A 218,715-nucleotide genomic window follows, 5' to 3' on the forward strand; every position below is an offset into this window, starting at 1 on the left:
CGCTCAGCAGCAGGGCCCGTCGCGGCGCCGCGCGTGGTCCCCGGAGCCCCACTGCCGCTCTCGGACCAGCCTCAGCCAGTCCTCGGCGTGGTCCCCGGAGCCCCACTTCCTATGCTCCACTTCCTGGCCGTTTCCCCTAGTTCTGTCTCCACGCGCTGCTGAAAAGTGCCTGGACTCACCACTTTTCCCTCACACCTCACATAGTTGTAGACCTGGACCAGGTCCCCTCTTAGTCTTCCTTTCTCAAGGCTAAGCAGAGCCAGTTCACTTAGCCTTTCTTCTCAGGGGAGATGCTCCAGGCCCTCCACCATCTTTGTTGCCCTCCGCTGGACTCCTTCCAAGAGATCCCTGTCTTTTTTGTACCGGGGAGCCCAGAACTGGGCACAGCACTGCAGATGAGGCCTTACCAGAGCAGGGCAGAGTAGAGAGGGAGTGCCACAGGTTTGTAAACATCGCTGTTGCCTAGGCACTTGTAAGAGGCCATGCTTTTTACATTACTGTCTCAAAGTTTGCTGAAATGGACAAGTTCAGGGAAGCCTGGCCAAGGTTCCAGAACTCCCTTTGTCTGAGACACACAGAAGGACAAGTCCAGGGAAGTCTGAACCACGGTTCCAGACCCCCTTTGTTTAAGGGTGACATGACAGATGGACAAGTCCCGGAGGATAAGATACTGATGAATGGCCCCTAAGTGGTCTTTTTGTGTTGGCCTATCTCAAGGAAGAGGGCCATCTCCGAGGTATTCACAGGACTCTGACCCAAACCTTCCAGAAATTTCGCGAAGGTTGGGACAAAGTAGGATAAAAAGGGCACGGACAATCCACGAAATTAGGTTTTCTGACATCAGATGCCTCACTTCATGAACAAGGAGGTTGTCTGACATCAGATGCTTCACTACGTGAACGCCTGCATGCTGAAGAAGATGCATGCATGAAGAACTCTTAGGTATCTGGCCTCAGATTCCTCCAACGTCGTTCTATGGCGGACAACGGATCCACCTGGGCTTGCTGCTCGAGACTCTGCTCCATGAGACCTCGCTTCTCGAGACTCTGCTCCATGAGACATCCCTGCCCCCCGAGACCCTGCTGCCCTTTCTACCTCCTGCTCTGCACTGCACCTATCTGCTGCTTGCAGCATGACACTCTGCTGCGGCTCTCCCCTAAGCTTGTTCTCCCTGGACCAACGAAACAACGTGCAACGGGACGCTGTTGCATCCAGGAGGTGACTTTCCCCGCTTTTCTGTAATTCTTGCCTTTTTCCACCTTTGCTATCGCCCACTTTCCCTTCCCTATCACCCTAATTTTGATATTCTCCGCTCTCCCTTCCCCATCCCCTCAGCTGTCTATTATTCCTAATAAACTGGTCGGATCAACATTTGAATGTCACTCTTCTTAATCTCACGCCGAGCATAATTTTTCAAAAGAACCTTGCCTCACTCCTTAATTGGAGCGAGGCAGCACTCAGACCACCTCTTCCCTGACTAAAGAGCAGTATTCCATTCCCCAGACCCTCTCACTAACCTCCAGGGTCTGGGATTTCTGAGGAAGAGCTTTTTCACTGCAGGCAGAAGCAAAGAAAGCGTTCAGTATCTCCGCCTTCTCAGCATCCCCCGTGACCAGAACACCCTCCTCACTCTGTAGGGGATTCACATTCCCCCTAGTCCTCCTTTTATTCTTAACATACTTAGAAAAGCCTTTTTTATTAGCCTTCCCTCTTCGTTCCTTTGAACTCCACCCTCTTCACCCATCAGGCTATATTCTGAGCCTCAAACTAGCCAATCTGCCCTTGACCTGGATCAAGTCCCCTCTCAGCCTTCTTTTCTCAGAGCTAAAGAGACCCAGTTCCCTAAGTCTCTCCTCATAGGGGAGATGGTCCAGGCCCTTCACCATCTTTGTGGCCCTCCGCTGGACTCTTTCCAAGAGATCCCTGTCTTTTTTGTACTGGGGAGCCCAGAACTGGACACAGTATTCCAGATTCCCACATTAGTTTCACTCTATACTTCTCCCATCCTGCCACGTCCTCTGAGATTAGAACTACTGAATAAAGCCGCTTCATCTTACAAACCGATGATCCAAAGTACAGCTTGTCCAAAAAGGCCACATTATTCAATGCTTCCCACCACCCAGCATATACGTGCACATAGAATAACTCAACACACTGTTCTTCCTTCCAGCAGAGTTTGGCCTGCTCCATCAGTTGGAGAAACCACTTTTGCTGATTGTCCTATTCAAGGCAGAAAACTTTTAGTTATTCATGAATTCACACATAAATGGCTTGCAGTAGCCATCTACTGAAAACATACAACTCCATTCCCATGGAAGAGCAGCAGACTCTTGATGTTCAGAGGAAAACTTGCTGTCATATCTTACATGTGTTGGTAGGACTCCCAGCTTCCAATGACTGATGTCCAGGCTGTATGCTTTTCCTGCTCCTGATGTCATGCTGGGACAACATCCTCTGCTCAATCTATGGTAAAGTACCTGGTAGTAAGAACATCAGTGTTGAATCTCTCACTGGCATTTTTAGCACCGCTGAACCCCAAATGGCAACTCAAAACAGCACCTGCTTCGAGCCTCTCACGCTAAGGATGGTTGGTTGTGTTCTCTTTTTTTCCATAAGATAAAGATCAATAAACTATTTAATCCCTTCTTAAAATTGTTCCTTACACAAGGCTAATTACAGATTGCAAAATTCAGATTGCAAGAAAAACCTCTTTCAGCATACTTTTTTTTTTTTTTTTTTTTTTTTTTTTCCTCCATAAGATTTGGAATTACAAATTGTAATTTACTACTCAAAGATGAGAGTTTTGTGCTCAGGGATTCCATATTTTCCTTTGTGTTCTTCAAATAATTTGCTGAGTTCCTGCAGATAAAGCACATGTAGCTGTTCAACATCTTCATTGGTGGGATTTGGGTTCCTTTTTACAGGGATGGGGCTTCCCACAACAGTGTGAATTGGTTGCCTGAAAGGTATTAAGCCAAAACTGTACTGAAATATTCCTCGGGTGTGAAACAGTGCTAGAGCAAAGCCCATTATCTTTTGCAGCTTCTGCTGTACAGTTCTGAGCCGTGAACCTCTGGGGTTTGCAACTTGCTTGTACAGCTCATTTTCACCAAAGGAAAACACTGGGACCAGATGAGCTCCATGTTTCAAGGCCATTTTAATGAAGCCCTTCCTCCTGAGTATGTTAAAACCAAACTCCCAGGATGTGCATTCAGAGATTCCTCTGTTCCTCCAATCACAATGATGGATGCATGGCCGCCTTCCGCGTTATTCAGCACGTATGAGACACCCTCCTTGGAGGCAGAAACCATTCCAGCACTCATGACATATTCTCTGAAGAAGGGGCAGCCAAACCAGATAGATGGGCATGATATGAAGATACGGAGTGAGTCCGGGAAATAAATTCTTGAAGCCAGGTTCCTCTCGACTTCGCACTCCACTTTACCCCCCCCCCCCTACGCCTCCCCATCGCCCCGCAGGAGCTGCCGCCGGGCCCGCTCTGACACTGCCTTCCACAGCGCCGCCGCCGCTCCCCCTACGCAGCAAACGTAAACGATCCGCCCCTCCCTCCGTGCGGCAGGGAGCGCTCTCCTCAGGCCGTGGGCAGCGGCCCCTCCCCTTACGTCGGCGTCGGGAGGCCGGGGCGGAAGCTGATCGGTTGTGAGTCGACGGGCGGACGTAGCCATGGCGGCGGCGGCGGTGGGCATGGGGCAGCAGTGGGTCCTGGTGGAGATGGTGCAGGCCTTCTACGAGGTGCGTTGCCGTGGTGGGGGGGGGAGGTTGCGTTGGGTGGTGCTGCCCGACGGAGTCGCGGTGGGGACCGGGGCCCAACCGAAGCGACTGAGGTATTTTGCTGCGGCTTCCCGCGGCCTTGGCCCTGGCGTAGGGATTTCCTGATACAGACAACGGAAAGCGGGGTTCTGACCGGCCGGGTCTCAGAAGGAAACGGCCGCGAGCTGGAGTGGAGCCTCGCCGGCGGCTCCCTGTCGCTCTGTCGAGCGTGCAAAGCTGCAACAGATATACGATTTCTTAAAGATGCAGGCAGCTGAAAAATGCTACAGTCTGGAATGACTGCAGCGTGTGTATTTGGGTGAGCGATTGAACAAGCACTTGATTTGCCTCCAGTTAGAAGAAGATGTTTTTATGTGCTTGTTTGTCTTTCCGAACGGTGTTTGAAGTTGCTGGCAAATAGCATATTCTCCTCACTGTTTGTGGCTTTTCTTTGATGTAGATCAGCAAGGCTGTCTGGAAGGAGCTGCTTATTTGTTTTACTTCTTTGGAAAACTAGGCAGGTGGTAAGAAAATAGCAGTCTCAGTTGGGAAACCTAGTTTATTGAATAGTTAATTCACAGAAGTTAGGTGTTTTGAGTTTTATTCTCAGTCAAATGTGAACAGATAACGTGACTTTGGATTCAAGCTCTGTCTTAAAGCTGCGTGGCATTGTTGGTAATGCTTGGGAAAAATCCTAAGGGCTGGCTCAAAATGTGATCTCAAGATCTAGCACTCAATATCATCTTTCCACTGTGTGTGCTCTTTGAGTCTTTTAAAAATAGTATGCACCTGCAGTATACACTGTAGCCTTGCTGAAATGAATTAACTGAGCCCATCCTTTAAACTATGTTTCAAATAATGTTGCCATAACTCCACAAAGACCTTAAGTTACTTCTGCTACTAGAGACAATTGAATTTTCTCCTTCTGAGCATCCAAAAAGACTAACTCTAAATGGGATCTACTCTGCTATTTTTGTTTGTTTGTTTGTTTGTTTTTTGCTGTATAAGTGTTTTGGGTATTGTTCCTGCAGGCAGAAATGAATAGTATGGAACAAAACTGCTTCTTGTGATTTTGTTGGTTTATACCTACTCAAAGTGCCTCTGAATGTAAGCAAAAATGTGTCCTGTGGGCCATGTTAGATCTCTTTTTGTTTATACCAGCTAGTGTAGCTGCTGGTGGTCTTTAAGTTATAAGAATCTAGGGCTGAAGTTGCTGTGAGTAGATAACATAGACCTGGAAGCTCTGTGTCTGTGGTTGTAAAAGCTTTCTGCCTTCATAGACACCGATGTGACCCACAGGGCTTATCTGCATTTAATTGATGTATGATTATAGCTAAAACTACTTAACAGTGTAGTCTAACATCGTTCATTAGCAGTAGGACAGCTCCATTCATACTCAACAGCTAAATTTGGTAGTTGTGAAGGGGTGTGTTTTTTAGATAATCACAGGTTTTGTTGGAAACACATATCAGCTTTGGATCAGTTTTGACTTTCTGAGAATGTAACTGGTAGAGAAAAAAAAAAAGTTGGAAAGTATAAAATAAGTTCAAATAGAATTATGTTTAATTCTTGTGCTTTATTGCACTTTTTGTGCTTTATTTTCAGGCTCCTGCATACCATCTTATTTTGGAAGGCATTCTAATTCTGTGGATAATCAGGCTTATTTTCTCCAAAACATACAAGCTTCAAGAGCGGTCTGATCTAACACTTAAGGTATGGTGGAAAAATATTTTTCTTTATGGAAACAGTTGGTAGATACTGATGTGTTTGACTGTTGAGCCACTGCTGTAAAACAGCAAATTATGCTAGTTTTTCTTAGGACATCAAGGGATAAACTTTTAAGTAAGGAATTGCTTGAACTCTTCAGTTCATGCTTTTAAAGTAAGCATGACATTTGGGAGTCTAAAAGTGTTAGAAAACAAGGTAACAAAACTAATGTAACCATGGAAAGACTAATAAACTAGCAAAAAGTGGCTTTAGTCTAGGGCAGGGAGTCTCTGGAACAGGTTGCCCAGATAAGCTGTGACAAACATAAATGAGTACAGTGTGTTTTACGGATATCCCTGGACTGCATTCAATAAGTTCTTGCTGTGGTACTTCTCATGAGGTTCATGTGAAGTCTGTTGAACTTGAGAGGTAGAAAGGAATGTTAATTGCTAGGAATAAAAATTGCAAATAATTACATTATATGGATACTGGATACATTAATTCTCAGTTGCAGGGCAAGGAAGAGTAAAAGTTGAAGTGCTAAGAGCTGCATTATAGCGAAGGGTATGACTCAAGATGCTAATTATTAGCACCTCTAGCTTTTTGTTACCTGTATCTGGTGTTTCCTGGATGGCCTGCTCTAGATGTTTCTGCTTGATTAAGGAGCTTGGACTAGATTACCTCCTTAGTCCTTTCCAACCTTAACTATTCTTGATGGAAAGTACAGATTGAGGAAACGCCTTTTAGTCTGGTGATATATTTAGCTTATTTGACAATTGATAAAAGAAACTTAAATTGGCTCAATCTATGAAAATTGAAGGAATGTTTTCAATATGAATAGCTGTATTTCGAAGGGAATGTCTTGTAAAAAAAAGTGCTTATATGTTGTAAGTAATGTACAGTGCTCACATTACAATAACGTAACATAAATGTGCAGTATGCAAAACAGTTCTGTAATTAATTGAAAGTAAGCATAAATAGAGCAGTGAAGTAAAAATGTGAACAAGCCTTCTGTAGCTGGAGGATTACGTAAGCAGACTGAAAAATCAAAGCTGTGGTGGGATTCTGTCAATTTTGCAGGTGATGTGAAAAAGCTCTTTTGCATGTGAAATGGCTTTAGGCAGGAAAGAAAATCTTAATCTTCATTAAAAATCTTCAGATAGCTTACACTGTTCTGTTTAATGCAATATAGGATTCCGCACAAGCAGGCTTTTGTGTCTGTTGAGCTACATGTAGTAACATGCCAGCAAGGAGAGTGCTGCTTATTTGCCCTCTCCACTGTCCTGGTTTGATTCAAGCTGTGGTATCCAGTCTCTGCAACACCCGAAGTAATGGCTGGGTTTTTTTGTATGCAGGCAGTGGAGATATGTCAGCTCACACAGTGGAGCTCAGACTGCCCTTATGACAGCCAGTTACGTAACAATACTTGGTGTTTCTCAGTGACTTGCTCTTGGGGATGCTGCCAGTGGAGAGCTGACTTCACATGCTAATTATTACCAAAGACTACCAGGATTGCACAGCCATATAGCATGATCTGTCAGGACCAGTCTGACCTGGAAAACGAGGAGTAGATTATATGTTGTGCAATCTAGTGAACTTACAAGTCACTCTTCTAAAACAGTGAAGAAATCCACCCAAGCATGTCTCCTGGGTTTAGTCAAATGTGTAGCAATAGTACTATGAAACCTAGTGCAAGAATTAGCTTTCAGGCCAGCTGTCAGCATTCATAACACTGCTCGCAGGTATTGCAATTGGTTCAATTAAAAAAAAAAAAAAAAAGGAAATAAAACTCCTGAATAATTAACTAACAAACTGTAGTACTTTCTCTGACTGTAACTTCTTGATAGTTTGGGATTGTAGGAGGAACAAATAAACCTATGGCTAGACAGAATACTAGGCATGCAGATTCTTGCAGACTTTTTATTGTAAGTATAATCTACTGAAAAGCAGCAAAGGGCCAGTGAGGATTGATGCAGGTTGCCAAAGATTGCAGTCCATCATTTAGCTACAAACTTACTCTCCATCCAACAACAATTTGTGCAAAAGGAAGAAACCTTCTAGTTCTGACACTCTTTCGCTCTGCAATAAAAAATATTGAGCTTTTCTAGTGAAACCCTACTGGGAGCCATGCCTTATATACAAGAAAAAGTTGTGGGATTTTTTGGATTTTTTTTTTTTTTTAAAGTTTTACAATGTTCATTATGGTTGTACAATAAATTTGAGTAGTATTCACATAGGACTAGAAAGCTCTTTTCAGAGAAGAATGTTTTATGCATGGCCAGGAAATCATGTAGGCCATGAGAGCTGTCTCTTGCATGTGTAGTGTTCAAGAATTGATCAGGATCAGAAGGTATTTAAAGAGAAAAGCAGATGTTGTTCCTTCCTGTGAGTATCTAGTTCTTTCAGGCCAAGATTCCACTATAGGTAAAGACTTTTACCAATTGATGGCATAATTCGGTAAATACCAATAACTTAAAGAGCTATTATTTGAGGACTGATATAACTGCAAATAGAAAAGGTGTTATTAATCTTCGCATATTGACACAGTTGTATAGTGTACACTGTTTCAAAACACTTGTGCTAGCAAAGACATGTCTCATGAAGATAATTGCTTCATACTAGTGAGGGAGGTGATTATGTCCTTATGTTCTGCTCTTGTGTGGCCCCATCTGAACCACACAGTTCAGGCCTGGGACCCCAGCACAAGAAAGAAAGTTGTTCGAGTGGGTCCAGAGGAGGGCTACAAAGACTATTAGAGGGCTGGAGCATCTCTCCTGTGAAGAAAGGTTGAGAGAACTGGGCTTCTAAAGCTTGGAGAAGAGAAGGCTCGGAGGAGATCTCATTGTGGCCTTACAGTAGCTAAAGGGGGACAACAGAAAAAACAGGGAGAGACTCTTTGCTGAGATGTGTGGTGACAGGACAAGGAAGAATGGTTTTAAACCAAAAGAGAGGAGAGGTTGTATGTTAGGAAGAAATTATTTTCTTGGGAGTGTGGTGAGGTACAGACTGCACAGAGAAGCTGTGGATGCCCAGTACCTGGAAGTAGTTGGGGCCAGGTTGGACGAGGCCCTGAGCAGCTTGATCTTGTGGGTGAGAGCCCTGCATATGACAGGGATGTTGGAATCAGGTTGTTTTTAATAACCTTTTCAGCCTTATGCATTCCTTAATTCTATGACTTTTTGAAAATCAGGGTAAAAACAACAACTTGTTTAAATAATTTGGATTGGATGTGTTTACATCCAAGTATTTCTCTCTGCATGGTTTTTAAATATTAAAACCTGTCACCAATTAAAAAAAAAGTAATTTGTGTGTGTGCATACTTAGATATATAAAAATGTTTATATAGATTTTACCTACTTGTATAAATAGTGCACTTTGTTTTATGAAACAAAACATGTTTGTATTTTCACCTAGAATATTCATAAACAAAAGTTTATGTATATATGTTTAAATATAAACATAAAATGTACATGTCTATATAAATTAAAAAGAATTAGGAAAAGAACTAAAACATGAGTTTATTAATGCTATAGACTGAGAGGAAATTAGAAGGCTATTTTAAAGTACAGTGAAATGAAGAAAAATAAGTGAATCAAGCATATATCGAAAATGTTACAGTGTTAAATAAAGTCTGGTTTCTCTGTGTACTTGAGAATAAATATTTTTATTCTTTATGTTTGTCTGAAATTAGGTGCAAGGTAGGAGTTGTTATAGTGAGGGCTATTGTATGAAAAGCTCTTTCAGCTATGTCATATTGGTCAGATGAATCTCCTTCTTATTCTGGAAAATCTGGTGTGTTGAGATATTTGCTGAATACAAGGAGAAAGAAGTACGGGCTGGCCCTTTTGCAGTGTGGGTCTCTTTTTTTTTTACATTGATACTGATAATAATTCATATCTCCATTCCCTCACCATAGTAAAGAAGTTTTTACCACAGAAGCAGATGTAGTGTAATTGAACTACAAAGCAATTGGAGGAGTTGCAGTCGGTGGGCTCAATGTCCAAGTGGATAGTACTGATGATTGATATCCTATAAAGGCTGGTTTTGGGATAAACACTATTTAAATCTCAGTAAAACTGAGATGATGTGCAATCTCAGTGTGATTGTAACAGTGGGACTGAGTGCACTTTTAGCAAGTTTGCAGATGATGCTGGACAGAGTGGTACAGTTTACTTGCTGGACAGAAGGGATGTCATCCAGAGAGTCATTTACAGGCTTAAGAGGTGGCTTGGGCAAACCTTGTGAAGGTCTTGTAGGGGATGTAAAGGCTGGAGGCTGTCTGGGGCATAGTGATCATGAGATGCTAGATTTCTCATCCTTGTTGAATCACAGAGGGGAGTCAGTAGAAGTGCCACCTTGGACTTCTGGAGGGCAGACTTCAACTTCTTTAGGACCATGGTTGAGAGGGTCCCTTGGGAGGTAGTTTTGGAGAGCGTGTTTGCCCAGGAAGGCTGGGAATACGTTAAGGAAGTAATTTTAAAGGTACTGGAGCTGACCATACCCAAGTCGTGGAAGACCAGCTGATTGGGCAAGGAGGTCAAACTGGCTGAACAGAGACCTTTGGCTGGAACTCAAGAGCAAAAAGAAAGTTTATGGTCTTTGGAAGACTGGGTACATTACTTATGATGGTTGCAGGTTCGTAGTGAAGCTGTGCAGGGAGAAAATTAGAAAAAACAAAGCCCAGCTATAACTGAACTTTGCCACTAAGGTAAAGGACAACAATAAATATTTCTGTAAATACAACAGCAAGAGGAGGGCTAGGGAGAATCTCCATCCCTTGTTGGACACTGAGGGCAACACAGTGACCAAGAATGAGAGGAAAAGGCTGAGGTAACTAATGCCTTCTTTGTCTCAGTCTTTAATAGTAAGACTTGTTACTTTCTGGGAGCACAGCCCCTTATGCTGGTAGATAGGAATGGGGAGCATAATAGGCCCTGCATAATCCACAAGGAAATGATTTTGGATCTGCTTTGAAAGCTGGATGCTCACAAGTCCATGGGGCCAGATGGATTGCACCCTAGAGTGCTGAGGGAGTTGGCAGATCTGGTTTCCAAGTCACTCACCATCCTTCAACAGTCCTGGCTAACCAGGGATGTCGCAGCAGACTGGAGACTGGCAAACGTGACTCCCATCTTCAGAAAGGGCTGATCCTGGTAGCTACTGACCTATCACTCTCACCTCTGTGCCAGGGAAAGTTATGGAGCAGATAATCTTGGGAGCCATCAGGGATCAATTAGAGTCAACCGGGGATCAAGCCCAGTCAGCATGGGTTTACAAATGGTAGATCCTGTTTGACAGGCCTGATTTCATTCTGTGACAAGTGACCCATTTAGTAGGTGAAGGTAAAGCTGTCAATGTGGTCTGCCTGGACTTCAGTGAGGCCATTGACACTGTCCCCAACAACATCCTTGTGGAGAAGCTGGCTGCCCAAGGCTTGGATGGATGTACATTCCACTAGGTGAAACACTGGCTGGATGGCTGGGCCCAAAGAGTTGTGGTCAATGGAGTTAAATCCAGTTTGTGGCCAGTCACCAGTGGTTGCCCCAGGGCTTGGTACCGGGGCCACTTCTATTTCTTTATCTTGATGAGGGGATTGAGTGCACCCTCTGTAAATTTGCAGATGACTCCAAAATGGAAGGGAGTACGTCTGCCTGAGGAGAAAGGCACTACCGAAGGACCTGGATAGACTGGTTCCATGGGCCAGGGTAAAGTGCATGAGTTTCAATAGGGCCAAGTGTCAGCTCCTGCATTTTGGTCACAACAACCCCAGGCAACCCTACAGGCTTGGGGAGGTGTGGCTGGAAAGCTGCCTGATGGAAAGGGACCTTGATGCACTGATGGGCAGTCAGCTAAATGTGAGCCAGCAGTGTGCCCAGGTGGCCAAGAAGGCCAGTGGCATCCTGGCTTGTATCAGGAATGGCATGGTGAGCAGGACTAGGGAAGTCATCCTGCCCCTGTACACAGCACTTGTGAGGCCTCACCTTGAGTACTGTGTTCAGTTTTGGGCACCTCAATAAAGAAAGGACATTGAGGTGCTGGGGCAGGTCCAGAGAAGGGCAGTGAGGCTTGTGAATGGCTTGGAGAATATGCCCTGTGAGGAACAATAGAAGGATCTGGGGCTGTATAGTCTGGAGAAAAGGAGACTGAGGGGAGACTGTATTGCTCTCTTCCGATACCTGAATCATGTTAGCAGTGAAAGTGGGGTTGGTCTCTTCTCACTGGTGGCAGGTGACAGGATGAGGGAAAATGGCCTCAAGTTGTGCCAAGGAAAGTTTAGGTTGGATATGAGGAAAAACTCCATAACAGAATGGGTTGTTAAGCACTGGAATAGGCTGCCCAGGAAGGTGGCTGAGTCACCATCCCTGGATGTCTCAAAACCATTTGGCTGTGGTACTCAGAGATAGGACTTAGGGGAGGATTGTTAGAACTAGGGTAGTATGGCTAGGTTGTGTTTGAACTTGATGATCTTAAGGGTCTTTTCCAATGCTGTGATTCAACAAGGCCAAGTCAAGTTCCTGTGCCTAGATCATGTCAGTCACTAAGCTGAATGCAGGCAGGATTGAGAAGGGACAGAGAGCAGGCACGAGCAGAAGACTTGAAGATGTCTGTGAATAAAAAACTGAAAGCAGTATATTCAGGAGAGCAAAGTTTTGAATTACAAGAGTAGAGATTTAGAATAGGTAGAAGGAAGAAATTTGTCACTGTGAGAGTTTTGATACCCTGGGAGACACTGTGCAGAGAAGCTGTGGATGCTTCACCCCTGAAAGTACTGTAGGCCAGGTTGGATGGGGCTTTTCAACTCAGAATATCCTATGACTCTATTTCATGTAGAAAAATAGGCAGGATCATATCTTGTCAGTGGTGTCTGATCTGTGATGCAGTTCCTGCATACTGCAAAATTTTGAAATGGAAGACTGGAAACTCCTACCAATTTAGTATGAGTAGCATGGAGAAAATCAGTAACTCTTGATTGTTCGTATGCTTACAGGTCTCGATTTCATTTGCACTGTGCTAATTTAGTGTAGTTTGTTTCTGTAATTATGTTTTTTTTTTCCTATAAATACAATTTTTGCCCTGCTACCCTCCTTTTCAAAAAGATTTTCATTTAACTGATGTTTCAGTTCTTGAGCTGCTGGGTTATTTTGTATCCTTTAAAAAAATAAAAATCCAGATAAATAAAAACCAGTGAAGTACATACTTGCATGGTTTTCATTCTGCCTGCTTTGAAAAAAAGATACTTTACCCTCTGCCTTTAAGCTGTGCTGTATGAAAGTCATACAGATGTTTTTTGAAATCAAATATTAACCAGCTCTACAGAAAATGCACCACACTTTGTAAGTTCTTCTGTAGGTAATGAAACTTATATACTGCTCTTCTTTTTTGTCTATCTGTAACAGACAGGCTGCAACATTTCTCATCTGAATTGGGCTGATTTCTGAAAATAGTGTAAAAAGTTCTCTAAGAGAGACACAGAACTGTTGATGCTGGCTAAATTATGTCTCAGGGTTTTGAGGCCTTTATCACCAGCTACATTGGAGCAAATTGCAGGCTAAATGGGCAGATATCTTGCTTTTTGATTTCTGACTTGAGAAATCTTTTTGACTTCTTTCTGAAGTTTTATGAAAAGGTGCAGAGTCCTTCTGGACATCTTTTACTCAGGGTTTGGTTTTGTAACACTGTTAGTCAGTCTAGGTTGGGACTACTTTGTTGTGGCCTCTGGCTTAGCTGGATATCCATGTTGCTTTCACTAGTTCTGTTTTCATCTGGGTCATTTTTCAGAAGGTGATTGTTGTCTACTTCGTGACTGCCTGTGCTAACAAAAGGAATAGAACAGTATTTATATCTCAGAGAGGACTGTACCATAGCAACTATTGGTTTATAGTTCTGTGGGTCAGCAACCATAGTATGAAATTACAATTTTGGTAATAGTTTTTTAAGTAGGTATGCGGTACAGAGTTGCATGTGAATCACAGAATTGTAGAATGGCCTGGGTTGAAAAGGACTGCAATGATAATTTAGTTTCAGCTCCCATGCATTGTGCAGGCTCACCAACCACCAGACCAGGCTGCCCAGAGCCACATCCAGCCTGGCCTTGAATGCCTCCAGGGATGGGGCATCCACAGCCTCCTTGGGCAATCTGTTCCAGTGCTTCACCACCCTTTAGTGTGAAAAACTTCCTCCTAATATCTAACCTAAACCTTTCCTGTCTCAGTTTAAAACAAATCTCCCTTGTGCTATCACTATCAACCTATTTAAACAGTCATTCCCCCTCCTGTTTATTTGCACCCCTCAAGTACTGGAAGGGTTAGGGTCTCTTCTCCAAGCTAAACAAGCAGTTTCCTCAACCTTTCTTCTTTGGAGTAATGATCCGTCATCTTAGTGGCCCTCCTCTGACCTGCTCAGGGAGCTCCATGTCCTTCCTGTACTAGGTGCCCCAGGCCTGGACATGGTTCTGCAGATGGGGCCTCACAAGAACTGAGCAGAGAAGGACAGTCACCTCCCTCTCCCTGCTGGCCACCCTGTTTTTAATGCAGTCTAGGGTATAGTTGGCCTTCTGGGCTGCAAGCACACATTGCTGGCCCATGTCCTCCGCAGAGCTGCTCTCAAGGAGGTCTTCCCCCAGTCTATATTATATTTATTACTTGAACCAAAATCAGAAACCATTCTTTTTTGTGGATCAGTTTAGCAAACAGGTATAGGATTGTTGTTTCATGCTAAGAGTAATCTAAATTCAGGTAATACATTTCCCACCATTTTTGTACTACGTTATACATCAAACTTTATAGGATGCTTCATCTAGTAGTCTGCCATCTGATATTATTAGCTGAATGTTGTTGAACCTGAGATTTACAGTACAGTAAAAAATAGTAGTGTATGGAGTAGCATTTCAATGCATGTACAACTATGTGCAGGACTCCAGTGATGTGTTCTGCAGTGGCTGAAGAAACTAAATACCTTTTCTTACATGAATGTGGCCATTTCAAAATAATGGACAAATTTAATTGTGCTGTGTGTTAGTGGCATTTTATTTCCTTTGAAGTATATGCCACATGGGTAAAACTACAGAAAAATAAAAAACTAACATGAAAAAGTAAATAAATAAATAGGTATTTAAACTACATCTGCAAAATATTAGAAATACAGATGACTGTGCTTACATAAAAAGTGAAATTTCCCTTTGTATAGCAAAAAAATAGGCCTTTACAGAGTTCTTGGGGATACTAATTTAGATTCCAGAAAGACCTAGAAGTGAAATTATTCATTAGTTTAGTAAAAAGAAACTGAAGAAAGTTCACTAAAGTAAATGCTATTCTGGCATATGCTTTCCTTTTGATTTTAATGATCTTCATTTGTTCTTGTACACTGAAGGCTTGAAAGGAAGCATTTAGTGGAGGAAAACAAAACAAAACAAAACAAAAAAACCCTATGTTTCTGAGTTATTTTAAAAGTAGATTACAATTCTTTTATTTAGGTATTAAAATAAGTATCCTTAAATACTCTATAGAAATGTAACACCATTGTTGTCAAAAGTTAGTTAACAAGTATGGTATCAGACTTACCTTGTTATGCTAGTAAGTAATCCTCTTCAAGAGTTCTTCTTGTTGGTATGAAGAACAGTTTTGGTGGTATTCCTTAGTAGTTGCTGATTTGTGTGGAACTGATCTAATGCCTTGCTGGTCCAGTACAGATCCTTCAGAAAATCATTAAACTGAGGTTTTCTCGTATGGATTAAAGCACTTTGAAGATAAATATGCATTGAGTATTCTTTTATGATTAGATGGGGAGGATATGTGGTTTAGTTTTGATGTTGTCTCAAGTGTTTGGCAGTTTGTATTTGCTGTTGTGTTTTAATCATGTTTGTGTTACTTGGCTTAGTGTTTTAATGTCACAGTTGTTTGAACTGCACAGTTGAAGACTTGAGAATGAGAAGTGAGGCAGTTTATGTTCAATTATTATAATATTTATATTAAATTACATATTGTAGAAGAAGATTTTAATAATTAGGAGACTGAATGAAATATTGATTCAGTTTTTCAGGGACACCTAATTCATATCCGTGCTCTTAATGACCATATCATGACATTTTTAATTGCACCATCACAGTCTCTTTTACACATCCTTCCCTTTGAAGAAGTCTGAGACCCTTAGTTGACCATATAGATAAATTAGATAAATTACCAACCCCATGTGAATCAGAAGGGTTATATGCAGTAGGATATGTAATTTATTGTGTAGCTATCAGCAAGTGTTCATTTCAGTACAAGGACTTTTGTAATGGAAATCCATTTTGAGCAGTTTTCTTTTCTGTTCCTCAGGAAAAAGAAGAGTTGATTGAAGAATGGCAGCCAGAGCCTCTTGTTCCTCCTGTATCAAAAGATCATCCAGCTCTCAACTACAACGTTGTTTCAGGGTAAGTCCAACCAACATAATTTCAGGTTTTTACTTAAAATATAGATATAAAATATGTTAATTGAAGCATATTAATAGCAAAAGGATTTCCATATCCCTAAAACATTCATAAATTAATTTCATACTCAGAGGACAGGACTGAATTTGCCACTGAAGAAGGTTCTTCTGCTGTAGAAGGTCACCAAATTAAGATTTGCCCTTAGTGAAACTGTGTTGGTTGTCACCTCTCTATTTTGTTTAACTAAGCTTTGTTTCTTGGAGAATCTGCTCCATGGTCTTTCTGGGTACAAAGGTGAGACTGACTGACCTGTAGGTTCCTGGGACTTCCTATTTTCCCTATTAAAACTAGTTATGGTTGAGTTTTCAGTTTCCCAGTCACTGAGAACTTCACTGGACTGCCACAACTTCTCAAATGTGATTGATAGTGACATCCATCTCTTTACAGTTCCCTCAGGACCCTTGGGTGTGTATGTTAGGTTGCACCTGTACACATTCAGATTCCTCAGGTGGTCTCAAATCTGATGTCATCAATCTGAATGATTGATTCTTCATTCTCCCTGACTCTGCTTTTGCCATCTGTGGCTTGGATGGTAGCTCTCAATTTTGTTATTTGACAACACATGGAAGTGGACAGACATAAGCTTTTGTAATTGGCTTAGCTGTGAGATTTCCAGCACTAAATGATTAGTTGAAGCTCTTGAAGTTATAATATTGAAGTGTATAATTGCTGAAGCAGGATTGGTTTTAGAATACAGAACATGTGATACTTAAATTAAAGCAGTAATACCTGTTTTTTCTCTTCTCTTTAATCGCAACAAACTTATCTTAAACCACAGCTTTTGGTGCATATTTTCTTTTTTTCTGTTCTTTGCTTGTTATGCTTTCACAGTTTTTGTATTTCCTGATTACGTGGTTTATTTAAACTGCTGTGGTTTAAAGAGAGTTGGAAACTCAGTAAAACAGAGTACTTCTGTTTGTATACAGGTAGCAAGAGGCAGCAGAAGGTTGGTATTATGGACTGCTTTATGATGAAAACATAAGTTCTTTGGAGATATTCAAGGCATGTCTGAATGCCTAATTGTGCAGCTTGCTGTAGGGCGTATGCTTTGCAGAGGGGTTGGACTCAGTATCATCTCTAGAGGTCCCTTCCAACCCCTGCAATTCTGTGATTCTGTGAAATACAATAAAAATGTATTTAAAACAAGTAAGCAAAAAAATTTCGTTTTTATCCTTAGTACTCTTTCAAATGGATATCATATAACTTTTAAGCTAAGGAGAAGCTATATTTATCTCTTCAAGAGTCGTTTTTGTTTAAATTAAGTTTTCAGCAAAGAATCATGAAATTAAATTGGAAGATATTTAATAGTTCTTTATGAGTATACAGTAGTAATGCTGAGTATGGCCTTAATATTGAACTTAAACATCAATTATCACTTAAAGAAAAATGGAAATGAGGAATCTTGAAAATACTCTGTCTTTTCTTAATAGGAAAAATAAAACTTGTATACTGTTGAATTGTTCATGAAAATCATAAATATTCATTAATAACAATAGATCTCTTACCTTTTTCAGTCCTCCTACCCATAAAATCATTGTTAATGGCAAGGAATGTATAAACTTTGCATCATTCAATTTTCTTGGACTTCTGGATAATGAGAAAGTTAAGGTGAGTTCTTCCAGTTACTGTATAGTGTGTGATTAGTTCCCTTTCAGCTGGTGTGTTTCCTTAAAATTGAAAATTACTTCAGAAAGCACAAGGAAATATACTTCTAAAGCAGTAAGGAAGATTATAAATTCTATAATTTTGTGCTGTTTGCCTTTTACCTGAAGTTTTATCTGATACACTTAATTGGAGCTAGCTAAGTATTAGATTAGTATCTAATATTCTTGATCAGTAGAATTTAAAAAAAAAAAAAAAGTCAACATGAGCTCTGTAAAAGAATTAGTTACCAATTGTAGGGATAAATATTTCACATGATTTGTTTTCTGTTAAAGAGTGCAGCCCAAGCATCTTTGAAGAAATACGGTGTTGGTACTTGTGGACCTAGAGGATTCTATGGTACTTTTGGTCAGTAATTTTTTTTTCTGATCTACCTTTATTGTTTTTAAGACACTTGTGGAAAGTTACCCACATTAGTTCTCTGTGTAAGAAACAAATAATTTCAATTATTGTGAAGAGCAGTTATCCTTTAAAACAGTTTTTGTTTTACCAACAACAGGTAAACAGGTCTTTTTACACCTTTTGTTAATCTTTCTTAATTTCTAATGCTGGTATTGGTGGGAAGTTTTAGAAAAACAAACAAACAAACAAACAAAAAAAAGCCACCAGAAATTTACCAATCCTGGTGAATTACAGTTTAACTCAGAAACGTGTTTCTAAATAGACCACAAGGGGGCAATCTGACTTCTGTTTTCAATGGTAAAAATTACTAATTTTATCTATGCTAGTCTAATGCTGTTGTCATAACGAACTTTTTCTTTACTGATTACTTTATGGTTGTGGTTTAGAAATTTTACAACGTGAGAGGGTGTTCCTGAGGGTTTTCTTAATTCTGGTTAAGGAAAAGAAAGTTCTTAATATCTGTCTCTGGAAGTAGTTATTTATGGGCATTGATACTGAAATGCTGCTTGGAAATCAGCGAGTAATAAATGAATAACTATACAGTTGGAGGCTAAAAGCATCAACTCATTATCTTGTGAAATTTTCTGTCTTGTCAGAAGTACTGGAATTCATGGCATGTTTGTACTCAAATGATCTTTGTATCTCCATTAAGCCTTGGCTTTAATTCAAGATTATTTTAAACTTTTTCGCACTAGTCTTTTGTGTGATTAAACTGTACTCCACGTATTTTGTTTTGTTCAATGTCTGTCTATTAGAATGAAGCTGAATATTTGGCAACAGTCTTATGGACTTGCTGTTAATCTATAGGTGTAATGCGTGTCTTAAAGAAATAAAATGGATAGGAGTCTGCTTGTTACTCATGAGCTTTTAAGAAACTAGATTCCCTCAGTGACCGAAGTTCCATTTGTTAGAATTCAAACAAGGCTTAAAGTACACTGAAATGCTTAAAGAAACTTAATGGACTCTTTCTCTGTTTTAAGTCCAGGTTGACATTAAGTGTTGCAAAATCCTCATTTTAGTGCTTCTTTGTAGTAATTTTTTTGGAGCAGAATGTAGCTAAAGTAAATCTTCTCTGGTAAATGAGAGATTCTCTGGTTTGTTTCCTGTCTTCTTTGCAGGTGTAATCCTAAATCCCAAAGTGTTTAGCTTTTGCCTTTAGTTTGACTATTGTTAATTGGCATCTCAGATTGTGGTTAGACCTCTTAGCAGAGTGCCCCAGTAGCTGGCTCTTGAACCTGATGCCTCCAGCAGTCCATGTCTCTTTTGGAGACATACTTTTTATTGTGTGGTGTTGCAAATAAGATGGATACACCACTTTGGGGAGAGGCTATGCTAGATTTATTTCATACAACAAAGTTAAGATTTTTACAAAACCCTTTGTTATGCCTTTGCTATTAATACCAGGCTAGAAATATTAGCATAAACAAGCTTCATAGGCTGTTGAATAATCTGTTTTTTTTGTGTTTTTTTTTTTGTTTTGTTTTTTTATGTTGGGTCATTTAAATTTAGTTTCAGTGAATTTTTGAATAGTCGCAAAAAGGTTCTCCTTGGCCAGTGGTCGCTGTTCAAGTTGCAGTATAATGATCTCTATAAGCATTTATCATACAATAAGGTTATTTTGCTTAGGCACAGTAGCTAATGCTTTGGCCACCTTTTTGCCTCTGACTGGTCCTGATGCAACAGTTCATTCACTGCGTATTGCTCTTAATCTCTTCATACAGTGGCAGCACAGGCCATTCTGACTGAATTGGTTTGGGAAATACATTTGTCTATAATTGTTCAAGTTTATTCTGGTGATCTGTGGCATGGAAATGGCCACCTCTTGAATTAGCTGTATTGCATTCAGGAGGTACTATGTGATTGCAGTCTGATAGGGGCAGTTTTCTGTTGTAATGATTGCTGTATTATATGCAATAGTAATATTAGCTTGGAGGAACTGTGAGCCTGCCAACAAGACTTCATTAATTACTATAAATTAGGTTGCTATTTATTTTCTGCTGAAGTAATTACGTTCCCTAGTCATTGACCAGGAACTTTACTCATTTACTTGTGGTCTAATCACAAGCAGATCTAAATTACCATTGTGTAAGAGTATGAGAGAACCACATTACTTAAATATTTTTCTAATCTTTCAAAGTTTCAGTTTAATACTGGTTTACTTCTCAGTTTAAGTAAGGCTTTATTAATTGCAGCTAGGTTTGGTGGGTTTTTTTGAGAAGTTACTTTTTGTAAAACTTTTCCTACAAATGAGCAGTAATTTTGTTTAATTCAATTAGATCATTGCTAAAAGCAGGGAGTAAATCTTTCTGATATGAAAATAGCTAAACTGCCTGAGGTCTTCCTATTTTTTTCACTCTAATAGATGTGCACTTAGAATTAGAAGACCGGCTAGCAAAATTCATGCGGACAGAAGAAGCTATTATATACTCGTATGGATTTGCAACAATTGCCAGTGCAATTCCTGCATATTCAAAAAGAGGGGACATCGTGTTTGTGTAAGTATTGCTTTCTTTATGGAAAATTACAAATTCAGGAGTTTTCCTTCTGGCATCTTCCTTTTGTTATTATAAATCAGATTAAATCATCCGTCTAGAAAATAATGCTGGTCTGGATCAAGTATTTTGTTGTACAAAGTTTAAATACTCCTTTGCCAAATATTCCAAATCAAATCAGTCACTGCTTCTTTCAAGGGAACACAAGCTTGAGCACTCTGCTTAACAACAACAATGCATCCAAACAAACTGAAAAAGCCACAGACTTGTATGTGCAAGGACTAAGTCTGATATCTAGATTTTTTCCTAAGAAAATTGATGGTTGTAATTGTTTTTATCCTTCTTCCTGCAGACAGGTTCCCTTCCCAGTTGTTCCTATCATACATATCTGCAAGGAATTGCTTGGGTAAAATCCCTGTTTATAGAATATCTATAAAAAATCGAACCAAAGATTCAGCTAGCTCAGTGTATGGCCTCTAGGAGTAGCTAGATATCATTCATGTGGGGACAAATAAAGAAAGAATAGCAATACTCAAAACTTCCTGAGCCAGAAAGAAGGGTTTGGATTCAGTAGAAGTTGATGAATTTTCTTTATCTTATAATTCTTCTTGTACCTGTCTAATAGTCAAAATACTCATATAACATGTAATTTCACAGTTTAATGTGAACTTTTTATGAATAAATATTTTTTAAGTGTAGCACTTACTGGGTTAAGTTGATGCATTTGCTTTTTAGAGAATGAACTGACACTGTTTCTTACTTAGTTGTGCTTTTTTGTCTTCTGAATCAGTTGTTTGTTTGTTTTTTGAAGCAAATGACCAGCACTGGATACAATACTCAAGGTGTACTTTATCCAGGAGTTAGGTTTCAACAGTTTCAGTTTCTTTGTGGCAAAAGATCTTCTCACTTTGCTTTAAAGTAACTTGACTGAAATTACTGCAGTTAGCATATGCAAAAGGTTTGACGTAGTTGCCACCTTCAAAAGGTTGCTGGACTTGCTTACCTAGCTATGAAAGTGCCTACCATATTGTACCCAGAAGTTTACTTTTCCAGGATTTAGAAATGGTGGGTAATTTTTTTTAACACCAAGGCAGTGATAACTAAGGGATATTAAAAAAGGTTTGAGATAATCAGAGTACCACTGCAGTTTTTACAGAGACATCTTTGTAACAAAGCAAATAGAGTGAAAGCTTCTGGGATGGCTACTAGGGTATTATACTTGATCCATGGAATACAGGACTCCTATGAACTGCTGTCACAAAAAGACCAGTGTACACTTAAAGAGAAGGTGCTTGTAGTATACAGGGAAGTTAAGAATCTTTGGAAGGGTTTTTGTTTTTTTTTTTCAGAGTGTAAGTGAAATCTATGATGCTTAGATAACTCTGGTTTTAACTACCTCTAAGTACATGTATCTGCTCAAAAGTAGTGCAGTCCTAATAATTGCTTTTCTAATTTGAATTGACATTAAGCTAAACATTAGAAGGGCTTCTTGTATTTGCAGAGATGAAGCTGCCTGCTTTGCTATTCAGAAGGGATTACAAGCATCTCGTAGTAACATCAAATTATTTAAGCATAATGATATGGCAGACCTTGAACGACTGTTGAAGGAGCAAGAGACTGAAGATCAAAAGGTACATTCCTTACAAAAATATCTTAGTTTTTATGTCCCTCCTATCTCAGTGTTTTTAAACTGGATTCTGCAATCCAGTGGGCACAGTACTTATAGACATATATTTGTTTTTTGTAAATCTGTATTGAGCAATTAATGTTGCTTGTTTAATTAAGATTGACTTTACTTATTGCATTAATCGCCGTAGTGCCTGGCAGTGAATTCACAGGCCTTGGTGGTGGGAGAATATCTCTATGGGTTGATGACTGATGCATGTTGGTGTTTTTTGCAGAGCTTGCATTTTGTCATCTAAAAATTTGTGTTACTGTCTTCACTTTATAAATTGTGCCATTTAATTCACAATTTGAATGCCACACCACAGAATCAACTCACAAGTGGCTAGTCCTAACCCTCAAATTTACATCAGCTATATATATATAAATATATATATATACATTTAACCTTTCTTAGACACCTCTCTTGTCTTGCACTCAATTCTTAAGATATTCTGTCTTCAAAAATAAGGGTCAGTTTGATGGCTTACTCCTCATTCTCACAGTAATACAAAAGTAAGTCCAAAAGCAGCTGCTAAAACCAGGGTCAGCAAGCACAAATACTCTGCTCATACAAGTTGTAAAATGCTCAGGTGAAGAGGTGACTTGAAAAGGCAACATTGTCTTTCTTACCAAGATTTTCAGAGCTTCACTTGTTACTAATTGTTGAAATTAACTGAAAACATTTATTTCTGAAGAATCCTCGCAAAGCCCGTGTAACTCGAAGGTTCATTGTGGTGGAAGGATTATATATGAATACAGGAGACATTTGCCCTCTTCCAGAATTGGTAAGGGGTTTTGAATTGCCTTTTAAATTCTAGATATGAATGCATGTGACTAATGAAATATTAATACTGTATTGTTAAGCCAACACTGAGAAGACCTGAAACATCTGGTTGGGATTAGGATCTGAAGCTATATGTAATGAGACACACTAATTAATACCTACTTAAGTGCTTAGTTTTTAACCCGTAAAGTATATCATATTTGCAGCTAGTCTGTACTGAATCATTAAGCAAAAGTTGTTGCTTAAAAAAAATAAAGTGAACTGACAAAGAAATCCTCATGCAACTATCAAACAGTGGCCTCCAAAGAAAATGTTTGCAATTTAGCATAAACTGAATTTTGTTCAGACTATATTCTGGCAGGTAGTGGAAGAAATACCATGAGAGTGTGTGGAATTAAATGTACTGGACAACCTATTAAATAATAACTACAAAATTAGAAATTTTTATATGCAGCCTTTGGTATTTATGAGAATTAATGTTAAAACAATCTAGAAGGCTTTTTAAATGCTTTTAATAACTGAATGTTACTCTAGAATTGACATTTCTGAAATATTCAAGATGTTGTACTTGTCTGTCTTTACCTTGTCACCCCCCACCACTTTATGACCAAATTCTAATGGTTGTGACTTCTATTTTATACAATTTGTACTGTTTTAGATAAAATTGAAGTATAAATACAAAGTTAGAATATTTTTGGAAGAGAGCCTTTCTTTTGGAGTCCTTGGAGAACATGGAAGAGGAATCACTGAACACTTCGGAATAAATGTAAGTGCCATATTTTTTGCCTTTTTTTTTTCTTGTGAGCAAGACATTTGTGCAGAAGCAATTTGCAGAACTAGTTTCTTATGCCTGTGGTATCTGAAATACTTACCAGTGGATGACAGAATCTTAAACATACTTTTTTGTTCTTTCCAGTTAAGCTTAAACTGTTCAGATCTCTGCAGTTTTATTTCACTTGTTTACTGCAAATCTTTTTTTCCCTAAATCTTGTATTCGTGAGAAGTATTGTAGAAACTTCCATAGTTTCACAGTTTTCTTCTCATTTTGAATACTCAGTGAGATAATGATTTCAGTTTTTTCCTGCCCCATACACTTCAAAATATCATGCTTACACAGAAATATGTGAATCTTAGGGTTAAGTCAGAAAATTCTCTCTCTGTACAGCAAGCCCATATTGTTCTATTGCTGTTTTTTCCTGTGGGGAAAAAGTGGGATAAAACTTTTCTTGATTCTCTTACTACTTGCATCTTCATGCTAATATGTGTTAACATGATGGATCTTCTCTAATATTCATGAAAATATGAAGAAGATGAATATTTACCTTGTGTATTGCTTTGATGTAATTAACAGCATCTCATAATAACTTGTTAATTTAACTTGCAGATTGATGATATAGATCTCATTAGTGCAAACATGGAAAATTCACTGGCTTCTATTGGAGGGTTTTGCTGTGGAAGATCTTTTATAATTGACCATCAAGTAAGTTGATTTTTTTTTATTTTTTTTTTTTTGACATGATGTGGCAAGGTTAGTTACATAAAGGTTAGTAACTGGTATGAATTTTAAGGAGTAATGTGATATGCAACATTTGATTCTGTTTAGAAACCTACTAGTTTTGAGAAACGTTGTATATGAATTGAAAATCTGTTTTTCAATACTTCATTAGCTTAGCAATGTGGAGAACAGGTTTAAATATGTGCAAATAAAAATACTGTAATTGCTGCTATGAATAGGAAGATATATTTTTTTTCTCTCCATAGCGATTGTCTGGTCAAGGCTATTGCTTTTCTGCATCCCTGCCGCCTTTGTTAGCTGCTGCTGCTATTGAGGCTCTGAACATTATGGAAGATAATCCAGGTACTTAATTCAGAAAAGTCTTATTCTTCAGTCATTTTTCAGGCAAAACTCACAGCTACTACTTCTCAGTTTAATTCCTCACCCATTTACTCTTTTACATCTTCTCTTCTTTACAGCTATTTAATTTTACATGCATAAGTTTTTCACTCAGAGGATGGTGAAGCACTGGAACAGGTTGCCCATCCCTGGATACATTCAAGGCCAGGCTGTGTGTGGCTCTGGGCAGCCCAGTCTAGTGGTTGGTGGCCCTGCCCATGTTTAAAACTGTATGATCTTTAAAGGTCCTTTTCAACCCAGGCCATTCTATGATTCTGTGAAGTTTTAGTTTATATAATCTCACATTCTGTTTTTTCTTCTAACATCTTTAATATTTCCTTTCCATGTCAAATGTATTTAGAAGGGAAAGAGGTGGTAGTCATTAATCACCAAATAAGTAATTATTCTACTTTGTAGACTTGTAATAGATTTCTTCCTTGAAGATAAATACTGTTAAGGCAAGCAGAGGAAGATGAATAAAGGTACAGACATAGAAATGGGAGTGTATTTGCTTCATTCTGGACAATCCATTCCTTTCCTCTTGGCAGTTCTTTTCTCCTCTCAGTGAGCATCCAAACAGGTGTATTCTGTGGTCCTGCTGGAGATATATCTGTGGTTCTGGAAGCACTTGAGTACAGGACACTTAAATAAGGCTGTCAGGGAAGAGTTTCTGCTCTGAGAGTCAGAATTGCTCTTGTTCCTAGAGTTTAAGAATGATTTTTTGGGGAATGAGAGACATGTATAATAAGGACAAAATTGGCCAGGTCTTGTTGTGTTTGTTTTAATATTTATTACCGTAAACAGGTTGGAAGAGACCTGCAGACAGACATACTATTTAGTTTGTCTCAAATAAAAAGCACAGGGTCTGTTTAGCCCATACCTGGTCTTCAGAAATTAAATGAAAATAAGAGAAAATAAAGAACTATAGATCCATCAGTCAAAATTTTCTGTTTAAGAATCTGCAGTGTGTAGGTGAGAGGATCAAGGAGCAGAGCCTTCATAACTGTAGACATTATAGATAAATTTGTAAATAAGTTGAATCTGCAAATTCAACCTTGTTTCTCAAGGGTTTGTAACATCGTTTTACTATAATCATGAACCACTTCACCCAGAGTTTGTCAGCTCTGTAATTTCCTTGCAGAAATGGGAATCAAGAGCATTTTCAAAAGGAGTAAAGGGAGTTACAAATTCTATTTACATACATGAGAAAAATTTTTAAAATCTCTAAAATATCTCTTTTTAATTATAGACTTACAGAACTTTAAAGTAGAAACAGGAGATCTAAGCTTTTTTTTTCTTTTTTGTCTAGACATTTTTCAGACTCTTCGGACTAAATGTGAGCGAATTCACAGAGCTTTACAGGGGTAAGTGATACCAAGTTTTTAAAACCTGTTTATAGGTGTTAAAATAACATGATTCCTTATTTCTAGTAGAGAGCATTTAGTCTCTAGAAGAGTGTTATAGCTCTCAGTAGTACAAAGCATATTGAAAAAACTGCCTAAGTAGAATAATTGTGTGCTTGTAGTTTGGGTTGTAGCTTAGCAGATAAGCTTACAGATGCCTCAAAGCATCCTGTAATCAACTAATACTGTGTTGTTCTTCTATATGAGACTTGAATCTTAAACAGTAGTAAAATACTGATTATTCTGGAGTCATACAGCAAACTGCTAGAATTTACTGAAAAATAGTTTCTGTTTTAAGTTCTGTAACTGCCTTAGGAAGTGACTATTTTAGTTGCTTTTTTTGATTCATTTTATTAGTAATAATATATAAACTGAATTTCTACAAGAATTCTCACCTGTAAATTGTATTTATTATTTTAGAATTAATTTTCTTCTGCAGTTTTCCATTGTGCATTACAGAAATGAAGAAAATTTTACATGCAGAGAATCTGTGGTGTGTTACTAATTATACTGCCTGGTTTTAATTATTTATTTTTAATGTTGGCCATTTTTTTTTCTGTATGAACTACTTGTTATTTTAAATAAGCATCCGTATTCTGGTAACAGTGTCCTTCTTCACCCCTTGTTTTATGCTAGAGCTTTAGTTGTGCTCAACTTCTTTGGAGTAGTCTTGGTCTTCTTCCACTGTGATTTATTTCAGATTTGTTTGGAATACTTTGGCTTTCAGATTAAAAATACCCACATGCTGTTATGCTTGAATTATTTTGCGGTCACTTGAGAACTATTTAGTGTCCCCTTCTTACTAGTAGAATGTTGTGACTGAGCTAAAAGAAAAATAACTGTAATATTTCCTCTACCTGTCATTTCAAAGCAACAATTATAAATATGTTTAAGTACAGGAAGAGTATATGCACATGGAGAATTTATCAGCCTTTTACTCATCAATATCTACTGCAAAACAACAGCCTTGATGGTATGGCTGATTTTTTAAAATTCTGTGTTTGATTCTACCTTACTTAATCACTTAAATTCTTTACATACGAAAAAGACAAAAACAAACAAAAACAAACAAACAAAAAACAGCAAGGGAAGTTACTTCTTGGTCATTCTGAGAAAGAACTTGCAGGACTTAACAGTACATGGCAATTGGGCAAGTCTTTAGCTGATTATAAGTTCATTAAACAATCAATGCTGAAGGGAAGACTTGAGCTAATATCTGCAGGATCATGTGTTTGTTTTTTTAATCAGTAAACATGCTAGAAGAAGTCTGTAATGGTTCAGATGGGTGCCAAGGTTTTGAGAAAGATTTGTTGTGTGTTTATTGTAATACTGTTTCATTAAATACTTTCATCTTCTTTGCCTGACCATGGGTCCTGCTCAACTCTAGCTCTTCATTGTGTTCTTATGACAGAGATGAACTACTGGTTTAAGAGAGAGTATAGAGGAAAAATAGAGCTGTACACAGATAATTTGAGGAGGAACACACAACTCTTCTCCTTTCCTCATGTAGAGCAAACACAATAACATATTAAAGAACCAATTTGTGGTTAATGGTCTAAAAAAGTGTTTGTATATGGTCAGTGGGAGGAAGAAATTCATTAGTGTCATAAGTTAAGAGAATGACTTGTTTTGCTTCCTTCAAGTAGCAACTAAGTGCCTATCTGTGGAAGAAATGGAAGAATTCTTCTGAAACCCTTATAGAATTAATTTCTTATTATCTGTGGTGGTTTATATACCATGAAAGAACAGTAACAGATGGAATACCTTTCACAAAAAATCCTAACTTCATAAATAATCTTAGATAATGTGGATTTCTGTCTTGTATTTTAAAATGTCTAGTATCTTAGTGTATATATATTCATATATATATTATATATATAGTATATTCATATATATATATGAAGAAGCTCTCTTGCAGGAAGTCAGGACGGAATGGGGATAGAAGTTCTTTGTCTGTTCTGGATGCTTAACAGTATTAGATAGTATCCTTTAAGTAGTTCACTACTTATGACTTATCCTGCTGAGGTTTTTTTTTTCAATAAAGTTGTCATTGGTGTAAAGCAGATTTATTTCTAAAGATTTCCCCTCCTGCTGAAGCTCAGTGGTTTCTCAGTGAGACTTCATTCTAAGTTTCTGTTCACAACACTGACTGCGATTGTTAACTTCCTTTCCTATGGATGTCCTTCCATGCAGAATTCCCTACAACTGAGAGCTCAGTCTCACCATTCAGTTCTCCATTTTAGGCTGGTAACTGAGGCACAGAGAGCCTGGGTATGCCTTTTGGGAGAGCTTGCTGACCTTACATGTGCATTAGCACATCAGTGTCAGGAGACATCTCTGGTCACTGGATCATACTTGTCTTCTCTGTTCTATTGTTAGAATGGTCTGTGGCATGGATCCTGTAGTGCTGCATGGGATTGTTGTGGCCAAAGTGCAGGGCCTGGCATGTGGTCTTGCTAAACTTCATCCCAGTGGTCTCAGCCCAGTGATCCAGGCTGTTCAGATCTCTCAGTGCACAGTCTTGCTATTCCTAGGCGGAGCTGTGCTTCCTTCCAACTTGGTGTCTTCTGTAAACTTACTGAGGGTACACTCAGTTCCCTCATCCAGGATATCAGTAAAGATATTAAACAGAACAGGTCCCAATGTTGGCTCCTGGAGAATAACTCTTGTGACCAGGGTTATATACATGTCAGGTCTGTAGCAACCAGTTCTAAGGTGCTGATAAACAGTTATCTCCAGGTGCAGACATGAGAGCAATTCTGTTAGAATTACTAGTGTTTAGTCCTTCTAATTAAGCAGCAGAAGGTGCTCTGAAAATTTTCCGTAGGAAAAAATTTAGAATTTTGCCAAAAATAAACCTTCTTTCATATCATCATGTAGGTAGGTAGAAGGTTTTACCATTATTTGTTTTCCAAACTTAGACCCCAAAGCCTCAAGTTTGCTAGTTGTGGTTTTATTAGTAAAATAGTAACATGCTCCTGACATTCTTCTTATATCTTTGGAAGGATCCTGCTAAAGTTTTTTAGTCTTCAGCAGAAGGAGGAACTAGTTATTTTTTCACAAACTTGCTAAAAATACATTTAGATAACTCTTCAAGAAAGGTGCTCTTTTGTTATTTTTGCCTGTTGTAAACTGAAATGTACATGTTTTGCCTGCAGTAGTGTGATGAATAGTATAGATATAGATTTAATGGTTACAGAGGAAAGAGGAAGTCCTCTAAAATAGCTAGGGGAAAGTAATAGAACGCATCAGAAAAAAAGTGCTTCCGTACTGTAATTTGAATAGATATACTTGGACTTTTGTGAGTATTTTCAGTATTTTCGTAGCTTCTGTGAAGATTATTAAGACAAAGTATGTCCCTGTACATGTTGATTTTTATGCTGTGAATGCTAGCATGGAAAACTGTTAGTGAACAGCTATTCCTAATGTAAAAAAAAATAAGAATAAAAAATTAATAATGTCTTCTATGAAATATCCTTCTCTTCTAGAACTTTGACACTTATCTATTTGTAAAGTGTTTTTTTTGTTTGTTTGTTTGTTTTTTAGGATTCCTGGCTTAAGAGTAGTGGGAGAATCATTTTCTCCAGCATTGCACTTAAGGTTGGAAGATAGTTATGGATCTAGAGAAAATGATGTAAAGTTGCTCAAGAGAATTGTGGATTATGTAAGTGTCCGTCTAACAGCTAAAATATATCATTGCCTTTCAATGTGAACAGTGAATGAAATGCAAACATGTAGAGTGACTTGTGGGTAACTTGTTTAGTATACTTGTTGCAGGAATGCTGCAAGAAATCTGCTTATTCATTGAGTCTAGGGCTACTAAAAACATATCTTCACATTCACTTACTTTCTCTAGTGTAAAATAGATGGAAAGTAATTTTAGATTTCATGGGGCAGATATACAAGACTACACCACAGACAGAAGTTTGATTATCCTTGAAAATACACTTAACTTTATTTGAATGGCCTAATGAACATAGCATTTTTGTCTAATTATTTGGAGAGGGAAGTTGAAGAAGCTACATCTAACTTCCTTAATTTTACATGGCTACCTTTTATTAAAATTAAATATGCTTTTTGCACAGCTCTTTCCATTTAGGGAAGAGTTATCCTGACACAGAAGTAGTGAAAATAGTTATATGCATTCGATGATCTAAATGATATACCTTTAGAAATTCCCAAACTGTATTTTCATCTATACACTCAACCTTTTGTTTTGTTCTCTTTGGCTTCTGTCTGTACTTTCATCCGTAGTGCATAAATAGTGGTATTGCATTAACTCAGGCCCGCTATCTGGAGAAAGAAGAAAAGTGTCTTCCTTCACCCAGGTAAGCAGAAAATCAATATATTATTTCATTTTATGGGATATGACTCTGTGTTTTCATGCAGCAGAATTTTGAGAAAGGATGCTGATGCCCTGAAATAACGACTGTATCTAAACTACCTGAATCCTAGCAATCAGCATGGCACTGTCTTCACTTGTTTTCCATGAGCTGTGCATGTGCAGACAACAGTAAAATTTATCTCCAGCTTGTGTATGTGGGGAACAGGGTGAGAATATTCTGACCATTTCCATTTTAGTCATCTGTCTTGTGTCTGGTTTAATTTGAATTACTACCTAGAGGTAGAAGTTATAATGTGTTAGCTAGGTACAGGAAAAGCCTAAAACTGAAGACAAGGATTATATGTACTTACGTTGTGGTTTTCTTTTTCTAGTATTCGAGTAGTGGTAACAGTGGAACAAACAGAACAAGAACTGGACAAAGCTGCATCACTTATTAAGGAAGCTGCAGCATCTGTACTGAATTAACCACAGTTTTGGATTCCTTTTTCCTCAAACTATGAAAATAAATGTTTAATGTTGTGTAGTGAATTCCACTTCAGATATTAAAGCTTATCCACCATAGACATTAAAACCTAACTAATGAGGTTGTTTCAGGATTGTGAAAATACAGTGATGCTTAGAATGCTGAATTTTGGAAATGGTGAATGACACAATGTACTTAAAATTCAAAATCTACACTTTAGTAACATTCCTAAAAATGGGGTATCACTGTTGCTTGCAGTTTTTTACAGGTTTCATCTTAAAAAGCCTTGAATTTATTTCTTTAGCCCCCTAAATGTTACCACATATATGGAGAGAGAGAGAGAGAGAGATGAGATACGAATAGATATGAATATAATTCATTTTTTTCCTCAAAACATCTAAAATGTACATCTCAGTATGTAGGAAGTTCACTTGCTTTCGGAATGAAGATAGGCTGTTCCTAATATTACCATAAGAGAGAAGTAACACATTAAGAAATAGTTTTGTGCTGTATTGAGTCATTCCTAGGGGGAACTTCAGTTCTTACTTTGTTTATATCTGTTTAACCATTTCTGAATGCAGTTTCTCAGAATGCCTTGTCAGATAATTGCTATTAAAATGATAAATTTATATTTCACACTGTTTGCATACTGCAATTTCATATGTAAATACGCATATTTGATTTTATGGGTGAGATTTTTCTTATCAACTGAAACACTTAAACTGAAAACTCTGAATTGTGAGGGTGTTGCAGTATCGTTATAGTATGTTTAGTCAGGGGTTTTCTGCACTTGTTTTGAAGAGGGGGCATAAATGACATGAAGAAGAACCAAAGTTCTGAAATGGCAACTGAATACTAGCTTATTCAAACAGCTGTGAAGCACTAAAAGGTGTGTATTAAGTTGTAGCTCTAAACAGCTGCTGTGCATTAGAGATGAACACTCACAGTGTTTAGATGGTACACCTGCTACTGAAATGCAACTCAATATGTGCACATAAAACCCCAACATAATTAGTAATATTTGGAGTTCTGTGCTCTTGTAATTTTCAGTAGTCAGAGATAGATAGAAGCATAACACCAATCTGAGGAAACCAGTAAGGATGGATGACAGTAAGCCATGGCTTTTAATCAAATAAAATCGTATTTCAGTGTATTTTTAACAGTACTATTTCAAAAAACTTTGTGTTCTACCTGATCTGTATTCTGAGTAGTTTTGTACTTACTTTTCTTTTTGGTTGCTGCCACAAGGACTACAGTACTATTTTTGAGAAAGATCGTTGTTTAAATAAACATTTTATTCAAATCTGTACTACATATTATGTACTTAGACACTGTAGCGCAATTCAGCCATATTTTGTAGAATATTCTGCATCAGAAGACTGTAGTCTGTGTTGTCTCCTCTAGTTCTGAATGGCTTCATCTTTGCTGTGGCTTCCAAAGCTTCTGAACTTTGTCTTCTTAGGTAAAACCTGCTGGAGTTACTCTTGGGCACTTTTGTTACTGGTACAGCCAGTACTAGAAATACTCAAATAGTTTTTTGTGTACAGCAGATACTTCATCCCAATGTGAAAAAGTATTCATCTTACATTTACGTTTATGTTTTTCTCTCTTAACTTTGACTAAAATCCTGTGACAAGCCATCTATTTAAAAAGCAAAAATGTGAGGATGGAAGCTGATTGCTGTTTTGTGGACTAGAGCTGATGTGCCTTCTCAAGAGCAATCAGCCTTCTCAGGTTCTTAAGAGGTTTTGTGAGATGGAAATTAAAATTGACTGGAAAGCACTGAGCTTGTGAGCCGTTTTTGGATTGATAATACAAAACTGATTTTTCCTATCAAACTCAAGCTTTTTGGCTGGGGACAAATGGAGGGGTTGGATTCCATTGCAGCATAACTGTTGTAGCGTTCAGGGCAAACCTATGAAGGTAGCTAAGTAACTGATTAGCATTAATATAGAAGGCTGTAGAATCCATACTGACTTCTTCCATTTTAGGTCCTCCGGAAATAGAGGAATTTTGTTGTTGCACTCCTGAGAACTAGCAATGAAGTTTTAGGCGTCACAACTTCAAAACTTTTCTGATGAGACTGAAGTTGAAGTATGTTGTTAAGAAATGTTATCAGTAATTCATGTAGCAAACACATACCCAGCATTAAAATATTGATACATCAGCATTTATCATTTTTTCTTGCTTCAGAAATTGTTTAGGAAATCAGCACTTGGATGAAACTGAAGTGAATTTATTTCTGTTTTTATCAATTATTGCCACTAATATGTTTTCTGCTTGGAGGTTATATACATGGTCTCTTTGAGAAATTATGGTCCTTAAGCAATGTAGCTGGTGGGGAGAGATATCCCTTGTCAGTTTGAGCATGTCTGGTTCTCTTCATTTTCTCTCTTCTGATAAATGTCTCTGTTTTACATGGCAAGCAGATGAAGAACAACAGTGACCTAGGTTCAGGTTAGGGAGATTGCAGGTGATAAACTTTTGACATTAGAAAATCAGACTAGGAAGCCTTTTAAGGTTCTTAAAATTCTCAGTGCTCTTTGCTGATAAATGAATGTATGAGCCTGTTTTAGTTGTTTTGTGGCTTTGTTTGGATGACATGGGACTCTTTCACTAGTTTCTTCAGATGCTGGAGTGAGATTGGGGCCTTAGTACATAATAGGAAGCACATTTAGGATACCATGAGGTGAATCAAAAGCGTAGGAGCCATATTCTGAACTCTGGCAGTGAGGCATGGACTCAGATGTGAATGATCAAATCATTTATTACAGGTTCTCACATCACTTACACACATTCACAAGATTCCAGTTTTAGCTTTCCCATCTGCCATTTCATGTCAACAAGGTATTGCACAAATACTCCATAACCGTGCATACCAGTGCTTATCCAGTCAGAGCCTTTTGCTTTTTTCTTCTAGAGATATCCTTGGTTCTCAGCACTGCTTTCTCATGCTGTTTGTCTTGCTTCACAGCTGCTGCTCTGAATAGTCTGTCTTGTATTCTCACCATACCCCCTTTCTAATTAGCATACTATACCACACTATAAAATAATATCACGAATTATATTAATAATGTACAAATCATAATCAGGGCCTCGATTGATAACATAGTAAATGTAAGAAAAGAGTTACACAGAAGGTCGTGAGTTTTTTGCACCCAGGCAATCTTGGATAATTCCTTGAATGGGAAATGGAAACTCCCTAAGCTAAGCATTATTACGTATTGACTCCTGAGAGAGGGCAAACCACCAGAAAGGAGAGAGAAGGAATATGCTACACTTGTACACAACTACGTTTGTGCTCCCCATCCCTGTGGCCAGTGTGTGACGCAGAGCCCAAGCCATATGCCTGCTCATAAAGTAAAACAAACTACTGAAGCTAGCTGTCTCTCTACAAAACAAGACCCATGCAGAAAGTATTTACAGTCACAGCTGCTTATTCCTGTGGTTTCTTGCTGACCAAAGTGAGAACACTGCCATCGTCGTTTACCGACATATTGCTGGCTGAATCCACATTGCCCAAGTCATTATTAACTTGATCAAGTACTTGATTTATCGCTTTGTTAATCAAAACTCTTACATAGGATATAATGCAAGGAACACAGATAAAAGGCACACAAAAATCAGGAGGCACATTAGCCCTAACTTAATTAGTTTCTGAATCCAAGGGCCCTGACATTGAAACCACACGCAGAACCACCCCCATGAAGTTCCCATGCGTAATTTCTGCACACCTTCCTGCAGTTGCTGAATGCTCTGATGGATGGAGGTAGAATGTTCCAATACATTCATACAGCACAGTCCTTCAGTGTCCTCACAGCAAGGTCCTTGTGTGAGAAGCAGGAAGTCAATAGCAGCTCTGTTCTGTAATGCAGAGTGACAAACAGGGTCAACATCCAGTAACAGGTCTGAAAGTGCTTGTGAGGTTGTGTTTGCTAAGCCAGCATCCTAGCTTATTTAAAATAGCTAATGCTTTAGCAGCTGCTACCCCTAGAGTGAAGAGTGAGGCAAACACAATTGATTCCCTGTTCCAAAATTCAATCTTGTCTTTGCAATTTTATCAAAAGCATGAATATTTCTTCATATTCTACCATGATTTTGGTGTTTTGCAAGGACAATAATTCAGATTCGTCATTTAATAAGGTCAACCTGCCCAAGGAGCAATGCCCTCCTTTAATATACAATGGAATGTTTGGCCACGTGCAATCTCCACATATTAAAAATACCCCTCAGAGTAATTGAAGGGGTAAATTACTTGATTTTGAAATATTTGAAGATGTGTAATCACACCAGGCTGATGCATTTCTATACGCCAGCACTGTAGCAGTGACTGACTGAAAAATACACACTAATCCATTTTTACTGATCTCAAAAAGTCTAGCTCCTGTGGGGGTAGCAATACTGGGGGCAGGTGGGGTACCCACTGGTCCTACATGTCCACTATCCAGTTGCCTCCCCAGACCTCTTCCTGCACAGCTGAGGAAGCACTAGTGCTGTGAGCCAGTTGTTCCCATTTCCCTTGATCAAGGGGAAGTCCTGCCAGACATGTAGCAAATGTAAATGGAGAGTCAGGGGATGACACTGATAAGCAGTGAGTGTTCTGTCCAGTGTCATTGGCATCACCCACACATTAGTCTTAAGATGTGAAGGTATCCATGCAGTATTTATGATGATGGTGCAGCACATGAAGGTGATGCCCACAGAAGAGGTCATACTGCCCTTGCTGGAATCCATCACAGTCCTGCACCTGTGGAGATACTAGCATAACCTCTCCCCCAAGTTATCAGTAAGAACAGGCTGTCCCATTGACCCAGTTCCAGATTCTTTACTCATACAGTAGCTTTTCCCATGAATATTCATTCTTTCCTCATTAACTGAAACAAAATGACGGGCTGTCGATGGTCCTCCCTCATCACACCATCGATTTTAGAAGTTCAATACATGTGTAGCTTTAGCGAGCCTTTCTGCTGGAAATCCCTTTTCCATTCCCCCTTTTTGCTCAAGTAGCATAGCTTTAAGGGTGCCGTGAGTACGTTCAACTATGGTTTGTCCTGTGGGTAAGCGTGGTATGCCCGTGAGACGTTTGATTTCTCATGATTGAAGAAACTGTAATACTTTCTGGTATATATATATTCCAGGCCATTATTATATATTATAATAGTTTTTGGTATCACAAGAGTTGCAAAGGCCAAAAGAAAATGCTTGCATATGTCATGGGCCTTTTCTCCAGTATGTGCTGTCACTGCTATGGCACTGTGGTGGAATGTGTATGGCATGCAGTCAAGCCTGTTCAAATGAATAATATATAACACCAGCTAACTGATCTGCTTATCTGTTTCCTTCTGCTAAAGGTCCTGGCAAAGTGGTACATGATCAGATGTGTGTTATATAAAGTTTGGTTCCCGTCTAGAATCAACTAGAGATGAAAGAGTATACAGAAGCACAAACAGTTTTCAATTAGAAATGTCTCTTAGATACAATCCTTCCATCTAGTCACTATTCCTGTGACATAGGCTAAATCAGTGATGATGTTAAATGGCCTGGACCACTTTCGAGATGCACTTACGACTGCAGCCCATTCTACAATCTGTGGAGAGCCTTTTATTGTCTGAATGTCCAATTGCCGTTAGCTGGATGTGTGCTACCATACAATTACTGACTGACCTGTTCTCCCTGACCCATCCATGAATACAGCCAAGGCAGCTAAGGGTATCAAGGAACATTTTGCCATCTCCTGTATGATGAAATGCATTTGTAGCAATTTATGCCCCCTTGGGTGTATTGACGTCGCTCTGGTGAATCCCTCCATTGCTACCGGAAACAGCAGTGAACAATGAAACAATCATTGCAACATGTTTGTAGATGCAGGTAACATAATTACTAAAGGTTCAGACCCGGTCAGCAATAACAACCTTGGTCTTTCTCACATAAAAAGAGCAGAAATCATTTCAAATTGCGTGGTGATGGTTTTAGAAAACCGATGAGGCAAAAAAAAAATCCATTCCAGTATTAAAAGATGATCCTACAAAGTATTATTCCACTGAAAGACAAGAGCTTAAGGCTGAAAATCTGGATTCAGCACTGTTAAGTGAAAAAGAAGGGCAAGGTCGTATCGCTGAGCTTGTTGCTGAGATGGTTGTGGCAACCTTCTGCAAAGCTTGCAGGTGTCAGTGATCTTTTGGAATCTAAAGCTGGATCGCCCTATAATAACTACAATAATGGGTGTGGGATTTCATTAGATATTCACGGCAGAGGACAGATCTAATTTATAGTCCCTAACAGCCTTTGCATATCATCTAGAGTTTGGATGTCCAAATCCGGTTTAAGTTATTGTGAAGTGCTAGTCTGATTTGTAATTCTCCATCCTCAATACTTCTGTGGCAAACTCTTTTGGGCCTTTTCCAGAGCTACCTCTAAATCACAGCTTCTTATGTTGTCAGGGACTACAGCCGTGGCATATCGCATTTCTTTAGTCGACTTGGTTGCCGCAAGAATGTTATCCATGTAATGATAAATAACAGCATTAAACAGTTTTTGCATCTAAGGCTCTGGCAACAAACCACTGAGAGATCGTGGGGCTGTTTTTCATGCCTTGAGGTAATACCGTCCAGTGATACCACTGGGTTGGTGCCACCACATTTACAGAAGGGATGGAAAAAGCAAACTGAAGAGCATCATTGAGATCCAGGGGATGTTGAAAAAGCAGACTTCTAAGTCAGTAGTGAGCCAGGCACGGTGAGCAATCACAGTCACATCTGAGCCTGTGTCCAAAATCCCTGAAACATCTTTGTGGTGGATTGCCCAGTTCTGGAGTACAGGTTAAGTTAGGCTGAGCATCTGAAACCTTTTGGGTCCATGCTATCTGAGGGGCCCCAGTAGATCCAAACCCTGTAGCCCCTCCCCCGTCCACAGGTACAGCCAGCACCAACTGTGCCCAAAAGTGAATCAGTTGGGCAATACAAGCACCCGCTGGTACTTCACATTGGGGCATGGTTGTCCAGGCCATAATGTTAAAGTTGTTGATGTCTGCGCTGGGTCTACTTGTGTTGTCACGTGCCTCCACCGTAAGATCCGACCCCCGTTTCCCCGCACGGGCTGCCCGTCCTTTACAATACAGCGGACAGACTTCCGGTCCCGAGGGCCCGGGGGCCTCTTTATTAGGACAGTCTCAGCTTAAACGACTTGGTTGTTCACATGCGAAACAGTTGCATGAATTCCATTTCGTGTCTGCGTCTCGGCGAGCGGCAGCGGAGCGCCGAGCGATGGCGGGGAGCGGAGAGCGGGGGGCAGGGACGACCCGGAGCGGACCGCTGCCGCGGGGCTATGGGCTCATCCCAGCAGCGTTGGGGCAGTGATTTTTCTTGTCGTCGGTCGGGGGAGGGGTTGCAATCGTGAATCGGATCCGGGCAGGAGCTGCTTTCCCGCAGCGAGTGGCAGCGGCGGGCACGGCGGGGAATGCCATGCTGAACCGTGGAAGAATTTGTCCTTCCTCGTCGAATTTGTTTGAGCGCTTCTGAAACTTGGCGCCAAACAGGTAAAAGTTTAACAGCTGTTTTATCTGCAGGAGAGGGATCGGGTTATTTCTCCAGGTCCGCCGGCCCGGGATCCAGCGGATTCTCTGACCCATCCCGCCCATTATTTAAGGTCGCTCCTAACGACGAAGGTGCCGCGGACTCTGCCGAGCCTGCCGAACCCGTATGTTTCTTTAAGTCTCAAAAACAGTTTTCCATGGCCCTAAAAGGCTTTGCGCCGCAGTATCTGAGCAAGTAGCAGCGTCCCAGAATCTTATGCCAATTATGTCCCAAACTGCCCCATCGAATGAAAGCCCGGATTTCCGAAACTGAGGGACATTTTTGTTATCCATTTAAGAAAAGTAGCTGATGCTGAGGTAGGTACGGTTCAATTCTGAACTTTTAAAGTTCTCTGTAGTACTTTGAGATTTACTCATTGCACCTTTGTTAGTGAGCTCCCCATAGTAGCCCAAATCCACTCCAGTACTAAAAAGGGGTCTCTCAGAGTACCATCCCACTTTGTATGATGCTTCTGCAGAATACCCTCCATCATCTGGTAAACTGCTTTACATTCCTTGGACGTTTTCCCATCCATAGTTCCCCACTGCTCACCTCTGATCTCCCAGGGATGACATTGCCATGCAGTCAATCCTGGTTCCTTTCAGCAGACTGAAGCTGAGTGAGCCTTGCCACCAGTCAGCCAAATAAACCAATTCAAGTCCCTGCTCCAGGGTGCCATTTGTTTCAACCAGACCCAGACTCAGATGTGAACGATCCAAATCGTTATTACAGGTTCTCACATAATTCACATACATTCATAAGATTCCATTTTTAGCTTTCCCATCCGTGCTTACAATTTTCCCATCCACCTTTACACACTGAGAAAGTATTGCACAGACACTCCATAGCTGTGCATACAGGTGCTTTTCCAGTCAGAGCCATGGGCTCTTTTGCAATGGGTTCCTTTTTCTTCTCTCTTCTTCTAGAGATATCCTTGGTTCTCAGTGTTGCTTTCTCGTGCTGTTTGTCTTGCTTCACAGCTGCTGCTCTGAATAGCCTTTCTTGTATTCCCACATGGAACTTCAGTATTTCACATGGAAAACAAAGATCTGGATTCTTAATTTTAATTCAACTAATTTATTTATTTCACCCTGCCACCTATTTGGACAGAGTTTTAACTAAGTGGAAGCACTAGGATGAAAAGTGGTGGTTTAACAGTTGATTGTTATTTGTATGAGTTCATTTTTTTTTTAATAGAAAAACCTACAGATGTCTTTTCTGTTTTTTTATACTAACCATTATTTTTGGATAGGCGGTAAAGTGCGTAAGGAAACTATTAGGAAAGAAGTAGAAGTATGGCTGTATAACTTTGATTGTTGGTTTTTTTTTTCCACTTTTGAAATACAAACCCAGCCGCTGCACAGAAAGGGATACTGTCTCCTTTCTGTCACTCCATCTGGAATTTATTATTTTCAACAGGGTTGTGGAGCGTTGGCATTCTGTGATCTATGAAGTTGCTACTGCAAAAGTGTCTCGCATCTTGAGATGACTTAGGAACTGTCCATGAGCTGGAAATGCTGCTTAGGTTGAGGAAATATTTACCACTAACACGAAGTATTTGTGCGTTAAACTGTTTTGGTATTCCAATAAAAGGGAGTGTCTGGATAATGTTTCTTGTTGTGTTTTTTATGTTCCTTGGCAGTTTTCATGCTAATAAGATAATGGATTTAGGCTGTCTTGCTGTTGATGGATTGCTCAGATGTTCATTTCCTGTTGTGCGTGTGTTAGGTCATTCCAAAGTAAGTGTAATAAAAGTCACATACACAATAAATCAGATGAGTTGCAAGTTACTAGAAGGTGGAAATATCAATCAGGGAAGAACTGCTCTATACACAACCAGTTTCTAGTACTTACATAGTAGGTACTAAAAGAAAATAGACAATGGGCCAGGTACGGCTTTGCTGTGACTTGATCTGGAATTTCCAATATATCAGCAAACCCCTTAATCCAGGTAAAATATGCTCACCTCTGAAAGACTGCTACAGAATAAAATACTATAATTTTGACTGTTTTACTACATGGATAATATTTGTCTATTTAACCTGTTCCGACCTGGCTTTGAATACTCATGGAGAGTGACTGATGTGCATTTTTCAACAAGGAAGCCAGTGTTGACAAGAGTGAGTTAGTACTGGATTCACATGTAAAATATTAAGTGGAACTGGAAATACAGTTAACCTGGGGTTTATGTATTTGATGCAAAGCAAAATAAGAACATGGATGCACTTAAGATATGGGAGGGTGGAATACTTAAAAAGATATGTAAACTAAACTCTACATATGTAGTAGGTGAAATCAGTGTTTTTATTTCTTGGACTAAAAACATTCAAGTGTGTTTGCTTTCTGTTTGTATACTTACTTGTTTGTGTGAATGCCTGATACTGAACAGGTTTCTAGTGTCGGTGTAATATAACTGCTGTTTCTGATATATAAACAACTTGGGGATGCTAAAAATCTTGACCAACATTTAGGAGCAGAGCCACATCAGAATTGAATTCACTTAATGATATTCCATCTGGAACAACCAAGAGAGACTGACTAACTCCACCAGAAAATGGCAATCCTTCTTGATACTTGCAGAGTTCAAAATTTCCATTGGAATAAGCATGTTTATGATATTGAAGATATCCCTGGGGTGGGATACAAAGGAAAGAATTTAAGTTCAGTGTAGTTAGTACAAGTGAGAGGGATGCTAAAGAGAAGATAAGGTGAAGTAGTACCAGCATTTCATACTAGACTTAAGAAACTGTTCTGACTTTCTGTTATTATTTTTCAGTGCCTTGGATTTTTTCTTTCGCATAATACAGAAAAGAAATGGCTGCTCTGTACGGTTAATTGCTCTAAGAATGAATCTTTGTTTTTCTTTCAGCTTTATTCAGGATAATACTTAAAGCTAGCTTTAGATTACGTGTATTTTGGGTGGAATTTTGCATGATGAGTATGAACTTTAGTTACAGAATATATATAGACTCTGGTATTCCTTCTTAGAATTACTAGCAAATAATAACCAGTCCTTGTGATAATACATTTACTGAGTTATCATGTATAAAATAAGAAATTAAGCCAATACATAGTCATAAGCAGGTGGCTTTGAGATGTACATGTTTTCAAACTTAGGAAATAAGCAAATTTTACAGACTTTGTTTACCCCTAAATTGTTGTCTCGAGAGTAAGAATTTTAAAATGTTTAAGGGTTTACAAAGATCTGAACTTTTTAGTAAGTACTGTTTTTGAAGTGTTCCATCATTTCATTCATCTTTGTTTTCCAGCCATCTTCCTGATTTATCACTTTTCCAGGATAGCCATAATGCAGTTAGTTGCTTAAATAATTTTTAAGCATTTGATGTACAGTAGACCTTGTTTTAGGGATTATGTTCGTGTTTTCTGAAGGTTCGTGTGTTCTGAAGGATTTCTGCCACTATTGACTCATGTAAGGCAAGGAATGAGAACAGAGTTGCTTTAAATTGGGGCTTTAATCTGATCGTCTTTAAAAATAAAAAACTATTAGTTGATATTTCCAGTGAAAATATTGTCAGTCAATCTGTTTCTGGAGTTCTACATCTGGATATGGAGCCCTCAGTACAGGAGAGACATGCACCTGTTAAGTGCATCCAGAAGAGAGCCACAAGAATGATCCAAGGGATGGAACACATCCTCTACTAGGACAGGCCGAAAGAGGTGGGACTGTTCAGCCTGGAGAAGAGAAGACTCCAGGAAGACATGATAGTGGCCTTCCAGTATCTAGAGGGGGACTGTAAGAAAGAAGGGGGGCAGGCTCTTTAGCAGGATCTATGACGACAGGACAGAGAGAAATGGTTTCAAACTAAAAGAGGAGAGACTTAGTTTGGATAGAAGTAGAAGTTTTTTAGAGTGGTAAGACACGAGAACTAGGTTGCCCAAAGAGGTAGTGGATGCTGTGTCCTTAGAGACATTCAAGGTCAGGCTGGTCTTGGCTCTAAACAACCTGATCTAGCAGACAGTGCATATCCCTGTTCATTGCAGAGACTAGGTGATCTTTAAGAGTCCCTTTCAACTCAAATGATTCTATCAACTGGACAGCTATTCCATTTGGATAGAGCTGGTGAGTGCTGTGCAGATTACAGTGTATGTATACATTGAGGCTTAAAGTACAAGTTGGAATCTGTTGAACCACACAGTGACTCAATATTGGTGGTCATTTTTAAGTACAGAAGGCCAGTTCTGCCACCTTGTTTTTGAAACCATAGAATTAAGTATGGGTAAGATACTACAGCTGCAGTATCAGGTATGTTGGAGATAGACATTTGAAATGGAAACATTTTTTTTTAATATTGTAAGATGAAGAAAGATAGGGATGTTTTTGATATTTGAAGAGTAATAACTGAAGCATTAAATGCTCATTAATTGCTTGTTAAGAGTAATAAGAATACTGCAATGGAGCTGTAATATTAAAAAACGAACAGGAGAACCCTAGCTATCATTAGTAATGTTACTGGGACTAGGTTTCTGAAGTTAATTATCACCAGAATGTTGCCCATCCATTGGTCGTCCATCCAAGTTTAGGGAGTGACTACACATGGGAGAATGGTGAGCTTGATTCTGAATACCAGTGACTGTTGCATAGCACAAGTTATTTATGTTCATAAGAAAAGAATTGTTAATGTGATGGTGGTGGCTGACTTCACAGCAAAATTAGGTGCAACTGGGAAATCTTACAGAAACTATAAAGAAGTTACATATACCCTTTGCAACCTGAAGATAGACTACAGTGTCTGATGACAAAGGGAATTTATTATGTATCCACACATCTTTCTATGAGTACATTTGCTGTGCCGGACTAAGAAAAGGGTTGAAAACAACTAGATTAAGGAGGAAAAAAAAAAGAGAGAGAGAAAAAGAAAGAAACAACACAAAACTATAAACAATTTTGAGCAGAGATAAGAGTTTGTATTAAATGGCAAGATTTGAACAACTTTGTACCTTAAAATTAAATGAAAAGACGTGCAGCATATACGTAGTAATAGTGTGTAACCCACAGCGCAGCCAGTTGGGGTGGGGAAAAAGAAAGGTGTAGTAAGCTAAACTGCAACTGAAAGAGTTGCCACAGACAGAAAAGTGACAGCACTGTTTGCCCTTGGCGTAGTTCATTATGGAAATGTTGGTGGTCATTGTGCAAGTTTTATGCTGCCTAAGTTGTTCGAGAATCTTACTCAGAGACTGAATGAACTGACACAGCTCATCCTGAAAGCAGGAGAAGCCTCAGACGTCTTAAGTTGCTGGTATACACCCTTGCAGGTGTGTTTGTCATCCCTTCTGGCAGCAGTGATTTATCTGAGGAGACAAGCTGAGAAGAATCTCACTCTGGAAACAGACTGTGTTTTAGTTGCTTTCTCTTTATTCAAATGGAACATAGCCTAAGAACCCACTGATTCTTCATTCTTTGCAGGTATCACAATATTGCTTCTACCAGGCACTAATAGTAAAGAAAAGTTTTAAACATCTGTGTTACAGGTGACACTGAAACAGAAACTTTTAGACCATTGTGTAACTTCATATGCTTTCTCATGTGTTTTCCAAGAGGGTCTGAAAGTGAAAGAGTATTTAGTTTTTCTCTGAAGATTCAGATGTGTGTCCAGTATGCTAGTTAGTACTTTTGTGATAGTATCTGCTGCCTTGACATGATGAAATAATTGCTGACATTTTTGCAAGAGCAAGCTAGTTCTCTCAGATAATTGCATTGGAACACCAGGCAATATTTCACAGCAGTGAATGTGTGACATTCACACTATTTACAGTTCTTTTCCGATCTGTCTTTGTAAAAATGATTTCAGTACAGGAGGTTCCCAAGACCTACGCGAAGTTGTGGGATGTTCCTGGGCAGCACACAGTGTATTCATAAAGAAGAGACTGCATGAAGTCACACAAAGTACTTAAATTAACAAGAAAATAATTTGATTGCTTGGCTTTTGGCTAATTGTGTTGTTGATGTCTAAGCACTAAGATATCTAGGCAGGGTGCTTAGAGGTTAGCATAAATATAATGGTGTGGTGAGCTACAGTTCGTCATGTGAATGGAGCAAATCATCTTGGGTGAGATCACACAGCACACAGGTGGCATCCAGGGGATCAGGCCCAGCCAGCATGATATCATGACAGGCAGGTTGTGCTTGATCAACCTCATCTCCTTCTATGACTGGGTGATCAGACTGGTAGACAAGGGAAAGGCTGTTGATGTAACCTACCTAGATTTCAGCAAAGCCTTTGACACAATTTCTCACAGTATTCTCCTGGGGAAACTGGCTGCCTGTGGTCTGGACAGGTTTACACTTCTCTGGGTAAGAAACAGGCTAGAGGACTGCGCCCAGCAGGTAGTGGTTAATGAAATCTAGCTGGCAACCCGTTACAAGTGTTGTCCTGCAGGGGTCGCTACTTTGGGCCCATCTTGTTTGGCCTAGATGAGGGGATTGAGTGTAACCTCAGTAAGCTTGCAGATGACACCAAGTTGGGAGGTGGTGTTGGTCTGCCTGAGGTTAGGGAGGCCCTTCAGAGGGATCTAGATAAACTGGATCACTGGACTGAGGTGAATGGGATGAGGCTCAGTAATGCCAAGTGCCGGGTCCTGCACTTTGGCCACAACAAGCCCATGCAGCGCTATAGGCCTGGGGCTGAGTGGCTGGGTGACTGTGAAGAGGAAAGGGACCTGCGGATGTTGACTGATGCTCAGCTGAACATGAGCTGACAGTGTGCCCAGGTGGCCAAGAGGACCAATGCCATCCTGGCCTGCATCAGAAATAGTGTGGCCAGCAGGAGCAGAGAGGTAATCATTCCACTGTACTCAGCACTGCTGAGGCTGCACCTCAAGTATTGTGTTCAGTTTTGGGCCCCTCACTGCAAGAAAGACATCGAGGCCCTGGAACGTGTCCAGAGAAGGGCAAGGAAACTGGTGAGGGGTCTGGAGCACAAGTCTTATGAGGAGAAGCTCAGGGAGCTGAGATTGTTTAGCCTGGAGAAGAGGAGGTTCAAGGGAGACCTCATTGCACTCTACAACTTCCTGAAGGGATGTTGTGATGAGGAAGGGTTTGATCTCTTATCCCAGACAACAAACAGGACCTGAGGAAAAGGCCACAGATGCAGAATTCTGTCAGTTCAACCATAAAGGAAAAGGGGAACTTTCAGTCAGTGAAGAGATTACGCATTTCATGAAATTTGTGTTCACCTAAAATTGTAGGGTTTATGTTAAATTTTGAAAATAAACCGGTATGCTTAACATTCACTTCTTAATTATTTTAAAGCTTATATTATAAATACCAGCGTTTCCATTACCATGGGGAAATCTTTGGTATAAGGGAGAGTTTTGAAATTTAGAGTTGTTGAATTTACTGTATTTTTATGTATGGGCATATGAGATTCAATAATGGAAAATATTTTAATTTTTTAGTATTGTTACCTGTTTCTGTCTGGCACGGGAGTGCTTTTCTCCAGAGGTTGTGAACAGTAACAGGATCTTTCACAGTGAAGAGACATGAAACTGTGGTAACTTCCATGGGTGTTAATTAGGAACATTATACTTGTTTGCATCATTAGTCATGTAAGGTTCCTGATATCAGTACTGCTATGGAGAACAGCTGAATCATGATATACCTCAGGCAAGTTCAGTGCACTGTGAGCATAAAACTGTAAGAGTGTGTGGAATCATAAAAATAGGGTTTCACTGATTTTGTGCACTTACTGCTGCTAATACTTACCCCATAAGGAGAGCAAACTGGTGACATCATCATGTGTATCAATCATTTGTTGTAATTCATCTATAACCCCTTTTAGCCAAACACACTGTGTATAACCCTTATTTTGTAGGATCTGAACTTTTTTGTGTGTGGGTTTTCTCATCTCAATTCAGAAACTGTAGCTGAAGTTATTGCACTGAGTAATAACAGTGCTTTTTACTATCTGAATGCAAATGTGTTTAATTCGGATTGGAATGTGTAAGCCTCCTTGACTTACTGACCAGTGCTGAATCTGAAGGAAACTTGTTTCCTTCCCCTTGGGTTTTGGCCTGTTGCTATAACTTATCAGTCCAAGTCTTAATACCCTTTTGATCAAATAAGCAAACCTGGATTTTTGTGAGGTTTATCAAGTGTTTGAAATCTTGAACGGTATAAACGAACTGATACTGAATAGTTGAGTACTGTTTGTACTAAGTGCTGTGTTGATTGACTTGAGAACTATAATATGGAAGGCAATTGCAGTATAGCAGCAAGATCAAGAAAGCAATACATTTACCCTCAGGCAGGTGGTTGTGTTTTTGACCCAATATGGCTTCTTTAATCATTTAGCTACACATCTGAGAAGGCTCCAGATGGAGAATGAACCTAAGACCCCCTGACATAAAAACATCTATGATACCAATTACACCATCTGTTGGTCATAAAACCACATTCTCTATCTTTTCTTGGCTCTTGTGTTATACAAAAGCTGAAGGGTGATATTTGGAGCTGTTCTAGTTTATCCATGCACTTTAATGCAGAACACATTTTCACAGAGAGGGAGAACAAAGCACAATAGCACTGAAGTACAATTTACATTCTCAATCAGTGAAAACAAAAATGAAAATAAAAAACAGTTGTCTGAGTCATTATTTATACTCAAACTATGGTCTCCGTCCATTGTAGGCTTTTTTCCCCCAACATCTGCAATTTAAAAAAAAATAAAAAAATAAAAAAATAAAATTAAACTAAACAAAGAACAACAAGTACCAGCACTACCCAAGCTTCTGAAGTCTCTGCAATGGAAAATGACCTGTAATGATAAAAATGAAGAGCGTCACACTGATCACATCAGCAGTTTGTGCATGCTTTATACTAATTTCTGCAGTTACTTAGGATCTGTGCTTTGCTGTAGCATTTGAGAATGCACAATACTTGTGAATGTAGGGTGCCTGGAGCATATGTAAGTTAAAGATGCACCCATATCCTCATAACCCCTCTGAATTCATGTCTCTCCTGTTTCAGCTTATTACTTAGGGTCATCAAACAGTTATTCTGAAATACCTGATAGACAGGTATTTGGATCTCAAATTTTGTTTTGCTGTGGGTGCAGTGCTTATCCCTAGGTGACTTACTGTGGTCATCAGAAATGATGAATACTGAGAGCTGGGGTATAACAAATTATGTATTGAAACAATGCAATTGTACTGTGTCAGGGACTAAACAAGACATAGATCACTAAAAGTAAACAAATCAGAAAATGTGTGCTGCCAGTGCAGAACTGATTACTGAAATGAGATTCACTTTCTATCTTTTAAGAGTATTTTGTTCACATCATACAAACTTTATTTCTTAGAATCATAGAATGGCTTGGGTTGGAAGGGACCTCAAGGATCACCAGGCTCCAACTCCCCTGCCTCAGGCAGGGCTGCCAGCCTCTCCTTTTAATACTAGACCAGGCTGCCCAGGACCCCATCCAACCTGGTTTTGAATACCTCCATGGATGGGGCACACACAACCTCTCTGGGCAGTCTGTTCCAGCACCTCACCACTCTCTGTAAATAACTTCCCCCTGATACTCAAACCAAATCTTCCATCCTTCAGTTTAAAACCATTCCCCTTGTCCTGCTACTATTTACACTTTCAAAGAGTTGACTCCCTCCTGTTTATAGGCTCACTTCAGATACTGGAAGGCTGCAGTGAGGTCTTCCCACAGGCTTCTCTTCTTCAGGATGAGCAAGCCCAACTCCCTCAGCCTGTCTTTGTAGGGGAGGTGCTCCAGCCCTGTGGTCACTTTCGTGGGCCTCCTCTGTACCCCCTCCAACAGTTCCCTGTCTTTCTTGTTCTGAGTGCCCCAAACCTAGATGCACTACTCCAAATGGGGACTCACAAGGGCAGAGTAGAGAGGGACAGTCACCTCCCTGTCTCTGCTATCCACCCCTTTTCTGATGGATCCCAGGATACCATTTGCTTTCCAAGCTGCAGCTGGATCACATTATGTTTTTCATCCACCAGCATCCCCAGGTCCTCTGTATGGCTACTCTCAAGGACCGCTCCTTCCAGTCTGCATATATGCCTGGGATTCCTCTGGCCCAAGTGCAAAACCTTGCACTTTGTTGTGTTCTAACCTCATTAGACTCACCCAGGCCTACCTTTCAAGTCTGCTGAGGTCCCTCTGAATGGCATCACTTCCTTCTGCTGTTTCAGCGACACCACTCAGTTTGGGGTCGTCAGCAAACTTGCTGAGGGTGCACTCAATTCCATCACTGATGTCACTGATAAAGATGTAAAAGAGCACTGGTCCCAGGACAGACACCTGGTGGACACCGCTTACCAGCCTCCACCCAGACACAGAACGATTAATCACCATCTTTTGTCTGTGTCCTTTCAACCAATTCCTTATCCACCAGGTGGTCCACCGATCAAATCTACATCTTTCCAGTCTGGAGATAAGGATGTGGTGGGGGACCGTGTCAAAGGCCTTGCACAAGTACAGGTAAATGACACTGGTTGCCTTCCCTTATCTGCAGTGTTTGGCCATGTTGTGATTGTGTTATGCAGTGGATAACTGTGGAGACTGTGTCTTTAAATTAAGAGTATTCATATGTTGTCTTACAGCAAGGACACTTTTGAGAACTATACCACTACTGATCAGTAGTCAAAGAGACTAGAATGTTACCTCTAAAAGATATGTGACCTGTGTATTTTAGTACCATGTCTGATGGTTCTGTGGTCTGTGATCAGTAACAGCCCTACAGCAATGTATTTTTAGAAATGTTGTGCCCTAATATCTAACACAAAAAATAGATGTCCAGTATATTGTATAAGCAGCCTAGATATATGGTAGGTGGGAGAAATATTTCTAAGGAGAAAGACCAGGATTCCTAGATGATGTTTGTCCTTTTTTTGTGTGTTTTGGAAACTGGCTGTTTAAGCTAAGAATTAGGCACTGAGTAAAATTTAATATACCATCAATACATTTATTGTTTCTCACTGTTGCTCCATCACTTTTTAATAAGTGATATTATGTAAAAAAATATATCTATATTCCATAAAGATAGAAGTGAAAGAAATGGAAACTGACATTGAAAAGTTTCTGAAGAAACCTTTTCATTGGTAAAAGTGAGCAAAATATTTGAGCTTTCTATTTTTTTTCCCCTGTTATGTATATCCCTTATTAAATCATACCAAATTTGTTGTTACTATTAGATTATACCAAATTCTTGGCAGAACTTTGGCAAAATGTTGTTATGTTGAAGCCAAAAAGAAGAGGAAACAAGTGTGTCTGGGTTAACCACTAGGATAGACAAAATCACAATTGAGCTACCTTTTTCTTCTGCCAGCAGAACTGTAGAACGTGCTGTCACCAAACCCTTGTCCTAAGTTAATACTAATATGTCCCTTGTCCCTTCAAAAAAGGTCTTTGATGTTCATTTGTTTTGAACTCTATGTTCTGAAAAATAATAGTAACTATAACTTAAAACAGTCAGAATTTTTTTTAAATTTTGAGGTCACAAATTTGGTCTTAATCTTATTCTATTCCTCTTCATAATCAGATTTGGGTACTCCAGTGCTTGCTCATATCTGTGAAAAACATTTGTCTGTTGTGGTAGAATTCAACTTTCACTGTAGCTGTGGGCTTTTAAAATACTTTTCTATATGTATTAATAATTGCATCCATATTAGTGTTTACAAAAAGGAGATTTTAGAAGGGATCTCAAAAGTCTCTGTAAACTGTTCTGAACCAGAATCAAGTACATAACAATTGCTAGTGGTAGAATCTAGTCTTGCTGATACTAAAAGTCTTCCACTGGACAAAATCTGCAACAGACTAGCCATAATGGATCACACTGTAGTCTGTTTGGGTCATGAACTTGTTCTCAGATTGATGCCTACAGCATACTAGAGAACAGCCTTAAGAAATGGGACTTTACTTCATTTTAGAGCACTGATTCTTCTTCTTAGGATCTTGATGATCTTGAACATGCAAAAGCAATCAACGGACACCAGACCCCTTTAGTGGTCAAGTCCTGTAGTGCTGGTTTTATTTTATTTACTTATAGTCAGAATAAATAATACAGAATATATTTTACTCTCTGAAATACATTTTATGTCATTTCTTCCATTGAAAACAGTGTATGCTGTATATTAAGACATACTCTTAAGATTCTCCTAAGTGATCTCCTTTGATCACTTTGTACCTGGTAGATAAACCAGTAGTAGATTTATTTATTTATTTATTTATAATATATATATATTCCTTAAATTCATTACCAGAGAAGCAAGTTCTTCACCTTTATTTGGACCACCTTTGTTGCTGAGAAACAATTACGCCAATGGTTCCTAAAAGGTTGAGTTTTCAGCTTGAGAATCACTAGGTCATCTTATGCAGGGCACAGTACTTCGCAGAGACTCTCTCATGGCTCTGAATGAGGCAGTGTTGCTCCTTGCTAGTAGTACGAAGGAATAACCTGCAGTGTAAGGGCTGTGTTCTGTGTTCCCATCCAGGAGGCCACAACATGAGATAAATCTCAGTGCAGAACAAGGCAGGGTCTCCTGATCCCTCTTCAATCTCATAAAATCAGGGGACAGAATTTCATCCAGTTGTCTTTACTTTGGTGTTTTGCAATAACTCCATTATTCTGTAGTGGGTTACTATTGTTTGGAGCTGAAGGGCTAGTAATATGAACTGAAAGCACAAATTGAAATTGTGCAGAGCCAAATATTTAGCTGATTTTGTGTACTTCTTTTCCCATGCCTTCAACAATTACTTAGGCTCTCAAGATGTTAGAACTAATGCTGATTGAGTTCAGCAGAGAAAACTTCACTGCTTGAATAGAGAATGAAGGATTGTCACAAAGATTAACCCAGTCTTCTAAGGCACAGACCAAAAGATGAAGAATTTGAATTTTCATAACCTGGTCTAAAATGAAGGGTTTATTTTTATACTGTCACAATTTCCATAAAATGTTGGTCAATGTCCCTAAGGGTTTAGTTTCTTCACTTCTAGTACGTACTTACACAGTTGTTGGTTTTTTAACTTAAGGTTGTATATGTTTGTGTTTCTGTAAGAGTTTGAAAATTGTTAATGCAGAGATTTAGAAATTGCAAGGTATTATTTATGAGACAGATTTCTATTTCTAGGTCTTATGTCCTCAGACTCTGCTGTATAATTTACAGTAATGCTTTAGATTACTTTGGGAAACAACTGTTTCATCTGAACTCTTCCATAACTTCTGGCAGACCTGTCTAAATACCAAATTGTCCCAATATATATGGGTGTTGATAGTAAAAGCTTTTAGTTAAGTTTAAATATGACAAGCTGTTCTGAACAGGATGGATATCAGTTTATGTGTTCTAGATGGAGAAGTCTCTTCTGTGGTTTAATAAGACCAAATAAAGCTAGACAGAATAGAACCAGTAGTATTATGTTGTAAATTTTACTGTAAATTTAGTCTTTGTGATGAAAAGTAGTGAACAGTGACCTGGAATAAAAATGTATTGGAAACCATTCTGCTTGTTGGCTATGCAATTTTTCTAAAAGCTTGATGCCATTAGATTGCACCAGGTATTCCTACCTATAGTAGTCCTAAAAAATCATTAACTGTAATGTTTAATCCCTTTATTGGAAGGTATGCATATTTTTGTTTATATAAAAGTTAGTTACATTACTTTTGTTAGACGTCTGATTAAAATTTGCCAAGGTTGTAGGACAGTTCCCATGTGGACACTAAGTTTCTTCTTATAACATTTCAGATTTTATTGTTTCCATAAGTTTTCAACTTTATTCAATCCTTTGTTTCAAGTTTTCCCAACAAATCTTAGTTATGATTGTTCAAATCTTCCTTATAACATATTGCATCAGATTTTTTAAGCAAATGCTGACAGCAGCAATATTATTCCCTACATACCAAGCAGATTCCACATGGTTTCAATAAACAAGCACCCCTGTTGAGCATGGATCAAATCAAAACCCTTGAGTAAAATGCCATGATAGAAATCTGTCTTTAGATCTGCTTTTGACTAAAAAATGGATTCTTTTAGAGTATATCCTACAACTGATGTATGTATGTAATTCCTGCTGATGCTAATAAAAATTGAAATACTTCTAGAAATCAGCTTGGCCTTTTATACAACTAAATAAACAGTACAAATCATATGGAGTTTATTGTAGGTGGTAGGAAGGCTGACGTGAAAGTCTTAAGCATCACGGTCCCGTTGGCATTACTACTGATGCTAAAGACATTAAGGTTTTTTGAATAGCCTTTGGCCTGGGATTCTTGCCAATAGTTGTTTAATTTCTGTGATTCAACATGGTAAAGGTAAAAATTAAAAGAACAAAAATTCTATTTCCAAGAGCAGAATTACTCAGTCATGGTGTGCCTGAGAAAAATATTTTTATTTTGCATAGACATTTCTTGGAATTTTATTGCCTGAAAATACATGGATAATTTTTGGAAATCCAAATGTAAACAGACTGGAAATACGATGTATATGTGCAAAACTATATTTCTTATGTCTCCTTTCTGCATCATTAACTGTATTTTCATTTTGCTTAAATGAATTTGTGCATTGCTTTCAAATAATTAAAAAAATAAAAATAAAAAGAAGAAGAGGTGGGAGATTGTAGTTTTGGGGTATGAGTGGTTGATTGCAAAAGAAGATCTTGTAATATTCTTTATTTCAGTAATACACACATATCAGTATAAAACTGAGTTTGCGGTACCGCAGTTTTTCCATGGAAGCTACAACAGATAGAAAGGACACTGCAACACCATTTAGTAGAGCAAATTCTCAGCTACAGAACACTTCTTCAGTGTAGTCAATGCCACTAGCTGTGTATTTTCACTAGTAATAAATAAAAGCCTGCATGCTGCATTCCTAAAGATCTGCAGAAGTGAAGATGACCCACTGCTTCAGAACTACTATGATGGTGTTGTTGATGCTAGGAAAGTGTTACTCACACTGTCCACTTTTCATTGACTCAAATAGATGGAAGTCAGAATGTGTCAAATCAGGCTTACAGGATGAATGCAGTAGGACAGTCCAACCAAGATTAGCAGTGTGCTCCATGGTTTTCAAACTGCCCTGGTGTTAACATGTTGTAAGAGAAAAGTTGTTGTCTTTAGCCTGGCTCTGAAATTTCAAGCCTTCAGCTTAGTTAGTGTCACAGGGTAGCAGACAGAGCTAATGGATCTCTTCTTTCTTGTCTGTCCCAAAAGATAGCTCATATAATTTTATCTGCTGAGAGCTGCCTCTTGAATGTTTTCTTCAATGGGGAAATCACATGCTGCCACTCCATGGACTGCCATTTTGACTCTAGCTCATACTGGCGACATGAACTCTGGTCACTGGTAATAATACCATCAAGGAAACTGTCACCTTCAGTCTCGTATTGGTTCAATAGATCCTGACAAACTCGCATATTATTTCTTTTCCTGTGTGAGCATATGTAGGACCCACCTGGCACAAATTTTGTGATATTCCAGAATTTCCACTGTTTCCAATGTATTGAAGCCAGTTTTTAACGCTGTACACAGTTCCCCAGTAGTAGTATGCCAATTTTTGCCGATTAGCTGAATGAGAAGCTCTTCACTTAATGATGTGACAGTTGTGCATGGCCAGACACAGTGTTGCTTATTGTTCACATTGCCATGGCCACTGCCAACTCACATCACCCACTGTCTCACTGTGCTCACAGCCACTGATCATAGGTTCATAGAATCATAGAATCACAGAATCACAAGGTTGGAAAGGACCTACAAGATCATCTAGTCCAACCATCCTCCCAGTACTGTTGCTACCACAAGCCACTAAAGCATATCTTGTAGCTCCTCATCCAACGCATGAACACTGCCAGGGATGGCAACTCCACCAACTCCCTGGGCAGCCATTCCAGTGCCTGACCACTTTCTGAGAGAAAAAGTTTTTCCTTATGTCTAATCTAAACATCCTCTGGTACAACTTGCGGCCATTTCCTTGGGTCCTGTTTGTTGTCTGGGATAAGAAACCAAACTCCTCCTCATCACAACCTCCCTTCAGGAAGTTGTAGAGTGCAATGAGGTCTCCCTTGAGCCTCCTCTTCTCCAGACTAAACAATCCCAGCTTCCTCAGCCTCTCCTCATAAGACTTGTGATCCAGACCCCTCACCAGTTTCCTTGCCCTCCTCTGGACACATTCCAGGGCCTCGATGTCTTTCTTGCAGCGAGTGGCCCAAAACTGAACACAATACTTGAGGTGCAGCCTCACCAGAGCTGAGTACAGAGGGATGATTACCTCTCTGCTCCTGCTGGCCACACTATTTCTGATGCAGGCCACGATGGTATTGGTCCTCCTGGCCAATTGGGCACACCGTCAACTCATGTTCAGCTGAGCATCAACCAACACCCCCAGGTCCCTTTGTTCTCCACAAACATTTAGCAAGCATTGATTATTGTCAACGGGTACAGTTTTTTTTCCACATGGAGGAATTCAGTTCCATGCCATTTCTTCTAATGTACTTCCATATACAACAGCATTCTGTCCAAATGCCCTTCTGCTGAACTCTGTCACATGGCAACAATATTTTACAGAATATTTGTGGTAAGGTTCAGCCTCTACTGCCTTACCATGGTACACACCCCCTGTGTGGAAAAAATGGCACCCACTAACATTCACTGATACTTGCTAAACATTTATGAAGTCTAAACAGTGGGTGTGAGCACAGTGAGGTGAGGTGCTGTGTTTCAGCAGTGATGACAGCAACAGTGGGTCAGCTCCACTGGTGCAGATTTTTATGAGTAAAGCATGCAGGCTCTTGTTTACTGCTGGCAAATGCATAGCTAATGGTGATGGCTATGCTGAAAAATAGTGTTTTGTAGCTGAGAATTTGCTCTATCAAATACTGTTCCAGTGCCCTTTGCATCTGTTGTAGTTTCCATGGAAATAAATAGGAAGCATTATTTTTGTGCTAATCTATGTAGATACCCCTTGTACAAAGTCCACATTCTAGGAGCTTAGACTCTTGCTCTTCCTCACAAAGAATCTTCCTCAACAAGGCAAGCTGTAGCTTTCACGTTAAGCCTCATTGGTGGCAGTTCTGTTAAAGAACATATATTCAGAAGTGATTTCTTATAGTTCAGTTGTTCTACTAGGATTTGTTTATTTGATAGGTTTTATTTCTAGTGCCATATGTTGCTCAGAAGCAGTCTGCACCATCCACATTCATTTCTGTGTGAGCAGCCCTGTGCACTGTATGTCACTATAAAACAAATTCTGCTGATTTCTTTCATGCCCTTTCAACAATTACAATTATCTTTGCCATCTTTCCTCTCTTCTTGTTGAACTAAAAGCTATACAAATGTAGAAATGCCAAGTTTAACTACGCCACCTTCATGTGTTTTATATTAAAGACTAAATAGGGACTTTTTGGCCAAATCAGTTTATGCCTTCCTGTCTAACTTAACTGCTATAAATATCAAGTACTTCAGAACCAACCACACAGAGAAATAATATTATCTTCCATTGTCTTTGTTTTTCCTATTATCCATAACTTGCAGACAAAGTGCTGTTCATACTTTCCCCAGTTATCCTTGGCGTTCCCCAGGGGCTTCAGCACTAAGTTGGAAATGAGCTGTTCTTTTTTCTCCGCTTCCTATTTTTCTTGGTTGATTGCTGGCACTGTCCTGACAAAGGACAGTTTTGCTCAGGGTCTAACTTCTGTCTGGCCAGCATTGCATAATGTTAACCGTTGCACAAGGCAACAACTGGCACATGCTGAGATTTTTTAGATGAACTCTTATCCACAAAAATGGTACTGGTGCCTGAAAGATATCATTAAGTCTGTGCAATAGTGCTGAGCATCTGAGTCTAATTTAACTGTGCCATTTAATTTAATTACATATTTGTTGTAAAAAGTTGACTGCTGCTGTTATGGTAGATTAGGAATGGAAAAGTCGAGAAGCGTTCAACTAGGAGGCTCTCTTGAGAGGAAGGTGAACACTCGCACAGGACAGCAGCTGATATTATGTAAGTCATGTAAACGTCCATCAAATCTTTGGTGCAGCAGCTCCTGAACAATATAAGAACAAAAGCAGGTTTTCTGACCCATTTTACATGAGTGATGTTACAGTTGTTATGGGACAGTGGTAGTGGCTGATCTAGTAATCCCTTCTGGACTTTTTAATCAAAGTGAAGAAAACAGATTAAATCTAAGCTAGATGTGCTGATCTCTGTATGTGGAGCCTCAGATTAGACAAAAAAACATGGTCCTTCAGTCCCTTCTACATATGTTACACATGTAGATAAGACCATTTCATTCAGGAGAGTTATCTAGTGTATCCCTGTAGTCAGAAGCAACAACCTGTCTCCCTTAGCAGATCAGATCAGGCCTGCAATTTAAACCTAATGTGAGGTAGGAACTGCTTCTTTGCCATTGATAAGTCTCCAATACTGTTATGTCACTTTGGTGAATTAAAGACACTGGATGTCAAGGGTCATATAAATACATCTAGGTAAGGGAGAAATATATATAGGTAAGGTTTATGTACTTGTAGAATTTGAAGATCACAACTGTACAGATTAGATGGGATAATTAGGTACTTAAAAATCCACTTTAGTAAAAATGAAGAAGTTCTAGAAGATGGTCAGAAAAGACGTAGGCTGTTTTTTATTTATTTGTGTAGGGAACTGCTGTTCGAATTGTTACAATTCCAACAGAAGAGAACAGGATCAGATAAAGAGTATCCTTAAATGACAAGATATTTCCTACTTTTCAGTTTTGATAAACTTTGTGTTTATGGGACTGGTAGACAAAGAGAAAGCAAAACAAAAGGAAAAAGTTCTGTGCAATGAGTAGTGGTCCTGCAAGGTCAAAACCACTGGACAACTGATTGAGACATAGTGTAAGAATGCAGTTATATATGAAAAAGTATATGTCACAGTAATTTTACTGGCTATCTCTATGCCTTTTGATAGAAGAGAACTTCAATGATCTGTGTGGGACTTTGGGATCCAGTTGTTTTCTCTCCTGCTGACAGGCCTTACGAATAGCTCTGGGGTGAAACAGATTTATGTGGTCATTAAAATGTTTCAGAATTCTTTGCAATCATACCTTCCTTAACTTTTTTTCAGTCTAAATTCTTTACCTATGTTGCCTGTTAATTTTGTGCATGTGTGTTAAGTAGTTATATTTGTGCTTGTGTATTTATGCAAGTTCGTGTCATTCTCACCTTCTTACTCAGTAAGCATACTGCTCTGTGAGTGTGATTTAGTAAACCATTGGTTTAGGGCATCACAGGCATTTTAAAATTGATTAGTGATCTGAATTTACTTTTCACAAGTCTGAAGTTAAAAATGTGGATGACAGAAGGAGAAAATGTGACAGATGTTCTTCCTCAAAGTGTTATAAACCAAAGGAAGAACACTTGGGAATGTGTACTGAAAGCCAGCAGCACTCATCTGCTCTGTGCCATTAAACACAGTAATTCTGAATGAATTTCACTTGTATACATGTTTACATTACTGTTTCTGTGTTATCTTTGAAGTTCTTCCCTTGGTAGCTCTCACTCCTTTATGTGTGTATGCCATATGTGCCCCTGAGTGTGAGGGGAGATGAGGAAAGGAGAGAAATTTCACTCTGTCACATGACAGATTCCTGGTGCAGAGCTGCAATGTATTTTGCTTGGCTCTTCTACAATGTTTGTTGTCCGTCGGGTCTTTGTGTTTCCAAGGGCAGAGGAGTTACAAGAAAACTCATTCCATGGCACATGCAGTAGCAGCTTGTGCTGCTTGCTTATAAACTCTCCAGATTTTGCCTCTTTCTCAAGTATATCCATCTATATTTTTAAAAGCCAAGATAGTCCTTGATGCATTTTTGACAAGCTGCAATGACTTGTTTCCTATCTGGAGAACTCTTCAGTGCACTTGGGAACAGAACATACAAGTTTTGGTTCCTCTTTGTTGTGGCCCTGAATCCTGGAGTGCCAGTATTGAAGATGGCCTGTTCTCCAGCTAAGGCTAGCTTTAAAAAACAGAAACGTATCAAACAGCCATTTCTTTGCACACATCATCCCAGTGCCTGCCACAGCTGTCACAGAGGCACTGATATTCACATAAATGCTCTTGAAAGAGCCCTCTCTGTAAACAACTGTTTGGATGCTAACTTTTAAATTCCTATTTCAATTCAGTGCTTGTTGGACAATTTCATGTCTAGATGTTGATCTTAAAATAAAACAATATAGGGTTTTATGGAGGCTTGAAAAGATTTGATGTATTTGAAATTAAACCACATTTTATCTGACCTTGTGTGCTGTTTTCTCCTATGTCCACTGACAGAGCTCTAAGATATCTTCTTGACTAGGTTTCAGTGTTGCTTTGCATACTGCACATTATGTACTGTGTATGTAACATAATATCCTAGTTCTGAAATTTTCAGAAATGGACTTGTATTTCTGTATTAATTTAACAAGTCAGGCTGTTAAGTGAATTTAGAAAACGGTTTACTTTGAAATCTGCCAAACAATCTAAATGTTGGTGCTCCAGCCTAACATCTAGAACAAGAAATTCATTGTTTTGGGATTTATGTCAGCTAAAAAATTACAGTTTTAATTGTTTGCATTTTTTTTCTACAGGGCTGGTGTTCAAGTGCCATAATGATGGCTGACACAAACTGCTAAAAGGAATGAACAGAAGGGTTTCAGTACAACGTACAATGAATGGTAACAACAACTGCATGAAAAGAAAAAAACTCTTAGTTTTACTTGGAGGAAATGAAAGACTAAATGCCACAACCACTCTTTACTGTAATCATAGCCACTTCAAAGATTCATTGTATTCTAAATCCAATTCATTGATTCAGATATTCACTCTCTTGCTTAGTGTGTGTAAGAGGTACTGTATCCTCATCTTTTTTCACATTCTAGGTTTCACTAAGTCATTCTCTAATCATTTTAACTGTAGGAATACCGAAAGAGAAAGAGGGAAAACATTTGGCCCTTTCTTTTTCTGCTTTTATGACTGAAAGGACTAAGAAGACCCTCATCTAAAGACACCACATGTTGCTTACACCCTCAGGTGAGTATGATCTTATTGGACAGGTAAAAAATGCAATTCATCCAGGCTCCATCAGGGATTTCCAAGCCAGCTCAGGAAGAGTTCTAACTTTCCCTGTTGCACATATCAGGCATATGCCATATGGCCATGCAAACAAATACATGCACAGCTTTTTCTTTGTCGAACAGCAACAGAACAGTTTGGGGCCATATGCTACAGAACATAAATGAGCACTCTGCTGGCTTATGTAAGTGGGGTGAACCAATACAGAAGAAATGTGCAGTTGTCCATTTTTCGTCACAATGAAAAGCAAGAATTCATACTGTGGTTTCTTCCCTGTAATGACATCACCTCAGTTCTGGCAAGTGATTCTCCCTGCAACTGTGAAATATGAAATGACAATTTTTGTGGTCAGTGACAAAATCACTTGTGGCTGTGAAGGAGACTAACTCTCAAAGTCCAATTTGCTTTAGTCACTTAACAAACATAATATAATAATCATTCCCAGCTGAAATTTCTATCAAATCCTAATGTGTTCTGAAATGCAAAAATATGTGAATCTATATCCTAATTATTTCTGTAAGATTTTTGTTTTTTGAGAACATGAGAGGGAAAGAAATATATTATCTTTGAATTATTTTCTTAAATAAGGCTCATTTAGGCAAGCAGTTTTCCCTGGTTTAGAAAGTAAGAAACCCAAATGAACAAGTGTGAGCTCTAGAACACAGACTCAGGCCTCGAAAGCTTTTGGCAGGTAACTGCCAGGATTTGTACTGGTTAAATTTCACTGTAAAAGTCACAGCACTGTCTCTTGTTCAGTATCTTGGACATGCTGGCACTGAGCTCATCTATTACCCTTCACTAGAAAATGAATCGCATTACCACAAAGTGTGCTTGTCATCACAGCCAAACAGCAGCACCACCAGGATTTGGGAAGAAAAAATTAGGGAAAAGAGAAGGAAGAAATACCTTTACCCTGCTGGTCTAGTTAGGGTTGTTTGCCCTCCAACTGTTTAATCTGGTCTTCATGCTCCATTCCATGTGGTGATGCAGACTTGCTCATTTTTCCTGAGACACAGACTTTGTTGGCCTCTGTGGCTGGTATTTATTAAGAGATAGGAAAAAGTCATCTGGATACCTACAGATCCCTTAGCCTGGGATCAGGAATTCACAAAGCTTGAGGACTGAGTTTGGAGGAAGAACTGAGATGACATCATGGATGTGTATAAAATAAAATGTATTTACTAAACAGATACACTAACTTGAGGAGAACTTCAAAGGTTCCTTGAACTGGCTTTCAAAAACCAATAGCGGTAAATAAGTCTCATTCACCTGGACTGGATTAAATCTCTGATAGACCTCCACAAAACATTACAGGTTAGGATGAAGATGATTCATAGATACACCGCAAGAAGGAGGTGGCAGAAGGGAGAAAAAGGAGAAATATTGACTTGGAGAATATTAAGTGGAAGGATTCTCTTAGCTGTTGATCTCTGATGCAAACTACAGATTTGTTTATTTTGAGTAAAACCTTCAGGCATGTTATCAACATGCAGGCAAATACTTTTTGCTGACACAGAGCCTTTCTTGACGGAGTAGCTTATCTTGAAGAAAGAACTGATATTGATAATCTGAGATAAAAAATAGAATGAAAGAAGTGGGAAGGACTGACACTTGGCATTTTTATGCAGTTCTCAGCTGTTAGGTATGCACTGGAACCAATAAAGAGGAGGTGCAGATTTTCTAGTACATCACAGGATATCTATCAGCAGGAAGGTGTTGTAACCACCAGAGGTACATCCTACCCAGCACAGAAAGGAAAGTGCTGTGGAAGAGACAGTACTACTCAGAACTCTACCACCACTTCAGAAAGAGATCAGACTTCCAAAAATGCAGGGATCAAGAGAAGAGGGTGGGGGTGGGACTGGGGAGCGCGGTTATCACTTCAGAGGAAATTTTAAAATTTAAGTTTTATTTGTGTAGTAAAATAAAATTTGGAGGATGTTTGTGGTCACTTCATACAACAGAAAGGGGGAAGACGTGAATGGAAAGGTTAACAGTGGCATTAGATGTAAGGGCTATGAACAGAAAGTTTCTGTTGGCCACTGTGGGTGTAGCTGTCCGGCTATTGAAGAGGAAGCATCTGGAGTAGTCTTCTAGTCGCAAGGGTGGAACTTATTTTAAAAAAAGACTTAAGTACTCTTAAATTTGGTTTCATATGTTTACGAAAGGGATTATAAAACGTGTTGTTGTGATGGCAAAGGACTGAGTTCAGCCATCCCGCATTCCTAGAAAGAGGGATCAGGACCTCCCTTTGTTATCCCCAGGTGCCAGAGGAATTTTCAAGATGGAAATGGAGAACTAAGAGGAAGGAAACAAGATGCAAGAAGAAAATACTGTTTCGTAGCCTGTGTTTGCAATAAGTAACTGTAATGTAATGTAGGTGAATAACTCTTAAATTAGTGTAAATTTAGAGCTTGATATGGGAAAGACATCAAAACAGTTTTGTATATATTCAGCATTGTTCATCATCAGATCCTAAGAATCAAAGTCTAAAGTGATGGGAATGCTGTATTTCTGAAGGTTTTCCAATTCAATTCAAAGTGTGGTAAACTAAGAGGTGACTGCCGTTCAAGTTTGTGGAACCATTCGCAGACGCCTGCTTGTGGTTCTGCACTATCTTAGTGCTCTGCTTTCTTTAAGTGCCAAAAATATAAACTAAAAAGGATTTAGAAAGCAAACTTGAATCACACTTAGAGCGTCCTTATAACAAAGCACGGCTGAGGCGTCTGGAAGCTTTGCTGCGAGAAGAACCGCTTCCTGCCCACGAGCAGGAAGCCCGATCACTTTTGACGCCTCAACGGAGCAGCGGCGGCCTCAGACGGGGATGTCAGGCCCGCGTTCCCACCGCGGCCATTGTCGGGGCTTTCCCTCTGTGTTTTGCGGGTGCAAAAAGGCGTTGGTTTTCGCAGCGAGGTGGAGGAGGTAGTCTGGAGCCGCAGCCCTGCTGTCGACCGCTTCTCTCCCACCTCCCCAGGTTAATTTTCTAGTTGGAGATTCCTTGCGATTCGAGGGTCGTCCCGCCTCCGGCGAGCCCATCCCTCCAGATGCTGCCGCGGGAGGTGCTCCCCCAGTAGAGGGTGCCGGAGCGCCGGGGCCGCCACCCCTCGGTGCCTCTCCCCTCCCCTCCCCTCCCCTGTGTCGGATTTGTCCCCGGTGACGTTGGGATGCTGGGGAAGGCGGAGGAGGAGGAGGGGAAAGGAGCGCGGTTTCCCCCGCCCCCCAGTCCGGGTGAGTCCGTTAGCAGGAGAGGCGAGCTGGGGCGGCGGTGCGAGGCCGGCAGCATACACCGCACCTCCCCGCTTGGGGAGCCGGGGCCAACCGCACCGCTCCTCACCGCAGCGTATCGCTCCTCACCGCACTACGCCCCGCCGCTCCGCCCGCAGGCACCAGCACTGATCGCAGGATGGTCCCCGTGGCCGCTCTGCGTCTCCTGGCCCTGCTGGCCGTCGCAGTGCTCCTCCGCCTCCGCGCTGCAGGTAAGGGGTGACCGCCGGGAAAGCGGGAACCGCCGCTTTTGGGGGGACTCAGCGGGAGAGAGCCGGGGGGTGGTGCTTTCTCTTCCAGGAAAGTTGTGCGTCCCGCTTGAGGCTGGTGGAGCGCCAGCATCCCAAGTTGATGCTGATTACCGATTTTATTTTATTTGTCTATCTATCTGTTTATTTATCTATTTTGCAAATTGGAGACCCGACGTAACGTTTTTTACCAGCAAGGAGGGCAGGAGGTGAAGGCGGGGAGGGATCTCACGGACCCCGTACCTTCCCGGGCGCCCCGGCAGTCCCTCTCCGTTCCGTGCACCGGGGCCGTCTGGAGGCGGGCGGTGGGAGGGGAAGAGAGGGAGAAAACAAAGGAAAAGTTCGGGGTTTTGTTTTTGCCGAGGGTAGGTAGCGAGGAGTAGAACCTCCTCCTCCCCTCCGCCCGCCCTCCAGCCTTCCCATCGGAGCGGTTATAATAATGTGTTATTATTTGGGCCGCTGAGTGTTGCCAGAACCTCAGCGGGAACCAGGGGGGTGAGGTGGGTTAAAGCAGGCGAGGGCCCGCCAACCGTCCTCACAACAGATGGAGGCACCGGGCCTCAGCTCCGGAGTGTCCCGTTCCCGACAGTATCCGGGGGTCCGCCCGTCCGGGGCAGCGCGCCTCAGGCATCCCGGTGCCTGGCCCCCGCGGTGGTGTGGGGGGTCGGTGCTGGTTCTGCCGGGGGAGCGTTGGGATGTGCAGAGACCTCGGGGAGCGGGGAACCATAAGAGCTCCTTTGAAAGTCGCAGCATAACTTTTTTTTTTTTTTTTTTTTTTTTAAACATTTCCCCCCCTCCTTCCACGTACGCTACAGACGCGCTGCTCTTTCGGAGCAGAAGGGGGAGGAGGTTTAACGTTTTCATTTTCCCCGGAATGTGAAATGCAGCGGGGAGGTCGGGCTGTCCGACACGGCTCTTTGATCTCCCCCTTACACCGCTCTCTGGAGATCTGCCCCCTCCCCTCCTCATTGCCCACAAACCCTTCCCGGGGACCGCGGGAGGTGGCGCGGGAGCACCGCTCCGAACCGGGCTGGGGCCAGGCGCGCTCCCGATCTCTGCTGAGCTGCACCGAAGTGCGAGAGGAGAGAGATGATGTCTTTGAGGAAGAACAGCGATGCTGCAGATTAGAGGGGACTTGTTAATCAATTGCACGTTTGAAAGGGCTTTTCTTCCCTTTGTTGCTCTCGCTAATCCATTTACCTCCCCCCGGGAGGTGACAGATGCCGATATTTCCTGTTACTCAGCGCTGGGTCCCAGGTCTTGCCATTTGTTGCATTTCCTTGAAGGGAGCGGGTCAGCAGAGAGCTCGAGGTCGTGGTGGGGGGGCCAGAGGGGGGAAGCGCGTTACCTCTCGCAGGTTTGGGGTCCGCTCCCATCGAGTTTATTTTTTCTGATGCCTTTATTCCCCTCTGGGAGGGACAGTAGGGGGGAACGTCAATTTGCCCGGCCCCGTACAGCTTCCTGGGCCGCCCCCGTCCCCGGGTGTGCGCGCATTGGAAAGACTGCTGCATTGGGAGCGGCCAGGAGCGGGCCGCACAGCGCAGCTCCACGCGGCACCGCTTAATGGTGGGAATGTGGCATGGACGTTTTTTTTTAATTTTTACTTTGTTTTTATTTTTCCCATCTCTACGTTGCGGTCGAGAGCCCATAGTGACAACAATAAATACTCATGTACTTCTACTACTTATCTGTCTTCTTCTGGTTAATTAGATTTGCTCAGCGGTAAACAGATGATGTTCATCTACGTTTCATTTTATCGTTTATTTTTGAAAATGTTATCTCGGGCTTTAAAGCAGAGCCAGAAGAGAGGGTGTGTGTCAGTGTGGTGGAACTGTGGGTACGCAGTGTGGTGGAACATGACCTGAGGTTTACTTTAATTGTTCCGTCTCCTTACTGTTAAATGGGAAAGGATGTTTATCCAACCCAAAGGTAATGCTCACATGGCTTGCAGAGTATGCAGTACGTTGTCTTTGAAAACATATACATAAATTATGTCAACTGAAATCTGGGAATGAAAAAAAATGGTAATGCTGTGCTGTGATTTTGCAGGCCTGTGATTTGTAAACTTCTCCCTAACATTGCAGTGAAATAAAGTCTTATTTCTTCGGGTAGAGTACTAGTGGAGAAGTAAATAAAGGATCAGTCCACACTGAATGCTTCTAAACGCTTTACTACAGAAAGCTGTAAAATGAATCTTTAAAGTTGCATAAAATTCAGCTGTAGCCCATTCCTGACCTTAATAAAGGAGATTAAGCTCTGGAAATTGTAGTTGGATCACCTGGTAGAAGTACATACTGCTTTGAATATAAGAAATCTTGGTGTCACTTTTAGTAAGTGACATTGACTGCATGGACGGTGTTTTGGTCAAACATTTATTGGGCTTTTTCCTGCGTTCATTAAATTGTTAAGTAATTTAGTGGTGAAGTTTATCCTTGGGTCAAAGGTTGCCACTGAGTATCTTTTCCTCTTGAGTGTCTTTAGATAACGCTAGGCATTTGTAATGGAATCGCTGTTTTCTCCTCAATCTCTTTTCTGCTGTAAATAGCATGGAAATGCAAGATGAGGGGAGAAAAGGACCAGTTGGCTGACAAAGCAAATTAATCCTATTTAGTGAGCTTCCAGTTTGCAGGAAAGCTGATCTTTTCTAAACTCACTCACTGCACTTCGTGTAAAGTGAGAATTCTCTCCAGAACCGCCATTGGCATGGGAATATATTTGACCACCAATTACGAATCAGTGTCTTTAGCCCATTCTCAGAAGAGAATGAGACTAAAATGGAAGAAATGGTAACAAATACTCTTATTTATTTATTGATTTAGTATCTGTGTGAGTTTTCTATACATTGGACTTGTGTCCTTCTTACAGTTTACATTCAGACCTTAAATTCGTGTTTTGCATTTAATGTAAATGTCAGCTAGAAACTGTCGTCATCTTAAATTTGTAACTGTACATTTGACCTAGGTAATTATTTTTTTTTCAGAGAGTCAAAAAAACAACAAAACAACAACAAAAACAACGACAACAAAACCCCTCCCTTTGATTTTCAAACATAAATCTTTCCGTAGATGCTCTGTGTTGTGCTGTGCGGTTGCTCAGAGGGACGAAATGCTACTTAAAGAGTATTCCGTCTAATTTATAGCATCTGCCACTAAGTTCTCTGTGCGAAGGATGGCTTTCTGCTTAAGTTTGTTTATTCATTGTGAGTCTGTTGCTTTGTAAAGGAAGTTGTCGTTAGGCTCGGCATGTCTGGAAGGTATGCAAGTCCTCAAGTCTTCTAATCCAGTGAGTACAAAGTAGTTAAAGCTTCAAAAAGGAGGAATGACAGGATTTTGGTGCACTAAAAGAAGATGCATTGTTTGTTAATCCTGCTTTTTATTGTTACATGTATTGTAGACGTTTGCAACATTGGAATTAACCATTCGGGACAAATGACAGTTTAACTTAAATGATCGTCTTTGGCTCTTGGTTTTGTCCAGACGTTTCAGAGGCTTGATGTGTACAATGCCCCGTAGCAGCTCCTGGCATTCTGTTTTTCCAAGCCTTTGCCATAAGCACATGTTCATTTGCAGACATCCTGCTGGATTTTTTTTTCTTTTTCTTTTTTTTTTTTTTTTTTCCTGATCCTCTCTTTAGACCTAACACACAACCAGCCTTTTCTCCTTTTATCTGTTCATCCTTCTCAGCTGCTTTGGGAAGAGATTTCAGCTTATCTTTCTGGGTGATGTTCATCAGTGATCTTTGAAATTGAGTGACTTTTCTGATTGGCAAAGACAGCTTTCAGAAAACCAGTGTGATACCTTAGCTGTAGAGTGTGTCTTTGTCTTTCAACTTGCAGTGGACAAAAGGCTTGACTTAAGAACACAGACCTATATTAAAATTTCAGTGAAAACAGGAAATCACAGCAGAAATGTATTGACATAACACCATTATTGTAATGGGGATAGGTAGATGTATCAAACCTCCCATGGGTTTGGCTGGCTCAAGTGGCAGTAGCACAGGTCTGGAGCAGTTTATAAAGCCTGCTAGAGAAGCAGTGTGGGTGCCTTCCAGAGAGATCCACTCTTCTGAGTTAGTTTAAAATTAGCTTGTATGTTCCTGCTTGAACTGTTGTGCACATCTACGTCTAGGTTTAGTTAGACCAGCAAGCTTTGATGGTCTGCTAACGGGGTTCTGCAGGAATGAAAGACTGCATGGATAGAAGCAAACAGAGAACTGGCGTGATGAAAACAGGTAAGACCTTTTCAGTTTGCCTCAGGTTGGTTTTGATGGAGCAGCAGGTGGATTTAGATTTTGTGGTTGTACTGACTGTGGGACATCCAAAGTGAAATCAGTGGTGTTCTGTTCCAGACCCCAGTGTATCTGGCTGGTTTCAAAATCTAAGTAGTCCAGTCAGGAGTTTAGTGTACACTGACTCCCCACAGTTATGTTGTCACTGAGCTCTCTGTAAACTTTAAATGTAACTATAATGTAAGCATGTAAGTGTACTTTTAGGTTAAATAATTCCTCTTCAGGTGATGTAAACACATAAAGGGAAGCAAGAAACACACATCTCTTTCTGCTTGAAAGAAGAATTTCTGTGTATATGCCATCACATCTGTGGAATCTCTGTAGAACTTAGATTTCTTGTCCTTGAATTGCTCTGTTTGGACACTTCCTTTACTGTTGGTATAAACATTTTACTCTTAACTCCAGGTTATTGCCCTTTGTCCTCATCAATGGTGCTCAAGGCTATTCATTTAACAGCTCATCTGTTAAGTATTTTCAAGATGAAGTGGATTCCACAACTGTTCTTCCTTGATTTTGGTAGTTTAATACCCTAAGTTTGTTTATTTATTTTCATGGTCCTGTGTATTTTAAGTGGAATTACTTGTTGCAATTTATGGAGAGAGGATAAATTTTGTTAGTTCTTTCAAAATTATGAAGTTTTATTTTTCTAAACAACATATACAATTGCAGAGTTGAATCATAAATTAAACATCTGAAGGACTGATTCCTTAGCAAAGTGATAATGCAGACATGTATGAGAGTAGTAGTTGTAGTAAAACAGAAGATGGAGGACAAATAACTTAAAATTGACAGGAATAGACAGAAAAAGTTTTTTCCATCTTTCTTACTGGGAAAAAAATACGTTGGAAATAGTGAAGTTTGATTTGTATTAGTCAGACACAGAAATGCTTTCTTCTAAATTATATCAACTGTAAGAAAAAGTAATCTAATCATCTTTAAATCTAAAGGAGAAGTCACAGAGTCCCTCTCAAATACAAACTGGTGAGATGGATTGTCTGCTATATAAGTGCAGGAGCTTTATTTGCTTCTTACTGACAACAGCACAGGCAGATCTCTTGGGGGCTTGGGATGAAAAAGATTTTTCTGGAGAATGGATGGAGAAATAAAAATCTGATGTGTGGGTTTATTTAGAGCAATGTGTGTTCAGGCATTTAAGCTGTTGTTTACAGTAAGAACTTGCAATTATTTGTTGTGAATACTTATTTGTAAGACTTTAGTTTCTCAATTTCAGTGTTCTCAACAAGCTGCAATTGCTGTACTTTTTACTGTATATGGACAGACATCATCCATATGTACCTGCTAAGTAAAGTAATCTCCATTTGTAATTCTTCATTTCCATTCAGTTGGATGTTAACACTTTTCAAGCTATTTTGTCACAGCAGTGAGGGACATTTGGCACCCAGTTTCAGACAGTGTCACAAAATCAATTTACTTGGTCTAAACTTAGCTGATTGATTTTGAAGGCGATCAAGCAGAAGTCTCCCATAAGAAAACACCACCAGTAGGCCAGAGGAGGTTATAAGTTCTGTGGCACTGATGACCATGCTGGGATTTTAGGGGTGAGATCACTTGTTTCACTGCCTGCACAGACCTGATAGCCTCAGTCAGGAGCATTTCATAAAGCATCTGGGAGAAGGATGCAAACAGTGGCAGTAGTGGCATATTCCAACTGCTGGAAAAATGAATCTCCATTTAGGTCAGAGCTCTCTCTCGAATGCTTCTATTGTTTCTTTCTGCATGCTTTACTGGCACCTCCTGTAAATATCTGCAGAACTAATCATTTTTTTCCTCACTGTGATGTCTCTAGAAATTGTTCATTTAATGGTTCAGCTAATGTGTGCTGTTGTGCTGGTTGCTATTACCTGTTTTTTCATATACTCTGTCTTAAATTTTCCTCATATAACAGCTCATATAGCAGCTTCATTGTCTAAGCAGTTACAGTTACAGAATGTCAGTTACAGAATGTCAGTAGTTCAGGTGCATGAAGAAATAATGTGTTACTGATTGATTAAGTGCAGCTGAGAGAGCTTCCGTACAGTGCAGTTGTGTAGGTGATCGGCAATGTGGCATGAGGGATGGATGGCTTGGGAGTCACAGCAGCAATTCCTTGGATCAGTTGAGGAGGTTGTCAGGTCTTCCTGGCTTGTTCTTTTGGATGCAGAACAAATGAAGGTCTGGTGTAAGAGGAACAAGATATTTCTGAAAGGAAAAGAAAACAAAGAACAACACTTGTGGAAACATTTATCGGATTTGCTTGGTTTTGCATGTATAAAAAATATAGCTGAGTAGAGCACAATCAAAAAATGGAAGGAAAATATGTGTCACTCAATAGCCCTTGACTGTAGCAGCTTATTTACTATAAAACGTATTCCATGAATTTCACTTATAGTCATAAAAAAAGCAGTTTGAAAAATTAGGAGGCCCAGGCGACATATGAAATCTTCACACCTGATAATGGGAAAGTTGTAGAAGGAAGTTATACAGTGCAATAAGCATGCTGAGATTAGATGGTGACATATAATGTGAGAACATAATCTGAGAGATAAATCAACAAATGGCCATACTGTGGTTGTTTCTCATTTAGAAATGTGACTTGGCAGAACAGAAAAACAAAGATGTTGGACATAACTATCCTGTTTCCGTATGAATGTTTACCTGTTCTTAATAAAAAGAAAATAGAGAGGCAAATGGAAGCTAAGCTAGCAGATGTTTGATAGTTAATCCAAATAAAAATACATATTTCAGGCAGTGACAATCTTACTCTGTATTTGCGTGAGTGCTGAGCTGTCTGTTCTACTTAACTTGTGAAGGAAGCTTTTTTTTTTAATGAACAAGCATGCCTGCCCTTAGGTGTGCTTGTCAGGTAGTATAAAATCAATCAGACTTGGTATCAGAGAGCTGGTTGCCCCAAGCCTGACCCTGTGGAGTCCATCGCAGTGCTGGTTGAGCCGGCTGGTTCCTGTCGCAAGACCACAGGTGCTGGCTGGGGACAGGTGGGTGGCGTGGTGGGAGGGGAGCGCTTGGCAGCCCTCACGCAGAGTTGCTTGCACAGCCGTAGGACTGTGCTCTTAGAGACAGAGGAGGCAATATGCAAAAATTCTGACATAACTGTGTGGGCTAGAAATTTTAAGCGACACTTTCACAATATTCTCATATCTGATGGTGATCTAAGATTGGATTCTGTGGCGCTGAGCCTAACCTCTGTTGCTTGAATAAAAATCTCACCAGCCTAGAAAGTCTAGTCTGCAAACAAGTGTTTAATTAGTTGTCAGTTCTTTGTGCCACAAATACTCTTTCTCATTTCTTCTTCTGTTTGAACAGTTGAATTTCCAGCAGTCCTTTCTTTGGCTGAATTTTGTACTGGCATTTAACATTAGGTTTGCTGACACAACAGGAGAGTCTTTTTGTTACAATAAACAGTGAAATGTAAAAATAAAAGATTTATGAAGGCTGTACATCTCTATGAGGGTTATGCATCTATCAGAGCTTTGTTTTGTAATTTAATCATGATGAAAAAAAAAAAGGAGACTCTAAGTTAAAAAGGATTCTGAAGCATCTAGCTAGGTGGAGTTGCCTGAGACGAGTCAGACTGCCCACCGTATTACCACATCATCAACAGCAGACTCCCTTCTGAGGGGAATCTAGAGTCTGATATACCATTTGGATTCATCCCATAGGGAGGTGTGTTGCCTGCATATAAGATCAGGAAAGCCAAGGCATAGATGGAACTGAACATGGCAAGGGATGTGACAAACAACAAGAAGGTACATAGGCAGGGGGAGACTGGTTAAGGAGAGTGTTCCCCCTTTGATAAAAGAGGATGAAGAACTGGCTTTGTCAGACATGGTAAAAGCTCAGGTGCTCAGTAAGTGCTTTGCCACAGTCTTCACTTGTCCATGAGGATGGAGGACTGGTTTCCTCAGACATGGTAAAAGTTGAGGTACTCAGTGAGTGCTTTGCCTCAGTCTTCACTGGTGGTTAGGATTCCTATGTCTGCTAGGACACTGAGCCTCTAGATGAGGGTGAAGGGAGCATATTCTGTCCCACTATAACAGTGAAACAAGTCCAACACCTCCTTGTGAAAATCTGCGTAAGTCCATTTGGCCAGATGATATGCATCCCGGGGTTCTGAGAGAGGTAGCTGATGTGGTTGCTGAGAGCCTCTTCATCGTGCTTGAAAAATTATGGCTATCAGATGAAACCCACAGTGACTGGAAAAAGGGAAATACTACTCCCATTTTTAAGAAAGGGAGAAGGGATGTTCAGTGAACTGCAGGCTGATGAGCCTCACCTCTGTGCCTGGGAAAGATCATGAAGCAGATCCTCCTAGTTATCATGTTAAGGCACGTGTAAGATGAAGAGGGGATCTGAGACAGGCAACATGGCTTCACCAAGGACAAATCTTTGTGACCAATCTGGTGGCCTTCTATGACAGAAGAATGGCATTGGTGGACAGGAAAAGGGTGGCAGATGTCATCTACCTGGACTTTTGCAAAGCCTTTGACATGGTCCCTCACCACATCTTTCTCTTTAAATTGGAGAGGTATAAATTTGAATGATGGACTGTTCGACAGGCTCAGAACTGATTGGCTGGCCAAAGGGTTGTGATCAATGGTTCTATGCCTGGGTGGAGGCTGGTCAAAAGTGGTGTTCCCCAAAGGTTGGTCTTCGGACTGGTGCTCTTCCATATCTTTATCTATGATGGAATTCAGTGTATCAGCACATTTGCAGACAACTCCAAGCTGAGCAGTGCAACTGATACACTGGAAGCTATCCAGAGGGATGTGGACAGACTGGAGAAGTGGGCCCATGTGAACCTGATGAGGTTCAACAAGGCCAAGTGCAAGGTATTGCCCTTGGGCCAGGGATATCCCAGGTATTTACATGGGCTGGGGGAAGAACTCCTTGAGAGCAGCCCTACAAAGGGCTTGGTCCTGATGGACAAGAATCTGGACATGAGCCAGCAGTGTGTGCTTGCAGCCCAGAGGCCAAACTGTGTTTTGGGTTGCATTAAAAAAAAGGGTGGTCAGCAGGGAGAGGGAGGTGATTATCCCCCTCTACTCAGCTGTTGTGAGGCCCCATCCGGAGTACTGCATCCAGGCCTGGGGCTCCCAGCACAAAATGGATACAGAGCTCTTGGAATGGGTCCAGAGGAGGGCTACTAAGATGATAGAGGGCTGGAGCATCTCTGATATGAAGAAAGTCTGAGGGAACTGGGCTTGCTTAGCTTGTAGAAGAGAAAGCTCCAGGGAGACCTCATTGTGGCCTTCCAGTACCTGAAAGGAGTGTATAAACAGGAGGGGCAATAACTGTTTTGATGTGTTGATTCTGACAGGACGAGGGGGAATGGTTTTAAACTGAGATGGGTGATTTATGTTATGATATGAATTTAGGTTGAGTAAGTTTTTCTTCTAGAGGGTAGTGACTCACTGGAACAGGTTGCCCAAGGAGATTGTGGATGCCCCATCCCTGGAGGCATTCAAGGCCAGGCTGGATGTGGCTCTGGGCAGCCTGGTCTGGTGGCTGTTGACCCTGCACATAGCAGGGGGGTTCAAACTGGGAGATCATTGTGGTCCTTTTCAACCCAGGCCATTCTATTATTATGTGACTTTTTAATTATATGATTCTGTGATTGCACTTTTAATTTGCTGTCTTTCTGTGGCTAAACATAAATCTTTATTAAGAACTTGAAACACTTAATAGAAAAAGCTGGAGAAACAAACAAACAAAAAACAACAAGAAAACAGAAGAGACAGTGACAGAGAAACCAGGGAATTATGTTCATTTAAAATTTTTTTTACTGGCAACAGGAATAAAAATCATTTGAAGTACCACAGGAAACCAGTAACTGATGGGTGACCATAGATGTTTAAAGTTGCTTTAAAATATTCTGTCATTACATTGGTGGTTGATGATGACTCCTTTCATGATAGACCAGAATCCCTTACAAAGGGAAAGGTTGTATTATGTAGATAAAATTACAAGCTTGGGCAGGATCTGAACCAAGCCTACATGAGGAAAATATATTTGCTGTTGTTTTAATTTTAAAAATAACCATACTTCCTTGCTCTGCCTGGAAGCAATTTAATACAACAAATTGATTAAAAAAAATAAATTCCAGCCAGACCAGAAGTGGTAGTTAATGAATATCTCAAGAGGGTGAGTCTGTTCTTTATATTTGGTTCTGCAGACTTGGTGAATTTGCGTATTAATAGTTGAAATTATAGGCAGTTATTCAGCCTGTTTTTCTAGAACTGATCTCCCATTTACCTTTCTCTGTTGATGTCTGTGTAGAAGTAGGATTCAGAAATTTGTTTCTTCCTATGTAATAGAGTCCATGATATTGGGGCTTTCAAAGCAGAAGGGAAAATATACTTGCAAAATTTATGTCTAGGGTTTTTGCATAACACTGCTTTTCAGAGAAAGACACATTTTTCTCAATGTGTTATTGAAGGGTATGCTGAATGCAGAGTAAGCTTTAAGTAGTATTATGCCAGTCAAAAACAACAGCACATAGTTAGGAAAGCAGATTTCAAATGTTACCTCGTTCACAACCTGAAGCTTAAACACAGTTTTAATAGTGAAACTTGAGGATGCATATGGGAAAGTACTGCAAAATGAGAAGGTGTAAATTTACAGCCCATTTTCAGTGTTATAAAAAGTGGCGAACATTATCTCACATTTACTGAACACTTACTGTGTCCAGAGAGGTTGTTATTAGAAAGTAATAGTTCAGTGTGCAACCACAGAGTAAACTAGGCATAGTAACTTCTTCCTGCAGACAAGTCCTTAAAGATCAGTGAAATACCTCAAGTGTCATCTTTGATAATTGGCACATGATTTACAATTTATAAACAGAAAACAAACAAACAAACAAAAACAATAAGCCTTATTGCTGGAGCATTAGGCTCTGGAGAAATACTTAAAGTGTGTTTAAGTCTCAAGAGATTCTGTAATGGTATAATTAGGGGAAAAAGGACTAGAAGGCATTTAAGAGTTCATATTATCTATCCTTCTAGACAGAATCACATAGAGCCAGTGTAGCCCCTTCCAAGGACGTGAAAGGAGCAGAGGCTGAGTGGTCTCCATAGGCAAGCACACGGGCACAGTGAATCCATATCCTTGGTTTAAATGCATTACTTCCCATAATAGTTAGTCCCTCTTCCACTTGTAGCTATACTACAGGATTTTTGCAAATCATGAAACATGTCCTTGAAGTCTGAAATTAAAACTTTTTGAGAAGTATCTTTTTTCCATGTATCCTTTTTCTAATCGCTTCTTAAAGCCTTCCCTCACCCAAGCCTATTTTTAGAGCAAGGAAGATAGTGAAGGGTCTCTAGACCCTTTTAAAGACTCTCTTAGAGAGTGGCAGGGGCAACTGGGGTTATTTAGCCAGGAGAAATGGTGGCTCAGGGGAGCTATTATTCTACAACTACCTGAAAGGATGTTGTAGCGAGGCAGGGATCAGCCTCAAGTTGTTCTAGAGGAGATTCAGGTTGGATAGAAGGAAAAATATGTTCACTGAAAGATTTGTGAATCTCTGGGATATAGTGCTCAGGGAAGTAGTTATGTCAGCATCCCTGGAGGTATTTAAAGATGTGTAGATGTGATGATTAGGGACGTGGTTTAGTGGTAGCCTTGGCAGTGCTAGGTTAACGTTGGATTTTATAATCTTAGAGGTCTTTCCAACCTAAATGATTCTTTCATTTTCAGCCTTCTCTCTTACATCATGTTTTCTGAATCTCCTGGTTGTGCTCATTCCTCATTATTGGACGAGTTCTGGAACATCTTTCTAAAGTGAATTAACTCAGACTGGAGTATTCCAGCTCAGGATGCATCAGCTCTGGGTAAAGGAAAAGGATTATTTCCTGTATTTAACAGACTAAGTTGTTTTTATTTCCCAAAGTGATGTCTGACTTTTGAGGCAGAATGGTGTTGCTCACATTCTGCTCTACTCCATGAGTTTTATGCAGATTGCTCACAAGCCTGTCAGTTCCCATGCTAAACCATCGTGATTGTTTAAGCACAGAATCTTCTTGTCAGTGCTGAATTTTATTTCTTCATTCCTCCCCCCACCATGCCACATTTGTGCAGACATTTTCTTTCATTTGCAGAGATTAATATATTGGGTCTGCCTTGCACCTTGGTGTTGTCTGAGAAGTTCAGTAAGTAAGGTAACATTAGCACGTGATAGATAACTCTCTTAATTTTCCAGTGAGTTTGTATTTATCTGCAGAACTATGAGAATCACGTGAGATTGTTCCTCCTCAGACAATGTATTGCCTTCATTTTCCCCTGATGCTTCAGTTTCAGCTTACTTCATATCATTCAGTACAGGATATAGACTTCCAGTGGTGGAAATTCCTGTGATGTTTCCAAGTCTTGCTTCTGTGGTTTCTTCCTGTAGCTAACCATAGTATTTTGTCATGATAAAATTAATCAATTTGAAAGCGGAGTCGGGCACCACTACTTCCAAAGATTCAGGTGTTTTTTTTTTTGTTGTTTTGTTTGGGTTTTTTTTGAGTTTATATAAAACTTTATGGGAAAAAAAGAAAAAAATCCCTTTAATATTACATCTGAATCATTTTGGATGGATTAAAATAGTATCCTTGAATCTCGTACTGTTTAATGCTCTCTTGCTTTTTATGTTCCGGTTTAAATTTCTTTATTGTTTGAGTAGTTGCATGTTGCAAGGCCATGTGATGAATGTTTCAGAGTATATGATAGAATCTCAATTTTAAGCATTAGTATTAATTCAGAATCACTTGTGACCTTACAGTTGTAATAGTCGTGTACGAATAAATATTTGCACTTCTCATTGACTCTACAGGATTGTCCTTGGTTCTTATAACTGCCATCATCTTGTCATCTTCCTTCACTTTACTTTTTAGGATTCTCTTTTTCAGAGGCAATTCTTTGTCTGTGGTTGCCACTAAATGTAGGAAACTTCAAACTGATCCACAGTGCCTGTTTCTGGTTGTCTGGAAATATATTTTCTGAGTAGGTGATAGGATGAACACCTCCAAACATGGCTCTCCAGTGACTTACTGGGACATTACCATGATCCTTTTATGCTGTTGCTTCAGTATACATGCTGGTATCAAATACCTGAACTTCTCTTGAGTAGGATGCAGAAGTAAAGGTGGAAAAAGGGTGAGATGGAGTGTGTAACTCTGAAGTAGGTGTAGGCTGGAGTGGCTGTACTTGTCTGAGCAGAGGAGCTGGATTGTGATCCAGTTCATGAGGACAGGATGCCTCTGGGGTGAGGAAATGTGATTAAGATTGTGTAAATGTGTGACAGGAAGGATTGGATGAGCTCACTTGTTCATGTGTGCAGCATGAACAGAAGATTAGAAATTAGTGCTGCTCTGCTGGCATAGTTATTAGCTATTGGTGCAGGTACTGAACACAGCACTAAACTGTGTTTTGGAAATTCCCGCCCTGTGTTCTCACTACTTTTTTTGTGCTTTGGGAACACAAAATGTGAGCAATTTCACCAGGAACTGTATAGAACGTTCTAATTAAGAATAAGAAGGAAGGTGAGTTTGTTCCTGCTGTGGTGGTTGGCTATTTCGTACTCTTTGCTCAGTTTGGAACAATTAGAGTTCCATAGGTGTGAAGGAGGTCATTGTCAAATTTACCATTCACTGACCTGAGTATTATGGAAAAAAAAACAACAAAACAAAACAGTGAATATGGCATATTTCAGAAAATAAATGTACTTTCCTTCATCAGGTCAAAACTCTTCTTATGAAATATACTGAATGTGCATGTCTGATTTATGTGAACCCTTGGTGGGGTTTATTTCTTTATTTGTGTATTTTTTTTCTACATGCTTGTAATAGTTTTATGATTTTCAGTTGTCAGTATTCCACATCATAACATCATGCATTGCACTGGGAGTTAAAGAGTTAATGCCCCAGTTCTGAGTACCTGTCCCAGAAGAGAAGAACAGCTACATCTCCCAGAGGACTGTTTGCTGTTCTGTTACTGTTTCTGTTCAGAGGGAAAGGTGAAAACTGCCTGTAGATCACTTGACTCCCCTTCTGATTCTTCTGGCTCATCTCTGCTTCCAGATGCATCACTTCAGCATTAGAGTAAGGTCTTCAGTTTTTGGACACTCTCTCATTTCATTTGATTTATTAGTGACAATTCTAATTATATTGTTCTGTAATGTATTATAATGTGTTATCTTGCATTCTTATATCTTATTTAGCAAATTAATTTGTTTCTGCTCAGATTGTTGCTGCTGTTTTGTTTCTAGGCCTATCTCTTTACCCTTTTCCCTTTTTCAGCTTTTTCCCTTTCCCAGTGTGTGGGTCTGTGGGTCCCCTCTCCCCATTAGTCGTGGAACAGGGTTGAACTAGCCTATAAACCATTGACAGTGCTGTTTTTTTAATTTATGTTTTTTCTTCATTGGAACTAGTGAGACCACTCTGGTAATTCTGAGTCAGTTAGGTCAGCCCTGGTCTTTGTGTGGAAACTGCCAAGTTTTTCTAAAATATGTGGTGGTTTAGGGATTAGGATGATTGTCCAAAAGGGATTGAGACTAGAGTCTTCCAAGTGTCTTTAATTTAAAACCATAATTTGGAAAGGATTATTCCTGAGTCCCAAGAGAAAAGAGCCAATACTTTCATTTATACTGTTAGTCATCACTCCCACTACAAATAGGGCTCCCCTCCCTTCTGAAAAGGCTACAGTTTGTTTTGCTGCTTATATGAAAATGTGTTTAGATGATCTTATATTCTGTTTTTTTGATGAAGTATCATACATAGGTCGTAGTTCAGCCATTAACAAGATAATTATGAGGTGGTAAGATTTCTCTCTTCTGTGGTATCTAGAGTAGTGCAAAACAGTATTTAACTAGCAAGTAAAGTAGATAAGCTTCAAATTATTTATTAAGATGGTAAGGTTTTAATATTTCAGTGAACAGTTCAGTGAGTAGAGTACCTGGAGTGCCTCAAAACTTGTGTAATTTGACTTCTACTATAGGTAAAGTAAAAACCATTTTGAGGTAGTTTAGTAGCAGTAGCTATGCAAGGAAGGAAAATTTGGGCTTTAGAAACCAAGTTAAATTCATGCTTTTATTTCGCATATAAATCATAAAATATAATTTAAGACAAATAATTTATTCCTGAGCTCCATTGTTTTTCAGTATTCAATACTTCTTTGAGTTACTTCGAATGCTACACTAAATACTTAGAAGTATTTGATGCTGGGATTTACACATTCTGCAGAAGCATGTGATTTCTGATATGTAACAACACTGCTAGCAGCAGTATGCTTCCTTCCTTTCTGCATAATATCTAAGAGGATCAAAGCCACAGTCTGTAAGACCCAAGCATTAGAAGCCTTCAAGCTCTAGGTGTTCCAGATTTAATTAAAACCGAAGTATCAGCTCAGCTCAGCAAAAGTATTTTTTCCTGATTTCACTAGGGCCTCATGTTGTTTGGATAGTCATGAGAATCCATTTCAGTGGACCAATTCATGAACCATGAGATGTTCAGAACTGAGAACCTATAAAAAGTTCTGTACTGTTGTTTATTCCCCAGCAATATATGTGGAACTGAGCTTTAAAATATCTGGTTCCATAAACACATTTTGCATTTTATTTTGCTTGCAAAAAACATGTTAACACTCTCCCAAAACCCCTGTTGGAAAGTGAAAGAACTTTGTGAATTCTGACCAATTTTTGTACTGCATGAGATGACCTTGTGTGTCTCAGGTAGGAGAAGGATGAGGCAGAGGGAAGTTCTGTGCAGCACACTGAGAGGAGAGAGATTTGTGTCAGCAATACTGTCTGCATGGGGGTGTTCATGAGCATGAAATCATAGAATGGTTTGGGTAGGAAGGGAACTTGAAGATGATCTGTTTCCAACCCCCACCCCTTCCACAGGCAGAGACACCTCTCACTAGACCAGCCTGGCTCTGGATACTTCCAGGGAAGGAGCATTCACAACCTTGTTGTGTGGCCTGCTCCAGTGCCTCACCACCCTCACAGTAAATAATTTCTTCCTAATACCTAGTCTAAATCTACCCTATTCCAGGTTAAAACCATTTCCCCTTGTACTGTTACTACTTGCCCTTACAAACAGTCCTTCCCCAGCTATCCTGTAGGCTCCCTTCAGGTACTAGAAGGCCACTATAAGGTCTCCTCCGTACCTTCTCTCCTTTAGGCTGAAGAGCACCAGCTGTCTCAGCCTGTCCTCAGAGTGGAGGTGCTCCAGTCCTCTGAATATCTTTGTGGTCTTCATCTGGACCTGCTCCAACAACTCCACGTCCTTGCATTGGGGGCTCCAGAACGGGATGCAATAGTCCAGGTTGGGTCTCATGAGAGCAGAGCAGTGAGGCAGAATCACCTTCCTTGACCTGCTGGTCACATTTCTCTTGATGCAGCCCAGAATACTGTTGGCCTTCTCAGCTGCAGGATGTCATGTGGGACATTGTCAAATGGTTTGCACAAGGCCAGGTAGATGATATCAGTTGCTTTTTCTTTATGGCTGATACTGTAACTCCATCATAAAAGGCCACCATGTTTGTCAGGTGAAGACTGATGCAAAGAAGTCACTGAGCACCTTGGCTTACTCTGCATCCCTTGTGACCAGGCCTTCAGTTTCTTTCTAAAGAGGGCTCACATCTTCCCTGACTTTTTAAATCCTGATATACCTGTGGAATTTCTTGTCGTTCCCCATTATGTCACTGGCTAGTCTCCTTGACATCCCTGGCTAGATGTAATTCTGTTTGGGTTTTAGCCTTCCTGACCTGATCCCTGGCTGTTCAGACAACTTCTTTGTAGTCCTCCCAGGTAACCCATTATTGCTTCCACTCCCAATAGACTTTTGTATTGAGCTTAAGTAAGGCCAGGAGCTCCATGTTGATTTGAGGAGGCCCCGAATCACCCACCAGTACCACCCATTGATTTTTCATAGTTGCAGTAGTCACTGTGCATGGGGAGCAGGTCTGGCTGCCTGCCTTACTCAGTTCAGACAGTTAGCTTGTTTTGTTTTTTTCTTTCCTTCTCAGCCTGGAGAACCATGAAGCAGTTCTTCAGAATCACCTTAGACTTTGAGTCAGGCTTTTTTCCTCTTCTTAGCCTTTGTTATGGCAATTTGCCATTTCTCATTGCTGTCTTATCCCCTACAAATGGGTATGCCAGTGTGGGAGTTTGGGGCTGTTTGGCTCTGAACTGTGGATTCAGTGCAGACTGGAAGTGAATCTGGCTGACTCTCTTTGTCTCTGCCACACTGACAGTACACAGCCTTTTGACTGTTTCCTTCAGGTAATTCAGCAGTTGCAGGAGGTCCTCCAACAAGGCATGTCTTACACAGGTGAGTTTGTCACTCACTTCTGTTCCAGTATAAAGGTCCAGACAGTTCCCTCAAGTGACAGTATGCACAGACACATCTTCTTTTAGAAGCTCTGAGTGAAGGCACTGGTTGTGACTGGGTTAGGTGGTGTATTCCCTCCCTGCCAGAGCTACAGCCTCAGCTTGGCATCAAGTGCTTGCCATTGCCATCTGGAGCACAAGTCTTATCTGCAGCACAGGTCTTATGAGGAAAAGCTCAGGGAGCTGGGATTGTTTAGCCTGGAGAAGAGGAGGCTCAGGGGAGACCTCATTGCACTCTACAACTTCCTGAGGGGAGGTTGTGATGAGGAAGGTCTTGGCCTCTTCTCCCAGACAACAAACAGGACCCGAGGAAATGGCCACAAGTTGTATCAGAGGAGGTTTAGATTGGACATAAGAAAGTATTTTTTTTTCTCAGAGAGTGGTCAGGCACTGGAATGGCTGCCCAGGGAGTTGGTGGAGTCACCATCCCTGGCAGTGTTCAAGAGGTGTCTGGATAAGGAGCTATGAGATATGGCTTAGTGGTTTTCAGTAGGTATGGTAAAGGGAGGATGGTTGGACTAGATGATCTTGTAGGTCCTTTCCAACCTTGTGATTCTGTGATTCTATGGTTGTGCACTGAGAGTGACATGAAATGAATGCTCCTTGTTTCTGAAGCTGGCAAAACATTAGCGCCCTGCTGTGTGAGCTACTGCTCCAGCTGTTACAGCACACAGTAGGTGTACAGATGACACCCACACTGTGCCCACTCTGTACTTGGTGGGCAGTGACTACTTGCTACTCTCCCTTGGCTTCTTTGTGGACACAGGTGTGGCCTTCATTGCTCTGGCAATGCCTACAACATGTCAGCCTGTCAGCCTCTCTGGGGAGAGCTGCCTGTTGCTGGAAGGTTGCTTTGCTGCCTCAGTGTTTCCCTGGCAAAGGAAAACCCCAAGGCCTTTGAGATTGGTTGCTCTTATTCTGCTCAGGATGGCTCTGTAGCAGCTGCTCTTGACAACTGAGATGATGTGGCACCACACATGACTGCATATACATAATAAAGTGTTTAGTGATTGTGAAGTTAAAGTTATAAGAAAAAACCTGTCAGGTTTAAAAAAAAAAAAAAAAAAAAAAAAGGTCCTGTAACAGAAGTTCTTACTGCTGAATGAGATTCAAGTAGAAATGAATCAACTAGCTTGCTGACTCTTTTTTTTCCCCATAGAAATATGAAATTACAGCTCTATTTTTCTGAACTGAAATATCTTTGCATTTAAATGCCCTGCTGCATGTAAATGAAATGTAGTATACTGCCATGGGTCTTTTTAACAAAATACTGGCTAAAAGAAGAGGACAGGCAACACAAAACAAATGACAGAAACTCAAAAATTTACGGCATTTGTAGAGCAGTGTTGAGAACAAATTAACACTAACCACAATTGCGGAGGGACTTACAAAGGCCAGTTTGTGGGTTAAAACAGAAAGCCTAGGAGAGAATATTGGTATATAATGACTGGAAGTAAAGTTCAGAGTTGTTCTAAAATGGCTGAGCCTGTGATCTTTTCTTGTTAGAGTAAGTTTGTAAGAAGTAGGAAAATGTACATATACAAATGTATACAAATGTATACATACATATCTCTGCAGAGGAGCAGAGGTGTAGTCAGAAAGATGAGAGTGAGTGGTAGAGATGCTTGTTGGGACTGGAAAGCTAAAATGTCCTCCAGGCACTCAGTCTGCTACAGCTGAAGGAAAGCATGGTGGGTAGTGTGGCTATGAAGACTTTGGTTTGCCTTGAAGAAAGAGGTTGCTTGCAATGAGTGCATTTAATTTTTGCGAGTTTACATGAGAAAGTACATATCGAGAAACCTTTAAAATGATATGTTAGGTTACCTGTTCTCCAAGTTGGATTTCACACAGTGCTGACTACCAGAGTATTATCATATCCTACTAATGTGTATTCTGCCTGCAGTTCATTTTTTACCCTCATTTTTAATTCTGTTTATATTGCTGCAGAATGTGGAGGGTGTTGCTGGATGCAGAGGAATACCACAAGAATTATAAAGCTTATCTGCAACTGTTGTTAAGTTGTTGTTATGCTACTGCAGCCAATGAAGCCACACTCTGGATGTTACAGAATTCTCAAACAAGAATTAAATTTAGTGCCTCTCAGACTTGACAGGTGAGGTTTCTAACTGCTGAAGATACTTTAGATTATAAAGCCTGTGTTCAAGCCGATTGGCCTCCCCTTAAGGCAGTGTAGACTTTGTAAATAACAACATTCCTCTGGCCATGGATCAAGATACAGGAACTGATTTAATCTTGAACGTCTGTGTATCTTTGCAATTGCCTATAATTAAATTTCAGAATACCTAGTTTTTGTTCTTCTGTCAACATTTAGTTAAGAGATGCTTGGGCGTTATTGTTTGGATTACTTGATTACAGTTTATAAATGTTCATTATTTGCTGTGTTTTTTTTTTCCTAAGTGCAGATCAGAGACACGAGGTTCTTAAAACTGCTAAGAGGATATAGCTTCTTTTTGATGCTGAAGGCCAACCTACTAGAATGAAAAAGTGGAATAGAGGAATCTACTCTGCATAGCAGTCAGTGTTCATATTTGCCCATGAGAAGGATGGGTCTGCTTCAACATGCTGTTTCTACAACCGTGGCAATAATTTAAATTAAGCACTAAATATATTGTCTTTTAAAAAAATTTATTATTCCCAGTATTCTTACAGTGACACTCTTGGTTTTACAGCTAGTTCTGGGACCAGGATTTTACCTTTGAATATTTAGGCTCACTTCAAAACATGTCTTGCTGATTCAGCCAATGAAGAGTTCCAAGTGGGTGTAATTTAATAACCCTTGCACAGTTTTGATTTGCCTTCCACACCATCTGGTATATGTTTCTCTCTTTTTTTCTTTAAGGATAGTATTTTTTCAATAATTTGTACTTTCAAGCATGTCATCTGTAAAAGTAGCTTGCTCTGAAACTTTCCTATGCAGTGTGCCTTTTGAGAAAGAAGGCTTTAGAAGGCTTTCTGTGTACAGAGGGAAAAGAACATGAGCAGGAACCTGTGGACAGGTTGGAATGGCAAGAATGTAGTGCACAGTAAAGATGTCTGTTTCTTCACACTGAAATATTATTTAAACACCTTTCAAAAGTAAAGTTGTTTCATGGTTCTGAGTTCTCCTTGATGGCCCTCCTTGTTTCTCTTCTGGCCTTCACAACACATTTAATTATTGGAGAGAAGCAAGTTTTAGAAGTCCAAAATTACTTGGTTCACATGGAGTTAGAAGTTACATGCTGTGATGGAGCTTACTGTCTTTCAGTTGGTTTTGTTTGTCCTTGATTTACCAATAATAACCCAGAGCAATAATGCTTGTGTTTAGCTCTCTTTTTCATGTTGCTTGGAGAGCATGTGAGAAGATTGTTTGTGTTGTATAAAAGCATAAATTCTTGACAAAATGGTTTTAAATTTTGTGTGTCTAAGTCAGATTGGCTGAAGAGGTGATTTTGTTCTGCCTCTTGTTATGAGACAGATAGTCTGTGAAATGTTTCTGCACTGTCTTTTGCTGTGGCATCCTGGCTGAGGAAGCAGCAGATGAATTGTTCCTATGATAACATTATAGGCCCAACCCCAGCAGTTTGCTACGTGAATAGTCAGGGTAGAGCTGAAGATGTACATCCCAGTTTTGTCTGTTGCTAGCATGCTGTCTTCACAGTGATTCCTCAACACCTTTCATCCGGTTTGCGCTGTTACACAAAAAGATGGTTGATACCTGACTCCAGCCCATTGCATGGCATGGGCAGCATATGCTGCCCCAAATCTGACCAGGTCTGCTTAATCCTTGCCAGCCCAGGCAGCTCATTTATCTGCTGGTGTCCAGCTGACCATGAGGTGCTGAGCCCTGCCACCTCAAGAGTTTCACCAGTCTCAGAATATGTCTCTGGGCATCCTCTCACCATGTCTTCAGATTTGTGTTTCAACACAAAGCTCAAGTTCTGAATTTCTTGTGGGTATGTGTCTTAAGGGAGGAGCTGGTTGTTTTGCAGTAATATTCCCTCAGCCACTTAGGAGATGTGCTGGTACCTCTGAGCTTAGTTCTCAAGCATGGCTTAATACATACTACACAGTTAATAATTCTTAGTATCATTTATATTTATGTTTAAATTAGAAGGTGTATTTCTCTTTCTCCCATGCTGTTTCTGTTATTGAAGATGAGCCATCTTAATCCTGAAAGTTGGTCTAGGCATACAGTCTCCCAGCAGACTTAGTCACTTTGGTGACATTCTGTTTTAGTCATTTCTATTTTTTGTTTGTTTGTTTGTTTGTTTGTTTTAAATAATCTCCCTTATTGGATTTTTTCCTCTCATTTGAGAACTCATTCTATGAATTCTCATGAAACTACTTAGCTGGGGAATTAATTTAGTACTCCACATAAAATTTGAGTATCTCCTTGTTATTTCTCTGTGGTGAGGTACTGATTGCGCTCATCTGAAATTATTTGTTCCTGTTACTAGCAGAGGAGATGAAAGAGTGCCTCTCTCTCGTTTCACTCCTGTCATTTAAAGCAGGGAATTTTGCCAAATAGCGACTTAGTGTATCCAGTTTCTAATTGCGGGGCGGAGGGAGATGTTACTGAGAAGGTGGTTTGACAACTCTGGCATTTCCTGGGGTTCTCAGATTACTGTGACACCATCTGATCGGTTTTTCAGGCTGGAATAGTTTAACTCAGATTGAGCGAGTTGTACTGATGGCTCTACTAAATCACCTGTGACCTGGAGTTTGATATATATATTTAATGATTCTTTAATTTTTACTAGTCACTTTTCAGTTTTGTTGTTGAAGTTTTGGGGACTTTGAATACTTAGGTGTAGATGTAACATCACAGCTTCTTCTCTTCTATAGAAATCTCAGAGTAAAACATTGAATGTGGCTTGCCTTCTGGTTGCTCAGTTACCAGCAGTCTATCAGACTTTTCTTTTACTGTTGCTGTGAGTGTTGTTCCTGTTTGAGTAGTGCATACTGAGCTAGGTGCTTTTGAAACACCGGAATTCATTGCATCTTATTGATTACAGCCTCTCTGATGAGGTTAAAGAGGCAGCACATGTGATGCTGATATTGTTGTGAAGGAGTGAATTAGTGTTTCTCGAGGTTTAGCTCTGAATAGAAACTGCTTATTCCTGTGGATCACTTAAAAATGGCAAAAAAGGAATATAGGCAGCCATTTCTTACACAAACAATGTAGGAATGTGACATAGGTTTCCTCTGTGATCTTTTGAAGCTCTGCCTAAACCTACAAAAGATGAGCACTACCTTGCTTTTAAATCTGGTTCCTTCATGTTTGAAGCTATGCACTGTGCATCTTGCCCCAGCAGTTGTGTACTGCTTTATGCGCTGTGATGTCCAGCCATCTAATGAGAGTCTGTGTGCGAGTAGGCAGGAAATTTCTTGCTCAAAGGGTGATTTTTAGTGTTACTTGCTAATACACACCTAGATGATAATAAGGGGATGATGGAAGCTATTTAAAAGTCATGTTCATCATTCTGTGATGGAAGTACAAATGGGATCAAAACAAAGAAGCTGGTGTGTTTGTTGTGGCTAACCTATTTATGTAAGTAACATAGTACTGGCAGTTTTTTAACTAGCCAGCCATTTCTGTTTCCAAACTAAGAGACTGATATATTATGCTTGCACTTTATTAGTAATTTTGGCATTTCATACACCAGTATGTTAAAAATCCCAGTCCCTCAGTGCTTCTTGAAAGCTCATAAGTAATACGGTCATCTGAATGTATTTTCAGTCTTTAAGAGGAAGTCCTGAGTTTTCCTGAGTCTGGCAGTCATTGCACCTTCTGTCTAGAAAAACTATCTTGCTAATTTAGCAGATGCACAGTCATTTAAGAGAAGAATGTACTTACTTGTCTTTTTATTTCATTTGTGGTGGCAACAAAACAAGAAAAAGGTTTGCTTTCAAAACACAGAAAACTTCCAGAGCAATGTTTGAGTTGTACTGTCCACTGTTTTACATCTGCCAGAGGACAGACTGCTACTGAGGTTTTCACATCAGAGGGAGGATCTGCTTAGGTGTATAACCTGGCTGTTTTTGTACAGATAGATTACATAGAATAGAGCAGGGGAAGTTCTTAATCTATGTAGTTTTTGTATATAATCCATGATAACTCCACTATATTGTAAAGTCCAGTTTCTTTTATGTTTTACATTTGGATGCTGTAAATGCTTTTTTATTCAGTTTTATTTGGGGAGTGTTTTAATGAGAATTTTCAGCAATTTCATGTAATGCAGAGCAAAATATAATGGATCTTTTATTCTTTACTTCATTGTAATTTTCCCTTACATAACAAAAGTTAATGTAAATTGGCACAAGAAAATGCACATCAAAAGTCCCTTGGCTGGTCGCACTGATTAAAGGCAGACATCAGGGTTGGAACTTCGATAATTTATCTGAACAAGAGCCAGTAGGTTTTTGTTTAACTTGAGTGAAAAAAAACGTTATCTCTGACAACAAAACAAAGTACTAAAGATTTTCTGAGGCAAAAGAACTGAAGTGCGCCTTGACCTGTTTATGTAATGAATTGGTGTGGGGCGGGGGGGAGAAGGGGAACGGGAACGGAATTTCGTTTTTTCTTAGGTTCCTAAGTATTTGCAGTTGTTTAACGATTTGGTGATAAGATTGTTTTTATTGACTTCTCAAGGCAAAAAGCACTTACCATTCTTTTTATTAACAAGAACTCATGTGTCAGTTACTGCTGGAAAGGCTGTGATCAAAAGAGATTTCCATTAGGCAGAGGACTGAAGTTTGGCTTGCCAAATATTGAAGTTTCTTTATCTTGGAAAATGCTACAAGCAATGCTGCCCTTGTAAAGAATGGCGAGCCCTGTCTTCTATTCTTGTGCAAATCTTGTTTGGTTAAAAAAGCAGGCGCGAGCCGATGAATGTGTCCTACTCTGACCAAGCTGTCTGACAAGCTGACTCAACGCTGCTTTGTTTGTTCGGCTAGCTACTGTGTCTAATGTGCAAATGAAGTATGAACTTTGCAAGTGTGTGGCTGCTAGCCTTTCTCAAGAAGGATGAAGTCCCGCAGAACGGATAATTGCAGCTCAAAAATAGGAGTTCTTCATCACAGTCCCCCATATCTGTAGACATTTTCTGCCTCTCCAGTCAGCAGCTTCTGGTGCCGATTTTGCCCATCTGCTTGTTGCATTATGGGTAAAACATCCATGATAGTACCTGTGGCTAGTGCCGAGTGTCTTTTGCTCTAGTAATGTCACACAGCCTTTAAAGTAGTAGTGGCAACATGCTTTAAGAAAAGACTGGAAAAAGGATTTTGCTTTCCCTTGAGATTCAAAGTTTTTAATACTGAAAAAGGCAACTCAAAATACAGTTGTGAGGGACATCTGATTTATTGATTTCAACAAGTTCTTAAGGAAATTGTTAAATTTCTTCTCTGGCCTACCTACAACATCACAATAGTGTCATGTAAATGTTAGTGTAAGTTGACTCTCCTAAGCCTTATTCATTTATTTATTTGTTTGTTTACTCTGTAAACATGATAGTTTCATGTGCACTTCTTTTCAGATGAATTAAGACATGAGTGTTTCAAAGATTTTGTTATTATGCAGAAATGGAGGTATGAGTGGAAGATTCGGGGTGCAGTATAACCATAAGGACATTGCAATGTAGTGAAAGGAAAGGCTTAGTAGCACATTTTGTATTCATGCCTGGAAGTGTTCATCACATTTTACAGTGCTCCAGATCTGATTCTTCTTCAGATGTCAGGATATGATGTGCTAAAGGTATTAGTTATTGATGTGATCTGTGCTGGAGTTCTGTCATGCAATAATGTCCAGTGTCATTCTGTAATCTGTTCCTGTATACTTTCTAAAGGTAACAAACATTTCCCCTTTCCCTCTTTTTTTTTTTTTTTTTTTTTTTTTTTGTTCCTGGTGCTCCTGCCACCAGAACAGTCTTAGGGTTGTTCTTTCTAAACATGTTTTCAAAACCTCTTCCTTAGAATATTCCTCAGGTTCTCCAGCTAACATGGTGTACATCTGTTTGTATGACTATGTCTAAAAATATTTGTGGAACTGTACATTATGTTTAGAGTTAGTGGATGTTGTCTTTCCTGCCATGGATTAGCTCTCCAAGAAGATGGGATACAGCTGAGGGAAGCATGTCTTTCACTTATGAGAATAGTGTATTTAAAACAGATGTACAGTCAGGACTTTCCTAGACAGAAGACAGATGTAATATGAATTTCAAGTCTCACCTTTAGGGCCTCAGCATGGTGGGTTCAAGTCAGAGCTCCAGAAATGCAAATAATTTAACACACTGCTAAGAGTATGTATGCTGCTTAGCATCTAAAGTATGAGTAACCCTTTTTAATGGGTTTTAGATCAAACCCACAGATTTTCATTATTCCTACTCTCTGAAGTAGGAAAATAGGGATTATTAGTAGTGAATTTTTTTTTTCTTTTCTTAAAGGGAGTGCTTGATTGCAGGAGGCTTGCTGTATGTAAAGGCTCACATCTACAAATTATTAACTTTATTAGAAGAATATCTGTGTCACTTCTGTTTTTGAGTGGGATGATACTCATGCACTGAAAAATCATCTCAGTTCTCTGTCATGCTGTTGGTGCTGGGCTGAGAGCTCAAATGGTAACAGTTGTAGTGGAAGTAATATTTACTTGATGTTTTACCTATATATCTTGTAATTATTTTTGCTAAATACCATATATGAACTGATGAAATTTGATGAATCATTGATCCTGAAACATATTCTCAGGTGTGAATGTTTTAAAAAGCAATAGATAAAGCTTTCAATAACAGACTAAGTCAATTAGCCAGGCTTAGATCTGCAGCTGATTTGGCTGAAGTTCAGGTCGAATCAGAGCAGAACTTGTGAACTAAAACTAAATTCTGCTTGTGAGCCTATTATTCAACCTCTGATTTAGGCCTAACAGAAGCTGAGGGTCTTGCATTGCAGCAGAAGGTATGTCTTGAAATGAAGTATGTTACCCAAAGGAAAAAAGAGGTTATGGAGAGAAATGATGTGTAGTAGAGCACGACTGTGTTTGCTGGGGCTAGGCCAAGTGGAAAGTAGATGCATGTCAGGACTGATTAAGGTATTCTTTATTATAAGAGTGCAGTGTTTTAGGATGGTACTGAAAAGTTGTGAGAATCATGAGAAGAACACAGGTTTGTACAGAACATTGTTTTTTTATGTTTGTTTGTTTTTTAAATCAATTTTAAGTCAAAAGAAAAATAGAACTGCAAAAGGATTAAAACAACATTTTTTCAAAAGGGGAAGCCCTCTCAAGCTAGCTTAACTTAAATACAAAGTGTCTTAAAGTGATATGGTATGTTATTTCTTTGCCTCAAAATTGAAAGTAGTGTGGTAGTGTAAATGGGGAGATGGTGGGAATGAGGGGATACCTGGGGATGGTATGAATGCAGGTGTCAAATTTTTGATGATTACATGTTCTCAGTAATAATTACTGTCTTTAATAATTTTATATATAAAATGAAAGCAGTTGTCAGAAATACTTTTTCCTTTAAGAGAATCAATTAGTAACATTATACAGAACATACTTTACATAGGAAAATTAGAGGAACTATCATTGATCTGTGATTTTGATAAAGGTGCTACCTCTCATCTGACAACTGCATGCAATTTCATAATTGTCTCACATATATATATATATATATATATATATATATTTATTTATTTATTTATTTTCCCAGAAAACATGTCCTCTTTTTAGAATTTATTCCTTAAAAACAGGCTCCCCAAGTCCAGAGTCAGATCTTCAATCCTCTGCAAGGCCTTTTGCCGAGTAGGGAAGCACAATTAAGAGTTCTAGGAAAAGTGTGTTTTACTGGTAAAATAGTAACAAAAATAATAATGAAAAATGAGTATTTCTTAAATGCATTTTAGACATTATTTTGTGCTGTAAAATGGTCAGTGTACTCAGTTCTGTCAGTTTGGTGCTGGCAGGCATTAGTTATCTTGCGCATAGGCTCATGCTTTTTTTCCTTCTATTTTTCTGTACTTTGAAGTCTGCTTTGCATGTGCCTCCATAGAATGAGAGCTTCTTTTGCTCACTTATTTGCTGCATACTGCTTTTTCCTTCAATTCAGTGAATCCAAAATTGAAATGCAGCTTCCTGCTCACTGTTGCTAGAAAAGCAAATATTTATTTCTCAATAATATATTTCTCAGATATAACCCACTTGTTTCTTCCCTGAAGTTTGAAGATCTCAAAACCAAACTGTATTGGCATCGTTCACCTCTTGTTGTTGCCATTCCATGTGATCATCCGGTTCTGCAGTCTTGTTTTATCTTGATGGGAGGTTTAGTGGGGGTGGTACTGGATTTTGCTTTCTGTCATGGTTTTATGATATTTATTATCATTATTCCACATCATGACATCATGTAGTGCACTGGGGATTAAAGAGATAATGCTTTAGTCCTATGGATTGTCAATAGTTCAGTTTACCTTTCTCAGAAGAGATGAACTAGAGCTCCCAAAAGATATCATTATTCCATTTCCATTTTCCAGTTGCTGGAAAAGATAAAACTGTTTGGGAGTCAAGAGACTGCTTCTTTTTCTGCTTGTCTCTGCAGTGTTTGCTCCCTAGTCATCTTGCCTTCAGCTTTAGAGTAATGCCTTTGGTTTTGGAACACAGTCTATTTATTTATTTATTTATTTATTAACTTCAATTCCGATTATATTGTATTGTGCTATTTTGAATTCCACCATCATGTTTAGTAAATCAGTTTTCTCCCTTAGCTCACTGCTAGATTTTGTCACATACTAGTGGGTGACATAGTGGTAATTTTGTGGATCGCATTCATTGGGATACAACAGCACCATCTTGCCACTTTATACCTAGGAACTGAATTTCCTGTGCAGGTCCTTTCACTTTGCTTCACTTAATAGCAAAACCAGCTTGCAGAAGGATCTGAGTTATTCTCTCTCCTTTCTTGAAAACTTTCTCTGCTGCGTTAGCCCCCCCCAATAATGTCATCAATGTACTGCACGTGCTTGGGAGCGCTACTCTGTTCCAGTGCAGTTTGAATCAACCTGTGGCAAATGGTTGGGCTCTGTTGCAGTCCCTGGGGTGAATGGTTCCATGCATACTGAGAGCCCCTCCTGGTGAAAGAAAACTGTGGCCTGCATTCTGTGGCCAAAGGATTGGAGAATAAGATGTTAGCAGTGTCAGTTGTGGCATACCACTTGGCTTCTCTTGACTACAGTTTTATCCTTAACTCATCTCCCTATCTTCCCTCTTCCCCCTTTCCTTTAGTCACAGAACTGGGCTGAAATGGTGAAAATTTCCTAGCAGTAGGTGTTGTGTTGTTTGGTGCGGGAGAAAGTGTCTGTTACTTGCAAGATCCCAGTGTCCATCATCCTGAGCCCCACACCCACATTGCTGCATTAGCAGGAGATACCTTCAGGACTCCAAATGTGCTGACAGCTGCAGCAGCCACAGGTATTACTCACAGGCACTGGCTGCCAAAGGCATTTGTTCATTTTGCACTTACAGTATGGCAGCTGCTGCTGAAAGAGACCTGCTGCACATCCTTGGAGTTGTCTTTGAGGCGCTTGTTTAATAAACAATCCCACAAGCTGGGGACACAGCACAGGCCCTTACCATAGCTCATGGTGGGTGATACGAACCAGCCCAGGGTGAGGCTATTGTTGCCTGGTGCTGGGCAAGAGGGGGCAGCTGGGGCTCTGCTCACGCTTCTGATCACAGCCATGCTCCTCCTGGCCCGCACTGTGACTTGGTGCTGAGGAAGGGCCTGGAGATACCCTGCTGTGTGAAGTCTACAGGGAACAGTGTGTGAAGGAGTTCTCTTTGAAGCACATTTTCCCCCAAATATTACAGGGTACAAAGCGGTTGTGCTTCATTTCAGTGTCAGAAAGCTTATAACAACATTTTGTCTAAAATTGGAAGTGAGAGGCTGCCACATTGTTGGCTCTGTTTCTTAGACACACTTGAATGTCATAGTCCATGTTTCTTTAATAAACAGTTTTGCATTTCATGATTCAATTAGCATGTCTGCTTTTGTCATTTTGGAAGCCTTCAGTGGACTTTCCATCACATGCTTTCATTCTGCATTCTGCTTTGAAATGTTCCTTTGACAGGATTAAATAGAACAGGAAAACAGAGTTAGAAGGTCCATTCCTGGAAAACTCTTATTGCAGTTTGCAGGCTGTTTCAGAAAGTTAATAGTGCCTAGGAAAATGGATTTATAAACCTCCTGCAGCTATGCAGGCCATTACCAGTACTGGCTGAACAGCTCAGTTTTCTAATTTTCTTGGAGTGTAGGAACTGAAACCTGGTCTGGAGGCTTAATAATATACAAGTGTTTATACATAAAACATCCTATTTATTTCCATGGAAATTACAAAAGTTACAACAAGCAGAATAACACCATTTGACAGAGCACATTCTGAGCTATGAAACACTTCTTTGGCATGGTCACTACTGTTAGCTCTGCATTTTTGCCAGCAATGAACAAGAGCCTGCATGCTGTACTTGTCAGAATCTGGACCAGAAGAGGTGACCCACTATTGCCACTGCTGAAATGCGCCACCCTCCACTGCCTTGCTGTGCTTGCATCCTCCTGTCTGGTCTCCAGAAACATTCAGCTGGCATTGCCGAGTGTCAGTGGGTACCGTTCATTCTGCATGGAGGAATTCATTGCACACCTTTACTTCATACGTACGTTCATGTCAGACATGATTCTGTCAGACTGCCCCTGTGCTGGTGTCTGTCACACGGAAACAACATGTGAGGGTATATTGGTGGGAAGGTTCAACCTCTGCTGCCATACCACCACCATCTGCCTCTGACATCACACAAGAATCTTTTGGTAGCATGAGTCTTATCAGATGTGATGGTTTTATGCATTTGAGAAAATGCTTTTTTTTTCCCCATGAATTCCATTATATATATATATATTTTTCCCAGAGTAGCAATTTCTTGACTGCAATATCTTTGATAAAATTTAGTGCAGATTAAGTACTTTAGCCTTTCACGCATTCTTACTTTCCTTCATTTTGTTATAGTTGTAGTATCAAAGGCATCTGTTTATTCTGACCATGAGTATCTATCACATTATCCATTGATTTCTATTGTCCTGCTTCTGGTTTGCTTCCAGACTTCAGCTGCATACAGCTCAGATTGTCTGTATGTGTACGTATCGTGGGTTAGTGCAAGGATCTTTTCAAATTTTTTGAGTTTCTCTCTCATATAGGTACACTACTGAATGACCTTAATTTTGATTAATTACTTTATTTATTTTGCTCATCTAACTTGTTTTTAACTTGACCACGTATTCCCTTTTTCCAGAAAGAAATTCTTGTGTGTGTCATATGCTGTACAGTGTTTTGGTCTTCCAGCCATTTAAAAACTTCTTTTAATTTTCCAGTTAAAGTTGTTAAGGTCGGTTGATTTCAGTATGATTAGTTTTTTCTTATATCCAGAACTGTATTCATACCATGCTAGCATGTCTTCCTGAATTTGAGGAGAGTTTTAGTAACTGTTGGATGAGGTCCTCTGAGGAAACAATTATATCCTTGTGATTATGTGGATTTTAAATAACATCTTGAAGATATGTGTAGATGGAAACAACACTGTATCAGACTAAGTAGCTTCCAGTCTTCATGCTGGAGTTCATCTTTCTTTTGTTCCCTCATCCACACTTCAAATGAAAGTTTCTTTCTGAACACCTGTGAACTATAAATACCAAAAGCTTGTTTTCTTGATTTAGCTGCCATAGAGCTAGTCAGATGGGTGATAGAGAATATACCTCAAACTCATTTTTCTTTTTAGTTATAGAGAAATCTGGAATAAGTTGCGAACATATGAGTTGTGTGAGTTTATTCAGGAATTATCCTTATGCATCTGAAGGCATAAAACCTGTTGTTGGGGCCAGTTGGGATGTACTCATAGCCCTCTCTGTCTCTACCCTCAACAATTTCATTTCTATGAGTGTGGAAATTTTTGTCAGATTTTGGTTTCTTAGCAAAATTGTAAACAGCGTGTCCACTAAGGTGAGTGGGAAGTTGTGCTATTCCTTACCTGTAGCCAGCTTTGTAGGATCTGTATCCTACACAGGGAGATCACACAGAAAAGACCTTGCTTCTCTAAACCTGTATATTTTGGTTTCTCAGAGAATAACTAAAGCTGCTATTTCACACTTCTTTGCAGCTTTTAAAAGCGTTGGGAAAATGACTTGATTGCTGTTAAATTTAATGCCAAGAAGGTTGCAGACAGCAACTGTAGATTTACTTGGTGTCCTAAAAGAAGTGCAATCTCAGTTGTTAACTAAGGATAAAAACATCACACGTGTTTTTTGGAATGTTGTCTTTGCAACCATAAAGGTTTCATTCTGCAAGCAGAAGTTGGAGAGAGAAGGAACAGGCAATGCACTTTAAAAGAAGGCTGATAGCTTTAAGGGGAAAAAAAAATGCACAAATAAACAAAGAAAACCAAATAAAATCCTAACAAGCAAACAAAAAAAGAATCCATTCCCTTCCCCCCCCCCCCCCCCCCCAATAAATAAATAAATAAATACAATTCACCACATTTTCTGTGCTTCCATTTTTAAATGATGTAAAAAGTTTACAGGTCAGAAAATATACATGGTTCCCCTTTTTAAGAATGTATAGATTTTTATTTTATTTTTATTTTATTTTTTCTTTTTGGTTGCTTTTTGGATTGATGAGTGTATGTTTCCCATTACTGTACCACAGTTTACTTTTTTAGTCCAGCTGTGGTTTTTTGAGTCTGTTTCTCACTGGCAATAATCGAGGCTTCTTTCTTCTGCCATATGGATTGTTAAGGTATTAAAAAAAAGGAGGGGAAAAGGAAAAAGAAGAGGGCTTTTCTTGCTTTTACATCCAACATTTCTCAGCAAGTGGGGATATTACCAGATTTAAAAGTTCTTGTAGTTTCTATTATTTCTTCCCTAATTAAGGAGAGTTGAAAATGCAGCAGACATGGATTTATATGAAGATGTAAATAATTAGCTTATTAATGCTGGATGATTCCTATCTGGTTATTCAGTAAAGGCTACAGTATGGACAATATGAACAAAGTAGGCTAGGACAATAAAAAACATTTGGAACGTTTCCTTCCTAGTTATCATTCCTGGGAACAAATACTCAGTTACTATTGGTTTAGGCATAACCTTTTCAGCCATTGTTCCTTTTTACTTTAAATGTAGCTTCTATGATCATCTTGAGTGAGATCACAGGGCATGTGCAGGACAGCCAGGGGATCAGGCCCAACCAGCGAGGTTTCGTGAAGGGCAGGTCCTGCTTGACCAGTCTGATCTTCTATGACCAAGTGACCTGCTTAGTGGATGAGGGAAAGGCTATTAATGTAGTTTACCTAGACCTCAGCAAAACCTTTGACACTTTCTCTTACAGCATTATCCTGGGGAAGCTGACTGCCTGAGATCTAGACAGGTACACTGTCTGCTGTTGGGTAAAGAACTGGCTGGAGGGCTTGGTCCAGAGGGTGATGTTAAATTGAGCTAAATTCAGCTGGCAGCTGGTTAGAAGTGGTGACCATATCTTTATGATTATTTGGATTAAGGAATCGAGTCCACCCTCAGTAAGTTTGCAGGTGACACCAAGTTATGAGGAAGTGTTGATCTGCCTTGGAGAAGAAAGGTCACAGAGCAACGTGGACAGCCTGAGTCACTGGGCTGAGGCTGATGGGTTGAAGTTCACAAAGACCACTTGCCAGATGCTGCACTATGATCACAACAACCCCATGCAGTGCTGCAGGCTTGGGGCAGAGAAAAGGATCTGGGGGTGCTGGTCAGCTGAGGGGGGATGCAACAGTGTGTCCAGGAAGCCAAGAACGTCAGTGGCATCCTGGCATGTATCAAAAAGTGTGGTCCAGCAGGAGCAGGGATGTAAGTCACTGTCTCCTTGTACTCATCAGTGGTGATGAGTCTACACCTTGGGTACTATGTTCAGTTTTTGGCCTCTCACTACAAGTTGGTCAAGTGTCACCTTAATTAAAGCCACTTCCTGAAGATTCTTGAGGCTCACACACCACAGCTACCACCCATGGCATCTTCCATGATTGCTGTAACCACTTTCCCAACCCCTTTCTTCAGCCCTGGAGAGGCCCTGGAGTGTGTCCAGAGAAAGGCACTGAGGCTGGTGAGGGCTCTGAAGGATAAGTCTTATGAGGAGAGTGACTGGAGGAGCTGAGGTTGTTTAATCTGGAGGAAGCTCACAGGGGTCTTTACAGAGCACTACAACTGCCTGTAAGGAGGTTGTAGTGAGGCTGGGGTTGGCCTCTTTTTCTAGTTAACAATGGTAGGATTAGAGAGTATGGCCTCAATTTGTGCCAGGGGATGTGCAGGTTAGTTTTTAGGAAAAAAATTTCCTGGTTGAGTCTCTGTCTTTGGATGTGTTCAAGAAATGTGTAGATATGGTACATAGGGACGTACTTCAGTGGACAGTGTTGGTGATAGGTGGACAGTTGGACCAGACAGTCTTAGAGGTCTTTTCCAACTATTGTGATTCTATTATTCTATTTCATTTGTGTATTTTAATCTGGCTCCAAATAATTATGTTTCAGATGCAAACACCTGGTACCTATTAAGCCTCAGAAAGTGGCTGAATGAACTTCTCAGCTGTTATGTCTCTGGCTGCGGCCACCTGTCAGGTGTCTGGCCTTCAGACAAAACCGAGAAGTAAGATGGTATAGAAATGAATATCTGATCAATCTCACTTTGTGGTTCTTGTTCTTTTGGCACTGTTTATGCTGAATATTTTAGTATTTTTTTGCAGCATTTGTACAATTGGCGTAACTGTATAATGTGCATGCAATAGCTTCCGCTCTGTTGTGATGCACTGAGTCCTAACTCCCTAAATATGTTGCACTGTATCACAGGATAAGTGAAGAAGATCTGGTAACAGATTCAAATAGTGGAGGCGCATAGAACAATTTTATTTCCAGCTGTGATGTCTAGCACTGTACTTCCCTCATCTTGAAAAATATTAATTGAGTGAGGACATAACAGAGTCACCTAAAAACTATAAGCCAGTACTTATTGCTCTCCATTTGGCTTGACTTGGGTTTCTAAAAGCTTTTCTGACTTTATAGAAATGAATAAAATGTTCTGAGATGCACTAGAAATGTAATGTACAATTTCTTTTAAACTAGAGTTGAAATTTATAAGAAATGTTATTGGCTAGATATTTTTTTTTATCTCAATATACAGAGTAATTTCTGTGGATAAGGTTATGTTTCAATTAATGGTTTATAAGATTGTAACAGTATCCTGGTAGTAATGCAGTAAAATTTCTTTCTTAATGTTAGATACTGTGGAAGATTATATTCCCACTGAGGTAATCTCAGAATGGACCAGTTTCTGCTGCTTGTTTCCCCTGAAATAACTCAGATCTTGATTCTTTGGGTTTGTTCTCTGCAATTTTAGTGTGGCTTTCACATTATTTTTCTTAGTGGCTTTTGTAGCAGAAGTCTTGTTATCCCACCTTTCCAGGTGATCATTTTCATTTTCCTCTACTTGAGATCGGGTTATCTATTGATGTAAAATAAATGGCAAGTTAGAAATAATAAGGAATGGCTTGTATACTGGATTTGGTATAGTTCCAGGCATTGTGGTCACTTAGGGGCAAGAAATAATCTTTTAAATATGATTTTAAGTGGCATCTCTGATCGTCTTACATTAGAAAATAAAATGAAAGTCAGCATTTCAGAGATAAGTCATAGTTTGAACTTTTTCAAAATGCAATTCCTCCAAGAGGTGTGTGTCTGAAGAGTAGGGCTACATTGATGATATACTGAGGATGCTTTTTGACATGGTTTGAGAGAGCTGTGATCCACTGCATAAATTATGCATACATCAACAGTTCCACTTTGCCTCTGGTTGAAATTGAATACTTTTATTTGATTAGGAAAAGTGCTCATGTATGTCATTGGAAACTCTGTAGCTGCCATTCAGAATGTAGAGGGTGTTTCTTCATTAAATTTATAGAGTTAGTGCCTTCTTACCTTATCAAATTTTAATTATCTCAGGATTAGGAAGGTACCAAAATTTACTTCTGTAACAAAGAGTCATTCTTTTAATATAAGAGTCCTTGAGAGAGTTCTTTTAATGAGGGGTGTGGTGGCTGGGGGGGGTGGTAGGGACACCATGGGCTGTGACTAGCTCTGGATATATTTGAAGTGGCTGTCATACTTGATTTCATTCCAGGAAAGAAAACTAGACAGTGATCTGTACTTTAAATGGTTCAGATTTAGTTTGAATTAACTAAAACCTCTCCAGTGTGTCAAATAATCTGCTAGTTAGGTGTAGGAACTCATCAGTGTGAACAGGGAGACACTGGGACTGCGTAGCAGTGTGGGAATGCGTGTTTGTTTATATACTAGACTTTCCACATAAATGAAGAATGTTGGCACTTGGAAATGTCTGCTTCCTGATAAGGAAGCATTCCTCGTGCCAGTCTAGATTCTGTGCAGCACTGCACATTCTAAAACTGCACCACATAGAAGCTGAATTACTACAAAGCTGATACGGCATACCCTAGATACTTGTTTTGGAAAAAGCATTGGTGTGAACTGTATACGACTTGTATATGAGTATGGATTTATATCAGAGGTATTAAATTCCTGAGCGCTTGCTTACATATTAAAGGCATTAAACACTTAATAGGAAAATTAATTACAAGTGCGTTGAATGAAAATGTAAATTGTCATCGTAAAAATAATACTGAAAATGCATACTGTGAGAGTAACTTTGTAGTAAATTTGATGACTGTGTGTGAATATCTTACTGCAATATAATATTTATTTTTGTAAGTTTTATTCACAAATGTTGAAGAGAATCTAGTATAAATATAATGAGTGCCTGCAGGTGCTTCCAAGGATTCCACTGAACATGGTGTGAGTCCTCAACATTTTAGTGGCCACAGACCTGGCCGTTACTTGAGTAAATATTTTCTTCAGGTGCAGAAAATATTATGCAGGCTAACACCAGTTTTCATTTAAAGTCTTCTCTGTAACTATAGCCTGAGGCATTTTCACAGTTCCTGAAATAATATGCTCCAGACTAGCCAAAAAATAAAAACCCAGGGGATTTCTCTTCCTTTTGACAGCTGTAGCTTGAATATTCAGCTATTTAAGCAGCTTTAACCAATCATCCAAACCTATGTTTGTCTTATAGTGACAACTGTAGTCTAAAAATCTGCTATCTTGATGCTAGTCATGTAAAGAAGGTATTCACTAAAAGAAGCAAGCACAACTGGGAAGCCTCAGCAGGGAAGCTGTGTGTGATGACTGATGAGCCTTGTCACTGGCGGTGGCAGCTACTGCTGGTCAGGGGAGGAACACAGTGGCTGTGTACTTCGTGAAGTCTTCACACTTTGCTTTTTGCAAAAACATCATACCTACTCTGCTGTCACATGGGAACCTCCCATTCCTCTGTATTTTGGGAACTACCTACAATTCTGAGGCTGTCTTTAATGATGGATTTTTGTCCTTGTTCTCTTTCCCAAGTGTCCTTTATCTCTTCACTTAAGCAGCTCTGGCTGTGTCCTTACAAAAATAATAGTAATAATAATAATAATCAGGACCTGAGTTGAGTCAGCCCACAGCTGACTGGTTTATTGAGGAACATGCTTTCTGATGTGGTGTTACCTGTATGAGCGTCTCCCACTGACACAGGAGAGTTAGAGTAGGGAGGGTCAACTGAAAAGGCTTGTTGCTGAAGTGCCTTGGGTATGGCCAGCCTGCTTTAGCTAAATGTGGCCAAAACTGTTGTCCTCAGAACTGTTGCCTTCATCACTGCTCAGTCACTCGCTCCCACTTCTGACCTTCCTTTGCACTCAGGTCTGCTGGTGGATCTTCTCTGCTTTGTTGAGCCCATGTTCTGCCCCCTCTCTAACCATTTCCAGTTTCCTAAGGGGTGTGTCTTGTCAGTGTGTCCAGCTCCTTGAGCAGGTGGGTGGAGGTGGTGTGCTGCTTGGATGTGTTTCATTGGGGTGGGCTAAAATACAGGCAGCCCATTCACCACTTAAAAAGCAGCTGGTGATTCCTATGAGTGGCAATTAGTTCTGCTGCAGTTAAGTTGGGTGAGTTTTGGTTCTGACACCTAAACAGAGCTAAAACTGCAATTTTCTGTTCTCTGAAGGGTCTGATCCTTGTCTTTATACACATTTTATCTGTTCTCTATGTGCCAGCTGGTACAACTCTAAGGATGGTACATTTCCCTCCTAATATTAGTCCCAAGCTCTTATTTTTTCTTTTCTCCCAGTAGCAAACTGGGGTGTTGGCCTGCAGTGTTCCTGAAACAAAAAGCTTGTTTCAAAGACAACAGGTTTCTCTGGGAGCAACTATGCATATGGCTGTTCTATTGGAGTAAAAGCCAAGATCACTTTATAACTGAATAGTTACATTCTAGACAGAGCATGTTAATCAAAATAAACACGATTGTGGGTGTATTTAATTCATTTCCCTAGTCTGTGATACTAGTGCAGTTTCTGAGCAATGAATGATTTTGCATTTGTCATTGCTTTAATGGTCTGTTATCTAGAGTAGTAACTGAGAAGCCACATATCTCTTTGCTTCAAAAGTTAACTCCCTCTCTTTTTTTTTATGTTCACTTGAACGGGATTTATGCCAGATTAAGTTACTATCTTTTATCATAATTAAAGAAAAATGTGGATGCAGAACTGAAAATTCTGCTCAATGAGAAACAGATTGTTGTGCCTGTAATGAAACAAAAGGAACCTTCTCACACGCCGTGCCTTTTTCTCTCCCACAGAATAATTGGCAGTCATAAAGATTTATCTACTGTGAGAATGATTCAGCTGTCCGGAGTTAAGGGTGTGTTGAGGAAGGATGCATATTTAAGCTTTTCAGAGAGGAAGCAACATGCTTTAGAGTTAGCCTGAGATCACAGGAATGGCAGCTTGAGCAACACTGCTTATAACCTGTATTTGTAAACTGTCTTGCCTGTTTGCAGTTCAAGCCAAAAAAGAACTGGTAGATTTTAACAATATTTCTCTTAAATACTCTAACTGAATTACTGTATACACTGTGCCCTTGATTTATAAAAGGTTTCTTCTTGTGGTGCCTAGGAGTCTCAAGTTAAATAGTGTAGCCTGCTTGCAATTCTTTTTTTAATGTGCACTTCTGGCAGAGAAAACTCCACTATTGCTGTCAGCTCTTACCTTTTTGAAGTTAATTTCAAGCAGTAAACTAGGTAGAGATTTACAGCAGAACACTAAAAAGTGAAAAGAATCACTGCTGGATTATTCCATTTTTCTGGCAAAATAGTACGTTAACTTATAGTCTGACAAACTGATAGAGTTTCTGTGGTTGACACAGTTCATTATGGAGTCTTAAAAAAAAAAAAAAAGTATGATGTCCTGCTGTAATTTAATGTTTGAAATAAGTTTCAAGTAATAAAAACTGATGGATTTTATTTAATACTGCTTATTTTTCTCAGCAATTTAGAAATACTAACAGAACAGGGAAATAGCAGTGGCTAAATAAATGGATTTTTTTTTTCAGCTGCCCCCCTCATTTGATATTTATGCTGACTGCCAAGCAGATGGTGCACATCTATTTCCCAACCATCAACTCAGACAAATAGAAAATGCAGAAATTTCACAGGTGTCCAGATTTATTATTCTAAACTACAGCTTTTCTTCTCAATAGTGGTAGTTTTAGGACAGTCAGAGAACAGATACATGGAGTAGTTTGCTAATCTTGGGGCATCCAGACGGTAGTCTTGCCAGTGAATCTCATGAAATCGAGCATGTCGAAGTTGCCTCCCGTTTTGATTCAAGTCAGCCAAATTAACATATACTGCTAGTGAAACTGATGTAACCAAATCTGTCTGCTTCACACAAGTTTCATGCCATCAGTCTGTAGTGTTATCAGTGGCTTTGGCTGAGTAATGGAGAGTCATGCTGCTGAACTTCAGTGGAGAGCTGGATGGAGATAGTAATATTTCAGCTATAGCAAGGAGAAGACATCCACTACACTAACAGATATATGATGTTATTTGGTGTTACTGTACCAAACTTGTAATTGTCGTGCATCTGAATTTTTTTTATATTTTTTCCTTTGGTTCACTTTTTACTATATATACACAGCAATGCCTTGAAGATGATGATAGCAATTCTGAAGTGTCACATTGCTTATCTTACTTGTTTGATTTTTGTTGTAGGAGGAAGTATTTCAGCTTGTTGCTTTGGTTCTAGGTCGGAGGTAGAATGCTAATTGAGCACATTTGCTTTGGCAATTGGTGAGATAATACCCCTGGAATGCAGTGATGCCTCTTATGAAGCTGCTTGGTGTGAAACCATAATTTGCATTAAAACAGGAGGTATTAAGCAAAGCTTTTCTTAAGTTCCACCTTATTGTTTCGGTTGATCCACTGTTTTGTTAAAGTTGGTGCTAACGTGCCCTTTCACAATTTACAGATCAAAAGTGTCATTAGATTTTTATAAGATTTCCATCATTAAAGAATAGGTTTTTTCCTTCAGCATGTGCAGTTTTAATAACCCTTATTCATGCACGAGTATTAAAGTACAGAGAATGACAGGTGGTAAGTCACCATTAGTTTCCAAACTGAAAGTTTCCATAGTATAAATAACGTTTTCTAAAGGATCATTTGTTCTGCGTTTAGCAGAGAGTTAATATACTATCATGAGATTTAATTTGGGAGTTGCAGTGGAAATATGTTCACTTTCCATCCTATGACTCAATTGCAAAAGAGATTTCCATTAACATGGGGGGAGGGGAAGCGAGAGAGAAAAAAAGAGATAGGACAAGGCAAAGTAAAAAGGAGAAGGGGAACAGAAAAGAAGGGTGTGGTTCTATTCTGGGCTGGGTAGGAAGATAACTTGAGTTCCTTCCACCTAAGTTTGGGACTATCTGACATGGAAATCAGAAAAAATAAGTAAATGGAAATTTCACCTAAACTTTTCTTAATATGGATTAAAAAATAAAGATATGTTATTAAACCATTTGCCCAGAGATAAATGAGTTACAGAATGAAGTTAGGTAGAATAGAGAATTTTATTTCCACTTATCCTCTTCCTTCATTCCTTGTTCACTTCCTCCCATTTCCAAATAGACTGATCCATCCATTGAATGAAGGGGACAGGAGATAACTTCTTCCCCCTGATATTCTGCTACACATGAGCCTTCCCTCTCATGGGCTTGGAGAATTCCACCATAAACCTACATTGCAGCAGTTCACATCCAGAAATGTAAAACTTGGCCAAAATCCTCTTCACTTTTCTGGCTCTTTCCTGCAGGGAGCTGATCACTTCTGGTGAAGTATAGCTGGCCTCAGCCCTTCCCCACCTTGGAGGGGCTATGGAAGCCAAGGTAAAGCAAAACTGCTGAGGGGAAGAGGAAAATACAGTGTTAGTGCTGTTGATGGTGTGCAGCCACACTGCTGCCTAACAACAGCAGTAACTTGGTGATAAAGGGCTTTAGGATGATAGAATTTGACTGATGAATGTGTATTTTTAAGGTGTGGTTGCTTTTATGTTCATATACTGGCATCTTGTAAGGCATAACTACTATAATGGAAATGCTTGTTAACCTTTTTTCATCTTCATATTAAAAAAAACAGAAATATAAAAATGTATGGGCAGGAAATTTAGAGTCAAGAACAACAAAAAACCTTTCTCTTTCTTTTCACAATTCATTCTGCAGAAGAGGCTTGCATATTGCTTAGCATGGACCTTGTGATTTGGAACTGGAATTGCATGACACTGTCAGATCTAAGCAGACAAAATTCTTACACCAGTAATGGATTCACATTGTATGAAAAAGGTCTGTTGTCATTTAAAGGCTGTGCTTATTATAGAGTAATTATTCTGTTGTCTAAGTGCTCACTGCAGAGGGGTACATACCAATATTGGCAAATTAGTAGGGATAGAAAAGTGGAGCTAAAAGTCACTAAATTGAAACAGAGCAAAATATGATGAAGTTATTCTTGTAGCATTGATTCCCCACTCCCTGGTAAATAGTATTTACCTGAATGAACTTTTTCTTCATTATAATTGAGATCTGCATTGAAATTCTTTCACTGGTGCTAAATTTAGAGTAGATGAAGGGTAGGTATTCTTACGAGAACGGTTGTGTGAGTGTAATACAATCTTTTCTGGGATGAAAAAAAATTGTTTCCTACCCTCAGATTCACCTAAGGTTTGTGTTTCAATCTATTTTTTTTTTTTTTTTAAATGAATATGCTTCTGTGGGGTGTTTTCAAATTGAGATCTGTGCCCTCTTTAGAAATCTCAATTGTTTCCAAAGAAAACTATTAGAAAGTGTTACAAAAAGCATGTCAGCAAGTGAGAGAAATGATTTGTATAAGAAATAGTGAATAGTAGGGGTCAGGTCACATCCTCCCTGTTCTGACTGTCTGTCTTCCAGACACTTGTGGAATATACTGTCATGTAGCTGGACCACCCAATGATCAATTCAGTGTGCAGAAGCACACTGTGAGAGCACAAAGAGTATGCACGTTTCTTTATGTTTGGATCACTTAGGAGAAGCTTGCTAAGGTTAAGTGGCAGCATAGCAAATTTTCAGTGCATTTTTATGTTAGGTTAATAAACTTTTGGATGAAAATTGCCTGAAGCTTGTTTGCGTAAAGAAACATTGAAATGAGCTGGTTTGCTTTCTGTGTTTGTGGCAATTGCCTGTGGTTTGGATATTAGTGTTGAAAGTGGCAGGGCATTAAACTAAACTGTGAAGGAATATGAGCTGCAAAACATGTAGCTTTAATAAAATAGTATTGGCACGTAGTAGAACACTGCTGTTAATGCTGTGATGGGTCAGAACAGATTTCTACTTAGGTCAAGCTTCTTTTTTTTCTTCTTTTTTTTTTTTTATTCAGGATAATAACTTCCTAATAACTACAGAATTAATGCAATAGTTAAATCTAATTTATTCAACTTATTTTACATTTTTGACAGGGAGGACACCATTAACACCAGTATAAGCCTAATGAATGTAAATTCAGTCTTTGTACTTTTAAACAATAATTGTCTAACTAGTATGAAGTTATCTATGAGCAGTTGCACTGAAGAAATAAAAACATGCATATTATCATGTTATATTTGTGCATTACTATTAGTGCATTTTGGTCAGCGATTTTATTTGTTAACTGAAAAATCATCCTACCAAGTCTTACAAACACAATAATCCATTTCTTTCTGGTAAGAAGCAAATAATGCTGTTTTCAGTTTTCTCCAGTAGATATAAGCCCACACTTCAAGACTGAATGATTTTTGCAGAAGTTAGGCCGTGTGCTTAAACCTGTTTTTCAGAAAATTCATCCGTCTTTAAAAAGTTTCCAGCCTCACCTCTTAACAAAACTGAAAAAAATGAAATTCAGGAATTAACACACCCACTTATCTCCTCTCACTTCTCCCAGATTAAATCACCTTTTGGACTGTGATCAGGATTTACTTTCATCTCTTGCCAGTATGACTTTGGGCCTAATCTAACATCAGTGGATGTCTGGAGGTGACAATTGCATATTAGTTTTTCTCTTTTAAATAGGGAATGGAAGTGACAGCAGAGCATTGCTAATTTGAAAAGACAGTTCTTGACAGCATATCTTTTAATAGCTATTAGAGCCAAACTCAAGCACTCAAGCATGTTGAATCAGAGAGGGCTTTACAATGAGGTTATTCCTTTTAAGCATTAGAAAGATGAATTTACAGGTTCTTCCTTTTTTTTTTTTTTTTTTTTTTTTTTTTTTTAAATATCATCATTCCAGAGGGAGCTTATCAGACTTGAGTAGTGGGCCTATGTGAATAACAGGAAGTTCAGCATGAAGTTCAAGGTCATTCACCTGGATTGGGGTAATCTCAAACATGAATACAGGCTGGGAAACAAGTAGATAGATAGTAGCCCTGCAGAGAAGACCTTAGTAGATGGAAAAGCTTAACATGAGCTGACAGTATATGGTTGCAGCCAAGAAAGCCAGTTATGTCCTGGGCTGCATCAAAAGAAGCATACCTAGTAGACTGAATGAGGCAATTCTTTACCATCAACATCTCTTGTGAAAACCCACTTACATTCAGCTCTAGGGCCTCTAGGCTTTGAAGATGTAGACCTGTAGGAGTGGGTTCAGAGGAGATCCACAGAGATGATCAGAGGATTGAAGCACATCTTAAAAGAAATGTTAAATTTGTTTGGCCTAGAAAAGAGGTCTCCAGGGAGATCTTACAGTACTTAAAGGGGTCCTACAGGGAAGCTGGAGAGAGGGATTCATCATCAGGAAGTGTAGTGATGGGACAAGTGATAGCTGTCTTAAAAAGGGTAGGTTTGGATTACAAACAAGGAATACACTTTTTGTTGTGAGGTTGGTGAGGCGCTGGGAGCGGTTGCCCAGAGGAGCTGTGGGTGTCCCATCCTGGAGGCATTCAAGGCCAAGTTGTATGGGACTTGAAGCATCCTGGCCTGCTGGAAAGTCTCCCTAGCCATAGCAGGGATGTTGGAACTAGGTCATCTTTAAGGTCTCTTCCAACCTAAACTATTCCATGATTTTTTAAAATTGTCTGCTGAGGCCACACAATGGAGCTTTTGTTTTTCTTATGTCCATAGAATGAAAGCTTAATCTGGAGGATTGCGTTCATCCTGGAGACCTGGTACCTCTGATTTGCCAGTAGCAAGAGGCTCTCGAATTAACTATGGCTTGTGGCTAGCCTAACCCCATTCACTTTTGTCTTTTTCTGTTCTAATGAGAATGTTTCTTATTAAGTCTAGTGAGTTTCATCCACGTCTCCTTTCCTTCCTCACCCATCAGTTTAGAGAGGAATATAGATAGGTACTTACTTTCAATGAAGATTGTACTGGGGGGAAAAGGAAGTTGATATAACAAAGATTAATGATTTAGGTCTTTTCTAAGGAATTAGGCATTCCCCTCCCCCTCCCCCCCCCCCCCCCCCCTTTTTTTTTTTATCCCCCCCAGAAAGAAAAATGTATAAATTCCTGTACAGATACTTCAGTTGTAAAGCAAAATAATCGAGCCTGACATCTCAGTATGATACCTCCTGTAATACTCACTAGAATCATGTTTCCTTGCTATTTGGGACTTATATATATATTATATATATATATATATATATATATATATATAAATATATATAAATTTCACCTATGTCAGAAGGCTAAAAGTTCTATCTTTATGGTGTTAAAAGCTTCTTCTTGTTTGTGAATGCAGTTTTGGATTCTGACCCCTTTCCTCAGGATGCTTGTGATTCTTCCTGCTTAGTAGTTCCCTCAGTGTCTTGATGTTTCCCTTTCTGAACACAGCATTCTTTGGTGAATCCACATTTTTCTTTGCCAATTTTTTTTCCATTTCCCCCCCCCACATAAAATAAAAGATTTATGATTTTTTGACACTAATTTTGCTTCTGATCCTTGACTTATCTTTCTCGTAACTAAAGATACATCTGTGTCACTTAAGAAAACTTCTAAAAAATCTTGCTTTTTTATTTCTTTATTTTTTTTTCCTTGTGGGCTTCTCTGTGAAGTCTTTGTTTGTAACAACTCTTTTATTCTTGATGCCTCTATTAATGACTGAAGGGAAAGACAAAATGTATTTCTCTCTCAAAAAAGGTGATCTAGAGCAGGTATGTAACAAAGTATTTTTACTGTTTTATATTTGCTCAGAGACATTTAGTTTCTGCATGTCAACTCTTTCTGGACTAAGAGCAGGTGTATAAATTCTTAATTTACAGTGTATGACCAGCTCTTTTCTTTCTTTCAACCCTGCTTGTTTACTTAAGTGGGAATGTCAGCACATTATTTGTTCTTCTTACCAATAATCCAGTCCTGTAATTTATCCCTTTTTTTGTTATGTGGATTCAGTAGTAATTTTGGTCAATTCTGAGCACTTCAAAATTCTTCCTGTTATCCTTCTTACTCTTAACGTTAATGTGTAGAAGTCTAACATGTCTGGCCTATTGCCCTGTTATTCTCCTTATTGTTTGTCCTACGACCCTCAGAATTTTCTGACTAAAAATTAGATTTTCTATGCTCAACCAGAGACACTTTTTGAACACTGTGTCACGAAGATACTGAGGTGCTCTGTGTCTGATTTCAGGCATCTTGAGAGTGTATCTATTTTATTATTCGTAAGTGGAGGTATTCTACCATCATTAATTTAGAAAATACCAGCTACAGGACTAGAATGAAGTTCAAATAATTTCTCTGTTAATGTTATTTGACTTTGCTGCAAAACAATTATGATTAACAATTAGAACCCAAAGGTGTAATCTAGTGGGAGTTAGCGTGGAGGCAAAAACTAGAGCTTTAATCATTATTTGGTAATTATTGTTTTTTAAATTACTACTGTGATTCAGATTAAGTGATTAGTGTTATATGACAAGTTTTCAATAACAGTTTTCTGATTCCCAGATTTTCTGGGACATGATTTTAAATGTTCCCTCAAACACAAAGGGTAACTTGCTAGCCAGTGAAAACCAGCAAAGCCAGGCAGCACCAGTGTCCTTGCTTCCTTGCTTCACTCCATAGAGGGAAGAAAGTTTCTTGGGAATACAAAGTTAATTTTCATACTGTTTTTCTGCTGAGTCATCCTTGTGTTGTGTTTGTTTTGAAACACTGGAAAGCAAAATTGATATTTTTGCTGGTCTTTTTGCCTCGTTGGAGGGAAGGTGTTTGGCAGTGGAAGTTGAGAGGTCTGGAATGCATGCTTGTAGGGATGGGTAGAATAATGGAAGCCAGCAAGGGAAGTGGTAGAAGACCAAAAGTTTAACTGCACAAAAATATACTTATGCTGAACGGCAGTTTGATCCTTTCTGCTCATAATAGCACACTTTAAGCCTTGCTCATGGGGGTGGATCTGTATGGAACCTGGAAATGATTACTTAAATAGAAACATAATAAGAACATAAAAGGACTATGTTTGTCATTTTTTTTTTTTAGAGAAAAAGAAATGGAAACTTTGCAATATTTATGTTAACTCATGCCAAGTGGGCTTGTCATTGACATAATCTTTTTTTTCCTTTTAAACAAAACAAGATTTATGAAAATAGAGGTAGAAAGACAAGTATCCACGCTGAATAGTTGTTTGAACATAATCAAACTTCTTTGCCTTTGTATTCGATTACAATAAACCTAATGATTTATGTGTTCTTCTAAAATTTTTCTCTTCTTATTTTCTGGAGTATTTATTTTCTGCAGTTATTTTTAGCATGTTGCCTTGTTAGACCTCATTTTTCATGTGAAAGTGTTTTCGTTTTTTTTCTTCTTCTCAGGATACATCTTCATAATTCCTAAGACAACTTGGATATTAGTGTTGATTTCTCAGATCTGTAAGTTTTATAGAAACGTAATTGTACATGGTTTCCCTGCTCCTGCACAACTGAGCATGATATGTACCTTTATTTCTTTCAGAAAGATCTTTTAGAATATTGCTATAAATGCCTTCTCTCAGACACCATCCTGCTCTGCATTGGAAGACATCCTGGAATGCAGAAGTCTAGAATCAAGTCTGCTGGGTTGCCACGTGCAGCAATCAGCAATACTTTATTTTCTATTTTCTGTTCTTTACACCTCTAGCGAAAAATGACCCCATTTCTCTCCTTGATGTCCAAGCTGGATCATTTTACTTTTTTTTTTTTTTTTTTTTTTTTTTTTTTTTTTTTAAGCAGTTTTATGAACAGTTTAGGGGATTTTACAAAGAGGAAATTAATGCGGGGTAATATAAACAATGTATAATAACAATGTGAATGAAAAGCTTTATTAAATGCACATAGCTACAATGGGAAATGAGCGCATGGGTAGGCCAAGGCCTGAGTTTGCAGAAAAGGCTCTTGGCTCTTGCAGCTCAGTCTGGAAATCTTGCTGTAAATATGCTATGCTTGTGGTTCCTTGCTCAACCAGTGGCGCCAGGAATCAATCCAAAGGCCAAGACTTCTCAATTTTTTTTCTAGAAATTACTTCATATTTTATTACATTAAGGTTTTAAGTGCTGTTGTTCCATATTTGAATCATTATGGTCTCTGAGGTATGCTTTGCTCTTAAGAAGCATGTATATCACCAAGATCATGCGCAGTGTGATTTCAGTATCTTTATTTTAATGTTCTTTTTGACTCTGCTGAAGAGTTTGGGTATTGGATTTTCCTGTATGCTAACACAGAAGTTAATTCTGTTTTCACTTCAGAATACGTGGAGATGCTTATCTAGTTTGATGTAGTTGAGCATATAACAAAAGCAGTAATCTTGTTCTATTATGAACTTGAGAACAGCATATTTGTGAATGCTTAAGTTGCTTAAACAAGTCACAGGTATGATTTCTGTAATTAAAATCTCAAAATGGCTATGTTGTGCATTTTCATTTTTCTGTTTGAAAGGCATGTTCACATTTCACCTATTTAGTAGTATTTCAGACTAAGACATCAAATATCTTCTGCCTGGTGGGAGTCTGAGTCTTCAGATATCTGGCCGTAAAGTAGTGGAACTGTTTGCCCTGGGATGTTGGGAGCAACAGTTGTATATGACTGGTTTGCCTTTTTTCAGAGAGAGGATGTTGGTCTAAGTTGTTCTTTGATTGAATACAGTATTGCCAGTTGGACACAATTTGGCCTGTTATATATGTTCATGATTTTGATATAATTCTTTTTTTTCGAAGGTATTAAAGTGGAGCAAGGTACGAATCTATGTTCTTCCAGTTATGCATATTACGGTGTCATTAGAATTTCTAGAAGCTGGTGAACACAAAGAAACTGCCTGGGAAGTACTTCTCTGCAGATGGCTAAAAGATATGAGAATATACTGGTAACACCATGATAAATTCTCCCTTGTTTTTTAATACTCTTTTTCAAAGTAACCTCCATAGGCTACTGTGGGAGCCTAAATGTTTGAGTTGATGGACCGGTGGTCTTTTCTGTGAAAGTGTACCTGAGCAGTAATGCAATTTCTTTGAGGTGCACAGATGCATTCAATTGTTGGTCTTAATCTATTCAGCACAGTGCTTTGTAGTTTTACTTTGTGATTTAAAAGAATCAGATATTCTTTAGTTTCTTATACAACAAAGAGAATGTTAGGAGCTGTATGGTGTGTACTGGAGTCACAAGGAAAAAGAAAAAAAAAAAAAAAAAGAAAAAAAAAGGCACGTTCTTCTCAACAGTCTGGGTCCAAAACTGAATGGAGTAAGTACTTACAGAATGAAAATGCATTTACTGCCTGCCTCACATGGTGTGATACAGAAACTTCCCAGGCAACCCTGATGGCTGGCCATGGGCTCCAGTGCTTTCCTTTGCCATCCACAGTAACTGTGCCGTGCTTTCCTTTGTGATTCTCACACTAACTGCTGTGTTATTTCACAGTCAGATGTTTGAGCATCTTCAGATCTATTGAGTTTAAGTGTCTCCTGAGTTGTGGGGAAAATCATAAGCGCTTTTCTGCTAAGGCTTTGAAAAAAGCCATGCTTATATCTTTGCTCATGGTGGACTGTAATCAAGGATGATCATCACCGTAAAGGAAGATGGAGACAAAAACTTTACAACCTACTTTCAGAATGTTTCTCTCATTCTCCATGGTGATTTTACAACTGACAGTTGACACTCAAAGGTGGAAAGACTGCAGCTCAACATAGGCTGTGATCCATTAGTGTACCAGGAAAGCAGAGTGACAACACTTGCTGGTCCACCTGTTCACATTGGTTAGCTCTGTACCACTACTGGACCTGTGCTAGCCCTGGGAGTCACTGCCTGATGCCAGGGTGAAGACAGAAAAGGTGTAGCTATTTCCACCTTAGTTTTAGTTACTGTATTTTCTGTTTTGATTAGGATAAAATGTTCTCGCTATGGAAGTACCCTAGGCATGCTCATACAATGAGCATCCATGGGAATAAGATGAAGGAGGATCTTCTGTTGAAAGTTTTATGCTTTGGTTTAAGGAAAAACTGTTTTTAAAAGAGAGTTTTTAATTTAAAAACATCCCTCAGTGTCTTTTGCTTTGTTACATGTAGCTTCAACATCTCTTGCCAGAGATGCAGTTAGTTCATTCTGGATTGCGTGTGTTTTTAATTTTCATTGTTACAGATGGAAATGATCTTTCCAAAGTTGTATGAAGCGGCTATTGTTATGGTATGATGGTATGCAGAAACGGCCATTTTGTGTGCATTATTTATTGCTTCATTTTTTAAAAATAGTTGGTTGTGAGCACCTTTATGATGTAAGGATTTAAACGTGCATATAAATAAACTAGCTTTACATTGCGAACAGTTATTGCAGGATAAAGGATAAAGTCCTTATTAGGGAGGATGCATTGGAAGACGTGATAAGCTATTTACAATAAGTTTTGCTTTAAAAATGATTCTCACCCTCAGACTCTATTATATATATATATACACTGTTTCACTTATATAACCCTGCATACTTTTTTCTATGCTCCTCTCTACCCTCTTTTAACTTTTCTCTCATTCTTTTTTTTTTTTTTAATTTAATTTAATTTAATTTTATTTTATTTTTTGTAGCTATCGTGTTATTTTTATCTGAATCTCTTACTTTCACAAAATGATTTGGTTTCAGATTGGTTTCAGATTGTGATTTCTTGATGTTTTCTGAAAGAAAGAAAAAGTAGTGGGAAATTGAACTCTGAAATGCATCTGTATCTTTTTCAGCCCTAGATTATTTGAGGCTAAAGTACAGATCTAAAGATTCTTCCTTCAAATTTTTCTGTTTTTTTTTTTTGCGTGTGTGTGGACACCTGAACACATATGGAATATCTGACTCTGGGAGCAGGAAATACAAGAGCAGACGGTAGTGAAAAGCCAAGTAATTAATATGAGAAGTCATATTTTTTTCTTACATACTTCCTGCAAGATCATGTGTCTTGAAATAATTAAAATGCTGCTTAAAGAAACATAAGTTCATTGTTATTCAAATGTTATAACATTATTACAAAATAATCTTGCACTGGTTCTCACTTTAAAACTGTGAAATTATATCTTGTACAATCATGACTGCTACGGAGGGGGTTTACACCTCCTTTTCTAATCATGAGCATGCAGTGAGTTAGCAATAGCATAAAATTCTGCAGAAAGAATTTGGTGCTTCTGTAGTACAAATATATATTTGTGTAAGAGGATGAAGTGTATGGGGCTTAGTAGAATGGGAATCCTTATCCTGTTTTTGTTCTGTATCATTTAACTGAAGGAGTTGTGCAACTGTTATGTCACCCAGGATTTAAGAAATCTGGATCTTTAGGAAAAGCAGGGGTCGTGTTTCTCTTCAGTACTTCTTTACAGTGTGGTTTTCTGAGGCTTCATATGTGATTCTGTCTGCTATGAACTTGGACATTTTCCAGTGTCACAGCTCAGTACTATCTCTCCGTCACTAGGAGGACCTTTGAGGGGAATTTGTACTGTGAAGGGATCCTCAGCTTTAATGGATTTGGCATATGGCCTTTCTGAAGTCAGTACATCTGCGTCAATGTGCACTAACTGGCAAACATGGGAATGTGTCCATATTTTATACTTACACATATAAATATGTTCACTGACATGACACAAATGAAATTCAAGCCTATGAGTGATATATCAAAGAGGCATAGAATGGCCTGGGTTGAAAAGGGTGTAAAGACCATCTAGTTTCAACCCCCTTGCCATGGGCAGAGTTCCCAGCCACCAGACCAGTCTGCCCAGAGCCACATCCAGCCTGGCCTTGAAAGCCTCCAGGGATGAAGCATCCACAGACTCTCTGGGTAACCTGTTCCAGTGTGTCAGCACCCTCTGAGTGAAAAACGTCTTCCTAATATTTAACCTAAATCTCTCTTGTCTCAGTTTAAAACCCAGATGTAGAACCACAGATCACAACCCTTTGGCTACAACCAGCCAACCAATTCCAAATCTGTCAAACAGTCCATCATTCAAATTTATATGTCCCCAATTTAGAGAGAAGGATGTGGTGAGAGACCATGTCAAAGGCTTTGCAAAAGTCCAGGCAGATGACATCTGCCACCCTTTTTCTGTCCACCAATACCATCACTCCATCATAGAAGGCCACCAGATTTCTCAGTCAAGATCTGCCCTTGGTGAAGCCATGTTGCCTGTCTCAGATCACCACTTCATCTTACGTATGCCTTAACATGATAACCAGGAGGATCTGCTCCATTATCTTTCCCAGGCACAGAGGTGAGGCTCACCGGCCTGCAATTCACTGAACATCCTTTCTCCCTTTCTTAAAAATGGGAGTAACGTTTCCCTTTTTCAGGAATTATTGTTCCATTCACTGTTGAGAGGTCCTTTACGTAGACAGGTAGCAAAAGTATATGGCTGCTAGCTGCAGAAATCAGTTGTGGAGGTGGACATTCAGTGCTTGGCTGCAACAACCAGCAGGCTGTAGCAATCGAAAAAGTTGAAATTGTGGGATTTATATGAGCAGTTTGTTGTACTGGCTCTGTCTTTACTGAAGTTGCCTGCAACTGGAATTGTAAGTAGATTTGCAGCAATAATGTCTACATTTTCAGAATCCACCCTACTGACTTTAGTGCAAACAGTTAAAAAATTGTAGTGGCAAGAGAGACCAGTGAGAGGCTAAAGCTTGTCTAGGAAGAGCTTGATGAAAACAGAATGTCTCCTATGTCTGTATGAGAGTGGCTTCCCAAGTAATCTTCATTACAAAGCTGAGTAATGCAAGAGAATTTGGAAGTAAACTGTTTTAGCTAAATGGAGTCCTCCAGGTTGCTATAGCTACTTTTGGAAGAGAAAACTTTTTAATGAAACTCTGGACACCTTCTAGCAGCGGTTTCTGTCTCAGATAATTTTTAATGAGTTGTGGTTTCACAAATCTTTCTGCAGCTCTGTTTAGCTGTAGGAAGTGTTACTTTCCAGAGATAATTTGGATATCTACCTCATCTGTGAGTAGTTAAAGTGTGACTTGAAGAGTTGTGGGGATGGAAAGAAGACACAGTTCTACTTTCCCTGCTGAAGCTATTGGACAATGTTGAAAACTCTGTAATCATGTTTGCTTTTATTTATTTATTCATTTTGCTCAGGCTATGAAGATGAGCCTTACTACCATGAGGTTATTTTAACATTAGAGCCTTATTTTTAAGAGACCTAATGCAAAAAAAAAAAAAAAAAAAAGAAAAAAAAAAAAGAAAAAAAAAGTTTATTTTCTGATAGCCCTGTGATAGGGAAACTTCAGATGTTCCCATCTTGCTTTTCTTTGCAGAAATTCATTTGAGCTGTCTTTCCTTTCCTCTGCTGTTCTTCTTTAGACATACTCATCTAAATTTTCCATAGTCTCATTTCTGATGACTTCTTCTATGCACCATTACTCTTGCAACTGTACAGGCATTTCTTCCAGAAGTTATTCTTCTCTGAAAGGCCTGCAGTGGAAATATGCCTGGGCTATTACAACGTTAAGCTCTGTAATTAAGTTCTTAAGATGTGCTTTGCAGGGATTGCATTGGAAGGCTGACTACATATATTCTATAGGCTGTATGTAAGAGGGGGCAGCAGTGATACGAGCTCATCTGTGGGGGGCTCATGGTGACCCATATTTGTGTACAGGCACCAAGGAACGGTCGGGTAGAAACAAATACATGAAGAGCTGCAACGAACCACTAAACATAGGTGTAAGAAGTTGGAAAAACTTTTTGGCTCAAAACTTGTTCAGCAGCATAACCTGTTTGACCAGCTTTTGGGGTTAATGGTTATCATGAGCATAGTGGTAAGAGAAGCATATGCAGCTGGGTGACTAGGAGAAACCTTTATGGCTTTGTCTTATTTTGTGCATTCAAGCTGAATTCTGAGGGTCATCTTGGAGGAGAGGACCACTATGCAGTCAGTGCACATACCTAGCAGCCTACCTTATGACAATTGTATGATTAACTGCTGATTATGTGACAGGAAGGGCATGTTCTGTGGACACTCTATTCCAACTACCATTGTACCTGACAAACAAAATGGAAGTGCCCATGACAACCAAAAAGATGCTATGGGGATAAAAACCAAAAGAGTTCTGAGGAAGAGTGGGTAAACCTTCTGCCAAATTGCAGTTTAATAAGATGTTACTGACTGATTTGTTGCCTCCCTATGGATAAGTGAGACATTGCTGTATCACTAGTGGTGACTATCTTTGCTTTGTAAACCATTCGGTAGGAGTTATCTCTTCACTATCACTAACTTCCCAATCTTCCCCATGTTCCTTAGTAGCTTAGAATTTGTAATAAATCACTGAACAACATTTGGCCTCATTTGCTGCCTTAATCTTCCTCAAGGTATATATGTGTTGAATCATCTCCTTCAATAATTAGATCAAGACAGTAGGGCAGCAGAAATTGTGAGCATAGACCATCAGATGAAATCTGCTGTGTATACAGTTTTAACCTCCTGTGCTGCCTGCTGCCCCACCAGTGGAACATGTATTGATTGTACGTTATCTGTGGTGGAAAAGATATTTGCATTTATGTAAATTTTTGCTTGATAGATTTTCTTTTTGGTGTTTGGTGGTTTGCATCACATAGTAAGATGTTAAATAAAGTCAAATTCCTCAACTGTAAACTGTTTTTCCTGCAGCAGAATCATATTCTGGAAAAAAATTATTTTCCCCAAAGTGAGGAGTCAGTGTACAGGTAGAACAGTAGACGTAGAATAGCTGTATAGTCCAGTTCATTTAGTGTTCTAGGCTTTACGGTAATTGCGCAGAATCTCATTGAAGTGTAACTGCATATTTAATACTCTGACCTGTATTGAATTCTCCCTATATTTCCTCAAGTCTGGGAAATTCACATGAATTCTATTCCCATGATTGCATTTAAAGCATAGAAGGTGGTGAACTTTCATTTGGGGGTGCAGGGGATAGTCTGATTTTAGTTCTCACTTTCTGTACAAGAGGCATAGGCAGTACTGTGTATCTCCATAGCAAGAGCGCTTCATGGTTATCTGCAGCATTAACTCCACCTTGTTTAGAGGTGTCTCCTTTGGAGGGGAGCCAGTTTCCTTCTCTTCATTGAAGGGTAGTGCTTTGGTACAAGGCTTTCACTGCTTACAGTTGTGATTTTGTGTGACGTTGATTAGGAAGGGTCTTCTGCAATAGAAAACAATTTTCTTATGAGAGACCACTGAGCGTACAGTGGCTTTCACAAGAGAGTATGAAATAGCATTAGCAAAGTATAGGAAATTAAATCATGCCAGTCTGTGTTTATACTATTTCAGATACCATTTTGATTTGGATGGGGATATAGTAAGCTTAAAGGGATAAAAACAGAAACTTAGCAAACTACGTGATATGCTATAGTGACTTCCTTGTTTGTCTGTTCATGTTCATGTTTGTCTGTTCATAAAAATCATTATGATAGAGATGGTAAAATCTAGGACTGGATCTTAATTCTAGCACCATTATCTGAGGCCTAAACTTAGCCTTCGAATCCTCCTGTTTTAGCCCACCCGTAAACAGAGAAGTTGTTGCCAGCAGACATAAGGCAGAGCAACATTCTTGGGTTGAACTGGAAAAGCAATCATTTCCTGGCAGAGAACACACTCAGTCAAGTTATAAAGTGGTTTCACTTGAACAGAGCCCATGCTATCAACTTTTATTAGGGTACTGTTTATCTTGGGCCTTCTGGGAGTCAAGAGAAGTTGCTCAAATGGAAATTTTTAGGTAAACCTTTGTGCTATATCTAAAGGTTTACACTTTTATGAAGCATGGTTTTGAGGCAAAGTGTTTTATTTAATTTTGAAATAACTTCCTTTTCAGTTCAAAAATTCTCTTCTCAAAAGAATGTATTAAAAATGTAGGAAAATAGTAGTTCCTTTTCAGAAGCAAACTACTACTTTGGAAGACAAGTTTGAGAACTATGTAATGCATGTGTCTGAATGTGGAAGGTAAGCTACGTGCTTTTTTTGAAAAGGGGATGGTTGTACATGGCATGTATTATACTGAAAGCTATGAACTATGCAGACTAGAGCAGTGGCATAGCTGGGAATACAGGCAGTGTTACATAATTCACAGGGCCTGGTTCCTCATGCTTGGCCTCTTAACCTCCATGACCCCAAGACATCACATTCAGGCAAGGATTTTCTCCTTCAGGTGTGTTTTCACTGCAGCTCAACCTGCGCTAGCAGTTCTGGGGATTAGGTAGTAAATGTGGCTGGACTGAGCTGTGACTTTTCAGAGCACTGCTTGGATGTCTCTGAATAACACTCCCCAGAGCACTGGTGCTGTAAGCACCAAGAAGAACCACCCAAGATGGTCTTGTGCTGAGTGAGCCCACCTCCAACGTGTGTTTAGACTTGAAGTCACAGCTGAGTTGATATAATGTTCTGCTGCAAGAAAGGACAGTCGCATTCTTCTGTCCCCCTATCTCCTTTTTTCTGGTGCTGTTTGTGGACTAGCATTGTTTTGTCAGTCTCATTGGAAGGGTGGTTAACCAGAACCCTGTGGCTGTGGTGAACTGCTTGTCTCACTCTCTGTCAGGCAGGAGCATTCTGGGGTATATTCTGCTTAGTGCAGTCCACATCTGCAGGATGAAGTGCAAAGCACATTGCTGGCTTCTTATTTCCTCCTTGTTCTGGCGTTAATCACTGGGGCTCTTGGTGGTCATATACTGTGCTGTCTCAGGGACTCTGTTTTCACAGCCAATAAGTTGTAACAGGGATCAGCTGGAACGGAAAGAGCAGAAGTCCAAATTCTTTATGAGCTGTTGAACCTAAGCGAAAAAAAGCAGGTTTCCGAGGACAATAGGCAAGCTCCTGCATCACTGAACAGTTTTCTGCTGTTGGAGGCACTGTGCCATACAGCCTTTTTCTTAAACTTAACGAAATTCTTATGAGAAGCAGCTGATGTTTTCTTGCCTCTGTTACTCCCACTGGAAATGCTGTTTCAGGATTTGATTACTCTAACAGTTAGGACTGTTCATTGTTGAGCATAAATTTATCCACTGCTAGGTCATACATATTTATTTTTTTGCAATCAATTGTTCTTCATTCCTAGCTTACTTCCTGTGGACAGCAGACGTGAATTTTCTTCCATTTGTCTTTGCCATGGGAAATAAGCAAATCTTATATCCTTGTGTTCAGAGAATACTGTCAATTCTTTTTTTCTGCATCGTTTTTTTTCTTTCTTTTTTTTCCATTGGTGTATACGATCAGGTGTTATTTCAAGTAAACACATAACAGCATTTAGTTGTTCCACATTGTTGCAGTGCCTTACCTGATATTTACGTAGCACACTCTGACACATCTTCACCTCAATTAAATGATGTGGTCCCACTCTACAAGGAAGTTCTATGGTAGTCCTTAACTCCACAGTTTTGTGCTTTTTAATATTACTTCCTTTTATCTTCCTGACCGTTCTTCTTAGGCATTTTACTGTTCCAACATCGTGCATTGTAATTAAGAGGTTTTAGCATCAAACTTCTGGTATAGCGCTATCAGTGAAAATATTAAGACTGGCCCAAGCACAAGTTCTTGTAGGATGTTCTTAACAATTTCTTACCAATCTTAAAGTCCTTTTGTCATTTCTCTTACAGTATCTCACCATTTATCTGATAATCTGATAATGTATATAGATTTCCATATATCAAATGCTTTACTTAAGCTAAAATAGAAAACATTCATCTATAAAATCAATGTTCTTATTAGAGTAGGTTATCAGGTGAAACTAACAGGACTGCTATGAATTCTATACTATAATTTTTCTTGTTTTCTATACTTGTCTGCATATTAGTTGTTCTTTCTTTAAAATAATATTCTGATGTCTTGCACACTGCTGTTGTACTGGTCTGCAAATCCCTGGATTATGTTTTAGCTGTTTCCAACAGTTTACACTCTAAATACTATCTATATACATTGGTTACTTTTTTCACATGCCAGGTGGCTTCTCTCATTCATGTTAGAACTTCCACCTTGCTTTCCATATTCCACTTACTCATTTTTGCTAAGCTGCTGTTGTGCTTTGATCTATTTAACTTACCTTCTTTTTGTATTAAAAATATAAATTGCTTTTTCCTACTACTGATTTTAAATTTCATCTCATTCAGACCAACCTGATGCAAAAAAAAGATAATTTCCCCAAACTGTCCAATGGAGTTTAGCTGCTTGTTCTTTTTTTTACATTGCACTTAGCTGTTCATGACTAAGGTAAATGCAAAACACAGAAGAACTGTAACTTTCTTCAGCTAGAAGTCTGTATAGCAAGAGAAATTCCCTGTTGTTCCTCTGGTTCAGAAGAGAAGGAGTGACTGACTACTGAAATCGGTACAATCTTGGAAGCAGTTTTGCTGTACTGTCAAACTGCTGTTGTCTTTTTGGATATTGTTTCAATAACTCAGTTTGTTATTTTGTGAGTTGCTGTTCTCCTTTTCCCACATGCTTTAAAGAGGGAGGGAAGGTGCCTGAAAGGTAGGGACCCCTGCGTGAAGGCTGATATCCTACAGGAGGACGAAAGGAAATGTGTTAACAAGTAGCAACATTATGAGTTTTGTGCAATTTTCTAAAGAATATTGTCAAAACATTGCAGAAGGAATACAGAAGATGGTAGTGAAGCTGCCTTTGCTGCTCCAGGTATAAAGATTTTGCAGCCTTTTTTACCCAAAATTGTCAGCAGTGTGATATACATACTCTGTACTAGATGATTAATTTTAACAGTTATGTTTGTAGTGTTCTCCTTCTATAATTATATTAGCATTATTAACAACCAAGATATTGCGACAAGAACAGGCATATTTTTATGACATAGTCTACTTTGTTCTGAGCTCTTTTCATAATGTTCTTTCATCTTTGGGTGGCTGAGCACGTATTTTATGCCTTTGTTACCTTGAGAGTAAGTTATTGTTGTGTACTGTGCTTGAGTCATCATTAAGATTCAAACAGTTGGTGCAGCTGGTTCTTCTGTTCATTGGCCTTTCATCAGTCTTTTGTATGTTTTTCATCAGTTTCATTTGCTAGTTTTTCTACATGTAGCCACTTCATGTAGTATCATCATTTATCTTTAAACAGTTGTTCTACATCTACTTTTGATATCAGTAGATTAGATGACTGAACCCAGTAAGACATTTGATCCCACTGCAAGATTTAAAATTGATATTTTGATTTTAATTGCCCACCTTGGAATTGCTTGGGAGGCCCATGGAGAAAGTATCACAGACTGTGAGAAGGAATACTGTAGCTATAATAATAATAATAATAAAATAAAAATCTACAATCTAAAAGAGAGTATTGCAAAGAATGATAAGAAAAGAACAAGAGTCCAAAAAAGGTTGGTGGGAATTCACGTGGTGGCTAGAGAGCTGTGGAAAGGAGGGGAGATGTCCAGTGCTGGGAATGTATGTGAACCTGGGCAGGCAGCAGAAGGAGATAGTTTCCTTGTCAATGCAGGAGGGAGGGCCTGAAGTAGGAAGGGTGAATGCAACTGATCAGGTATACTAGGAAACATGTTTATGTGACCCACTCTTCTGATGGTAAATTTGTATTTTCTGTTTGTTTTTGTTACATTTTTAACCTCACAAGAATGGCACAGAAATAAAGAGCTGTAGGTTCTCAGGCCTTTCTCATTCCAGGTTCTTTTTTATGAGTACATATAGTAAATAAAAAGGTTGATTTGTTATAGTGTTCTGTAATCTGAAAAAGTAATCTCTGTCCAATGTTTTCTGAATCCAAAACAAACAGGTTTGTTCTAATTTGGAGATCATAGCTATGGGATCTGGTGATTTTAATGGAAGAACCTCTGTTCTAAAGGTTGTGATGTTTCCAAGCTCTTGTATCAGTGCATAGACTTATATTAGTGTAACTGAAATGACAGAGGTACGATCTGTGAAGGTGGGGAGAAGTTGCTACAATTATTTCACGGATGGAGAAAATCACAGAATTGCAATGATCATAGGGTACCCTGCAATAGATCACACAGGTAGGCATCCAGATGGGTCTTGAATGTTTCCATTAGAAACTCTACAATCTCTCTGGGCAGCCTGTTCCAGTGCTCCGTCACCCTTATCTTAAAGAAGTACTTGTGCATGTTTCTGTGGAACATCCGATGTTTAATTTTTAGGCCATTGCTCCTTGTGCTGTCACTACACACTGCTGAGAAGAGCCTGGCCTTATCTGTTTTCCTTCTACCTCCTTTTGGATATTTATAAACATTAATCAGATCTTTCCTTGTTCTGCTTCTTCTGATATATGTTGCTTTATTTGGAATACAGAATAAAAATAGAACCTCTCACCTGATTTTGCCTGTATCTTGCTAACACCAATTATGGTTTCTTCTCACTTCATCACAGTGCAGTGCTCTCAGGGCATGTGATGAGGTGCTGCCTCAGGCACTCTCTGCTGAAATGTCCTTCATGAAAGAACTGAATTGTTGCCTGAGTGTATTGTGCTTTTCTGACAGTGCCATATCACAGAGCTGTAGCTGCTTACTGGTGTTTACTCCAATATCCAAAGATCCCAGTTGATCAACTGGTACAGCAGTGTGTGCTTGCATAGTTCACTGGATTGAAAAACTGATTTATGTTTAAAAACAACTTTTCCCTTTTGCTGGGTTATTTTTAGCTTCTTGTTACAGGATCCACTTAACAGCACAGGTGAGTAAAGGGGGAAACTGCTACAATGAACAGTGAGAAAAAGGGATCAGGACAGAGGAGATGAAGACTGCTTTAGTCAGTGTGGTTTCAGAAGGAAAGGTCTCTGAGTGTGCTAGGAAGGGGCTGAGTTGGCAAGTGGATTGCAGAGCAGCAGCTGCATATAAAACAATCTATTTTTGTGAGGCAGGAAAATGTGTTTTGCTAGGATGTTGCAGGTAGGAATTTGTCATTATGAGAGAGATATTGGTGAATTGAAAGGAACATAGAAAAACAACAAAAATAATTGAAACCATTGTACATGTGTACAAACGCATGCTGAGGGTTAGCTGAATATGAGCATTTTGAAGAATTAAGTGGTGATGGCACGGGAACGTGCATGCTCAGAAATATTTGGGTGATGCATGCATTGTAAACAGTAAAGGATACAGAAAAGTAAGAAGAGCAGTAGTAAACATAAGCAAGAAAACTTTTATTCACTGTCCATAATGCATTTTACTATTAGAAGGTTTCTGTGCCTGTTAGGAACAGTTTCTCAAGGAAGGTTCCATTTCTTGGAACTCGTAACTTAACAGGATAAATATTATAAAACAAATTGTATGCATTAATTCAGTATTGGCAGAGAAATGAATGAGCGATCTGTTGTGTATTTTCATATTTTAGTAACTGTGAACAGAGTAGATAAATATAACCCCGTGGTGAATGAGAGCTTCATATTTTCATACCTTGTGCAATGTAGATACAGATCAGTTTTGGTGTTCAATGACTGCAAATAACTCAAATATTTTGATGGATCTCATCAAGCAAGCCTGCATAATGATCTTCTGGTTTTGTTTCTTACATTATGTAATTACAGAATGTAGCTTTTTATTTGAATAGTAAATGTTGTTAGAAATATTTTGTTTAGTATCCTTGTTCACACTTGTACTTATTTGTTTAACAGCATAAATATTGGCGATGAACTTGAAAGGTGAATCTGATTAAATTTCACCTATTATTTGGTTTTGTAACCAAATCCTGGCTGATTGTTCAGCTTTTAGTCATGCTGAATTTCTTGAAGATACTTGGGGATGATTTCATTCCCAAACAGTAAAATCGGATTACTTTGCAAAGCTCTGTTTGTATCTGACTCAGTAGAAATTATATTGTATTTGTTTTTTGGATTAAACTCCTTTTTCCTTCCAGACAGAAAATATGACTGGATGTTAGGCTTATTTTTTGATTCATCTGCATTAAATATGTAATATGGAGGTGAGGTATGGCTTTAATGTAATTGTTATGGTTTTTGTGTAGGTACAAAACTTGAGAATCATTACACAGTTTTTCCTTTAAACAGATATTTCCAACTACCCTAATGATATATTACCTTCCTTGAAGACTGCAGAATTTTAGATTTCTCTCTTCTGTCCAGCCCATTTCTCATTTCTTTCGTATGTTAGCTAGTGCTGGTATTCACTCAATTTAAAGTCATATTGATAGCAAGAATTGCATTTAGTCCCCTTTTTCTAGATACTCTGAGGTTATCAGTGTCACTTTGTCAGATTAGTTTTTAGAATCCATATTTCTTATTGCAACTTCAGTGTTTACTGTAAGTTAATGAGCCACATTGTTAATGGTTCTGGGCTGATTCAGCCTATTTCTGTGACTAAATGGTTTGGGGGGGAACCCACAGACCTACATCCTGAGGTGGGCCTAAGAACAAAACAGCAGCAACGAGTTAAGGAAGAAAACTGATTTACCAAATATGGTAGCAGAATGTGAGATAACGCAATATAATGGTATTTAATTGGAACTGAAGCTAATAAATCAAGTAAAATGAGAGAGTGTCCAAAACCAAAGGCCTTATTCTAATACTGCAGGTAAAATAGCTGGGGAACATACACCACAGAGATGAACAGGAAAAAAGGAGATTCTCTTGACTCCCAGTCAGTTTTATTATAAAACCATGACACACATAAACTATAGAAGTGTTTTAGTTAGTACATTAGTAATCTCGGAAGATCTTCCTCTCAGACTCTAGCAATTCCCTCTGCACTTCATTTATTACCTTTTGTCTCTGGCCATTATAAAGTGATTACTTCAGTGTTAATTTCAGTGAGCAGTAGATACAACTTAGTGACACAAAAGTTGCTTACTTTTCAGCTCTAGTCCCAAATTCATCATATTTTCTAATGTAGTAGCATATATAATGAAGAGCCCTTAATACTGCATATGATTGAGGCTGTTTGATATGAAATAGTATTCTGCTGTTGTTCATATAATAAGCTGTTTGTAATTATGATATGTGACCAGTTAGGCTGCCACTTAAGTTACCGCCTGTTGTCAAACAGAAACAAAAAATGTGATGTTTGAATGTATATAAGTCATGCCACATGTTCCTGAAGGTCATGATCAGAGAATCATAGAATCTTTTGAGTTGGAAGGGACCTTTAAAGGTCATCTAGTCCAAATCCTCTGCAGTGAACAGGGATGTGCACAGCTAGATCAGGTTGCCCAGGTCCTGATCCCACCCCTCCTTAAGTCTCCAGAGGCAGGGTGTCAGCCACATCTCTGTGCAACTGTTCCAGTGCCTCACCACCCTCACTGCAAAAGACTTTTGCCATATATCCAACCGAAATCCTACCCTCTTTGAACTTGAAGCCATTTCCCCTTGTTGTCTCCACTATGGATCCTGCTAAAGAGTCTGTCCTTCTCTTTCCTGTAACTCTTAACTCCCCTTTACATACATGGATGGTTTTTGTGTCTCTTCTCTGGGTCTTAGCCAGATGAGGTTCAACAAAAGCAAGTGTAGAGTCTGACATCTAGGGAGGAAGAATTGCATGCACCAGTACAAGCTGGGGAATGACCTGCTGGAGAGGAGCTCTGCAGAGATGGACCTGGGCATCCTGGTGGACAACAGGTTGGCCATGAGCCAGCAGTGTGCCTCATGGCCAAAAAGGCCAATGGCATTCTGGGGTGCATTAAAAAGAGTGTGTCCAGCAGGTCAAGGGAGGTGATCCTCCCTCTCTACTCTGCCCTGGTGAGGCCTCATTTGGAGTACAGTGTCCAGTTCTGGGCTCCCCAGTACAAAAAAGACAGGGATCTCTTGGAAAGAGTCCAGCAGATGGTCACAAAGGTGGTGAAGGGCCTGGAGCATCTCCCCTGTGAAGAAAGGCTAAACCAACTGGGTCTGTTTAGCCTTGAGAAAAGATGACTGAGAGGGTATCTCATCCAGGTTTATAAATATCTGAGGTCTGGGGGCCATAGTGGCGAGGCCATTCTCTTTCCAGTGCTATGTGGAGACAGGACAAGGGGAAATGGACATAAGCTGGAACATAGGAAGTTCTGCATGAATGTGTGCAAGAACTTCTTTACAGTGAGGGTGATGGAGCACTGGAACAGGCTGCCCAGGGGGGTTGTGGAGTCTTCATCTCTGGAGATATTCAAGTCCCGCTTGGATGCCTACCTGTGTGACCTGGTGTAGGGAACCTGCTTTGGAAGGGGGTTGGACTCGATGATCTCTGGATGTCCCTTCCAACCCCTACAATTCTGTGATTCTGTGATGTGCGCCAACAGGTCCTTGTCTGTCCTGTACTGAGGACTTTACACCTGGACGTAGTACTCTGGGTGAGCCCTCATCAGCGCAGAGTAGAAGGATGGGATCACGTTCCTCAACATGCTGTCCATGCTTCTTTTGAAGCAGCCTAGCATACAGCTGGCTTTCCGGGTTGCAAGGGCATATGGTTGGCTCATGTCTAGCTTCCCATCCACCAGTACTCCTGGATCTTGATTTACCTGAGTATGATGTAGGCTGCACCTTTATGATGCGTGCATGAATTTGTCTTGGGATGCAACTGAAATTGCATTAGTTTGGCAGATTTTGATGTGGAATATGTAGCTACCTTAATTCATTAAATAAACTGTTACCACTAATAAATTTCAGATCAACAGAGGTTGAATCCTTCCCCATACTCAATGTATTCTAAATACTGCAGCAGCTAAATCTAGATTCTGTTAATATTCTGTACTTCCAAAGTTTATGTTGTAAACTAAGGGAGATAAATTATTCCATTTAAGCTGTGGGGCTTTTTAAAAATATATATGTACAGGACCCTACTGTTGGGCAGTGTTGTTATTAAACATGATAAAACTGAGTCTTAGTTGTGCAGGGCAAAGAAAAAAGAAAGCAAAATTGTCTGGAAAACAGACTCCAACAGCCTTTGCTGTCATAATAGCTCACTAACTAATTGCAAACACATGGGAATATTTACAAAGAGTTGGGCATGGACTCAGAAAATAACTGATCTCCTGCTCTGGTTTGGCTTATATGAATGACAGCTCTTAGTAATCCTGTTCCCTGTTAGAGGTCTGCTTCATCAGACTGTAACAAAGTACAGCTGCATTGCAGAACACCCTAAAATATTTAAGTGTTCATAAGTTGCATTAAGGAGATGTTACCTTGCTAAGAATGGTTTTTTGTTGTTGTTTTGTTTTGTTTTTGTTTTCTTTTTTTCTTTTTTTTCTTTTTTTACTTTTTATCATTCTTCCATTCTTTGCTCAAGTTTGGAAATTCAAGAATTCAAAAATCTTCTGTGCTGCTTTTATCTTTCTAGTGTTACCTGATGCTTACTAAGGATAAATAATGGTTGTAATAAAAACGATATATATGTTGGCCTCTGAACAGCGGGGCCCTGACATCATAGCCTTAAAGCATCTGAACACATAGTTCCACGTAGTTCTTTTTCTCTTCCTTTATGAACCTTTCTCCTCTGGAAAGCTCATGTTCAGCATAATCAGAACTTTGGAAGAGAAAGAAGAAAAGACTGTTTCTTTTCTTTGCATATAAATAATAATACATTCTTTGTGCAAGGGCTTTTTTAATGAAAAGCGACTGTTTACAGAGAGAATGTGTAACTGCTAATCCTTTGCAGCACTAGAGTTTAAAAGTCAGTGTAACTAAACACTGCTCAGCTAGGTTCTAAGGACTATTTTCATTCATTTTGGGGAAAATTTCACATGTTTAGCAATGAGTATTTATAAACAACTGCCCAGGATTCAGCGTGCTGTTTTGAGCAGTACTCCAGTTCTACAAAGTCTTTTGGTGCCTGCATAACCCCCCCTGTAATCTCTGGGGGACTGGAGATTTTGAAACAGCTCTTAGTGGTATTTGGCATTTGTTCAGCTGCCTCTGTCCTTACCAGAAAGTACAAGTTTACTTTCACATGCTTAACATTAAGAAGGGTTTTGAGAGAATGATGTGAGCTGTTCTTATAGTGAGGGGCTTTTTTATTTTTATCTCAACTGAAAAAAATCTGGAATATTTGGGCTATTACTGAATTTCCTTACAGTTAAAAAAAAAAAAAATAAAAAGAGAGAGAGAGAGAGAGAAACCTCCTGCTTTTTTGAAGTTTTGAGTGTATGCTTTCTGTCAGAAATTCGAGTCTAGGAATCAGCTTATGTTTTCCATTTTGCTCCTCCTATTGCCGTTCTTCTTCATTGTGTGGGATGCACATTTTGCAGCACAAAGTTTGTTTCTTGCAAATCGGAGGTACTGAAAGAAACCTACATGCAAGAACTTGAAAAGGAGCCTCATAAGCACTAACTGTCCCTGTAGCTAATGTGATGATAGCTCTCAGAAACTGCTTTTGTGCTATCAATTTCCCTAAGAGCTGGATGTTAAAGTTACCCAGATTTGGCTATGGGTTGAGTTCTGCGACAAGTTCAGACTTTTTACTTCTGCTGTGGTCAAATGGAGTATGTTTTCAGAGTATGTTCTTAATTACTGCTTGTACATCTAAAGCTCTGGAAAGCACATTTATATGTATGTGTGTGTGTGTACATGCAAAATTATCTAAGATCAAGAACATCATGTATTTTCCATTTGCCTAATCTGTGCATTGTAGTTATTTTTCTTGTAGTGCTTGTTTTGAAGCACTTTTTTTGACAGGAGAGCATGTTATCCACAGAAGAAAGAACGTGTATGTTGTATCCAAAACTTACTGTCAATTCAGTAATGGTTAACTATTTTTGTTTCCATTGTTAAATATTGAAGTTGCTTACTATAATTGCTGCTTATTTATGGACTCGAGTTGTGCCCGGAGAGATTGAGTTTGGATGTTAGGAAAAATTGCTTCTCTGAGGGAGTGTCCATTCACTGGAATGGGCTGCCTAGGGAGGTGGTGGAGTCACAATCCCTGGAGGTGTTCAAGAAATGTTTAGGTGTTGTATGAAAGTACATGGTTTAATGGGGAAATTTCAGTGATAAGTGGGTGCTTGGACTGGATGATCTTGGAGGTCTTTTCCAAACCTCATGATTTTATGGTTCTATTACCAGGATATTCCCCACTGACTTCAGAGCCCTTGCTGCTGATAAATCTTTGCATAAAAAGAAGTTGTTGCTTACTACTAGATTGTCAAAGTTTTGATTCGGGAGCTGAAACATGCAGCATTCAAAAAGATGTGGTCAACTTAGGGCCCAATAAATCCTCTTTCTGTTTATTTTTACTTTTGCTATTGGAGGTATGCTGAGTAAACGAATCAGACACATAGCAGAAAGAGAGGTAAATGTTCTTTACTGTTTGAGTTTGTGAAAGAGACAAATACAGCATTTGTTGGAATGGGGTCACTGTGAAATTCTCAACAGAAAACATTAGTAAAAGCAGATCAAAGCCATAAAGTGATGTGCTAGTTTATTCTGCCTTCACATAAATAGCATCTATGTTGAGTATCCTCAGATACGTAAGGGTCTTCCCTAGAATTATATGGGAATTATCCATTGCTACTTCAGTTTTGGTTACTCTGAAGATCTAATATTGGTAGTTCCTTCCAAGTATGTAACTAATTTGGCTGATTTTTCCACATTGCTGTTCAGCTGAATACTACTGATGGTCTGTTAAAGCTAATTTTTACAGTGAAAAGCCAATGTGCATGCGAACATGAGGCCCTACACAGCAAGATTTTTTAAACTGCATCATTTGTAATTTATTAGTACATTATTATTCTCTTAGTGTTCTATTTTCCCACCTGCCTTCTTCTCTACCTTTTAAAACTGTCTAGTATTCATGAGTAAAAGGCATGAAGTGGTAAAGCAGAGCATGAAATATGATATTGATATGGAAGGGTCAGAGAGCAATTAGTCTTGACCCTTAGGGAAAAAAAGATATTTCACATTTAATTTTTTTTAATTAAATTTTTCATTTTACTTCTACCTTTTCTTTAATTCCATGGGAACTGATCACAGAGGGTCCCCTTTATGAGACATCATAAGCCGTACTGTCACTTGTAAAGTATGAGAGCTTCTCCAAAAGTAATGCCTTCTATTTTATTATATGTTGGCCCACAACCTCAGAGGCATATGATGGTGGTATGGCAAGTGAGATTGAACCTTCCTGCGTTGTTGCCATGTGACAGATGGCAGCAGAGGGGCGGTCTGACAAAATGGCATTTGACATGGATGTGCATGTGAAATAAAGGTGTGTCATTTAATTCCTCCATGCAAAAAATATGACACCCACTGACATTCATCAATACTTGCTGAATGTTTCTGAAAACCAAACAGTGGATGTGAGCATGGTTAGGTGATGGGTAGTGAGTTTCAGCAGTAGTGACAGTAATGAGAAAGACAAGACACCTTGCAGATGGCACATACACAGCTGTGTTTTATGATTTTTGGTTACTGGTATTCCACATCATAACATCATGTAGTGCACTGGGAGTTAAAGTGTTAATGCTCCAGTTCCAGGTACCTGTCTGGAAGAGAAGAAAAACTACGTTCTGCGATCAGAGAGGAGATAGAACTCCTGGCCAGGTCACCTGATCTCCTCTTCGCTCTCTTCTCCTTTGCCTCTCCTTGCTGCTACCTGTCCTGACCACACGAAACACTTCACTATTACTGCAAGGCCTACAGCTTTCAGATACTCTCTCATTATATTTGATTTATTAGCTTCAATTCTAATTATATTGTGTTATAGTGTGTTATCTTGCATTCTGATATGATATGCAGTAAATTAGTTTGTTTCTCCTCAGATCATTGCCACTGTTTTTAATTATTTTGGGGTCCCCTGTTTCCCTTTTCCGGAGGCGAGGATTTTGTGAAATCCCTCTGCCCCTTTAGTCATGGAACTGGGCCAAACCAGCTGGTAAAGTGTTGACAGGCTGTCATACCACAAAATGAAGAGCATATCCATGAGGTCATCAATGCACATCAAGGGACAGTGACCAGGGAGCTGTGTACAAAGCTAAAAATTGACATCAATGCACTGGAAGCAATGATGGCTACGTTAGAATATGAGAGTTTGCACCAGGTGGATCCCAGGAACAGGAAGAATACTGTATGTAAGTTTGTCAGAACCTATTGAACCAGTAGTTTCCAGTATTGTTTCATTATTGAAGAAATGTGATGTCACTACGATGAGCCGTAGTCAAAATAGTAGTCCATGAAGTGGCAATATGTTAATTCATCATGGAAGAAAATGTCTAAGAAACTGTGGGTAAAGTGATGCTCACTGTCTTTTGGAATAGACGGGAAAGGTTTGACCCTTCTGGATTTCCCGAGACCCAGACAAATCATCAGCTGTGACTGCTACATCTTGAGGGTGATTAAGCTGAAGGCTTGAACTTCCTAGGAAGGCCAGAGAAGAAGATAGCTTTCCTCTTGCAACACAGTAATGCTTGACCCCATAACAGTCTAAGGACTGTGGAGCACACTGTCTAGCTTGGGTGTACTGGCCTACACACTCACTGTATAGTCCAGATTTGTTACTTTCTGATTTCCATCTGTTCATACTGGTTGATGGATTGCATGGGGAACATATTTCTAGCAACAGCACCATCATAGCATTGTGAAATAGTGCATCAGCTCCACTTGTATGTATTTTTAGAAGTATGCCACACAGGTTCTTCTTCATTACTGCTAAAAATAGATAACTAAGAATAGTGATTATGTTGAAAATAGTGCTTTGTAGCTGGGTTTCCTCTATCAAATAATGTTTCTATGCTCTTTGTATCTGTTGTATTTTCCTTGGAAATAAATTGGAGGCATTACCTTCAGAGTAATCTATGTATGTCAAAATGCTCTTTTTAAAATATTTTATTTTTATTTTATTTTATTTTATACTTGTATGTGAAGAGGTTTAAAGTATTTGATTTGGGGGACCTTATTTCTGAACTCTTTACTCTCCCAGTTAGGATTTCACTTAAATTCTGTAAGGCATTTTGAATAGCTTCATAGTCAGAAAACTGGAATGTTCTTTGGGGACATGATTGACTTGAAGTTATCCATTAAGGAAAATATTCCCAAATACAGTTTTAGAAAGTATTTTATAAAATTCGATAGTGTTATTTTATGTAGCTTATCAGTATTTGACTTCCAGGCGCAACCAGCTGTGTTGTTATTGCTCAGTGTTATTTATAACAGATGAAAAGACCAAAAAATACAGATGTGGACAACACCATTCCAGGAGAAGCGAGCTGATCGTTTTCCTAATTGCAAATATATATATATATATATATAGCAAATATATATATATATTATATATATATATATAAATTACTTAGGTCTGAAAATCTAAGTTCTTAAAAAGTTGTAGTAGTAACTTACTGTTGTGGCACAAATCTGAATAGGTAAGAATTCATTCTAAGGGGAAAAATTCATACACAGTCTTGTTGACATTCTTGCAAATAAGGCAGACTTCAAGTACAACTGAGGCAAATTTTGGTTTTATTTTTTAACTTAGAGACAGAATTCATTTAGTTTGGCAAAAGCTACAAAATGAATATGTATTTGAAAAAGCAAAGAGTTGAGTGATCATAACTTTTGACTATTGGTAAGAAGGAAGTGCCTTCAAAAATTCCATAGTGCGCCAACGTTAATTCTTGGCTTCCCTCTCTTTCTAGCCTCAATTTAATGTCTGGAATACGTGTTTAAGGAAACAAGCTAGAAACAAATCAGTTAACCCTTCAACTGGTCAATATACAGGCTTTTCTTGAGACTATTGTCTTCTTGGGGGTACCTTTTACTGCCTTAACTTTTTTCTGCCTTACCCTTGCTATCTTTATTTGTTTATTATATTTAATATGAGTAATGAAAGAAGTAAAGTAGTAAACATTGAGCAGCCTTCCACTGCATGAGAGAAAGTGGAACAGAATAAAGCTAGCATAAAACAGTATGAGATAGGGTAGCTGTCTACTGCAGCTATCTTTGTTATGTGTGCAAAGGTATGAAATATATTCTGCATCTTTGAGTGATATTTCATAAAAAGGTGGTTTATAACTGCATTGCAAATATGTCCTGGGTTTTACAGATAATATTTTAGTATAAACAGCTGGCAGGATACTGAATTATCAGTCTGCATCTTTGTGTGTAGATATATTTTAAGTGCATACTCAGCATTCAGTCTGTAAGTACGAAGCATCTCTGTAACCTCGCAGCTCCTTATTCACAAATAAAAGGAGTGACTTTCTGGATCTCCAGTCTGCTACTATTCCTAAAACCAGTGTTCATCTATCCTTTGCACAAATATTTCCAGCTACATTGTATTTTTTTTACTCACGTTATTCTGATACCTGGAGCCTGTTCACCTTTTCCCAGAAGTCCATATGCTGGCTCCTACTGCTGCTGAGATCAGAAGCTTGAACAACCCATGGTCTTACCTGATGAATCTGAAAGGATTTCTTTTTAGTTTCTACAAGAGTTGGCAGTTAAAAATGCTGCACTTCTTCATACTGCAGGAATTGAGCTTCTCTTAGCAGATATTCCCCAGCCTGAACATATATGAGTCTGGAGAGCCAGGGTCACCAGCTGAGCTGAAAATTCTTTCTTTTTTCCTAGAAGGCTTTTCTTAAAGTGCAGTCTCTTTATTCACTGGAGACAGCCCAAATGCTCACCCATTGGCTATAAAGTTCACTTGGATATTTTCATATAATTCTGCAAGCAGGGTCCCCTTGATTTGCAGATAGATGCTTCTCATGTATATATTTTTGAATCAGAGTTCCTTTTCCACCCAAGTCAATAACTATTATTGATTAACACTGCAGATTTAATTAAATTGCTGTTTCTGGGACAGAAGTAATGATGTAAAGAGATAGAGCTGGATTAATGGCATGACAAATCTATCTTTCTTTGTGTGACTCTAGGGACCTGCATTTGACTTGTGAAGAACATTTCTAATGTATGTCAGAGAGGAGTTCCCTGGAAATGTTTGTTTAGCAGCATGAGACTTTGCTCATTTGTTTACCTTTGACTGACTTTTTAGAGGCAGTGTAGTACAAGATTCATAATGTTTTGGTAGTTCTTTAGGAAACAAATGAACAAAAATGTGCTGAAATCTCTCAGGAAAATATTCAGTAGCTGTAAGCATTCAATACAGATTTAATTATTAGAGTGATAATTATTAAGATACTGACTTCGTCTATTGAGGTATTTCCTTAAGATCTCTAATGAATAGTTTAAAGTTATTGAATATCAGTGCAAATGTATTTTAAGCACCAAGACACTGTTTCCTGTTGACAAAGATAGCTTTAGATTTTGAGTACTAAAGGTTGCAAATATAACTACTGGTTATCTGTACTAAAGAGTAAGGCTTGAAAAATTTGCAAAATATTTTTTTCTAATTATAAAAACATAGAATGAACTTAGAAAGGGTAGAATGAACTTAAGACATAGAATTAACTTTTAAAAGGGTAAAATGATGTCCCTGAGAACTACCAACCTGTCAGTCTCACCTCTGTGCCAGAGAAGGTCTTGCAATGGATCATCCTGAAAGCAGTTCTAAGGCAGGGAGGTGATATAAGAGAACCCGCATGGAATTACAAAAGCCAACTAGAGATTGACCTAGTGTAGTGGCCTTCTATGATGTAATCACTGCCTCAGTGGACAAGAGAAGAGCCGCTGATGTCATCTGTCTTGACTTCAGGAAGGCCATGGTACGCCACAACATCCTGTTATCCAAATTGGAAAGATATGGATTTGATGTGTGGACTGTTCGATGGATGAAAAGCTGGCTGCAGAATCAATTCCAGAGTGTGTTTGTCAGTGGCTCAGTGTCTGGGTGGAAATCAATGATGATCAGTGTCCCCAAGAGGCTGGTTCTCTGGCTGATACTCATTAATATCTTCATCAGTGACACTGACAGTGGGGTTGGGTGCACCCGCAGCAAGTTTGCTGTCAACAAGCTGTGGGGTGTGGTCAACACACCAGAGGGACAGTACAGTCTGGGGGTCGAAAGGATTGAGTGCAGCCCTGATGAAAAAAACACTGGGGGTACTAGTGGGTGGGAAGCTAGTTATGAGCCAACCATATGCCCTTGCAGCCCAGAAAGCCAGCTGTACCCTGGGCTGTATCAAAAGAAGCATGGCCAGCAGGTCAAGGGACAAGAGCCCATCTCTCTATTCTGCACTGGTGAGGGCTCGCCCAGAGTACTGTGTCCAGGTGTAAAGTCCTCAGTACAGGACAGACAAAGACCTGTTGGAGCACATCCAGAGAAGAGCCACAAAAATGATCCGTGGAATGGAACACATCTCCTGTGAGAACAGGCTGAGAGAGCAGGGGCTGTTCAGCCTGGAGAAGAGAAGGCTCCAAGGTGACCTGATGGTGGCCTTTCAGTATGTAATGGGGAGTTACAGGAAAGAGGACAGGCTCTTTAGCAGGATCCATAGTGGAGACAACAAGGGGAAATGGCTTCATGTTCAAAGAGGTTGGATTTTGTTTGGATATGAGGCAAGTCTTCTGCAGTGAGGGTGGTAAGGCACTGGAACAGGTCACACAGAGATGTGGCTGACACCCTGCCCCATCCCTGGATACTTAAAAAGGAGGAGAAAAACCAGTGGCACTGCTAATTAAAGCTTCTGAGAAACTTGGTCTTGCATCAGTCTGAGACACTGAATCTGTACTGCATAGCATCATTGAATGCTCCAGCCCTGATGCATGCGAATGCTGTGCATGAGTCCATATCCTGAACTATCTACCTTGCTTCTTTGCAGTTGATCTTCGCCATAGCATTATAAATTTTGTATGTATTGTACCAAAGATAGGTATTTTAAAGTAGATTTAAGCACTAGAGTTTAAACTACCCTTAGTAAGTATTCTCATCAAAGAATTCGATGGGACTTACTCCCAAAAGTGTTGGTTTGCTTTTACAATTTGGAGTGAGGAAGATTGGAATTGAGGAAGAAGGAGGAGAGAGATTGAATTTTACAAATAGAAGTAGTGATCTTATGTTAAGATTGTCTGAAATACCCAGTGCTCAGCAGTTCTGTAAATGGAGTTTTGTTGAGACAGTTCAAGGGCTCTGACTTCAGATTATACAGCATGCACCAAGAACCTTAAATATTTTTTTGTTTGTTTGTTTGTTTGTTTAATAGAAAGAGATAATATTTCTACTTAGCCATATAATCTGAAATATTTATTATGTTGAACTGGGAGTATTTAAAGTCAGTTCTAGTGAGGTGTTGTGTAGTGCTGGTCTGTATACTGCTTGGATTAAAGGAGATACTGTGTTGCACTCAAGCTGCTGAATCGTATTTTTTCTGATTTGTTTTGTATTGGTTTTTCTTTATCATTAATTTTTCTCCCCTGTTCCTATTTGGGCAATACAGTTGTAATTATAATGTTCCTAATGCATAATTACAGTACTGCAGGGTTTATATGTTTCTACTTATGTGCTTGAAAAAACACTGAATACTGAAATGTAATGGTTCTGTGACTGCTAAAACATTGTGACTTTAGTTGTGGACACTGTCCACAGTTGTCTATTTAAGCTATGTGTAGTGATGACTGTGCAAAATGTGACAAGTTTTGTTTGTTTCTTTTTAATATATAGTGTGTGTATGTGTAAAAAATATATATACATATATACGTGTAGATATATTTGCACATTTACATATTATGATTAAACATAGTAGCTTGTAGAACATGTAAAAGATGATTTTATTTCAACTCTGAAGCAGCTTAATTTGGTTTATCTGAGCACCAAGGAAGAAGACTTAGAGACACAAAATGTAGGCCTCATAACACCATAGACTGGCTTTAGTTAGTGTATCTGAAATATATACATTCTGTGAACAAGCTGATATTGTTGTTGCTTTTGATCTCTTGTGTAGGTCAGACACTTGAAACCTTAAATACTTCCCTGCCTCTGTCACATGTAGGAGATAATGTTACTCGGCCTATTTGTGGCAGCTTCCAGAGCAGAACGCTTCCCATAGGGTAAGGGGAGGGTGTCTTGTAGAAGCTGTTCTTCTCTCATGAACTATAAGGATCGCTCCCAAGTCAACATTGGCAAATATATCCAATGTCACATCTACTTCTCAAGGGTGGATGCTCCCTTTACTCAGCCTTCAGCCTGTGAAGGATCAACATGTAGACCATTAGGTCCATGTGGCACAGGACAAAGAGAAGCACAAGGCTGGGTGGAAAGCCAGCTCACAGGCAGCAGCTGAGCAAACGTCATTCAGGTCTATGCCACGTTCTTCTTTCTTCCATCTCACATGAAGGTTCTAGCAGTGGTCCACCTTCTGCCATAGTGGAGATGAATGCCTGTTGTTTGCCAGAAGTCTGAATGCTGGCAGGAGTCAGGACTGCCTGGAGTGAATGCATGGGCATGATAGCGATAATGGGGGGAAATGACTTTGAAAGATAAAGTGCAGTTTAAATTCTTGCTGTTACACTGAATTGCTCTTCTTGCGATCTCATACATTTTCAGTTTCCTCTTTTGATAATCCCTTGATAAAATGGCAAGATCACAGAGGTTATTGCCCACCTTGACTTACAGACACCCAGAATGTCTATGGGGCTGCCCGTAGCTGTAGAGGAGGTCATGGATACAAACATTTTTACAACTAGACAGTTTTATCCATTTTGTAGCAGTTGTACTGTCCAAACAGGTGTTTCACAGTTACACGGGCTTAAGTAAGCTGGATCAGATCATGTTTTTAAACTAAGTAATTCTGGTTTGTGATCAAATTAAGTTTTATAAGTAAAATTGCCTTTTGGCTGATGTATGAGAGTTGTTGAATGTTATGCATATATGATTGTCTTAAGCAATTCTGAATATGTATATCTATGAGCTTATATTTGTATGATACATCTGCAGTAGTAAACTTAGTATTTGCTCATATTCACTAGCAGGTGGCTCTCTGAATGAATTTTCTTCATTTGAATACTAGTAACAGCTTTATCTTAAAAAATCTGTTCAAGATGTTCAGAGGAGGTAGTAAGATTTTAAATCAACTTTATAATACCATATAATAAGTTAAGTCCTAAGATCAAAAGTGTGCAGGAAAACCTCTTGTTAAATATATGATAATAAACATTACAAGAAGAAGTTTAATAAAATGATTAGAATCTAATGCTGACTGGTATTAGCAACAAAATTCTCCAGAATTCAGCAGGATAATGGAGGAAGAAAAAAGAAGTTCTTCAGTACTACGGTTTTGCTCCAAAATGCCTAAGTTGTATCACAGCCTGCAATTTCCATTCTTCAGTAATCTGTATTTTACTTAACCAACTGTGGTTTCTGGTTAAAATATAAACCTTCAGACTGGGATGCATCAAATTAACAGAGTCAGTGCTATGTGTTTTTAGGTAGTTGTGAAACTGGCAGAGCTAATGCTGCTTCTGTGTGTTGTTTTGTTTGTTTGTCTGTTTTTCCATAATAAAACTGTAGCAGTTTGCTACATATTTAAATGGAAATTGAAAACAAAAACAAAAACAAACAAACAAACAAAAAAACCAACCAAAAACGCCTAGCGAAGTTGGTATATACCTTGTTGCATGTTGCATGAAACTGTCTTTAAGATGTTCATTAATGTTGTTTAATATGAAACTCTGACTTTGGAATGCCAACTATTGTAGGTGCTAGACCTACCCATATTAGGGATTTGAACTGATTTGTCTTTGTGTACACAATTTGACTGAAACAAACGAACAAAAAAACCCCAGTTTGTTGTACTGTCAGCTCATTTCCCTCTGACAAGAATCTGAAGATAAATTCATACTATCAAAATAATTGCAAAGTCTTTTCACTGTAAAGTCTCAGTCATTGTGGAGTCAATGAAAGGGGTCATTATTATCCTACCTGAAAGCTTTAAATGTGACAGTCTGTGCCCTCAGTTGATGTAAAGTAGTATCTCCCTTGTCTTTTTTACTGATGTATCTTAATCTTTTGGGAGTTACTTTTATCCTTTCCCACAAGCATAGTGCCCTTCTACACAGAGACATAAAGGGAAAATACTGCTTCATGCTATGAGAATGATGGGACATTTATCTTAAACGATAAATGAATTTTTTGCTTCGAATAATGGTTAGGATGGTAAAAAGTCAGCAAATCCCACTGCTGAATCCATGCCACAACATTTTAGAGCTTCTATATCCAGCACTTTGATTTTATCTAAAGGAAAGGAGAATTGTTGCACTCTTTCTTGACAGAATTTGTTTCTGCACTGCATCCAGACTTCCCTGCTGCTTTGAAAGAAACCTGAAATGGTATTAGCAGAAGGGTTAAGCTGTTTCCAAGAACTGTAACTGATCTGTCTTTTCCTCTAGCTTCTAGGCTAAGAAGACCAGAGTAGAAGAATTTTATGTAACTGAAGTGGTTTTTGACTGTAATGTTGTACAGGAAAGACTGGTTCTCTGACAATTACAAAAGTTTAACATTTCATAAGTACTTTATTGGCATCCTTTTTACTGACTGGTACAATATATTTCAGCAATAGTTAGTCTAATATGCATTTCCTAAGTTTTCTAATTTTAAGTGCTGTTAATAATTGTGGTAGTGTATAAAACAAGCACTGGAAAAGCAGTAAAATTGAATGTCTTTGCCTTGTGTGTAAAAAAAAAACAACAAACAAGAAATAAAAACAGAATTCCCAAAATATGGTTTCTGATTTGAAACATACTGACTTAGAAAATGCAATACTATCTACAAAGACTGCTCTGAAAGTAATGACATCTGTTTGATTTTGTTGACCCACAACATCAGAGGTGAATGTTGATGTGGCAGTAGAGCTTGAACCTTTGTGTCAGTGTTTTTAAACTAGCTCAGTCTGGTTTATGAGCAAACTAAGGTATATCAGAATTTATTTATTTTTTGCAGTATGGCAGTAGTGATTGAACATTCCCGCCAGTGTTTTCTTACATTTTGTTGCCATGTGACAGATGGCAGTAGAGGGGCAGTCTGACAAAATGACATCTGACGTGGAAGTTCCTATGAAGCAGAGATGCATCACTGAATTTCTCCACAAGGAACAAATTGCACCCATTGTGTTTCTTGTTGGATGTTTCAGGAAGCCAAACAGTGGATGCGAGCATTGGTAGTCAGTGGATGTTGAGTTTCAGCAGTGTGATAGCAGCAAAAAGACAAGCCACATTCTGAATGGCCATGCACAGCTGTCACACCACAAAAATAAAGAGCATCTTGATCAGCTCACCCATGTGAACTGGCAAGTGACAATCAGAGAACTGTTTACAGAGCTGAAATCAACTTCAGAAGCAATTGTGGCAGTTTTGGTGTATCGCAGAATTTGTGCCACATGTGTTCCACAGATGTTCATGCAATAAGAGAAAGAACACTACATGCAGGTTTGTCAGGCCCTATTGATGCAGCAGATTTTCCTGGATTGCATCATTAGTGATGTTGAGACATCACTAATATGTCACCAATATGAGCCTCTGTCAACAAAGCAGTATATGAAGTGGCAACATGTCAGTTTCCCATGGGAGAAAACTCTCAAGAGGCAGCCCACAGCAGGGGAAATTATGTGCACTGTCTATTGGGGTGGGCAAGAAAGACGTGATCATTCTGGATGTCCTGGAACCCTGTCAAAGCATCAACTCTGACTGCTGTGTCATGATGCTGACTAAGCTGAAGGCTTGAACTTCCAGAAGCAGACCAGAGAAAAAGACAGATGGCCTTTCTCTTGCAATACAGTAATACTTGGCCCCTACCAGTTGGATTGTAGAGAGCGCTATCTTGGCTGTACTGTCCTACCACACCTACTGTATAGTCCTGATTTATCACCTTCTGATTTCCATCTGATTGACCGAGTGAAAAATGGACTGTATGTGCAACATTATCCTAGCAGCATCATCCTCATAGCATTGTGAAACAGTTGGTCACCTTCACTGTTGCAGATTTTTACAAGCACGGCATACAGAGTCTTGTTCTTCACTGGTGAAAATGCACAACTAATAATGGTGCCTGTGTCTAAAAAGTGTTTTGTAGTTGAGAGTTTGATCTCATCAAATAGCATTTCTGTGCTCTTTGTATCTGTTGTAGTTTTCATGAGAATAGAAAGGAGTCATTACTTCCAATGTAACCTGTGTATACTACTGAATTGAACTTATTGTTTGTTGTTACCATGGTCTTCAAGATTTTCTAACTAGACTTCAGCATCTCACCTCATTTTTATTCATGGACTGTAAGAGGAAAATAACTTTTCCTGCCTTCTAAAATCCCGGTTGGTATTTCAGCTTTGAATGAAATAGTTGAAATTTGAAATGAAGCAAATATTCACTGTGCACCTGCAGAATAGCCTTTTCTGTGAAAAGCTGCTTCAGCAGTTCAACTTATTCTGGTTTCAGTGTCTTTGTCTTCTGCTCCTTCAGAGATTTTACTTCTCTTTAGAACTTTAAACACTACTGAATTTTTTTGCAGATAGATTAGCTGCATTTGCACAAAATAGCATCACTTCATGTTTAATTACATAGGAGTAGTTTAGAAAGAAAAATATCTCTACTGACAATATTCATAAGCTGTCTATTCTTCTGTTTTTGTCTGTCCTGACTAGAATCTTAGGCAGATCTGGCTCTCTGAAGTAATAAAATTTTGTAGAAATTGTTGATGTATTTTCCCACTTCACTAATCATAATTTTGTTTGTTACTTAGGAAGATGACAGAGGAAAGTTGATGCAATTTTTTCTTGTTAATCTGTCATTCTTGCTGGTTAATTGTTTTGTACAAGTGTTAAAGCATACATTTTGGTGCGTCTTCTCCTCCAAATGATTCACTTTTAAGCTTAGAATGGTACACGAAAAACAATTTTGTTCCTCAAACTTATATGAAACAGGCATATTTCATCAAGGAGTGTATGATCTTATACACAAATGAGTGTTTTTCCTTGTCAAAAGGTGGTGCTGCCTCTCTGCCAAACATAAAGGAGCTTACCTTTGCAAGGCAGGTCCTGTTCCAAATAACATATAGAACTCAGCCTCTCACAGGTGACACACTGGCTTTAATGTTAGACATCTTTACAGCCTGCTGGAGAGGGACGACAGGCTTTATTTTCTTTTGCAAAATAATTCCAGCTTCATGTAATCCTTCTTCCTTCCTTCACAGTATATTTTTAAAAGCACTTTTCTTCCTTGATCCCTAACATAGAAAACTCTTTTAAGGTCTGCTCTGCTAGGTGCAGTTTTTGTATGTTTATGACTTCTATCACATAATTTTTCTTTTGAACTGTGTACTTACATAGAGGCCAGCTAGAAAATTGAGTGTTTCTAGAGGGGTGTCTGACAATCAAGGCAAGGTCATATTTTCCAGCAAGAGTACCAGATCTATGCTGTGTGTGATTTAACCAGCAGTTTCTGCATGAAGAACAGTGTTAACTTTGTTTACTAGAGGATTACTGAAAATCCTATAATTCATCACTTGTCTGTCAGAAGCAAGTTTTGTCTGATTTAGTGCCTCATTCAGAACTGAAATGTACATATTTTACCTTAAATGTTGGGTGTTCTGTTTCAGGTCCTACATTCTAGCTGTGTAGAGTACAAATAGCCTTAGTATATATTTTCATAAAATGACAAACTGTATGAATGAAAGAAAATGCTTTAAGGCATGTTGCTACTGGGTTAAGATGTACTGCTGGCTTATTATAAAGCTGTTTTTCAAAACAAACTGTTTGGACTATATGGTTATTACAGTGAGTGATGAAGGACTATAGAATTTTTCACGCATAATCTAGCGCATGCAGTTATAGATACCTGCATTGGTTAACTTCAGGCGAAGAGTAAATGGCTGTATTTAATAGCGTATTTTTTACATCAGTCACATAGCTTTTGTGTCTGCTTGATACATCAGCATGTTAGGTGGTTAAATATCATAGAATAGAATCATAGAATCACCAGGTTTGGAAAAGACCTAAAAGATAATCCTGTCCAACTGTTCACCTATTACCAATAGCTCCCGCTAAACCATGTCCCTCAACACAACATCCAGTTGTTCCTTGAACACCCCCAGGGTCATTGACTCCACCACCTCCCTGGGCAGTCCATTCCAGTGCCTGACCACCCTTTCTGAGAAGTAATACTTCCTAACGTCCAGCCTGAATCTCCCCTGCCGCAGCTTGAAACCATTCCGTCTGGTCCTATCACTAATGACATGAGAGAAGAGGCCGACCCCAGCTCACTACAATCTCCCTTCAGGTAGTTATAGAGAGCAATGGGGTCTCCCCTGAGCCTCCTCTTCTCCAGGCTGAACATTCCCAGCTCCTTTAGCCTCTCCTCATACGGCCTGTGCTCCAGACCCCTCACCAGCTTTGTTGCGCTTCTTTGAACATGTTCCAGGGTCTCAATTTCTTTCTTGCAGTGAGGGGCCCAATAATGGACACAGTACTCGAGGTGTGGCCTCACCAGTGCTGAGTACAGGAGAAGACTCACATACCCCCCAATTTTTTGCTTCCTTAAAAGCTTGTTGAATCTCTTCTCCAAAGAGCAAGCATTTTGCTAAACAGCAAGCTGGTGATTTTTTGTGTAGTTGCATAGTACAAATAAGAAGATGAAAAATCATGCCTTCTGGTGTCGCTTTTTTATCCAAAGTTATTTTTTCATTTTTCATAATGTCCGTTATTCTGATGGTGGAACAAGTGAATTGCACAAGCGTTATACACCTATAGAATTCAGCTGAAGTCCTGCTTGATGCTAGAGCAAACATTAGGGCATTAATAGTTGTATCTATAGATTCCATTTCCATATGACAAAGGCAGAAAAAAATTCCCTTTCTCTGTTTTTGCACTTCTGCTAAAAGAAAGATTCAAGGTAGACATGTTGATATTTCCTCACATGTGATCCAGGATGCTGAATGACTTTATAGTAAGTGAGCAAGCTGTTCTTTTAAAACTGGTGACTAGTGAAATAAATTGGTTATACACTTTGCAACAATAGACAATCTGTGGCTAATTTGCATTTTCTAGATATTAATAAATAAACTCTGGGAGGAGGATTACCCATCCAACAATTATTCTTGTGGTTAAGAAGAGGTTTATCCAAAAGTACAATAATTGGATGGCTTGGGTTTGAACAATCCTTACAGCCCTTCCAGTTTTAACCCACTGTTTTGGGCAGGGTTGCCACCCAGTAGATCAGGTCTGGGCTCAGGGCTCAGGCTTTAGAACAAAAATGTGTGTACTGCTTACCTAGAGCTGAGCAATAGGAGCCACAAAATAGTGATTCTGAATGCTAAGCTTTCCTGCTGACCTTCCTTCCTCTCCATTCTGACCCAAAGTGTTCTGAAGGTTAGCCACACTACAGGTAGAGTCATGATATTGTTTTGTTGTATATAGGTCTTTCTCCACTTCCCCCTCACTCCCCATCGCTGTTTTGCGCATCTACTTTACTTTGCTTCTGCAGAAACAGGCATGTTGTCCCAAGGGCAGCTTCTGTGTAAGCATGAATTAAGAGTGTGGATCTGATGTCTTGGCTTAATAAAGAAAAAGGAAATCCCATCTCACTGAGGTCCTAAACACTCACCTTTTGTCAAGGTACATAATCACTACCATTTTTTTAACAAGAAATTCTTAACTTCTTATGTGGCTTTTAGGTTCTGAAATATTGAATCCAGAATGCCATTTTATTAAATTTTTGAAACAGTGTTCTACAAGCTACTTGGATTTCTGCTTCGTTGAATGTCTTTTAAGCGGTACTAGCATAAAAGGTATTGGAGCAATGAAACCCAGTGTGGCAGAATATCTAAATTACAATTTAGTTTTATGCATATTTATTCATATACACTATACTCCCACCTATAATAGCCCACCCATCACAGTGCAATGTGGGCTGTAGGTAGTTCACACACAGTCCAGGCTTCCAGTTGCCTGCAAAAAATGATCTAATCTTTTGAGGCTGAAACAAAACTTTTGAAAGGAAACATGTGCTCAAAGTGCTAGAGATAAAAGATGTGAGAAGTCTTACTACTGCTCTGGACACTGTGAGATCAAACAGGTCTCTGTTTGAGAAGCGTCACCCATTTCTGTTTTTGAAGAATTGCAGACTGCCAGCCTTCATTTAAGTTCAATTAGGAGACTGTTTAGTATGTGGGTAATAACTCTTCCATAATGCATTTCTCCAGAGCTGCTCTTTACACATGAACAAAGTTACATGCCTTTAAAAATGAAAAGAGAATTGAAAATGTACCAGTGTAATAAAGTTAAATCTTAACAATCAAGCAACTTGGCTAGTACAAGGGAGAAGTAACCTAATCTACATTGCTTCCCTGTTAAAACTATTCCAAAAGATTTTAGGGAAAGTATTTTGCTTTTATGATTCTACATATTTAAGTCAACTTCGTACGGTTGGTGAAACTTGATTTTCTTCAGATACATAAAATGTGCAGCCCATCTCTGCATAAATGCACAATTCCTGAAACAACCCTGTTACTGTTTAAGCAGCTAGTATAAATAATGAACCACTCCATTACCAAGAATATAAATAAATGCAGACAAGTAAGGGTTCTCTAGAGCTGAAAGTTTAGGTTATACAAAAACTTCGACAGCTGTAATTTGTAGGTCCTCATAGACTGAGGGGTGTGAGTGATGTAAACTCTAGAAAGCCGACATGTAATTTATGTCTGTTTTGTCATTTTGCCAAAAGGCTGGACTGCATTATTATGCTTTTTGTTGTTGTTGTTTGTTTTTGTTGTTTGTTTTTGTTTGCTGTGTACAAATTTTGAATAAGGCAACATCTGGCAGAAAAATAATTAAAAAAAAAATAAATATATATATATAGATTAAGCTGTGCGCTGCTATAAACAGAGAACAGCATTATACTGCATTATGTGTGACAAGTCAGCACTTTAGAGAAGCCTGGACAGAAAATCTTTTCCCTTGATAAAACAAAGAAAGAAGAATAGAAGATAAAGAAAGAAAATTAGAATTATTTTCTTCATATTTTATGACATAGCGTTAATTTAATAGTAAAAGCTAAATGGATTGGAAGTGTGTTTCTGATTAAGTCATAATCTTAGAAAGTTCAGTCTTTCCAATTCTTAGCTAATTGAGAAGATGTACAAACTTCAAACATAAGAATATGAAGTCTGTATATTTAAGCGTTTAGATGGATATGACTTAGTTGCTCCCTCTGTCCTCAAATAACCATTCACCTATAATTTTAGGGATCCACAGACAAAAAAGACTTAACTGACATCTCAGAAATCTGATCACTTTTGGGGAGAATATGACTTCTTAAGATACAACATTAATGGATAAATTTAAATATTTTCACTAGTGTTAGTGCAAGTCTTTTTCTTAAATTTTTAAAATGAAAATAAGGAGAAAGATAAGTGCTTTCTTTGGATGATGGAAGCATGGATGAGCTTTGCAGAGACATAGGAAGGTGGAGGGAAGTCTAAAGGGACAGACAGATCATAAGTGCAGCAAGGTGAAATGTATCCTGTTTCATGGAATGTTTTAGATAAACAGAATAGTTCATATTTTATGGCTCTTGTCCTGAACACTTCCAGAAACAGTGAAGTCTCTACTGTAAGTTAGTCAGAGAATATGACCACATAAGTGATCATAAACTGCCATGGTATGGTGCCGTGTTACTGAGTGAAGATGCAAAGTGAATATGGTCCTGGTTGCCTGTTTTGAGATATATTAACATTCTCTGTTAGTACATTGGATATTTCTTCCTCTTTATTTAGTACTGTCTATTTAGATGAGAATGCTCAACCTTCACTTTGTTTATTTCAGTACAGTAGTAACATCACACCAAACATCTCACTCCAAGGGTCTGTACAATTGTGCTTGTCGGTGTAAGGACTATCACCTTAACATGCATCCGTCTGAGAAAAACAGATAAGTGAGGAAGAACAAAACTGAGCAAAAAAAAAAAAAAAAAAAAAAAAAAAAAAAAGGATTATTAATGGCTATAATTCCAATGGCATCAGGATTTTGATAGTACTTCTGGACGGTAAGTAGCAACTTCAAGGGTTTGATACCCTCTACGCTACTTCATTCCCAGCAGCATCAAGGCTTATAGCACACACAGAAGAGACAAAGCTGGCAGGGGAACTGCATCTCCAGATATCAAGGGTCTAAGTTACCTAAAGGTAGCTCTGCTGTATTTCTGCCCTGCCTCAGGTTGTATAGGAAATGACAGAGGATCTGTCACTTCAGACTTTCTTTGGTTGCCTTTGGGATTCAGACTAAATATATAACTCAAATTGCAAAGACAGTTCTTTGTTTTTGTTGTTTTTTGTTTGTTTCTTTGTTTTGCATTGTGGTCTGGGTTACAAACTCCCTGTTTACTCAAAAATGTTACTCAGCGTGTGTTTGTATGGTACCTTCTAGGGAGCAGTATTATTTTGGTTAACAGAATTTCTCTGGCCGTAGCCATAGGATCACAGGAACAAATAGGAGATAAGTCATTTGTATCTGATTATTTGGACTGAAATCATACAGTCATAGAATCGTAGAATGCACTGGGTTGAAAAGAATGTCAGAGGCCATCTAGCCAACCACTAGACAAGGCTGCCCAGAGCCACATCCAGCCTGGCCTTGAATGCCTGCAGGAATGCGGTATCCACAACCTCTCCAGACCACCTGTTCCAGCATGCCACCACCCTCTGTGTGAAAAACTTCTTCCTAGTATCTAACCTAAACCTCCACTGCCTTAGTTTAAAACCATTCCCCCTTTTCCTATCACTATCCACCCATGTAAGCAGTCATTCCTCCTCCTGTTTATACACTCCCTTCAAGTATCGGAAGGCCATAATTAGGCCCAGTTCCCTCAACCTTTCTTCATAGGAGAGGTGCTCCAGCTCTCTGATCATATTAGTGGCTCTTTTCTGGGCCCATTCCAAGAGCTCTGCATCTTTCTTGTGCAGGGGTCCCCAGGTGTGGAATAGGAGTTGAATAGAGTGGGATAATCACATCCCTCTCCCTACTGGCCACCCCTCTTTTAGTGCAGCCCAGAACACAGTTGGCCTTCTGGGCTGCAAGTGCACACTGCTGGCTCATGTTCAGCTTCTCATCCAGCTGGACCCCCAAGTCCTTCTCTGCAGAGCTGCTCTTTAGGAGTTCTTCCCCCAGTCTGTATAAATATCTGGGATCCCCCTGGCCTAAGTGTATCACCTTGTACTTGACCTAGTGGAACCTCATCAGGTTCACATGGGCTTACTTTTCCAGCCTGTCCAGGTCCCTCTGCATGGCTTCCCTTCCCTCCAGTGTTATCAACTACACTGCTCAGCTTGGAGTTGTCTGCAAATGTGCTGAGGGTGCACTGGATTCCATCATCCATGTCATTGATTAAGATGTTGAAGAGCACCAGTCTCAAGGCTGGGGCACACTGCTTGTTACAGACCTCCACCCAGACATAGGACCGTTGATCACAATCTCTTTGGCTGTGGCCAGCCAGCTGGTTCTTAATCCATCTTAATCAGAACTTAAAGAAATGAGGTGAATATTTGACAGGGTGAGGAAATACTACACCAGATTTCCTGACAAGCTGCAGCTTGAGGTGAATGGATGGACTCCAGTAAATGCCCCAGTTTTGCTCACCTTGAGTAGAAGAAAAATGGTAACAAAAAAATTAACACTCTCTTCAGTGTAGCAACTGCTTTCTGCTAATTTAATAATCCAAAACCACATTTTTCAAATGCTTGGGGGTTTGTAAACAATTACATTTAAATAAATTGAGACCTACAGGCACAATAAATACTATTGTTTTTCATAAGTCATCTTATTTTTGAAAACTTTGAAATCTAAAGGGAATTTATATTTATATAAATATTATATTATAAATATTAATTTATTAATTTATAAATAGATTTTTTTGAAAAAACTTATTTGACATTCAAAGAACGTGCACGACTGCTGCAGCTGACACAACACCTTACTTCCCACACTAAAGATGTTCTGATTTTGGCTCATTATGCAGTACATAGTGAAGAATTAGCACATAAACTTTGGGCTCAAACTTATTTATTTCTATCCATCTCTTATGCACATCTTCCACTATATCCAAACAGTGTTAAATAATACAGCAAGACTGAAGTAATGCTGAGCTGAATAATTACATTGCTACTGGTATTTAATTATAATTTAAACTACATTCTCCTCTGGATTTTGGTTAGCCATTTTTATATCCTAATTGTTTGAAGTCATAATAACTGTAGCTGTTGCTCCTGCTGCTGTCTACTAACTTGCACTCCTAGTCCTGCCTTATTTTTCTGTCTTCAGCATAACTGAAGCTAAGTAGCCTCTTTTGAATGATTATTTTATACCATTCAAGAAAGCTACAGAAATTCAGTCATCTTTGTATCCTATAATAAATAGTTTTGCACAATATACCTCATTATCCACACTTTTGTGGTAAAGTGACTTAATTGTTTCTTATACTAATCTAACTAGTACATTAATTGCAGATGACAAGCTAGCACTTTTGGGTTTGTGTTGAGTGTTAGATTCTTATTTTGAAAAGCAAAATGCAAATATAAATATAAACTACTTGTTTGTAGTGGAGCTCTATAAATGACACTGTTATATAGCTCTTCTTTAAAAAGTAAGAATAATTGAAGGAATAGCAATGAGAACGCAATAAATGAAAAGGTATTAAAGCCTTGTGTGTTAACTAGAGCAATGAGATATTGTTGTATTCAAATTCAACCATAATTTTTCAGTCCAGTAAGTATTGCTGTTTTATGATTCAGGCCAGTAAGATCTCTTCAAATCTACTTGAAAGCCTTGTTACCGTAACACAATATTTTATGTATGTAGCCTCTTTTGTTTATGGAGAAGTTTCACATAGCCCTGCTGATCCAACTCGTTGAACGTTCGTGTGGCCTTTGTTTCATGAAAAGTGATTGGTAAAGCACTGTAGCTGGATTATAATAAGGGAATTTAATCCTTCTGTGACCTCTGAAGGTTGAGTGCTGTGGAAACAGTAAGTGTTCTCAAAGCTGATTTTTGCAGCAATTCTTTTTCTGTCATCGTTATTGAATTTTACTTTAACCACAGGGATTTATGTTGCTTATGGACTCATTCTGCTGCTGTTCTTTTCTTAAATTCCTATTTTTAGTTGTAAGCATGAAAGAATTCCAGTGTTTCATACTTAACTCTGATTACTTGTTTGACTTAATATCATGAGTTATGAAGTTCAGATTCCTTGACGGGGTTTGGAGGATGATCTTGAGATTTAATTGTATATTGTAGTGAAAAAAAACAATTTTATATTGTAGAGAAAAAAGAGTTAAATGTGTACATAGTGCATCCAATTTTTAGTTGATATGCACATGATTTTTTTGCCATGCTTTTATTATGTTTACATTGATGTGACATGTTTGTGTGTTCAAGTTTATGATCAGTTCTCTGTTACAATGTCCGTTGTGTCAGTGTGGCAAGTTATCTTGTTTTATAACAAAGATTTCCTGTTGTACCAATGTGACCGTGTTTCAGTTTTATTGGATACTGCTATGTTTAAAAATTGAGATTTTTTAAATTCTGAAATATAAAGGAATGTATTTTTCATTATTCCTAAGTGAATTTCACAGAAGAAAAGGCAAATAATATATATTTCCATTTACTAAATAAGCTAAAAATAAGTATTCTTAGAATGTGTTTCAGATAAGACTTTCATTGTCCTTGGAGGCATCTTAGGTTCTACTTGATATTCTTCTTCCAAAAAGTGACATTAGCTTTGCCATGTTGTATAGGCAGCAGATGTTAATGGGCAAACAGGTAACTGAGCAGAGCACCTAATAATCTATGGCCTACACAGTAATTACCAAGCAAGTGAGGCTAGCTATTTCAGATTAACATACAGAAAACAGAATACAGAGGTAGTGTGAAGAAAAACAGACTAACCTAGAATGACCATTGGTTGGCTTTTGGGGCCATAGTAGTTTTAAATATTTAAGAAGTCATTGCAAGAGCAATACAAAGTTTTTTTTTGTTTTTTGGTTGTTTTGCAACAGATCTTTGACCACATCTTTTTTATGTTCATGGAGCCGGACTGTAGATCACCAAGTCTCTCTTTCATGTTGTCTGCTTTGTAGAAAACCTAAGAGGCAGAAGGTATAGTGGAGGATCTTGAGAAGCTTTTTCCCAGTGCTTTCTTAATGTCATGTTTAGAGGTGTCTCTTTGAAAACAGTCTGTTTTAGTACCACAGCAGATAGCTCATTGTTAGGCTATGATATGCTTCCTGCTTAATGCTTTCAACAGGATTGCCGGAGTGTTTTCCCAAAGCATGCAAAGTCTCTGTCAGGTAAAGTAAGCTTCAGTAACTATTACTACAGTAACAGTAGGCAGTAACTTGCCTAACACAGGTACTAAAGAAAAATGTCTTTTATGAAACTGGTGGCAAATGAAGTAAACAAGCCTTCCTGGAGTTCTGTACCATACATAAAAGGTCATCTCAGACCACTTTGTGGATGTTTGACTGCTAACTAGGACAACTAGTGGTCCCTTGTGTGTCCCCCCCCCCATCCTTCTCTTGCTCTGACTCAGTGTGCTTTTGCCACTGCTACACCTTCACTCATTTTGATCTTAACTGAACCCCTGATCTGTGCATTCTGAACTTGAACTACTGTCTTCCCAGCTTCTGGCAGTCTCTCTATGGAGAGAGAAGCACTGCAGCCTGAACTTCTGTTATAGGCTCAGTACAAGCCTTATTAGGGAAATATATAATGCTGATAAAGTGGCATTTCTTAACAAGGATGGAAAGGCTTCATTATATGACACTTCTGTACCAGTGGAAATCCAGTATAGTGGTGTCATACTGATGGGTAACTAAGCTTCACCACACCAATTTCCCAATCCCTATCATTGAAGTGATAAAAAATATGTTGAAAAAGGCTTGTGGATTGGTGAGGAATGTCCCTCACCAATAACTATCATGAGGAAAACAGATTCAACATAGGAAGATCAATGTAATTTGTTGTCTGTTATTATCTCGCACTGATGATCTGCATACCATGTATCATCCAGTGCCTCCAAGGATGCATCAGACGGATGGTGACGGGAATCTTCGAAGAGAAACGTGAGCAAGAACGAATGTATGAGAGACTCTAAAGAAGGATGAAGAATAAAAGCGATTGGGTTGTTATGGGTAAAGTCACTTTATCATAGGGAGGGGGAAATGTAGTGTATTAGGCGAAAGGCGGGGACTCGGGTTGTTACGGGTAAGGTTCCACCTCCCTAGTTAATATGCGTGACGCAATCATGTGGGCGTGATAAGCCATGCCTACTTCCCAGAAGGCTCTGTGCCAAGGTTATATAAGGATGTGTAAACTTGAATAAAGCGCCATTTGCCATGTGCTCTCCTTTTGCTGTCTTGGCATTTGGCCCAGCCGCAGACAGTCAGGAATGAACACGGGACAATTCAGAGCTACATTATTATTAGACCAAAGCAGTGAGAACTAAAAGCAAACTAAAAACACCTTTCTCCCATCTGCCCTGTCCTGCCTCCTACCCCTGAGTAGTACAGGGCAGCATGGAATGGGAGCTGCAGTCAGTCCATGTGTATCTCTTCCCCATGATGCTGTCCCTCCAAAACTGATGCCACATGAGCTTCTCACAGGCTGCCAATCTCCCAGCAGTGCTCCAGCACACCTTCATAACACAGAACCCGTCCTTCAGGCACTGCTCAGCATCTCCCTCAGCCTTCCTGCCCCACCGCAGGCTTCACCCCACAAGCTGCAGCATCAGCCCGGGCTGTTCCTGCTGCAGTGTCCATGGGCTGTGCGTCCTCCTGGTCTCATCTCCTACTGGGCTGTGGGATCCTCCATGTCTGCAGGGGGAGATCTGCTCTACACAGTGCCAGCATAGAATCATACATACCACAGGGGGATGGCCTGCTCCTCCATGGGCTTCTCCTTTGCTGCAGAGTGCTGCTGCTCTGCGCCTGGACTACCTCCTAATTTTCTGCAGTGACCTGAGTGGCTGCAGGGCCAGTTTTCCCCCATCTCTCACTCCTGTCTCCCAGCTGCTGTTGTTCAGGAGTTTTCCCACTGTTAACCTGCTTTTCCAGGGCACACCTGGCATCACCCATGGCTCAGCTCTGGCAGCGGTGGGTCCCTTTGGAGCAGCTGGAGCTCTGCTCTAACAAGGGCACTGCTGGGCTCTGCTACCAAAACCTTATCACACAAACCCAGTGCACCTAGTCAGTATCTGAGAATAAATTTTATGTTTGGAATAAATGGGGAGGTTTGCAGTTAAAACTATAGCACCTTAAGCTCATCAGTTTTCTTTCATTGCACAGTAAGTGTTTACTATGGATATGTTACTTTCATAAACATCACATCACTTGCAATAAAGCTTCATTACTAACAAAAGTCTTAGATTTCCTACACATATCTAAATTCATGTCATTTTTAAAAGTCATGCTCTGCTGTAATCACAGCTTTAGTTGTGCAGGTGTCTGTGTTCTGGCTCTAGAACCGCTTATTCAAATTAGCAGCCATTTCTGGTATTTTGTAGCTAGTGTATTTTTTAAGCTAATCATAATTACTGTGAAGGAAGTCAACTGTGCACTTCGAACAATTTGTTTGATGACTGCGCACTTTCTTAAGAGGAAGTTCATACACAAGGACATTTGAATTGGCATGACTGGCTTTTGTTTGCAAAATTTTATGGTAATATATAATACAAGTATGTAATACCTGTGCAAACATTTGCTTAAGAATAATGAAAACCACAGCTGTCATCTTTGGTTAAGTAAACAGTTGTTATAGTAGAATGTATCAAGCATAAAAGTAACATTTGGATCTAGGCTGTGTATCTGTTATGTAATTTTTGAAATGTTACACGGTAATAAAATGCTTGAAAATGGAACACTTGTATGTCCAAATTTTAACTGTTTTTCCTTGAAAATGTTTTTAATTTGAAAACATCCTTAAAGATGTTTTTAAATTTGAAGCTGAGGGATCTGCATCATGGCCCAGAAGTGTTAGGAAAAATGGCCAGTGTGTTTGGCAGTTGCTTGATGCAGCTGTCTAGTTCTGTGCAGTTCTCAGTTTAAGAGAGGAATCAATTAATTTTCTACATTGCCTGTTCCATACATTCCCATGAATGATTGTGACTGCAGTAGTGTATTCACATACATGAGATTAATGTTGCATTTGTTAAAAATACAGGCTATCACTGCAAATTAGTCCTTTTCTGAAATGAAATTTCATATGTGTCTGTATGTGACTTTGAAGTAAGATCTGTACAGTAAATATAAGTAAGAATTTGAAGTCATGGCTAAGCACCATAAGCTAACCTTGCAACCAGACATCAAGTTATTTATGTTGTTTCTCCTAGTTTATATGTTATGTAAACAAGCCTTTCAGAATCATCATTTTTTGGTTTTGTTTTTCTGATGTAGGAGCAAAACTGATCCATGCAATGAATCAGAAGTGGTTTAGGTCCTGCTGTCAGAGTAACAACAAAATAAGAAAGGCTTTAGTTTGTGTCATAGGAGTTTATAAATGTGGGATTCAATTGGAGATAATTTCAGGATTCACTGCATAGTGAGGAGTGATAATGAAACTCTCTGTGCGTCTTAGGGAAAAATGCATCAGTTAGGTGGAAAGTGCCAAGGGCACTGGAGCTGCATGTTAGTTAGTGTGCATGCCTGGTTCTCCTCTTCATGACCGGGCTAGGGAAGTGCTCCTTGCTTTGTGTGCAGGCAGGCAGGAGGATGCTAGGTGTCATGTCATCATGTGGAAGTAGCTGCATTGGCTGGTAACTGTTTCTGTGACTAGGTTTCCACCTGGTCTGTGATCCACTGACCCTCTGGAAATTGTATTTATGTACAACTGGAAGTGTTCCACTCATTCTGTTTTCTACCTCAGGTTTCTACACTTTTCTTAATAACCTTTATGAGAAGAGCATAAACAAACAGTATCCTGCCACTTTTCATGCAGATAAGTGTTGCTTGGTTCTTTTAATTAGAAGCAAATAACAAAAAGCAACTGCATCAAAGAAATCTGTTTATACAGCTGATCTGATTTCCTCCTTTAGCAGCGAAGAGAATTTAAACAACAGAGAGAGAAGAGAAACAGGAATATTTCTGAGGAGGCAACCATTATAGCTTCACTATGTGCATTCAATTGTAATCTGAAGGACCAAGTTGATCCTCTAGTAGAAAGAAATCATGCTTTCTGCCTAGAGTCGGTAAGCAGCATTTTAGCAGAAATAGTTTATTTTAGATGTACATAGTGTCAAAGAAAGAAATGTGAGTATTATTTAAACATAACTCTTATTAAAATAAATAGTTCGATTACACAAGTTTGGGAAAACCTTGAAAAAAATCAATAAAGTATCTTCTATACTGTTCAGTAAACTAAATGGATTGCATTTTTCTGAAGTTAAAACACAGATCAAGTGTTAGTTTGTGTTACGTCCTGAGATCCCTGGTCATTGTCCTCTGTTTCCTATGTAGACAGGCAGATATGGTGTGGATGTGCTCATGTGAGCCACCAGCAATCTTTAATCACAAGTACTTGAAGCTCTCAGTGGTGACATGTCTGGCCCAGACACATGTACACTGACTTCACTATTTCCTTACTTGCTCTACAGACATGCGTACAAGCTAAACTGTTACTGGGAGGGAGGAATCACTCTTTTTTTTCACATAACTACTCAGTGCAAAGAGGGTTTTTGGTAGAAAGCTAAGAATTTCAGCACTTAAACAACAGTGCTTTGTGTTAAAAAGATATTTGTCCTCTTAGAGAAGTAAAAATGTTATATTTCATTTATGGTTCACGAGCAATATCTACAGTAGACATAGTACAAGCTAATGAGCAGCTGATCCTCTTAAAATACAGTATTTGATGTTGTGTATTAGAGATGCAGTTTTGTGAAATCGTCTTGTAGTGTAACTTGATGAAGACAAATCCCAAGAGGGCAGATAGTACTCTACTGGTGATCACTTGCCTGCTTTGGTTCCTATGGAATACTGAAGAACCAGACTTCCAGATTAAGCCCCCAGCTTTCTCAGATCAGCATTTAGTGTCAAACCATTGGGTTTGGGAATTCATTACTCATTTTTACCTACTGTCCTTTCTGTCAGGAAGGGGGAGATTATAAAACTTATTTGTAAAAACTTTTATCATTCAGAAATGCTTTGATCAGCCTGAGTGTGCTGTTTGTTCTCACCATGTTCCAGAGGGCCACATGCCTTGCTGTGTTAGCTGTACCTTTCTCAGGCTGGTGTTGCAACTTCTGCCTTTGCAGTATCAGAGAGTGAAAATCAGAGAGGAAATATATATATATTTCCTGCAGTGCATACATTGCCCGTATTTTTCACCAAGTCAGAATTAGGGTATGTAACTGGTATTCCATTATGCACAGTTCGTCTGCTTGTTTTGTTGTTGTTGTTGTTGTTTTAATTTGACTGCCTATAGTGAGGGAGATAAATGTTACTGTTTTGTTTTGAAGATATGAAACATAAGCATAAACATTTAAAAGTGTGCTTAGAAATAAGCTTGTTTTCAAGTGCTCTACTGGGATAGGACTGTTTTTCAGAACCGGAGTCTTGAAGATTTCAGCCTGAGGCTGTAAACAGCACTGGTATTTTTGGATTCTAAATTATTTTTCAGAAAAAAAAATAATAATAATAAAAAAAAATTCACCACTGTGAAAATAGTTATTTCTCTCAGTTGATGGAGTGTTATACTCATAAATCATGATTATTTTCAACCTTTTGACTGAGACTATTTTGTTTTCACAGCCAGAAGCAGTAAAATAATCAATCATGTAATAATGCCATGGATAATTATCAGGTTGCTTAGTGTTCTTTGAGCTACTGCAGGTGTGTTTTCAGCCTCTATTGGTTGTGTTTGAACAGTGGTTTTACAGCTGAGATGATGAAGAGCTTTAGAATTTATCCACAATTGCTTTTTGCTGTTGTACAGAAAAGCTGTGTTTGTGGTAGTTAGTGTACTTTGTTTCATTGTTGCAACATTAGAAATGACATCAAAATGTTTCTGTGTTTTAAAAAGCTTGGAGTACTTTATGCCGTAAATGTGATTGAGTACATTGTTTTTTATTAAACATTCAAAACAATTTTATTGCTATAATTACATCTTAATTTGTTTCCAAGTGTTGCTTTATTTTTTTTATTTATTTTTTCCCCTTTCTTTACAAGGAGCGAAGATAGTACTTTGCAGTGATGGCAGAATTTCTCTGCCATGATGCTCGCAGATAACGGTTGAAATCTGGAATCTGTGATGAGTTGAAAGTGGCATGAGCTATGAGAGTAATCTAAAAACTCCATCTTGACTTTATTTCTGCCCCAGCTTGTTGCTTCTGCGCTGCTTAATTTCTTGTGCTGACTCAAAAACTCATATGGCTGCACCAGTAACCACATCAAGGAACTAACCTTTACCCATCTCTGCCTCTGGGCAACAGAGCTACAAAAGTTCAAGGGGTATTTACTGCAGACATGAAATCTGAGTGCCCATATATTTTGAAGATCCTGGTAGACATCTGTCTCCATCTTTTGGCATCAGATGTTTTTAGCAGTCTTGCCTAAGGTGACTTGGCCAGGACTCTGCAGAAAGCCCTAAGAATTGAAAATAGGTGTGGGGTATTCCTTGGTTTAGGCTAGGATATTGTTGAGTGAGCCCCACTCTGTTATAAAGTAAGAGCAGCTGAATTTTATCTTAACTTTATTTTGGCTCTGAATGTGTGGAATAAACTGTAGTTCAATGCTTATACTCTCTGGAGCTTTATAGTGTACTGAACTTGGTTACTTAAAATGAGTATCTTCTCTTCCATGAGAGCAGTTTGTTTTATGGTAAAACATCTGTTAGTGAGAGTTCCCATGTGAATGAAATGTGAGTAAATCTTTATTGTCAGTATTTTTCATTGATGTTTCTGAACCCTCATTTTAAGTGGCAAATATGAGTTCCAGAAGGAAGAATCTTAAGTTATTACACAACTCCTACTTTTAACTGTTAAAAGATTGACAGTGAAATTGAAAGCACAGATGGAATTAATGTAAAATATGCATTAAAATAAAGTATTCATTTAAGTCCATGTCTGAATCTCTGGCAATACTGTTCTAAGCGGCTTATCTTGTCACACTAACTTCATAGTATTAGGTAAGATGCCTGGCTGATGACTAGGGTGATAAACTCCAACTTAAGTGTATCTTTTTCTGTATTGGAAGTCCATTGTATATATATCATAGCAGAGGTTAATGTAATACGCAGATTCCTTTTTATGCATTTTTCTAATAGAAGAGTATCATAGCATAAAATTTTGAAGACCTGTTAGGATGATATTGAGAAATAACATCCTAAGTCACACATGCAGAATGAAGGTAGTTTAACATTTGCATTTAGAGAAGTATTTATAGTAATATAAAAATTTCTGTGTGAAACAAACAAAGATACAGATACTTGACCTCAGTCCCCTTGTGTAGTTCTCACTCTTTATAGTAAAGCATTATTCCTGACACATGTTGACATAAAATCATTTCTGTAGTTCCTAGGTAAAACTGAGAAAAAGATAAAGAAAAGGAAAATCATACTACTGAAACAAGATATAAGCTTCAATAAAGAATGCTTATAAACTGTGGGTATTTATAATTAAACTCTGGTTCTTTTGAAACATTTCTCGTCTGTGCTTTCTGCTGGTTTTCTGAAGGTCCTGTTACTTGCAGGCTGGTGTTGGCTTTGCTTTAAATATACTTGTTAAATGTTTTGGCTCTTGTTACAACAGGATAGACATACAAAAGCTCGTGATACTTCTAATTGCCTGATAGCGTGAAATTTTAAAGTTACTTTCAGCTAACTTCACAGTAACAAAAGAACTTAAGTATGTCTTCAAAAATATTTTACTACTTGTGATACTATATTGCCAGAAAATTGTCTTCTTTGCAAGCTGATAGCGGGTAAAGAAATGTTTGTTATTCAGACTTTACTATCATCTGAGTAGAGCAACAGTAACAAAAACTACAGATTATTTCTTCTACCTTCAGATATTTTTATGTGAAATTGCAGCAGTTAAGTAACGTGCTGTGGCGGTTCCAATCTGCCATAACTATGAAAGGGGGGCACTGATTTCATGCTACAAACTGCATCTTTTGTAGACTATTCACCACCCCTTACAGGTCTGCCAAGCCCACTCTGCAATTGGTTGCCAGGGGCTGCAGATGTTGGAAAAGAGAAATTTCAATGAAAGGCCCTGATTCAGCAACCTAAGCAGCCTGCCTCCTCCAGCCAAAGTAATCAGATTGGCAGCTGAATCAAAGGGTACAGTGGGCCCTTTGTTTGCGAGCTCCAGAGGTTAGTAATTGACAGAAGGTCAACAAAGTTTTATGAAGAACAGAATATTAGATGGTATTAGGCTGCAGAGAGAGATTTTGGAAGTTTTATGTTTTTGGAAGAAAGTTAGGACCTGAGTCACAGTTTACAGTTGCAGGAAGCAAAGGCTGTGTATTGCCATTTAAGTCTGAAATAGTTTCAATAATTTCATCAGTAGACAGGATTATTGATGAGTGGAAGGTACTGCTGTATGAAAAAAGCTGCAGTTGCCCTAGGTGTAGCTATGTGCAATTGTTTGTGTAGAAGGATTTCTTTGTAAGCTTTGAGATATAGCATAATGTGGTAGAAGGATACATATTTTTCTCATAGAACCACGAATCTGGAAAAGATCTAAAGAGGTCTCCACCCTGGGGAAAGGAAGAATTAATTGTATCTGTGCAGTATCATGTACAGTAGATACTTGCCTAGTCTCCCATCCTTGAAAATGTCATTTGTAGAGATCTGTGCATTTGGAGAATGCTAGCCCAAAACTAATCTCCTTTAGAATAAGCAGGCTTAGTCACTCATGTTTTCATTGATCTTGTTTTCTAGACGATTCTTGTGACACTAATTGTAGTATCTCAGTTTGTTCCACATCCGCCTTGAAGAGTGATACACAAAACTAGAGGAAACACTCCAGGCCTTTGTTAGTGTTGAGTAAACTGGAAGGATTACTACTGTTTATATGTTTCGGTATGATATTTGACTTATTTGCAATAACTTGGGATTGTTGACTTGTGTTCAATTCTAATCCATTTAAGCCCGTCCAGTGTTGGCTTCTATACTATTTATTACTCATCTCAATGTAGTATTGAAAATGCTTTAAAATAACCTTAGTTTCATTATTTTTTCAAGAATCGATGTTCAGCTGGTGCATCTACAGGTCCCTGGCACTCATTTTTTACCCTTTTAAATAAGTAATAAGAACTATTTATGCAATTTCTAGTCCTTTAAGATTTCATCTGTGCTCTACAAGAACTGAAAGACAATTATTAACATTGCATGACACTGTATCATTCAGCTCTTAACTCCTCTAAATTAATCAGGCCCACTCTGATTGAAAATACCTGACTTCGTTATTCTCTTCCGGTTTGAGGCTGAGGCCCTAGTTTGTCTCTGGTATTAATTATAATAGCTGCCTGCTTGTATCTGGGTTTTTAATGAAGATTAATGCTTTGTTTTGATGTCTGTTCATTTTGAATTTTGTTTATTGCAATAATCTATCAAGTATTGAAGGATGTCTAAACTCATAACCATTTCAGACGGAAAAAATGCAGCTCTTATGATGAATAGTATGCAGCCTGAGTTGGTGTTGTGATCTGTCTGGTAATTTAGTTTTTTGCATGCGTTAGAACATTCTTATCTCAGTAAAACAGGATGTTTCCTTATGTATTTTGTCACCAGGGCCAGAAATGAAGAAGAGCTACCTGCCCTTGAATCACTGTCACTAAATAAGACATCTCAATATTTTTCAGGAGAAGGGAATTAACAAAAGGAGGGATCATTATTTATATTCAGCTGGAAAAGCGTTTTATATATTGTTTGTCTTCTTGCTGAAACTTGCTACATTTAAGTCTAAGAAATTGAATATCAACTTGCATTTTCTACACCATAAATACAGAATATTGACTTTAGATTTGGTTTCTGTTTTGGTTTTGGAATTTTCCCCTCATTGAAATGACTTCCTCTGTTGCCCAGAAAAGTAAAAAAGTTAAATTTGTAGATGAGCAGTATAAAAGTACCATTTACAGCATCTGTGTTTTTCTTGACAGTGTTGTCCCTAAAAAGAGGGATATTCCAGAGGATGTAGTAGGTGGTCAATATGAAATACACATTGCCCCATATGGAGAATCTCCATTCAGGTGGAGTTGTGGTTATGCTGCAGTCTTGTCTGCTAATGTACAAGGAGGACAGAAACAGGTTATATTTTCTACCTGATACTCACTGCAAATGTAGATTATGGGTGTTCAGAAATGAGCTATGATTCTCCTGGAGTCTGAGTAGTGGACACATACAGTTAAAAGCATGATGGTAACCATACTAGAGCAGATCAGATGTCTACCCACTGTTTATCATGGCTTCAGCAGAAGCAAAAAGAAGATGCAGGAGAAAAATGGTAAGAAGGGCTTGTACAAGTATGTCTAGGTATTCTCTTAGCCTCCAGCCATTTTGAGCTCAGAAACTTCCTCATCCACATATGATTTCTATATATTAGTTGTGGCTCCATAGATTTTTTTCTCCTATTAACTTGTCCATTCTCACATGTAATCCGTGCAAACTCTGACCACAGCTTAACTATAACTTGTCTCAGAAAGCTTTGTCTTTCATTTTCTGAAATTTCCTTTTACTATTTTCCCATGTTTTTATTGAGAGATTGGTGAAAGAGAACAGATTGGATCTCAGCAATAGTCCAAGAATCTCATGATAGAAAAACATTTCAGCCACCTCCTTCTCAGTGGTGAATCACAGCAGGTGCACAGAAGTTGTTCTCTAACTTTCATCATTCTTCATTATATTCATTGCTCTTCTCTGAAACTCTCTGAACACCACTTTTTTTCATGATGAGATGACCTCAAAAAAATGCAACATTCTGTATATAAAAGAATACCATAGACTTATACAGCGGCATAATGATATTTTCAGTTTTATTCTCTGTTCTTTTCCCAGAAATAGCCAATACTAACTGAATTTGGCCTTCTTACTGTTTTTAGCACCAAGCTCAGTTTTGTTGGAACTAACAATTCTGAGACCAAGATGTTGCACCTCAGCTGTCATGGCTAGCTCTGAACAGACCCTGTATCGAGAAAGAGTTTTCTCTATATTCGTTACTTTTTGCTTTTCTTTTTCCTAGTCAAGTCTGTCTTTCTTTACATTCCCTGTCTGCTTCCCTTTCTTTACTGGCATTGAATGTGATTATGATAGCCGTGTGCACTTTAGCTATTTCTTTTCCATCTTTGTGGATTTTCACCCATCTTGGCAGCAGCAGGACATGGAAAAATGCCAGGGGAAAAAAATAAATAAATAAATAAAAATGAGGAAAGCAGAAGGAAGAGAAGTAAAATGAGATACCCAGATTGGAATATTGAATAAATGAAATGGGAAAAAGGACATATGTTAATAAGTGTAAAACTACAAACCTGACGTATATGTCTGTGGAAAATAGGTGATAGTACATGATAAGAATTGTCTACTGTGAGGTAGCATGAGTTAAGGAGGAATAACTGCAAGGATTATTATCTGTTGAGGAAAGTGCAGTGGATTCAGTCCTAGAAGAAGTATATTAAGTTGGGAATTTAAATTCAGGAAACACAGAGAATATACAACAGGTATACGTAGTCTCTCCCTGGAGAGGCTCTTGACTATAGAATTATTTTATTGTGTTTAACTCAAGGTAAAAGCCTATTATTTGCTTGTAGTATCCTTTTGATTGTCTGAGCTAGAAGAACTTCTGGTGTAAAACATTATTTTTTCATGCTTACAATGACTTTATGGCATCTTATCTTATGACTCAGTAAATTCAAGGTTAAGCTTGAGAATTCAGAATAAATATGGTCTAAATGGAACTTTGCAAATTGCATAAAATATAAATGTTTCTTTCATAAAAGCAACAATTTAACTGGCAGATCTGTTATTTATTTATAATTTGTTTAGTAGATAAATGATTTTCAATTTTAACATTGCTTAGTCATGGAGGTTTTGCTTGTAGGTACAATCTGTGGTTTGTAATTATTCTCTCTTAAAGCACATCTGGAGATAAGTGTCTTTGCCAGACATAAACTTGTCAAGCATGAGAATTAATCACAAAAAACTATTACTGAAGCATTTTCAAATTGGGAAATGCTTTTTTCCCTTACCATCTTTGTTTTTTAAAGCTTTTAAGAAGAAAGAGATATGAGTCTGGGAAGGAAGTAAAGGAGAGGAATTTCTGTGCTGATGTCTGACTTAATGTTTTTCCTGTTATCAGTCTCTCTAATTGACTGAAGAAATATGAACAAGTATTTTAAAGTTGAATACACAGCATCTTACTCCATTGTTTGGTCTTCCCCTAACTGGTCAGTGTTAGAGTCCCATTCTAAACTCCTTGTGATACATAGGAGAGGTCACTCAGAAAGAAAGGAATAGAGGCAAGCTTCTTTCAGTTTTCCTTGCAAAATTGAGAGGTGATGTATCTCTGCTGAAATTTGACATAAGCACTCCTGCTATACCTTTGTTAGTTCACACCGCAAAAGCAAAGGAACGTGGAAGTGTTGTCTGCTGTCTGTATGAAGTGCTGGCAGACCAACAATATTTCTGCCTGCTCAGATATATTATGGAATCACAGAATCATAGAATGTCTTGGGCTGGAGGGGACCATAAAGACCACCCAATTTCAGCTCCCTGCTTTGGCAGGGCTGCCACCCACCAGATCAGGCTGCTTAGGGCCCCATCCAACCTGGCCTTGAATACCCCAGGGATGGGGCACCCACAGCATCTCTGGGTGGCCTGTCCTAATATCTGACCTAAATCTCTCCTCTTTCAGTTTAAAACTGTGAGCTATGTGTTCTATATAGTATGAATTCACTGTAGTCCAGCATATGGAAAACGGGTAAAGTTATCAGAGAAAATTATTACGTTACTTAGTTTTCATTTCTAGGAGATACTTTCCAGTGATATGTTTCAGAACAGGATAAGAAAACTACTAAGGATCCTGAGCCGGGCTTCTAAAAATAGAATCTGCATTTCTGTAATGTAAAAACAGATCTATGATATTTTGCAACCAAGTTTGTCCATTAATTTCTGTTACAGCTTGCTTTGCAGGGTCAATAATCAGGAAATGTTTGAGTCCTTTGTCAATCCCTTTATTTTAAGTGTGAGCTGGAAAATGGATTTGCTGGCCACATCTGTAGAGCACAAGATATTCCACAGAACTGACTTAATTTTATGTTTTCTAACATGGTATGGATAATCCCTGATCTTTTCATTAGGTATTTCATCTGTGCTGCCCAGAAGTTGGGATTTGGCCTGAATAAGTTAGTTCTATCGCTATCAGAATTCTTTGTAAGGGATAAATTAACCCAGAACTCCAATTCATAAAAACATTTTCTCTTTTGCCCAGGTGAAATGGAAATTCCAGACTCAAATGACCCCTTAGGCCATGTGGATGGACTTGAGAGACCCATTCCTACTCCTAAAGGTAAAATTAAGTTCCATTTTCCTCCCAAATAGAATCATTCTTTTTTAAGCAACATCAAAATTGTGTTGTTGTATGTTAATTTGCCTGTGTATACACACCTGTAAGAAAGGCAGTCTTGTGTGACTTTGTTGTTCTAAGCAAGGATAGTGAAATCTGCAGAAATTAATTTTAAGTTGTTTTTAAGACTTGCACTGAGAGAATATATAAATCACTCAAACAAATATTGGTTTTATTACCTTCCTGCCCTATTGTCCATCAGTGCCATGAAGCCACTATCCATCATATTTTGAAAGGTCTTGGAAGTGTGGTGAAGTTCGTGCTGAGTGGAAAAGGAGAAACATAACCCCCATTTTCAAGGTGGGCAAAAAAAAAGATCTAAGGAGCTACAAGCCAGTCACTCTCACTTCTGTGCCTGGCAAGATCATGTAGCAGATCCCCCTGAAGGCACATGGAAAATAAAGACAAGGTGATTGGTGGTAACCAGCATGACTTCATCAAGGGCAAGTCATGCCTGACAAACTTGGTGGCCTTTTATGATGGAGTTGTTGTGTCAGTGGATAAAGGAAGAGAAAGTGACATTATCTACCTGGACATGTGCAAAGCATTTGACACTGTTCTACATGACATCCTGGTCACCAAATCAGAGAAAAATGGATTTGATGGATGGACCACTTGCTGGATAAAGAATTGGCTGGATGGTCGCATTCAGAGAGTTCTGGTCAATGGCTCCATGTCCAAGTGAAGACATGTGGTGTTACTCAGTGGGACCAGAATTATTTAACATCATTGTAATGGACAGTGGGATCAAAGGTTTTCAGATGACAACCAAGCTGAGTGTTGCAGTTGACACTCTAGAAGGCAAGGGATGCCACCAGAGGGACCTGGAAAGGCTGTACAGGCGGGTCCATGAAGTTCAACAAGACAAAGTGCAACATCCTGCACCTGGGTTGGGATAATTTCAAGCACAGATACATGTTGGGAGGAGAATGGCTTGAGAGCAGCCCAGAGGGGAAGGATTTGGGGGTTATTGATTAATAAGATTCAAGATAAGCTGGTAATGTGTGCTTGAAGTCCAGAAGGCCAAACGTATCTTGAATTGCATCCAGAGAAGTGTGAGCAGCAAGTCACAGACTCACACAGAAACACAGACCTTGAAAGATCATGCAGTCCAATCCCTCTGCTGTAGCAGGAACACCTAGATCAGGTCACGCAGGTGACCTGAAAGGAAAGCTACAGAAAAGAAGGGGATAGACTCTTTAGCATGGTCTGTGGCAATAGAACAAGAGGAAATGGCTTCAAGCTCAAGGAGGGTAGATTTAAGCTAAATATAAAGGAAAAGTCTTTTCCAGTGAGGGTAGTGGGGCAGTGGAAAAGGTTACCTAGTATTGTGGTTGATGCCCCATCCCTAGAAACTTTTGAGGCTTGAAAGAAAGGAGGCCCTAGGCAACCTGAACTGGCTGTAGTGTCCCTATTCCTTGCAGGGGAGTTGGACTAGATGACACTCAGATGTCCGTTCCAACTCTAAGGATTCTATGATTCTGTGTTTCTGTTCTTTGATTAATGAAGATGTTAAACAGGACTGGTTCTAGCATTGACTTCCCAAGTACTTCACTGGTGACTAGTCTCCTACTAGACTTCATGCCACTCATCACCACTCTCTGGACTCAGTTATAAGAACAGTTCTTGATCTACCTCACTGTCTACTCATCCAGCCCATACATCTACAGTTTATCTATGATGATCTTACAAGACACAGTGTCAGAGGCCTTATTGAATACCAGAAATAAACACTGTTCTCTTCTCATCTACCAGCATAATCTTATCATAGAAGTTTGTCAAGCTGGCCAAGCATTACTTCCCCTTAGCAAATCCACGATGCTTTCTTGTGATGATTTTCATTTATTTCTTGTGACTGGAAAATATTTTCCAGGATTAGCTACTCCATCACATTCCTGGAAACTGAAGTGAGCCTGACTCAACCATAGTTCTCTTGGTCTTTCTTCATCCTTCCTTAAAGGAAGGAGTGACATTTGCTTTTTCATCTGGTGTTCAGAAACTGATCTCACAGTGACATCTGCCGTCATCCCATCAGGTCTCATGGACTTATGTATGTCCAGGTTGCTTTAGTATTCCCCAGTCTGAATCTGATCCTCTTCCACCAAGAAGTTGAACAGAAGGCTAGAATCTGCCTCTTTCTTGTTCTAGTCTTTCAAGTTAGTCTCTGATTTTTAAAGGCAGGTCTTGGTGGTAAACTCTGAATCAGAGAAGATGTTCAGTACTTAGGCCTTTTCACTGTCCTGTTCATCTGCCATCTTGTTCAGCAGTCTTTTTTTTTTGCCACCAACATACTTACAGAAGCCCTTCTCACTGTTCTTTTTCTAAATATAGGCCAATCATTTTGCATAGAAAAAAAGACAGATATTCTTGTAAGCAAACTACTTTCTCCCTTAGCATTAGCAGTTTCAGCAAGGTGAGAACCTGTTGAAATCTGCAAAGCTTTGAAGTCCTGGCCAGATGTTCTTCTCAGAATTTATTCAGAATGCTTACATTTTAAAAATACAGTTGCTGCTGTCATAGCTATCCCATGTGAAATGATGTTTTTTATTCTGCTTCATCTGAAATTTGAATTTATCTTGACTGTGCTTATTAGAATTTTTTTTTTTCAGAAACTTCTGTTAATCTTCCATTAATTCATATTCTTAATTGGGTAGAAAAATGGCATTTAGTTTTAGTTTTGCATTTTCTAATCATGTTCCTGCAGATATCCCATATCTCATCCATGTTGAACACTCTCTTTCTCTGATTTATGAGGAAGACTCAGTAGACTTTTCTTATAAATGTTTTTCTGCTTGTTGAAGCTCCCAAATTTATTTAGAGGATTAAACTTTGTCTTCCATTACTGAAATAAATTTCCATATTTCTTCCTGTTAGCAACACTGCATACTTCACACTCAAGTATCCACTACTTTTGATGAGAAAAAGTCCATGTTAACCTTCAGTTGCAACAGCCAAACTTGTTTACCTAGTAATTTAGTTCCATTCTTTTGTTCTCTTTTTGTTTGTTTGTTTGTTTGTTTTTGTTTTGTTTTCCCTGAATTTGTAAGGGTGTAGACATAAAGGAAAATGTTTCTTTCATGTGACATTACTTGGTTAAATTCTTGCCCCAGAAGGAGTTACATTTCCTTATTTTAATTTAATTTTTTTTTTCTAAGGCCATAGGCAATACCTGTCTGAGGAAGTAATTAATCACATCTCAAATGTTTCTGCATCATAAGGATTTTGTATTTCCTTCACAAAAAGAGAGAGAGAGGGAGGAATAGAGGGAGACCCTTGTTCATATATGACTCATTGGTATGGATTCAGTTGCTAGTTTCCAGCATGCCTGGTCTGGAAATGGCTTCATTTTATTCTTCTTTCATTTTCTGTGGCTGCAGAATTCTCTAAATAAGCAAAAATCAAACTTTTTGTTCTATTACTAACCCTTATGCTTCTCTGTCATAGCAACATAGTTTCTATTAAAAAAAAAGAAAAAATCATTTCAGATTTATTTCAGAGTTTCTGTGCACTGTGAGCAGAGTAGAAAGAATCTTTCAGGCTTTGTACAACATTACAGAAAATCTCTCTGAAAATGAGACTCAGCAGTATCAGTTAGATCTGAGAGTACTGGAGCAATTCACTTTAATGAGTAAGGGCAGCTTTGCAGCAACGGAGATACTGAGTGAGGTGAGCTACTCCAGGAGACAAGATGCCTCAAATCTGTGGTCTTTACCCTGCTTTCTGCACAAGTCTGTCTGGGAACTTGTTTTGAGGCATTTACCTATATGGTAAATCCCAGCTATGATTGACTATCTTGGTTACCTTGATTTTGACATAGAGCAACATATCAGGAATTACTCATATATATTCTGAAAGTATATCAGTTGTATATTTTCCATATACAACCGATGACCCTCCAGACAGTCTATAACCACCCTGCACTGCCTTATGACCTGACAGTCATTTAGGAGCACCTAAATGGCTGGTAGCCAACAGATGGAGAAGCTGCCTCTTCAGTTTCCTCTGAGGGTTCAGAAAGCAAGAATACAACACTGTTCTACCAAGTAGGATAGGACAGCTGGGATAGGTAAGAAGCCTGGGTTACAACCCAGCATGAGAAAATACTGCTCAAAAATAGGTTTTCTTCTGCAAAAAAGAGAGTGTAATCCTACTAGTTTTAAGTATGGGGGACAATGTTGAAATTGTAGAAATATTTCAGTGGCAATTTCCAGTTCATCACTGAATTGGCTGCAATTTGTTCCAAATTACTTCTGAAGTATCTAGCTACTTGCCTAAAAATCTATGTTACACAAATCATTTTATTTTACATGTTTATGGCTGCATTTTTTGTATATTGAGATTATATAGATTAAGGAAAATAGAGTGCAAATAATGAGATTAAATTGGGCTGAAAAGGTAACAATTCATCTGAAAACATACAGCAGTGTACAGTTCATTGTAGTCTCCTTAATTACTCATGTATTTTGGGAGAGATGCCAACATCCCTTACATTTCCTAACCTGACTCTAACATACTGCAATGATTTGCTCGTCTTTGTGCTGTCATTATAGGGCAAACAACTGAGAAGACTGTTTTGTATTTAGAAAAAAGATCAGGAGTCTTAGGCTTCTCCATCCCCTTCAGCTAAGACTTACTTTTCAGTGTTTTCCAGTCCTGATCTATGTGTGGAAGGAACCACTTTACTGCATTCCAGCCATTTACTGAGGTGTGATGGTGCAATATACATCCCCTAAACTCTTTTAGTGATATTGCTGTATACATCTCTGGAAAGAAATTCTCTATATTTCAGCAACTTTCATATTTGTTTTCTCTCAGTATTCTGATATTATATAAACCAAGAACATTCTGCAACTGTTCTATATTATTCATAGATTACCTGTCAGTTCTGTGAATACTTTACATTTATTACTGTATTCACAATGCAGTAATTTGGAGAGTGGTGTCATGAACATTAGCTGACAGTGTGCCCAGGTGGCCGAGGGGAGCAGTGCCATCCTGGCCTCAATTAGAAAGGTAATCATCCCTTTTCACTGGTGAGGCTGCACCTCAAATAGTGTGTTCAGTTTTGGGCCCCTCACTACAAGAAAGACATTGAGACCTTGGAACATATCCAGAGAAGGGCAATGAATCTGGTGAGGGGTTTGGAGCACAAGTCCTAATGAGGAGTGGCTGAGGGACCTGAGACCTCACTGCATTCTACAACTTGTGATGAGGAAGAGTTTGGCCTCTTCTCCCAGGCAACAAACAGGACCTGAGAAAATGGTCATAAGTTACACCAGGGGAGACTTAGTTTAGATATAAGAAAAAACTTCTTCTCTCAGAGAGTGGTCAGGCACTGGAATGGCTGCCCAGGGAGCTGATGGAGTTGCCATTCCTGGCAGTATACAAGAGGCGTCTGGGTGATGAGCCACAAAATATGGTTTAGAAGCTTAGTGGGTAGTAATGGTGATGGGAGGACAGTTGGAGTAGATGATCTTGTAGGTCCTTTCCAACCTTGTGATTATGTGATTCTATGATTTGGAAAATAATGTTGGTAGTACTTTTCTGTGTCATGAGACTTAATTTGATTGAGAATTTCTGAAGTAAGAAGTTACAAATTATTGGTAATTGCTACTCATAGAGATGATCATGAAGCTGGTTGGTAATGCATGATTGTTTTTTAAATCTATACAGGGAGAAGGAACAATGCAATTAGCAAAAAATAGAACTCCCATCAAAATTTGCTAAGCCAGAACCTGATCCACAATAGTTAAAGATATTTAGTAGTGGTTTTTAGAACCAACTTCAAAATCCACAGCTAAGATCTTAAACTAACAGAAGCAGAATGACCATTTTGTGTTGTCTTTATGACAAGCATAGCACATATGGTTTGAGACAAGATAACAACTTTGACACTGAAGTGCCAGAACAGTGTAAATAAAATTTATAGAAACAGCGTGCATGTGGGGTCTCTGTGATGACTGTACCCTTTCATTCTCTATGTTTTCAGCATAATGTTTGTTCTTGTTCATCTGACAATGATTTGACATCCTTATCAAATGCGGGAAAAGGTTCTTGCCAAAATGTGCAAAGTAGTCCTGTCATCTAAACATTGTTTTGCTGGGGGATTCTGCCTGATATGGTTCTATCGAATTTATTTCTTTTTAAAATATGAAGGACTGGCAACCAAATGAAGGCATTTCAAAATATGAGTTTTCTAGCATTCATGCCAGTTGTTTCCCTAAGTTACTTTATTCGCAGGGTACATACGGTACGATAGTACAACACGATATGTAGATTAAATTGTATTGTATTCTCCTAGCTTCTTGGCAGAACAGTTTTTACTCTGTTCAAGCAAGATAACTAGTACCAATAGTTGTACATAATGTTAGAAATGATTGCACAAGATAATTTTAGAGTATCGTTACCTACAGCAATGCAGAAATATCAGTTAGATGTCTTTTCCCTTTGAAGTACTTCAAACATTCTGTTAGCCAAGCCAAAAATCACTGAGAGTAAAGGAAGACTTCTGAATTTCCAGAGCCTTGGTACAAATAATGCTATATAAAAAATTAGTTTTTGTGTAACACAGGAATTTGCTAGCCGTTCTACTCTCATTTTTGAAAAAATGCTCTTTGAATATCCATATTTCAAAGGAATTTTTTTTTTGTATTATGACATCTACAACTTTCATAATGCTTTTTGCACATAGCAAACCCAAAACATTTGTATAAGTTTTTTCTTTATTTCGTCACTATCTTAGTATTTTTAAAACAGACTAATAATTGTTCAAATTCTTAAAATCTCTAGTTGTCTGCTACAGAACACAAAATACTGGATGCAAGTTGTGTAGAGTACATGTCTGAGTGCCTTCACGTTTAATTTTCCTCACCCTCCGTATTTGAGTACATGTTTACTTAGAGAGCTACACTGAAAAGGGTTGTTTTTCCTATTGTTGAGGCCGTTTTAGCCTGGGGACTAGCTCGTTTTTTTTCTGAAACCGTTGCATCAAACTGGCATCCAACAGTGTTTGTGGTGTTCCATACATCACAAAAAGCATTAGAATTGGCTGCCTGCTCAGTCACTTCAGATTCTTTAGTTACAAATGCCAGACTTCAGCATCATTTTTCAAAGAGAAAATGAAGCTAGAACACAGCATGCTATTAAAGAGACTGACAGAGGCAGTAGGTAGGTGTTGCTCTAATGCTCCCAAGCTTCTCCACAGAACTTTGAAGAAAACGTAATTGCTTCGAAGCTCAGTAGGTTAAAATATTTATTACTTGATAATAATAGCAGGATAATTTAAAACACTGCACAAAATTTAATTGGAAGGAGCAATAGTGAGCTAAATCCAAATTTTGATCATTAGGAGGTAGATTCAGTTACACTGACTTCAGGGGAAGTGCATCCAATCATGATGAATTTGAATTAGTCTATAAATCTTTAGCATTGCTTTTGGTGGTAATAGTTTTGTTCTAATAATTAGCTGCATCTCATACATGAATTTATATGAAATATTTTGTGTTGCTTAAGTTATGTATCAGATTGCGTCCTCCAATAATTCCAGTTTAATTGGAATAAGAGCATGGTTTGGTACTGACTTAGTCTTGAATTAGCAACAATTCTTGATCCTAATAATTAAATCTACTGCCTGTTTTCAGCTGAATTAATTTAAATGTAATATACATAACTTTTTTGAGAAGAAGACTCAACTCAGGTTAAGTCAGGAAAAGTGATATAGTGATAAAAGTGTAAGCAAGCTATAAGCTGGCCATCAACATAAAAGCTGATCATAGCATAAGAATGTTGCAGACTTTTCGTATCCCTGTGTATTAGGAACAAAAAGTGTAGGAAAGAAGGAGAACCACACTCACTGAGCTGTTCATTTACAGTGCCTCCGCTGGCTCTATCATTGCAGAAAGCATCCTTTTTGCCTCTTTTACTTCTTAGTAATCAGGAGTGACTCCAGGCTAAGAAACTGTATGCCAATACTAGCTACATCTCAGAACCTTCTCCTTCACTTCCTTTGTGTGCATATATTCAGCCACCTGTGTGGGCATTGAGCTGTTTCTTGAGTTGATGCTCTCGTGGCCTTGTGTTGTTGTCTCCAGTCTTCTTCCACCCAACAGCAAACTACCATTGGCATGACTGGATGTCATTGCACTTTCACAGTTCTGCTGTGCTGCTGTTTTTGTGGGTTGTTTTTTTTTTTTCTAGAATTAGAATAATTTTTTGCTCACTCACTTTTCCATTTCTTTTCACATATTTATTCTTCTGTCTTGCTATTGACTACGTCAGTTCTTTTTTGAATGTATTTCAAGTTAGTGCAAACTGACTTCTTTTGAACATTTTTAAAATTACTGCAAATTGCTTTCTTGTCTTCCTGCACACATACCCTCCCTCAATTGTGCTGTCTGAAAATAGACTGCTACAGGTTATATACAGGTATATGAAAAACTGTCCAAAATTGCATTCTTTAAATAAAGAACTAAAAATGAAACAGCAATGGAAAATCATTTTCTGCTTTGTGAGGGATCACACAGTCTCGTTTATAGAAATGCTTATGCATGTGGGTTGTTGGCTTAAGTAATAATTTTAGTAAGTTTTTTTCAATTACCTGTAACGGGCAGGGTAATTTGTTGTAAGACAGGAGGTAATTTGTTTTCATCTTACCTGCTAGAATATAGTTCTAATAACTCTAACTGCAGTTGTAGACTGTAAACCAGGGGAAATTATAGGAAAGAATTTGCAGAAAAAAATCTCCTCTGCCCCCCTTTTTTAAAGGATAGCTTAATATAAATATACTTCGTGTTCTATCAAAATCTCTTAGAGATCACTAAAGAGTACAAGGCTAACAGCAGGGAAAATTAATGTAAGATCACATACAGAAAGAAAACAGTATTGATAAGGAAAAAGATAACAAAATATTTTTCCTTTAAATCTGCAGTGTTGTGTAGAGATTAGAAATATATCTGGACTTTACTGTGTACTGACATACTACATTCACACTTGTCTATATTGTACTTTCATATTGTATTCTCTAGAGCAGGATTTATTTAGTAGAAAACAGTGTAATACTCAGTAAAACACAATTTTCCAGGAAAATTTCGCTTTCTCAACTTAGATTAGATTTTTTCTACTGTCATTTGCTCTTCTTTCCAATGCTACAACTATCTATTACAGGAAAATTGATTTTCGTGTCATCTTAAAAGTAAATAAAAACAGAGCATCCATTTTGTTTGAAAGTTGACCATTGCATTCTAGTATTAGATTCCTAGAGAGTAATGCGCTATCTCCTAATTAAAGAACTGCAAAATTTTGTTACTCAATAGGAAAAAGCACATGTGAACATGTATCTAAGTTAATTTTTGTTTAGATTCAGTTTACATACTTACAAAGTGCAGTATGAAGTGCATCTAATGCAGCATCTAGATAGTATAAATTCATCAAAGCAAACATGAACGTGACAAATACTTTCCTGATATGTTTTGACATTCCCATTATTATTACAGAGGAATTAAATTCTCTCAAGCTTTCAGTGTCTGATATGCATCAGCTGTAGGACCAAATTCAATTTAAAAATAATAACCTGTGGAACTTATCACTGGCAAGTGTTTTTACATTGTGCTTCCATCCACTGTTCAGTTTTTTATCACTTGAAATCACTGGTGTAGCATAAAGGCTTCCTGACAAACCCTTTACTTCCAACAAATCACAAATTAGTGTCTTTATTTTTCATTTATGAAACTTAAAACCATGAAACCTGATTACTTAATATACATACAGTTCTTTCCTTGTCCATTTTAGTGCTATTCTGGGACTTGATATTAAAAAAATAGCAGGTTATAATCAGTTAAAAATACAGCCTCAAAATAGGTGAAAGAAGATAGAATTGTAATGGTATTATTTCATGCTTTACCTTCTATTCTTTATACTTAACTGCAGAGAAGCTTGAAGTCAATTAGAAAATACAATTTGGATGTACACCTAGAACGGTGAATTGTGTGGTGTGGTTTTGGGACTTGTTTTTTAGTATATACTTGAAATGAAACTGCAACTCTTGCTCATAAAAACATGCCTTTATCCAAGCCCAAGCAAAGTTTTGACTTTTCTGACCTTTTGCCCTTTCAGGTTACTTTCTGACCTTTTTGGAACCAGTAAACAATATCACCATAGTCCAGGGGCAGACAGCAATCCTCCACTGCAAGGTAGCAGGAAATCCATCTCCAAATGTCAGATGGCTAAAAAACGATGCTCCTGTGGTTCAGGAGCCAAGGCGTATCATCATAAGAAAAACAGATTATGGTTCACGTCTGAGAATCCAGGATCTTGACACAACTGACACAGGATACTACCAGTGTGTGGCTTCTAATGGGATGAAGACGATAACAGCAACAGGAGTGTTGTTTGTGAGGCTTGGTGAGTTCCTGGCTTTTGTAATTGCTTAGACTTCAATATGGGCTGGGTATTAGCTTTTCCAATAGCATAACAAGAAATAAATTTGATGTTTTAAGAACTGTCCATGTGAAAGGGAGTAAATAAGGCCACTGCCAAGTACCTTTTCCCCAGCACAGAAGCTAGTGAGTTGAATTCGATACTCATTTACCAGTAATAAAAGGAAGAAAATACAGATGGAAAAATCTTTAAATTTCTATTGAGGAAAAAACAGGTGGTGTTCAGTAGTGCTAAGCCCATCCTTGTGATATACCATGTTTATACTGCTCCATGAATTCTTGCCTTAAATTCTGCTCTTTGAGAGGTAAAGGTACACTACCTATTAAGAAGTACTTGCATTGGCTGTTGGAGAATTGATCATTCCATCCAGAAGCAAAAGTTTTATTTCTTTTTCTTGTGTTTCTAATGACATGACACAATTGCCTAAAATTTCCTCTGATTTTATAATGATAATGACTACTCAACAGTTTGTTTATAGTGATTCATTAAGCACTGGCTATCTGACCTTGTTCTCAGCGTGACAAAGGTTAGGTGCATAACTTTGTTCAACCATAAACTGATAGGAATGCTCAGGTGGGGCTTAGTAAAGTGTAGGTGATGTGTCTAGATAACACATTGTCCTTTTAACAGCCTGTGTTTTTATGGCAGTAGATATTTTCCAACAGAAATAAAGTTCACACGGGTTGTTGCCTGAATGGACAGAAGATTCATGTGATTTTTATTTGTGGTTTTGAAAATAGCAGCATGTAATTATGTATGGGAACCTAGAGGCTTTTGTTTGAATCTTGAGGCTAACTTTCCTTGAAGATACAGTTTGCTATTGACTTTTTTTAAGCAGCTTCCTTGAGCCAAATTTGCAAGCAATGTTTGTTTGTTTTATACTTACAGGTCCAACAAACAGCCCAAATCACAATCTTCAGTAAGTACATGTTGGAAAATTGCTTAATGTACTCTGACCAATTTTATTCTGTAAGAATTTGTTTCATAAACTCAGTAAATACTGCCTTTGACCACAGTGCATTTGCTAAAAATATCCAGTATGACTGAAAACTCACAGATGACTGAAGAGTTCTGATTAGGATAGCATTAAGTTTCTGTGAGTCTGAGTTTGATCAAATGTTACTGAGAAATTTCTGTTTGCTTACTTCATATTTTGGACAATCAGAATACCACAGAGTCATGATGTTTGAACACTATTTACAGGGCAAGTATAGGCTGGATGAGTGGTTAAAAATGAATGGATAATGTGCTTAAGTTGCTGCAGTTGTAAATCTACCCATGTCATACTGTTAATAGCTTGAAAAGTCAGATAAAACAGGATTGAAATCTTTTCTTTGAACGATTGAGTAACCTCTATTTGTTAGGTGTCATATTGACTTTAGTGGTGACTTGGTGATTTTTCATAGCTATTTCAGCTTGCTTGCAGATGCAGTCATAAAGATTAAGATAGATCAGCCTGGTGCTTGCTTTATGTATTAGTTTTAAATTCAGTAACACGTACTGTGTAGTTTTTTTAGATAGGTTCTGCAGCCTATCAATTAATGACATGAGAAATGCAGCATGAGACCTTTTCTGTGTTAATTGCATGAAGTTACCATTGGTGTTGGAGTAAAGCAGCTTTGTAAAGACATGTGGATGTTTTTCAGGCGTACATTGCTTATCAGTGTTTGTGAATACTGAAGTGCCAATGACTTGGGTAGCAATACCACATGGCTGCAGTAGTCTGACTGCTATTCCATTTACTTCAGATCTCGATCAATCAGTTGCTTTATGTATATGAAAATAATACTACATTCTTTTATATAAGCATAGTATGTGCAAATGAATTCAGATAATTTTCACAAGGTTTCATATTTTTCTTAAAATTGATTGCTCTTGTGGATTAAAAACAGCTGTTCAAAACTGCATTCCGAAAAAATGCAATTATTTTTCTACTAACTGAAATTCTATTTAAGATTATACACAGTTTACTTCAGAAAACTGTTTTACAATTGCTCTACAAAGGAAAATTAGTGAGATGTCAGGAAACTGTCTGATCTTTTACAAGATGGAAAGGCAATGACTGAGACAAGTGCTAGTAAACTAAAATACACATACTGAAGCACTGAACTTAAGTTCAAAGAACACTGTTCTCAAATACATCTGAAGAGTACTGAGATCTAAGAACAAGGTGAAATGCTGGGATCTAGGTTTTACATTAGTTAATATCATATTGTTAGAGAAATAATTCATCTTATTTCTTTTGTTTTCCCGAGTATCTACCAGCATCTTCTCCTGCAGTAAACATTAGATCATGGCTACTCTACAAGTAACATAGTTTTTTAATAATAAAGAGGTGACAGTGAAAAAAATAAGTGTTACACAGATTTCTTAATTACACATCCACTAAAAGTGGAAGAGAATTAATACTTCTTAGGTATTAAAGGTACCTTTCATTCCTACTTTATTTTTGATCAATTATTATTAATTTGTACGGGTTTTGAATGATACATTAAGGCAAATAAATAGCCTTAAAAAATCCTATTATTTGGGAAAAACAATGAATATTATATGAATTTGGTACTAGTTTGGGATTATGAAAACTCTGAACTGGTCCTGAAATAATGGCATCAGTGTTGAACCTTGAAGCAGTAGATAGCCATCTTGTTTTTGGGCCTACCATTGGAAGTAAGACAAAAAGTGTGGTGCTGGTAGATATTTTGAACGTGCACTAAGCAGAAGATAGAGCTGAAGCTTTGAGAATTGAGAAGCTTGGAGGTTGAGAGAGAAGTCTTGAGGGAATTAGAATATGAAGTGTAGAGGTGTGCAGTGATGGTAGGTTTTTTCCTCATTGTTTAACTTCTATTTAAATCTTGTTGCACCTTTCTACTTAACCAGTTTCTGTACAACTTTCCAAATTTAATATCCTGCCTTCTTACATTACTTTTCTTTCTGTTTTCTCTTCCTATGCCTTATAGTTGTTCCCATGTTCCTCTGTTCTGCAAATAAAACTCCGCAATTTGGCAGTGCTATTTTTTTTTTTTTTTTTTTTTTTTCCACTGAATATTCTGTTTAAAATTGTGCAGGTCAACTTATAAAAGAAATGGGGAAATTGATTACTGGAATACGTAGGTTCTTGGAAGGGGGGCTGATACAGAACAGTAGACTCTTTGTTTGCTGGCTACATAACAGTCTGGTGTTGAACCTCCTAAAATGCCATTTCTCCTGGCATCAATGCTTCCAAAAAGACATGCTTCATTGAAAGTTCTGAAACCTAAAACCACTGTATCTTGGTTTAAAACTATAGCTAATGTAATATTGCAGGATAAAAACCTTTATCTAAACAGATAACATCTGGCAAGGTATTTTTATGTATCCCACGTGTTTTGCTATGGATTTTTAGAAATTATCTAAAAATTTAGAATTGCTGTAGATCAGATGTACATTATGAAGTCATATTTAGCAGTTTAAAAAAAGGGCCCTGACTTTCTTATACTGAAGTCAAGACATTTCCGTTAAAACCGAAAAGTGAAAGATTTCATCAAGTACATCTTGTGAAAGTTCTGGGCTTTTGTTGTTGTTGCTTCTTATTCTTTTTGTATTGCTGTTTTGTTAGTTTTAGGGTTTTGGTTTTTTTTGTTTTGGAGAGGCTGGAGAAGCATCTGTGAAGGCTTGCATCTGTAGAAAGTTACAGAGGTATTTCTACAGAAATGGAAAAATATAATCTACCCAAATAATTTATCAAAAATTAACGGCTAGTAGAAATTAGTTTATAAATGAAATAAAACAAAAAACAACAAGAAAAATAACTAGTCTCTGACCAGCCTTTACTGTACAAAGGACCATGTTACTAGAGGACTATACTACTACAAGACCAGCCAGCAGGGTGAATTCTTTCTCTCCCTGCTTAATGCTGTTATATTTTTCATTATTAACATCATTTACTTTTTCCCTTCTCAAGAGAGATGTTCTGTCCAGTGAGAAAGGTGTGAATGTGTGGATGTTAAAAAATTGGGTAGTATGTACCAGAGAACAGTATTTTAGTATAGTTTACATTTGAACAATGGATGCAAGTCTCTTCTTTCTCAAGTAGTGGAGTCTCCTTCTCTGGAGATATTCAAGACCTGCCTGGATGCTTACCTGTGCGACCTGGTGTAGGGAACCTGCTTTGGCAGTGGGGTTGGAATTGATGATTTCTGGAGGTTCCTTCCAACCTCTGTGATTCTGTAAAATCTATGTGTAGGAAGGCAAAAGCAGCTGCCTTCCCTTCCTGAGGCGCTGCTCTTACAAGATAATAATTTTCTAAGAAGACTGCATGTTCAGTAGTTTAACTTATTTTTCTCTGAACTTGAAAACTTAGATTGAATTTTACCCATCAGGAGAGTTCTTGGTTTGAAGACATGATTTGTCATGTAGTCTTTGACAGTAGCAGAAACACCTTGCAGGGGTCTTGGGATAGAAAATACAGTTTGTTGGCAGTAAAGTCTTCTGGAAAATATGGTAAGGCCTTAGCAGAAATGAGAATAGCACAAGAGCGCTCTGTTACAAGTGCTATGCTTTCCATGCATGTACTTGATGTGGTCTGCTTATGATAGAAGGAGCTGAATGTCTTCTTCTCAGCGCTGTGTAGGAGAGTTAGGATTTTGAAGCATAAGAATTCATTTTTTAATTGAGCTCTGATTAAGACTGGTTCTGAATTTCAGTTGCAGATGACTGTCTACATAACAGTTCTAAGGAAAAACATGGGAAGAAACACCTTTATTAAGTAGGCATCGCCATTACCTTGGGGAGGAGTTTTTGAGATACAAACCATTCAGAATAAGTTTGCAGTGCAAAGAGTTGCTTCATTCATGCAGTTTGTGTTAATATTAAGAATTTAGAAAATCAGTCAGTTGAAAAATAAGAAAAAATTCTTTCAAATGATTTCAACTGGGATGTCTTTGAAAACTAGTCACATGGAATCATGGAATTGTTTAAGTTGGAAGGGACCCTTTCATCTAGTCCAACTACTCATCTCAATTAAGGCTCTGGTAAGGAATCCCAAGGTTAGGGTGAGCTTTCATATCCCATGTTTATCATGTAGCGAAAGCACACCTGTGCTGTGACAGAGTGGTGACCTTCTGCTATGGGTGCAAGTATGTGATAAATGTATACGTTATCACAAGCTGGAAAAGAGGCTGTGAGACCTTGAGAAAGAGAATGAAAGGGATTGGGACACTGGAGTACTTTGAACCAAGGTCACCTCCCTGGCCATGTCTGAGGTCATCCAGGAAGAAGGCTGTAGCTGTGGGCAAAAAACATTTTGTAAGCTGGATCTGTCTGACAAGCTAAACACTTTATAAAGAAGGAATAATTCCCTACAGTCAAACAGCAGCAGCACCACTTGTATCTCTTTCCTTGGAGAAGTAAAAACTCATTTCTAGTCTATAGTTCAGCCACTGATAATAGCATTTTAAACCTTGTAAATCACATAGGATTTTTCTTAAAATTTACATAAACAAATGTTTTTACACCAATACATGGCTATTTCAAATCAGAATTTACAGTAATTATTCAGGCACCTAAGGACTAGGTGTTAAAAGATAGGACTCCCATCACGGTTCAGCCCAGTTCAGCCTGGTTCCATGACAGGGAATGAAGAGATTCACAGTCCCATGCCTGAGGAAAAGGGTAAGGGGGGAGGTAAAAATGTAGGGAGATGGGCCTAAGCAAACAAACAAACAAACAAAAAAAAAAAGCTGAAACAAACTAAGGAAAACAACTAATTTACTGAATATGATAGTGGAATGAGAGACAATACAATAAAATACAATATAATTGAAATTGAAGCTAATAAATCAAATAAAATGAGAGAAGGAGCGTCTGAAACCAAAGGCCTTGCTGTAGTGCCGCAGGCAAGACAGGTAGGGAGCACACACATTGGAGCAGGCAGAAAAAGAGATGGTGTCTTGGCTTCTGGTCGGTTTTATCTTTCCCTCTGACTGGAAGCAGAATAGTGAAGACTTCTGGGAGCTGTAGTTAACTCTTCTGAGGCCAGGTAGCTGGAACTATTGACAATCCACAGAACTGCATCATTAACTCTTTAACTCCCAGTGCACTACTTGATGTTATGATATGGAATACTGATCACAAATCGTGAAACTATGACTGACTACTACTGAAAAAAAATGCTTGCTGAAAAAAAAAATAAAATACTTGCCCTTTGTTTCAAGAGAATACGCACCATATTTGAAGTATATATATTTTTCCATAGATATTTGTGGTATCATGTTGAAGTTGGAGAATAAGCACATACTTTGTGTTCTGGTTTCCTGCTTTAATCAAGCAAGAAGAAGAATTTTGTGGTTAAAACACTGGTCTGTAATTTCAGAGGTCTGGATTCAATTTCTGGCTGTGCTCCTGTCTCCGTGTGTGATTGCAGCAAGTTGCTTAACCTTTGTCTCTCCATTTCTTGTACATCAAATGGATATACGGTCAATCTTCAGAGTTTCTGTGCCTTCCACTATTAGCAGTCAGATAACTTCAAAATGTTTAGGGTACATTCTCTCTCCTGAAAACTGGGAACATTGCTCCTATTTAACAAATGAGGAACTGAGGCAAAAGCTGTCTCAGGCTGGTCCACATTAAACAGCAAATGTTTGCCTTGGCAGATTTCCTGGCCCTCTCACAATCCAGTTTGGGGATCTGGCTGGAACATGCAGCAGTTTCTTTCTAGCCCCTGTATGTTAGTTTCCTTTTTAATTTTGTGATTGGAGGGAAGGCTGTATTTCCTGTATTTCACCTTGGTGTGAGGCAGGGGCTCTTATCAGAGAATTTTCATCCTCCACCACAGATCTACTGGTCAGTCCCTTTAAGCGTCCCGTGACAAACTGAGACCAGAAATTTGTAGATGGCAAGGCTTCAGTGAATCAGCCATCACTCTTCTTTTTTCATGTCATATTTCTGTCTATTCTACTTTAGAATGTAATTTTTTTTGTGTGTAGTAATATTTTTAAAAATTGTTATCTTTTTTACTCCAGTTATGTAGTATCCAAGTAGGGCTCATGATTATATTGTCACAAGTAAGTATGTAGCTGAACATTGTTCTGTCCAGGGCTGTACCGTAGACTCAGAAGAAGTGTAGTTAGCTGTTTTGTAATGGAAATGGAGGCATCTCTATTCTCCTCTTGCTTTTGTTGTTTTGAAAATTATCTTTTTTTTTTTTTTTTTTTTTTTTTTTTTTCATGAAAAACCTGGAGTATGTGTAATTCAAGGCAGAAGTACTGGTTTGGGTTACTTTGCACCACACCAGATTCTGGCTTCTTCCCACATTATATTATTTCCCTGGCTTTAATCCCCCATTTACACATTTTCTAATCTTTAGTGATTAAATTGAAAGATCTACGTTATGTAGTAACAGAAGTATGAGTTCAACATGGACTTAGAAAATTAATTAATTTAAGCATCAAGTGTGTATTGTAAATAACATGATTAACGCTGTGGTGCAGTTACAACTGTCCTGAGTGTAGGACATTCTTCTTTCTACTCTGCAGAGCAGAGATTATGTTTCTCCTAACCAAGAGTTTATCTTACCAGGCATGACCCTGAGATGTGCATGTGAGGCCAGGAGCTGTATCTCTATTATCTGTAACTTGTTATCTGAAGAAACTATTGCAAGTGGCTGTTTTTTTCCTTCATTTTAAAGGAAATAACAGAGGAAAGAAGCTGACAGGGAACACTGAAAAAATGGTTAATATTTTGTTTCATTCCATTATGCTTACTAGACTAAATTGTTCAGAAACCCCCACAAAATTATGCCAAGCACATGTGAAAATGAGTAAAAGCAAACTTCCAGAAAAGCTGTACCTTCTCTGTCATACTATAGAAACCAAATGTCCCCGAGCCTTACAGTGTAATGCAGCTGTTTTGCGCTGCACTATGTGAGAGCCTGATTGTAATGCCAGGAGGGAATCCTTATGGGGCTTCCCTGCTTTTGGTCGAGGCTTCTGAATAGCTTAGGAAGAAGTGTCAATTACACCTTTGTCTGCTCTTGCAGTTAAGCTGACTTTGGATTAAATTTGAGGAAGCACTTTCGATTAGCTGTTCAGCAATAACACTCTTTTAAATGGGTGGAATAAATGTAATCTATACCACTTTGTTTTTTATATATGGGAATCAAGCAGACGGTACAACAAAGCACATGAACCTTCTGTTTCTTAAGAGATCTGCTTTTTCAAAATTTGGAAGATTCACTTATAGATGGATATTAAAGACAGTTGATGATTTGTGTAGAGAAAATTTACCCACAGTTTGTGGGCTGGGACAGCATCCCTCCTACTCCGCAGAGGAGCTCTGAGATGTGCATGTGTGGCCAAGAGCAGCACACAGCTCTGAGTTTGTAAAAATTGCAATGCCAGTTTGCTCTCTTCCAGCAAATTCAAGATCGGCAGCAGGTGTCTGGGTTTGGACATCTCAGCAAAGCAATTTATATTAAACTACCAAAGAACTTCTAAGCAAAAGAAGACATTTGTTGATCCTTTTAAGGATATATGTAAATTGATTTTCAAAGTAGTAATAGCTTTTGGGGTTTTGGCAAGTAGTTCTTGCAGCTGTTGGACATCCCTGATATAACCAGGGATCTTTAGTTTGTTTTGATTTTACTTCCTCCCTCTCTCCCTTCCCTTCTTTCTTTCATTCTGTAGCTTAAGTGACTTTCAAAGTATTTATTGTATGTCCTACAAAAGGACAGTTAAACGTCCCTGAGACTTCCTGTCAGCATTGGATGCCACACTGTGTTTAATTAGAGTTCCTTAGGGCACTGAATAGCTTCTAAGTGCATACAGGGAAAGGGTGAATATTGTAGTTAGGCTCTAAGGTAAAGGAACACTATTCTAATGGAAAGCAGGCAATTTAACAAAATAAGCTAACGTTGTAACACCACACCATAAATAATCCTTTCAATTTTTATTGCTTTATGGTTCATTTTTCCTTACATTTTGTATAATTTTGTTCTCTGTTTTAGACAGAATGATCTTAATGAACAATAGATGCAATTTATTTTGTGTACTTGACAAAAGGTGAAGCAGATGGCACAACTGACAAAACTGAAACATTTTCCCTCAAAACTAAATAACACAAAGTGTGATAAAGTGCATTGTAGCAAAAAGAAAGAGAGAAAGAGAGAAAGAAATAGTAAGGAAATTTGCTTTTTAAAATTGGTTCTGCTTTTTTTAATTTTAAGATCTGAAGTCTTTGAGGTCTTTGAAGTAATGTTACTCTAAACTAAAAATGACAAGAAGCTCATCTTAACTGTAGTCTCTCTCATGCTTGTCAGAAAGGTCACTCATAAGTGTTCCATTTCTCATGTTGATAAATCTGATTATAAAACAAAAGATGAAAAGGATTGCTTCATGTGGGAGACAATGTTTGGTATATCACAGAAATTTTGTTTTTAAACCTATGTGCTCACACAGATACACAGGACTTTTCACCCTAAAACACTTGTTCTCATTTCCCACCCACCTTACCATGCTTTCCTTCAAATTGGGGAATTAGTTGCTTTAGCTCAGTGAAGGAGGTAAGTGTCAGCAGGATGGCCTCTGTATAGAAATCCTGGTGTTTTCATCTGACAGTTTTACAGAATACACTTGAAAAAAATTCCTTTTTTGCCCACATCGTGGCAATGTGGTAGTTTCAGATTGCAAAGCAATGAACAGGCTGCCTTCCTACTTTCTTCTGTAACTGAATTCAGTTTATTACTTGTTACTCAAAAACATGTTCTTAATACTCAGTAGTTTCAAGACTGTGTGCAGTCACTTGTAAATTTTCTGTCACTCAGACTGGCAGGTATATCAGTATTAATATTCACTTTCAACCACTAGGAGCTAAGTCCTAACATGCTAAACTTAGGAGATGCATTTGATTTCCTAATTGAATTTTCTCTATTTGTTCATATTAATGAGCAGGTTAGTGATGTCAAGCCTGATTTGGTTAATTTATGGAGCTGTGGAGCGACTAGAATTGCTACTGACATCCTCTCGTGTAATAATGTCTGTGTGGCATCCTGCATGTGGCACATGAAAAGAAACTGTGGCAGTGAATTTTGCATGTGAACTGTTTTGCTTTGCCTAAGAAACAATGCAGTATCCATTATTACATTTTTTAAAGATTTTAACAAAAAAAGACATTTAGCCAGAAGTAAGTGTATGAATAGGAAAAATGAAAAGAGCAGGGGTGAAATTAAATTAGTTGTGATAAATGTTCAGTAAGTTGTTTAAAGCTCAAAGGAAGAAAAGGAGGGGGAATCTGTCATTTAGGAGTGCGTGAGGCCTGACTGGATATACAGACCTTTCAACAGATCTGGATGTATCACTGTGCTGTGCCACCAGCCCCACAGATGTTGCTGCTGAACCGAGAGTGGCTTCTTCCTATCCTCTTCCAGTGGCTTGGCAGAGGAACTCACGTCTGTTTTTCTTTTTGAGAATTTAGGGACTCTGATAGTAACTGGCATCGAATTTCTTGTCTAGAAGCTAATTTTCCTAATCTGGGGAATATTGATGATTTTATTACATGGAATCGTGATGACACATCAGAATTCCTTTGTGAGGCCTAGATTCCTTACCCATACCAGCCAGACCTCTGTTGCTGGAGCAGAGAGCAGTAACAACAGGCTACTGTCTTCAGAGCAGACCAGCGCAGAGGAGAAAGCATGCGCTCACAAACTGACAGAAAGGAATAGCGAGAGACAAAATTATTAAGTTTTGCTCCAGAATAAGGAGAACTGCGTGGTCTTCTGGTGGAAGCCTCTTTATGCACCCCCAACCTGCTACTGCCTCCCATGCCTGAATACTCTGTCTTCCTGGGCTGTAGCAAGCTCCTTGTATAGTTGCCTCATTTAACCTTAGGCTCCAGCCATGAGGTTGCCAAACTGTTTTCTCACACACACTGTAAAGCTTGCTGTAGATAGATTGGGTATTTGCAGAACTTACTATCTGCGTTCTCATAGGCTGGGATGAGCACACAGGGATGGAAATGACATAAAAGCTGGACAGATTTGTGTAGTGTTTCATAGGTTTAGCAAAAGGCCTGCCCCAGCATGTCTCAGGTGTCTGCTCAGTAGCACTGCAATCTTTTGGCTACCCTTTTTCCTGGTAGTGGTTTTGGTTTGGAATGTGCTTTTTATTTTGTATTTTCCTAAACAAAAACAGCATTTTTTCGAAGGACTTGCTTTTCAAAACACCTGAGACATATATTTTGAAGTTAAAAAGTAATAAATTAGCTTTGATCTTTGGAAGATTCCAGTGACTTTGCACAGTATTGCCTACAGTAGGTGTTGCCTCCCGATCTGGCAACAAGTTAAGGCTGTCTTGTGAAAGTACCGTGCCTCAGCGCATGGGGAACAGACAGGACTCACACACAGTGCGTAACACTGAAAGTACGAGTTTAATGCCTCACAACAAACCCTATAGAGTGGTACAGGTGACTTCCCCTGTCAGACACTCGTGACCTCCCTGACTCCACCCCTGGTGCACGCAGGCACCACCTACCCAATACCCAACAGTAGGCAGTTCCTGTTTTATCCACAGAAGCTATCAGAGAATCTAATGAGTATATTAGCTTAGATGCTTGTAAAGAAATCCCTTACTTGGTGGTTGGGTTTTCTATTAAGAAGAATATGCCAGTTTGGGTGTTTTTTTGTTGTTGTTGTTTGTTTGTTTTTTGTTTTGTTTTGTTTTGTTTTCTTAAGACTGGGAAAATTATTGTGAAACTGACGTTTTAATATTGTATAGATATAAACAGTTGGTATTATTGTAGTTTGAGTAAAAATGATCTGTGAAGAACTCTGAAGATTAACACTAACATATACTTCTAATTATGTAACCTTGAATTTATAGCCTATGCTTATATGTGATGATTATCTGTCTTATCTGAAATAACAAAACCACCTTTGTTATCATAAAAAATAAAAAGGAAGAAAAAAATTATATCCACATGGTTCATTTCATTTTTGGACTCGTCCAGTTAGAACATTTTTAATTCCCAAACAATTTTCAATTGAAATGACTAAAAAATATTTTTCACAAAAATATTTGAAAAATTTCACTACAGTTTAAAAAGCTAAGAAACACTTTACAGAAAAATGCAATATTTCCCATTTTCCATTTAAAGACAGTGCTAATAATAAAAGCTTGAGACACTTCCATGTTGTTTAATATTTATTTCTTAAATAATTCCATTGTTCTTCTTGTAGCCTCTTTGTCTTTGGCTGTTGTTTTTGGTCATGCTTTCTCAGTCTTCTTTTCTCTCAAGACTTTCTACCTCCTACCTGTCACAGACAGGCATGCGTATGAAATCCTGCTAACAGATTTTAATGAAATAAGCAATAATATAACATTTCCAAGACCTTTGTTGGGAGGAGCTGTGTATAGTTGCTCAGAGGCGGCGTGGAATGAGGAGGAAAGATAAAAACTGAGTAAGAATTCTGTTTTCTGGTGATGGGAGAAACAGGGAGCTGCTTGTTAGAGGCTCTGTGAAAGGCTCATTGGTCCTACAGGTTTTCCCCAGGGTTGTTAGAGAGAGACAATTTATTACAGAGTTGTAATACACCAGGAAAGAGAGCTTGTTTTTAAAGAACAAGAAAAAGAAAAGAAAAAACTTCTGGAGAGAGGCTTTATTATTTCTTTGGTAAGCAAAAAGCTGGAATGCTGCAAGACCAGGTTCACGTTCCCGTAAGTCTGGCTTTCTGAAACTTTTTCATTTTTAAATTCTTCTGTAACTTGAATGATAACAAAGATGTTTTTGCTGAAAATACCCAATGCTCAACAAAACAGACGGGCAGCCTTTCTTGGATTTCCAGCTGACTTGTGATTTAAAGACTTTGTCCCAACACGTTGATACCTATGAAAGCAGTGGGAGAACTTAGAAAAATATTGTGTCAGTAAATTGAAAGAAATTGAAAAAGAGTCTGTGGTTGTCAGAGGATGATGGCTGGAAATGCATCCAGGAACAATCTTCTGTTCCTTGTGGAAATTTATAAAGCAGGTGTTCTTGTTTAGCTTTGCTTCTTTCATCTTCATGATGAACAGTCTGCATTACAAATGTCAAAATTATTTATCTTCTGTGCCCTGGCAAATGGCTTAAATGATTAAGCAGATATTCCAAAAGCTGGAGTTAATGCTACTCACTGAGTGACTGTGCTGGGTCATGGGTAGAACAGCAGAGTAACTTCTGTAGAGTCATGTGTTTTTTCCTACACAGGCTTTATAGGAACAGCCTCCTATGTCTCTACTTCCCTACGTAGTGGAGAGCAGTACTGCTTTTTGGTGCAGTGCAAACTCTTGCAAGTATATAAAAAGATGATAAATATCTGACTTTGCAGGATATCCTTAAACACCAGTAGGATGTGGTGTTATGCCATGCACACCTTGCCACTGTTTTAGATGTTTAATTCTTTCCTACACGTTTCTAGCAATTGCAGTGTGTTTTGCGTTACAGGATTGATGGAGAATGATTCAGTGAAAGAAGGGTAGTCAGAACCAATTTTCATGGATTTTAATCCACTTAAGTCTTTAACAGTATCTTGCTGCAAGGGCATGGCTCATTTGGGAGTGTTGATGCGCATGTAAGGTAATGCCTTTTGAGTAGAGCAGTTTGGTTTGTGATTCAATGGAGACATGCCCTCAAATGCAATTGATGCCCACCTCTTTTTTTGTGTGTGTTTAAATGCTTTTTAAATACCTTGCATTAAAAGCATCCTCCTTTTATGATAATTTATGAACATACGTCAGAAACTAATTTTGCAAACAGACTTTAAAACTGAGTTTTGCATTTAAAAAGGTAACTTTTATAATCAGTTGTGGAAATAATTGCAGTAGGCTAAAAATAAGATTATCTAGAAGTTGCTGTCTGACAACTTGTTCTTCTCTGCTTTGTTGCAAAGACTAAATTCATTTGCTGCTGTTCTTTCATTAATGAAATTTCAATGAAATGCTTTATCTGTTACCTGATTTGAAATGGTACCTTGAGTACTACAATTAACAAATTCATCATTTGGTAGGATCAGTGGAATAACAATTAATTGTAATTTTCTATTTGGACATTGAATGTGGAGTTTCAGTTCACAATGTGCCTTTCAACAACTAGCAGATAAACATTCACATTGCACTCACTCAGCACAGTTTCTCTGTAAATGTGACATTACTTTTTTTTTTTTTTTTTTTTTTTTTTTTTTTTTTTAGGCTTTCTGCCTTGTTACATTTTCTCTCAGATAAGAAGCACAGAAATAAATGCTACTCATTGGTTTTTATCTAAGTTGTAATGCAGATGTAGGGGAATGTTGTTAAACTCTGTGAACATCTGGTAGCAAAATTCACGGGCCATATCCTTGGTGAGTGTAAATTGTCATAGGTCCATTGGCTTCAACTTAGCTATGACTGTATATACAAATTTCCCCACCTGTTAGTTTTTGACTTTTTAACACTGAATTCCTTTACTGATACTGATACTATTTATTACAGTCCTCCAGTGAACAGAAGTTTTTATCTCCATCTTTTATTTCAGTGATGTCTCTTCAAGGTTTTAACTATGATCGCTGTTTTCTGTGATCTCAACCATGGTGCCAACAATTGGTGATCTCAACTTAGATGCCAGTGAAGATGTGCAAGCAAATGATTTTTTGTGCCAAAAGGGTCAGTCATCTGCAGACAGACCATTGGCCAAAGAATGAAGCTGTTTGCTCTGATCACAAGAGCAGGTAGAGCAAGAAACACATGACATTCCCTGCGGTGCTGGCCAAAGGTGCCTCCAGCTAAGGAGGGCCCTACTGCATCACCAGTGTTTTCCCTATCATCCTTTTCCTTGTCATCTTTGGCTTTTTTGAGTGGGACTCTGCCCTGCACATGCAGTGTCAGTGCTGGGTTGTTTTGTTGGTTTTTGTTGTTGTTGTTGTTTTGCTTGTTTGTCTTGTTTTAGGTTTTCGTATACACCTGTGTTTTGGAAGGTTTTAGTGAAGCCTCCAATTCATCTGTATGCATACTGTATAGGAAGAAATTATGAGTAACATCAGGAACAGCTGGCATTGGCCCAACCCTTCTCAATGGATTAACAATTAAGCCAATATGGCTTTTAATAAATCCCATTCTTTATCAAATATTTATACCCTAGTTGTATTGCTTCACATGTCAGTAGTGTTAACTCTTGTTGATCTCCTTAGTACATTATGAAGTCCACGAGAAGGAACAATTTTATACCCTATTTAAAAAATAATGTTCTTCATGATTAAACAAGAAACTGCATTAAAAAATTGCTTTTCTTTGATATTTTCATCAGAAATTTCAAGGTACAACCTGACCTGGAATTACTAGGTGTTTTTCTACAATAATAGTTACATAGACTTACTATATTTTTGACCAAATGAAAGTTTTATGGAAGTGAGACTACATATGATAAAGATAGTATATTTCTCTTCTCTATATTGTGAACCTGTATTAGTAGGAGGTAGTGAATGCTGTGACATGTGAACTCATTTTAGCCATTGAAAAGTGATCCCTCCCTTGAAATGTTACACGTCAAGAGTAGAAGGAACAAATAGCAAGGATTGTAGTACCCGATTTTAACAGTTCCCTGTTAGAAGTGCAGTGTAAACAAACCATTGCTGTATACATGTATTGAAAACAGAAATCTCTGATGTTTTGTTAACCCATGACAAGAGCTTTGTAACACCCTTCCCACACATTAGTGTGACTTACCTCTTTAACTAAACAAAACCCTGTAATTTCTTTGAACGAAGATCCCTCTAAATAACTTCTAAGTTTATTATTTTAATGTACCGAAACAAATTACTCTTGAAATAAAATTCCAAATAACTTTTTAGCTTCATTAAAAATGTAGGTTGACTTTTTTTTTACATGTATTGAATCTGACTATCTAACATGAACCTTCAAGAACTTTGTCTTCTTACTTGGTTCAAAACTGCAAAGTAGACTTCGGAAGCTGGCAATCAAGACATTGATGAATTGATATTTTTGACTATATACAAGTATTCTTTGAACAAATAATTTTTCAGTTCTGCATACCGAATAACAACATACCAGAAGACTTCTTATACTCTTTTCTATGGCACCTTAAAAAATCACTTTTAGGAAACTATTTGAGTATAGCTTTCAGTGCTAAAATAGTTGCAAAGCCAACCGTTTTAATTATTTTTCTTTACCATTTTGTTTACTGCAGGCTGTTTAATTCCCCCTTCTCCAGCTTGCTCCTGTGCTAGAACTGATTTCTAGTTACTTAATTTTCAGAGCTAATCATCATTCTTATAGGGAATTCTCTGGGCTTGCTTGTGTTTTAATCTGAATCTATATTGTGCTGATGTATGCATTCAAGTACTCCATTTTCAAGTAAAGGTACTAGGTCAGCTCTCACTGTGTTTGCAGGAGCATGAAATACATGCTGGAAACCTTCTTTAGGCTTACATGCTTCACAAGATGATCTTAGTATTGAACAGAATTTCCACAATTGCCTTTTATTTACTGGGACTTCCTTTGTTTCATTTGCCCTCTGGCCTACTTGACTGTGGCAGTTGCATACAATAGATTGTGTTACATGGATGTCATATAGTGTATTATACCCAGATGTATTCATTCAGCATATGAGACTTTCCGTTCAGAAAAGCCTCTTTGTTTCCTAGGTATTTTCTTCCACAGTCTTTTGTTGGGTGTTCTTTCTTTGTCACCTCTGAAATTAAAGTAATGCTTACTGCAAGAGGGTAGCAGTGCTCTGTAATTTTCGTGACACATGTAGCACCCCTGTGCTTCTCTCTGTGTGCTTCTGGAGGACATCTTCACCTTCTTACATAGTAAGACCTTTCCATAGTAAACTTTGTAAGTAAAAAAAGACATTAGTTCTGAATAACATTTCTTTCTAACCCTATGAGGCAGAGCTGCTGCTTGTTAAAGCCTGACCTCAGGCCCTCGGGGGCATCTAAGCAGAGAACATGCATCAGAACATCTGTCTCATCTCCCGACAGCTTAAAAGCAACAGGCCTGGATTCAAACCAGTCATAAGTTATCTCTATCTTTCCATACCTCTCCTGCAGACCCACATATCCCTGGAAGTCAGTTTCTATCTCTGTGAGGAGACTGGATAGGCACTGCACCACAGAGCCTTCATCATTCTTTTTCACCGTGTGTCTGTTCAGCTTTCCATTTTATACACATTTCTTCTGCTTCTCCTTCTAATCAAGCTGCTTTTAATTGGGTGGTACAGTATGTGTGGGATAAGGAACATGTAGATTTCTTACCACTGCTTAACTGTTCTTTATGTTTCCAGACATGTTAAGCAAGATTGATCTTAGATAGACCCTGTATTGTACATTAAAAACAAAACAAAACAACACTGATACTACTTTTATTTGTTTGTTTGTTTTCCCTCTAAATTGAAGTTTTTCCTGATTTGGCTTTATATCAGAAAACCAATTTTTTAAAACTTTATTGTTTTGACATGAGATAACTTTCTGAGTCTAATATATGGCATTCATCCTAATTGAAGTTGAAGTTTTAGGAGGAAGAATCAGGGTTCTTGATCAGAGCAAACTTCAAAGCTCAAGGAGCAGAAAATCGAAGAGTCAGTATTTCTGCCTATTTTCAGCATCTTTAAACTCTTGCTCTAATCAGCAGCTGAATTGCTGGCACATGATTTAGAGCACAAATCAAAACAGTGCATGATTCCAAAGCCACCTGTTTGAACTGAGCATGCTGCTTCTCCTGTGCTATTTTATCAAATTTCCTGTGCCTTGCTTTTTGCTGCAAACACTTTGCCATGTGCCAAGTTGTAGAGGGAAAGAGCAATCTGCAAGGAGACTGTTTTCTGTCATTACTTCAGCTTTCTCAAAACCAACTATTTTGCTCAGACTAGCATAACTTTTGTCCCCTTTATTAGTAGTGCTGACCATGTTCTACTCAGTGACTACTCTGACTTGGCTAACATACACACAGAGCAAGAGCTCTGCTACAGGCATAGGGTCTGACATCAGATTACTGTTTACTTTTGCTTGCATCCATAGTAATGGTCATATCCAGTTTAGTTTAATCAGCAGTTAACTATATCACGAGAGGAGGGAGCATATGTGTTTATATATAGTATCTAAGCTGTGTTTAGAAGTTCTTGACAGAAATAAATAAACTGAACTAAGTAAGAGGTCATACTGCCTTTGTCACCAAACCCATGCTAGCTTTTACAGATTGTTTTATTTATTTTTTTTTTAATAATTTATTTATTTTTTGTGCTGGTAAGAGAAGCCTTCCCTGAGAGATGAAGTATGAGGTGCAGTTTCACTCAGGTACACTGCAGACTTTGTTCTGCAGGGTAACAGTATAAATTTATTCTTGAGAAAGAGGTTAAATAGGGGTTTCATATTCATTCAGCTCATTATGGGAATTGCTTATTTCCTGTTGAGATGGTCAAGGATCATAAAGCATGCACAGAGAAAGCACTTTGAGATTTTTGTCCCCTCAGGCATGTTGCTGTTGTTGCAATATCAGAGGGTTTTTTTTTATGAGTGTGAAAGAATTACACTGTAGCAATTAATTGATCCTGAAAGATGCCCCCTTTACTTCATCCACTGTAATATACAAATTGCCTCTTTCTGGAAGCAGAATTTGTTTTAACTTTTTCAGATACAGTGTTTTTTAATAAATAACAATCACGCTGTAGTAGGAAATAAGGGACAGACAACTACGTGAGGCGCTTCATATAATAAATCAGCATTTGTGATAGATAAATGGTGGATTCATTGTCTTTCTAGGAGGAAAGGGGAACTGCTGCTCAGGTGTTGAGTAATGATCCCAGCTTTTGCCTATCCTATGTGGAGAGCCCTTCCCACCCTTCCACATCCAAGCAGTTTATAACTTAAGAAATAAAGGTGTCATTTCCCTGAAGAGCTTTACCAGGGAGCCATAGTGAAGAGAGAAAGAAAGAAAAACAAATAAATAAATAAATAAAAAGCAAATGAAGATTCTAAAACAGAATAAGATACCAGAAATAATAGCTACACTCAGCACTGGGTAGGTGCTGGGTGATGTGCTTATCATGACTAGCTGTTGTTGGACAGCAGATCATAGTGATGATATGGCCCAGCTGAAGTCATGTGGTTTTACACATTTTCACTGAGTATCTTGCTCTGTTCATGCAACATGCTGAGCAGGAAGGATGAAGATATTTGTAAGAGAAACTGAAATATGTGTAGCCAAGACACATAATATCTGAAGATATTTTATATAATGTACAAGGTGCAGAAGAGTGTTGAAGTAATACTTCAAATATTGCTGGTATTAGAGGAGTACCTCAGGTGTTTGAACTAACTCTTTGGAAAGACTGGGGATGTCCTAGAATTGATGATCTTCTAGATCATGTTTTATGCTTTTTCATCACATCATGTGATGAGTGATAGGAAACACTCAAGGTAGTAAATACTAGCATATTATCTGTGCTGTACCAGAGGAAATGCATGGTATTGTGAAGAATCACTCTGAGAGTTCACTCACAAGGCTCCTTTTGCAGTACTCAAACTGTTATGATCTACACATCAGTTCTGTATTATTTACTTGGGCTTTGAGGACGCTATGTTGAACACCAGGGCTTTGAGCTAGTTCTTTTATGCCAGAGTATTTATGATGATGTAAGGAGTTGAACTTGGCTTACACACCAACTCAATTGAATTAAATTATATGTAGGAAGAGGAATTTGGCTTTGATTCTGTCCAGAGAGAAGAGGAAAATAGTTTAAAACCTTGATTACTTTTCATTCTGTTTACCTAACTCAAGAGTTCGGATTTTTTCCTTACTTTAAATAAAGTTTGGCAGGGTCTCTTCTGCTGTTCACTGCTATAGGAAAGAAGAAAGGGAGGGCAGGAAAAGAGAAAAAACTGTTTGCCATGGTTACATGGGGACACATGTATTGCTGTCTCATACTAGCAGCTTTTTAGTAGATTCACCTTCAAACTCCATTACTATTAGTATATGATGTTTAAATTAATCTCAGTTACTGTTTTACTTTTGTCTTTTTACAAGGTGCCTCATTAATACTTCTGAGATAGCGCAGACAGCAGTGGAGGAGAAAGCTTCATTTTGGGAGCTGAACAGTTTCAAATTTATAATCTTCTGGGGTTCTCTTCTTTTATAAGAAAATATTTTGTAAAAAACTATTGCCTTATACATTCCTAGATATCTGCTTATATGTTCCTAACCTGTCTTTTGCAGAGAAGATTACCATGAAGATGGTTTCTGTCAGCCATATAGGGGAATTGCATGTGCACGAATCATTGGAAACAGGACCATTTATGTGGACTCCCTACAGATGCAAGGGGAAATTGAAAATCGAATTACTGGTAAGCTTATACATCTCTGTAGCAGGACAGAAAGCCAATCCAATATCGATGCAAGCACTTTTGTCATCCTTTTCAGTTTTGTAAGTCAATGACTAAGATATTAAAGCTTGATGTAGATGACCTATTTTCCTACTTCTGCTATTAGTAAAACTTGGAGCAAGAAAGGTGAGTATCTACTATTGTATAAAAGCTCTTTCCATGTCCTCAAGTAAAGTAATAGGACATTGTCTTTTTAAAAAATTATAGTTTATACTGCAGCTTTTTGCTGGACAGATTCCAGTGTAAGATTTTTTTAAAAAATAAAATGCCTTCTAATGTAAGAAAAAATTATTTTCTATGTGGTGGCTTTCCCTTGGGTTACCTCTTCTTTGCATAATCTCAGGAGAATCCATATTTCACACTGCTTCATAGAAAACAAAAGCTCACTTTCTTGTGCTCTGCCTCTGCTTACTTCTTCCTCTGATCATTTCGGTACACACTCAGAGATTTGTTTACAATCAAATGAGCTGTATATCAACATGAGTTTTCTTCACTGAAACTTTAGCCATCAGACTGATAACTGTGATTCTGATTGGCTGTGACTCTGACAGACACGAGCAGAGCAAGGAAATGAGTTCATGGAATAGAGTAAAATGCTTATTTATGGAGAATTAACACAGTCCAGCAGAAGCCTATCTGCTCAATGTCTCTCCATCCCCCAGCAGAAGTTGAGTAGGGGACACAGGCAACCGCTGTGGCTGTACAAGGACCTGCAGCTTTAACTGAGTGAAAAGAGGGAAATGTACAAGAAGTGAAAGCAGGGTTGTATAGCCTGGGAGGAATTCAGGGCTGTTGTTCATGTGTGTAGAGATAGGATTAGAAAAGCCAAGGTGCAGATGGAGCTGAACTTGGCAAGGGATGTGAAAGATAACAAGATGGAATTCTGAAGGTACGTAGGCAGGAGGAGACAGTCCAAGGAGAGTGTTCCCCCATCTGATGAAAGGTAATGGGGAGCTGTCTTCCTCAGACACAGAAAAATATGAGGTACTCAGTGAGTGCTTTGTCTCAGTCTTCACAGCTGGTCAGGCTTCCCATGTCTGCTAGGACCCTGAGTCTCTAGGTGAGGGTGGGTGGAGTGGTTTCTGTCCCACTGTAACAGTGGAACAAGTCTGAGTTCTCCTCATGAAATTGAACCTGTGTAAGTCCATGTGACTGGAAAAAGGGAAACATTAGTCCTGTTTTTAAGAAAGGGAGAAAGGAAGACCTGGGGAACTAGAGGCATGTGAGCATCACCTCTGTGCCTGGGAAAGATCAGGGAGCAAATCCTTGTAGAAGCTATGCTAAGGCACATACAAGACAAAGAGGTGATTTGAGACAGCCAGCATGGCTTCACCAAGAGCAGATCTTGCCTGACCAGTCTGGTGGCCTTCTGTGAAGGAGCGATGGCCTGAGTGGATGGGGGAAGTTCAATGGATGTCATCTACCTGGACCTCTGCAAAGCCTTTGACATCCTTCTCTCTAAATTGGTGAGGCATGGATTTGAAGGATGGACTGTTTGATGGATTAGAAATTGGTTGGCTGGACAAAGTCAGAGGGTTGTGATTAATGGTTCTGTGTCAGGGTGAACGCCAGTCACAAGCGGTGACCCTCAGAGATCAGTATTGCGACCAGTGTTCTTTAACATCTTCATCAGTGACGTAGACAATGGCATCAAGTGCACCCTCAGCAAGTTTGCAGATGACACCAAGCTGAGTGGTGCAGTCAGTACACTGGAAGGAAGGGAAGCCATCCAGAGGGACCTGGACAGGTCTGGAGAAGTGGGCCATGAAAACCTAATGAGGTTCAATAAGGCCAAGGGCAGGGTCAGGGCAATCCCAGGTATTTATACAAACCGGGGGAAGATCTCCTTGAGAGCTGACCTGCAGAGAAAGACTTGGGGGTATGATCCAGATGAGAAGCTGGACATGAGTCAGCAGTGTGCGCTTGCAGCACCAAAGGCCAACTGTATCCTGGGCAGCATTTAAAAAGGGGTGGCCAACAGGGAGGGGGAGGTGATTGTCCCCCTCTACTCAGCTCTTGTGAGGCCCCATCTGGAGTACTGTGTCCAAGGCCTGGGGCCCCCAGTACAGGAAGGATGTGGAGCTCTTGGAACAGGTCCAGAGGAGGATCACTAAGATGATCAGAGGGCTGGAGCACCTCTCCTATGAGGAAAGGGTGAGAGAACCAGGCTTGTTTGGCTTTGAGAAGGCTCCATGAAGACCTCATTGTGGCCTTCCAGTACATGAAGGGAGAATATAAACAGGAGGAGTAATGGCCGTTTACAAGGGTGGATAGTGATAGAACAAGGGGGAATGGTTTTAAACTATGATAGAGGAGGTTTAGTTTGTATAATAGGAAGAATTTTTCACAAAGGGTGGTGATGCATTTGAACAGGTTGCCTAAGGAGGTTGTTGCCCCATATCTGGAGGCATTCAAGGCCAGGCTGGATGTGGCTCTGGGCAGCCTGGTCTAGTGGTTGGTGGACCTGCATATAGCAGGGGGGTTGAAACTAGATGATCTTTGTGGTCCTTTTCAACCCAGGCCATTCTATGATTCTATGATCTGGCCAGATTTGCCTATCTAATTGAATCTGGAATTTAAACACATTTAGTTGAAAAAAAAAAAAAGAAAGAAAGAAAGAAAGAAAGAAAGAAAGCTTTACTTGTCAGCTCTATCTCCTTAAGGGTATTACTTTTTAAAGTTAGACATTACTTTAAAGGCTTATTTTCAAGCCAGAAGTCCATATCCATTTTTCCTGGGATATGGTGATCAAATACTGGGACTGAGGAAATCCAGGTTTTGACCTCTCCTTATGCTCTTATGACTCATTCCCCTCTCTTTTTTCTTGTATTCTATTTCAATTCTGGCCTATTACACCATTCAATGATTAATTAATTCATTGTACTGATACAACTTTTTCCTGAGTCATCCTGATTGAACATTCTTCAGTAATTGGAAAATCTTCACTTATCTGAAATGATTATATTTGTAACTCTGTGTGCTTTTTTTATAATGTCCTACTAATACAAATTTTAAAAAGCATTACATCATGATGTCTTCCAGAAAATAATTATTGATATTTGTTTCTGGATTGCACAGCATGGAAACTTGTGATCTGGTTGGTGGTTCCCTAATACCACTAATTATTGGATGGATTCTGGAGGCTGAGGACTGGGAACTTGAGGAGGTGTAGGACTTGAGAAGAATTCCTGGTGCAAACCTTCTTTATGAGAAAAATTTTGTGTACCACCACATACAGCTGCACAGGTTCTAACTAGACAGTATGAATAATACCAGTTTTTGAAGTCATATAGACCTGAAGGACATACCAAATGCTTTATGCAAAATAAATGCTGAGGATTTCACAGTACACTTTTTTGTGTGTAACTCTTCTTAAATGTAAAATAAGTGCTTCAAGGTTAATGTTCTTAGCATTAAATGCCAGAATATTTTGACAACTTCTCCTTAGAATTTGCTTGTACTTTTTCCTATGCTTTTTAAGTTTTTGGTGGAATCTCTTTGTACTCAGCACCATCCACCACTCTGGGAAGACTGTGACTGGGTAATGGTGACACCTACTGTCTGACTCTAAGACCTCATTAAAAAGTTATGGATGTAGTCAATGGGGAATTTTCATTCTGGATTTTATTTCCCTGCTGTGCTGTTGTTTAAAATATGTTCATGATATTTCTACTGCCTGTACTTCTGCTTGATCCCAGCTATGTGGTTATGTGAGAATCTGAGCCTTTGCATTTAAAAACAAACAAACAGAAAAATGCTTTCATGGAAGAACCTGAAATGCAACCGATTGGAAGGCCAGCAGTAAAGAGTGTATGGACCTGAACCCTAACCTGTGGATATGTGTAACTATCAATGTCTTTGCCATGCTGCTTCATGTCTATTTGACTGAAAATCAAACCCCTTAGCTGCTTTAGTTTTTCCACATATTTCCCTCATCTCTCATTCAGCTGCTGGCTACATCTTTCCCACATAGTATGTTCAGATGCTCTACTTTGAGTCTTCAGTTTGGAAAGAGGCAATCTGGAAAGAGGCTTGGAAATACAAACATAAATTCTAAGGTTCACAGTAGCTTTGTAGGAGAAATCAAGCTTTGAGCAAGGAGCTTAGAAAACATGAGTGGCTAATGGTGTTTCTGGGCCGTTTCTGGCATTGTTTGATGAACAAGAAACATGACAACAGTATAGAAGGCTTGGATGGGGAGATCTTCAATGCTGCTGAGGCTTTGTTCCCAACACTGCTGCCTTCCTTTTGGCATCTCGTATATGTTTGCATGTATTGCTTGTGTGTTACATGATCATTATACAACCCTGTTTGCTTTTGACACCTCCCAGCAATTGTGGCCATGACTGTTAATTAGGTACTCTTTGTTTATGCCAATCTATTGACATATCAATTCATAATCAATTCTGCAGCATCTTCACAGAATTTTCAGATAGCCGACTGTGACTGCTTCATTCCTTCAAGTTTAATTTTTCCATCTTATAGACAAGCTTACCTCATAGCTGCTGTTTACAGCCTCATGTTGTGCTCGCATGCAGTATTTCCCACAAGACTGATGAAAGGTTACATTCCTGTATTAAAATAAGGAAAGCCTACAAAAGGCTGGAGCTCAGGTTGTTGCATGTGTGATGCTGAGGAAGAGACAAGAGGCTCTCTCATAACAGGTAGCAGCAGGAGGTAGATGGTAGGAAGGGACAAAGCTGAACAAGAGGGAAAGAACTGATATGCAGATTATGACTAGGCTGGTAAACGACTTGAACAAATTTTCTTTACAGTGTACGCTGGCGGATGTACAGTCTAGCAAACCTCACTTGCAACTTATATTTTCCAGTGTGAGAATGAATGCTCTTGTATTTAGAGTTTGATTTGTTGACAGATACGTAATGCACGTGTTCACTTGTCTGTTTTTAAAAAACATGCAGGAAAACTCCCAGATAAACTTTACTGTGTAGACGGTGAGAGCTGAAGGGGAAGGTCAAGGTCTTAACCAACATAAAACACATCTTAATGTGATCTATGATGAGCATGCTGACATTGATTACTTTTATGTGTTTGGTTTCCCTTATCTACCAGGGGAAACATCTCTCCAAATACCAAGCCTGTCAAGGCTTAAAAAATGCTTGATTATTGATCAAAACATCTATAGGAGGAAGAAGCTAAGTTATCCTCATTACAGTTTTATCCAACTAGAAACTTTAAGAACATGGGTCAGCATTCCAGCAGCTGTTTCCTGCCTTAGATATTTATCCTTTCAAGTTAAGATTAATAAAATGTCAACAGTTTACTCAAAAGTAGTCACATGGGTGACTTCCTAAGAACTGAGGTTCTGCAAGAAATGCACAGTTTGCTTTTTGCATTTGTCAGCTGTCCTTTGCAGTAGAAAAGACCTTGTTTCTTTCCCCACTGCTCAGTAGGCTTTCACTCTTATCATGAGAAAGTGAAAGTTGTAAAAGGCAAACGATGTAAAAGTTATGTTGTTTCTCTTATGTATTGTGAATTAAAGCTTAAACAGCACCTTTATTCCTTTCCAGCTGCATTTACAATGATTGGCACTTCTACGCAATTGTCTGACCAATGTTCACAGTTTGCTATACCATCCTTCTGCCACTTTGTGTTTCCTTTGTGTGATGAGCGATCCCGGACACCGAAGCCACGGGAACTGTGCCGGGATGAGTGTGAAGTTCTAGAAAACGATCTGTGTAAAAAGGAGTACAACATTGCAAGATCAAACCCCCTCATCTTGATGCAGCTGCAGTTGCCTAAGTGTGAGGATCTCCCACGACCTGACACCTTGGAAGCTGCCAACTGCATAAGGATTGGGATCCCCGTGGAGAGACTCAGCCGATGTAAGCCAGTGTGCTACGTACTTTGTATTGTGTTGATACTGACTGTAGTCTTGCACTGTTTTAGGGTACAGTTTAATGTGGTAAGGAAGCTGGAACGATGGTGCTTTGCACCTGAAAGAATTCAACTATGCTTGGCTATAAAACTCCATATTGACACAACAGGTTTTAATCAGCTATGCTAAGGAAATCAGTGCATTGCAACTTTTCCTTCCCACGAGCTGTCCCTCAGTGCTCACTTAGTTCTTAACTTTCTGGATAAGTCCTCCCATGCTGCTATATGTGAGCTTTATTTACATGTTGATAAAACCTAAGTAGCTGTAGAAGCTTAACTGAAGAAGTCTGTTAAGAAATTAAACTTTTAATGTTCATTATGTATGTGAAAAATTCCACAAGAGTGCTAATTCTTTAAATCAAGCTTGGAGTGTAGCTGTCTTTGTTCACCCACACAGGATGGTGGAAAACATTAATCTCACTTCATTTGATTTGTATTTGCATCCAGGAGTAGAAGGGTTGTTCAGTTACCTATTGTTACGTGATGACAGTTTTTCTGCCTACTCCATTTCCTAGCAATTAATCACAGTTCTCCTAAAATGTTAAACAGGGAAGCTCTTAGATACTAAAGATGCCTAAAGAGCTAAGTACCATTATTCTGAATACCCATTATCTGAGCAGGGGTAATGGCATAAAAGTAGACATGCTTGCTGTGTTCTTGAGAGGCAATTGCCTTATGTAGCTGAGAAGGACTATTAACTCAGAAACTGATGGGAAAATCAAATCAGGCAAAAGGAATGGAAATAAAAACACTAATTAGAAATCCAGTAAAAAAAAAGATTTGAAAGTGCAGATGTCTCTTGACTCTTGGTGTCATTGCTGCTCCCTCTGGTGGAAGAACTGCAGTGCATTTACCCTTGATTTTTAGGTAATGGGACACAGAAGCTTTGTGAGAATTGGATTCGTGAGGACTAGGGAAGGAGACTCAGATAAATGATGAAGGCAGTGCTGCAAGCATGCCGAAAATTGAATGTTTCAGTTCAGATGCCAAATATGAAAGACAAGTAATCAAAAGGAGTAAGAGAGGTTAGCAGCGTAAGGGAGAAAATAAAGATACTTCAGCAGATAAGAAACAGAACAAAAGCTTAAGTCCCTTTTTTTCTAAAGGAAAAAAAAATTAAAAAAATAAAAAATAAAAAAAAAAGAAAGAAAAACTGACGAGGCAACAGAAGATGCAGCAAATTTCTCCTGAAAGTCATCAGTGTGAGAAAATCAGAAGATTATGAGAAATAAAAGTAGTATGAAGTTTGCACTGTTAGCATCAGAACTTTTCCCAAATTTAAACTCAGATCTCTACTTCAGTTCAGTGCATCTTATCCTGTGTCTAATGTCTACTTGGTACCAGTTCACATACAGAAGGAGCAGATATTGATGTGCGTAGCCATAGGTTGACAGACTGAAAGGCAGAATTCAAGTATAGGTGGTTGTGAAACAGTACAGAGGGCCACAGAATTGAAACTTAAAAACATAGCTTTGATTTAAATCTTAAGGAACCTAAATTTAAATGCTTAAAAATACTTGAAGTACTTTTTTAAAATAAACATACATGATCTACACATTGCAGCTGTTATGGATTTGCTGACCCCTGATTATTTTGTTATTTGTAACCTTTTTCCAAACCCTTTCTAACAGATCATCAGTGCTACAATGGTTCTGGTGCGGACTATAGAGGAACAGTCAGCGTCACCAAATCCGGCCACATTTGTCAGCACTGGGACTCCCAGAGTCCCCACAACCATGACCTAACAAGCACACAGTTTCCAGAGCTCGGTGGAGGACATGCATATTGCCGGAATCCTGGGGGTCAAATGGATGGGCCTTGGTGTTTTACAAAGAATAAAAACGTACGCATGGAACTGTGTGACATACCTTCTTGTAGTATGTATTCTTTCTTTTTTTGACTATTACTGTCCTGAAACCTGTGTAATTTTGAATTGTCCATGTTTTACAAGTGCAATTCACTTAACAAGTTAATCTCTCAAAAGTTTCACTTGCTTTAATCTGGCACTGTTGTTTTGTTTTATGTTTTATGAAAACATTTAATGTTTTCTTGCTAGATGATGAACATCACCTATATAAGTTTGCTTTGCTCGTGTTACTCAGTGGTATTAGCTTTTTCTCTGTATTACATTCCACAGTAAACGAGGATTTTAAGATCCTGTAGAGGGAGATATAACACTGCTTGGTTTTGATGAAGCTGTGCGAAGCACAGAAGCGGAGATGTCATAAAACATATGATTTTATCAGAAATGTCCTACACTATCTGCACAACTGATGGCAAAAATGAAAAGCAGCCTTTCATGGCTCAATATAGTCCTGATTACTTTCTTGTGTTGGTGCAGACTTCATTCTAGATCTGTTGAAGTAGTAACAGTATTTAGATGTGGCAAAGCAGTTTATGACTGTGCTCCTCTAGGAAGAAAATCTTGTCTACTGTGGGAACAAATAAACCATGGAAGCCATAAAATTGTCTTTGTTACAGACTTATTACATGTACTAATAGCTTGAAATTGCTTAAAAGTGATAGAAGCGCTTTTGTTCTCTTAAGTAGAGGAGAAACATTACCTCTGCCAGTGACAGTTGATATTTACTTTATTCTGGGCAGTAGCAGTACTAGTGAAGGTAGAAAGTGTATAAAATGTTCAAATGTCTGGAGTGAAATGAGAAGGCCAGACTGTGGTGGTATGCCCTGATTTATCATGTTCAGGTTACTGCTTTATATAATGTGATGAAGACAACGTGATTTTATTCCCAGAACATGATACTGTTGTATTTTCTGCAGTTTCCAGAACTTGAAGCCTCAAAAAAAATGTGAAATAAACCAATATACAGACGCAGCCATAAAGTTGGCACCACAAATTTATCTTCATTCTGCTATACTGATATATTTAGTCAAATTATTAGAAATACTTAGTAAAAAACTATTGGGAAAGGATGGGTAACATGACTTCTGTTTTCAATTTATAAATGTCAACTTTTCATTAAAAATATAGTGTTAACAGTCATAGTTCTTTTTATTTTTCTTTATTGTTGAATGTGTTGAAATGCTTTTTGTAAATACAGAACATTTCTGTGCCAACAGGTCCACGTGACAACAGCAAAATGGGAATTCTATACATCTTGGTTCCCAGCATAGCAATCCCTCTGGTCATTGCCTGCCTTTTCTTTCTGGTCTGTATGTGCAGAAACAAGCAGAAAGCATCTGCCACAACACCACAGCGTCGCCAGCTGATGGCATCTCCCAGCCAGGACATGGAAATGCCACTCATTAATCAACACAAACAGGTGTTTTTCCCAGAATTTGTTTAGGCCACATGTTTCTAGTATTATGATTTACCATGTCTCATATTTGCAGTATTTGAATTGAGTGGTGTTGCAAGAAATCTGCTTTTCATATTGTGCTAGTCATCTTTAGTGAAAACCAGTTACTTGCCACATACTAGCTGTATCTAGAAACCCTGGCACTGGGCAGCAACTTTCAGAACAAAATATTTCATGACTTTTGCACTTACCTGTCAGTCTCCATTCTGCCTCTTGCCTGCAGCTCCTTTTATGCTCTTCATAACAGCATGGCTGATTTGCTTGTTTCAAGCAGGATTCATGACGGTGTTTTGTCTCCAGTCTGCTGGCACAGTCCGCTTGTATTATCAGCAAACTCTAATCTGAACTGAGGTGCAACCTATTTCTAGGACTGCTATCACAAGAAAATGGCTTTGAGCTGCTGTGTGAAGATCTCATCTTCATACAATTTTCTGGATCAGCTAAATATTAAAGTTGTGTTCATATCTAATGCTGAATTTTTAATCATACCAAGCGTGAGTTCTTATAAACAGTGCTCAGTTTGGAACAGCTTACAATGCCTGTTCACAAAACTGCTTAATATTTGCAGGGTATTACTTCTTGTAACAAATGTCATTGATTTTTTTTAGTGAGAAAGTTTCATGGCTGAGCTTATACTGTGCTGGAAGTATTCTGGCCCAGTTCACAGTCTGTTGGCCACTAAAATAGAACTTGTTCCCAGATTATGTTAAGAGTATTTTCAGCCTGTCTTACCCCCTCCTGCTGCATTACCCTCTGTGTGAAGCTGTGCTGTCTGTCTCTGGCTTTCCCTGCTCTCTCAAGGCTTTGACACCTTTACCTTCCTGCATCAGAAGGCACCCCCTTCTTCCTTCTAGAGCTCTTCCTTCATTCTCCTCACTAGAGCTAATTCAAAGTTTCTCAGCAGAGTACTGCTACCCACAGGCAGGGACTGCTCCTTTCATGCAGTGTTGGAGAGAGGACAGATGAGATGCTGGGAAACAGAGAGGGTTCACACCTCCCTCTACTGGAAACGATGTTTCAGTTCACCCTACAGCCTGCCAACTTTTTTGACTTTTCTGACACATCTTTAGTGGACACCTCTGGGCAGAACTGCAGGGCAACTATAATACTATAATAGGTATCACTGTTACCCTGGTTTGCTCTGAACTGATGATTCATTTAGCTTGCAGGAAATGTGGTAACTCCTTTGTGAAAGTAATGATAGTCATCATTTTACACCCCACTTCTGTTTACACTTTCTAGAGTGTAAACATTTCAAGATTAACTGTAAAATCCATATACTGATGTGGATATAAAAATATGTATATATATCCAAAAGTTATACAATTTTTACCCAATTTATCTTCCCATTTGAACACTTAACCACTGTGAGCTTTTCACTAGTAGATTTTGTTGTTCAGAAAGCACTGTGATTTTTTGCTGATCGTTTTCTGTGCTTCATTTCAGGCTAAACTTAAAGAAATCAATCTGTCTACTGTGCGATTTATGGAGGAACTAGGAGAGGAGAGATTTGGCAAAGTCTACAAAGGGCATCTTTTTGGTACTGCACCAGGTGAACAGACACAAGCAGTTGCTATCAAAACGCTGAAAGACAAAGCAGAATTGTCTCTTCGGGAAGAATTTAAGCATGAGGCAATGATGAGATCACGATTGCAGCATCCAAACATTGTTTGTTTGCTGGGAATAGTGACAAAGGAACAACCCATCAGCATGATTTTCAGTTACTGTTCCCACAGCGATCTTCATGAGTTTTTGGTGATGAGATCTCCTCATTCAGATGTTGGCAGCACTGATGATGACAAGACAGTAAAATCCACTCTGGAACCAGCAGACTTCTTCCACATTGTGACTCAGATAGCTGCAGGAATGGAATACCTTTCAAGCCACCATGTTGTCCACAAGGACTTGGCCACTAGAAATATATTGGTGTTTGATAAACTGAATGTGAAAATATCTGATTTAGGCCTTTTCAGGGAAGTTTATGCTGCTGATTACTACAAACTGATGGGAAACTCTCTTCTTCCTATCCGTTGGATGTCCCCTGAGGCTATTATGTATGGCAAGTTTTCTCTTGATTCAGATATTTGGTCATATGGAGTTGTGTTGTGGGAAGTTTTCAGCTACGGCCTGCAGCCTTACTGTGGTTATTCTAACCAGGATGTCATTGAGATGATCAGAAACCGACAGGTTTTGCCATGTCCTGATGACTGCCCCACCTGGATATACACTTTGATGCTGGAGTGCTGGAATGAATTTCCCAACAGAAGACCAAGATTTAAAGATATACACAACAGACTAAGAACATGGGGAAACCTTTCTAATTATAACAGCTCAGCACAAACTTCTGGAGCAAGCAACACCACACAAACAAGTTCCCTTAGCACAAGCCCTGTTAGTAATGTCAGCAATGCTAGGTACATAGGACCAAAACAGAAAACTCCAGCTTTTCCTCAACCTCAGTTCATACAAATGAAAGGGCAGATGAGACCAATGGTCCCACCTCCTCAACTTTATATTCCAGTCAATGGTTACCAGCCAATGCCTGCTTATGGGGCTTACTTGCCAAATTTTTATTCTGTTCAAATTCCAATGCAAATGGCTCCTCAGCAAATGCCCCCCCAGATCATTCCCAAACCAGGCTCCCACCACAGTGGGAGTGGATCCACCAGCACAGGCTATGTAACAACAGCTCCTTCCAATGCATCGGTGGCTGACAGGGCTGCTCTACTCTCAGAGGGAACAGATGACACAAACAATGGAGCAGAAGACATTGCCCAGAATCCTGTCCAGGAGGAGGAGGAAGAGGAAGGATCTGTGCCAGAAACAGAATTGTTGGGTGATAATGACACACTTCAGATGGATGAAGCAGAAATTCAGTCAGAAGCTTAAGAAATTTGGCCTTACTACTAAAAAATTTGCATCACTTCTGTGCTTGGAGATGGTAGATACTTAAGCTTAACATCAAAGATTTTCATTTGATGGAAAAAAAAGCACAACCAAAAAAGCATATACAAATATTAATTGCAGCAATAATGACATACTGGATTTATTGACCTTCGCCACCATTTGCATTTTGCAGATTTGGTGTTACAGAATTGCTGGCTTTCATCTTTTTTACAGTAATACAGCTCTTGAGGGAAACTGCTTTTCAGTAATGTACTTGTTGCTGTGCAACGTATTGCAGAGTAACATTGCACACCATGTATATCATGGTATGTGAGTATAGTGTTAGTGAACTATGCTTAAATCATTAACACGAAGGAATCCAACTGCAGTTGCTCTCAGCATAAAGAAGTGCCCTGGTTGTGATGGACAGCTTAGTTTGTAGTATTTATCTTTTGATATAATGGACAGAAGATTATTGTTTGCTTTTTGAATTTGGAAATAAAAAAAAATAAAAAAAATAAAAAAAAAGGAAACAAACAAACAAGTTGAGAATATGGATCCATAGTTGTGTTAAAATAACCAGAAAAGTAGAGAAACAATGTAAAATAGGCTGCGCTGAGTGAGACCATGGGTCTGTCTAGCCCAGCAGCACATCTCCAAAGAGAGTAGTTTCTGCCTGGGGAAGAGTACAAGGGCAATCATACCGTTTCCCCAGAGTGTTTTCACAAGCACCAGCAATTTGTGGCTTAGGAAATTCCCAAGCCAGAGGTGGATTTTTTTGTTTGTTTAATAACCTTTGATGGAATTTTCTTCCATGAGTTTATACAAGTAATTTTGAACCCACATAAAAATTAGAGCATCCACAACATCCTGTGGAATAACATGAGAGAAGAGAGGATGTCTTTCTTTCATCATTCCCTATGAATGACTGTGACAGAAGCTTCCAAATGAGATCATCTGACTGCATTTGTGGATGGAAGTATTCCTTCTCTGCTGTGTGTTTTTAGCAGCAAGCAGCCTTAATACACTGTTAACCAAAAATGGGGATATTGTAGGTGTGCACTAACTTAACAATCCAACTTTAATTGCATATTTGTTGTCAAGTATAGAAAAGGGCTCCACATACATGTTCCTGCATTGTAAAAATGTTGGGTTTTGTGGGGGGTTATAAACACACTTGATCTACTGCAATTACTGCTGGATTGCATGTGAAAACATGTTTTTTGTTCCTGCCAGTTTCATGAAAACAATTCTTTGAACTTTAGAAGACCAAAATGAGCAAAGTTGTACAGAGTGCTGGTTTTGTCTTCTGTTTGCAGGATGGATCATGTACAGACCTTTAAATGTAATTTATGTTTTACTACATTTTATACACTTTTTTTTTTTTCTTTGAAATATCTGGATTTTTTTGAACAAATTACTTTATAGCTTAAGCGTTTACAATATTCATATGTGGTACAGTTTTATCATATTGCTGGTTCATTTTGTTGAACGTGCAGACAGGTCCATACATTTCACTACTCTTTCTGTATTACAAGCAATACACACTTGTAGAATTGTAGCCAATACACACTGTAGCTATAAGTTGTACATCCAGCATGTGGAATTTCCAATAAAGTAATGCAAAAGGTACGGTAATGTATGTTATCTTTATAGTTCCTACAGCCATTGTTTTGTTGTTACAGTACTTGTGGAATTAGAAATGGCCACAGTTCCTTAGATTACAGGTTTCATGCCTAAACTATGATTGTTTTGTGTGTACTTTTTTTTTTCTTTTTTTTTTTTTTCTTTCTTTTTTTTCCCTTTTTTTAATTACATGGGGATACATTTTAAGTGGTGTATCATTTTGATTTACACTCTGTGTCATGGTATGGCAGCGTTACTTGTTTCCAGCATTTCACCTGGATTTGGAAATGCACTGGTAGGAGTAAAATATGAAAACTTTATTGCTTGTGTTAATATAATGCAGCTTTGGGTGCTATTAATAAATAAAGGATAAATAAATTTTAAAGAAGGAAATTTCTTTAAGTTCTTTGTTTCTCTAGGTTTCCATTCTCGTATTCAAATACCTCACTAATGAAGTATATTTGCTTCCTTTTGTAACTTAATGACTGAAAAAATAAAGGTCAGTGATCCAGTTACAATACAAATGCATAAATGAGGGAAGAGATAATGTAAATGAGCTAGTGCTTATTGGAATAGTGTCAGTGGAAGATTCTGTACAACAGTGTGTAATGTTCACTTCTGGAAGTCAAAAGTCATTAAAACTTCAGGGGCAGTTTGGAAATGCCTAATTCTTTTCCTCAAGCCTCATAAGTTCAAGTCTATAAAACTTAATCAGAGAAAATAAGCCTGACTCCTACTGTGACTTTCCTGTCCTTGCTATGAGAGAATCGCTGTTAAAGTGATGATAGAGGAACAGTGTGTCTTTCTTTAGTCCAGCCTTGATGGTACACTGAGTAGCACAGAGAGGTTTTCTTCCACCTGTTAGTGTTGATGGAATTCCCTGAGCTTCCATGGTCTGCAATATGACAGCATGCAAATGCCTTACCTACGGCTCAGGTGAACGCCTCTTCGTAGACACTTAATACAACCAACATGTTAATGGCTGCTGTAAGTCATATGTATTGATGGTAACTTGCTGTTCTGCAACTCCCTGGACTACTCCCCTGTGATATCTGCTGCAGATTCAGACAAGTTTCATACCTGCTATGCCTCTTCAAGGTTTGGAAGCAAAGCTAACGAAAAGCAGAAAAGGGACAACTGACTGGTGATTTGGCAGTAAGTAGATGGAACCAGGTGAAACAGGAATAGGGGAGGAAGGCCTGTGGCAGGGACCCAACAAAGCTGATCAATAGAGCATGAAAAATTTCTTCAGGCCATGGCTAGCAAAGAGAGGTTTGCTAGAGCAGCTTTTGTAGTCAACAAATACATGGCTAGATAAACAGGAGAGAGGAAGTTGGTTCTGAGAGAGCACTTCCCTGAACTACTTCAGTCAGTATGATATTTCTAAGAAGACAAGGAAGAAGATCTTAGAAAAAAATGGATGGATATTCGCTACTGTGCATTTTAGCCCACTGATGAGGCAGGAAGTTGTTGCTGATGGATACTACTTCCTCCCTACTTCCAAAGCTATGTGACACTGGACCTGGTGCATGCCACTCGCACTCCTGCAAATGGTTTTGCTGTTTGATTATCCAGTGTGTTTCAGGTGTTCGATATTGGTTCAAAATGTTGTGAAGAAGGATCTGTTGCAGAAAGAGCTGAAAGGAGCCTTGGTGCAGTCAGCCCGTTTCATACAGCCTACTCTCACAGAGCACAAAAACAAATTTGGGATTCACCTTAGGGCAGTGCAAAGCAGCCCTGGGCGGAAGCAGTTCCCTAGACAGGCTGCATGTCAGCCCAGTGTCAGCAAACATGAAGATTTTTTGAGATGGAGTGAGAACTGGCTGTGTAGTAGAGTTCAGGGAGTTGTGATCAATGGCACAGAGCCTAGCTGGAGTTCTGGAGCCAGTGGTGTTACTGGATCTGGTCTTGTTCAGCATCTTCCTCAGTGATCTGGATGAAGGGATAGAGTACACCCTCAGCAATCTTGCTGTTGATACAAAGCTGAGAGGTGTGGCTGACGCACCAGAAGGCTGTGCTGCCATTCAGCAAGACCTGGACATGTTTGAAAGTTCATCAGAGAGGAACCTGATGATCTTCAACAACAGCAAGTATGGGGTCTTGTACCTGGGGATGAATAGCCACACATGTTAGTACATGTTAGGGACTGACGTGCTGAAGAGGGACTCTGCAGAGATGGTTTCCTTTTCAGAAAAAAATGATGTAAAAATATCTTGTGCCTAATATTTCTGTTGTGCTCTAGATTCAGTGTTGAAAAGTATAGTTTTAGGATCATAACAGCTACTGTTATTCCTTGGCAGACGGGATTCCTAACACTAAGCTCTCATTGCAGAAGTGAAGTTTGGGTCCCCAGTATTGTTATGTGTCCTCGAGTATAAGGTAAGGCAACCTCTGTACATGTGTGTATGCATGCATGCCTGCTTTTGAAATGAAAAATAAAATGCAGTAACACTGTGTTTAGGGCACAGAGGAATGAATATGCACACATACACGTGTACATACACAGAGACACACACAGGTTGCAAAGCAGTTATATATTTTTATTACAGCGCTGCACAAACATGCTGGGTACAAGTGGGGTAGCCCCTCCTAGTTTGCACACCACAAAGTGACAGATTGAGGATTACAGATAAGAATAGGAAGGGATATAACAATCGATTCTAAGAAATTAGGAGCAGATTATTTTGATACTACAGTTAGAATAGAAGAGGATTTTACAATGATTCTAAGTTCTTATCCTATTCTCCACACCAATTGCTGAGTTATCATGACTTGCAGGTTGTAGTGGAATTCCTAAGTCACATCCTGTACTAAATACGTGAGCACATGTGTGCCTGGCAGGTAAAAGATAAGGTTGCATTCCTCGGCTCACCCCTCCCCACCATCTCCCCCCTTCGACATCCCTCCCTGTAGTGTCGGTTTTGCCCTTGTTCACCCTACACCACCTTGCCTAGTTCATAATTAAACAAATGCCATTCTGAAACAATTCTAAAGAAATATGTTCCACATCACTATGCTGTAAATTACATATAATATTGTAGCATCATCATGATTTCAGTCAAAATTCGGTCTTGGGGAAAACAAGTCCTCATCATTTCTTCACGGCTTGCAGAAAACACAGGCTCCTCTGGGGGAGGGGAAGTAGCTAAAGGCCTTTGGGACAAAGAAAGACACTATGAACAAAATACCTTGAAAATGAGTAAACAAGCTCAGCAGCTACTTGCAGCAGACATAAACACACACGAGGCGCCTGGCTCCTACATGTGACCAAGGGGTTGTTGCAAGGGCATAAAAGGTTGTAAGCACGTACAATAAGCATCTTCGTTCTGCACCAGCGACAGGATCTATGCCTGTCCTGCCACAAAGGCCCCCCAGTTTCCTGTTACTGAGCTGAGAAATGGTGACACTAAGTTGCCGTGAGAAAACCTACAGTGCCCTAAATAGACTCAAGAACAGTGGTCCTGCATACACCAGTGTGGATGGTCGTCCTGCTCAGACTGCATACGATCCACACCATGCTACAGGACATCTAGGCTTTAGCTTGTTGGAGCATGATTGAGCCCCTGATATCAGAAAGTAGAACATATTGCCCAGCTGATACTTGCGTTCAGGCCACTGAAGTTTGGTGTCCAGACCACTTTACTTTAGTAGCCCATAACTGTCCTGAGATCACACTGAGAGGCTGGAAAACATGCTCAGCAGAGAGCATCTCCATGAAATTTTTAGCTTAGATGCAGGATGGTCACTTCCTCTGTCAGCTGTGGGCACCTGGGGGAAGCTCAGGATCTTTCCCAGCTCTTGCCTTGAATGTCTCATTACCCTTCCTGATCCAGGCCCCATCCAGCTTCTTAACGTGAAATATATATTAAAAACAAACAAACAAATGAAACAAAACAAACAAACAAAACAACCCCCAAAAAGTGAATCTAAGTCTTGTCTAGATACAGCAAGATAGCACAAGCATAGGGAAGTAAAATAACTGAAGCTACGTCAGGAGCTAGAAATAGTATGAGGTTCACAAGGTGAACACAGAATCTGATGTAGTTACTTGTCATTTCTATTGATCTGAAAGAGGAACTTTATCTCAAATGCAGTGTACCTGATGGTTCAACTGTCCTTTTTAAGACTTATGTCTAAAGCTGGAAATAACCTGTCTGCTCAATAAGCTCTTCTATTAATTCTAAAACTGGTGAAATTAGAGAAAAATAAATAAATAAATTACTGAATCCATTTACTTGAATATTTGTTTCCATGCACCAGGTAATAAATAATCATTATGGAGATTTACATAAAGTGCTTTTTTTGCTACATGTTTTATATTTATTACTGAAGATGATATTTTATGTAATTACAGCCCTCTACATAGTCTTTCACATTGCTTTTCAAATTGCTAAAGTGGTCACTGGAGATGCTGCAAGCCATTGTCATTTTGATTCATAACACAGCCAGTTTTAACAGTCTTACAAAGAAATGCAGTTCTCACTTATAGTCTGCTTTAAGGGTAACTATTTGATATATGTCACCATTAATAAATGAAAGAAATTCCTTTCAGAACCACAAAAGACAGTGTAATTAACAATGTGATGACAGGTTGGACAATTGGTGGCAAACTGTAGAAGTAATTGACCACATAGGGACTGTCTTCAAGTCATTTAAAAATAGAAATATTTGAGGTGTATAACATCAATTTAATTCATGATTTCAGCTGAGGCTGATTGTTACAAGAATAAGAGAATGGTCTGTGGTTTTACAGTTACAGTAAAAATCTTTGTCTAGCACAGTTGTTAATCCTAGCCTGATGCAGTTTACCATTTAATTAATTTCATTATCAGGTTTAAATTAAATATGAATTTGAGATGAAAGGTGAAATGTTAGGAGAAATAACTTGTAAAAGAACTAATAGCCATACCAAGGAGGGAATGTTGTAATTCAGCTTTTCCAATTGTTTTGATTTAACACCAAACATATGTCTCCTTTGTGCATTTTCCTGTTCCCAGCTTAGTTAGGTAATCATTTCTGTGTGAATCATCAAAGAAGTTTTTTAAATTGTATCCCATTAACACTGAAAAAGCTGGGAATAAAGAGTTTGTTGCTTAAGGAAGTAACTGTTTTATTCTATCTTTGCTTCCCATATTTTTTTGTTCATTTCTTGTGCTTGCCTTCTGTATATATTTCTCATATTACAACCACATTCGCTAATAAATATTGTTCTCTGAAGACAGAAGATCCATCTTTTCTATTCATAAATATTTCCAATGAATGAATTTAGTCTTGTCATGTTGCAAAGCATACAACACAAGGGTTTTGTCATTCATTGCAAACCCTAACACGTCCAAACAAAAGGATGTTATTAAGCAAGATACTTCCTTTTCAGTGTAAGTCCATCTCCGACTTTACTGTGGCCTGCCTTTTTACATTCTGTGTAACATGATATAACTTGTTGCTGGCTTTAAAGGTATAGAGTTTTCTTCAACTTTTTGTAGTCTTTGTTGATAATGAATGGATATTTTAAATGAGAGTACACTAACTACACAGAGGTTTTTATGGCTGCTTTTGTGGAAAGAGTCACTCCACACTGAAAAATATGCATAAGCAGATTTGGAGAATGAGGGATAAACAATTAAAGAGATATGATGTAGTAATATGTTATTTTTGTGATGAAATCACCAGGGGATGTCAACAAGATGCGTCTCCACTATAGTATAGCTTTATATACTAACTGTGATTTCCAGATGGATAAAGTAGGCATTTTGTCCTGTGAAATAAAGTAGACTTGTAGGTGCCTTTAAATAACAACTTCTGAAATGTGAAGATGTGTAGCTGGGGGAACAAGGGAGAACTACTATTTCATAGAATAATAGAATGGCCTAGGTTGAAAAGGACCACAATGATCATCTAGTTTCAACTCCGTTGCAGGGGGGACCTCTAGGGTCACCAACCACCAGACCAGGCTGCCCAGAGCCACATCCAGCTTGGCCTTGAATGCCTCCAGGAATGGGGCACCCACAAACTCTCTGGACAACATGTTCCAGTGCGTCACCACCCTCTGTGTGAAAAACTTCACCCTAATATCTAACCTAAACCTCCCATGTCTCAGTTTAAAACCATTCCCCCTTGTCCTATCACTATCCACCCTCATCAACAGACAGACCACCTCCTGTTTATACACTCCCTTCAAGTATTGGAAAGCCAAAGTGAGGTCTTCCCAGAGCCTTTCTTTCTCCAAGCTAAACAAGCCCAGTTCCCTCAACCTTTCTTCAAAGGAGAGGTATTCCAGACCGCTGATCATCTTAGTGGCCCTCCTCTGGATTGACTCTAAGAGCTCCACATCCTTCTTGTACTGGGGACCCCAGGCCTGGACGCAGTACTACAGATGAGGCCTCACAAGAGCTGAGTAAAGGGGGGAAGTCACCTCCCCCTCCTTGCTGGCCACTCTGCTTTCAACGCAGCCCAGAATACAGTTGACCTTCTAGGCTGCAAGCACACACAGCTGGCTCATGTCCAGCTTCTTGTCCAGTAGGTCCTGCAAGTCCTTCTCCACACGGCTGCTCTTGTGGAATACTGTTCTTTCTTCAACAGGTAGCTTTTTGCAGGTGTAATTGCAATCAGACAGCATTAGTTAATTAGTGAAAGAATGAATATATAATTATATAAATCATAAATCAGAAGGAATTCTAAGAAATATACCAGCCTGTTTTGCAAATTTATGTCTAGACAGAAGAAATAATTAATGAGACATTTCAAATAAAAGCTCTTCAATGTTCACAGTTGTACCCTTAATATTCAGTTTTTCTGTGAGGTTTTATAGCCTCATAGTTTCATCGAGAACTTAAAAAACTTGTGCTGTAGTGTATCTGTTAATAAGACAAGGCCACTAATGCACTTGTGCTCAGCATGCCAATATATCGGTTGTTATTCAATAAATTTTCTAATACTCCAAAGTTATTTTCTTGAGAAGAATGTGACTATCACCAGTAATTCTGAAAGTAGGCAACATAGTTAACAAACAACAAGTAACCAACCAACCAAAAGCCACGTCAATATTTATATACTGACATTTAGTTTCACAATCTAAAAAAAAAAAAAAAAAAAAAAAAAAAAAAGGCAAGGCCACTTGAAATGTTTAGGGTTTAATAAAATGGATGACACTGAAGGAAGCAGATGCTTTTTTGAATACCCCAAGGAGATGTGATAGTCAGGCACATTTGCCCATATGCTTAATTTCACACTTTCTCCAAGGTTTTTATAGATTTGGTTTAAGTGTTGTAAGAGTATAGCATTGCCAATAACAGAGTATTAAGTTGTGGAATTGTGTTACCCACGATGGCACCATAGCTTTGAATTCATTTTGAATCCTTTGTTATTCAACAAAACATCTTTTGTTGACAACCTTGTGGAAAACTAGGTAACTGTGTTCATCATTTGCTGTTCTAGTTCATGTTCTTGGAAATAAAGCTCTTTGTTAGGTAATATGTTTATTTGAGCAGTCATCTTGATTTACTGAGACATCAGTCTACCACATTTGCACCTTGTCTTTCAAGCTAGTAGCAGTGCTCCTGTCACCACAGAGAGCATTTCAATATGTTTACCTGCTTTCTTGCTTCCATAAATTTTATTTGACACTAAATATATATTCTGTAAACCATATATAATCCAAACACTGCCTATGTAGTTTTCTTGTATCTTCAGTAGGTTTATTTATTATTATCTTAACCATCTACCGCTGTTTAAGTAAAGAAACTCTGTTTCTTTTTTTTTTTTTCTTTAATGAGAAAGGACTGTTTTCTTGAGCTGTTGCAGTACAGATGGCAAGTACAATTGCAAGACAGAGAAAGGATAATCCAAACGAATATAAAGAGGAAGGAATAGTTGTTTACATCTATGTTTGCCTAAGATGCAAATGCAGTTAATGTCTATAGTTGCTGTTATCTATAAATGGTTGTACACTGGTAGTATTGCCAGACTCATTTGTACATTTTGTTTTTGTTCTTTTATTAAATACTGTAGAATAAGTATACACAACTCCTTTTTACATTCATTTTAGTTTAGAAAAGATCACTCATAACTATATATTATTGAAATTCATTTCAGACAAACATATGATGCTCCATTTTTTCCATTATGATGCCGTGCAATGACTTTAGGGTCACTTAACTGCTGTACAGAAACGTTCTCCTTTAAGATTTTTATGTACAGAGAAAATAAGAGTTGTGGTTCTTGTCAACTTTTAGAGATTCAGGATTTGTTACATGCCTGTATTCATATGTTAGGCCCAAGTGAATCTTCCAAATAAGTGAATATTGGCTCATCCCAGTTTCCTGCAGATATAAGGTATAATAAAGGTATATATAAATTCCACTGTAGCACTTTTTTTTTTTCTAATTCTTATAAATCTGTGACAAATGTTGAAAAACAAAACCTTTCAAACTTATATTTTCCATCCTTGTTGTATGCGGGGAAAAATAACAGACGCTAGTAAAATGAATGAGAGCAGAAGGAGTAAGTTCCTGAACTCCTCCTATCAGTGGTCTTACAGTTTAACATAGACTCCAGTGGTAATTAGCTAGTGTTCCAGTGACTGAACAGTTCACAAGAAGACAAACACACAAGAAACTTCCTATAGGGATCCAAATATTTTGTGCTTGATTCTGAAATAATCTGAACAATCCTACCACCTGTCAAAAAAGCCTGAATTATAACAAATCTCAAATGTTATATACTCTGCATGGCTATCTCAGCTGAACAGACCAGATATTCAACCTGTCACCTATAGTAACTGTTACTGTACTAAGGACTTCTGAGTGTCTTTGTATTTATAGAAAACTGTCATCTTATATATAGTCCAGAGCAGTTTTATTTATTTGTTTGTTTGTTTGTTTGTTTATTATCTTCTCATTGGATTGTCATGAGGTTATCCCTAAGGTTATTACACAGGCCTTGGGAAAAAAAATAAAAATAAATAAAATAAAATAAAAAAATAAATAATAATAAAAAGAGAGACAAAGGAGCAAAGGAAAAAAAAAAGGAAGCTTTG

General features: G+C 38.8%; 3 protein-coding genes across 3 annotated transcripts; 2 read left to right on the top strand and 1 right to left on the bottom strand.

Annotated features, from left to right (window-relative positions):
• Positions 1–2,784: 2,784 nt before the first annotated feature.
• Positions 2,785–3,441, bottom strand: LOC140264559 (2-acylglycerol O-acyltransferase 1-like; the record flags this gene model as incomplete). The annotated part of the gene is given in 3 exon segments (XM_072360414.1): positions 2,785–3,191; positions 3,194–3,359; positions 3,361–3,441. Coding segments are annotated over 3 exon segments (654 nt in total), but the record flags the coding sequence as incomplete, so codon positions are not given.
• Positions 3,442–3,568: 127 nt separating this feature from the next.
• Positions 3,569–34,191, top strand: SPTLC1 (serine palmitoyltransferase long chain base subunit 1). Its single transcript, XM_072359532.1, has 15 exons — positions 3,569–3,753; positions 5,377–5,484; positions 15,795–15,889; positions 17,461–17,554; positions 17,884–17,956; positions 20,373–20,505; positions 22,004–22,133; positions 22,863–22,952; positions 23,610–23,717; positions 24,336–24,431; positions 24,713–24,809; positions 26,155–26,209; positions 29,795–29,912; positions 30,503–30,576; positions 30,965–34,191. The coding sequence occupies exons 1-15, from the start codon at positions 3,685–3,687 to the stop codon at positions 31,056–31,058; spliced, it is 1,434 nt and encodes a 477-aa protein (XP_072215633.1). The 5' UTR covers positions 3,569–3,684; the 3' UTR covers positions 31,059–34,191.
• Positions 34,192–62,828: 28,637 nt separating this feature from the next.
• On the top strand, positions 62,829–208,551 carry ROR2 (receptor tyrosine kinase like orphan receptor 2). The gene is made up of 9 exons (XM_072359836.1): positions 62,829–63,158; positions 165,006–165,083; positions 175,251–175,538; positions 176,463–176,493; positions 195,785–195,912; positions 201,483–201,797; positions 203,481–203,726; positions 204,931–205,133; positions 206,616–208,551. The coding sequence occupies exons 1-9, from the start codon at positions 63,086–63,088 to the stop codon at positions 208,056–208,058; spliced, it is 2,805 nt and encodes a 934-aa protein (XP_072215937.1). The 5' UTR covers positions 62,829–63,085; the 3' UTR covers positions 208,059–208,551.
• Positions 208,552–218,715: the final 10,164 nt, after the last annotated feature.

The sequence above is a fragment of the Excalfactoria chinensis genome, chromosome Z, assembly GCF_039878825.1.
Source record: "Excalfactoria chinensis isolate bCotChi1 chromosome Z, bCotChi1.hap2, whole genome shotgun sequence".
NCBI lineage: Eukaryota > Metazoa > Chordata > Aves > Galliformes > Phasianidae > Excalfactoria > Excalfactoria chinensis.

Excerpts from the sequence above, each read along its gene's own strand:
- ROR2 (XM_072359836.1), top strand. The coding sequence starts at position 63,086 with ATGGTCCCCGTGGCCGCTCTGCGTCTCCTGGCCCTGCTGGCCGTCGCA. Across the intron at positions 175,539-176,462 it reads AGTGTTGTTTGTGAGGCTTG|GTCCAACAAACAGCCCAAAT; the intron begins GTGAGTTCCTGG and ends TTATACTTACAG. Across the intron at positions 176,494-195,784 it reads AGCCCAAATCACAATCTTCA|AGAAGATTACCATGAAGATG; the intron begins GTAAGTACATGT and ends TGTCTTTTGCAG.
- SPTLC1 (XM_072359532.1), top strand. The coding sequence starts at position 3,685 with ATGGCGGCGGCGGCGGTGGGCATGGGGCAGCAGTGGGTCCTGGTGGAG. Across the intron at positions 17,957-20,372 it reads AGGATTCTATGGTACTTTTG|ATGTGCACTTAGAATTAGAA; the intron begins GTCAGTAATTTT and ends TCACTCTAATAG. Across the intron at positions 29,913-30,502 it reads TCAAGAGAATTGTGGATTAT|TGCATAAATAGTGGTATTGC; the intron begins GTAAGTGTCCGT and ends TTTCATCCGTAG.